The sequence below is a fragment of the Strongylocentrotus purpuratus genome, unplaced genomic scaffold (assembly GCF_000002235.5).
Source record: "Strongylocentrotus purpuratus isolate Spur 01 unplaced genomic scaffold, Spur_5.0 spur5_scaffold_11, whole genome shotgun sequence".
NCBI lineage: Eukaryota > Metazoa > Echinodermata > Echinoidea > Camarodonta > Strongylocentrotidae > Strongylocentrotus > Strongylocentrotus purpuratus.
This window is the reverse complement of record NW_022145596.1, coordinates 1,609,923-1,892,351: the sequence shown is the minus strand read 5'-3', so window position 1 is coordinate 1,892,351 and position 282,429 is coordinate 1,609,923. Positions and strand designations below refer to the sequence as shown.

Sequence of the window (282,429 nt, the reverse complement as noted above, 5' to 3'; positions counted from 1 at the left end):
TCTCTCTCTCTCTCTCCCTCATCCTCGTCCATATGTTTTGTAGACTGCTTCCTTCTTCTAAATATTCTCTTTAACCATACTAAAACAAAACCTACATCTCTCAAACCCTCTTTGAAAGCCGAGTGGCATCTTTAAATCCGTAAGACAATCAAAGCATAGGGTAGCTCAACTGCTTGTTGATGTTCTATACTTCAACAATCCAAGATGAATCATATGTATGCGCATTAAGAATAAGAATGTCATCACTGATTTATAATATTTTGAATGCTCAGATATGTAAATCTTTTTTATCGGATTTCTGCTCCCTCACATTATACCATGATAGTCTGATATCACATTACAAAAAGGACAGCTTTTGAGGCTTTGTCTTAATCTTAATCTTAAAACTTGTCTCAAATAATACATCTACATGTATAAACCTACAAAAGGCGTATAAACCTACAAGAGGCATACAAACAAGATGATACTCACATATCGGCTACTCATGGAAGCATCGTGATGTTAAAACACTCCATGTCACAAATACATTCCATCCACTGATTGCTGTCTGTACTGCATCTCTGTGCCATACATAATGAAGGCCTACACGTATATATAGCAAGGTCTCCAACCGCAATTTTCCACTCCAAATGAACTTGAATATATAATACCAATAAACATGTACAACAGGTGTTACCAGCAACCACTGTATGTAATATTTATTGACTTTTATATTACCCAATCCTTGTTTGATATCCAGTGGTTCACGTTACAGTGTACCAGTACAAGTGTTTGTGCACGAATTTGATCCCATACATGTATAGACCTATACAACCTACACAGACAGGGATAGTAGTAGAGGGCATGACATTTCTGTAAATCTAATATTGTATGCTGAGAGCAAAAGGGGCATTAAGTCATATCATTGGACAGAAGATGAACGCCCTTCTGGCTCTTAACAGATGATAATGTCAACAAGTGGCATGGCCCTTGATATTGGTTGATGCGATAGAGACAGCAGATGGCAGCTATGAGAATTTAACTTTTCATTTCAACCATCTGGATCCAATTTGTCAGTGAAAAGAGCCAAAAAAGAGCAGAGTTGCAGTAGTTAAGGTAGTATAGCTGTAAGCATCTTCCAGAGAGACTATTATTTCCTGAATGTTTTGCAAGACTGAAAAAAGAATTAATTCTTAGATTGTGTTTCAGCTGTTTGAAGCTGCTCTTCTTTTTAACGAAAATTCAAGAATTAAGTTTTAGACAAGAATATGAATAGAAGGAAGTGAGGGGACAACAAGTAATGAATTATTATGTCTGAATTTGTTTTTCCTTTCCCATATCTCAGCCACCCATTATTGAGCACAGCTTCAAGAGTAGATTCAAGAAGAAGACAAGTCTGAGGTCATCGACTGACCTCGTTCAATGCTGCAAAAAGAAATCTCTCTTTGCAGCATTGAACGAGGAAAGGAATTTCAAGTGCTGCAACCCTGTATGTCTCCAACTTGTGTTCATCCATGCTATCTCAAACCTTTGTGCGCGTTATCACACATATGTAAATTATCAGATACCTGGCACGCACATGAATAAAAGATAAGAGCTCCTGATACAACTGTGAGGATTTTTTTTTATCATCATTCTGCAAATCATGAACAGGTATCACCCCCATCATGAGTCATTCTAACATGAATACCTCCCCCCCCCCCCTACCCCCTTACCTCGCAAAGGCCATAAGATTATTCTCCTCCTTCTCCATACTATCTTAGATTGAATAACCTCAGTTTCTAACGGCAGGTGTATCCAAGTAGATGGGTTAAAATTGTAACAAACTGTCCTGAAGAAGCCAATTCAACTGCTAACAAATTCAATCAGGATTCAACCAGAACTGACCTAAATTCTAACCCCAGTGGAGTGCAATAAATTGCCGCTTGAGATGACCAATTCCATCCCCACAACAACAAAAACAGATCTCAATCTTAAGATGTCAGTATAGTTCTTACATGTTCAATGTCTCAACCCTCTCTCTCTCTCTCTCTCTCTCTCTAGCTTCTCCTCCCCTATTTTGTTATTTTCCTATGTCTTTTGAATTCTCCCTCCTCTCCCTCCCCTCCCTCTCTCATCCCCCCCCCCCACCCCTCCTCCTCTCTTATATTCTGAAGGTATCATACAACAAAAATACATACATTAAGTACCCCTACATGTATGTCTGCAGAGCTCAGAAAGTGATTGGAACTTGTAAGAATGATTCACATTTGAGAGATACATATCAAATTATTCACACTACGCAAGGAGCGATAGATTTGCATGTATGGGTATGTAACATGACAAGTTGTTCTACATCTACAGTAGATCTTGATCTTATCTAGAAGGCCATGTGTACTGTCCATGGTGGCATTCATTTCAATTAAATACATAATCAACTCAATGTAAAGCATTATTGCAAAGGGAAGATACAGAAATCAGAATGATGGAAAGGTCTCTTTGAGAAGAACAAAAATTAAATATCATTTACTGTATTGATGGAAATCAACTGTAGGATATCAAGACCAGAAGCAGTCCCCACTTTTACTAATTCAATATCATTCATATTACAATTTATAAAGCACTGGCATTATCAGAGTGGAGGGGTCGCCTTTGCCAAAAAGGAACAAAGTGCTGAATATTAAGAAGTTCATTTTTTTTAAATCTTCCTTCCCTAACCCTCCCAACATTCTGCAGAGATATAACATACTATGAAACCAAGTCTATGTGGAAGGATTTTGTACTTTGGAGTAAAAGTACATTTGTTACAAAGTTTCAACACCTGATGTTACTAGTACTAATTGAACATTCTAAATAGATTACATCTCACGCAAGGCTAACTTCAATTCCACTAATGGGTGACTCATTTATACCACTGATAGTATGCTAAAAGGACTCATGTGTCATAAGTGCTTTAAGTCTATTGCAAAGGGAAATGAATATAAACATATTCAATGCTTCAGGTTCCCTCTTGATGGAGTCGTCGCTATTTGCACTTTTCTCTCGTTAATCTTGATTTAGATGTACCTGAAAAGCTCTGTTCTTTGCATGGTATGAATGGTGTGCAGCTCTGCATCAAGTGGGTGGTATGGTTGTAAATAGTACATAGACACATCATCCACCCATTCTTCTACTTACAAATCCAAAATTGCATTCCAATCATATATCTAAGTCATAATCGTATGACGCCACAAACAGACATTAATGAAATCATCACTGTAGGAATGATAATGGTACTAAAGCCTTACCATGAAAGTGCTTCATTTCAACGAGGAATGAATGCTTCCAAAAACAGAAAATGACGACTCTAAAGCATGACCTTCACATATCACATGACCATGCATCTATCGGCATACAGATTCAGAATCAATGTTGATTCAATGATGGTATGCACATCCTCTCTTGCTCTAAAAGACAATTCAATGGAGAAGTATTGGTGATATGTTAGGCAAGCCCATCTGTCCAATCTTCAAATCTACATCAAGGGTGGCTCCTGAGAGTGCCCTAACACACGCCTTGTTGATGACCCAAAAATTACATCAGTATGCAGAGCAACGGGGAGTAACCGAGAATTCCCAGCATGCAATGCCTGAACGGAATGGCAGTCGTTTGACTGAGTTTGAAGCACTAGAGCGAGATGCCTGAAATCAACAGGGGGCACTAAAAGGGGGCACAATAGGAAAGCTAGGGTAGGTTTTTTATAGTAAGATATCGCAGGAGCAGCGGTGAGAGAAGAAGATGAAGTAAAAGCATCAGTTGCTATTGGCAACCATGTGACGCTGGCATCAGTAATGACTGCTGTCTATATGGTGTGCTTAGTCAGCTAGACATAAAAGCTTGCTTTGTAGACGTGCACATACAAGAGAGCCCTGAATTTGTCAAACATTTGCACACTGTCTACCATAATGTGAGAGCGCATGAGCAAACAATTTTATTCAGACTATTAAAAGATCGCATCTTTATGGGGCTCTGAATATCGCAGAGCATTTGCAAATACAATGAGTAAATCTACTGGAGCATTGACGTTGCAAAGCAAATTTGATCAGAATGAAACCACATGCTACAAGCTGCCTGCAAATTGCCTTTGACTTGAAACATAATGGGGCGTTTTCTACCATGACAGAGTGTATATTATGGGTTCTAGAAAAAAAGATGATATTTACACCACAATGTAGCTTATTTGTACCCAAAAAGTAAAAGGGATTTAAGATTAGAATTCCAATGCATGTTATACTATATGCAAGAGATTAGAAGCAAAAAAAACCAGATTGTTGTAATCATGATTTAATAAACACATTTACTACTCTATAAAGCGTCATAATTAAATAATTGTAAATTGATCCAAAACAATAAGCTATTTTCAACACATTTCAATAAATCAGTTGTATCAATGAGAAAGGTGTTGTAAAATATCATTGACAAATCATATTTTCATAAATGAGATTATAATGTTGTTGGTAAATACCAACGTACAATCTTATTCATGAAAAATATTTTCAAATAAAGTCTATCAAAACTCTTTGTTAGTATGAATCTCTCTTAGAGTATGTCACCTGATAATGCCAAAGTGGATTTTTGTTTTACTCTGAGTCAAATCCATGGGCAAATTATTGTGTTGGTGTTTGAAGAATAAATGAACATTTTATAATGAAATATGTAGTAATAAGATGATATCACTCCATGAAATTAGAAAGAATTCATTTATTTTTGATGATATTTGGAATTAAAAAGTTTCGAAAGGAGGTATATACATATTCTTCCAACAATCTCAAAATCAACCAAAAGTCAGGAAACCAAAGAACGTCAGACATATTAAGTAAAACATACATTTCCTGAAAAGCATTTTTCAGTTGAATGTAGAGCCTTATCGTCTGACAACTCATCAATTCACACTCTAAAGACACATACATACATGTACTTATTGCAATTCAGCACCACTTATGCATTCAAATTAAATCTTGCATGGATCGATAATGTTCTCACCACTATTCTACAGACGAAGAGTAAACTCTCAGATCAAATTAATGCCAACATATTGCCATGGTAACGGCACATTCATCTAATATTAGTCAGCAGCCTCTCAACATTAAATTCTCTCAACTATTCCAATAATATTGTATGACGTAAGTATGTTGCATGCAAAGGAAGGGTTTTCCTGTCTCTTTATTATTTCTTCTACATACAAAAAAGTTTTATATTGCCCTACTTTCACCATCTGTTATACACATTGTGTTTGCTTTCCCGCTCATTTCTTATTTCATCATCCAAATCACATTATTGATTTTACTAATTAATGATAAATGATACATATATGCAAGAGAATAAAATATTCTTTGTCAGTCAACTATTTGGTGATATGGATTACAAAGGATACACAACACACTGACAATTTCAATATAATTTGATTAAATAACACTAAGTGTACCTAATTTGTCACTTGATTAATTTGAAGAAAAAAGCTTGATTTGGTACTAAACCTCCTTCTGAAAGGTTTGCTATCACATCATCTGCAAAGTCAGAAGGATGTTAACTTTGAATTAAATGATGATTTAATGTCCTTCTGTCTGTAAAGAGTCTATACTGAGTCATCCTGATCATGAATAAGACATAAAGTGCATGATCTACAGAGGCTATTGAACATGTGCCATACCCCAAATGTATCTGTGTGTGACACGTCCATAAGAAGAAACTCATCATGATTGATATAATCTCATTTGCTTTCCCTGTGTGGTTGGCATAACAGACTTTTCAATACCCTACATATATTTATGGAAATACAGTTTCTATTTTAGTCATTACTTCATTTTTGTATCATCATTTTTTATGTTTTTACTTAAAAAATACAGGTATCAATATAATGAGAAAAAAAAAATCATAATTGTTGAGTAGTTGGTGAGAGATGTAAGAACAAAATAGTGGAGAGTGAAGAAGCACTGGGAATGAAAGATCCAGAAATGTACAAAAGAATGATAATCTTTAAGTAAATCCCAATTTTGCTATAGTAAATCCCTTAAGAGCTCTATAAAAAAAGGTAATAAAAAAATAAATAAAATAGGACAATTACCATCACAGAAATTTGAAGTTTTTACCCTAAGCCCCCTGTGAATATAAAACAATAGTTTTACAATGGATAAGACTTACTTCATGAAACTCAGACAAGATAACAATTGAAGCAGTTTTAATCGTGACATTGTCAATACTAAAAAATGGCATGTGTGATATACAATACATGTACACATGGTTGATTATTGGCTAAGGTGATAGGCTAAAGAAGATTCACCATTGAGGGCCTCCTGAGACGTCATAACAAGCCATCAAAATGCTCTAATGGAACAGCACTACTCCTTGAAACAAACGAGCATTAAGTACTACATGATAGAAAATACACTCGTGTTACACTCACTGTCTGATTCAAAGGAGTGGAATATTATCTATACCTGAATGCTGACAATCACATCTGATTATTTTGCCAATCTTGCCCGCTGAAAAAAACTATACCTTACAAACTTTTTTTTTATTCAGAATGAAATTCAGCTTCTAATTCTTTCAGTAATGCATAGAACATACCATCTGATGAAAGCCAGGAGGGTCTGTATATCAAACAAACTGTTATAGTTAACAGCCTTCTGGCTTTCAGCAGGTGATATACATGTACAGTACATGGTAATTTAAAATGTTGTATTTCTTATGGCTTATAAAAGAAATACGCCTGGCAGAGAGAGAGATTAAAATCAATGTCTTCAAGATTACTAAAAGATTGAAAAAGTCTGATCTACTAAAATAACAATATCGAAAGGATAAAGAAACGTTTTTCCATCTCACTATCACTTCCATTTCTACTTCAATCATCAGTTTCTAAATAAAATTGAATAATCTCATCAAAGATTTAGCTCATTTCAAGAGAATAATCACATTGTTTAGTAAAAAAATTAATGACTTGAATGTATTCATAAAGGTATACAAGGAATGATTACGTAGATAGTCTGCCAGCCATACCATATGTTTCTCAACATATTTCCTCTACATTGGTTCTAGGTATGTGGGAGACGCTGAAATCGTGTGACGATGCTATCAGGATGTTCACATCATGCTAGGATAGTAAAAAGATATTGACTGATGCTGATCAAACATCTTAATGGATTTGTCTGGGCTCTGTCTTTCAAGGCTTAAATTTATAACTTGTTTTAAGTAACATTCTGCAACCACTATCTTAACCATCTTTAGAATATTTGGTGGCTTCCACTGCAGTAACATACAGGGAAATGAACAGCAATTAGATCTATAGTGTAGGCCATTTCACAGACTAGAATACATGTACCTGTTGCAAGGTACAGGTGCATTCATAAGAATCAATAATAAAGTAATTATCATTATTATTTTATTATTAAATCTGCAAGAGGAATGACTATAGCACTAGGTGAAAAATTCAATCTGAATCAAGTTCAATCAGACATCGGAACTTACTTAGAGAATACTCCAGAGGTTGATCATCCTCACACCCAACATAATAATGCTAACCTTCCAATCAATAGTTTCACTTGTCATTAAACACTGTGTGCTGGCTGGTTTGGGAAAGACCGACGTAGATTTAGCAGTCCAAATAATAACTTTGCTTGACTGCGACTAAAACAGACTTAATACATCAGAGAGTTGTACTACTATGAAATCATCCATCTTCAGCTGAACAGATGCTTCACAGATGCTATGTTCTACAAAGTATCTCATCCTTGAAGCTATGCATCAGACTACCATCACCACGGTAACAACCCAATGCTCCCTCTTGCTACAACAACACAATCTCCACCAAATGTCATCTTAGAAGGAAAAACAAATACACCAGCTCTCCCGACATTAATGTAGGATGCATGTGATCTCTCTGAGCAAACTCAGCAGCATATTGAGACAGAGAAGAGAGAGATGGATCTATCTCTCCTGCACAAAGTTCAAAAGGTGCTAGGCTTTTGTTCATGCAAAGCCAGTAGGCAAATAAAGATATTGGAATAACATTACTGAGCAAATGTTGATCAGGTTTAAGTGGTTTGTTGATTGCTTCAAACCCATGAGGCAACGTTCTGTTTTGTATGCCAATATTCAAACGTGACATTGCGGTTGGATGTGACAATTTGGCAAATCCTACTAGTCCTTATCGCTTAATCCCGACAACAAATAATTAAGACTCAATTCCAAGTGATTTGATACTCTTTCTGATTAGGGTTACTGTCTAATGTGACAATTGAAGAGCAAATTGGACTTGGAGTATACTGAAAGTTTCTACAATTGATTGAATTTCAAAATGAAGACCCAACCCATGTACTTTGTATCCTAAGAACAAAAACAGCACTGTGATGTTGTCATACTGGCTTTCATCTATTATGTTCAAATGGTTTTGAGTTTGGCATGACGAATCACTCAGTGGTCAGCCTCATTTGATAGCTAATTGTTATCAAAATTTGCTTTACATACAAAAAAAAATTACTTTCAAAAGTAACATAACTTGGAAATGGGAATGTACATTCTAAAACTTTCTTTAAATATTATTTTAATCAACAGCAAAATGACTATATCTGTGAAAGAAACACTATGCCCTCTTTACAAATGATAAGTTTGTGAGCTGAAGATAACATTATCTGAATACTGCTCTAGAGTCTAGGTTTGAAGAGCTATTACACCTCTAACAATAGCAATGAGACAGCTACTTCATAAATTGGAACAGACAGTTCAATAATTCAAGTGTCGGCTGTGATATAACTGAGGAGAACAGGCTAGGTCATAGCTGTAGATATCTTATCAAGACAATTATAATAATGAAGTTGACCTCAAAGTTTGTTTGTATCCTGATAAGAAGCAGGGGTCTAGAGAGAAAATATGAACAGTTGAAACTTAATTAGACATTGACAGGTCACTGCTTGAACCATGTCATCAGAAGGCAAAATAGACTACTAGAAATATGGTCAACTGCTCACAATTTGTATTAAATATAGTTTTCATTCAATTACTAACAGTTAATTACCAATAAATATATTGTCTTCCTATACATAAATGTATTCAGAGACAGTGAACGTTGTACTGAATAATAAAAAATAAAAAGTTCTACACAGGGGTGAAAAATTTCAAGAGATATTTTCTACTAATATAAATGGTTTGTATTATTTGGTTAAACTTATTTTATGAATTTTACAGGGATGAATAACTTGTATTTTTTGACAATCATCAAATCCTTCAAATAAATCCTCATTGTGACTAACATTATTGATTCAAGGAATATGTGGGATAAGACCATAAATAACATATCAATATACAGTGTATCTTTCCGTCTATTTTTTTCACTATAAACCTTGAATCATTATTAATCATTAAAACAAGCATCTGAGTTAAAATTTCCTTTAGGATATTTCTTGTCAAGCTAAATAAATGATGGTTTAAGATAAATACAAACAATATTTCTAGATCTTATGCTTGCCACTTCGTATTTCTCACTTAAAATCTCCCTTGAAATTAATTTCTGTAAGAATTATATCTAATTTCATCTCAATTTCATCAAATATAGAATCTTCCGAAGGCATACACCTCAACTGCAGATGTTTTTAGGAGAGAGGGAATCAGATCAATAAAATCTAAAGGTCGATATCCAAGTAAAATTTCAGCCATCTTTAATCATTCCGGATGAGAATATCAAATACCAAGGTCACAAAGCAAGGAGACTCCTTCATGTTATCATTGCTGAGAGCTGTCGCCGCCAAAATGTCACTTGATGAATCATTCCCCATCTTCCTGTGAGATGTTCACAGGGTTTCTTTCATCATCATCCTACCCCTCCCCTCTCATCCTCATCCTCATCCTCTTTCCAAGCTTCTTGACATTAATGATTCCTCCCCCAGGACCATGTGCAAAGGTAAAATTCATTCAGATTATCAACCTTTTCAGTTTCATACCTCTATTTTTCTTAAGACATGGAGTACCGATTTTCAGTTTACCTGAAAATTTATCAGTGAGGGATCAAGAGGACACTAGACAAATTTCCCAATCATTTTTTTTTTTAGATTGATTTTGTTTTGTTTGCAAGAGATTTTGAGACTTAAAAGTTGTGATAACTATACATGAGAGGGCCTATATACTCCCACTTCTCCATCCACTGGTTATGTTGGTGATTCTTGTAAAGTATATATGGCACAATGGCGATAATACAAAAAGTGAATATTCATTAGTACAAAATTGAATCCCCCAAGATGAATAATCACCATAAGCAATAGAAAATCATCTACATGATTATTTCAATTTTTTTTTCTTTTTCCTTTTTTCGGTTTTCAGCAAAAATGACAAAGAGAAAGGAGGAGATCAACTTATATAAGCCTTTCTGAAAGAGCTTTTTAAAGAACATAACTAAATTTGAAGATATGAAGAGAACTTTGACTGATTGGACATGCATGATTTTCATAGTCCCATGACTCATCACCAAAAACAACATTTAAGTAGCATCTAAATGAAGCTTCCAGCCACACTAAAAGCTAAAATGAAAGAATCATTTTTTCACGTCTTTTAAAAGCCCCTATGGAGAAGGAGCAGGATAAGAACATTTGTGGAAGCATCTCCTGAACATGAATGTTCCTACTACAAGAAGATTAAATTCCCATGAGGAGAGGACTGGTTTTAAGCCAAAAAGCCATCTTAGACATGATTCACAAGACTTGAAAAGACTCAATCTCTAAATCTAACATCACAGAATTAGTTTAGACTCCATCATCGCCCACCACACACTCACTTCCAGGAATATCTTCAGGTCTTTTTCCTTGTTTCAACAGACACAGGAATAATATTCTTAAAAGTAATACAAAGTTTTGGGAAATTTTGAAAATTGGGTGGATAATGAATCTGTACAATTTTGATATATTTGGATGCCCCTGTGGATGTATCATAAGCACTAACAAAATTAAAGGTAATACAAAGTTTTGGGAAATTTTGAAAATTGAGTGGATAGTGAATCTTTCCAATTTTGATATATTTTGATGCCCCTGGGGATGTATTATAAGCACTAACAAAATTAACCCCCAAAACACATCTGTTTTCGAGAAAAATTGAATATAAAAATTTACCAGTGCTCCCGGTAAATTTTGATAAATTCCAAATAGCGCCTACGGCCGTTCAATGGTAGCTGCGACCATGAAAATCTCAGAATATGTAGTTGTGATGTATAATTTCCAAACGGGAATAGCTAATCGGTCAATTTTAGTCAAGAAAAATTGTTTCATAGCTAAATTGATATCTTGACCTTGAGAGGGAGCTATACAACATAAAGAGTTTATTGTTTATAATTTCATAACTTTAGACTCGATTTCAGCCGGGATAATGATCAATGCATATTGTAAGAACGCATATGCTTCTAATATGTTAATTTGAACCAAATTCATGACACCATACCAAAACTTTGTAATACCTTTAAGTTTGCTTTCATCTTTAATTCTTGAGATGATGTTACTTCACGTTCCTGATGAATGTCATTGATCCATGTACATTGCCTCAAGGTTGTATAGAAAGAGGAAGTACAAGGAGCCATAAGGCCTGTCTTCACTATCTCGAGATTGCCTAATATCCAGCTATTTAAACTATCCTGATCGCAAACCATCAAGCTAATTTGCATCTTCATCAGACCGTAGTAGCAATTAGCGGGATATTTGGTAGGGATTGTCATCCCAAGATATCTAGGGGTAGTTTGCAAAATATCCCACTATTTGGCAAAATATCCAGCTATTTGTCCTGTGCTTCTTCACTAGAAACAAGACTCGCACTATGCGCTAATGCTGAGCAAAATATCTCGAGCGAATTTCTCAAGGTCGAGTTTCAAGTTTCGCGAAGACGTGATTTGTAACTTCGGGATTATTCCCAAATCAGAAATAGCGGGCTATTTGGCAATCTCGAGATAGTGAAGACACGCCTATATAGTATCATCTTCTCCCACACATTCACAGAACATCCTCAAGTGGACAAAAATGACATTTGTTTTTAGACAGTCTAGTGTTATAAATATCACAATTTCAGTATGTTGTTGTATTGCAGACAGTTACCATGTTCGGATTAAGTAATATGTCATTTTTGGGGTCGCATATTTAAATAGGTGACACACAATAGGCTAGTGAAATTACCTTCTTTTTTCCCCCTTTTTTTTTGGGGGGGGGGGGGGTAGAGGTCTGTGCAATTGTGTTTATTTACATGACACAAGATCAATGCTTACTGAGTTTTTGTCTTTCAGGAATGTTTTAAAGGAATCGTTTAACAATGTTAAATCTGAGATACACGGCCCTACGTGTTATCAGTGTCTGTGATATGGTGTAATATTGAAGCCCTAAAAAATTTGCACTTCAAAATGATCAAGAAGTGCCTCAAAAAAGTAAAAATCTTTGAGTGACCAGTTTTACCATACTCGTTTTCCCCAATAGACTGTAGTGTTATGAAAACCGTCAGGCGAACGGTTTTCAAAATTTGTAATTCCAATCATAAATATCTTGATAATCAGACAGGCGATCGGCTTGTAAAAGTCATGGGGTTCCTGACTGAACTAAAGGTTTATAATTATCATTGCATCATGAGCTAAATCCAGAATTTTATTTCAGAATCTGAGACAAAGTTACTGGATCCCTTTAAAAGAAATGTTAATATTAATTTAAACAAAATTGTGATTCTGTCAAATATGTGGTGAATACTAAAAAACTACAAATAAATTAAGTCTCTTTCTTGAATCGACATTGTACATTTAAGGCCTTCAAGAAAATATGAGCGGATGGATGCTTAAAAACAAAGATGCATTTTGTCAATACTTACTCAATATATGAAATTAGCAAGCATCGCAAGGATGAAGAAGGGCATTCCAGTATTCAGAAATGATAGAATGCAGAGAACTGCATAGCAAACAGGTTGCAGATTTTACAGAAAAAAGGATGACTACCAAAGCATCAAGATGACCGCTGAATCTAGATGACGCAGTTAAAACTGGCACTTTCTGAAAAACTCTATCTCCCGTTTGGTCAAGCACTGAACAATAACACGCATGCTGAATACAAAACCATGGACGACAAGAGAGACAGATTAAAGACGTCACAACAACCAGACTTCCTTTTGATGTGGAGGAATCTTCTGTTATCTTCTTAGAGGATGGACTGTCTCCCAGCGGTATCTAGATGCGACGAGGCAAGGAAAGCATCTTGAGCGATAGATGCAGCCTGACCATTAACAATCCTAAACAGGGCCTCTCTCTCTCCCTTTTCACTCCATTCTGAAACTAAACACCCATGAATATGCATGAAACGACCTCTACTTTCTTCTCCTGGTAACTCTCTACTCTATCATTCTCTTTAGACCTTTCAGCCTGTTAGTACCCTTGTCTTTTCTCTTCGTTCAAACTAGAATATATATAGGAATTAAACTAGGAGTGAAGTGAAGTGTTATGCTAAATCTCTACTAATTCCTTGCACGTATCTCTGTATTTTATTGTCACTATAAGGACGGCATAGGGGATATGACGTTTCAAACTCTAAACTTTTGTAGGAAAGCAAGCTAAATTAGGAACATTTTGGAGAGAAAAATATAAAGAGAGGGGGAGGAGGAATAATTAAAGGAAGAAAAAGTAAAATTGAATCTAAAAAAGGGGAGGCAAAATTTATTCTCTGAAAAAAGAGAGGTAAAACATTTACCAGATCAGTCTAACCAGGTACCTAATTGATTAAAATTGGGAAACTATTGGCAATCTTCATGTCAACCCCACCTTCACCCCTCGTCCCCTCCACTGAAAAAATAGTCAAACAATACCCCTGATAATGAAATGCAGAAGTTCTACATATAAGATGTTCCAACTAAAATCTATCCTGAACAAAATTTGTTAGAAAATATATCAGTAGAGACCCTTACACCCCATAAATACTGCATACACACAACAAAAAAACCAAAAAAAAAAAAAAAGACAAAGACAAGTCTAAAAACCACATGAAACTTTCCTTTTTTTTCTTGTTCTAATTTTGTCTTGTCTGTTATTTTATTCATTTTTCATTTTTGGGCTAATCAGGTATTCTTTTAATTCCTAGAAGAGAATCCTGGATCTGTCACTGACAAAGTCTATACAAATTACTCTTGTTTAATGGATTGATATATTCAGGACTGAATCAGTATGTGTGAACATTTTATGCTAAAAATATAAATTTCCATAATCACACAAAAGAATTCCATCATCATCTCGCTGAACATAAATTAAACATCATCTATCAATCAAAGCTGACAATCTGACATCTTATGAACTCAACCCTGTTCACACGCAATTTCAGAATTGGGTTAAAAAAAGACAACTTTGTAAACTTTTATGTCTCTCATTTCTAGTTTGGAAGTGATTTACTTAGTGCTTTGAAACATTAAACATGAGAACATCTTAGGCAAGACATTAATCTACATTTGCCACACTCCACCCAGGGGAGGTTACTGAGGTAAATGGGTATCTAATAGGATTATTTCTAGAAACACATTGTGGGCTAATAACTGTTGCCCACTAAAGTTGGGGGAAGTAATTTTCAAAGATCTTTGGAAGCACATGAGGATATTAACAGAAAATTATTATTTTGCGAAATTGATTATCTATTTAAGTATTTATCATAACTGTGAATGTCAATGCATATGGTATACATGTAGATACTCATACAATTTTGGCAACCTGCATGAATTTATTTAATAAGAATCTCAAATTCTTCAATTTCTATCCTTAATATTCATTATTGGCCCCTCCTCCCATGCCAAAACAGGGAAATAACATTAGATGAACATTCCATCAAATGAAATTCATGGAAGAAAGAAGTCAATGACTCTTTCATGTCTCATGTGAGTCAGCTACAGCAGGCAATCACCAAAAGCATCTTAAATGTTTTCTTATTCATGAATAGAAGATATTCCTTTGAGGCTGATCTTGAGAATTTCTCCTGGGTAACCATCAGCTCAGTATGTTCCTCTTCAAACTCTCATCCTTCTCCTATCATGACAATGCCCTCGCTCGCTCGCTCGGAGTAGAGGGACCAAGATGAAATGTCTGAAATTCCATCTCATGATTAAGAAGGATGTAGACAAAACATAAGTCTAGTTTGGAGTCCTGGATGAATAGGGGCCTGGAGGGCTTGCTGGAGATGGGTAAGAAGAGATACCGGTATCTCTTCCATGTAACCAAGGGAGATGCGCTCCCATGAATCATCCTCCAGCTCTGAATTAACCATACCATCTCTCTCTCTCTAGTTCTCTCATCTTCTCTCTTAAAGTCATTTCCTTGTCAGCTATTCCAGTGCCTCCTTATTGATTATCTTTGTATTTTCTTGGGACTTGTATTCACTCATTAGAAAAAGGCAAGCTCTATTTCTTCACTATTAAGAACATTTATGAAAAAGCTTTGTTCGTATTCATAATACCTCAAGCTTTCATCCAAACTAACCAGGAGATTACAACCTCAGTATGACTCATAAACAACTGTGGTGCTCTATGCCAAAATAATTTCCATAAAGGGAAAACTACAGACCCTTTAACTTTAATTTTAAAGGAAAAATTTAGATATCAAGAAAGCAAAATTCAATTGTTTAAAAGCTAATTGCTACCAAAAGACATTTAGCCAATGCACAAAACTTTATCTTATCACACAATTTTCAGAACAAACCACCCATGTCTTAAAAATCCCTCTGTGATATTCTGATTAAAATATATACCGAATGCTCATTTCAGAACCCCAAAATACATATTTCAGAGTCATCATAAAATATCGCCTGAGCACTGTTTTACATTCTGTCACTAAAAATATCCTTTCTAGTAAATTTAGTAATACACCTCCAATTTTGTTTCACTTCAATATAGAAAGTCTATATGGGGAATAAATAAAAGTGTAACTCATCATTAGATTCACGAGTTATAAACAGCAGACATGATGCAGACAAAATCTCAAATTTGCTTTTCAGTGGCCAAATCTATTGTTTCCTGACCCAACCCCACCATGATGCGCTGCGGACGTCACGGCTTCCAAAGTGGAAAAGTCAGAGTTAACAAAAGTGATCTGTGAGACCTTAGCAACCTGTAATATGACCTCAACGACACCTAACTCCTATCAACGGAGAATCTCTTCTCTCCAAGAAGTATCCCCTAATTCTTTGGGATTTGAAGCCAACATGATCAGTGAACCTAAAAGTAAATGAGTTGGCAACAAAAATTGTCATGCTTCGACTCCAAAAATATATCCAGCTTTCCATTTTGGTAAAAAGCTGCATCATTCAAACTCAGAGTTAGATGAATGTCTTTCAGAGGCAAAAGCCAATTCCACAGGTACCACAAATATCACTGACAGTTTGAAATACACCCTTCCTGTGCTATGTGTATAAAACCCTGCCCAAGAATTTGAATGTTGTCCAACTAAAACAGAAAAGGGATTATTCCCATTTTCCCTACCTCATCAAATAATCTACTTGGGGTCATTCTGAACCGACACAAAATTAATTCACTTATCATAGGCTAAACCAAATACTTCTCTGTTTCAAACTGATTCCAAGGAAAATCTGCACAATAACGGAGAGAACAATATTTGTGAAATATCTATTGTTTATATAAATTCTTTTCAAAATGGTCTTTGTGTTTTTCTTTTCTTAATTGAGTGATGGCTGCAATACATGGCTAAAAATGAATCACAAAACTAATGGCATGTTACTTCATACGCAATGCTAGACTACTCTCATCTATCTTGTACATACATGTTCAATAAGTCTAGACATTCACATACCTCTAAATCCTTAAAATGCAGACTTTCCAGTCGATTTCATATCCAAACTTTTCCCGTCTAACATGGGATGACACAACAATTTCCTCTTGTCATGATGGTTTTGGGATCCACGTGGTAACTTAATGAGAGCCCCCGATTCTTTGAAGAGTGCGCGGTTGACATATGGGCATGGGCCATGAGGAAATGAGAATAGAATTAAAGAAGACTTATCCAGACAGACAAAAGAAATTGTTTCATAACTGACTGGTTTGATGTCATCAGTGTTTCTGGGGCCTTTTATTGGATTTCGACAACTGAGACATTCCAAGGAGGATTTCCTTTCTTTTCTTTTTTTCTTTGGGGTATGAGTTCATTACTCTTTCACTTAGCACTGGAATAAACCATCTAAGATACTTGAGCGACTGTGAATACTGCTTGTATACTTTAGATTATCATATCATATCTGCAATTTATTATAAAATACACATTCTACCAATTTACTTCTTTTTTACTATTCTAAACACAATCTATGCATCAATTTTTGTTAATATGTTAGACATGTTATCATGGGATGAACTAAAATAACTGCTGAGTCCTAGCTGTTTCGTATATAACTTAGTCATGGTTATCATTTTCACTTATTTAAAAACATTTCAATGCTGCAATGACGCTTCTTTTTGTTAACAAAATCAACGCTAATGAAAATATGAAACATTAATGTAAGGTCCTTTTTTCCTATTTCCTTCTTTCTGTACACTATTTGCCCTATTTGAGGGCACCTTGGGGAAGGGGGGAGCAGCCACTCATAATGCCCCAGGCTAGGCTGATGAGTACACTATAATCAATCTGATAACTCATTACATCCCAATCAAGTAGGTGATACCATAATTACATCAAACAAGTCCTCCTACACCTGTGAATTAGGTGGTATATTAAGCACTTGAGAGACCTAGCAACAATTGTACAGAGTGAGTCTGTATAGATTTCATTCATGTTCTAGAGAGATGGGAATAGAGAAGAGATGATCACAGATAACTGTGCATTATCAAAAAGAAACCTCTTTCAGACCAACACAGCTGAACAAAAACCATGTACAGACACTGTAGACACACAATAAATGAGTGCCATTTCTTGCATATTTATTAAAATACAAAAAATGTTGTATGATGAAAAAATGTTTTGAGCAACTTCTCTATCAAAACCTTCACAAAATCAGGGTCTATATCACATCACCTACATGTACAGTATATGAATATCTTATCAAATAAAAACCATATAACTGGGCAAGGTTAATCACGTGTGTGTGCTATTATGATCAACCAACTGTAAGTTTGGTACCCTCAAGAAATGCTTATGATCAAACCTTTCAAACCAAACACTAAACATATGCATGGTATGAGCCGACTTCCCTAGACTTTAAAAAAAAAAAATCAATATTCCCTTGCATGACATCCCATGTGCATGCCCTGAAGTTTCTGAATATGAATATTGTATTATAAATTTTCTCCTGTGTGAATGTCCTGAAGGTTAGTCTGCTTGACTGACCCACCTGTATAGCATCTTCATTTCTCCTGACAGGACTACGTTGGACAGTTTCCTCTTGAGACAAGCTGATCCTAGAGGTTTCATAACTCATCCTCTGTGACCTTAGGCCCTCGTTAATGGGTTCCTTTCTTCTCTCCTTCACAAACACTGCAGCTAATCCAGGTTCACATTTAGCCTAATTATCATCAAAATGATGTTTCAAACACTTTTAATCCTCATTTATAAGTTCCCTTCGTCCTGATAGCGTCCTGTTTTAATATTAATAATATTAATATCATAAAAGAATTTTATCTTAACCAATAACCAATGTTTCAATTAAAATAAAATTAATACTGTCTTTTTTATATTACATGCCTCTTCACAAAATAATGAATGACAATAAATACATCATCTTAAGTACAAGTTCTTTATCTAAAACTCATTCTCACTTTGAAGGTTTTCAGAGGTTTAAAGTGTTCCTTGTTCAACATCTGGAAGTGTTCATGAAAATAAATACATATGATTGTATGTGCACATCAATAAACTATCATCATGATCACACAAAATTATGATCTGGACAATGAAGATCCTATTTACTTAAAGGTATTACAAAGTTTTGGTATGGTGTCATGAATTTGGTTCAAATTAACATATTGGAAGCATATGCGTTCCTACAATATTCATTGATCGTTGTCCCGGTTGAAATCGAGTCTAAAGTTATGAAATTATAAATAATAAACTCTTTATGTTGTATAGCTCCCTCTCAAGGTCAAGATATCAATTTAGCTATGAAACAATGTTTCTTGACTAAAATCGACCGATTAGCTATACCCGTTTGGAAAATATATATCACAACTACATATTCTGAGATTTTCATGGTCGCAGCTACCATTGTACGGCCGTAGGCGCTATTTGAAATTTATCAAAATTTACCGGGAGCACCGGTTAATTTTATATTCAATTTTTCTCGAAAACAGAAAAGTTTTAGGGGTTAATTTCTGTAGTGCTTATAATACATCAACAGGGCTATCAAAATATATCAAAATTGTAAAGATTCACTATCCACCCATTATTCAAAATTTCCCAAAACTTTGTATTACCTTTAATCACAAAAGGTTAGAGTCCATTCTTGTTGAGTTGACTTTTGTGGGAATTATCTGTAAATGCCTCTTAATGGGAAAAATAAAGTTTGATGTTTTAACAAAAATAAAGTTGATAGAAAAAAAGACCTTGACATGAACACATTCTTGGTTGTCTTTATATGTTTTAGAGAGAAAATAAAGTTAGAGGAGAGGGTGGATCGCCTAGTGTATGGTTAAAAATGAGTATTATACAAGAATCTAGTATTGTCATTATTAGACTTTTATGAATAAGTCTTATAAAAACTACTACTTTGCATTGCATCATCTTAGAATCTCACCATGGATGAGACTGTATCGGTAGATTCTTCATCTTCCATGGTAGATACCTCAATGGGCCTCCTAATATTTATTTCTGATACCAACATCAATGTTTACGCAATGAGAGTTCATCCATTCAGGTCAGCGTTCACGCTATGCAAAGACATATCTCTTCTGTCATCACTTAACGATACATACATCATAGTCTGGCTTTCAGCCTTAATGAGTTTTCCCTATAGTGTGTATATTTGTGTACAGGTATCTTAATTGAGGTTTTACTCTTCTCAGTTATACCTCAAGTCACACCGCCAAACCGACCCTATACCCACTGCATACAGACCGATTCTTGGCAATAGACGTAATGTGATCTTTTTCGTTCAGTCCATTGTCCGTCTGGTGTCGGTCTTCTCGGTGTGACTGCAGTATTACAAGGTGTTGAAGGAAGCCTAGAACATATAGACTGATGATAACTAGGGTGGTGGTACTCCATAATTTTTATGTGAACCTATAGATATTTTTTACTGAGGGAGGAAATCTCTTTTTAATCTGGGAGGCAGGTTAATATATAAAATAGAATGACATTTGGTTTGAAACTGTTCTGAATGCATAGAAAACTTAAAATTGGATGTAGAATTACAAAACTGGCAATCAGCTTAATTCACATTGTTTTGACAAATGTTCACATAATTCATCAAACATACATATAGTACGATTCGATTTTGACTCTGTATGTATATTTAATTCTCTTCTCACTCTCTCTTAAAAGATCTTTCATAATTTCTCATTCTCGTAACTCTCCCCATCCCCTCTCCCTTTTCTCTCTCTCACTCTCTCTCTTTCTCTCTCTCTCTCTCTCTGCTCCCCCCTCTCTCTCTCTCTCTCTTTCTCTCTCTCTCTCTCTGCTCCCCCTCTCTCTCTCTCTCTCTCTCTCTCTCTCCTTCATCCTTCTTTTCATCCATCTTCCACTCCTTAACTATCTTGCTATATCTCTTAACATTAGGCCTGTCTTCATCAGCTCGAGATTGTCAAATAACCAGCTATTTTTACTATCCCGATCGCAATTTATCCAGCTGATTTGCATCTTCATCAGCCCGCAGTTGCAATTAGCGGGATATTCGGTCGAGATAATCATCCCAAGATATCTTGGGCTAGTTTGCAAAATATCTCAAGCTAATTTCTTTAGCTTGAGTTTCCAGGTCGAGTCTCGAGCTGATAAGACAAGCTTTGTAACTTCAGGCTTATTTCCCAAATCAGAAATAGCGGGCTATTTGGCAATCTCGAGCTGATGTAGACATACCTTTTGACCTCAATTAATTCAAATCCAATTAAATCTGTTCCTATAAATCATTGTTCTCCCACAGATAACCAGGTTAGCTAGTATATACTGTAGGTCTATATCATTCCTCATACTGTGTGAAATACCTTTCATTTAATCATTTCTATCAGTGTTTCGGCTAGATATTAAAGCTCTGAGAAATTTCAATTCATATAAAAAAAAAAGTCACATTTAAAGTAGGTCATTTGTCTACTCTTAGCAATATCGTTTTAAACTGATCCTCCCCCTCAACCTAAATATTTAATATCACATCTAGATCAAAGCCCTTTAGAACTCATCACAGCTTCTCATCACACAAACATACTACTAACTCAAGGTATGAATACAAACACAACCCCATGAGCTTGCTTATTCGTCACCGCTACATAACGCATTTGGTGATTCAAATCTCAATACATCCGTTGTACAAATCACTCACCTTCTCAACCAGCATACCATGGATTTAATCCACCAGAATTATGTTGTCTCCCTGCTTCACAAACACTAACCAATCTGGTATGAAGGCTGATTTTCAGAAAAATACTTTTTCAAAATAACCACAATGGATCCAGAGATTAGCACCAAAATGGGATGAATGGAAGCAAAAATCAGCACTAAAATAAACAAATTAGGGAAATTAATGCAACATGTTCAAACGTTATGAACAATGGTGAAACAGTGTTCAACTGAGATTAATGATAAATTGAAGCTCACAGATGAGTTGCCCTATTTGCTATGCCTTCAGTCCCATGCATGTTTTTGGATGTATGACCGAGGAAATTAATTAATCTCACTGGCCAAGGTAGCGGACATTGTAAATCTTATGTGAGGTTTAGGAGGGATTTAATGACTTAAGCCTGAACTTCACAAGGTGCATTATGTGCAGCTGTATTCTATATGGATGGATCGTAACATGTGCCTAGCTCGTCAAAAACAGCATTATATCCCCGCTAACGAATAAGCTTGACATTCATTTCATGCTTACACAAGTTAATCCAATAATATAGATTTTTTTTAAAGCCCAGGTGAATCAAATTAAATTTGGTGAATTAATCATCTTTATATCTAACAAATCATTGATTTTGTGATAATTATTGTGAAAACAAAAACATCAAGCCCATTTATCCAAAAAGGAAGATTTTTATACACTGTAATACAAATATACTATGGCATGCATGAACACAGTTAATTTGTATTCCTTCTCCTTCATATGCTCGCCACTTCTTCTAAAACTAAAGAGAATGAGTAAATTGGTTCTCTCTGCTAAGTCTAACCACTGGACATCAAGCTTTTATTTGCTTTAAATATCCCTTCAATCACAACATAATCAATTACAATGGAATGTATTTTTTTGAATCTTTACACTGCAATCCCAATGTTTTCCAAATTCAAAATAAGGAGTTACTGCTTTCTGGCTTGTATGGATCACATATTTCTAATGACAGTTTGTATTTATGGGATTATACTCTGTATATCTGATCTGGCAATGCTGTTGAACATGATATGAAATTAAGATTACCATATAATACCATCATACTTCCTAATAATTACTCATTCATAACCCTGCACTTTTATACCTACAATATAAGCTGCTGACTACTAATTTGGTTTGTAACTCATTTTTTTACTAGTAGATGTTTCAATTTATCATGCAAATTTTAGGGAGTCTCCCGTCAACTGAGACTTGCCTAGCATAGCAGTAAGTGATATCTGTAACTGTCATTCCTACTTCTAAGTTGGTTGTAGCTTTAGACTCTTATACCAGGGTTCTTAGAAAGCAAGCAGCCCATGAAAGAAACGACAGGACTTGTCATATCTATAATGATAAATTATGCCATTCCTGTTGGCTTTAAAAAACATCTGTTTGGAGACAGAATGATGTTGATTAAAAAAGAAACATGTAGATCTAAATTTATACTTTCATAAAATTAAATTAGATTGTATTCAATCAAAAATTCAATTGAAATGAATTGTGTTGTTGTCATTTGACATCATAAGCATGGAATACATGAATGATGGTCATTGAACTTAGATCAATAAATGAGATTGATGAATGGGGTACTTTTCATCCCTCTCTGGCGTAACATTAAAAAGACTCTCCACTTAATCCTCAAATCACCAACACAACTTTCTCATTACAATCAAATTTGTGAAAATAATTACTCCCCTGGTCATAAAATTAATTAACTCCAAAACCATCCAAAAGCACAACTGTAACGATTCTTTTGTATGAATGAAACCAATTCAAATTGATTTTGTTTCCCTTTTAATTGTGAAAGTGCATGACGCTCCCACTTGCATGTAATACTTTCATTATACATGGAGGATGACAGCGCTTTGGATTACTGACCGTGAATTTTTTGTTCACCGGAGCATGAAATAGAGAACAGAAAATGGTCAATGAACTTCACAGGGTCGATCAATATACGTTAGGGCCATCGGTGTTACCACCAGTGACCATCAAATTGGCAACTATTTATGAGATACGTGGGAACTTGAACATGTGTGTGAATTCTATTAGAGAAGGTCCGTTTGTAGAGAGATGGTCGAAATGGAAGGTAATGAAAGGTTAGGACGTATTGATCTTCACAATGAAGATACTAAAAAAAAATGATTGAGATGGATTTTTCTCACTGTAAGTGTTTTTTCAGCAGAAGGCACTCTCTCTCTCTCTCTCCCTCCCTCCCTCCCTCTTTATCTCCCTCTCTCTATCTTTCTCTTTCTATTTCTCTCTCCCTCTCTCTCTCTCTGTCTGTCTCTGTCTCTCTCTCTCTCTATCTCTCTTTCTCTATCTTATCTTCTCTCACCAGCCCTATTCCAAGTAATAATTCCCTAAATCTGACAAAAAATATCAGTAACATAAATTTAAGTGATTTCTTATTTTACCTCTAATACTGAATACTATTCTAATGCTATCTTTAATCATATATCAGTGCAGAATATCTTGACCATCTAACATGCATCTATAGCATCCTAACACTTGCTAAATACTATCATTCAGGTAACAAAGAGCAGAAAACCAATTGATCAGTAAACAGAACTCTAAAACGAATATCCATCAATTGCTGAAAAACAAATTATTATCAGATTTGTCTACAAATCCCAAACTATCTATCTATATGTAACTAATTAACTACATACTGTACCAATGGACAAGAACAAAAACAGCATACTGTCTGCTCAGAGCCAGAAAGACACATCGACAGAGATAACGCCCTTCTGGCCTTAACAGATAACTAAAACATTTCTACATAGCAGCTATACAGGTGTACCTCAACGTGTTTCTTTTTGCGTCTTCGTCTTCTGCGGTATCTAACAACCTTAGCTGTGTTCTCATCTTCATCAGTAGATTTCTCAAAGTACTACAAACAAAACATGACCATACTTCACTTTAGACAAAGACAAACATATTATCCTGTTCAGCTGATTCAATTAATGACGGAACACATCAAATTTTTCTTCAGAGCATTTTCATATAGCTTCTTTCCCAAAATTGTGACAAAGATATATATATTCACATAGATTCTCTTCATTATACCGATATTCATTATTGGTAAGTGCAATATACATGTATCTTACAGTTCCCTAGATCCCTCTGCAAATGCAAATCAAATAAATAAATTAAATAGTTTCCTGGTCTTTATTTAAAACTTGACACTTTAGGGTTTTATGTCCTTCAAAGTTTCTTGAAAATGCATGCACTTAGGATTAATAATCATCACAGAAAAGATTAGTTACTGAAGAAGCACACTTGTACAAATAGCATAGGCAGAAGTCTGTTAATGAAATAAAACAGGGGGTTCATATTAACTTTCAGCAAACAAATTTTCGAACAGAAAGACAAATATTTGTCCTAAGGATGGAGAAAAAAATGAGCTGCTTGGATGGATAAGGGGCAATGTCCTTTGCACTGGGATCAGAATGATCCTAAACCTCCTACTGGAGTGCAGTAAGGATTTTAAATATCTCTTTAATCACTTGAAAAAGACAAAACGTTACCTGTAGGTGTGGAGTAGCACAGTGTTGGTTATCAGCAGGATGAGGGAGTCTACAAAATGAGAGAAGATACGACCAGTATGCTGTGTCGTCAGGGTACTGCGCCATTCCACAAAACTAATTTCATGTCGCTAGGTAGTCGCTTTGACAAAGTTTTCACACAATGCACAATGACATTCAGATACAAGAATCCATCATAAGACTTAATAACGTTGGAGTATCTATCAGTATGGAGGAGCAAAAGACCTGGATGGTGTCACGCTGGATGAGTTACTATAGTAACATCAAAAGCCCTGCGGAGAAGTCAATTCCATGAAAAAGGGATTACTTTCATCTAATGACCGATTTGAAAACAGTTTTCTTTTCAGGTCTAACTAAGGAGCGATTCACATGTAATGTTGTCCAGAAAGAGTATCTTATCTTAAATGCCACTTTCATGAAAGTTTATCTGTCATGCCAGTATCCATGTGATAAGGTAATGTGCTGAAGAGACAGGAGGCCATATAAAGTTCTATTTCCTTCTTTGTAACCATGACAACCACATCATTTATCAACTTTAGAGCTTCTTCACCTATAAATCACACAGAAATGATCTTGAAATCTAAATCTGTTGACTGTACAACATCAGAGAAGGAACAGTCATCATGCTGAATCAATGAACCTACACCATTCACTATGAACGGGACTGCATCGATCGTTTGCACAATCTCTCATTATTGGATGGTAAGCTAATCAAACTTCAGCACAATTTCCTCGAAAATTGTTTACTGAATGGGCAGCGCTGATCCTTTGTTCGCACGGCGATGGAGGTGGAGGGAACAGGCAACGAGGAGGAGGAGGTGGGGAGAATGGCCGGTGACGATGATGAGGAAGGGGGAAAAAAGTGCTCAGATGCGAGGCCTGGTTAATTGTCACCTGACGAGCAAGATATAATCACCTTTGTGGTGGCTGGTATAATCATCCTTTTTTGTCTTTGTCTCAAATGTATCCTTATTTTGCAGATGCCTATCCTCCCACTGGAATTGATGATGATTTTAGATGATAAATTCAATAAAATCATAACAGACCTTTCCTTCACTTCAATGGTAGAACAGTCCTGCTTAACTGATTAGCTTTACCATTCCCATATTAAAGTGAAGATTATGCTAGTTTTGCACACAGACTTTTCTTGTTCATGTATTACATCAAATAATTCATGATCTTGAAATCACAAGAAGTTACAATTTTTGGCAATTTAAAAAATAATTATCCTGCAACAATCTGATATATGAAGTTCCTAAAAAAATTGCTGTGATTAAAGTTAAAGTCTGAATGCTATAAAATTACAACACCAGATGAATATCGAAGAAGATAAGATTTCAGTTTCTCTGCTGATATTGTTCCAAATTGGTAAAGTTGATGAAAAAGATGACATCAGAAAGAGCAAGGAAGAAGACCAGCAATCATCATCAATCTGACGTCAGAAGTTCCAGGATGAGATCATAAGATGAGATGCGTACAATGAGTCAGAACTTCTTATTTCTTAACGATCCTCATCAAACTCATCGACAGGAATCCCTCAAAATGTCACAAACCTCCTTTGTCTCAAGTAATCTTCAATTGTAGGAATTCCATCCAAACGGAAATATGCTATTCAGCAAATGGTGGCACTTCTATCAATTCAATGATGACGTGGATTGTGATGACCATGATGATCCTCAGCAAAGTGAATTATTTCTGGACAGAACTACTCCATCAAGCACTACCTTTGTTCTGATAGAATTGGAGCTGGAGAGGAGGGAGATGAAACACAAGGGAATGGAAGAAAACTACCCAGCCTCCTAGAATTGATGGGATAATAAGCATTTATCTCACAATGACCAGTAATTCCCAAATAATCTCCATTTTAGGGCAGAATCCTGGCATTGATAGATTATCCCTCTGTTCAATCAATCCCAATTTAGGCAAAGTGCATCTCGGGTCTTTTCTTCCATCCAAAATAAACAATCAAGCGTCCAGCAGGGAAAATCAGGTCACATCAGTTTGTGTCTTTGACCTCTTTTTCACAACATGAATGAGCTCTCACTATCTCGCGTAAACATGACACTATCAACAGATCATCATCTAGTATCATCTTCCTCAATGACTAAAAAAAGTGAATACCAAACACCAAAGAACCTGTGTGACCAAGACTCCTGATTAATATTTCAAGTAGTACATTACCAAAAATATAACTTGATACCAGATATATTTAATTGGATGAGGCATGATGGCCTTCATTCATCATCTCTTACTCACATCAATGACAGGGAAGGAGGAGGGGGGGGGGTAAAGTACTGACCATCGCCTATCCAATCATATCCCCTCATCACCCTCGTGTTTAATCAATATCATATTTACGAGAAGGGAGGAAACTGAACGCTACAACCAACCAAACCAATAATCTTACTCTTCATCCCTCCACCAATCATATCGGCCCATCCCACTCCACTTCATTTAAATGACAAAGCCACCGGGCACCCTCTGCTCGCGCCGGTATTTATCTAGGATCGGCCTGTCCGCGTTACTGCGGGGCGACTCCTCTTTGTCACCTCGTAAGTCGTTTGCTCAGTTGGTAGGCGGCTTTTCACCCTCAAACGATCTCTTATGCTCCACTGGGGATTGGATGCATGCCTGAGTGAAGCCAAGCCAATAATTTGATTATGAAGCCATATTTCTTTTCTCATTTTTATTATCATATTGTCTATCTTATCCCCCTTTCTATCTCTCTGTGCCTCTCCCTCTCTTTTCCATGTCTCCTCTCCCCTGAATAACTATTCTTTCCGTCCAGTTAACCTCTCCCCTTCTCTTTCAACCCCCACCCTCCCTCCCCCCCCCCCCCCCCCCTCTCTCTCTCTCTCTCTCTCTCTCTCTCCCTCTTTCCCTCACACTATCCTCTCTCCACCTTTTCTGTCTCTCAATCTCATTTTCCTCCTGACTCACAGTCCCCACCCTTTCATCTCATCCTCATCTTTTCTAAGAATGAGAGGGGCTCTGAGAATCATCCCTTTAATCCTATTATACCTAATAGACCAAATTCAAATGTTTTACACACACTAATGCCCCCCAGACACTTCAATATGAATAATCCTATTTACCCATTAACAAGTCATGTGACACAATCCTGCTCTCTCTCTCTCTCTCTCTCTCTCTGTGAAGTATACAAAGAAACCAGGGACAGTACAGTAGCCATGGAGTGACCATACTCTGCAGTCTGAAGGTTGAATTATATTATTATATTTCTCAAAACATATCCACATATCTGAACTACAGAATAGCTTCATCCTTCTAAATTCAAAGATACAAATGGTTTTAATTCATTCTTTTTTAATAGAAAAACCGGTAAGGACAAAACACTTTCCTTTGAATACATGATATTAAGAAATGGTGCTGTAATTTCAAATATAAGAAATCCAAAGAGTCACACACAACATAGCAGAACATGTACAGTGTATCGTCCTGATGGAAGAAAGTCATGAAATTCATAATTTGATGACCTACATTTAGATATCTCCATGAATAGTTGAATACACAATCATATGCACTGTGCAATAAGTTACATTCAGTAAGCACTTACTCTAGATATCATAGGGGATATTTCTACACTTATCATTATGTCATTTCAAGTCATTTTTGCTTAAATCAGCTTATGTTCTGACATTAATCTGCAGTTAGGCATATCTGCATAGAAATTGTGCAAAATACATTTTAGATTGTTGTTTATTACAAAATAAAAAGCAACAATTCGTCAAAGAAACAAGGCAATATTTCTGCAAAACAACAGCACTGGTTTGAACAATGCAAAGCAAAATAAATTTGGAAAATCTATATACGTTTCATGTTTTGTGAAACCTGTTTTGAATTTAACAACTGCTATAATATTTCTTACAGCCAAACAAATATATCAGCTGTTTATAAATAACATCTATTGTAACTTGTTATTGAAATAAGTTTATTGAAACAGTGCCCTGATGGAGTGACCTTTAAAACCCTCTGGATTAGCTGACCACTTTCACAAATTAAACTTTTCAGGTTCTAATTAGTCTGACAACAAGCACTTGATTTCCTAATCACTTATCGCATCCATCCAACCATACATCAGACTCAACCACAGGAACCAATGGGACATTCACACTACAGGACATTCATACAACAGATGTATACAGAAAACATTGTATAACAAATATTGTGAAGGAGGCATATAGCCATAAACACAGGTTATCAGAATAATAGAATATCATAAAACAAACCACATATCAAGAAAATAGTTCAGGAAGATCATCTTTCACCAAATTTTTAGTGTAAGCTTATATTGTAGGCATTGCACAAGGGCTACAAAATTACAGCTCACAACAATCTCCACTCAGTTATCAAGTTGTGGTAAAATATTAGGTATTCACAAACCTTGAACATTTTGTTTGAAATGATGTTTTTAACCTCCCCTTTGTTATACAACAGTCTCTTATGAATACATTTAGAAAAGAATTTATGAATCTATTAATGGTGAATTGTACAGGTATATGGTTTGTATACTTATACAATCAGATATGCTAATGTGAATGGGCACAAAGCTAAAACCACCGTGCTAATCAAGTATTTTCTCTTCATTTGAAAAAGAGGAGGGAAAGTTCCTATGACTCATGCACCTAGTGAATAATAAATTTATCAATAAAATTCACAAACAGGGAAAATAGATTTACTCCAGATCCTACAACGAACTAAATGTCTAAGGCAAAACTTGCAGATACCAAATCTGTCCTTAGCGTTCTCATATTGGGTCCATGTAGTGGGTAATATTTGGTTACAAATTAAATCAATTAGGCAATGGACCGTGCCGACCAGAGCTGTATAATATCTGCTTCTAATATTTCCTTTCCTCTGAAATGTCATCTTAATTTTATAATTCAATTAGGGAGGAAATTCATCCTCTTCCCCGTTCAGATGCATTGGAATTTACTCCACAAAAATGTTGTGATTTGAAAAATTCGCTGAAAAATCTTCTTCCTTTTTTTCTACATTCAGATATTGACCAGATTTTCAAAGAACTGGAAATGTTGATCAAGGTGCAGGCCTACATTTTTTTTAATTTTTTTTTTATAAATATGATCACAACGAAATATAACATACATTTCTGATCAAACAAACAAACAAGAACTCTGTTTACAATTCTGTTTTTAAATACCAGTACAATCATTTTCTCCAAGCTTTTCAAGTAATGCATGCATTTTTCTGCCATTTAAAAATATTTCCTTTTAATCTCTAGTCTGTTAAATGAACTTTGACAGCTTGAATTACTTGTATAGAATTCCATCCATAAAATCACCTTATTCTACTTAAACAATTTTAATCCTGGCCTTGGCTGGCAAGTGTAAGAAATGACTTACATCTCAGGTAAAGATAGACTACGATACTCTCAGAGCGTGTACATTAAATGATACTGTCACAGGAATCTATTCCAAAAGCACGCCCTGCTCATATTGAGCAGTGTTTCTCGGAGCAAAGAGTGCTGGCTGTGATGGGGCACTTTCTAGGCCTCGGCATCGTGTAACAGTGTTTGTTGGGATGTAAACACAAGATGGCAGCATACAACTCTCAACTGCCATATAAATGCTTCTACTTGAATGTGTGTAGTCATAGAGTCAGGTATGAAAAAGGCTGTGCCCTAGCTGTTTGGTCAAAGTCAACAAAATGTGTCTTTCCAACATAGAGATGTCATGGCCTAGTGGACACCTCAATGGACTGTGGATCAGAGATTCCTGGACTGAGTCCCAAGTAACCCACGACTATCGTCCTTTGGCTCAACATTAATCTTCATCTGCCACTCTCCACCCAGGTATTTGACTACCTGGCAGGAAATGATTCCTGGAATTTTTTTAAAGATAAAGTTGAGTTCTGGTCATGCGATTGCATTGTGAAAGAAACGTTGTGGAATCGATCAGAAAAGGTTGATCATCTAGCATATTAGTATTGGTGTGTACTGCAAGGTTCTGGAATCATCAAAATGATAAGGAAAATTTGGCCCAGTTTTGGTAAAGTTACAAGCACTGTAATGAGATGGATATGGGATTACACGAACAGGTGGCATAAAAATCCATCCCGATTTTTATGATCTTACATGCCATATCTAGAATATTAAGGCATTTTAAGAGCCATACTTTTCAGGGAACATATTTATCTGATGTTCTTCCACACTTGCATAATACAAAGATAACACTCACAAATTATTGTTCACCTCTTCCCAGAACTCAACCTTCTCTTTAAGTATAAGGGAGACACCTAAATCTAAAGCCCTTAAATCAAAGGCTTTACCCTTAAATTAAAAATAATGTGTGATTGACGGTGACATCCCCACATTCTAGTATTGTCATTTGTCAATGCCGATATTATGTTCATTTGAAGATTAGTTCACCATCTAATAATTTAGCATTATTCTCTGTCAGTTGTGTCAATTCTTTTGCTTTAATATTATATTGATTTCTACACAGTCACAGGCTACATCTCAACACTCAAAAGTGACTGAATATTTTATCAACAAGCAGTCTGCTCTCATCAGCAAACAACTTTCGGGCTGAAGTGTAGACTTTAATTTATGTACTTTCTGTCAATTTTACTAATGAAGAGAACACATTTAAATCTAGTAACATATCATCTAAGAATGCAAGGGCACACTGGTGCAAAATTGTATAATATTTTTAATAATAGACCTATATCAATATGTAGGCCGAGATCTAAATAAATCTGACTTTTTGGGCTTTATTTCAATTTCTATTTCAGCTTTAGAAATTAGATATATAGATCTATATAGATCTACATCCTGACTTATAAATCCTGCTGAGTATCGTCGTAGAAGTAGAAGTAGATCTAGATCTAGCTACAATTAAAGCCTACTACTAGTAGGCAGTTCAGGTGATTTTTTTTTTGTAGGAGATAGGGGGTGATTTCAATATCATTTTAAAGATCACATTTTTATTTACACAATGCACTTTGAGTTGTTCAATTTGGACCAACGGTTCCAGAGATACGGATTTTTAAAATAATTTTCAGAACCATATTGATGAGGACAAAAGATCAAAAGGTCTAACCTATTATAATTGTATTGAAGTCAATTAAACCTGTGTTTAAGCAGTGGCACCATTGTTTTCAGAAGTTTGTGATCTGTTATTGTTAAGCCTCATAATAGTCATATCTCTTCAATGCGATGACCAAACTCGCTGAAATTTGGCAAATATATTCAGTGATGTTTGGCAAATATGAAATTTAATATCTTTAAACAGCACCGTAATAAAATATGCAAATTTATGCAAATTTGTGCAAATTTCCATGTTTTTGTCATCATATTGTTATAAAAGGTAAATAAAAACCCTTTGAATCTAAACTTTTACCAAATGATCTTGTCTATTTATTTCTTTCTTTCTCTCTCTCTCTCTCTCTCTCTCTCTCTCACACACACACACACACACGCACGCTTTCTCCCTCTCTCTCTCTCTCTCTCTGTTTCTTTTTTTCTCTCTTTCTCTCTCTATTTCTTTCTTTCTTTCTCGGTCTTTCTCTCCTAGTCTCTCTCTCTCTCTCTCTCTCTCTCTCACACGCACGCACACACACACACATACACAAAAGGATGAGGTGACAAATCGTCTATGTAGTCTATACTTGCAGCAATCTTGCAGTAAATGAACAGTTTTTTCGAAAAAATATTGTTACTTTACCCCAAAATATTACCAATTCATGTTAGACTATTACAATATTTATTCCAAATATTAAAATAAATATCACAATTATCAATAAAATACGACATACAATAAACAAAAATTGAACAAACAAGTCAATCAAGTCACAAACGGGTCTGAATTCTAAGACTACGAAATGGTCTCGACGTCACTCACACAGCTGTTTCATTCACGTACACACTATGTACACGCATCACGCGTCGCATCGTCAAAATCAGTTCGTGCAATTTTCAAAAACTGCAATCATATTATCATATCTACCATAAGATCTACTCATCATCATTATATGAAACTTTCAGGAAAGAAGGTAAGATGTTTAATTTTGTTAATTACGGAGTTGTAAGTTAGTTGAAAAACTCCTTCCATCTGAATTTCATCACATTGTCGGCAGATTTGAGCAAAACCATCTACTACGATGGCTATTCAACGTACAACTCACTTCCGATGTGCATCGATAATTGTCGAAGAGAAATGACGTCATATTTTATTGTTTTAACCAATCAGAAGGCGGGGAAATCCGAAATAAACCGAGTGTTTTTTTTTCGGCAGAACCACGAAAGCTCACGAAAGTGTGGCCGAAAGCGCGCTCACCCTGATGTATGTGGATTCGTATAGGGAGCTGAAATGCGCACTTGCGTACGTGAATAAGAAGTTGTCCCCATCGCGAAGGTCTAAACTGAACTGCCTACTACTAGACTCTATAGACTCTAGCCAGGTCTACAGTCTCTACAGCCCAAAGCTCAGATATATTATAGACCTAGACCTCTAGGCATTAATATGTTGATTTTGTGTTTAATATGCTAGTGTTTTCATATTTAACATTGTCATAGTTCATGTTCTTGAAAATTGAATAAATAAATGACATGAATAACTTCAAGCTACAGGAGGTCTACGTTTAACCCCCCCCCCCCCCCCCCCCCCCCCCCCCCCCCCCCCCCCCCCACCACCACACGCTAACGCTACCCCTGTCCACCCGGTCGCGTGCCGGGGTACTTCACATCCTTCTTGGATAGCAGCCAAAGAAGTAAACCTAATTACGTTCATAATGATCAATAATTAACTGTAGATTGAGGGATCAAACATTACCTGATATAAGACGTCTACTTAGGACAGAGAGACATTGTTTCCTTCTTTGGCTTCATTCATTTAGTATCATGGTGCTTTCAAAGCTAAATAAAGGTGAGATAATCCAATCCATTTCGGTATGGCTTCTGTTTCAGCGCGCGCTGTACCGTACTATTTGTTTACTACAGGTGAGTTTTGTTGTCAACACACAAGTGCAAGCACGTGTACTTTGGAAAACAGAATCATAAAGTGATGTACGCCATCTACGTTGACTGTTAGTATAGTTATTTTTTCCCTTGCTAGCCACGTTACAATATTGTTACGATAGACCAAAAACTTTCAAATGAAAATGTGGAAGTCTTCTAAGCCTCCATTTTTAGATCTCCCCTCATCCCCCTCCCCTCTAAATATTCAGAAAAACTAACGATAGAGAAGTCAGTGTATAGGGTAGGGTAACAAATCCCATTAGTATTATTTATTTATTTACTTATTTACATATAGGTTGATGCATTACCTTCTTATTCAGTCTTTTTTTTAATTCTTCGTTTCCGTTACTAGATAAGAAAAAAAGTGTTTATAAACTATGTGACAATTATATATATGAACCGTGTCAATTTATTGTAAATGTAGATTTTATTTCAATTTTTTTTCCTTCATTTTGGTGTTTGCTCTTGTAAGCCTTTCTTTACCCCCACGGGGCGAAAAGTTTTCCAGTGAAGTTCATGTTCAAGTTTAATGGATACTAAAGTTTGATTTTTCGAAATTACAAAGTATTGATGGAGTTTTCTTTTTATTCTTATTTCAGTCTAGTACAGCCGTTGATACAAACCAGTTTTCATCGTCATGAGAGGCGGATCCAAGATTCTCTGGTCGTGACAAGCAAGGAACAAAAAGAAGAAGAAAAAGAAGAAGGAGGAGGAGGAGGAGAAGGAGGAGGATGAGGAGGAGGAGGAGGGAGGTTTATTTAATAAATAGATAAATACTTGAAGTAAAACACAGATTTCTTTTAGAAGGTCATCAGCCCATAATCAGGCCCTATCTTTCTCCTTATATTTTCTTTCCCCCTTTTCACTCCACCCCTTTGGGCGGGGCTCGTGCAACCTGTGCCACCTGGATCCGCCACTAATGTTATGATATTTTTATTAAAATAATTCCTAACATGGTTGGCATTAAACGTTTTCTTTCTGGGATACTGAGCATAATTATCGCGGCTTTAGTAAAGGCTGTTCGTTCCATAAATATTTAATAAGTTGTGGAATTATTTGGCATTTTCAAATAGCGTTTCTCCAAGCTACTGATAAGTTTGATAACCATATTAATTTCAACATTATATATTCTTAATGCTAGGACAGGGAAATAATATGGCCGGACAATTAACCCTGGCTTTATTTCGTCAAAGACAGACCTTAAGATGCGATTGAGTTTACAATTATGTTAGGATTAATGTTAAGGGTAGTTGGGATTAAGGTAATATGTAGGAAATAGTGTGGTAGAACAGAACCTAGCAGGACTCTAGCTTGTATATAGCCCCCGCCCCTCTCCCTGCAATATCCTGGATACGCCAAAATGACAACCGTCTGTTCTTGCCGGCCAGCGTCTGACTAGTACGCAATGTAATTTCCGCGGGTCATTAGTTCTCATTGCATTCTTAAACGCTCATCCAAACATAACGATGGACTTAGCAGAGCTCATTAATGTCACATACAGGCAGATACATTAACATGATACGACACACGACTGTCTGGTCTACAACTAACATCACATTAAAGAGTTCATAATGAGTTTAATGATAAGAACTGTCCGCTTAGAGGTGGATGGAAGAGATGTGCATGGAAAACGACATGGTATGAATGAACCCTAATGAATGAAATTCAAAATGTACTATATCGAAGTTACAAACCAAAGGAAAGGGGGAACGTTACTTGCACAAAATACCGAAATGTATTGGCAAGGAATATATAAAAAAAAATAACTCGTCTTTTTTATCTAGGAAAAACATATATCTAAAGTTTGGAACCTTTGTAACATTTAAAAAAGAATGTAATTATTTCACAAAACTGCATAAATTCAGTTTTATAGAATCTATAATTGTTAAATAAGTTTTTCTTAAAATGCATAAATTCAAAACACACTGACATTTTGAAATACATTGTAGTTACAACTCTTCTATCAACTTGTTATTTAGTCTATAAACGAAATTGTGTTCCTATACCCAAAAGATGAATACTATTATAATTTCTTACGTCAGGTATATTATGGTGAATTTCTTTTTATAAAAATAATAATAAAGGGAAAGACCCTGAGAAAAAAATAATGTACATAAGACCGAAACTCTCTCTAACAAAAAAAATTGATTTACACAGGCCAAGAGATTGTCTCCAAAGTGTTATCTCATTAAAATATTCCATCAGGGGAGGCCTGTGCTTCAAACTTTTCAGTTTTAACGACTCTCGGAAATAGATAGCACCTTGTACATAAGGAAGGAAAACCGTTGCTTAGCAATGAACTATTCACACATTAAAAATCGTTCACATCTGTCAATTTGTCGTCCACATGACTGTCAATTTGTCATACAGAAATTGCGAGGTCTGTAAAAGTAAAATCTTGAGGTGATCCATATCTGATACAGGTACTGTTAACAACTTAATTATTCACACCCCTTATACATTTGAGGTTGCTTGTGTTTTTCGTAACTCAAAAATGAAAGATAGACTGGTTGAACCGTTGAATTAGGGCCTTTGTTGAATGCTTTTAGATGTAAGCTTTAATATGTCACATTCTGAAGAAATATGAAACAGGACAAATCAATTTTCACATACTTGACATTTTACAAAACTTGGTAAGGTTATGCATAATTTAGTTGTGATTTGTATTATGTACGAAAATGTATAGGTTATATAAAGCAGGGGCAGTGAAACTTTGCTTCTTCTTTATTTAAACTAAAGAGGCAGTTTCAAAATATCACCTTTTTAAAGACGGGCACTTGTCTGGGCTTGGTGGAAAAATGATAGTGGATAATTTCAAAAGATTATGAGGAGTAAAAATGTGTGTAGCCATAATATTAACAAAAGTTTTGTTAAAATTTCTAACTTTTGAATGTATAATGTTTTGTTGAGTAATGAATCATTTGTACTATATTTTTACAGAAAAGGCCTTTATTTTCATTTCTGACAAGAATGAAAATTTTCTACGTGACTCGAAGGCAAAGTAAAAAAAAAAATTCGAGTGAAACATCAGTAGACGCCGATTTCTGTGAGGACACAATCATAATTATTACTATCTCAAAAAAGCAGGACGCGATCATTGATTTGACTGGAATATATTATGACAGGGCAATGCCTTTCTCATCGATCAATCGGTGAAATTAATGAATGAAGAAAGAAAGGAAAAAGATAAATGCACTTTTCTTCATTCAGAAATACTTTGCTTGCAAGTTTGTAATTTGATCATCGCGTCTGTTCAAAGAGCAATAGCCCTCTAGGATTTTAAGGAGAAATTCGAGTTATAATGAAGAAATATGACAGGGAGAAGAACCATGAATATGATTATACTTGAATAAGTGACAGTAATTAAGAAGCCGTATAGTGCTTTGTCTTATCGATATACATGGACAAGGAAAATGTCCAACACTAATCAAATTACAATTATTTTAATAATTTCCACGACTTTTCTTTTGGATCCAAGTAGAAAACGGAGAACCTTTGATGAATAAATTATTGTCACCCTATTTCAAGAAATAAAATTATAATCTTCTTCAGCAGCTGGTTGCGATTTTATTGGTAAATTCAAGTGGTCATAAAAATTCTTTAAAATCACACAAAATTATCCACCCTCCTGGTCAAATTCTTACCAATACTACAACCAAATCACATTATCTGCATCCCTTCTCGGGAATGTATAATGTAGTGCAACATGCTGGTTTCGGAGAAGAGTCAATGTTAAATAATTCCAATGAATGCAACCCATCCTCCTTATATGGGGGTTATAAGGGTAAATAGTCTTACCCCTCCCCCGTCACATTAAACCCAATCTGCATGCTGCACCCCATCGGGAATGTTACAACTCGCAGTTTCGGACGAGATTTAGTGTTCCCATGAACTCAATCCAATGAACTGAACCCATCCGGGGTAAACACTTTTACCCCTCTCCAACCCATTCCCCCCAATATGCACCCCTTCATGTGTATTCGGTTTATTATATTATGTAAAACTCACTGAATTCAACCAATCCTCATTATATGGGGTTCATTCTTACCCCTTTCCCAATTACATTAACCCCAATCTGCACCCCTTGTCTGGAATGACGCTGGTTTGGGATGAGATTCGATGATAACTCACCCCTGTGAAAGCAGCACGACTCTGTTGGTATGAGGATGAGAGTGGGCCTACTGTGGCGTGTAGACGAGACATGATGACACTCTTTCCTCCTTGGTGGCGACTCAGAATTGAATTAAATGATTACTCCAGATCCGAGACAAAGACCAGGTGATGTTTATATCCAAGAATCTGATGTTTTCACAGAAGAAGGAAGCGTCGAAGATGAAGAAAAAATGAATAGCAACAGCGGTTTGTAGCGCTACACGCGTAGCTGTTCGTTGGAACAAGAATGGAGTAACTCCATGGATATAGTTAGTTGCTGTAGATGTATTATGCAGCTCGCAATGAATAGTCCTAGTTCACGAATTCTTTAAAGAGCTATTATTTCATTATAGGTGAAACTGGTGAATAAAACAGAAATGGTACCACAGACCTACAGTTAGCCTACAGACACAGTCTCGTGTTGTTATAACGTCTTGTTGATAACAATCATGCCTTGTTAAGCACAGTGCATTGAATGCGAGTTGTTGTTCAAAAAGCAGCGTTGAAATCGAGAAAGGTGTAATAGATTATTCACGGAGGAAAACATCTAGTGAATTAAAAAAAATGATTAGGTATTTTTTTGGAAATGAAGTTCAAACAACCTAAAAAAAGAGGCATCATTGTTTAGAATAATTCAGAAGACTTAAATCCATCAATCGTTTCCGCGTGAAAAGAGTTAGTGACGTATTCCGTGACGTAATGATTCTCTGAGCACAATATCTCAAACAAAGTTTAGTTTGTTGGTATCCCTGAATCTGATGACGAATCACTCACCACTTGGTGAAATGTGTGAATTATCATTAAATGGAACCAGTTTGAGACCTTAAACGCATCCTCTATCATTCCACGTGCGGATTGGTACAGCGTATAATTAAAAAGTATTCCTTAGTAATAATCACCGATGGGATAATAACCATTTCTGGAGATGTCCGGTATCAAAGTTTAGATGAAGAGTTGCGACGATCCTCCCACTCCTCCTGCCTGCATCCCATGAAAGTACTAACACTGGACTGCATCACTGGATGAAGCTTGTAGACTCACCGACGAGGCTTCAAGCCTCTCCGTATCCCGTAACACAAGGACCATGATGAAAACTGATCATCCCTATTACACTTTCATCCATCCTTAATACATCAGCATTCCAATTGACCAGATAACCCTCTCCTGCTCTACCCCTGTTTCCGACATCAACTCCTCGGAATAAATATAGGCCTTATATTATCAGACCTAGCTTTGAAATTTGAAGTCGCTTATTACACAGGGCCAACCACAGCCGTCGCGCCTCTAAAGGTGAAAAATAAAATTCTTGGTGGATTGTAATCTGCTACACGTGTACGGTATTCCTATCACACCCATGCCTCGTAAGTCGCTACTCGCACTCACAGTAATAAGACCTTGCAGAACCCCCATGTTATTGCTTTGCTTTCAGTCTCGGTTCGAAACCAAGTTCACAAGGGCAACTGATATTTCAAGCTCTTTGCTCATTCTAAAGGCATGCCAACATCCGCCGGTAATGATGTTTATGATGTAGGTATAATAGAGCGGGAGAAGGAGAAGGAAAGAGAGGGATAGAGAGAGAGAGAGAGAGAGAGGGAGAGAGAGAGAGAGAGAGAGAGATAATAATGTAGATATTGTAGATCTACATAATAAGTTTTATTGATTAAGTTGAGGTTGTCATAACAGTCACGACAATAAGATTAAAAGGCATCGCAGTAAGTAATTTCATAATATTGGTTCTCCACGATCGTTAACAAATTATTGATGGGTTTCTAAGTTCTATCGGGATAAACTGAACGCATTATCTAAACAAAAAATTACCCGACGTGCACATGATATTAATTATTTTGAGGTATAATTAGTTCACATCATCACCCTGGTAGAGTTTGAGATGATAAAATACCATTAACCATATTCGTACATTGATAATTTTTAAGTGGTTAAATGATATTTATTGCGAATAAAGCCAAAACATCTCCCAATTATTAATATTCCCCTTTACTTATTTTGTTAATCCTAATTGTATAATGTTATTTTGCCCCATCAGGCATATTATATCTGTTTCGTGGACCTTTTAAATAGAAATTAATTCAATCAAATCATTAGTTCAAATCAAACCGTAGGAATTGAATCGCATTTCCAGCTCTCCTGCCTCACTCTTTCGTGGCGCGCGCAAACTAGATTGTTATCGTCTGTTTAGCGCGCTTTTCGTTAACCTTGTTTTGAGCTATCAGTCGTTTCAACATTTCCTCTCAAGACGTTACTTCTTGAAGGCATTAACCTCTCGGGGCTCTATCAGAGCTCCATTACAATGACAGCATTCCATAGCTAGCTAGAGAGGAACGGGGCCCTTGGGCTATTACTACACACAGGGGGATATCAGGGTGTTGGAATAACTGGGGGTAGAGGGGTGGGGGTAATGGTGAGGGGTGACCGAATGGTGGGGGTGGGGTGTACCACGGTGGTGATTGTGTAGAATGATAAGGTATACTGCTCTGGTGACCATTGAAGGTGGGGTGGGGGTAGGCCTACCATGATGGTGTTAGGAGTAGTAGAGGGGTGCCTTACAGCACCATGGTGAGATGGCAATCGGGAGGGGGGTGTGGTGTTCTAGAACCAGATCATTCTATTGGAACATTCAAATAAAGGGGTCAAAGCGAGCCATGCTTTGAAAGTCATTCGGGTTCATTTATAATTGGTGAAGATCTAAGAAATGTTGTTGTGTACTCCTTTGCTTCATCTTTATTCCCCTAAGTCTATCATTGCTGATATCCATCTCTCTCCCCCTCCGCTTTCGTCACCTCCTTCTCCCCGTTGCCCTCCAACGACCTCTATACTCTAGCTGTATCTATACCACCCTCTTCACCATGTCTCCGAAAATCAGGACATTATAATAATAACATTATAGATATGATATCTAGGACGTCAGCTGTGCCATGTTTTGCGACACGTTGTTTAAGGATGTAATCATGATACTCAGCGAACATTGATAGGAATATGAGGGTAGGCCTATGATATAAAGGCATCCATCCATCCATCCGCATCTCAGAGGCTCTGTTGTTGGATCGATTTCGTAAAGAACGTTGAACTTAAAGAGCGACACCTTAAATTAATTCTTACATTATAGTTATATGTTATTGAAATTACTTGTTATCAACTATAAATTAGATGTATGTTTGCTCTTTGATTTTTTAAATATCTTTTTAATTTGCATTTCTTATTGATAAATATGATGACTTTAGTTTAGCAATATGCATTTTAAAGGGGTGTGTATTACATGAGGATTATAAATGTAAATGCATTATTTCATGCCAAGCAAGAAAGAAAGGAAGAAATTCAAGAAAGGAATAGCAACATCTCGTAATCTCGTTTGACTGGACATTAATACGTGTCACCCAGTACCCGGCGTGTCAGGTATGTTTACTTTGGCCAGTGACCAAAACTGACCATCGCCGTTATGTCGGACAGAGAGATCGATTATCTTGTTGGATTGTGAGAGGATCTCATTCTGGTTCAAGTCCAATCCGAGTGAGTGAGTGCTAGAGATGTCCTATGTACGTCCTCAATCCAATTAGGATCTCGTGACATTTGCAGAAAATAGGTTGTTACACGAGCTTGGAAAGACAACAATGAAAACCGGTGACTCATCCTATCATCGGAGGCGAGGTGAAAGAGACAGAGGTGGAGGGGGAGGGTACTGATGGAGGAGAAAAGATGGAGGGAATCGGTAGAGGTGGAGGAAGAGTTGAATTAAAGAGGAAGCTTTATGATTAAAAAGTAAAACTCAGGTGGAATAGATGGGGGTATGGGAGGGTGGAGGATAGAGAGAATGATAGTGATGGATTCTATAGAAGGTTCTTTTGGGGGTTAAAGGCACTCTACAAGCCCCCCCCCCTCCCCCCCCCCAAAAAAAAGGTACATCCCTTGTTATCGGGATGGGGAAGGAAGAAGGTGCACAGGTAGAGGTATTTGACATTTCTCGGGGTCCGAAGTGTGCTCGAATAGAATAATTATGAGGTGGCTGTTGCTCGAACATTGGGGACCCTGAGTTGTTGTGTGGATATCATCGGGATACGTGTACCCGAATATTCACAAATCTAAAAACACTGGGGGAGGGCTCCTCGAATTTTAGGTTGTCCGAATCTTAGTAATTGAAAACTTTCGGGGTTGGGTCCCCGAATATGATGACCAAATATTGGTAATTTATTTATACAAATCAGGGAATGGGTGTAGGGTGCTTGAATATGAAGTGACTGTTGGCATGATATTTGTTATTGACTCGGGCGCTTGTATTGACAGTAAAAATTGATGCCTGAGAAATACATTAAAACCGAACGCGAAAAATATGAATGTTATACTTATACCTACGTTCGTATTAATTTCTTGCGAAATATGTGATGACTCTAAGGATCAAGAGAAAGGATTCTCGTAGAATTATTCAAAAATTATATATTCCATTATTATTTAATAATTTGATATTCGATAGCCTTTTCAGCTTGTGGTATTCATGGTAACAAGAGGGTTATTCTGAATTATGTATAGATGTGATGCACAGCTAAAAATTGTGAGGACTCTTGATGATGGGAGAAGTAGAAATGGTATGGTCAACTCGACTATGATGAGAATGATAATCATCTTAACCGATGCCGTGAGTAATTAAGGATTATGGATGATGATCAATACAGGGCCTGTTGATGGGGGAAAGGTCGGTGCATGGAGAGGGGTTTGTGGTGGTGTGCTGATGGATGGGGGATCAGGATGAGGGTGACACCAGAGATGGGGGGTTAGGACACTTTGATGGTATAGGTATTGGTATAGGAGCGGGATGTGGATACCAGAAGAGGAGTTGAATACCAATAAACTTTTAGCATAGATGACATGGAGGATGATGGTGATGTGGAGAACAGATCGAGGGGTATTGTGGGGCTATTTTAGGGTAATTGTGATGAGTAGGTTTGCACATGCAAATGGGGGTGTCGGGGTATCATCCTGAAATAAGAGAGAGTAAGAGAGAGAGAGAGAGAGAGAGAGAGAGAGAGAGAGGGACAGAGAGACAGAGAGAGGGTCAGAGAAAGAGAGAGAGATAGAGAGAAAGGGGGATGATTTGAGAGGAAGAAAGTCGGTGTGTTTGCGATGGCGTGTGGGCGTGGCGTGTGGGCGTGGTGCATAGGAGAGGCATGGAGATCACTTTCATATCTTTCAGACTCCAGCCATTCTTTGTTCACAAAGCGCAATGAAATCTAATTTGACATCATTTTGTAATCATCCCCTTTCATAACGCTTTCTTCCGTTTTTGGGGTCTTCAACGGGGAAGAATCATATTAAAAATGATGATTAAAGAAATTGTTCTAGCTCCCAGAAAAAAGCACTTTAGGACATGTATACAAAAAAAAATATTCTCAGGCAGTAAACCTTAGACTGTACCTTACCACGAACAAATTATATAGGCTACCTTTTTGCCATTATAGGACCACTTTTTGCATCGTAAATAGCAATTTTTCTGAATACATCATTTTCCCCAAACATGATTATTTTGTCTTCATGATATATATTTTTTTATCAGTATGCATCATTATAGTTTGCGTTGTTTTAGGCCTTGACATAAAGAAACCGGGGCAAATTGATCTATGGGTTATTGACAACAACACAAATATTGGACTAAAATTGTTCGTAGTCCTTGGGGTGTTATAGCCTAATACATCGTGTGGAAGAAAAAATCATGTAGAAGAAAAACTACAGTATACATAATTGTTGAGAAATTACGATTTTTGTTTGCTCACTTTACTGATTATTGTAACGTATCGTACACAGGTAAATGACTTGTAAGTGATAGTATAGTGCAGTATAAAATGGTGTGGTGTGGTGTGGTAGGTGTGGTGTGGTAACTGGTAAGGTACGTTGTGGTGTGGTGTAGTGCCAGGGGCGTACGCAGGGGGGGGGGTGTTTTGGGGGTTCAAACCCCCCCCCTTTGGTATTTTAATGTATGTAAACCCCCTAAAAAAAACCTAAAACCCCCCCCCCCCCCCCTTGAAAAAATCCTGCGTACGCCCCTGTGTAGTGCGGTTTTGTATGGCGTGGTATGTTTGGTGTGGTGTGGTGTAGTGCGGTGTTGTATGGCGTGGTATGTTTAGTGTGGTGTAGTGCGGTGTTGTATGGCGTGGTATGTTTGGTGTGGTGTAGTGCGGTATTGTATGGCGTGGTATGTTTTTGTGTGGTGTAGTGTGGTGTTGTATGGCGTGGTATGTTTGGTGTTGTGTGTGATGTGGTGTGGTGTGGTGGTGTGTGGTGTGGTGTGGTATGGTGTGGTGTGTTGTGGTGTAGTGTGGTGTGGTGTACATAGTGTGGTATGTTTATTTTGGTGTGGTATGCAGAGAGATGGCGTGCTATGGTGTGGGTTATACTGTGGTACAATGTGGTAGGCTGTATAGTGTGATGTTTGTGTTGTTGCGAGGTATGGCGTGATATGTATGGTGTGGTGTAGTGCGGTATTGTATGGCGTTTTGTGTGGTGTTGTTGTGTGTGATGTGGTGTGTTGTGGTGTAGTGTGGTGTGGTGTGCATAGTGTAGTATGTTTATTTTGGTGATGTTTGTGTTGTTGCGAGGTATGGCGTGATATGTATGATGTGGTAACATATCATGTGGTATAACTGCGCGTTGCATGATATTCTGTGTTGTGATTTTTTGTTTGGTGTTGTAGATGTGATGCAGTGTTGTTGGTATAATGTGATGGACTGGTATGTGTTAATCGCCGGGTAATCGATGGTATAATGTTCTCTAGAAGTAGCACCGGTGCCCCCTACCCCTACCAGGCAGCGTACCAGTATTCCTAGCTTAATGGCGCCATACCCCGCTAGCACCTATACCTTTCCATGGGTCTCTATTTGATTGCTTGGTTAAGTCAAATCTCCAACACGCTATGTGATGAGCTGATACCTGAGAGCTGATGTAATCCAGGATGCTACGTCGGGAATGTGACTGTACCCGACGGGAGAGGCATCTATAGGGCCCCATTAATTAGCACATAGTGATGCGTGATGATATACCTTCATATCAAGTTACGTTACATGGAGTCCTATGTACAAGATGAGCCGTGAACCCAGCGTGATTTACTGGGACAAACTTGTGTTCGAAGAAAACAATTAAGAGGTCATTATAATGGAAGCAGAAATACTGATAGGTATAAGCTCTTCTAGCACTGTGCTAAAACGACCCAAGATTGTTGGAAACTAGTCATTTGGGGCTTTAAAAGGCATTTTATGAAATTAATAAAAATCGTGATTTTAAATCGAAGTGCAACCAGATTACTGCAATCGATGAACCAAACCTTGTATCATCTTTTCTTGTCACCGCCATCTCTTCTTTCGTACAATGATCTGCCACTCTTTAGACCGTTAAGAATGGAACCTCATACTAACTTATGAAATAAATAACTGACGGGAATGTAAATGTATTCGTTGATAAAAACTACATAATAATAGTGCAATCAGAAACGACGTGATCACAAATTGTGGATGCATAATTATAAGCGGGCACGATCGAAGTGTACCGTTATCTTTCATTGAATGTCTCCCTCTATTGACAGGAGTGTTACAAAATATTTTATCTGCCCATATTCGTGATTTTCCCCAATTTTGAAAGTATCAAGTATCAAGTTTTATTTGTCTTCCAGAAAACACATGTGACGAAATATAATAAAGTATAATCATAACAGTACAGTGTAGAATAAAGAAAGACGAGGAGACCTTGGTTGAAACACAGTTTGTTAAGTTAAGAATGAGAAGCACAGGTTTACTTATTTTTCAGAATTAAGCTATTGCTTTGTTCTTGATTTAACTCACCCTTAAGAATAAAATTTGACAATGTATATGCTCCTATTTGGTATCTCTTCCTATCTTTATTAACAGTCTCTTCTTTTCTCTTACTTTCCTTCATTACTCAAAAATTCAAACGAACTTTCCTTTCTCCATTACATTTCCCAATTCACAGTTGTGTTCCATTCCAGTGATGTTATCGTTTTCAGCTTTCTTATTTGAACCCTCTCCTATGTCTTTTCACCACCCCTCCCCCCCCCCTCTCTCTCCCCCTTTCTCTACATCTCTCACTCAATCCTGCTCTGTATAGCCCATACCTTTAACCTCCCCTCTGCTCTCTCGCTCTCTCTCTCTCTCTCTCTCTCTCTCTCTCTCTCCCAATCTCTCTCTCGATCATGCTCTTTTAAGGATATATTGACTGCTTTGAGAGGCATAGTGGTTTCTATAGGGTCAAGGGAAACTCACAACCTGCTATGACCCCAAGGCGCTTGCGCCGCGGGGTCATAGCAGGTTGTGAGTTTCCCGAGACCCTATAGAAACAACTATGCCTCGAATATTAAAAGCAGTCAATATATATTTTATATACCGAAAAAAAGGAAAATGTTGACTCACCCATTTAGGTTTCCATCTCATCGCACAAAAGAAACTTATACGGTAACACGTAAACCAAAATGGGGATCGCAGCAAAATGACGTCACGTTTCACAGCCATGGAAAAAGTGCTATGAAAAATGGATATAAACCGGTAGAGCCGGGAAAAATGACTATGAATTTCAATTAGCGGGCATGGTTGGGGATCGCAGCAAAATGACGTCACGTTTCACAGCCATGGAAAAAGTGCTATGAAAAATGGATATAAACCGGTAGAGCCGGGAAAAATGACTATGAATTTCAATTAGCGGGCATGGTTAAGAACATGACTGCATTTTCAACCAATCAGAAGACAGGATTAGTAAAGAATCTTAAAATGAGGTATATAAAACTAAATACATGTACTTCACAATCCCTCTCTCCCCATCTTTAACTCGATACTGCTCTTTCACCCTCTCCATTTCTCACTCAATCCTGCTATAAAACCCTTTCTTTTACCCCCTTTCTCTCCACCTCTCCCAGTCCCACTTGCCTTTTCTCTTTCCCCCTCCCTGCTCTCTCATCATCCCATCTCCACCCCTCTTCCCAGACTATTCCTCCCCCTCTCTTTCTCTATCCTCCACCTCCCTGTTAATCCCGAATATTCACTCTCCTAGTACTCAATTAACAATCCATTTCACTGCTCATTCAACTACTTCATCAATCATATTTTGATATTTCCAATTTTCAATTTCGTTTTCCAAATGGATGGAACACAGTTGCAAAGACTGTAAAGAAAGCATTTTGAGTGCAACTATTAATACCCTATTGTATATCCTATAGGAATTATGTTTGGACTATGTGATACATAACAGTGATGTTCACACATCTCAATAGGTTGTAAGTGATCAACAAGGCAAGACAAAGTCTAGTGAAATTGCCTTAAGATGATTTGTCATAAGTTTTGCAATTTAGACTTTCTTCTATCCAGTCTAAAGTAGGCATCCACAGAAACAAAACAAAAAGACACAAAGAAATCTGAGAATATTAATATGATCTAAAGCCTCATTTTATTGAAGACTGCTGGACAGAGATCTCACAGACTACTACGTATCTACACAAATAAAATAAAAAAGATTTTAAAAAAGAGGAATTTACAACCAACTGTCTTCATACTGAGACTGTTGATTTAAAGTCATTCAGTAGGATTTTTGAAAAAATGCTGACACAATATCTCACACCATACTCTACAAATATTTCCATTAAAACTAATCAGTTTTGTTAGAATCTAGAGTTCAGATACAAAAAGCGGCAAGTTGATTTTACTCATCATTATCTAGTTGTACATACAAAAAGTTGAATAATTGCCACACTTCAGCAAATGACAAAAGAGATTGAATTTGCATCTCATTATTCTCATACATCCTTTTTGAAAATGTCAAGTCTTTAGTGGTTCATTATCTGGTGCATTAAGATCATATTCACCATATTAATTTTCAGTTCCAGAAATAGACAGAAGTATTGGGATAATAAATTGTTAACAAAATATGTGTCAAACTACTTAGAATGACAAAACTGACAGTAAAAACAAAAGTGAGAAAAATGAGAATAATAAAGAAGCTACATTAAGGAATGTCCAAAAGTTATTGGGAAGAAGATAAGGGCTAAGGATAGCATATGATTCATAAAGATTTCTTATGACTGATAGTGATAATTATTAATATTATTATTATCATTATTATTATCAGTATTTACTTTTGGTATTAAGCAAAGGATAATGAATAATTGCTAACCATTTAATGAAGTTAATACACATGATTCATCTAGATTTCCAAAGTGACTCAATTAGCCCATTTAGAAAATCAATAATCATGATCCGTATGAAAAAATATTCAATTTCCATTGCTATAATCATCAATGTGTGCATGCCGGCAGATCTCTGCTTACAACTCAGCTATTGGATCGATTTTAGACTGTAAGATAGTCAACACAACTAGAGAATTAGAGCCTTATAGACCGTTTTAAGGATCGATACTTGTACGGTACTTGAAAATGACCCCTCCAGTAGGCATTTGTTTTGCAACATTGACTGAAAAATACAAGTAAAAACATACAAAGGGTTTTAATGACAATGCCAATACATAAACACCCTCTTTTTCCTTCTTTAAAAACCAAAGTACTTGCAGCATTTTCCATTTGTGTCCACTAAATTGAGATGATTGCACAATGTTATGACAATATAATATCATGCCATATTATGCAATGATACAAAAATTGCCACAGGCAGTTAACTCGGGAGAATGTGCAATGACGAAAAATGAACTGAGCACTTAGCAAAGGTTTATTGAGTTATTACTCTAAGATCTGTATCAAAATCAAATTGAAGGTCTGTATCAAAATCAAATTAAGATGGCAATGTAGGCTAACGATTCAATATTTTAATTATTTGTCACCAACAGCTTAAATGGACTCTAAAATGGTCTCAATTTCAATGATAGACACTCAAGCATAAAATGTAACAAATTATAATTCATATTTGTTTTGCAGCGAAATGGAAGAGACAGTTTTGTTCTTCTCTCTTTTGAGTCAGGAATACAATCTGAAAAACATGATTTTTTTTTTAAAGAGATGTCAAAATTGAGATTTTCATCTCCCGAAAGAAGAGACACAATGTTATATTTTACACACATAGTTAAACAATGACATAACATGTTTGAATGGTCTACATATATCTAAACAGCACATCACACAGGACTGGAGGGGTTTCATTCAATGGGGGAGAGGGATTGGAAGATGATAGAGAACATGTACACACCAACATCAAATCACATCATATAGCCTCCTTCACATTCAACTTAGTAAATCACCTCAAAAAGTGCCACGGCCACATAAAATAACATTCGGTAAGCTTGGCTCACATAACTGTATCTTTTAACACACAGATAACAGAGCATGCTTAGTGACCATTGGTGTGTGCAGCTAGTCTTTTTTCTTCCCCACACGCAATTAATTATCATGTAAGACAGTTTTATTTTGCTGTGACAGTGTTTCTGTGGTGGTTTAGTGCAGATGTCTGAATGAGGCCTATGTTTTCAAAGGACAGTTTCTGGTAATAGACCGCTTATAGAATGGTACAGCATCTCCATCTAATTTGTAAGTTATGCATGAACAAATCGGATAGAGATCTGTTAAGAATGCATTTGAAGGGCCAACAAGGAGTGATCTATCTTTCGTTTGATGGCTTTAATTAAAAGCATGTACACTTACTGACCTAGATGGAATATACAGTCACCTGTCTGATCAATGATGCAATGATCAATACTTCAGAAACTGACCTTAAATTGATTTATCAAAAACTACATCTATTTACCTGTAGCAACAACATTTAGACTTCACAACATTATCAAAACACAGAGAAAATTGGGCAAAAACTTATCCTGGAATTCATGTATAAATCATAGGGCTGGCATATGAGAGTAACAGATGAATAGCAGGTGCTATATTGTTTTATGTTTGTTCTGGTTTTAAAGATAAAAATACTATTAACATAAATCAGCCTACCAATAATAAACATACAAAATCAGTGCATTCTTTTAATAGAAAATTGTGCTGAATTTGATGATGTAAAGTGAGCTAAACTTCGATACTATTTCACCTATTGCTTGTAAAATTCCTTTAGACTCATGCAGTAAAGTAGAGAAAACAAAAGTAGATCAGATATTTGGTATAAAGCCCAGAGAAACAATTACAATTTACATATTTACAATGAGATTCTCAATATCATGAATAGTATCTCTACACTGATGGAAAAAAAAGTAAGAAATACAAAAAGGTATTTATAGTTAAAAGCAGTCAACACAGTCTTGAATACATAAAATAAAATGATAAGAATGAATGGATGTGTAAATCAAAAGCTTAGATATCATACAGATTCGAATTTGCTTTTGATTAGGTATTTACAAGAGACACAATTTTCTATGTTATTTTTCCCCAAAAGAAATATGACATACTGTTATACAAACGATTTCCAAAGAAACAGTGTTTTTTTCTTCATTTTTGAAGGAAGGAGACAAGTTGGAATCCTTAGCCAAAAGGCACAAAACTTAATAACTTAATGGGTTGATAAATGATAAATACAAAGTAACTCTAATCAAGTCTCCTCTATTTTTTACCAATCACCCATGAAGTATGTTCATATGCAATATCATCATGCCCTATGATATGTTCTCTGCTATGAAACCATTTTGTAATATCTTCTGACAGACAGCTTATCTTGGTCTTATGCGAATTGCCTCTTCATGTACAACAATTAGAATGTGTGCAAAAGCTATTTGTGGTCAAAGATATTTGGAAGATAACCAGTGCATATAGATAAACAATCTGTAATAATTACTCTACTTCATTTCATAGAAAGAATACATGTGATGTGATATGCATCTCATTATAACAGTTGAATCAGACCATGGCAAATGTATCGAATTTGAATCTAAATCTGTAAATCACAATATTCGCTTATTGTCCAAATGAAACATATTAAAAACATAATAATCATTAACTATACAAAAGTGCTGAAATTGTTGATAAGGAAATAGAATTGACCCATTTTCCTTATAAAAATTTCAGAGCTAATATTATTTAATGGTATGTGCAATCATGATACAGAGGAGATGGGGTTATGTGGGGATCCCATCTGCGTGAGGACCTTATCCAACCATTGTAACGGACCGTTGAGATGAATCTCAATCCAGCACGGGGTAGAGGTAACATCCTGACGATGGTACTCTGCGCCCCAACCCTTGACAAAGCTCATACGGATGGTACACATCTTGGTGAGTTCGTAGACCATCTCAAAGCCATGGTTGACGTACTGGGAGAGGAGGGCAGCAAACTCCTGGTTGTTGAAGATCTTGAGAGAGCATCCTGGAGGGATCTTGCAGACCGTGGTCGGATGGAAGCCGTGCCGATGGTTGCAGTTGCGGCTCTGGACAAAGATACTGCTGTCACTGAGACACTCTGCGTAGACCTCACCTCCAACGTAGTACAGATGGACACCTGCAACATCAGGGACAAAACCAGATACACAGTCAGTTAATAACATACTGAAATAGGTTGTACATTGTCTTGGTATCTCTTGGATAAGGTCTCTTTGAAAGTGGCACAGTATATCCCCTCTACAGGAAAGTAACTGACTTACAAATCTTCTAAGGTTCTAAGCCAAACTGCAATAATGACGTCTGTATGCTTGACTAAACGATACTTGTTTCCCTAACACAAGAGGAGAATACTTTCTCAGCAGATTATGCATTAGCCTTTGACGTTGAATTTGGAACACTAAACACACAAGATACAGCACAGTAGGCTCTAAAAATTAAAGATGGTGCTGGATTTCCACTGCTAAGTGCATTGATCATTGGTTAACCATGAAATGTCCCAGATAAGTATCGACAATCTAGACAATCCAACCTACCTTTTCCGATGTGTCTCCTTGTATTCTCTATGGTGGAATTGCGGTTGACATTAGAGAGAAGACCCAGGCAGAAGCGATCATGGTTATTGGATGGATCGGTGAAGCCGTCCACGATGACGCTGGTTGTAGTAGCATGGAAGGGCTCCCCCACTCTGTTGTTGAGCTCGTAGTAAGCGATGGAACACCATGATTGGGGTTCTTGGTATGTGACGGGGGCTACATCACGACCTTCGACAGCTGGTAGGTAGAAAGCAAAAACAGAGAGAGAGAGAGAGAGAAATGTTATAATACATGTAAATTTTATCATGTTTCAACTTTCACATAGACTTATTCAATTGGAAACAATGCAGATCTTAAACCTTGAATTTGTTGTGATTGAAATGATACGTACATGTATCAAACCCTATGTTGTTAATGTACCGGTACATAAGGTTGGAGGTTGGAGGTGACATATTAATAATTCCTGCAAAGTTCTACAGAATTTGATGTTGGCTCCAAGACATTAGAGTTACATGCCCATACATTGTAGCTGCTGTTACTGAATACAATGTACATACATGTACACAGCACCCAACCAGACCTCATTAATATACTCTGCATGTTGCATCCAGTGTCAGTGCTCGATCACAAAGGAAATATCCTGGTAACCTGAGACAATCTAGCAAACATGAAGGAATCCATGAATCTCTTACCCAACCCTGAGGGTGCTATACAGGTACATATTGGTTTGGCAACCGGATAGACCAGACACAGTGCAATATCTTCCTTGTACACTACTTGTATGTAGTATAGCATACCGTGTACAGTTTGCTTGGTAGAGTCGGAGGTGTACATGTATAATTGCTCTTGTTGGATGGCTCTTTCTGTCATAATGGATATTTAACTCACAATGTCCCATAATCTTCATCTATGATTGCACTTTTATTTTATGAACCTATCATGTAGTATCTTAAATTTTTCAAAATGATTTGATTTTCCAATAGACCCCAACCAAAGTTATTATGGCCATCTTATTCAAATGCTGAATCTGCATTCTGTTATTGATTTTAAAATTCAAGATGGAAATATTTTAGACATTTTTTTCCCCCTGACAATGCACATGGGGATCATTCTTGATCGAAATGTAAACTCTCTAAAACGTCAGATTTATAGCTCATAATAACTCAACGTTTTCATTTATCTTTTCCCAAATATATCAATAATCATGCTCTAAGAATGCGGCACGATTCATCCATTTTCTTTGGTTGGGATTGGGGAGGTAGTTTTTACAACACTGTCATTATGTCAGAGGTTTAATGTTCTTTCTCCATCTAACTTCACTCCATGGACTACAGTCAACACAGACTGCAAACACAGAGCTGAAAGCCTCCAATGTAGGGACTGTTTGACTGGACATGTTTACCATGAGAAGTGGAAAGAAAGAGCTTACAATATCATACATGTACGTCACGTCAAGGACACTGACATTAACACCAACAATGTCATGATGCATAGCAAGTAATGTGTATGTCATTTTCATATCAAACAATATGAATAAACATATGGGATGTTACAAGGATATTCAATTTAATCACATGTCTTGTAAGTACAGGAAGGATATAGAGCACTTGATGATCAAGGACTAGTAGCAATTGAAACCAAGTACCAAGAAATATAAACAATTAGCAGTGTTTGGGCGGAAATCAGCATGGTAATAAAAACATGTGGCTAATGTCCATTTGGAAGGCTTTAAGTATACACATGTACGTGGCTACATACACACTCAATCAAAATAATCACAAGTGAGCATTTATCTTATTACTTATCCTGGTGTCTAGTTTCTTTTACAGTCACTAAGTTTAAACTAAGAAAATGCAAGCAATAAGTTGTGAGTACCTTCGGAATACCTTTAGATCCCTTTACAATATCAGTACTTTAATTTCATTATCTTTACGACAAGGCTCCTTTACACTTCCATGTGCAGAATTAAGTACTAATTCTATGTACATGTACTTGGACGATATCATACGTACAAGGATATCTTAGTTAACCTTTCCAATAAATGTTATTATATTTTATAATAACCATAAAGTCAGATGACATGTTCAAACCAGAGAATTATTCATAGCCCATATAACAATGCCCTACTCAAGCATATCACATGCTTGGTTCAATTTCAGTCTAGGAATGTTCACTTATTGGCAAGGTAGGGGGTCATGGCGATGGGGGGGGGGGGGGGGGGCACTCAACATCACCCCCTTAGACTGTCAATACCCGAAAGCCTATGTAAGAGGCAAATCAACACGCAGTCCAGGCATTGCTCCTCGTAAATAACCAGAGCCAGACAACACCTCGTGCCAACTGCTCTGCCAATCATCCCTCAATAACATTAGCCAAGGAGCCTGCCTGCCTGGTTAGAATTGTTTTGTCTGGAGGCACCTAGCCCCCATTCAGAACCCCACAAAACTATATGATACATATGATAACTCTGAATTAAACTATCATTGTATGAGTATTATACAAAACAAAGGTTTGGGCATAATTGTGAACAACAATTGCATTTTCGAAAACAAAAATTTCCATTTAATTGCCTTGTGAATGTTGAAAATGAGAACTGTCCAAAATACGCACTTCCCTCTAAAACATATACTTAGCTCATACAAAGTTTCTATATGAAAGTAATCTTCTTCACAATCTTTTCACTATAATGTAACGTATGTGTTTCTTAAATTTAGATGTTCCTTTATACCATTTCTCCTGTGTAAAAGGGCCTACATGTATGTACTGCAGGTGCAATGTTTTGGCATGCATCCATTACATGGGGAATAAATGTGTCAGCAATGTTTTAACAAGCTCTGTCGGGATCCCTTCATGACATGATTCATGCTTTAATTATCAACCTTTCAAAATAGTACAAGGAGCATCTCTTCAACGTGCCAGATTTCTCTTGAACAGCTGTGACAAAATAAAGACATAACACTTGTACTAATGAGTATGTACTAATGAATGGGTACTAATCAATGGGTAGACAACACTGAATAAATAAATGATTTTGTTATGGCAGGTTTCTAGCACTGGAACACAGTTTATAGTCTCTTCTCTTCTTGGGTAAAGAATCAGTGAATCCATTGACCTATACTGTGTAATGAAAATACTGTAAGCACATTGGTCAGTTAACTAGTAAAGCGCTTTATGAGAAACACAGCCAATATTCTTATGGAGTTGTTAGCTAGGAAAATAAATAAATTTTAATAAAAATATCATAAAATAATAATGTGCTAGTTTTCATGAGGTCCATTTCTTGATAATGTTTTTCTTTTGACGTGAAAATTTCATCTTCACTCCATCAAAAGATAAACCTATATAGTTATAAAATCACAGAGATTACTCCCCATTTCTGTTTGCTATTTTGTTACGATATCAAAGGATTGATATCTTGCAGCTAGTCTTGAGGTCAGGAAAGTGAAGATGTTTCAACGGAACATGACCGTCTGACAGGCTTCCTTCAGACATAACATCTTAACCTATGCATATATCATATTATCATCCTATCATAAACACCTTCATTTTTTAGCACCTTACCCACATACCTAATGGCCCGGTCCCACTGGCCGATGGACACAACACGTATGCATAAAGGACACAGCGGACGAGCAAAATTTCGCGAGTGGCTCCATCCATTTTCATCCGCTCCAGAAATGGACAAAATTTGCGAAAATTTGCGAAAACAGAACGGAAAATAACGGACATGGGTAGTATGTAGCGGGAATGTTAAACGGATGTTCATCGGAAGCCTAGCGAATGAAAGCGGATGGAAGTGGATGACAGCTTTGAAAACTTTATATACGAGATGCATACGCTTACATCCTTTCTATTTCCGTGCTACTAACGATGTACAGACGTTCCGTGTACCTTATCTTTCCTCCCTCTTTCCGTTTTCAGGTGTAGCGGATGTGAGTTGCGAGGATGCCCAGAGGATGCAGAGAGGATACAGCGGACGTTTAACGGATGATAACGGACATAGAACGTTTGTTGCTCGTATTTGTCGCGGATTTACATCGTACACGGCGGAAGTTCATCCGTTCTAAAAGTTTTGTGCAGCTCAAAACTTTTTGCGCGGATGAAATCACAGTGGACGGATGCTCGATGGATAGAGCGTATGAAACACGTATGCAATGAGTACACAACGGATGCATAGCGTTTTCCAACGGATGGCAAGATTTTGTTACGCTTTACATCCTCTTTGCATCCGTAAGTGCAGTGGGACCGGGCCTTTACATATTACTACCCGGTATTATTAATGTCTTCATCCTTAACACCTTACATACTTTAACACATTAACAACCTACATGTATACAATATACACCTTCACTGTTAAAATCTCACCTGCCTATTAACACCTTACCTAATTACTAAGAAACAGAATCAGCGCTCTGTATAGGCACATACCCATATGTTTCAATTGTCCCCTAAAAATGGTAATACGTGTTGAACTAGAACTTTACGAAGCAAGATTATATGGGCAATGGTTTGAAATTCTTTGAAAATAATTCCTCTTTTTTTTAATCTACACACATGTACTCATAAACATGGTTTGGGGTTTCTTTATACTGCAAGAAGAATGGTACAAACTGAATTGATCAGATGAAAGATCCCTGAACTTGATTTAAATTTGGAATGAAATTCGCTCTTGTGTGATACTAGCAGGAGAAGAAATGTAACTTAAAATCAATTTGAGGAACAACATCAAGCCAGGCAGGTACCAGACTTTTGAATATATATGAACCTGTCTATAGCCTGTAATCCAATGAAATGTCTAAATGTATTACTACATGACTAATCCTGCTACTTCCTAATTATTCAGATTGCAGGAACTTGAGGAAATAAAATGCTGTCACAAGTCTGAATACGGTACATGCATGTGTTCATACAGGCATGAAATTCCAAACTCCCGGAAAATATTAATTAGCTTTGCTTGCTTTTATGAGGGTGAGTCAGAGCGATAGAATGACCTATATAGACACACAATGGGATATAAAATGTTTCTCTGTGATTTTTGACGAGCAATTGATTGCCCTTCAAGAGTACATGACCATCCATATTCATCACAATTTCCTTTTTTTCTTAACTTAGAGGAATGCCTGCAAAATTATATGCAAAATCAATGAATTTAATCCGAAATACACCTGTTTACTAATTTCATGCATGTTTCATGAACAAAAGTTTCTCTTGGCAACTCAATTTGCTTTCTAGATGCTTGCCAGACATAGCAACAGTCAATGTTTTGAAAAGTGGATTGCATCTACACAGATGTCATATTCCATAGCGGACGAATTATATGTAATGAAGATTAAGGCTGCGATGGGTAGTCGAATGCTCGAGTACCCGCACGGTTGACAACTACCGTATTTGCCGGCGTATAGGCCGCAGTATTTTTGGAAGAGAAAATATCAAAAAGTCGGGGTGCGGCCTATGCGGCGAAAGAGTAAAAAAAGTTTTTTTTTTTTTTTTTTTTTTTTTTTTTTTTTTTTTTTTTTTTAGTTTCGATTTATGGCGCTATGCCTGGCAATGTCTCCCAGCTCAGTAATCAGTGTGTTGACTCACCACTCGGAAACTACAACAACACTAAAATTTGACTGTCATCTTGGTTTGAAAGTAATCTTTCTAATAGATCTCAATATGTAGTTTATAATAATAGTTCCTCAAATTTTTTTCTATAACAAATGGTGTACCACAAGGTACACCACTGGTACCATAGGTACTTTATTGTTTTTAATTCACATTAATGATCTTACACATTCTTCTAAAAACGACATTGTTACTATTATTTGTGACAAGTTTACAAGCACAAATCAGCGCCTTTAACTGCACCTCGATGTTAAATGAAGGTCCTTCCACGCGTCGGTTTTCGGCAGCAAAACAACAACAAAACAAAAAAAAAAATGATTTTTTTTTTTTTTTTTTTTTTTTTTTTTTGCTGCCGAAAACCGACGCGGTTGTCAAAATCGGGGGTGCGGCCTATGCGGGGGTGCGGCCTTTACGCCGGCAAATACGGTACTCGGGTACGATTTCTTGTACCCGAATATTCGGCCGCAAAAAAAAAAAAAAAAAAAAAAAAAAAAAAAATGTCCAGGCCGACGCTTACCCGTGCCAGGAAGAGCGGCGTCCGCTGGCATGGTACCGTCGGTAAAAATGTTTCCCAACTGAAGCACTGTCAAACTCACCTTTCAGAAACTGGGACCAAATGTCCAGATTTCTGTTTGGACTTGGAGGAAAATGGATTATTCTGCCATCTTTGGTTTTTAAAACAGCATTGTTTACTGTTATTATTCTTATTAAATCGGCGCCTTCAACTGCAACTCAAAGTAAAGTTGCATACGTTTTCAGTGAGGGACCTGAGAAACTGCCGAGTGGTATGGTAGTGGCAAAAAAATCAAAAAAAATCAAAAAATCAAAAAATCAAAAAAATCAAAAAAATCAAAAAAATCAAAAAAATTCAATAAAATTCAAAAAAATTCAAAAAAATTCAAAAAAATTATAAAAAAACATGGCGTCCGAATATTCGAGTATTCGCCTGTGAGCCTGGGAGTGTACTCAGGTACCTCATTACACTGTTGTGCACAGCCCTAATGTAGATAGTTTGTAACCAGTGGTTCTGGAGAGAAAATATTGAAATATGTTATTGGGTCTACTCTGAATCCTATATTTTCTCTACAAGATCCTGAGGTAAATCTCATTTGAAATTTAAATACTTTTAAAATACTAAAATCTTGAGTACTAGTTACGATTACATTCAAAAGAAACTAAGAAGCTGCAACAAATTTGCAACAAATATGGACACTTGTGTAAACTATGGATTTGTCTGACCTTGCCCTACATGTATAACATGCCCATAAAATTCAACTGCTTAGTGCTCTCAGTGTAGATGCCAGACACAGGGATGTAACAAAGCAAATTAAAAAAAAAATATACAGAGAGTAAAATGAAAATTCTTAACCAATATCACCTGTTTGCATTGAAATAAAACGGTGCCTTAGCTTAGGGCTCTGTACCAACACCCCATGTGTAGGTTTGTATTATGACTCACTGCTATGGAGAGAGAGAGAATCAACAACACCTAAAATAATAGGAATGGTGGGTGACCATGAACTCTAGATGAGAACAGACTGAGAATCAATACACCCATTCACACACACACACAAAATTGAGATTAGTACTACCATTCTATTCTCAATGATACAATGGTCATATTCATAAAAGCTACGTTAAACTCGGTTTAAATAGGCTTTTATGAATAGAGGATAAACTTTATTTTGAACAAATTATTGTAATTCTGTAAGAAAATGGGGGGGGGGGGGGGGGGGAATTCCATCATGAATTGAAATTGAAAAATTTGTTTTTGTGCATTTAATTGTATAAAAACTGGCTAATGTTTTTGTGTGTTCATACATACATTTAGGACATATGAACTTGATTTTCTTTCAAAACTTGCTTTTGTAGAAATGCTTGATAATTTATCAAGGTACAGGTGAAATTAATAAAAAAGGTACTATTATGGCAATTTGAATCATGATCAAAATGTTCACTATTAGTGAGATTATTTGGTTCACATTACACATAGAAGGGTTAGATTGTGATTTGTCTGTGTTGTGTGTGATTTGTCTGTGTTGTGTGTGAACTGCCCCACTGGTTGGGGATTGCTACAGGCCGGCAGGAAGGTACATTCTGTTTGAACATTATTTCACAGACATACATGTAGACTGTTTGCATGCTATGTACTCACAGACAGGCATTCTAAGAATGCAGAAAGGAAACTGAACATTATTAAAGGAAGGTGACCAAGTCTTCAAGGTGTGAATTTGTATTAACCTTATAATGTATTGTACGTGGTACTCAAAATAACTTTTTTAATGAAGTGAGATAAAACTAGTTGTAGGTCAAGCTGTGTGACATGGAGAAATACTGTATCTTTCAAACATCTCATTTCCTTAAGGCCTGGAACTAAAGCTAATTTTGATTGACTGATGGGTGATTACTTCTCCTGAATTGTTAAAGAAAGCAGTTGTTTATATGAAGAATACTTTGAAAAAAAGAGATCCCAATCATCACATTCTACGCAATGAATTATTCAAAGCTAATGCTCTTCTCCCTGACGTTCATGTCTTATAAATATTATTTTCAGACTGCTACATTGTGTTTCATTTTTACACAGAACATTGAGAACGTAAGTCAAAAGATTTACCATAAGATTCTTGTTCTTTACATGTATATGATCCAACATTAGTCAAATTATATAATAGAGCATCTTGCATCAGCCTATATCTTGTTTTTGTAGATAGGTAGAAGTAATTAAATTTGTATCCTACTACTTCTAAACAAGAGAGAATATCAAGTACTTCCTTGGTTGGCTGAACCAACACTGATCTTGGCCCTTATACCTTGTAGACTCTCTATCTACCTACCTACATGTAAACCCACGTGAGGGACTATCATATTTTGACAAAAATCCCATACAGGTAGTGGTGTGTTGACAGAGGATTTCCTGTCCTTCCGTCAAAGAGTTTATTTTGCACATCCTGAAGTAACACCCTAATGACCTCTCCTACCTTGCTGAGTGTATTATACCCATTATATCAACACAACAAACTAAGCTGGCTGGCTTGTATATAAACATCTTCTACCTAATCGATTAAAGTAACAAGTGCACCAAACCTAATTTTTTCCACCTGAATAACAAAAAAAAAAACATACCGTACTTAAATTGATGGGGTTCATATTTGAAGCATATTCAGAGTAGACCTTTTTTACATAATTTAAAATTCTTTGTATACATTGTGTAAATATAATTTTTTAATAGAATTTTTATTAAGGTAGTGAACTCAAAATGATAAGTCTGTTTTCTAGTACAATAAAAGATAATGTCATGAATTGTTGGCTCAGGGACGAATGCGATCTGTAATGTTTCTACCGTCAATATGGAGCGTTTTTAACTTATAATGTAAAAAGTAAAAAATGCATAGATGATTCAAAATTGTTTGATAAGATATATGATTCAAAATTGTTTGATAAGATATATGATCTCACATGACCTGAACGACTAAATGTTAATGAGATCGGTCCTTCTTCAGCAAGCATCCCAGGAAAGTGAGAAAAACATTTACTAATTTGGGGTTTTCCCTCAATCACAGCTGTTAATATTATGAACGTTAAAGGAAATAAATAATGCTAATGCCCTTAATATGAGACTATCGAGAACATTTCTTCAAAACAAGTGAGGAAAGAGTGTGTGAGAGAGAGAGAGAGACACCCACACACGCTGTACAGATAAGTGAAAGAAGAGGCAGAGAAGTAGGTGGGACTTTAAAGTATCAACGTCTATTTCTAGAAGATCACTGACCTGATGCTGACTTCGAATCTGTCTCATTGATTACTAACATTTGCACTTTCTGAAGGGCAATAGGATAGGACACTGCTCTAAACTTGGCACAAGTTCTCTATTAACATAATGCTTCCAAGAACCTCCCACCTACTAAATCTATTCTGTTTGCTAATCTAGTGTTTACCTCGAGTACATATGATACATTTTTATCTACCATTATTCTCCATTATCTACAATCAAAATGCAATTAATTCACTGTGCACGTAATTCATTGACATAGGAATGAACCATCCACCAGGCTTATTAATTGTTTTATAAATAATGTAAACTTTCAATGTATGAAGAGAAAGTCTGCACCAAGTTACCAACATAATCGTGAGTTTAGTAAAATGAGAAAAATGTGAAAAATTGACAATTCGATGAACCAGTGCTGCAGTCAAGTCTGACCTTAAGGTCATATTTTAGTGGCCTTGGCTTTGCACCGAGTCATATACATGTACAGGTACAAAACCAATGAAAGTTCGTTATTTGTCAGCAGCCTCGTGACTTGAAATGTCTGCCTAAACTACATTCCTGCAATGAACATTTGATAAAATCAGAATAAAAAGTTATTAGAGAGTTCTAGCATAGTGAAGATCTTTCAACAAATTAGCAACTCTTTGATTACTTTTGTTAGGTACTCCAGAAAGAAGAATATTTACCAAGGATTTGATTTGGTACCACACATGATGGGGGATTGGTATCCATAGGAGTTGAGCTGTTATCATTTTGGTTTGGACCTCCTTCATCAGGTGGCATGTATGCAGGAGGGGGCGTGTCAGCTGTAACATACAACAAAAACAAGAAATATACAAACATCAATAATATTCTACCAATTGTGCTTCCAAAGTATCTTTAATTGTATATTTTGTTGGTGTCATGTCATATACCGGTACTAGATGTTAATATATATTGTGATTATTTTCCTAGCGGGTAAGTTTACCATACATCTGCAACACATGTCTAAGAGATTGAATTGATATCCTTGCTTTCAATGCCACAAGAAGCAGTGGAACAAACTAACCTACTAGCATTTCATCTCAAATTTCATATTTTTGCAATACTCATTTTACACTTTGAGGATTAATAACGATGCATTCCTAGAAATATGTTCAACTATACAGGAAATATAGCTTGGTCCAGATGTCTATTTGTATGCTGATCAAGGTAAAGGTCTCCTTGGATTCTAAGACATGATAATGTGGTAATGTAGTCTAAGATTTCAAGGCTTCTAGCAGGTCTTACATTTAAGCTTGCCAATGTGGTATATATATTTGCCAATTTTGAATATTTTATCAAATTAACCTTGGGTTCAACTTCAAGCCAAGCATGCCTGTCCAGTAATTCATACGTGTAATCAGATTTCTTGTTAACAAATTAAAGGGTCTTTGTTCCTTAACTACATGTACTGTACATATATAGGAACAAACAGACGGCAGGAACGCAGCTTGTTGTGCTCACAAAAGGCCTGTCTTCACTAGCTCAAGATTGCCAAATATCCCGCTAATTGAACTATAACGATCGCAAACTATCCGGCTAATTTGCGTCTTCATCAGACCGAAGTAGCAATTAGCGGAATATTTGGTCGGGATTGTCATCCCAAGATATCTTGGGATAGTTTGCGAAATATCCCACTATTTGGCAAAATATCCAGCTATTTGTCCGGTGCATCTTCACCAGACCGAAGACTCGCACTATGCGCGAATGCTGAGCAAATATCTCAAGCTAATTTCTCAAGGTCGAGTTTCAAGTTTCGAGGTCGAATCTCGAGCTGATGAGGACGCGATTTGTAACTTCGGGATTATTTCCCAAATCAGAAATAGCGGGCTATTAGGCAATCTCGAGATGATGAAGACGCGCCTAAAGAAACATCTTGACTCGTGACTGGGACTCACTCATTAGACTAATGCCTCATTGATCTTGTTATTTTGGTAAGGGTCTTTACATTATCTCCTAATCCCTTACATTGCCACTCACAAGTGAGAGAGAGAGAAGGATTTGAAATTCGCTCATTATGGAAGCAGGCAGGGGCTGGGGTCTGTAGTCTTTGAAGGTGGCGTATCACTCATTCCTTTGAGTAGATCGAGAGTGACCTCGGTCTGGATTTATGGTTGTTTTAATTGGATGGGACAGTAATTAACAAGGTCCTCCTGTTACAAGATACATCTGGTTACAAGGAGATACTGGATAGGGAATGTGAGATATGATATCTTCACCTCGCTGTATTTCAGCAATTTAAATGGCATTTGATTCAACATACACTTGTTTCAACTGTACTGCTCTTATTGCACAAATAATTGGACATAAGACATGGGCAACGAGTTACATGTATAGGCATATACATAGGTACATTGCTTGTACAAGGTATGAAGCTGGCATAAAGGAAATCACAATGAATGCAAAATCAATTGCATTTGTACAATACATAATAGTGTAGAACAGAACCTCTGTTACACACTGAATCTAAATCTGAAAGGGAAAGTACAAAATCAGCGTTTCGTGCTACCCCCCCCCGCCACCCCCCCCCCCCCCCCCCCCGGGAGGTCAGCAGCAAATTGTCAAGGGGGAGAGGGGTGGACATCTGCAACATGCCCCCATTTCTCTGTTGCAATGTTGGGGTCCCAGTGCAAATTTTCAGGTGTTGTGTAATGTGTATGTGCTGGACCCCTGTTAGCATTAGTAAATGTTTAGTGTTTGATACGTACCAGGTAAGCCATAGGGGCTATTTGGGTTGGAGCTGGCAGGGGAAGGCTGGGGTTGTGAAGTCCCATGGGGTGAGCCAGGGTGAGTTGGTGGTGGTGGAGGAGGAGAGTTCTGCTGCTGAAAGCTCTGAGGATACGTAGCATTGTGTGGGTATGCTGGCTCTGGGAGACCGCGGTATGGCAGCAGACTGTGAGAGGGTATCGACTCGCTGTGGCGCGGCACAAGCACTGGAGGAAGAACTGTCAATGAAAAAGAAAAGAAAGAAAATTGCATGACATATCCTTCATTTTTTAAAAATAAAATATAAGTCCTGGAAAGTGAGTCAGAATGTGGAAATAGGAATGGAGAACATGAAACATTCATAAACTTACACGGTAAAAATGATATCTTATGAAATGTAAGGTCGCCATCATACATGTAAGTTTAAATTGTAGAAAAAAATAGGACAAAAACCTTTTTGAGCTACCGTACTAGAAAAAATCCACCCCCCCCCCCCAAAAAAAAAAAAAATCAAAAAAATCAGGGACTACCATGGATTAATTAAACATGCAAGTGCCACCAAAAAAGGATTGTTTGAAACTATCAATCAACTACAATACACTTGTACAGAAATACAATACACCTACACATACAAAGTACATTACCGGTATTTAAGTCGACAATTTCTAAAATATTGGAAGAGGTGTTCTACATGTATGCATCCTAATTAGCAGTATGCAGAAACAAGCACTAGAATGATGATGATTGATTCATAACCAGTTACGATCTTTATAAAAATCAGGAATAGTGAACATGGCTAAAATGGTTAGACAGAAGAAGTTTCACAGATCCCAATTAGCAGTGTCAGGGTTACATGTATTTCAGGACTGCAGGACTGAAACGCTGATGATTCACAACCAGGTGCCATAACCACAGTACCAGGGTACCCAGAAACCACACCAATGTTTTCATCTCTGCTTGATATAATCATAAGAGAAGCTAATCCAAATTGAATCATACAAACACTGTTTTTTTTTTTGGGGGGGGGGGGGGTTGAAACTAAAGTAGATGGGCCAAAGATAGGAAATATTGGGATATAAGGGTAAAAAAAAAATCTTCATGTATGACATTTTATAACCTGGGCTTTCTAAAAGTAGATTACTTCATCATGTCCTCATCTAGTATTTAACCCTTATATTCATGTTATAACTTGTAGACATTACAGACTAATTAACTGATTTATTTTTGATGCAGTGAACTACTCTACAAGTTAAAATTTACGTTCACACAACTATGTACAAGTACACTGTACACATCTCCATGCCCAATGTTTCCTTTATGAAATTCACTTTGTCCAAAAGACTCCAAATACATGTAAAGTTTATTGTTCTAATCTACAGATTGTACCTTACAAATGGACAGTAGTTTTGCACCCACCAACTTTCTAAAATACATTTGTGTATATACATGTACATGTACAATGTATAACGAAGTAGAATAAAGCAGGAAGTACATGTACTGTATGTACATGACATACCGTCATGTTTTGACATACACGTGTGAACTCAATTTGATTATGTTTGAAAGCAGAACCAGACAGATGACCTATAGTCCCATCATCTCTCTCCTACTACACAGTGAATGGGGTCAGTTTACACACAAGACAGACAAACAATGACCAACTGGGACATGGTAGGTTCAGCTCAGGTCAATCAAGACTTGTTTACTTGCTTCTCAATTCCCTATGCAGTGATTGATTACTACAAATGTACTGCTCTACGTGATCACGATTAAGCTACATGTACTGTACATGTAAATCTCTGCTTATTTTGAGAATATATTGTATGGGATGGGGAAGAAAAAAAAAGTCCTCTAAAGTACACTATTTTCCTTTATTTTTCTCACCCTGAACATAGCGGCATAAATGTACATGTACATTGTACATGTATGCAGGTCATATCCTCCTTTCCACGTTTGATTTTTTTAAACATTGATAAAGAGTTACTTGAGTAACTATTTGATATCTTTTTTTTTACATTTACATTAATGTTAACTGAAATAATACCTTTCTCTATTTTTCCCCAGAGCTCCAGAGTAATATCTTGGCTCTTTTGCTCTGATGCATTTTCCTTTTTCACTTTCTAATACAAACTCCCTTTTCTCTCTCTCTAACTTCTGCTTTCTGTATTACCTCTGCAAAATCATGTTGCAACACGCTAGAGTCTAAATGCATGCATGGGTCAGACACTCAGACTATTTTTAAACAAAGGATGATTATGTCTAGGACCAGCCCTCCCTCTTCCACCCTAACGGTACCATATGATAAGCTGTAGACAGATGCAATTGTGTAGCCATGAGTTTGCAATGCCATGTACATGTATGTACACACTTCTACATGCACCAACCATGACCTTATTCCTATTCAACCCTGGCTGAACAAATCAAGCTAGGAATTCCTACCACACTTGTCATGTTGCCCATACCACTAATGCAATTTACAGATTTTTTTTCGCCAGCTTTTTCTCTACATTTTTATTGAGCATTGACAGAGGCAGACCTCCTCTTTTCGCCACTTTTACATTTTACATGTAACTACAGTTGTGTATATATCCGACATAACCATAGCTACCGTACATGCATGCTGTCATGTATATACATCTAGATTGCAAACTGTATCAACCATAGCCCCTGTACCTCCTTGATCACGCATCATCTCTGGTATAAGGGGTTGTCTTTATTTTCATTCCATAAATAAAATGACCATCATTAATTGATTTCATTGGCCATGTAAATGTACAGTAACTATGAAGTGTTTGTACAGTGTACATGTATGTGTACCGGTATAGGTAAAAGCTTCAAATTACTGTAAAAAGCTGAACTGTAAATTTTTCATGTAAAGACAGATGGCATTGAAAACTTTAAGAGCAGTGCAGAAATAAAATTATGCCTCAAAATAACTCTAGTGCTGAGGGTAGTATAATTAAAGAAAAATTCCATCAGACATACTGCAGCTGTAATTCAATTTGTGTATTATAATCATATACGTCTTACTGTGCATCATCCACTTATTAACATGTCCCAAGAGAAAATGCTTAGGGTGTGAGAAAGAGCTAACAAGCAATCAAATGAGTGGGACTATTGGTGGGCATAGTGCACAGCAAACATGCCTGATCCATCCAGCATCGTCATGGCAAGTGCCCATATTAACATTTTTATTAGGGCAGATGCCATGTGTTTGCATGGCGTCTCTGCCGGCACATTATGCCGGCAACACACTGCGAAATCAAGGCATGGATTTGCAGGCTAAGGCAGGAATAAGAGAGGACAGAGGGGTTTCCTAATTCAATCAAACATTTCCATGGTGCAGCAGTGTTTAGCTTGATCTGGCTTAGCTAGCTAGCTAGATAGCCAGCAAGGCAGCTAGGCACTAGGCAGGCAGTGCAGCGCAGGTAGCCTGGGGGCAATGATGAGCTGTCACTAGTCAGCAGGGAGAAGAAACCTATCTACATCAACAAAACGTGACTGTGGCATGGTATACCCAATGGAAAGACAACTACTTCACTGAAAAATGATAGAAAGAAATATTTAATCATTTTGTGTTTGTACGGTGCAAAGTTTCTACTGTCATAGTTAATATGTGTAAAGACAAAATTATTGAAGATTTAGAAAAAGTGAGAGATATACTGTATTAGTATATTCAGAGGGATGGAAACAGAGGGAGAGAGAGAGAGGGAGAGAGAGAGAGAGAGAGAGAGAGAGAGAGAGAGAGAGAGAGAGAGGAGGGGGGGGGGGAATAATGCAATATACCTGTATATTTTGACTATATTTTGCAAAGACAGATTACATAAATTTCATATGATAGGGGATAATTTCATGGTCCTCTATGAAGATGATTTGGGAATAGAAGCTTTCCATTAGAAAAGAAAGTAACATATTTTTAATTTTAACACAACACAAGCACCCACAGAGAAATGGGAGACAGTCCTACAGAATTGAGGAATGAAGGAAAGGGGGAGAGAAAGAGAGAGAAAGAGAGAGAGAGAAAGGATGAGAGAGTGGTGATATGAGATGATGAGATGGTATGAGTCATTTTAGGCTTGAGGATTGGTTTTCACTCAGTGGGATTCACACAGTCTTGGTAGATGAGCACTAGCTGCATGTTAGCACACCTGTCTTAAGATACTGCTTGCCACTCAGTCACAATACGTACATGTATACATTCAACATATGCCCCATGGGTATTATGCAAATATATACTGTAAATACATACCTACATGTATGTGTATTTTCAATGGCTATACATGTGTACAAGGAAGGAATAGGCCTCAATCTGACTAGTTTTTTTTCTCCATTTCTTACCACATGTCCATTATTTTTACATGAATCTATGAGGCACTCTATAATTTCATCATAAACATGCCATGTCTCTGGTTTCACTGTAACACTTGTACCATGGGCATATCTTTTTTAAGTTTTAGAATCTAGAATTCTAATAAAGATTATTCTGGTAATTGTTTTTTGTTATTTTCAACTACAGGTAAAACAAGTTTTAATTCTATCTGTGCATATCTACATGTACATGTTTAGTAAATCTCAATACTCTTGAAGTCCTTCATTTTATTCAAAATTTTAAATGATCAGGAAAGGAGAGAATAAAAATCAAATAGAGGCCAGTCATGAAGATTATTCCTAAAGCTGACAAGCCTGACATAGAATGTAACTGTATGTTGCACTTCATGATTATAAAGTATTGGCCTATAGATGTAGGCCTACCTTGAATTTAAACATTTGTTCATGTACATGTATGAACTGTGGTCATATTTCTTTGACAGGGCCATTTTTCTGTATTGTACTTGTAGGATACTAGGATTTACATGTCTTGGTAGTCAAAACAACCAGTACCCCGCATGTACACTCAATTAAAGGTCACTTTATAAATGCCTGTACTTCAGCATCTGAAAGAGAAACTGCTTGCTTGCTACAGATTAACCTGGCAACAAAAAGCACACTTGATACCCATATAAGAACTAAGATCTACTGGTTTTCGTTGAATGAGATCAAGAATACTACCACAGCATATCAACATACAAAGTACAATGCCCCACTTAACCCCTAGCCTTTGTTTTCTTCTCTACATCACCCACCCACTCAGGGTGCTTTCAGTTCATATAGCCTTCTGTCTGGAGGAATAGGTAGGCTTCTATTGTTTCCTGGAAGCCCTGAGTTGTTGTGCACTCAACTGTATCACATGCACACACCCATTAATAAAGATTTTATAGGCAACACATACATTTATGTACACTCATGAGGTAATAACTTCTTACTTTCTAAGGGGGTTGAGACCTGAGACTCCGATCAATAATAAAGGTGTTTTGACAAAGTGTAGGTGGAAAACTTGTAATTGTAAGAAGGTCGTCTTTTCTTGGAAAGAAAATGACGCCATGCTAAATGATCTTTTTCCACAAGGTGAAATTCTTTGGAACAAATTATGTGGAAGATCGATTGAATGAAATAATTCTTATTGACAGAGCAGGAAGAAGTCTTTGTTTGGAGACTGAATGCTGTTCTGATATTGATTCCTGTTTATATTCTATTCATTGCTCCACCATTAATCATCCACTGCCTGTATGGACCAACAAGAGAAAGGTGTGAAAAGCACTTGCTCTCAACTGAAAGTAGAAATGCAACAAATGTATTCATCTATGACTCATACATATGCCCACTGCCAGGTGGCAAATAAGCAGTGGAGAAATTCAGCTGGCAATTTTTTCATTAACATTCCATCAAAACTCTATTACATGTACATGTACATGTATGTACATGTTTGTCTGTGTGTGTGGGTCATGATTAGTTTATGAAATATATAGTTTTGAAGCAAGATAGAAAATACATTATTTCATTACAAAATACATTGAAAGATGCCGAGATGTAATTTTGCCTTAACACACAATACATTTTATATTGCTGATATTCAAGCCTTTTATTAAGTCAAAGCAGACCGGGAGCCAAATATCTGAAAAAGCGGCTCCCGGTCCTTATTTTTTTTAGAGAACCGGGAGCCGTTTTCCAGGACCAGGAGCCGTTTCGAGAATTGATGAAAATATGTACCGTTTTCTTTTAAATTATTTGTTAAACGTTACCTTTTATTTATACATACGGTAGTTTAATTTCTAGTTTAAATTTTGAGCACTCTAATATTAAATCACTCATACCTTAGATAAATCTGTCATTTGTAGTTGTTGTAGTTCATGTTTGATACTATTTTCATGCCGTTAAATGTCAAAAATTTAAAAATGTTGGGAAGGGGGAATTAAATTATTTCTATAAAAAAAATATTTAAGAAAAACCAGATCTATAATGACAATGCAGAGCTTCCAACCTGTCGCTTTCAAAAAAACATATTATTCAGCTTGAAAAAACATATTTTAGGTGAAAAAAAAAGATTATGCCTGTTTTACGTTTTTTTATTATTTTCCCTATAAAATGCTATTGCATTCATGTTTCTTTGAATAAAAACGCATTTAATCATTGAGAACGACCGATCTGTCACTTAAAAAAAAAATAAATAAATAAATAAAAAAATAATAATAATATAATAATAATTAGAAAATTAAAAAAAAAAGATTTGTTAAATATTTTTATCTATTTTATCAGAAAAGTCCATTATTCAAAACATCACAGAATTTTAGTCAATGAGTACGAGGGCCGCTGAATCAAGGCAAGTCTGGAGTTGCAATCAACTTTGTACATAAAGTCAATGCATCAGCAGATCCGGTGTTTTGATTTTCATTTGCTTTTTTGAAGATACCATTACATTCGAAGGGCATGCGATAGGCAAAAAAAATGGTAACAAAATCGCTGATTTCTTGATTTTTAGCGCTATTTTGATGAAACTGTTTCTTAAAACTGAGCTTAACCCCCGTGAGCTTTGGAAATATGGCTCCGATTCCGCATTTTTGACAGCAAAATTTGGCTTTTCGGATGGATTTTTGGAAGTTACATCGAGACTTTCTTGTACTGACACTGTGTGTGTACTGCAGTACAGCACTGATGTCATTTGTGTGTGTATGCATGGCCTGGGCTGGGGAAATGCGCTCGTCTTTGAGTGGTGTACATCCCCTGTATTGTGTGCTCCGTTCTCCGCTAGGAGTAGGAAATAGCGGCCGCTCGTATTCGTGCTGCAATTGTTTCTGGGCGATTTTAATTAGGATTCTCATTATAATGATTTGTTAGGGTTCATTCAGTCCACGTTTAACTTGTATCAAGTAAGTTTTTGTCACATTTGTGAACATTTAGTGCTAGACATGTGGAAGTTTATGAAACAGAAAATGTTAATTCTCCCAGACCGGGCGCCAGAAATAAAAAATGACCGGCGCCCGGTACTCATTTTCCCCGTCTTACCGGGCGCCAAAAGTCAGGGACCGTAGGGTAAAAATCGCCCGGCGCCCGGTTAATAAAAGGCTTGCTGATATTACTAATCTGTGCCATAGATTTTTACGTTATCAAAGATTGTAATTTTTTTTATTAAACCAGCATATTAAAGATGGTATCACTTTCATTTCACACATGATGTGTTGGAAGGACCATGATGAATTCATGTCTTTAAGGGTTGGTTTTTGACACTTGGTGATAGCTGAAAAAAAAACAACTGAGAAATGACCATGATTGAGCGATGACTAATGTCAATGAATCACCGGCTCGTAATAGGTCATTTATGTTCAAATATATGCCTATAAATACCGTCCACAAACACACTCGTCTTAGTATTGATCAAAATCTAGCAAAGGAAACTATTGAAACATAATCCTGAGTTAGACTATACATGTTTGTACACTACATGAGCATGTTGTGGTTTGAAGTTCCAAGAATTTAGATACCTACATGTAGCTCCAACAGAGAACAGCGAATTGTTTTGGTATCTTCAGAAATACCCCACTGTGCTAAAAGTGAGCTTATAACCTATGAACAATACCATGAAGGCATGATGATCATGATGAGTGGTGTACATGTATTACCTACAAGTACAATGTTGTATACATGTACAGTACATGGTAAAAGTAAAATGTATGCATTGATTAAAACTGAAGTAAAAACAAACAAACAAAATAAGGTATACAGTGTGTAAATATCCCACCGAGAAAATATATTAGACACATAATAACAAATATTAAAACCTTAACAAAAAAAGACTGCAAGTAGGGCTCCACACAAATTTCTTTTTGGAACAGAGTCAGGATTAAACTTTTTAAAATCTGAAATTTTTGTAACAACTTTGAAAATCTTGGGGATCCAGTCTAAGATTTTGGGCCCCCAATGTTTCCTGGGTTAGTGTTGAACCCTGTAAAATGTAATCCTATGAAAGAAATAAACACAAAAATAACATAATAGGAGGACAGATTATTTTTAATGTTTCGAAGATGAAGCATTCTGTGTACAAAACCTGTTTACAAAACATAGCATTTTTGAGTTGTGATGTAAGATAGAATGCAATGAAAATGTATTACATACCTGGACTTTCAACTCTCTTGTAGTGGTAGGGGTTAATGCACACCTCTTTTTGTTTTTTACCAAAGGCATAATCACAACAGTCCAATGCTTTGAGTTCATGATGGCTCTGTAGATCTGGCCAACGCCAAACCCTGCAATATATAACATGGGGAAGTCCTTTCCTATGTGACACCTGTAACCTGCCATCCAACGACCTGGGGATGGTCACGCACTTGCTGAGTTCTCCGGGACGCGAGAGAGCTCGCTCCAACTCCTCCATGGCGCCTTTCTTCTTTTTGAGTTTCTTGACGAGAGAGTCGACGGCCTTCTCGGCCCATTTCTCTTCTTCATCTCCCTGCTTCCAGCCCAGTAGCCGCTTCACCACTGGGCTGGTAAAGGAGAAGAGGCTAGCCATCGTCATCGTAAAGCAAGCGTCCCTTGGAGGTGGCGTGCTAGTAGAAGCTCTCTTTTAAATGCCGATGTTGCTCCTACTGCACACTGGCTAAGGGCACACGGTCGTCCAGAAGGGATAGTGACTGATTAAGAGATGAGTCAATACTGACTTGTTATCCTCTCTGATTCTAGATCTCTCGACTTGTTGAAGAGAGCCTGCCCAGCACCTAGGTGAAGGAAGAAAACAAATCAAAAGGAAAATGACAATGAATCATGATGATACACTTTCCAACTCAATAGAGTTCAATACCTGAGTATATGACAGTGCTGTCACAATATTGTTAAGGCAGCAAACAATACACAAAGATGTTTTAAAAACAAAAACATCAACGGTACACACAAACTTTTCTCAGCATAGTCTAATATATGTCTGTCATGGACCTGTCAGGTTATTGATCATTAAAGCAGTGGTCATTTCCGTTACAGACCTTCAAAGAAAATCAGCTGTAAAAGTTCCAGGCGCTATATTTTCAGGAGAAGAACTGATTGAATTAGCAGGCTGCAAATTGGTACACAGTGATTTAAGTACAAGCATGAGAGAGAGGGCCCTACTCACAATGAGCGATGCTCTCCCAACCTGAATGAATGAATGAATGAAAGATTGATAAGGTCAAAGACCCATACATGTACCGGTAGTACAGAGTGTTCTCTTTATGTACAGTAAATCAACTGGATTTGAGGGAGGGCTGCTCAGAATTTAAAAATCATCTTTCCATTTTTGGGGGGCAACTAATAAATGAGGGATAAAATAACATTTGACCACAAAAATCTATCTTCCCTTCAAAACTAGGTCACTTATAGTCTTACATACAATGTATGATGATTTTTATTAAATTTGGGTCATGCTTTCGCCCTCTTATATTATTTTTTTATTGCATATTTGGAGTTGCTTTCTTGATATGAGGCTAGATTTCCTTCACCACTATGAATGGTTCATTTTGAGGTCTTGCCATAGTTTTTTTTCCTCCTCCTTAGTGAACATATTCAAACAAGCATCGGCCATCCCATTATTGGGGCACTAAGTAAGTTATGGATAGCAATAGCAAATTATAAAAGGTTAGAAAAGAAAAGAGTCATAGATTTTTAAAAGTTTACATTTTAGTCATTTTGTGTGCCGGAACAATGTGAAGGTCATCGTATTGACTTTAATGATTCAGTCCATATGAAGTGCCCATACATTTCATGATAACAATTTTGAAAAATTATAACTTTCATATTTTTTTTTTCGATTTTGGTTTAAAATTTAACCAGTTTGCTTCTTTAGACTTTAATTTTGTTTCCGCTTTCTTTTAGAGTACATGTAGTTTGCTATTTATAGCTTTGGATTCCCTTTTAACAGGAATTAATCTCCTTAGTCGGTGGTATTTCTGACTTCCTTTGATTCTGTACTTTAATATTTGTTGCCTGGAAATAAAAAAAATTAAGAAAATAAACATTGAAAAAATAAAAATGAATGAAATCAAGATAAAGTATATCACAGAAAAAGGAACCAACTTATTTAGTGGGTTTGCATGCACATGCACTTGCATACAAAGTCTATGGGAGGAAGGCACTAAAAATAAAGCAATGCATTAGACAAGATAGTTAAAATAATAGTTATGTATTTTGTTTACCTGAGGTAGCCTCATCAGTACTAATGGAACACTTCCTGTAATTATTACCAACCAATCGCCAGGTACGTATTTACACCTGGGTGGAGTGTGGAAAATGCTGATTAACATCTTGCCAATAGACGTGATCATCGGGCTGGGATTCAAACCCTCAAAACTGGCCTAGGATTGAGAGTTGAATGAATGAACCACTATACCAAGATATCTCAACAAATTGCTTCACTTCAGAAATCAGTCTAAAATTACAGAAGTCCTTGTGCGGAGGAAAGAGTAGTTGCCTAAATATTTGAAATAGGGTCTAAGACCGATATAGATCTAACTTAGGCCTAGCTGAATATGACTACTTTTTAGACTATAGCTAATGGGGTATGAAGTATTTAAACAAACATCCAGTCAAGTGTAAGTTAAGCTAATCGAGCAAAATGCTTTCATATCAAAACATGCAAGCACAAACTTTAAAATATTGATATGGTCCAGTCTAGGAATGGATTGAAAAGTTGTTTGAGACTTGCGTTATGACATTCAATAGTGTCAGCCAAGGAACAGAGGTAATAATTGGCATATCCCACTACTCTAGTATTAGACTAGTAAAATGATCTAGTTTTTTTCTTTTATTCATGCAACCCACTGGATATAATATGGGGTTTTATGCGAGGAATCAATTTACATTTTGATCATGCTGTTATTCACTGGCTCTTGTTATGAATAGCGGCGCAGCGATGTCTACGGCGCCGTATTTCCCCGCTGCCACACACACTACATACAGAGGGCAAAATAACCAACACACCACACAGTAGCTTACATGCAGTCTTCGGTGTTCAAGCCGCAAAACACGATCAGAAACTCTTTAAATCTTGTAAATTTCTTACCTTAATCAACAGTTATCAACTCAGGATGGACGCTGAGGAAACTACGTATTGCCTTCTCGGTTCATTCGCTTGTGTACGGTGTTAAAATCCTCCCCATTCATAAATGAAACCACTCGATTTGCAGTGAATCGCGCGGATTACATTCCACGCCGATTTTCTGCGGGCGAAAAACCCATTTCGCTTGTACACAAAATTTGGCGACAGCTAGACTACTGTAATGTGTATACAACAGGCATTGAGATATTCATCCGCGCTTTCTGATTCATCAATTATCGCATTTTCGTAGAAAAAGTAAACAATAATCTCAATATTAATCTAAATAGACTGCCCTAACTATATATGATATGTTATTCAGGTTGTTTTTCAATATTGCATTAACATGAATGTTAGGGGATAAAGATCATGAACTCGCTCTTTGCGGTCAACGGAGATGGGTAGTGCTGTGGCCGTAATACACATAGGGTAATACGTGACGTAAGCTTTTCCGGCGACAGTGAGTCGGAGTCGCACTCCCGTACAAACACTGGGGTATCGTACGGAGACCACCCCGCTGGGACTCCCGAGTAATCCTTGGTGCATACTACCACTACTAAGAAAACCACACCATCACTTAAATTATCTACTTCGTGAAATAAATTGTGGACAGAGAAAGGAAGAAGACGTGTTCAGAATGAACCCAATTTTAGTGTGATGATTGTTTGAATGTTATACAAATGCACATTATTACCAAGTTGTAAATTATAAGATCATGATGCCAACTAGTGCATCCCCCGGGTGCATCCTTCTGGGGCTATATAGCTACGCACTTTTGTCTCTTTCCGAATTACTGTCACTTTTTTAATATAAACTAGCTTTATTTGTTTTTTGTTTTGTTTTGTAATGTGACTGCCAGACACATCCGAAGCATTATTATTACCAAGGCATTGTCATAATTTAATTTTGTTACCTAGGCATACTGGATCAAAGTCAACCAAGGAAGGGGAGGGGGGGGGGGTGGGGTGCCTCAATTCGGTCTCTTGTGTCAGGTCTCTATAAATTTCTCAATAGATACTACACAAGTTAATGGGAGTGCAATGTTTTCAATTCAAACCTCTTACAAGTCCCCCAACCCACCCCGTAACAACTGGGGGGGGGGGGGGGGCAAACGGCCTTGACCAATTAAAGACAAAAAAGGGAAAAATCTAAAGTGCCCTGGGAACATGCTGCTAAACATGACACGGCTACGAAAGGAAAAGCTAAAGAAATAATAACATACAAATCTATGGAGACAAATTAATCCTTTATATTGGTGATGCCAGTAGGCCTATAATATTAATATGCGTTGTAATTTAGGTGGCGCCCTTTACACATTCACCATGCTACAGAGATTCAGACACTTTTTTTTAAATATTGGGATGTATAATATTGGCTTTACAGTGAGTTGCTCTAAAAAGTCGTTTTGATACGATAGGTAAATTTGTATTCTTTTAGTGATGCAATAATTGTATAGAATAGTATACAAGTTGACATCTCTCTTACTTTCTTTATCAGTCTCTCCGTTCTCTCTCTCTCTCTCTTCTCTCTCTCTCTTTTCTCTCTCTCTCTCTCTCTCTCTCTCTCTCTCTCTCTCTCCCTCTCTTTCTCTCTCACACTTATATTTTTCCTCTTTCTCATCCTCAACCCTCTTACCCCTAGTATAAGTAGAACTATACAAAATATTTCCAAGGGCCTATACAGAGTTCCCCGGCTATGATAACCAACATTGAGTGAGCAAGGGTTATCGTCCAAAAGTTTCAATTAGGCCTAATCTTCAGAATGGAAATTAAGTGGGAGGGGTCGTTGCCATGTATCAATTGAAATATGAAATAAAATACTGCACAATTTTACATACTAAAACGCATTATTAAGTGAGGGGAAACTGCCTGACCTACGCCATGCACTGGCTGGGCGTAAGCCTCCCATGAATGCGTCCCCCCCCCCCCCCCTCCACCCCAACCCCCAACCCCAACCCGAAAACCTTGCACTAACTCCAAACTTAGCTCTAAAATCTAAACATATTACTTAGCTTAACATTCGGAACCAACATCATTCAAACACTCTTTATTGCCATGATACGACAGAGTACTAAAATAGAGACGCCCCTGTAACAAAAATAATAAAGAGAGATAGAAAGAGAAAGTAAGAGAGAGAGAGAGAGAGAGAGAGAGAGAGAGAGAGAGAGAGAGAGAGAGAGAGAGAGAGAGAGAGGTAATATTACAGGCTCAGGAAAGAGGGGAACGGATGAGCAATTCATGTACAATGAATAATTATGATTAGAATTTGAACAATGATTTTTGATGATAAGTCGAACGACCTTCTTTATACAAAACCAGATTGGAGTTTAGAGCCGGGTTTTCCGTTCATCAACCAATTAAAATAGTAATAACTGAAATATGCTTATCATATACACGTCGACAGCATGGACATAATATAGAATAAGAGAACGTTAGAAAATCACCTCCATTTTCATATCTATGTGCTGTTTATTAGTAGGCCTAACAATAATACATGTTTGCGAAACATCAATTCGCTTATCTATATAAGCCTATATTATATACCAACTTGGTGAATTTTCGACAAGAAAGCACTAATGTTCAATGCGAAATTGATTACTGTCTGTCTGTCGGGGACCCCACTGGAAATAAGCTCTCGAGCTTCTGTGGGTTATCCTGTTCAAGCTGACTTAATTTTTGATCTGTTATTCTTGTATGTTGTTGTATGTTGGAAGCTTGGCGAATAAAAATCAATCGATCAATCAAATTAAATTGACTGAGTTTGTAGATCAGTCAGAAGCATATCATCACAAAAAGTGAAAACCTCACTATCACTAAGACTTTAGCTTCGGCCATCACTTACTGAAAATGAATGTCTGAACATGACGGTGGCGAATGTAATCTGAACGTTATTTCTCTTGGATATACAACGAGGTAATGAAATTATTTGCGACATTTATGTATTTAGCATTCATATCAATGCTGCAGTAAATATACCATCGTCCAAAATATGAAGTTCAAATCGGTCCCTTTAACTTCTAATCGACTATGACACGATTGCAACCCGAGGCGTAACAACATCGCATCACCATCATCTTCGTCATCATTCACACACACTTAAAGCATTAGTCTAATTGACATACATTATTAATTAGATGGCTAGATTGAGTGCGTGGTGGTGAAGTGTCGTCGTTTTCATGGTTTATTTATTATTTTATTTAACCATTGATTGTAACTACAAATGTAATCAATAATGTAACTTTTTTTTTTGGGGGGGGGGTGGGGGGTGGGGGTTTATGAGTTTTTTTTATTATTTTATAACGTTTCATATAAAACATTAATTGACTGATTCGAGGAAAACAACAGGAATACAAACATGCCGAGCACATGAGTTGTTTTGTGTTGCTTTTAAAAGTTAGTGACATGCATGAACAACAGGTCGATTTCTTTGTATGGCATGCAGTAAAGTTGCCAAGATTGTCTTGGCACCTATTTTCATGGTTGACAAAATTTCACCATTTTCCTAGTATTTATTATATTGACGTAATTTGACAACCTCCTTTTTCGATTGCTCGATTACTTCCGCTATGTAATCTGTATTTATACGTTCTTTTGTTGTTGAAACTATATACAAAGTAATCGGATTTGGAAGTTTCAAAGTTTGGAACGACCAACAAGGAATATGAGGGAATTAAGTTGGAAGAATGATTTTTTTTTTCAATCATGTAATTTGGATAAATTTGGATACAGACGCAGCGTATCGTTTTCCAAAGGGGGGGGGGGGGGGGGGGGGGGGGGGGTCATCGCCTAAATAATCATAATAATGATGATAATAATAATAATAATAATGATAAGAATAATAATAATAATAATAATAATGATGATAATGATAATAAATATGATAATAATAATGATTATAATAATAACAATAATAAAAATGATGATAATAATATTTATAGTTATAACAATAATAGTACATGTAATAATAATAATAAACAACGCGAACGCCCCACCTCCCCCCCCCCCATTTAAAAAAAAAAGAAGAAGAAGAAGAAGAAAAAGTAGAAAAGAAAGAAGGGAAATGATACAAAGAAAAGAAAAGAAAAGTAAGGAAAGAAATGAAAAGAAAAGGAAAGAAAATAAAAATTAAAGACAATAAACCAAACATTCAGCCCAATTATGATGATCTTTATGGCACTTGATTGACGTGAAAGCAGATTATGAAGTGTGAGGAGCGATTATCAGTTTAATAAAGTTTTGAGGTTTCTTCGAATATAATAGGTCGTGCCAGAAACATGGGAGGAGAGAATAAAAACATCCACTCATGTTTCCTGGCATCATTCAAAACAGACTTTCCATGTTGTGCTATACTTCCGAGTTTAAACACACACGGGAGGATGACTTTATTCATGCAAGAATGAAGTGACAAAAGGTGGTATGTCCACTTCTCAATAAATCGAATTACTTGAACAGATTATCAACAAGAGAAAACCCGAATCGTTAAAAAAAATATTACACTGTCTCAGGATTCTATTGGTTTGAAGGACAACAATCCTCTGGACTACCATTCCGAACTATATATTACATTAAGGACAAACATTGTCATATACCTCTTGATAATTACGCCCATGCTTTTTTTGTCTGAGGGGATATCGTCCACGGGATATACTTGTCCGTGGTACTTGTCCAAGGGATAGTAATGTTGTCAGAGATACTTGTCCTGATCTTGTTTACAGCATAACGACTAAAGGCGGATTAGTTGGAAATGTTCTACCGATCTCACAGCTATCTGTAAAATGCATAAAAAATCATGATAATTCCCCAATTTTGCAACTTGTGGTTCCCTTTCTGTTATTGTATTCACAAACCGACAACGTAAGCAGTGTCTGACAGCCTTTGTCAGTTTGAAGTTGTTTTCACTTACATAATAAATACGACTAAACAATGAAGTGATTTAATGTATGGATTTAAATAAAATAAAAAAATATGCTATAGGATAGAAATCAGATAAGGTATATCAAATATTTAGATTTTATTACATACAAAAAAACTTGGCCGTCGACACCCAGAACTCAAGGAAAAGTAACGAGAACTCAATAAAATTCATAACTTTCTGTCTCTTTATCATTTTTTGATATGATACCTTTTGAAATTACAGCACGTAGATCAAAACTCGCACGCAATTTGTGACATTCTTACAGTTAATTTGTATCAAAGGCTTAGGCTCGAAGAAAATACAAGTAAAATATTGACTTTCAAGGGAATAAGGGAAGTTCCCTCATGAAATTCCTCCCACGCAATTCGTCGAGGAAAACATGAGAAAATGCTGAACTCTTCAGTAATTGTGTCATGATAATTTTTCCCCAATGATATTCACTGGAAAAATAGAAGCTTAAACCGTGATTTTTCCAAGACTTCTGAAAACAGACAATTTCTAATCTAACAAAATTATTCCATTACGCACAATTTTTTTTCACTGAGATTTGCCAATGGAAAAATCATTCATTAATTTCAAGATTTAGTACGTTTCCAAAGTTTGATTCTATAGAGTCATTGGTTCACACCGATTCACAAGCAACCATTCCATGCAATTATAACCACCTCTCCTCCTGTCCTCCATCTTTTATTAATCATCCAATATCATCTCATTGTCCTTCTTTCCACTTATTCATCTGTACCCCTCCATCTTTCATAGTTATCCCGAAAAAAAACAGGGGGATGGAATATGAAAGTAAGATGACAGGTCCCCCCCCCTCACACTCCCACTAATCGGGGGTCTTGTAGCCACCGCCCACCGGAGAGACTCGTGCGCCCCTCCCCCCCAACCAAATACGATCTCATTCGCACCCACACATCTCTCAATTTCGTGATGTTATGACACAATTTAGCACGAGCTCTAAATCTCTATAGCTCGCCTTCAAACGAAGTGGGGTTTCCTGGCTAGCACTCAATTCCAATGTGTTATATCGAGTAAGAAATAAGTAAACTAATCCCTCTCCTATTTCCATCCTTCCTGGGATTACCTAATCCAATCTCATTACAACTCAATTTACCCGCTGCATCAAAATCTAATCTTACGTGGGAGAAGGCTTGAGCTTAGAGGTCGTGAGGAATAAAATCTAGCTACCATCGTTCTAATTGAACATTATCCACCAACTATGTTCACATTGTAACCCTGATTGATTGATTGATCTGGGATTTAAATTAATCAATTAATGTCAAACATTGTTTGAATTGGATTTTGTCTTGTACCCAATATATTTGTACTTATACGATAGGTTAGACTTGAGTTAATCTCACCGTAATTTTAGCAAATTCAATTTAATTGTGTATACTGCACCCTTTGTCAATTTCCCTGTTGTACCCCCAAGTTAATCTTTATATCATCTCTATGTTTGGAAAATATTTTCATGACATTTGATTTGTCCGTTATTTGCTTTTAGTTTAATGATTTCTCTTTTAAAAAGATATCTCGTTATATTCTTATCTATATTATGTAGAACGCTTTGAGCGTCAAGTATGCTTGACGGACCCAGGAACTTTATAAGAAGAAGCTACCAGCATCATTTTTAATATTATCACCCTCCGACACATTTAGATTCTTCACTCCACCCAAACTTAGAGCTTATTCCCTTACTATCATTAAGTTTTTATTAGAAAATGATTAACCAACAATACCAGTTAAATAACCAAGCTGTCAATATTGACTTTACTTTCTTTGATTTCATGTCCTCTATAAAATGGACATGTTCTTTGGACTTACATACTCAGACATATGAAGTGCTTTTTCCTAATATCTAGACACATGGACTAATAATACGTTCATCTCTATAGTGATTGTATCCTTTGTCTGTCACTAAAATGCAGGCTTATCTATCATAATTGTTTGTTTTGATGAGCTATCTCTGCATTACCATCACAGTCACCGGAAAACTTTAATATCAAGAGGATATTATATTGTCACTTTTGTGGGCTTTTTCGGTTTTTAGAGTATGAGAGTGATCCCTCCCCCTGGGAATTTTACTTTTAAGTAGTAAATATGTACACAAGGTCTCCAAACAATAGATTGCACAGCAAACAAAACAACAACTCAAAAATTAAAGGAAACTATACAGTCAGAAATCTGATATTAATAACTTTATTCCTCTTAAATTGTACATTAATATACACACGTTTCATCTGAAGTCATTAGTCAAAAATAAATTTTATACATGATCTCTTGACACACTAGCAACATCTTATTAATGAAATCTACAGTATTGCTAGTAAGAACATAAGTAAACTTTATATTGAACATAAGTGGGCTACTTCTCAATTCAAATTATTATATCAAACTTTCCAGTAACATCTTACTCTGCAAAGTATTGCTCATATAAAGAAAATAAATTTAAATCTTTTGAATTTCCATTCATCATATAGTGATTTAATGCTTAAGGTAAAAATCAGTGATGGGGAAACTTTACAATTCAGCAAGGACTGCTAATTTCATTTCATATCACAATCCTACAAAGAGCATTGCAAGCATTTGATCCAATTAAGACCAAAGACAAGCATTATGATTTATCAACTGGGTAAGCATTTTGGATGGTTTACTTGCTGACATTGGGCAAGTAAAGCAATGGCTGATATTAATGAAGAGTGGGTGAATTTTGCCTCAATATATCCATCAGAGTCAAAACAGTCAAGAGAGATTTGTCCTTCAAAAATGTTGCTACTATCCATGCATCCATGCAAAGATCAGCTAACGTTCATGGTTGGTAGAAATACTGGCCCAAATGTGTAGGAATTTATTTTTTTTGTTACATCCCCTTTATTTGGAATGCAAATGTACATACAAAACATTTATAAACATATAATTAAAGATTAAGGAGAAAGATATGCTTTATTTGATTTCACACCTTACAAGAAATAGAGGGTCAAAATGATGAAATAAAAGACACTTTTAAGAGGATGTACTGAAAATTATTTGTCACCTGCCAGCAGGAAGGCAGTATGCGCTACTGAGGTATTCTCAATGGCAGCTACAGCCTTTATGCAGGCAGCTGACAAATTGGTCTTCAGCCTTTGTACCTTCCTAGATTTCTTGAACTGGAATAGGGATATTGTAATTATAACACCTATCAACTTAGATATAATCTAATGGTGACAAAAATAATTAAGTGGAGACTTATCTCACATACTTCTAATACGAATTAGCTTAGTGTATGCCAATGTGTCCATTTTGAAAATTGATACATGCAGCTCAGTCGTGAATTATCATGATTTCCAGCACACACATAGCTAGAAAAAAAGAAAAAAGTGGACATTCAAAGCCACCAGGTTCTAGTTTAACATTATTTTAATGGACGGTTACAGCAGCTTCACAAAAACTTACCGAAAGCAACGTAAAACATGATTGGTATGTACCTAATACCTGTACATGTAATACAACAAAATCAATGGTGTCAAAAAGTATAAACTAATAGTATAAATTTACCATCTCCAAGGTTTAGGTGGGTAACTTTCACTTTGTTTCATTCAGACAACATTCCAACAGTCTTTATCTTGGATGCAACATTGTTGCTTGTACAGGTTCTTTGAAAATGTCAGCTTTCAACGAAACCATTCTTCAAAAAATTGATTCATTTTCAACAAGCAAATAAGATTTCATCATGAGATAACTACTCTGTATTCTATGGATCAAGCACTTTCAAGAGGAACATATATTAAACCATAATAATAATAATACTAATAAATTATATTCCTATAACGCATTATACAAGGTATGTCTCAGATATCAGATATCATAAAATCCAATGACATGTACCATCCTTTAGTAGCATTTCAAAAAGTATAATTACAAATTTGCTTTTAAACTCATTTATTCCATTTGCTCCTCTTAAACTAATACTTTTGACACACCCTCATCTTTATGAATGAAATAAAAATAAATTTCACACAAAGAATTCTCTTTGGTTTATCTTCTTTATGCACTTCAACTATGCATTATGTAAATATCTTATTTCAAAGTTTACTCTTGGCTTCTTCTTCTGATAGACATCTCTTTGGACACTCATTTAAATGAGTGACAATAATAATGAATCGTTTCATAAAACTTCTGACAAAATCAATATACTTCATGATATATCCTTCTTGATACATTTGCAGAATTAGTATTAACTAAAGTGATAAAAACCATACAAATATATTTCATTTGATCCAAATACATCTCTTCACATAATTTAATCTGATGACTGCATCCACAATGATTGATACTGCTCTGTTCCTCTCAGCAAAAAGAACTGCATAAAAATGCCAAAATTTATCATTAACATTACACAAAAAGCAGATGGGATCATTCGTTCTTTCTTTGTAGATATTGTCTATGCATTCACTGCTCATTCACTGCTCTTACTAAATGTATTGTGGCTTTTAGTGTTTAGCTATGGAAATTATGTGTTGTCAAACTTCTGCGGACAGATAATTCATCAAATAGGAGTTGGATTCCGAACCTCCAATAATGAATCAAATGTTAGTTATAACTGGACAATAAGAATTAATTATTTAAATACAGTGTGTTACCATGGATACCAACTGTAAAATTGTGAGAACCCTGATAAAGTGCTCTAATGTTCTACAAAAATATCTTCTTCGGTATATCAACAAGTATCAACAATCTGATGTATTGGCAAAGATTTCTTGTTCTGCATACCCAACACATGGCAATACAGAGAATCTTGAATATAACATGCAGGGTATTGAGTGAAAGTGCATTAGGGCTAAATATTTAGGTCTAAACACAGAAGATTTCACTAGTCAGCTTTTGGTTTGGGGTTTATCTTCCAGAACCCACAGAGGTAGCGTAGTCGAATGAGGATCAGGTCTCGTCCCATTTGGGCCCAGCTGAAAAATGGAACCATCTTGGTACCTGAGGTTGTGAAAGAGGAAGCAAACAACATACATCATAATGTGATTGAAAATACATCTGAATGAAACATGAGTATGCAATTTACATAATGACAAAGTTATTTTGGAATGTGATAACAAAGTCCATTTGAGCAATCAATTATAATTAAGTTCGTAAATGACCTTTAAATCTTTATCAATTTCTATACAGGAAACTTCCATGGAGACAATAATTGTATTTTTTCTTGGATATCAAACACAATGGAACCATATCTAGCTAATATTTCAGATTAAGACATTTTTATTTTTTCTACATATATGAAATTTTGCAGTAATAATATCACTGTCAAGGCAGATCTAAAAATGAAAACCGATCAATTGAAGAAAACTTACCTTCTATTTCTTCCCAGTTAACTGCAACCTCTGATAATGTCATATCAAGGCATTGCGCAATGTATAAGAGCTCTACGTCAAATGCCCTGCAGAAACAAAATAAAAGCAATGTTATAGAACAGCAGAATATTGAGGACTAATAACTCAAAATACAATGGAGAAAAGATGAAATGTATACAAGAACCCTAAACCCTAAAGGGAGATGCATACCAGTTTACAGATAGATATGTAAGAGAGTTGGGGGAAAGGGAGATTTTACAAGACAAAAAAAAAGTGAGAAATGTATAGAGAGAGAGAGCAGGGCGAGTGGGGAAGTTTTACAATCTCACAAATTTCATTTTACTTTGATACACACCCTTTTCAATATGATAATTTAGGTGGAACAACTGTCCAATTTCATCATTTATTAAATTGATTAATTAAAAAACAAACATCTTTGTCTTTTACTCAGAAATACATAAAAATAAGAAAGTGAACTTACCATCTGTCTACATGCATATTAGGAAAGATTATTCTAGCTGATTCTCTTGTTAATAGTTTGAATCCACATTGAGTGTCACTGACCCCTCGAACGCACAGGAACCAGACCAAGAAATGGAATCCATGCATGAGGATCGTTCTAAAGAAAGAACGCTGCAAAGATAAATAGGAAAACATCAAATTATAAACTATGAGAATAGTTTGATGAATGCTTCGAAACAAAGCTAAGAGATATATGGGGTGGGGTGAAAAGGAATTTAAAAGGGCAGTATGAGTAATAGGCACAACAACAACAAATATATGGATTTGGAGATAGAGAGGGAATGAGTGTGAGAGACAGAGACCAAGGGAGGAGAGAGAGAGAGAGAGAGATAGAGAGAGAGAGAGAGAGCTAGAGAGACAAGCAGAGTAAACAAAAATGAAGAAGATTGTAGATAATTTTGATAGAGAGAAAGAAGTGAATAGAAAGAGAGGGTATATAAGAGTGTGGTAATAAGGTCAGGGTAAGAAAAATAAAAAAGAGATAACAAATTGTTTTTGGAGAGGGTTATAGAAAATGTCATTGGTCTTACAAGTTACAAATCTGTTTCAATTCAAACAAAGACAGAAGTACAAGGCTAAATCAATCCATATTCCCTGTCCATTCCCACAATAAATGTTAATGAACTTCTTTGACCCATATTAAATCTCAGAAACCTGGTCATCTCACACATCTATCCCTTGGTGGACACTTCAAATGAAAACACAGGAGGAAAGCTCACACTAGCAAACAACAAACTGTCAATCAAACTATTAGTCAAAGGAAATATGCTCAATCAACTACACACCACCCCTAATATTGACCAATTCTCTTTGTTAGCCACTCAATGCTGAAGTAGTTTCCTTTGGAGTGACCATTGTTTAGATTCTAGATTTCCTTGGCATTTCTCTGGAGACGAATGATTGAAGATGTTTAGATGAGATCATTCTTCTTGAGGCGTAGGGCATTTAAGATTATGATTAACAGCTGATGTGTGTTCAGACAAAAAGCATGCATCAAAGATTAAAATCAACTGAAAAATTCACAACATGGGTTTCTTTTTTAAAAGAAGGAAGAAACTATAATTCAATTACATTAGTTGCTGATTGTAATAGGTGTGTTCAGAAAAGAAAATAAACACAGAAGACCAAACACTAATTCACTGCTGGAGAATTTCTAAGATAATTTGTAAACAAAATATTGAGTTATGAATTTTGTGCTTTTCTATATACATTTAGTCATGTATCCTTTTCTTTTTTAACTCCAGAAAATGGCATGCTACAGGGCAAAAAATATGAATTCTAAATAATACTTTAAGCTCAAAGATACTTTCTTCTTTTTAGCCCTACAATTCCAGAGCCCTTTTGACATATGTTTATGCTTTCTCATTGAGATATGAATTTATCATTTCACTTTCGGATGGTTGACAAATCAAAGAGTGACAGAGGATAATTAAGAGTGACAGACTGCACTCTTGACTGAATAATCGGTGGAAATCCTTCCATCGTCCCAGCCTTAATTCGGTCAGCTTCTGCAAGATGGCAGCTATTTCCTTCTTCCCTCGGAAGAAATGGTTCCAATTAAAAAAAGGTCTTTTCGTGATTCTTCCTCATCACGGCATACTGTTTAGCTGGAAATACAAGGACCAATTCTTCAGGGACCAACACAAGACTCAGCTTTACTTTTGAAGGATTTTGATGAGGGATTGTCACAAATTGAGTGTTTGTCTCAAAAGGAGGTTATTCCAGTTTTGACAATAGTCATGACGAATCTGAGACAACTATATTTACTATTCACATTTCTATTTTCCATGCTTTCTTTAAATACTGTTCCTACATACTTCATTGTGATTGCCCATTACAACTTCCATTCCATCTTTATCTAAATGATAAAGACCTTGATGTAATATGGTGAAACTTGACCATGTCCCTGAGTTAAATAAAATTGTCCAACATATACATAAAATGAAGAAAAATGTCCAATATAACAACATACTTTATTCTAAAAAACTTAAATGGGGAAGTACGGTAATACAAAATAGTAAAATACAATATGCTTGACGATCGATAGCATGTAGAAAGATACCTAGTTAAAAATATCATAACAAAGTTAAGAAAGGTCCAATAAATATTTCTCAAAGACTCAATGTTTTAAGCAATATGCAGGGATGCCTGTTAGTATTGATCAGAGGGCCTGAAAATCACCTAGAATGAGCTATTTTTTACACAAAAAAGCCTAAACTATGGCCTCAAAATAACTTGCCATGGCATGAAAACTGGCATCCCTGATTATGGATGAAGAGCTATGCATGGGATAACAATTCTTATTGTCATCTCATGCAAACAGAAAAGTGGAGATATTCCCTTGTGCAGTGAAAGCATTCCATTGACCAGGGGCAATCAGGGGAAATGATTAAATGTAGCATTCATCACCTGACCCCTTTTCGTTAGCACGCAGTTTGACTAGACCCCGATTGGATCGAGAGAGACTCGAGGAGGAGGACCTAGTACTACTTCCTCTCCATAGCTTGCTACCCACCCTATGGGACTCACGTGCAGGACTCAACAACCCAGACCAGAAATTAGACCTGGCAAATTGGTCGTAGGAGAGCCAAACACGGTTATGATCAACAAGACCCATTCTGTCATCTTCCCTATCCCCCATCGATCTAGGATGTATTGCGTTACTAGCCGGGGATGATGGCTGATGTCTTATGAAAACTTTGGCTTAACTTTATTGCTCCCTTGGGGCTGGGTCTATTGTCTAGCTTCCCGTGATTTGGGAAAGAGTTTTTGTTTTGTTTTTTGAGCTGAGAGAGGGGATGATTGGGACAAGTATGTCAAGGGCACGCAGAGGAAAGAAGAAAGGTAAATCAATCAATTGTACGGACATGCCCTACGGTAGTGTATAGTCATTCAACTCTGGTAAAGAATATAGGCCTGCGATGGATGCCAATAGAGCACGCAGTCACGCAATTCCTTTTTCTTGTTTAATCTCTTCTCTTTTTCTTCTTCTTCTTTTCTTTTTTTTTTGGGGGGGGGGGGGTGGGTGATCTGTTTTTCTTTGTATTACTTCCTTTACTTGGCTCAAGTAAGAATAAATGCACGATTACTTTTCTCATAATGTTTGACGCAATTTTTCAGGACAAACTCCATAGTCCATACAGTGTTCTCATATAAAAGTGAGATAAAATAAAACAAAGAAACACAGGATGATTTACATGCATCATGCAATAAATTATCCTCTTCATTGCCATAATGATTTGTATCATGACAACTAATTCACCACAATATTATCTCCCCTTCAAAAGAATAGGTAGAAGTATAATTTTGTTTTTATATTATGAAATTCTTTCCATGTTGTTTAGTACAACTTCATGAAATTTTCTACTTCCTGTAATTTACTGGTATTTTCTATAATAATATTGAAACCTTTTAGATTCCCTTCTAATACCCATAAATATGTAATCGTCAAACTTCCTTTTCTAATCAGCTTTCATTCTCTCTCTCTCTTTCCTTATTTACTCCTACATTCTCATTGATGCTCTTCCTTATTAAAGGGCAAGTCCACTCCAATAATAACTTACTTACAATAAAAGCAGAAAAACCAGACAAACCAATCAAAAAAGGTTTGAGCAAAATCGGACAACCAATAAGAAAGTTATGAATTTTTGAAAAAGTATGTAAAACCATGGAAATCACTACACAAATTGCCATTTTGATTATCAGTTTGTGACGTCATGTTCTCACTATTTATCAATTGCTTTATATATTTTAATCTCATTAATTTCCCTTTTTATCCCCAAAAGCTTGATTTTCCCATGCCCTTGCCCAGGTTTTTTGGTTTGTATCATATTGCGTGCATAACATTCCAAAAATTCTTTTATGAACGTTGAAGAATTGATACTATTTTCTGAATATCGTTTATTCATAACTATTGATTTTTATATAAATAGTTAATCAAAATTCACATTTTTCATGATTTAACTGAAAAAAATTACCGGTACTCTATATTAGTGAATCCACACAAAACTTATTACTGTACTATCTCGAACTTGGATTCTGGTGTGAAGAAATAAGATTCTTAGGGGGAAAATTTATATTATCAATATAAAGAAAACAATAAATGTACAATGACGTCACAGACTCATGAGTGAGTTGCCAATTTGTCTTGTGATTTTCAAAGTTTTTCATGTCACCAAAAATTCATAACTTTCTTATTAGTTATCAGATTTTGCTCAAAGATTTTCGATTGGTTTGTCTGATTTTCCTGCTTCTATTGAAAGTAAGTTTTTTTTTAGTGGACTTGCCCTTTAACTTGTTTGTTTATTTTTCATTTTTTTCATTTTTTTTTAAAAGATGATTTGTATATTTATATGCAACAAGCACTCATGACTAATATGGAGAGCCTTACCACTTTTGACAGTTTCATTTCAGTTTTTATTTTTATTCCCAATAAAAACAACATAAAAGGTATATAAAATATATAAACAACAAACCATCATCAATAAAGAAAGAAAATTGAGAATGAGAGGTCAACAAAATAAAAGCAATTAGCCTTATAGTATGTTGACCCTGAATTGACTATACATACATATAACTAAAACTAATAAACAAAAAAACAAAAAAAAATTAAGAAAAAACAAACATGCAATATATCTATGCCCAGAATAGTAAGTAGTAAAGAGTCATTCTCTTTTCCTACTTCTCATTCAAGAAATTCTGAACCTGAAGGTATAATGAATGATTAGATAATTATAAAAGGAACTTACCGATGCTGTTGCTTCATCCTGAAGATGTGCTCTTGATCCACAAACTATAGCTTTATCTCCCTGAAAAGACAACAACGTAGTCAGAAAATTAAAATAATTGATTTATAAAGAATGATCGATATCTAGCTCATCCACATATAAACTACCCAATGAGAGGTGGCCCACCCCTGCATTCTAACTGTTCTGTAATACTAAAAGTGAAAGATTTTAGATTTTATTGTCAAAAACTGAACAAAAGTGGTAACATTACTTGTTTTAAGACCCTTATAGCTTGTTTTTGACAATTATCTTTAAAACAAATTATCATTATCACCTTTTCCCCCTCTTTATTTTCCCTTTCTTTCAATATGTTAAGAACAACCTTCCATGTTTTCTGTGATCCATAGGAGTTTTAGTTTGACTATATGGTTTATCTACTATTGAGGGCAGCATACCATTTTGGATACTAATCCTCAATCAAGTGAGTATGCACAGATATGCATTATGATCTATGACCTATTAGCAATTTTTTTTAATGGCTAACAGGGAAATAATTATGATAAATGTAAGCACATATTAGAGACAGGGAAGTTTGAAGAAAAAAAATCAAGAAGAATTAAAAACAGAATTACACTGATCACTGTCACAGGCAGAAAGAAGAAGAGAGAAAAAAGGTTATTTTTGAAAGACAGATGCAGGAGAAATAATCAGCAATGAGAAGGAGAAACAAAATTTAGGAAGAACAAAAGTATAAAACTATAGAAGCCCATTTTGCTCACCTTTTTTCTAAGCTCCACCATACTCTTTTCTAACTGAAAAAGATCAGCAAATTTTGTAGCACCATCTGCATCAGCAAACAAGAGGTCACGACCCCTAGCACTGAGCATGCCCAGTCGTACTGCTCCTCCTTTTCCTCGATTCTTTTCAAATGTTAGAACTCTGATCATGTTTGTGCCAAATTTCTTGGAATATTCTAAAGCAACCTTGAAAATAAGGAGAAAACATGAATAAAATCAATTTAATTGTCTGGCTTAAACTGCAGAGAGGTGTTGAAGTTCAAACATTTTAAAATTGTCTCATTTGTAAAAACTTAGCTTGCATTTATTGCTTCTTGGAACTTTGTTTGATAAGAGTTTTTCTTTGCTTCTTTAATTCTTGACATTTATACAGGGTAGCAGATTTCCACAAATAACAGTGGTCTTACATTAGGCCATTAATAACTGGTAACAAGTAGATAACAGAGAGAAAATATTGAATACCACTATCCTAGACATATAAATAGGAGATTTTCATTACATTTCTGTTCTATGTGACATTACTGACATAAGTAAGCAAATACCAAGAAGGTATTTCTCATTTCCCGGGTAATCTCATGAGCATACAATAAGGGAGTTTACAGATAGCACATGGTACAAATGACCCCAAATATCCACAGATCTTTTACACATGTAGAAGTTCCACTTTGAGCATCTTATACCCCATTCACAGTGGCCTCAAACACCGCGACAGCAGCGGGACTGTCCCGCTGCTGTCGCGGTGTTGTCTTCAGTGTGAAGGCTCGGACCCGTTATAAACTATCGCGGGATAACACCGCCTCGCGATAACGCCGCGACAAACTATCGCTAGGTTTGCCTAGCTACAGCAGAGGGACAGTCCCGCTGCTGTCGCGGTGTTTACTCAGTGTGAAGGCTCTCCGCTATAACACCGCGACAAGCACGTGTGATTTGTTTACTCACCTATCACTGACCTCTTTTCTCCAGCAATGGGGAACATAAAGTGAAATAGAAATAAAGTAACCAGTGGATTCAAATTGATTTTATTATTATGTAGATATTATAATTATCCAAATAAAAATATTTCACACTTCAAAAAATTAAAATATTCTGACTGGAAGCAATAAAAATGCTAGTTTTTTAAAATGCTGCACTCGAGCATAGTGAACTAAAATATTGCGATTCGTTCTCTGCAATTCCAGTAGAATGAAAGCGACAGCAATACGTAAAAGTATAGATAGATCCATAGCTAAATCGAGCTAGCTACATGAGGAAGAGTGTGTTAAGTACAGCTAGCGCGCGCAATTTCAAGCAATCGAAAACCCCGCGCTGAAGTATTTCCGGTCATATCGGGGTCACTCGCGGGTCATGAGCCATGCATACACGTGTTTGTTACGGAGGTAATAAAAATCACCCGCTGCTGCAGCGGGATAACTTTTCTACTGTGAATGCATTTGTAGCGGTGTTATGGCGGTGTCGCCGCTCCGCTACAACGCCGCTACAAATTTCAAAACCACTGTGAATGGGGTATTAGAATAATAACTGCCAAAGTCCTAGATGTGCTTCATGAATACCTTTTGTTTGACCTCTTGAAAAGAAAACTTCCACCTGCGTATCATAGAATGTACCGTTGGTGCATAAATGAATAATGTTACATAACTTTTATGAGCGCATATCCAGTATTCATCTCTGTGGGTGTTACCATTTTGGTACAAATGACCTTTATCTGCCCATGCGCAGACTGTATCTGTAAACTCCCTTATTGCATACTATGTAATTGTGTGACCTTTGACCCTTACCTCTGTTGTGCCATCTTTGCTTCCATCGTCTACTACAATGATCTCAAAAGTCTGGGATTTATCTTGCTTCTGCAACGAGAAAAGTAAGAATGACATTGTTTAATTTTTTAGAAAAGTACACTAATGATTACAATCTTATAGTTTGATTCTATTACACTTCTATCTTACATATATATATTTTTATGTTGAATGTTCATTGCTCTCTCTAAACAATATAATTTCATCAAAGTGGTTAAATATAAAAGCCTCATAAAAAGGTGTGTCGACCTACTTTAGAAGAAAGAACACTGAATGACAAGGGTGGGCCTAATTCTATTTACTTGATAGTGATTACTTTCAAATAAAGGTGCTGCTCTGCTCACCACTGATACTTTCTGAACAAACAAGGCAACCCTTCGCTTGATCAGGTGTTCTGACGTAATAGGAGACCAGTAGAATTTCTCAGTGTGCATCATCTCTACCAGCATAATTCCCCTATTATCAAAACAATGTCTTATAGGGATTCTTTAATATTCCTGTATAAAAAAAACCCATGATAATCTAGGGGGTTTGTTCCAAAATCATTTAGTTGACGTTGAGATACATACATGTAATATAGCCTGGGGTAATGTTATATCATTTACTAACTTTTTTAGTACCTGACTGGCTCAAATACTGCCCTTCCCATGCTTTCCTCTTCATATGAATATATTTACAACCTTACTATTTAAATGTTATTATAGTTACAGCAAAAACTTCTTCACAAATACAAAAACTACTAAGAAACCCCTACTCAAATTTGTTGTAAATAGAATTAACAGCCTTGTTGGCAAAATCTGACAAACATTTTGTACCCCTGTCAACAAATTTGGCACAAGGACCTCTCTTCTTATGTTTGTTAAAAACTTGTTGGCTCACTTGCTATGGTAAATGCTAAACCTCACATTGCAAAATGGTTTTCATAGGGATGCCCCTTCCGGTGAGGAAATATGATAAGCCTGCTTTATGAGTATCTTACCAGTCGTGGAATCAAGAACTCTAAAGCTTCATCCATCATTTTGGGTACTGCAGGAAAATGAGAAGCAAATCAAGTGTGATAAATATAAACAATTGTCTTGGATTACCACATAACATCTGATTTCCTATTGAGCAAAAGAGGCATTTGAAACAGTAATATATAACTCCACATTTTGATTAAAATGGATATTAAAAAGTATTCTGAGGTAGAGGATAACATTAGGCAGAAATAGGAGAAAAGGTTAAAAGACTTTTAGAGGGGATTATGGAGGTCTCAATTAATGAGAAGAAAACATATTATCAATACTCTACTTTATTTATTCAATGAATTTGCAATGTTGTACCAAAAAAAGTGGCAGTTTAATGTTAAACAAATTTTTTACCCTATCCATCTTCATCATAACCTTGACTCACTTCAAATGGAAATACTCACATCGTTTTTCTTCAAAGTATGAAGGTACAATAACGGAGAGTGCTAGAGTTGGTGGGTCATAGAGACTTGGGAATGGTAACCTTTGACCTTTATTCTCAGGGTCAATAAATGTTTTCTCGCTCTCAAAGCGCTTCATGTTGGCCTCTGGAGTGGTGATGTACACTATTAAAATTCCCTGTAAGAAAAAAAAAGGGAGACACTGAGTGAGAGAAACAAATGAGAAAGAATGTCATCATGTTGAAATGCAGCCCAGCCCTGGGCAGTTTCTCAAAACCATTGATTGAAATCCTATAATGTGGTATGGAGTAAAAAAAAAAAAAAAAAAAAAATCATTTCTGTGGGATGTCTGTGAACTTATTATGAAGGTTTCAACTTTCAAGAAACCCTGAATCTAGCAAATTAAAAAATAACAAGCCCGATCACAGTTGTCTATTTATCACGTAGACTAGACCTTACAGTTAAACAATTATTTCAGTCTCTTTCATATCAATTATCATGTTCATGTCTTTGTGCAGACAATGATACAAATCATCATTAATTTTTAAAACCATATCTACTTGTTTAATTGGTGCAGGCCAAGTTTTGCCAATTCCCCTAAATTAATTTTTGAGCTGAAAAAATCTGATGCAATAGTCTACTTGCCATGATTGCATGAAATCAAAATCAAAATCAAATCAATCAGTCTGCCAATCTCATTCAAACTGTAAGAAACTAAAAAGCTCAATTAATCACTGACAATCAAAGAAATTATGTAGAATCTACCAATTATACTTTATTTATTCATCCAGAGCTAAACTCATAGAAATCGACACATGCATGGCCATGGCTTTTACATATGATCAAAGCCCGAGATATGCAGTATGCCTTATCCTCAGCGCCTGGCCTGGGCGCATCCGACCGGGCTGGCGGACTGGGACGTCGATTTGGCCGAGCCCCTGGTACACGCAGACTCCAGTTCGCGTCTCGGTTACCGACTTTTTGTCCTTTAAATTTTCTCGACGAAGCGCAGTAGATTTTATAATATATATTAAAAAAATTGATAGTTTCATTTTACCAGATTCACTTACCACAATTATGAGGATTACAGCAAGCAAAGCAAGCTCACAAAACACAGTGAAAAGATCGAATTCCATTTCCGAAATAAGCAACTTTACACGTAGCAGATTTCATCAGCTGACGACTAACCCGGAAGTAGTGAAGCTTTGGGAAATACACTATCTGTCTTCCGATCCGATTGGCTACATATAATACGAACGCCCAATCAGATTTCATTTGACATAATTAGAGGAATTCCCAATCATGGCAGCCGAGTTCAAGTAAGCACGTGTGTTTGTTTACGTTTTGTAAAGTCAGTAATTTTCACTGAAATTATCACATTTCATAAATTGATATAATAACATGTTGTCTTTGTTTTTCTTGCAGGACCGCACAGCCTGTTGAATACTACAAACAGTTCTTGGTCAGTATGAACTTGGGATTTAAATGACTTACGCAGGAATCAGTATGTAGGACTGAACAAATAAACATTTGTCCATTTTAGAATCTTATCTTTGTTTTCTATGGACTAGGATTAATTATGTTAGGCCTGTATTGTTGTCTCAGAAATGAAAGGGGACTTATGACATTATAGAATAATTTTGAAAGTACTATAGGCCTAGTCTAATTGGGTAATCAGATTAGATCTAGATCTAGATCTAGATCTAGACTAGAATCTAGGTAGGTTGAGATAGACCTAGATCTATTCTATTAATATTTGTTGTTATTGGCTTTAAAAGCTAAAGTTGTTTTTGTCTGTTAATCAGAACCATAAAGAAGTAGCGACTGGAAGACCAACAGGACTACCTTTTCTTCCATATACTGTTGATGTTAATGTTGATGTAGACTAATACAAAAATTATCAAGTTTGACTTGGGTCTACCTAGACCGATTTCTGTCTCTTTCGTTCGTTAGCCGCGCCTCTGCCCAAATCAGAGGCTAACGAACAAAAGAGACAGAAATTTTCACTCTAAGTCTAGTCTAGTCTAGATCTATGTCTAGACCTAGTTATAAAAAGTTTAATTTACCTTTTCTCAGTATTGTTGTCTTTCAATCAAATATTTTAATTTCAAAGTCGATTTCTTAATTTCAAACAATTAAATCCTGGTGTTTATTTTCTTCTTTTTTTATATTAGTTTTGGAGCCGACCCTCACAAATAAGTGGCTAACGAACGAAAGAGACAGAAATGTTCGGTCTAAGTCTAGTCTATCTAGTTATAAAAAGTTTAATCTACCTTTTCTCAGTATTGTTGTCTTACTCTTAGTTCTTACACTCAAATATTTTAAACTATCCTGGTGTTTTATTTTCCCTTGTTATTATAGAAGGAAGAGGTTAGACCAGATGGAAGAGAGTTGGGAGAAATAAGATCAACAATTCTCAATGTTGGTAAGTCTGCTCACTGCATGGAGCTGCATCTTTTCTCCTGAAAGTTTGTGAGCAGAATAAGAAAAATGAGTGATATGGTCATTATGGTGTGTACGAAGTGTGAAGTGTATAGGAAAATAAAAGGTTCATGTATTTCCATTGTTTGTTCATACTCCAAGGGGTACTATTGTTTAGACTGTACCACTAAATGGCTTGCATAGTTTTGCTCTCTATGTTTAGAAAGTTTTTTAATTAGAGATTAAATCTTTGCTCTATAAAGAATGTTCACAATTCTGATCATTATTCACAAAATACTAAATTTTCTTGTAGAAATAAATATGTGATATTCCTTTCATGTTTGTCTGTTAGGATCCATCAGTACTGCACATGGCTCAGCCCTTGTGAAGCTTGGTAACACAACAGTGGTGTGTGGCATCAAGGGGGTAAGTATAGATGTATTTTAATTAAAAGTAGCAATAACTGTAACTTTAACAGATGTAGCTCATTCGAAAATATAACTGAATTGTTTAGATTTGGTAATCAAGTATGAAATATAATTCTCAGGTAATTTCCAAAGTTACATATGAGAAAACTTGTACCAAGTAATTTAGTAAATAATCAACTCACTTACATTGTACTATTTAAAAAAATTATTTTTCTGCAGGAATTTGCCTCTCCAACAGTTGAAGAACCTAAAAAAGGATATCTAGGTAAGATTAGAACATGTTTTCTTCTTATTATCATATGATTGAATATTACTATAAATATCCTAGAACACATTTCTCGGTAGATTAAACATTCAAAATACGGTACTGAATTAAAACATTTGATGATAACTTGTTAAATGATCCCATTTCATCAGAGTTGAACCTCTGAAGCAAGATTCAAGTTTAAATGTCCATAATAATACAGTAATTTCTTTCCCATTGTTGTTAAATAGCTGTATGTGTTATTGATTTGACTAGTGTACCTGACCTGTATTGTTTGTGTTAATGTCACTCTTTTCTGCAGTTCCCAATGTGGATCTGCCACCATTATGTTCAGCTCAATTCAAGCCTGGTCCTCCAAGCATCCAAGCACAGGTCACATCTCAACTGGTAGCTGATACTCTACTCAGGTATCAAATTATTTATGTCTTCTCTCTCCTAATAAACCAGACTTAAAAGACATTTATAGTCATAAATCTTTTTGTATTAATTCAGGTTTAACATCAATTGTGCTTGATTTATAGTCATAAATCTTTTAATTTAAATTCAGGTTTCACATAAAGTGTGCGTGATGGAAATCACTGTGGTAGGAAAACCTTAAAATCCTTTTATCAGAACTTATATATGTGTGATCATAACTGAATGAATTTAAGTTGTTCATTCTGCAATTTTGTGAAATATTGTTTTCCTCAACGTTTTTTTTCTTCTTCCCTCCTCCCTAATCAGTTCCAACCTCCTGAACTATGAAGACCTTTGCATCAAAGAAGGAAATGTAAGTAATTTTATTCCATTCAGTTAACATATGGGTTGATTATCTTCCTTATGACAAGACACAGTTAAAATGTACCATACAAAGTCTTATGGAATAATTAACATCAAAATTTGTACTGTAGTAAAAAGACTATTTTCCTTATTATGATCCAAGCTGAGTTTAGGTATATTAAATTATTTGATGTAGTCAGTCAGTAGTTAATGGGAAAATCACCTTGTGCTAGCCTTTCAATTCATTTCTAAAGCAAAAAAATATATAATTGAAGTTTAACATTAACCTTTCAAGCTCTGTTGCCATTATGTATCAGCTTATCAAGAGGATTTGTTTGCAAATGATTTTATTTCACACCTTCCTCCAAAACTTTAAATCTACTCATACAGATCTTACATCCATTAAATTCTAGATAATGAAGACTGTCACTGATGATGTTATGTCTGTATTGTTTAACAGATGGTATGGGTTCTCTACTGTGACATGATGTGTCTAGACTATGATGGTAACATCATTGATGCTTGTCTGATTGCTCTTCTAGCAGCTCTTAGAAACGGTAAGTCTTGTCTTTGATTCATCCAGTCTTGGTGGTGGTGGTTATTTTACCTGACTGCTAATGTTAGTAAGCAACCAGATGGCCGACGGCTTTAGGTCCTCTCCGAGGGACCTGGTAATGAGGATTAATGCCTTGCCAAAGGGCACTAGTGCATCGACTTGGTTTCGAATAGGTTCGAACCCGGGTCACCGGATTACAAGACCACTGCTCTACCGACTGAGCTTGTAAGACTCATTGATAGTTCCAGGGTTTGATTCTAGATCAGAATGCCAGTGCCCTTGATCAGGTAGGACTTCCAGCTGTATATAAGGGTCCCGGTGCTTACCGATTAGTCTGTACCCGCTTTGATTCTTTAAATTATGAGAAACACTTTAAAAAATGAAGTGAAAATCTTGAGTATCCATGTATGTTTCTTACCATCACTTACGGAAAAGATATTGTGTGACGGTGCTCATTTAGGCAAAACTAAATTTATAATATTAACATGTCTCAATATGCACTCTTGCATCAGTATTAAAGTATTTACATATGTTAGCTCTAACATCTCGGGGTATATATTTCAAAGATATGGGCTGAAACCTGAAGATATGTTTCTCTCTTTATCTCTCCTTTTACAGTGAGATTACCGGTAGTTACCATCGATGAAGACACAGGACTAGCAGAGCTTTCATCCACAGAAGACAGATCTTTGAACATCGTCAACCAGTTTGCTGCCACTACATTCTCTGTCTTTGATGAGTAAGTCAAAGAAGGTCAAAGGTTATTTATTTAATCTTGGTGATGGCAATAGTGATGATGATGGTTTTACCGGTAGTGTTATTTTTCATGGATTGGAAGTGGCAATGGTGTTCAGTCTCAAGTTTTATACCCCTGATTTCACCATTCACTGGAATAATTGATTAATATAAAATCAAATGTCTACTTCAACATTAAAAGCAGGGATTTCGACATTGTCCATACTTGTTGCTGTCTCCAGGCCAGGCTGTACAGGGGGCCAATTTTTGGTGATACGTTGAACGTTGTAGTCCAGAGCTCAAATGCATCCTTCTGATAGGATAGATATGATAAACACTGTGAATGAACTCCTTTGGTCTCTGTTTATCTTTCAGTTCCATCCTTCTGGTAGACCCTACAGTAGAAGAAGAGGACCTAGCTACTGGACTAATGACAGTCATCGTCACTCAGGATGGGAGGCTATGTAACATACATAAACCAGGTCAGTTCTCTGTTTTCAAGAAAGAACCCTTCAGAAGCATGAAAAACAATGTGTAACAACACTTCACAGAAACAGATTTCTAGATTTTTTTTTGGTGTAAAATATTGTGGATTGGTGTTATCTGAACAAAGAAACAGTCTTGAGCACATTGTTGTCAAACTTTAACTTATTTTCTTATTACAATATACTGGCTATGGGTCATGTAATATATACCAATCTTGGCACTCCTGTCTATCAAAACTCAAAAGTATTGTTACAGTTATGACTACAAGGTAATGTTTAACAATGCTTGCAAATTTCATGCTATATGCGATAGAACTCGCACTAAAATGTTACAGGAAGACAGTGTCATATTGTACTATGTGAAGAACAATATTGATGACTCAATGATGTACAGTTTAATGGAAAAAAATAAATATATATTTTTGTTTTTTCAGGTGGGACACCTCTATCTACAGACCAGATCCAGGATTGTATCGGTCGAGCCCAGACCAGAGCTAAGGAGATATGCTCACTGATTGATGATACACTAGATAGCATTGAGAGATGACCTTTATATCAAACCTGATAAAAATGCAAAATTGATCCTACGGATGTTACATAGACATTGTCAACCTTGTAAATGTACAGAGACTGGCCCACTTGGCAGATTTATCCATATTTTTACAGTGTTCAAACTATAGGCCTACTGATGCTGGCTCAAATACTCACCTATGCTAAGTCTGTGTAATGGTTTAAATCACTAACGAGGTTGATCTGATTGGTTATGTAACCTGAAAATTAGTTCTTCCTTCACAGTTAGTTGAAAAATTACCTGTTTTGGTGAGCTTTCTCTTGCTATACTGCAAGCTTCCCAAAACAGGTAATTTGTCCACTGATTGGGAAGGAAGACCTAATTTCCATGTGTAATGATTTGTCTTCAAACTTTTCATTGTGTCACCAATTATTTGTACACTTTCAAACATCAGTGTCTGTTTGATATACTGCTGTTTATACTATTTAGTTAAAGGACTTTACATTTACTTGGAGATGTTCGTGCTTGAAATAACAAAATTTTGACTGTCAATCATGGTGAAATTCAGAAATATAACATTCTAGAGAATCTATGCACTTTCCTTGTGCCTTTGCCAAATGGATGTAGAAAATAAGGTACACCTTTAAGATATAACACTGAATGATTATAATTTTGCTTGAAATGTTAGATACCTCTCCCGATTTGCACGATGCAATCAAATGAAAATTATAAGAAGAGAGAAAAATTGAGTTACCTTAGATTAAATTAGAAACATTCCACATGGCAAAATATTTATTTTATCTTTCCCAGTCACTTGTCCGTGTAAAATAATCCTTAAGCTTTCCTTTGTAAAGAATTCTAAACTTGTATTTTGCAAAGTTTAATAAAGAATGTTTTTCTTTTGAAATGATTGATTTGTGATGAGTAATTTTTTCTCCATTTTTGTCAAATTTTAGAATTAATGTAAAACTGGTATTGTATGCATGCAAAAACACTTATGCAAATTTTGTTAGTGATCCCGATTCTCAAAATTTATATGCAGCTAATGCAGTTAGTCCATTGCAGTTCCTTTTGCTGAAGGGCCGTCACTGACAATTCGCAAAAGATTGCAAAAGATATCAAATATTACAAATAGTTTCATTAAAATCTGAGGTTTTTTCTTTTTTTGTCTGAAATCTTTATTGAAAAACTGACGAAAATCAAATCACAATGAAACATGGTTCAGTGGAACTCTTATGTAGAAGACCATACTTTATATATCAAACTTTCAATACATTTACATGTATATCAAGCCAATAGTGCCAAACTTAATCTTTGTATTTTGCTGGTTTTTTTTTTTTAATAGGGTAGTTTCTTCTGGTGCCAAAGAGTTTTTATAAATAAAATGTCACTTTATTTGATTTTTTTCTTTATCTCTCTTCCCAATCTCCTGTCTGACCATCTCTCTTTTATTTCTCTTCCTCACTTGATTATCTTTTTCTTCATCTTCCTCTTCTTTCTTCTACTCTCTATCCCTACTCCATCTCTCTTTGCCTATCTTTCTCCATCTTTCTCCCTCTCTCTCTCTATCTGTCTCTCTCTCTTTTGACAATTTCTGCTGTCAATTTCTTTCTCTTTCTCTCTCTATTTTCTCTCAATTTTTTTTCTCTATATCTTTGTCTTTTCTCTTCAGCCAGTATTTACAACTTCTCTATCTCGCTCATAAAAACTTTTGCACTTTGTATTTTTGTTTAAAAATCAGCAGATTTTATTTCAGTACTCAATAAAACTACTGCTTGGTAAACTACGAAGTCTCTACAAAACTACCTACATATACAAACATATACTATATGCAGTTGCTCAGTCACATTATCGACAAGTTCATTTAGAAGTTATTAACTATAATAGTTTATACAGCACAATAGAAAATACATAAATCACTAAAACATGCAATAATCTAAAGTGTTTTTTTCTTTCTTATGATATATCCACTTTAGATAACTATCTTGAATCTTAATATAAATTCTTAAACATATTTGGGGAGGGGGTGGTTGCTAGATTAGAAACTAAATGGCACAGACAGCTCTGCCACTTCTTATAATATGACAGACTGCCTACAACATACAGTTTATTTGCTTGAGCATACTCAACTCTTTATATGTCACATAAATTATCTCCCTGTGCCACATTGTATTTATCATGGGGTAGATATATCAATGGCTTCAAGATTATTTAACTGTTTCCAGTACAAGATTAATATATACCTGCGTTAAAATGGTGGTCATGGAGCTAATAGAGACAGGAAATTGATAATTTTGCAAAGCCATTGTGTTGTACAAAGCAATTATTCTTTGGGTCCTATCATTTTGTGCAAAAATGATAGGAGAGCATGTGTGGCTAATGAGCAAGCATGCAGAAAGACGAGGAAAGCAAAAGTGTTGCATGCTTTTGATTCCCTTTTCCCGACAAAATGATGCTGTATCATTTATAAAGGAGATAAGAGAGACTATCTTCTCTATGAAAGTTTAAAACAAGACTATTGGAATGTAGAGCAATTTCACATAGATAATAACATGGATTCTGGAAACAAATTAAGACACATAAGAATGAATATCTTGGTAGCTGTCATACCTCAAGAAAGTATTTTAGAAATAGGCATTGAATAAATAAATTGTCATTCAATGTGTCCATAGCATAAAAGTCCATTGGAAAATATGTAATCTTTTTACTAGCCTATATCCAACAACAATATACCTCAACATAATTAATTTTATTACCCAAGTTGTGAACATTTTTGTATTTTGTGGAGGATCATCTACCTATAAGTGTCTCTAACTCTTTGATGATCCAACCACTCTTTAATTTCCTTCGTGTATTTTTTTCACTTTATTGTCTTATACATATTTGTTTTATTATTGACTTTACAAGTTTTTTTATTAAAGTAGTGAATAATTTAAATTAATTCAATTCAATTCAAAAGATATACAAAGTACTGTGGTTCAAAGACTGACCATCAGCTGTTATCATCATCACATATTTTATCTTCACTTCATTGAAATGTAGAAACACATTAAAATTTCTTGAAATCCTGATCATCACATATATTCACGCAATTGATCCTTTCTGAAGTTTTGCCCCGTACTAAATGAAAATACATTTTTCTTTATATTTAAATATTTGAAGAATCATAATAGTCATGGATAAATATTTAAATTCAAATGACTGAATCTACTCTTGACATAAATATAAGAATTATAAAGTCTCAATGATAAAGGACCTATGAGGGGATCTTCGGTATTTCCAACACAAGAAAACATACCTTTATCCCGGCAATTTGACAGTTTACAAATTTCATATGCATTTCTTTAAAAAGATTTTAAATAGTTATAAAGGGGATTAACTAAGATTCCAATACTTAATATCTATACATTTTTAATTATTTTTCAAAACTGTTATATATAAAACATACAAGCACAAACAATGAATAAAAATTACAAATTCGTCAATTGCATAATTCACAATTGATACTATATAAACTGTCAACATAGATGTGTTTCTTAGTTTAGAAATTATGTACAAGGTTTAAAAAGAAATATGTTCAATATACTTTTTCCATAAAAAAAAGAAGAAAACAATAGTAAACTAAAATTTACAATAAAATTGTTATGAAAAAAAATAATATCATGCAGTTCATACTTTGTCAAGGTGGTAACACACTAAGCATGCATATCTTATCACAATGGTCAACTTTACATGATGCACTACAAAGGTACCCAACATAAATAGAAGACGAATGTATGAAAATGAAATCTGATTAGGTAACTTCCTCCACTATGCTGTATCAAGCACACATTAACCGTTCCTTTGTGCACAAACAAAAGTATATTGATACAGACCAATGATACATTTCTAAAGTCTATGGTGCACACTACATAAATATGCAGACAAAATAAAAACCTATTAAAGATTAATTTGGAAACAGATCAATGACAAGTCCAACTTCCAGACTAGTTACTCCGGGCTATGTTGTATTGATAAATATTGAAAATGTGGAGCTAGTATTTCTAGTGTGCTGCCCAATATTTAACACTGCACCAAGAATGCTATTTGTCAGCCTGAAATCGAAACAGCTATATATTCATTTTAAAAACTCGTGACCAATTCAACAATGAAACAAGGAATCATTCTCAAAACAAGAGTCCTAATTTTTATTGATACACAGAAGAGGGTTCATATTGTTTAAAATAAAATGCTTTGGGTTTCACTGGGGAGGTGTAGGTGTTGCTCGTTGCTTTTTACCTTTGCCTTTCAACAACTGCTGTTGTTGTTGTTGTTGTTGTTGCTGCTGCTGCTGTTGTTGTTGTTGTTGTTGCAACTGCTGTTGAAGCTGTTGTTGTTGTCTGAGAAGTTGTTGCTTCTGGTAGGCAGCCTGGGCTTGTTGCTGCTGTTTCTGCAATGCATTTAGTTGTTGGAGAGTAGCCTAGACAATACAACATAAACGTTTCTATTTATATTCATTCTGTAAAATAAGTGTTTAAATGTCACATGAACTGTGTGTAGTGATAAAGAAGTTTACTAGATTTGTCTTTGAAAAGATGTAGCTCCTGTTGCATACCAATAATGATCAACTGCAATTCTTTAGATAATAATAATAATAATAATAATAGTGGGTTCTTGTATAGCGCTCATGTCAGTCAGATTTGACCCTCCTGGCGCTCCTGATTAGATGATATGTTTAGTTATCTTATTTGAAATCAATCTAATGATTAACATTATTAAACATTATTAACTAATATTTCATTATCTGAATCAACAGTCCAACTAAACTTAGAAAGGACGTTGATTTCCAATGAGGAAATTACGTTCAATTGCCCATTTTCCTTGTTGTTACTTTCCGTAAGCAGAGCAATTCCAAGAAAATTTTGCCCTAAAAGGATAGATAGCCGTTTCTTCTTATTTCTTGAATCAGGCCTTCATATAATAAATATCTTGTCTGATTGCCTTCAAGTGTGTGCACATCTTGTTAGAGTTTTTTACAAGAGCACAGTCATCAGGACAGAATATAATTTCCAAGTCTATCTCACCTGGCTCTGGGAGGTAGAAAGCTGTTGCTGCTGCTGCTGTTGTTGTTGCTGTTGTTGTTGTTGCTGCTGTTGTTGTTGTTGTTGCTGTTGTTGTTGATTTTGAGCTGCCATTTGTTGTAACTGTTGCTGCAACTGTTGTAGAGTTGCTGGGTTAATTTGGCGTTGCTGAATAGCAGTGTTATAAAGTAACTGTTGTTGGCCCTGAAATATATATAATAAAGATGTTATCGGACGCAAAAGTATTTAAATATGAGTAAATATATTTCCATCGCCAAATTTTGCATCAAAAGCTAGTATTTTTTAATTTCCAATAAAAAAAATATTCAGACAAAGGTATGTCTAGAAGCTGGCAGAGGATTATATCAGTTATGGACTAAATCTCTGTAATATTGAATCTATTTATCTCTTTGATTAATGAAGAACCTCATTCTCTAAACCGGATCTGATGACCTATAAGAATATTGGTGTCCAAGAAATAGTGTGTAGGATTCAGTCAAATTTATAATGTCAGGAGAGATTAAAAGTATGTTCCTCTTTCTTATATAATTTGGTTAAAAACTGCAAGAAGCTAAATCAACTACAATTGCATGGTTCTTGCTCTCCTTCTACAAAATAGGAATGTGACGACTACTAACCTGAAGGAGAGATAGCTGAGCTTGGTTAGTCCCTGCACCTCCCGCTCCTGCTGCTCCTCCTGCGGTCTGTGCAGCAGCAGCAGCTCTTAGGGTTGTGTTCTTCAGGTTCATGGTCATCAGCTGGGCTAGCTTGGCTTGGGTCAGCTGGTTATTCCCTTGACCGATGCTTACTTGACCCTGTGCATTGGCGATGACGGCTTGACCACCGGTACCTAATAGCCCTTGAGCACCACCTGTTTGATATGATCAAGTGAATGGAGTGTCCACCGTCATTGGAAATGTCATACTATGACTAAGTCGTTATTCTTTAAGAGAATAATAATATGTTCATTCATATATCGCAGCTACAATATGAATATACTCTACTTTACCTAATACAAAGTTTCATATTATTACCCCAACTGTAGCTGAGTGGCCATAATAAGGCACTAAAGCATTCAAGGAATTCTTCCTCCCAGGTACCCATTTAATTCACCTGGGTGGAGAATGGCAAGTGTAGATTAATGTCTGGCCAAAGGACATTAGTGCCGCGACAGGACGTATCCTCTAGACCACGACACCTCTACAATGAGTATTTAAATTGATTATTTATATCTCCACCAATGAACTACACACATTTGATTCAGATACAAATGGAGACTGCACTGGTGTACCTGTATGTTAATGAAGGTTAAGAGGTCTCACAACAAATCCAAAATAAATTGTCATTCACTCTATGGAATTTCAGAGAGGCAAAATCTTTAAAAAAGGGAAAAACATGTAAATTATCAAGATTTGAATTATACCAAATTAAGCAATCTTACTGATGATATTGATAGGTCCTGTCAAGACATTAGCAGGAGCCTGGATGACACCTGATTGTGATGTGGTAGCTGGGGAAACCCCTGATGATACCACGGTGATGACATCATTGTTGGAGCTAGCTGATGAGGTAGATATCTGAATCATTCCTCCAGCCTGATGAGGGGAGAAACCGGGAAGGGTCGTCATGACACCGATGGGCGTGTTGATGATGTTGTTCCCTGTCTGAGGTATACCTCCTGGGATTGGGGATGGAAATAAATATGATTAGCTGCAGTAAAGTTTTTATAGCCCCTCTGCACAAGTTTGGCCAGAGTGATTAGATCTCCCTACGTGGTCACTGACAGGTGGTTATCTCATAACATAAGAAAAAGGGGATGATGGGGGACCAATGGTCACCGATTATGCATTGTTTGCTATATAGAGGGCACAAGTAGCTATAAGGAGTGCAGTTTTTAAGAAAGGTTTATTACAACAAATGTCATATGCTGTACATGATGCCACAATAATACACAGGTCTGTATTTCTGTAGTTGGAATTCCCCAAAACGTGTCAATCATTGTTTTAAAAAAATCAGAAAACTTTTAGGACTGCTGATGGAATAATTCACTTTGACATAGATTCAATGGAATACTCTCCCTCAACGGATGAAAAAGAGCAGATTTGGTAAAGTGTTAAAAAATAATCTCAAGAAATATCTGTTTAATTTAGCCTATAATTGATTACCATTACCTTTCATGTCTACCTTTCCTATTGCACTTTTGTATATATTTATCATGTATTTCATCTTTTGCACAAGCTGCGCCTTGAGCATTGGATTGTCAAGTGGATTTAGCCCTTACAAATCTTATGTATTATTATTATTATTAATGCATATTTACGCACCTTGCTGAGAATTGACGAGTGCCATAGCGATAGTCATAGCCATCTGATGACTACTGCTAGATGTAGCTGGTCCACTACCCAGTGGAGAGGGGGTATTAGTCCTACCCTGGACAGGTGGAGGGGTAACCGATGACTGGAGGGAGGGGGTGGAAGAGGGTGGGGGTGTAGGAGGGGGACCCATTGAACCTGTGGGGGAAATAGAGATCAAAGGAACATGCTAACATGGTCACAGGCAGTTCATCTTGCATGTCTTAACATACCAAAATATGAGAATGAGATATTTAAAACAAATAGTCAAATATATTGATCTATACTACCATACCTTAGGATAATTAAACATTGGTATCTTATTGTATACTAAAATGAAGGTTGTAGGAAAACTTAGAAACTCGAAATGGATATTTTGTCACAATACCCCCCTTTATCCCTCATCCTACTATTCTATATGTCTACTTTTGATACAATATACCGGTAGTTTCAAATAAAGAGCAATGGCAAATATATATCGTTAAAGAATTTACAAATCTATGAGGACATTGGAGCTCCACTGTTCAATACAGCACAATAAAGACAAGACAAAATTATGGAAATGTATAACAAAAAACTCATATCAAAGTACATATAATAAACAAACAAACTGACAATTTGAAACAAACTTCGATTTGATATGTACCATGTTGACTAGATAGGACAGAAGTTTACTGGCATTACAAGATAACAAATATCCAAGAAAACAGACAACTAATTTGATCCTTGTTTAACCCGATATGACCTGGCTTGACTTGATGGTGTGTATAATAGCACACATGAATCACCTGGGAGGTTAGCTGAATGAGCAGCGGCCGCCAGGACCTGTCGGGCATCTAAACCTGACGAGCGACGCCCAAGGATAGGAGGGAGAGGACGAGAGGTAGCAACTGGCCTCTGGGCCTGCTGGGGGGTAGACAAGGGTGCCCTCAGTTGGCGAAGCTGTGCGCCTACGCTAAACATGGGTACTACAAGGTTTGGTGGTTGTGTGTATTGAGGTGTATTTTGAGGTGAATTGTGAGGGTACAATTTTTGACCGAAGAAATGTATGACAATTATGCAATTTGAATCATTAAAAAACACAATTAAATTTGATATTTGACATATATTTTTTTTAATTTTATATTAATATGTTGTATTTATATATTGTCATGTTATAAATGTAACATACAAAGTTTAATGTGAAAGATAGAGTTTTGACATAATGTAATTTTTTTTTTAAAGTTTCATATAAATTTGAATAAAAAATAAAACATCAAATGTGTTCAATTTTAATGTAGTAATTTCAACATTCAATAGGATGGATCAAAGAAAACAAAAAGAAAGAAAGAAAAAAGAGGAATACCAATATCACTTTCATGCCACAACTTTTCACAAAATATAAACAAATTTAATTAAAAAAAAGGAACATATAGCAAAGAATCTGCAAATTTTCTTTACACAGAAAGCTAATGAAGCATCTACAAACAACAGCCACGAGTTTAAGAGGCAAGTGTTCTTCCAACATGTATAGAGTTTTCAGTTGTACTTCATTCTTTTGTTACACCTTTATTAAGTATTTCATTGTTTTTGGAATTATATTTTATCTCATATTCAGTTCAGGACATTCATCCTGTACATGAATGTAATGTACCCATCATTTAACATGTTTGGTCATTTGTAGATGCTCCCGACAGGAAACTTATAAACATAAACATGAATACTTACATCAACATCATTGAATGTAGAAGTAGAGAAACTAACTTTCACCAACTCTTTGGTTGAAAATTACTATTTTGTTAGAGAGAACCACTACTTCTTGAATCAATGTAGATAACTCATAGAAACTGGAACTCTTTTAATGGTCAGTATGTGATTGATAGTACCTTTAGTATGATATAATTGCAGTGTAAGGAAAACATGCAACTAGGTAGCTCTGAGAAAGCTCTATACATAATCTCTTGTTGAGTATGGATCATGATTCCCATCTGAAAATATTTGGTACTTCTTATTAGCTATTATTTTCCTTGTCTCTCTACTTCTACACTCAATCAATAGCAACATTTTAGCTGCAAAATCAAAATATCATGCTACTGAATAAACTGGAAATAAAATGAACAAATTTCAGCAAAACTAATAATCGCAACATAACAAGTTCAGAAATCATATCAAAACAAACCAATAAAACTAAGGTTTACAAATCCAGGAACAAGGAATATCTATCTATTCAACAAACCTGGTCAATAAATCAAAATATGTGTCTGCACAAAACACAAAAAACAATCAATTTTGAATATCAACGTCTCTATCAGGCTCTGAATTGCGAAACCAGAAAAATAATCCTAAACTTTGACCAGATCGGACCTACTTAGTGGACAAAATCCAAACTGCTAACTGTCTCTCAAGGCCTCAGTTAGAGCAAGTCTACCCCAGAGTAACAGTCTATGAGGATGGTTTAAAAATATATGTATGTCTAGCGAAGATCAAGCTTATTCCACAATAGACATTTCCAGAATAGACCAGGTCTAGTACATATATACCTAGCCTAGAGTAGGCTTATCACATATGCAATTGTATGCATACTATCATTGACATTTAATAATCTAACATTGATACATTTAACAGATCCACTTTCCATTGGAATATGAATGTACATACCTGGTGGTGTAGATGGCATGGTTGTAGGTGTACCAACAGGAGAGGTAAGTACATCCTGCTGCTGAGCATTGTTATTGCTGTTTGCCCTGAAAATAAAGTGATGGGGAAATTTTTTTCTATGATATATTATATATATTTTTCAACAGACAAGATTGACTGTCATAATTCCTTTAGCCCAATCAAATAGTCAGCAATGAAACGTTTTGATTTAAAAACTGTTTTACAACCCATTTTGCATCACATTTTCACTCTAGACAAATTATTTTTGATAAAGATAATCCCCTTGTATAGAAGAGCCTCCAAGTTAACATCAGCCCTGCACATACTTTTCACTAAAGTAAGCCATCTTACACTAAGCTGAAGAGGAAACAATCTTTCCTAGGATGATTGTCTTTCCTTATTTCAATAACAAACTGAGCTTTAAAAGAGACAATATAAGAGGCATAATGCACTGTGGGAAGGTCTATGGGAAAAAAAATACAGAATGAGCAAGAGACAAAGTGCATCATTGATGTGGACACTCTATCAAGTACAAAAGCATTACTTCTTCATCCAAGCAGCTTGTTTTAAAGCCCCACTGCACTACTTATAGCTACTTGTGCCCTCTATATAGCAAACAATGCCTAATCAGTGCCTGTTGGTCCCACATGAGCCCCATTTTCTTATGTGCATTGAGAGCTGATTTGATGAGATAACCACCTGTCAGTGACCTTGCAGGGTGGTCTAATCCCTCCTGGCCAAACTAGTACAGACAGGCATAAGGCTATTCACTCAAGGATTCGGTGATCACTTGTTTCTCACCTGTTGAGATATGCAGGTGGTTGTCTGCCCATACCAGGCAAGCGAGGGCTCGTTACAGAGATGGTAGACCCTGCTGCTTGACCCTGTACTTGACCTTGTACCTGACCTTGTTGACCTCCTGTGATCTGAATGACATGACCTTGAGAGTTCACAGAACCTGTTAAATCAAAGAAGAAAAAACAATTGAAATGGTTTGCTTGGTGAAAGGAATATACCATCCAAAACTTTGGCTTGTTTTGTGTTGAACCAATAACCATGCAATCATAAGTTGAAAACTCAAAATCTATCAATGCTGCTTGACTCATTGTCGCTCAAAACATATAGATTTCTTTCTCACAGATCATGATTATATTATGCAAACTTAATAGAAACAGAAAACAGAGAGATATGCTTCAACATGTTGATAACATTTATTGGAAAGAACAGCCATGATTCTGTATCATGAGAGAAAGTATCAAAAAGACCACAAAGAGTATACTTTTATTTTTTTTAAATATTTTATCTATTCTTGGTGGTATTGTTTATTCGGATGGTTTATATAATCACCAAACTACTTTGTGCTGGTAAGAAGCCTGTGGTTCAGGACATACCTGCTAATCCAGACTGCGAGAGCTGGTTGGAGAGCTGGTTTGAGAGAGTGTTGTTCATATTCACAGCTGCTGCAGCGTTCAGAGGAAGCTGTAGCTTCAGAGGCTGCTTGGAATCCATTGCAGGCATGTCACCCTGTAAAAGGTCAAAAGTCATCATCAACATCATGTTTTTATCTCAATAAATAAGTTATATTCCTTAATAGTTGGCCCTTCAAAAATACAAATGACATTCCTATTGTATATGTTAATACTTGGGATATTGTAAGTACATTCACATTTAGTTTTATGGGGTATTGTAGCACTGCAAAGGATCAGTGACTGGCTTTGTCTTGATGGCAATATCATAATTTATCAGAATACTCCCATAAACACTAAGCAAGATTAACAGGAACATCAATCAAATAACAGAAATAGATTTTAAAAAGCTATGCATGCAGTAATGGGTGCAAATCAAAATGTATAGCAACTCATAAAAGTTAAATTTTTGGGTTGTTGATCAATGTAATGATCTGAAGGGTACACGAAATATACCAAGAACTTTGCTATGCATTCACTTACCCCTGCTCCTATCTGATTGTTGCTATTATTATTCTGCTGGAGGTTACTAGCATCCAAACTCCCTCCACCACTGGTAGTACGAGCCCCCTGGGCTGCTACCGATGCACCTGCATCACCGCCCCCTCCTGTACCTGCCGTGCCCCCCTGCTGCTGCCCCTGTTGCTGCTGAGCAGACCCCCTTGAGCCCTGCTGCTGGTGTGACTGGTAGGCGGGGTTCTGAATCAGCTGGGGTGGTTGACCTGCCATGACCCGGGAGATCTTGACCGGCTGTCTAGTCTCCAAGGACAGGCTTTCCGTTAGTTGCTTTAGATACCTAAATATAAATATTGAAAGTCATTGAAGTTTCAAACTATTGCCCTCACAAGTAAATCACTTGGGTTATCAGTCCATTGTTTTAGGAAACCTGTAGGTTTACATTTTTGGTATCACAGCTACCAGTCATAATGAATCAGTTCAATATCTTATACAGGTGATGTACAATAATCATATTTTAAATTTTATCCCAAAACATGCATTTGTCAGTTATTCAGAATAAATTCGACACCAACAAAAAAATGAACGAAAGATGTTTACTTACCTTTGAGCATTTTGTAATGATCCTAGGTAGAACCTTGAGAAAGTAAGGAACAGAAACAAGAAATATAACATCAGGGAAATAAGAGATTCAAATGATAACTCCACACATTTTGTTTTATGAAATGTACATACATATCAATTAACTATATTGAGATAACCAGCATTCTTCAGTACATAATATTATTTCATTAAATATCACATCCTGGAGGACTTGTTCATTCAATCTCTTTTCTTTACAAATTTGAACCCTAGTCAACCTTTACATTAACTTTCTCAAATACTGGACGATCATTCTTACTTGGTAAAGTTAGCATTGGTTCTAGGGTGTTGTGGATCATTAGGATTATAGTTCCTATCGATGTACTGCTCTCCTTGATAGGTCTGATCTAGCTGACGTTGCTGGATGGTAACCCTGACATGCTGCAGACGTCCATTCCCTCGCTCAGTCTCTAAGATCACCTCTTCAACAGGTATCTACAGAAGAAAAGAAAGGATTGGATACTCTGTCATACCAGTTTGAAAGACATGTATTTATGAAAGCACTAGAGTATAATTATTATAGTTATTATGAGTTCATAATAGGATCTGTTGAGTTGAGTTGAGGCTGTATGCATCAATCTATTACATACGGAGCCTCAACGAGAGCGGATAGACCCTGCAATGAACAAATGAAAGCAAGCATCATTTTGTTTTATACAAGGAAAATCCTAGAGTTTGTTATTTGGTGTAAAATGAATTCATTTCTCGCTTATATCTTGACTTATATTCATATTGCCGACCTGTTTTATTAAAACAAATAATTCATGTTTTGAAGCTCGTGCACAAGAATGATATTCACTGCACTCAGTTAAGTAGGTACTTACCACTCCTCCACTGCTTCTTTCTCGTGGTCTATCTGAGTGACTTGCAAACTGTGTTACCTGAAGAAAAACAAAACAGCAAGAATGATAACAAAATACAATTATTTTTACTTTATAATTCTGTCTCTCACTTTCATGAAGTTGTACTTTCTTTTCATAGCTATTTTCTAAAGTAATTAGAAATGGATTGATATACTAAATGAGAGAGGTACTTACAGGAACATTTTCAGGAACAGTTAGGTCAAGATCTCTCTGCTTCCACATGTCAACACACTGAAATAACACAATAGAGAACAGTGAGAATCCACAATAAAATACAAGAAATAGTGACATTCATCTTCATTCAACAAGGTCACTAGGAACTCTTACTACTGACTATTCACATGAATTGATAATGATCTCATACAACATTCAACAAAATGTACCATGATCCTGCCCAATATATAAATGGTTACAGTACAGTCTAGTCAACTTCTGCTTCTAATAAAAACCCAATGCTGGATTTAGGCTTAAGATCAAAATCAGGTTAAACTTTTTTGTTTTACTGTAGTATCGCATTTGTCAGTCAGGTCATATGACAAGCTGTTTAATCACCAAATAAATAACATATGTGCACTATATATTATAAATCCTATCCAAATTGAGTGAGAAAACTTACTGGTTTGCCAACTTTGAGGTTAACTTTAGGTGGTGGCGCTCTCTCTTTCTTCTTAGCAAGGAAGTCATGAAGCCTGAGACCTGGTGGAGCTGGGAATGACTTGAATGTGGCTCGACGGTTACGGGCTATCTGAGAATACCTCTTCATGCACCTTGAAACGTAGATCAAATATAAAATAAGATGATTTATTATTGTGAGGTGAAAAGATCATTCATGAAAAACATATGCCAGCTACAAATGAGTTGAGATACCAATTCATACTCATTGTGAGTAAAATACAAATATATTGTGATAGTCTTCTTGATATCAATGGGACTAGCTACCTCTCTAAAAAAGCAAAAACAAATTTTAATTCAATAGTGTTACATTACCAAGTTGGTAAAATCTATGAAAACCTCCTCGAAAGTCTAATTCCTTATAGCATCGCACTTAATCATAATTGTGGAAATATGAGTGGTAAACTCACTTTTTGAGTGGTCTTGTATTGAGCCTGTGTTTCTCCTGATGTACTATATTCTCTGCACAAGCTACAGCTACCGATGGATCGAGGCAGAGAGGCTCTTGGGTGGTCAGGAGGAGCTGACTTTCTAGAGCTAACTTATCGTCCTGGTTCAAAGAATAGAGAAAGAGAGAGACAATGTGAACATTTAATCACCACAGTAATTACCTTACATGAACCTACATATTGATCAAGTTCAACATCTTTATCAACATCACTATCATCAGCACCATCATCATCCCCATCATTATCATCATCATCACCACAACTACCTCCACCACCACCATCTTCATCATTATCAGCATCACAACGATATATTCCACACTTACCATACTCCATCTAGGATCATTGCTAGTCATTGAATTGATGTCATATGCCAATGTCTGAAAATAGAAAGATTACAACACTTTTATACAAACTACATTCCAAAAATGAAAGTGTAAATGCCATTTAACAAGTAAAAACACAAACAAACAGAGGCCTTTTCATCAGCACTTCTTTTCACTGAGACAACTTTAATTCAACCTAAGTGCTAAACTTAAAATACAATCGCTAGTCTATAGGTGGAAACACAGACAAGTAGAAATTGTTGTTCAAAAGTAATTCAGACAGTTTTTTTCTTCAACAAAAGGTGACAGAATGAACATCCCATCCCATAGCATGATGAGCATCATAAAGAAATGGACAGTGACAAGAAACCGGTCAAACCTGCTTTAGTAAACACCCGTATAGAAAGACCATCTGTATATCTGTCTTTTTTGTGTTTCCTATTGAAACATGTACTAAAGGAACCTGCACATAAAGACCACCTGCCTGTAAAAACCATTGAGCGGTCTTTATATAGAGGCTTGACTGTAATGGATATGAAAGAGGTTCATACCTGTGGTGTAGGCCTGAGTAGTAAATGTTTGGAGTGATAAGTTTGACCATTAGCCGACTGGCGATAGTCTCTGATCTCAGTCACTACACAACCGCTGTAGAAGATGTTTGTATCAGCTTTATCAAGGAGCTCCACCAGCAAAGGAGGGAGCTGTTCGTGCAAAGTCAATAAAAGGCATTTAAAAGAGTCAATAATAATTTTATAGAATCAAACTTTCATGAACATTTTTGTCCAGTACACAAATACAAATCTCACATTTGAAGCACTTTTTAAAATATTCACTTCAATCCTACTTAAACCTTGATAAAGAGTAAACTCATGTCATAAGGTCTTTAAACTGTGTACAGACAATGAAGGTGTATCTTATGCTCAGCAATAATGTATTGTGTTTTTGGATTCTGAATCAATATAATGAATACATTGAAAGAGATAAGGTAGAGGTATTGTGAAATTTACCCCAATCGAAAATGATCTAAAAGTAATTTGACACTGGAATCAATGAACTCAAAATAAAAATTTGACTCTGTAAATGTTTATATACGGTATTGCTGTCACAGTCCAATAGGTCTATTTGTGTTTTGGAACTGGTGTAAAAGTGAACTTCATATTTACCTCCTCGGCATCAAGATAATCCAAGAAATCTGATTCCTGGGAAAATTAAGCAAAGAAAAGTGAAATATGTATTAACAGAAGGTAAAACAAATCAGTTTAAGCCATCATATACAAGGAGGTAGACTTTGGTTTCAAGATAGCAATGAAGAAAATCCTTAGAATTAACTCCAGATTCACACTCTCACAACACGAAATTTGCAATAAAATTAGAATAGAATTTAATTCAATTTACTGCGATTCCATCATCCATCACAATCAATATCATTTATAAGCAAAGTCAGGAAACTTTGAATTGTAATCATTTGAACGGACACAAGATTCAATTAAATTCATAGTTAATAACTTACATCATACGGCAGCTTCAGTGTCTCTGTGTCTGTAAGGAGGACAAAGAGAGAAGACCAAACATCAATTATGGATAACTGGAACCTTCATTCTCTCACGAGATATAAAAGTACAACAATATGACTAGTTCAATAATCACTACTATCTAAACTTCCTTGTTTACCCTACAGTTGTGCTAATACAAGTAACAGATAACAATGAACATGTTTATAAAGTTCACATTTGTAGACATAACATGGTAGTTCCTGTGACAAGACTGTTTATGTATTCTTTATGTATATATATATATATATATATATATAAATAATTAATAAAATAGTGTGTGGCAAATATACTCAACTGTGACTGATTGCCCAACGAAATCAAATCAAGAAAGAAAGAAAGTCAACGAGAATGGTTTCTGAGGTGATGGATATACATAGGCTGTTTGGAGCATAAATGGCACTATCAAATACAGAGTCAAGGCCCCTCTGGCTCCATACAAACAATGTAATCAAATGAATGACCGATCACCAAGGAAAACATTTCTTCATATTTGAGAGTTATATTTACGACACTGAATACCCTAGTTGGATAATGTTGCTATTAAATTTCTAGTTGTTTCTTTTGTGACCTTTGACCTTACCATTGCCATCCTTGCCCCTGAGCATGAATGAGAATCCTTGGTTGCTAGGAAACAGGTTAACAACCAGACAGGTGAGTTTGTCTCTCTTGGCTAGCTTGTCAAGCAGGTGGGTACTGCTCTTCAGACTCTGAATGATGATGGACAGAATGGTCGGAAAAATAATAAATTTGGAATCGAAGTTCTCTGACTAAAATGATATCTAGAGGATTCTTATTGCTAAACGAGGACTAATCTTAACAACTAACATTCAATCAATATGCTGTAATGATGCAATTTTTCACAAGACTTAAAAAGTCTTAAATTTGATTTATGTAAGTAAATTACATGATTAAAATACAACACAACCTACTAGGAAAAAATGACCAATACAAACATAGTCCTCTAGTTTGTGGTTTGGGATGAATTTAAAAGGAAATCCCCTAACTGTACTATCTTTTAAAGGCACACTGCCATACTTGTAGCTACTTGCTCCCTCTATATAGAAAACTTCCCCAATCGGTGCCTGTTGGTCCCCCATGATCCTCTTTTTCTTATGTTAAATGAGAGCTGAGTTAATGAGATAGCCACCTGTCACAATGACCTTGATGGCTCGCTGTGTGGTCTAATCCCTTCTTGCCCAGTAGTGGTGACGGTCTTTAAAATAATAATTATACAAGAAGGCCAAGACAAAATTGACTAAATTTACCAAAAACTTCAAAACAATATCAGTAGTGATCAAGAAGAGATTAGTCGAATATCCAGGGAGGCATGAGTGTATTTACTCGTGATTATATTAACACTGCTTACCGGATCACTTGACTCCTTGTTGCATTCTTCAACGTATAATTCCTGCAGACGTTGGTGTATTGATTTCCTGCAAATTTAAAGAATGGTTTGAGACTTTTTTTTCATGCTCCACTATTAAGGAATCTTTCAGACCTGAATTTCAGACTCATAAGGAACAAATTAATATTGAAATTGACTTTTAGACCTTTCTCAGGTTTCAAGGAAATGCCAAAAAAAAAATCACAGATTATATTGGCAAAATGGGATTCTGGAACAACATACTGACTGGAATACCACCCCACCCTCCAAGCCAATTAGGCGAACTATATATGGGGACAACTATCATCCGGACAAATTCATCCAGTAAGGATTAGCATTATCAAGAACAATAGTGATGAAGACATTTCTTCTGCAGGGAGGGGGGAGGGGGGAGAGAGAGAGAGAGAGAGAGAGAGAGTCTTTTTTCCACTTTCATGTACACTGAAACACTGAGTATGGTGGGATGTATCCTATTATTAATGAAGGTAAACCATTTACCATTTACTTGAACCAGTGCTTTTAAATTTGGGCTTCCTTTCCACTGACTGTAGAACTTGCTGCACAAAAAAATGAAAGAACAAAATATGATTAGCACATCATATAAACCTAACATTATAAACGTACAAATAAAGCATTCATAACAATTTTAAAATTCATTAAATGTCTATTAAAAAAAAGAAATTACACCTCAGCTTCATTTGCTAGGAACACTTAGGTATGTATTGTTTTTATTCAGTTTTACCCAACCTTGGGACTACAATCACATTTAAGAAAGGAAAACTTAAACCTCAAACTCCTTTGTTAAAATACAAAAACAAATGAACAAAAAAAGTAAATAATTTACCTCAGCTTGCAGGATGGCCTCTTCCAAACCAGAGGCCTGAAAGAAAGAAAGAATGAATGAATTAGTTGGATCAAAATTTGATAAGTTAGCCAGAAATGTCAAAGCTTTGTGCTTCATCAAAAAAAGTCCTCACAATGACAAATTTTCCAACAAGGGGGAAAAAATAGTCATCAGAATTTTGAAGTTGCCTAAAGATCCAACAAGGGATTCTTATCCATTAATCAGGGCTCCATCCACACATATGACTGCTGAATTTTCAATGACAATGTGCAAGAACTAATGAAGTGTGTATTCATATCAATTATCAAACCCCTCTTACTACATGATACATCCAGATGATATTTACTTTTGAACTTGCTCAAATATTGATGAGATCTTTGGTGGTAAACACTTATTTTTGGAATAGAATACTAAATAATTGATAAATACATCATCTGATCTTTACAGGAAAATAATATAAGTATCTCTTGCTCAACATGGCATCAAATTTAGGATAGCCAGCGTCGAAACACATTCACAACAAAAATCAGATTAAAGTCAAGCAAAGGAGGGCTTTTTGAAAATATTATCTTCCGAACTATCTAATGTTCCATGAAAATAAAATCAAATATATAAAATCTCTTGAAAATCTTTTTCTTATGTCAAGGGTGAAAAGAAAATTAGAGTAAAGTGCCCTGACTTTATACTATGCCATGATTAATACGCAAATTAACTTGTTCAAAATCACAACGCAAAGACATCCAAACATACACATTTCCACTCATTTTTGAATGGGACTGATGAAGCCAAGACCTTATGGTCTAACGTATTGGGAAGAAAACCATTTCATATTTTTCACAAATTTGTTAAAAATATTGTGAAGAAAATAATTCACAGGGTCAACAATTTAAAAACAAAGTTACGACCAGATTTACCAATGTCAGATTTTGCGGCAAGAAGAGCGCCATCTCAGTCATTACTCAATAACAACCACACACTTGGAGCAATACATGGGACTACAGTGCACTACATATTCTATTGCAATCGAATTCATTCCTATATTGTACCTAAAATTGGGTTAGCATGATAAGATGACATTCATTATTATTAAATTGAGAATCTTAAGAAGGTAGAAAATTCGAAATTATACACAATTGGGGCAAAATAATGTCAAAATAATGCAAAATAAATACATTGATTAGTCTTACCATTTTGTTTTTCTAGTCAGCAAGATAGGGTGAAGTTAGCACGGCGAATACTTTCAGTATGGTGGTTGTAGATATCAAATGAAAAAGGAATGTCAGTTTAATAACAACAACAAAGATCATTTTGATTTGTTTTGATTTGTTTTGATTTTCCTATATATTTTCAGCGAGAGTTAAACAAAACAGAATCGGAATATTATTTAAGCAGCTAATTGATTTCTATCTGAAATGTAATTATGTTAAATTTGAAATAATGATCGTAAAGAGCATAGAGGTTCTTTCCAAGGATGAAGATGCTATACTCCTGAGCTGAGAAGCCATTATTATTATTGTTGTTGTTGATGTTGTAGTATTATTATCACTATCATTATTATCATTATAATTGTTATTATTATCATCATTATTATCATTATTAATTTATTATTTTTGTTATTGATATTATTATTATTATTATTATTATTATTATTATTATTATTATTATTATATTATTATCATCATCATTATTATTATTATTATTATTATTATCATTATAATCATTATAATAAATATTATTATCATTATTTTTTAAATAATTACTATCGTTATCACCCGCATCATCACCATCAATTACATCCTGTCTTGACAATTGCTCATTCCATCCAGAAATTAGAATTAGAAAGTAGAAAGTTAGACTTCCACAGGTTCACCGAGACACTGAGCACCTGCTTCAGTCCTATAGGCTTTCTGTATCTCTCAGAGTCACTCTCATCTTTATTCTTTACAATCCTTTTTCTTTTGTTTCATCACATTTCCTTCAGACATGTATTTCATTCTCAATATAATGAATTGAAGGTAGCATGTATCTGCAACATTAACAACAAAAATAGGCCTACATTATTCCTCCATCTTGATGGTCTTATTTTGTGGAGTATATCGGTCATCGCATTGCAAAAGAAACTGTTTAGAACTTATACTTTCAAAGTGGTTTACTATTAGGCCTATTGACTATGTAGTAAATGTTTTTTTTTTAAATCACAAAGATGCAATAAGAAGTTTCATTCTATAAAATTGTCAAACAATGAATACTAGTGTATAAATTTATATATATTTTCATTTCAATATGACCTACATTTATATTTTAAAACCAAGGCATTCGGAGCCATGGAGAGCCTGCCTGAGAAAGGAGCTCTGAGATATAGGTTGATAACAAATGATTACACAATGGAAATGTGACATTAGAGGAAAATGTGTATACTGGTTACCAAAAAAGGCATACTTTAAATCAAGAATAATTAAGGGAAAATCTTGCCTGAACTTTCCTTGATGGCCACTTAGAATGATTTTGTGTAGTACGTAGGCTTAGGGGAAAATTTTTGTCCCATGTACATATACAGTTAACAACTAAATCATTCACACCCTTGACCCTTTACTTGTTTTGTAATTGTTGAAGTATGTGAAAAAATGGATTTGTCTCGATTTATGTTTCTTGAGAATGTCAAGTTGTAGGCAAGTTGCAGTACAGGTTAATTTAACCAATCTATCTTCATTCTTGGGTTACAAAAAACAAAACAAAACATCAAATTTACAAAGGGTATGAATAATTAAGTTGCTAACTTTATGTGTCCTAGAATCGAAACTGATATGGAAAAATGATAATAATTCTTAGGATAAGAAAAAAGTTATATACAAATTGAAAAAAATATATTGTGCCGGGGCAAATCTGACATTAAAAAAAGTTATAACCTGTCATATCAACGTAATGGATTTAAGCAAGTTTAATTGGATATCCTTAGCCAAACTATTTAAGCCATAACTCTATGATATTTTTGACAAAGTGAAGCTTCGAGGAATCAAGCTGACCTTAAAGGACCACGCCCATTTTTGTGGCGGAGTCATTGAATTATCATGTATGGAATAACACAGCAGTGCATAGGGCCCTTTCGCTAGCTCGCACCATCACATCGGTCCGCTGCCCCAGGCCAGGCCTATAGGATATGACCGCAAGTACAGTACAAGTTAGCTGGACCTGGGAAAGTTTGAAGAGTGGCGCCTAACTGTATGTTTACCTTTCTTCACTCTCATTTGCACTTATCGCAACAAATCGCCCACCCTGTGATCCCGTGTTCGTGAGTAAAATTCAGTGTGTACCAGTATGTTTCAGAATACTAATAAAACAACCTTATCTGACTACGTCGGTGAGCTGAGATCTAAATCCTAGGCCTAGCTAGAGTAGTCTGTGTGTAAATACTCCAGCTCAGTCCCATGCATGAATATCGGTGGAAGTGCAGGTAGTAAACTCTCCCGTCTTTAATACAAACTAGATCTAGAACAAGTTACTGTAGCGGCATAGAATTTGCGATTTCATTGCGATTGTGCGATGTTTCATGTCATTCTTGTAAATAAATCTTGTAAATTCCTTAACCATTAACCCTTAGAATACCAGGTGAAGTTATTTGTGGTTGATTTTGTAGATTCTTGCTGTACACAAATTATTTTAAAAGGTGATTGGTGCACTTTAAGATTTTCTTCATGTCTCTCACTGTCCATAGGATTCATGTTTAATTTTATTTGTTGAGAAAATGTGAAGAGACTTGATCTAATGATGTAAAAGACAATTATGCTGTTTGCTTTGATTGTACTTTTTTCCAGGCCAGAAAAAATGTTTATATTTTGCAGGCTTCATCTATTACCTTTTCCAGTTAATTTGATGTAACAAATTTTAGAATTAGATCTAAGTAGTTTTTGCAGAAAAACGAATCATGTTTGTGACTATTCTCCATGGCTGAGCAGAGGTCTGGCGCCTGGTGGATACCTTACAAGAACAGTGTCTGAACAACTGTCTTCAAGTACAGTATTGATTGAGTCCTTTAATGTTTTTGTTGTTGTCAATTATAACAATAAAGCTCCTTTATTCAAAGAGGGGTTAGGTAGACAATAATCTCAGACTTGGTGAGGCATGAGCTTTGACACAGTGCTCAAATCATTTAATGGTCTGGTGCATATATGTCTGTTTGGAGGCAGGAGGGTGTTAACTGGTACACTATAATACAGAGTTAACAGCCTTCTGGCTCTGAGTAAACAATATGATAAAGAAATCTCTACCCTGGCCTAGCTTTAGAAAAAACTAACTACCTGGAAGTGGGTGAGGAGTCAGCCGCAGAAATAAAAAATTGCTCATAATTTTATATAATAAAAAAGAATTTGATTAGTTTAATTTAGGAGGGGGAGGGTGAGTAAATATCCCTTTCTTTTGGTTCTTCTTTTGATCTTCTGAATGATCTTCAGATTTTTTTGTTTTGAGTCAGAAAGGGGACAGTTAGGAACTGTCATTTCAGTTTGCTTTTCATCCTACATCATTTCACTAAGATGTTCTAATTTAATATTTTCCTAACAGATTCTGAAGAAGGAATGAAGCAAACATTACTGAAAATGAAAATAGAAATAAATGAAAAGTCTAGGTGTGGAAATATTTTGAAGGACATGAACTTGAATTTATTTAGAAAGAAGGAAAAAAAAGCATATAGGTGGTATATTTGCCTGCATCACCAGCAGCAGTCACCTATCCCATCAACGCTTGGAACAAGTACCCCCTACATAAAGGGGCTTATAAGTCCCCCTTTCTTGCCTATCCAAGCAGATCGGTCTCTAATCGTCCCTCCAGCAGGGTAAAGTTGGACGTTATTCACTGTATCGAGCTCAAGACCAGTGAACCAATGCTCAGTGCTGTTTACAAGGGACTCCTTTCAATGGGATGAATACGCAATATAATAGGTCTTGTTTTTGTTTGTTACACTGTATGTATGTATACAATATTGGTCAGGTCGTCATCGTCATAGGGGGTAGAATATGAATGCAGGCTCATAAACAACTTGGCCATCCAGTTTGATCTCAATTTGTGTTTAAAAGCTGGCTAATTTATAGGCTTATATTGAGGTAAGTGAAACCTTGTAATGTTTGTGGGATTTACACTGTACATTGAGAATGTATATTTCAAGAAGCTATAAATAAGCATATGGTCTCTGTTTCTCTGTGAATATGTGTTGCTTGTTTGCAAAATTGTTTTATGATATGAACAGGCTATACTCTCATGAAATTCTCCATTTGTTGGAGGACAAGATCAGAAGAGGTTGTACTTCATTTTCAAATTGAGAGTTGTTTTATTTTCTTCTAAACAAAGCATGGACCATGCTTTGAATATCCAGGTACACAGACATAATTCTGTACAAATCATAAAGTGTAAATGTCTACATGTATCAAACATTTTGACAAAAGGTCGTACTATTTTTGCCAGTTCTGTTGCCTAGTAATGTATGTATGTATGTATGCTTAGCTGCCATGTTTTCTTATAACACCTTTATGACCTTATACTAACTTGAGTTATCTAACATTTTATATTTTTTGCTCTTTCTTTCCAGGATTTTTTTTATCCTCACCTGCTTGCACAGTTCATCCACAAGACTAGGAAATACCATTTATGAGATGATGAAGTCATACAGTTTTCTACAGAAATGGCTGTGATTATCATTTAACCCTCTTAATCACAATGGAGCCTTCAAAAGACTTTGATGGAAAGAAGTCTGAAAATAATCTGCTGTTTAGACCAGTAAACCAATGTGAGGAGTTATCTCTGCAGAGCAACCCCCAATTCCTGGAAGATGATGATGCTTGGATGAGGGAGGATGCAATCTCCTTAGAGGATGAAGATGAGGAGAAACCAGAAGTTTTGCCATTTGGTCTCAACCAGTCTTGGCCCAGGGTATCTCGTCCATCTACTAGACGTGACACTGTTCCCAGAGTGCATCCGAAGAAGAAGCTTCTGAGACAGATCAGCCGAGAGTCTCTAGATGAGTCTACAAATCTTCTTCTGGGGCACATCGTGATGCTTCCAGAGCCGCCCCATGATCTCATCTCGGAACCAAGTTTACCTACATTTGCTAAACATCCCTTGGTTGAAGAAGAGGATGAACAACTCCAGGTAGAGATGGAGAAAAAATTGAACATTTGTGAAGAGAGGAGGAATCCAGATGTGCAGAAGAAAGAGGAGGATTCTTTCCTGGCATTAAATGTCCAAGTATTAGGTGACCGAATTTCAGGGAAACATATGGAAGAGCAGAAACTAATTCTTCCTGATCTGGATTCAATTGAAAAGGACTGTTGTAATAGTAATGACAACCAACTGCAAATTCCTACAGCTTCTGTTCAGTGTAAATCAGGAAAAGATAATGTGGAAGACAACTGTGAAGAGAAGATAATGAGAGAATCTAATGAAGCTCCAACAGATTGTGAAATCAAGGAACCTAACGCTGATGGTTTGAATCAGTCATTGCAAAACCTTAAACTTGATTCTGGTTTACAGGTAACATCATCAGATGAAGGATTGGAAACCGAGAGTGGAATTGAAAACGAAACAAAAGAAGTGTCCAGTGATTTGAAATTGAGTGCTTCCCACATAGACACTAAAGTTGATTTGAATCAAGATGTGCCAAAAGATTACCTTGAGAAATATAGAGAAATTGATGTATCACTAGATGTCAGCACAAATCCTGAAAGATCAGTTAGAAAGAAATCTTCTCCAGGAGAGAGAAAACGACCTCCACTTCTGCGATATCTTAGTCAGGAATCTATTGAAGAATCAACCAATCTCCTGATGGACCATGTTGTTATGATGGACTTGCAACAAAAGCCAAACCAAAGGAGCCCTGAAGGGAGAGACTTAACATGCCCATTCCTAGTGGACATCAAGGAGTCACCTCTCTTAGATGAAGATGCCAGTAGGAGAACAGAGAATGAGAAAGATGAAATGTTTCTGTATCAAGGAGAAGTTGATAGTTGTGATGAGGAGGAGGAGGAGGATGTTGGGCATGAAGATGACAGAGAAGAGACTTCAAAGCATGATTATCTGCATACCATAGCTGATATGAATTCAATGTCATTTATTTCTGATGAGGCTGCAAGTACGCTCCAGGTGAATAGCACTTGCTGGCATGAGCAAATTTAATCTTCAGCAGTTAAACTGTTATCAAACTGTATATATTCTTTTGAACATGAAATGCACATATTTATATTTGAAGTGGTAAAGAAAATATTATACCATTTTTATAATTTGTCTTTCGAAATTGATGTGCTGCTCAGAAACTTCAGGGATATCAATATTGTAAAAAAACTATTGTCACTTGCGAAATCTGTCAAAATCAGTTCTTTTTTAGTTTATTTTTGTAAATATGAGAATTGAAGGAAGTGTCAAGTGTGAATTGTAATACATTGTATTACACTGTATGTAGGAAACAATGCAAAGATGGATTAATAAACATTGTAAAGTGAGACATATACCTTAATATCTTCCATCTTCCAGGACATTGAGCTGATACGGGTAGAGCTGGACAATGCAATACATACATTTCAGGGTCTCATAGAAGAATTTCCAGAAAGGACAGATGAAAGTCTACTCCCAAAAGCTGATGATGTATTTCTTGAAGACATTGACGATGAAGAGGCTGGTGATGTTTCAGGAGATGAGGATGGTAGTGTATTCCGTGTTCTTCCAGATGAACTCCTCATTCATATCTTCAAACATTTCTCTCATGATGAACTCTGTGACCCTATCATGCTTGTATGCAAGAAATGGAACAGCCTTGCCAAAGATCCATTGCTATGGCAATACCTAGACCTGTCCAACAAAGCCGGGATACCATCGGATGTGCTAGGGAGCGTCTTCCAGAGGTGCAATCTACTCTGTGGTATAACATTCCGTGGACGCGATGAGGTCAGTGCTTCTGAAATCCAGGCCATCATTGACCACTGTCCGAACGTGCCAAGTCTTGAATTTGGCTTTGTCCGCACCATGCAAGATGACCAATTCAGCCTGTTGATTGGCAGCTGCAGGTCGTTGACCTCTCTGAACATGGAAGGGTGTGATGGAATCACTGATAGCCTCATCTCCAGGCTGATTCTCCTACCGAAGCTACGATGTCTCAATCTCTCTCATTGTACCAAGCTGACCGATGGGGCCGTGTTTGAGATTGCAAGATTCTGTGATCATCTTGAAGAGCTGGACATCGATGGCATTCCTTGGATCACTGATATGTGAGTAATTCATTTTTACGTTAGGGTACTGGTGGGAAATGTTACAATGACAATGGGCCTCTTGTATAAGAAGGTGCATTTTAGGATGTTCCAAAGCAATGTTCATATGCACCTTAGCTGCATAGGGCCAACTGGTTATGTATTTATCATGTACAATGCATGGAGTTTCTGGTATTTAGCATAGTAACATTACTGTGGAACATCCTTTAATGTAACTAAAAATATCAAAACAAAACTCCCAAATATATGGCTGGAAATCAAGTTGCATTTAATTTTTGGAATTTCATGTTGAAAAATGCAATTTCTTGATGCAAGAGGCCCCAGGTCTGCACATGTAACTCCTAAGAATTCAGATGGTAATCAAAATGTTTCTGTCTGGCATAGAACTTGTACATAATATTGTCGGGCTAACATGGCATCTGTACCAAAGACTCCCAAACTCCACTCTTGACTGCCAAAATGTTAAAAAGTAAGCAGGGGCATTGTATAAACAGGCACTCAGAGGAAGGGTAGTCAGAAGCCCTGGATATTGCGGCAATGCTGCTATTTTTTAAAGGCTTATATGCTTATTCAGAGGGAAAGAAGAACAATGATTTTCATGTTATGCCGGGAAGTGGCCTATGAATAAAAGTAGGAAATCCAAAAAACATGTAGGAAAATTATTTGCCACTAAGTCTCTTTTTAGTAAATTACAAACTGGCTGATCAATTTGATGCAATTTTAGGCCTATATTGATAATTTACAATGTACCTCCGTTTGTAATCTTGTAATCTCTAATTTGTTCATTTTTTGTCAATTCCTAGTGCTGTAACGATGCTATGTGATGAGAGGCAAGCCAAGTTAAGATGTCTGAGACTAGATGGAGCAGAGTTGACTGATATATCCATCCACCATGCTGTACAGTGCCCTAACCTGGAGGAACTAAGCAGCTCATTCTGTGAGCAGCTCACAGACCACTCACTCACCATGTTAAAGGTATTTTGACACTGGACAGCCATCTAACATTTGCGCTTGGCTTCATTTCGTTAAAGATATAGGGTTAGGGTCAGGGTCATGATTAGGCCACGTTTAGGGTTAGAATCAGTACTAGGTATTTTGCTTATAATCAAGGGTTGAAGGTAGGGATTTAATTAGTTTAACAGAGCAACTGTTGCCACATTACGATACAGAAAACTTTCATTGGTTGGGGTAATTATAACATAATCACTTGGCTTGAGAAAGTCCACAGGAGTGGATGAAAGCTTGCCTACTAAATTTTAAGGTTGGTAGAAGCTATAACTACATATTGTTGCCACATTGTCTGCTGTACAACGATTCTCACAAATAAAAAAAAATTGGTCATGACATCTCATTAGAGTCATTGAATCAGCAACTTGCGTATCAATGTGTCGTGTTACCTTTTCACCTAGTTCTCTCTCTCCCTTGAAAACATGTTTCCATATTTCTTTTCCCTTTAAAGGATACTTTAATGAAATTTTGAATTGGTAGTATCATAGTCATCAGTTTTGCTATTTCTCTATATCTATAATATTGCAGAAGTGGAAGAAACCAGTACGTCTACGTCTTCAGAAGGGCAAGGAGTTTTCAGAGGAAGCCTTAGCCAATCTCTTCATCTCCCCTCAGATGTCTAACTTGACCTACCTTGACCTTTCAGAGTGTTCTGAGCTGAGAGATCCAGGTCTTATCAACATTGCCACAAGGTAAAGACTTTGTTGATAAAAGTTGATAGGGCGCTTTAGCAATGCGACAGAAGGCAAACAGGACGGGAGAATTCACTCAACCGAGATCTTCCTGTACTATATGCTCCGTCTTCATTTGTAACCTGTATATAGAGCGCTTCCGCAAACACGACGGAAGGCAAATACGAGGGTAATGGAGCAAAATAATCAATCTGCGCATGTCCGAACCAGAATTTTCTCTGTCTTGTTGATTTTCACAACCGTTCTCAGCCATAATAGCGTTCTTTCCCTAAACTTCACAGAAGAGTTGTATCGCCATGCAATAGACCATTTTCGTAATGTAACCAAATTTAATGCATAAGTCTTTGTAAAGTGTCTCAATACAAATGATTTCACTCAGCTGATAAGAATAATAGTATTTCAATAGACAGAATCTGAACTGCATATATTATTTGATCTCGTTTGAGTGAATTCTCCCGTCCTCTTTTGTCTCGTTGCTACATAAAGCGCCCTAATGATGTTCTGTGGGAGTTTAATATTGAAAAGGATGAAAAGCTTCTCTTTTTTGTGTGTAAAGAGGAGAGGTGGATGATAATTATGTATGAGAAATCATCCCAAATGAAATAAAGTTATATAAATATAATGTAGGTATAGTTTTGGGGGACAATAATTGTATATACAGTTAACAACTAAAATTATTCAAATTGATTTGTCCCAATTTATGTTTCTTAAGAATGTGACATATTAAAGATTACATCTTAAAGTATTCAACAAATTAGCCCACCTTTCATTCTTGAAATACAAAATACACAAGAAGCTTCAAATTTGCGAGGGGTATATATATATATATAAATCAGTATATATGGTGCTAAAAAGCTGGGAACAGGTGGCTTCTCTTGTCAATGGGAGGAGTGCATGGAATGCTTTTATAAAAATGGAAATTGAGGATATTTTTTAAAGAATGAAAAATGTTAGAGATCCTTTTTTTTTTTCTTTTTTTTTTCTAATCATGACCGTTTCATTGACCTTAATAAAAAGGAATTATGTATAATTATTTTTTCTTCAGATAAAGATACACGTTTAAGGAATCTAAAATATTTTTGATGTATAAGGGAAAAAAAGGATTTGAACATGAATTAATAAGATTTATATCATGTACACTGTGCAGATGAATTGATATGTTTCCCTGAACTGAATGCTTTATTTTCTCTTCTGTTTTCTGTACAGGTGCCCTCTTCTCACCCATCTTGCTATTGAATGGTGCTGGTTTATTTCTGATGTTGGTTTGGTGCAAGTACTAGATAACTGCAGGTAAATTACTTCACATGTGACACATTTTCAGCCAATATGATAATTGCCAACAAATACCCTATTTGATGTACAGTGTAGATACCGGTTAATAGATTTTTTATAATGGCCGCAGAACAGGAGATTCGGGCAACCAGGGTTATATATTCCAAGTAAAAAGAAATCATATATTTGCATGGTTTTCCTGTGAAACATTCATATTTAGAAATCATTCAAACCTTTTTTTGGTGACCTTTCTTTCTGCTCTTGTTACTCTGTAGTCTTTTAAAGCATCTCGATCTGATAGGTCTTCATGCTATTCTTGGTCACTGCCTAGCGGACGTCCCAACCAAGTTACCCCAACTAGACTTCCTTGATCTCAGACAGTGCAATAGGGTAAGTAATGACTATCTGTGGGTGTGGCATTCATGTGTGCAGAATAGACCTTTAAACAACTATTCAGAATTTAAAAGTCTAATACTACACAAAATGCAACCAATTGCAAATTTATGTGGGAAATAAAATTGTCAGGTATAGTGTTGTCATCAGTTGTTCTGAATCTCTTAATTCTATGAGGGAGAAACTGTTGATTTCAGCGGTAGTGATTTTGAAAACTGTACATTGTTCAACTTTAACAAATTGTGGAGGTAGGGCTTATGTATTTATGACAGGTCAATTCAAATTAACATTTAAAAATGCCCTACAAATTTATTGACTCTTTCCTGTGTAGAAAGAATCTCTTTGGATTTTAGACAAGAGTGTTATTGTAATAATAATAACATTGACTTTTAAAGCACTTTACTAGTTAACTGACCAAAGCCATTACAGTATTATTATTGTAGTCATATATATCTGCTTATTTCCCACTGAGTGATGTACAAAGCTGTATTTGCCTCTGTTTTGATAGGCTAGGGTCATTCCTGCAATGCATACTGCAGATTAATATCTTGAGCATTAGGACAATATACACACACAATAAACCTCCTAAACATGATGCATGGAGTATTTTTTATCACAAATGATTTTATTTCATGGCATATATACACAACATAATGGAGTTCCTTATGTGGAAAGCAAACGTAGTACAAGAATAACTCAAACATTACAAGCCTCTTACCTAATTTCAGTGGTGCAGCTAGAAAAATATTTCATATTGGTTGCCTTCATAAGGAACCATAACCAAAACTAAAGAATACAATACAGTCTCATAATTTTCCTGACTTAAAATGCATTTATATCATTATTTAGAAAAAGTCATAAGGAATTACACTTTTCTTGTACAGCACCCAAGCTATTTGAATATTGATATTCATTCCTTCACTATAACTATCATCATTATATTTTCAATATATTTTTTTTCCTTCTCTTTTTCAGATCACAGATGCAATGCTGGTGCAGATCGTTTCTATGAAACACAACCTTGTCATCATGAATTACTATGGTGAAGAAGTAGTTCATGGTAACCTTCCGGGTACACTTGATCTATGAGAACAACAAATCCTTGGATGTAAGAAATTAGTTTGTTTAAAGAAATCAAAATATCAGCTTATCAAAGTTTTGTTTAGCAAAATTGGAAAAATTTCATGTCTAAAGCTGGTAGTCCAGTTAAAGATTGAGTTGAGTTCTGGTCATGCGATTGCATTATGAAAGAAACGTGGAATCGATCAGAAAAGGTTGATCATCTAGCATAAGTATTGGTGTGTACTGCAAGGTTCTGGAATCATCAAAATGATAAGAAATTTGGCCCAGTCTTGGTAAAGTTGCAAGCACTGTACACAGAAAGATGTATATATCCGTCTTGATTTTTAGCATTTGAAGAGCCATGCTTTTCAGGGAACATTTTTCCACACTTGCATAATACAATGATAACCCTCACAAATTATTTTTCACCTCTTCCCGTAACTCAACCTTCTCTTTAATTTGTAATAATTTCTACTTTTGTGTTTTTACTGTCTGTATTATCTTAGCTGCTTTGAGCAGTATATATTGTGAAGGGATATAATACATACTACAATTTGAAATATCCTACAACCCTGTTGTATGTAAACTTTACAATAAAAGAATCTGCTATCCATGATATATGGCTCCTATTTGTGTTTGTGCGAAATAAAAGAGTGGACAGAAAGTACAAGATACGGATACACTAAATTGTCTGTTCATTCATCCAGTTTTCCTTGTAATGATGCAACTTTGCAAGTATTTATTATCACATTATTTCAGTGGCAATTTTTTTTAATGATGCCAGTCATTAATACACTACCCCATCTTGCACATACAAGGAGCTTGAAACATACATTAACAAAAAGCACCTTCCTGAATCTAGAAACCAAATGAAGATTCTTGCCAAGTAACTTAACTGGAAATGCTGTTTGATTTATATGAAAATAAGACATTATCAAGTGACAAGAAAGGTGCTACATACCAAATAATGTAAAAAAGACAATAAATGGGGAAATGCTTTTAGCAAAACAATGAGCACAAAGTGAAAAGATGAAATTTACCAAAAACAAATAAACTATGTTAGCTTCTATATTTGAAGAAGAAAAAACAATAGTTTGAAAAATATTTTTTTAACTGTGTTTAGGTATCTTCCCTTTCATAACACTTTTGATTAATTCTTAATAAAAGTCCCCAAAAAGTTGCAGAATACCTTCAAATTTGTAGTACTGTTTGACAAATTTCATAGAGGTATTTGTTATTAGTTAACAGGGACAATATGATACTTCTTACTAATGAATACTGTGACAAGTCCTTTGTTGGTCATTACATAACCATGCTATTTGGCCATTTAAAGAGTTCCTTTTTTTATCATTGCGTAACTATTTTTATTTGGCCATTTAAAGAGTTTCATGAGCTCTACAAAGAGTGGAAACACAGAGAAACGTGACTAATACACCAAAGCAAAGTCTTTTAAAGCCTTCTTTTTTTTATTCCTCTTTCGGGATCGCCGGGAGTGTCAAGTCTGACAGATATGAGCGCTATAAAAGGACCCAATATTATTATTATTTACACCTTGTTTTAGAAGCCTACGGAATGTTTATTTAACATATCGATTATCGATGCTACATGTCATTAATACCCTCTTCACTATGCCTTATTCTCCAGACACCACTTGTAAGCATTCTGGAAGATGCGTAACCATGGTGATGCTTTGAGATCCTGTCTCCATTCTGCTGGCATCCATGGCCATTGCCAGGTCAGTGTGCAGCGTTCAGGATGAGGCATGATGGCCAGATGACGTCCATCCGATGAGCAGAGAGCAGCGATCCCGTCAGGAGAACCGTTGGGATTCAGAGGGTACTGGGTGGTTGGGGCGCCCTCATCGTTGACGTAGCGTACAGGTGCGAGATCGTTGGACAGGACGGAGGTGTGGATTGACTTGTTGGCAAACTTCATCTTCCCTGTATTGGAGAAAGCAGGAAGTTATCAATCGATCATCATCCACAATCTTCAGAAACATCAGAATGTTGAATGATATGGAACATTTTTGACTGGATTCTTATGAAAATTAATTTATTTTGGCAATTAAATGCAAATTCATGGCAATGGAGGATCATCCAGTATATATATGCAAACATTGAATGTATCCATTTTTGTTTTTCTGTTTTCAGCATCATTTACTATCTATATTGCAATGTTCAGATTCCATTCAAACATATATAGAAATCTCAATCATGAAAAGCAATTAAATCAGAATGAGGCCAATCCTAGCTGTAGTTGTGTAAATTCTTGTTTAAAGGCATTGATCTCATTGTGTCAAAATATGTCTGTATTAAGAATGAATAAATTATCATTTTCTCTTACAAACAAACAATAAGAAAATTTCAAATCTGCAGAGCCCTTTAAAACCGAAAAATAATGTCAATTTTGCTTGAAATTTCAAGACCACTCATATTCTGTAAAATTAAATGACTTTGAAACAATACAAAGCATGATCAATTTATATTTCTCATAGATTTCTCTAATACATACCTTCTCCATGAGCCACCCAGATGCCTAGGGTAGAATCCTGCATGCCTTGTAGCATGATGGCTGGACTCTCTTGAATCTTAACTGTCACAAACCTAGACTCGTAGCGCTCAGAATCATTGTGATCTAGCAGCACTCCTTGCTTACAGGCAGCTGAAATTACACAGTACAAAAAAAATGGTTCAGAGACATCTTATTTGTACGTAGACTGGATTTGGTTGATGAATTTCAAGTTGTTAAATAAAATAGTACAAACAAGATTTTTCAGAACATTTTTTGCAGTGTTTCTATTCTCTGACATACTCATGACAGGGTTATTTTAAACTCTCATATAGTTCCTGAATTATCAATGAACTTCATTTCTTGATGGATAATAAACGAAATGACAAACAACTCAAAAAATAATACCTCCTTCATTCAAAGGCTGAATTAGTGATATGGGTATTTCCAAAGATTATTTTTATGCAAACAAATTATTTCAAAGTAAAGTGTAAAGTATATATATAAATTTTGTGTGTGCAATGGTGACAAGGAGATCTTTCTTTTCTTTTCATATTTATCTGAAAAGCAAGTCTTTAAACATATTTTTGTTTGTGGAATAATGAAGTATTTATTTGTACAATCTCAATGTTCTCATGACCTTTATCATCTGGTATCATTCACAAAAAGAAGTTCTGATCTCCCCCTCTATGAATGACGGAAATGGAAATAATTATTAAAACAAGTACATTTCATCAATTATGAAAATTGATTTTGTACACATACTATGATTTAGTTCTACACAAAATCTTGAATTATGTGTGTGATGTTATTTTCTTAGAAATAAATTATTCATTTATTGAAGAAAAAAAAAATCAATTTGTATAGAATTATTTTGTTTGAATTAAGCCTTCGCACATGTCAAACATCGTAAACATTTTTGGGGGAAATATTCACACCTAGATAATTTTGAGACATTAATTTTTTATTTCATGATGTAATGTCATTCATTTTACTCAGCAAGCATCACATATATTGTATACTAATGAATTATTAAAGATATATATAAAAAAAAAAAGATAATGGGGGTAATAAGTCTTCACATACCTGTATTACCATCTGATTGAGTCTCATCAGAAGCCACCCATCCTAGTAGACCCATCAGCTGACATCCATTACACACACCCAATGAGAAGGTATCAGCTCTAGCTCTGAATGCATCAAACTCTGCTCTTACCACAGGGTTGTAAAGGATCGCTGCTGCCCAACCTGTTAGGGTAGGGGTAGAAATCGATCAACACATCTAAATACTGCATGAAAAGATATTAATCATAAACTGCAATTCAGCACTGATCAAATCATGAAAATAACTTAAGTTCTGTGATTTTAGGCAATCGTTTGGAAGGTAAGCTAACATTAAAATATTCTTTGATTAAATATAACTGACAAGGATAGTTTTCAACAATAAAAATGGTGATAATTGGTTAAATTAAATCCTTGAAAAGTCCATTGTCGAAATTCTAATATTATGATCAGGAGATACACGTATGTCCAGCTCTTTCACTTTTATCTGTGTGCCAAATCTTTATCTGCATTAAAGGCATTGTTTAACAATGTTAAATCTGAGATGCACAGCCCTATGTGTTATCAGTGTCTGTGATATGGTGTAATATTGAAGCCCTAAAAAAATTGCGCTTCAAAATGATCAAGAAGTGCCTCAAAAAAGTATAAATCTTTGAGTGACCAGTTTTACCATACTCGTTTTCCCCATTAGACTGTAGTGTTATGAAAACCCTTAGGAAAACACAAAATTTGATTTCGATTTTCCAATCACAAATATCTTGATAATCAGACGGATGATCAGCTTGTAAAAGTCACTGGGTTCCTGACTGACCTAAAGGTTTATAATTATCATTACAGCATGAGTTACATCCAGAATTTTGTTTCAGAATCTGAGACAAAGTTACCCAATCCCTTTTAAGATAGTGAGCTTTGTCTTCACATAAGAAACAAAATAGAAAGAACAAACTCTAGCATCATGTATTCATAATTCATTTTTGAACAAATGTACAAACCTTTAGCAGAACCCATGACATCAGCAAAGCTGAAACCACCCACAAACGCCACTCCTCTGAATTCCTTGAGAGACAAGGTCCCGCTTGCTAAGTCTTGCATGTTAACATCCCATGCTTCAAAGCCTGCCATGTGGAATGATGCAAGCATCTCACGATCTCCATTGCTTCCTTCCTCACGTATCACTGCTACCTTGGGACGACCTAGAGAGAATGAACACAAATAAGGATGATTCTTTTTATTTTACATTGTTGGGAGACTGGCTTGATTAATACATTTTGTAATTTCTGGAACAAAATGGTGTCTCCTGGGATCAGCTCTCATCTCCCCCCACCATCACACTGGAGTCCTATATAGATGACTAAGGATATTAATACTATTGGAAAGTGTAATCAATATAACATTTTCAAATAAGAGATAAGTTGTACAATCCAATCCAATCCAAATCAATCGTTTAACATAAAATTAAAGGTTGTTTAATAAGAAGTGCGATCATCAAAATGACAACTCAATCAAGGACAGACGTGTTGGATATCGGTCTCTAATTCGATAATCTGTCATGGTGAAGAAAATTTAATAAGTATCTTTATATGAAAATTTCCGCAACATGGTACACTCACTTGTCTCCTGGACTGGAGTAGCAGGCTGAGGGTCAAAGGTCAGTTTGTACGGAGGTGCTTTCCTGTTCTTGAGCAGGGCCTCCTCTTCTACCACACACACTTGGTTAGTCTGAAGGCGCTCTAGCTGGAAACTAGTAGCCTCCCATACATCACGCAGACGTGTCATTGAATCATCCAGAATGGTATTGCCATTCAGGCTGATCATGATCTGGAAATAAAAAAATTACAAAGCTATACGATTATCTAGTTATGTATAAAGCACACAAAATGATTACAAAACTTCTCTAACCATTTAAAATAAATGCCAAGGCTTTAATGCTGATTGCAATTATCATGATCATATGGTGCATTACAAAGAATAATTTAATTATGGTATTTCACTTTATTACCTTTTTTTCTTAGCCAAGACAAAATAAAAATGTTTGTTTCAAGATTTAAGTACCCTCAACATCTTGCCTAAAAGTCAAAAGAACATTAAAGTTCTATCTCAAGGACTGAATTGTGTGAGGATAACTGCCTTGCTAATGGGCACTCGCACACTAACTAGGTTTCAAGTCGGAGATCTTGTAGTTCCAACACTGAACATTTTAATCAATCTACAGCTGACAATGACTAACGAGTATTCATCCTACCTTTGCTTCAGCTACCTCCCCAGATGAAGATCCTACAGCACTGCATGTGACTCCCTGGTCTGCATACGCCTTACACACAGCCTCCGCATCGGATGGATTAGTCTCCAATACCAGACCAAGCTCTTCAGAAAACAAGAACTCAAGTGGAGTGGCTGAAATTAGATTGACAAGAGAACTTCATTGTTCTATTTAGCCGTTTATTTGGCAGTACATGATAAAGGAAGAGAGTAATCACAGAGCAGCAGAAACAATTATGAAGTTGAATACAAATCGGTAAACGGGGAAAAAAAGAAGAAATAAATACCACCTTACATGAACACAATCTAACATTTGGATTTCTTTATTCAAATCCCCAGTAATACAGGGTTCGTACGGGTCATGGAAAACCTGGAAAGTCATGGAATTTTACTTTATTGCTTTTAAGGCCTTGAAAGTCATGGAAAATTATTTTTTCCATTGGAAAGTCATGGAAAGTCATGGAATATCAAAATTATGGACAACTATAGTATTTTCTCACTATACAAGTGAATAAATGGAGATATTTCAACCATTTTCTTCTCGTATTTTCTTTCATTCGTAACATACCGACTGATTGTACTTGTGAATGTGTTCACTATGATCGATGGATAAGCGCTGTGTACGTGGGTGTGTACGTGTACGATACGAACTACGTGTGTATGGTCAGTGTATGGCGGTACGGTCCACATCGTGCGCACATGGCTAGCTTGCGAGCGAGCTCGCTAGCGCTAGCTCAGTTCAGCAAGCTAGCGCACGTGTACGTGTGCAGTGTGTGTGTGCATATGATGATGGTGCCAACGCGACATGTGACACTCCAAGAACGAATGTAATGCCTCGATTGCACTTTGGCTTTGCATTAAATTGCGACCACTTAGACTACTACAATTTTTACACTTCTCCAATAAATGAGGAAAAAGTAAATTAGTAATATTTGTTTTTTAATTTTCATTATTTAAATAAAAAAGGAACAATACTGACGTGTCAACAAGGCAAATTGGCAGCGCTAGCTCGTTGACGATCTATATATCGACGCGACGGCATGTGTTTTGAAACTTTTGTGCATGTGTTGATTCTTCATGAAACGGAGTTGTTTATTTTCACAGACCTTGGAACTCGTCACGTGGATATTTTCACCATTACAAATTTTGTGGAAGTGATATTCAAAATGCCTGGAAATTGTCATTTTAAGGATGCTTGGTTAGAACACCCGGATTACCGTGGCTGGATTTTGAAAGAAAGTTCCGATCTGGGGACTGCTAGATGTGCTGTTTGTATGTGTAAATTCAGTGTCCGTAATATGGGCGAAGCAGCCGTCAAGAGCCACAAGAAGAGTGAAAAACACACAGCAAACCTCCAACAGCAACAACGTCGTAAGTGAGCATTTTTAATGTGAATTTTACCGATCCTTTATTGAGCATGAATCCAAATAATGACTGATAATAATTATATAAAAATGAAAGATTTGAGATTATTTAGCGATGCGATGTCACCTCGCAGGCATTGGTTACTGCTTACTGCGACCAGCCCGTTCGGGAGCGTCCCCGGCCCCGGGCCGGGCCGGCTAGGTTACTGCATGCAACAGCCCGAACGCTAACCCAGGGGGCTCCGCACTCACACGCCAGTGTTGTACCGGGCACTGTATGTGGACTGCAGAAAAAAAAAATAATAATAATTTACCTTAAAATTTACCCCAAAAATCATAAAACTAAATTTTGTACTTACAATTGGGTCCAACAGTTTGCTTGCCTTGAGAAGTATTTCCTCCTTTCTATTTCTTTAAAATATGTTTTTAAGGAATGAGTCAAAAATTAGTCCACTTGTCTTAGTGACTTACATCAATTGGCCAAAAGTTGCCGTGAATTTTTTTTTTTTTTCCTTCCCCATACTGTCAAACGGTTGTCAAAATAGGAAAACGTTTATGCTTTTAATGGTCGTTTGAACGGCAGTTAAACGTTTTGACTCGGCCCTAAATCTTACCAAATGATGATATTTATATTTTATTTATTTTAATAGACATTTTTTTCTTTTCTCCTAGATTCTACTCTCTCACTCAAGAGCTTCTTCAAGGCAAAAGGTGCAGAAAGTTCATCAGTATCTATCACGTCTACAGATGCAACAACCAGTACTTGTGCGCCATCAACCTCTAAAGTGACAACTCCCATTCCTGTTGCTGCAAGAGAGGAAACTTTAAAAGCTGAAATACTCTGGTGTCTGAAAGTGGTGGAGGATCATTTATCATTTCATTCTTGCCAGCACAACAGTGAGCTCTTTCAAAGAATGTTTCCGGACTCAGCTATTGCTAAGGGTTTCACGTTGTCAGAAACAAAATGACGGTGTTTGGTTTGGGCCCATATGTGCAAGACCTCCTTTATGACAACATAAAACAATCAAACCACTATGTGATACTGTTTGATGAAAGCCTCAACAAGAAGCTCCAGAAAAAGCAGATGGACTTCCTCATAAGAACATGGCAACACAATGAAGTTTGCACTCGCTACTTGACGTCTGTGTTCATCGGACATGGTTCAGCTGTTCACCTCAAGGAAGAACTGAATAAAGTTCTGCACACAGTTGGCTTGGAAAAATTACTGCAAATATCAATGGATGGTCCCAACGTTAATTGGAAGATGTATGATGACTTTACGCGAGAGTACACTGCTGACCTGACCAAATCCATACTGAATATAGGCTCATGCGGGCTCCATATAGTTAATGGTGCTTTTCTGACAGGTGCCAAGGCTGCTGACTGGGAGGTGGAAAGCTTTCTATCATCCTTGTATTACCTGTTTTCTGATTCCCCTGCCAGAAGAGAGGATTATCAGAAGATAACTGGAGATCATACCATGCCACTTAAGTTTTGCAAGACCCGATGGCTGGAAAACCTTCCTGTTGCAGAGAGAGCAATCAGCATCTGGGAGAGTGTATGTGCGTATGTTAAAGCAGTAGAAGAGAAGAAAATCCCTCACCCAAAGAACAAGTCCTTTGAAACTGTTTCAAAATGTACTCATATAACTGATTTCTTAGCAAGACTGTACTTCTTCATATCTGTTGCAAAGCTGGTCAATCCTTTCCTAACAGACTATCAGACTGATGCACCAATGCTGCCCTTTTTAGCTGAAGACCTTACTAGAATGCTTGCATCCCTTATGCAGCGATTTTTAAAGCTGGACAGGAGTACCATTACTTCTCCTTACAAGATAATGCAGGTAGATGTTAGCAGTGAGGCCATTCAGCTGCCCTTGGCCAAGTTGGACATTGGATTCTACACTGAGAAGAAGCTGAAAGATCTGAAGGCGAAAAATATCATCAGTGAGCTGAAAGTTCTGGAATTTCGCACTCAAGCAAAGAAGTTTCTTGCTGCAATGACCCGGAAGCTCATTGAGCGATGTCCGCTTAAGTATGCACTTGTGAGAAATATAGGATGCTTGAGTCCAAAGAACATGGCAAAAGACAAAGAAAACTCCACTGCAAAGCTGAAGAGGGTGCTTAACACCCTTAGTGATGCCCACAGACTTAAGGATTCATGTGACGATATCCTAAGAGAATACTCAGAAGCATGTGATGAGGCATCAAGAAGTGCAGAGATGAGAGACTTTGATCCAAAGAAAGAGAGATTGGACTCTGTAATGTGCAAATTTCTGTCCGAGTCTCGCTATTCGACCCTCTTAAAGTTGGTCCGCATGTTGCTTGTCTTGTCCCATGGACAAGCCTCCATTGAGAGAGGTTTCTCAATCAACAACGAAGTTGAAGAGGACAATCTCCTGGGACACTCACTGATATCATTGAGGGCCATTTATGACCATATCAAGTATGTTGGAGGAATCAAGAATGTGACTATTGACAAATCAATCATGTTGGCTGCGTCTGCAGGCAGGCAGAAATACCACATCTATCTCGATGAACAGAGGCGTAAAAAGGAAAAGGAAAAGAAAGAAGGAAAGAGAAAAGGACTGATGGATGGTTTGGAAGAACTAAAGGCCAAACAAATGAGACTGCAAGCAGATGTGAAAAGTCTTCACACCTCAGCAGACAAGTATGCTGAGGAAGCAGAGTCACAAGGAAGATTGACTTGTATTTCCAAATCAAACAGCCTCCGACGTACAGCAAAGGAGAAGGCATCCCAGTTACAAGTAATTCAGAAACAGATTGATGAACAGCTGAATGCCATTAAGAATTATTAAAGAACTTGGACAGTTTGTTACCAATGCCACCAAATATTCAGACAGGTGCAATGTGTAGAGGGATTTCTTTCAAACAGCTACATGAAGATGTCTCAAGAAAAAACTCATTCAGAAATTATTGACCAGCTTAATGCTAGCGAAACAAGAATTCATCAGCTGATGTGAGTAGGCCTACTGTGTTTTGTTGGTGAAATCAAAATTGGTGATGGTATGTGTGTGAGTTTGTGTGTTGGTGTTGTTTTGTTTTCTTTTTTTTGGGGGGGGGGGGGGGGTAGTTACCTTGTACATGCAAAGGAGAGCTATTGAAGGAATCATGGTGGTCCATGAAACCAGGAACAGGCAATTTGTATTCTTTAGAAGTGAAAATTGCCATTAAAAAATGGACAATTGTTGATATGAATACATGTATGTGTTATTGTAAGAATATTATATAGCAGTGCATATCGAATATGATGAAAAAATAACATGTAATTGTAACAGATGAAATAACTAGATAACAAAAGCTGCCTTTCTATTAGTAGACTTGAAACATGCACTTTGCTTCGCTTTGATTTGAGATCAAATTTTCAGTCTACCGTGTAAAAAAAATGTGTAAAAGTCATGGAAAGGTCATGGAATTCTGGCTAGAAAAGTCATGGAAAGTCATGGAATTAAATTTATGAGAAAGAGTATGAACCCTGTAATAACTTAGTAAAGTCAAAGCAAACCAATGCTGTAAACATAAAGTAAATATTCATAAATACATAAACAATCTTGTCATACATCTATCAAATGGGGAGCTATATTTTATGATATTCGACATCAATATGATGACATTTAAATTGAACTTTTACTCCACTCACCATTAACCTCTGTAGCTAGATCCACATTTATGCCACAGTTTCCTGCAAAAGCCATCTCCAAGAGGCAAGTGATCAGCCCACCATCACTGATGTCATGACCAGCTTTCAGAAGACCATCTAAAATGAACATGATAACAACATGTTATGATATGTAAAAAAAAGATTACAAAATGGTCCTTACCCCTCCTCCCCACAATGAAAATAAAGCTTTTACGGAGCAGCCTGCTTAACTTGTATTTGGGTTGCCAGCCTGCAATCTGGAAAGTTGGTTATGATTTTGAATTCAACTTTGGTGACTATGTACAGTGAATTGCACACAATTCAAATATATTATGAGTTACAGTACACCCTAATGCCCCATAAGAATCCCAGGTTGTTGTAAAATCAGTTGCATCTTACAGGAGTAATTCCACATAAGACGCTCATTTAAACAGATCAATGCGTACCTGTGATTAAGTCCTGTGTGACATTGAAAGCTGCAGCCAGGAGTGATGCATCATTCACATCAGGTACAGTATCTCCTATCTGATTGTAACATTGAGCCAATGCAGAACCACCAAGCCTACGGTGGCCACAGCTAAGGTCTACATACAGAAGGGTACCTGAAACAAAAACACAGTGTAGAAAAGTTTCATAGTAGCTCGTTGAGGAAGTGTGAAGAAATGGTTACCCGGTAATACCAATTAAACCAGACTCAAGGCACTATTAGAAATTGTGTCAAACTCCTTGAAAAAAATTGTATTCCCATCACAGCACAAATGTACAAGTTAGAGTTAAGTAACAATCATAAAACTGTCTAGATATTCGAATGCATCACATTATATAACATTTAATTTGAGACAAACAAAGAATGAGATTCTATGGGGAAAGAAAGTTTGAAAATTTACAGTGTAGGTAAAAAGAAGGAAAGTCTTGAGACTAAACCATATCTACAATATGACCTTTGACTTACCTTGTCCACTTGGGCATTTCAGGTCTGGCGTGACTGTAGCAGTGATATCTGGACATCCCACATATGTAGATATCACTAGAGCACCTTCACATAAGAAAAGGAAAAGAAACAACAAAACAAAGTGTCAGAAATATCAATATATGCAGGAAAATAACACTATTTGCAAATTTACTTTTACAACAGGAACTGATAATCATAAATGAGTGAAAATTATTCTCCTATGCCTATTGCATAAGTAATTATCTCTAATAGTAAATATACAATGTGTGTGTGAGCACTCCTCTCTCCTCATTATCCAAACCATCTTGTAGAAACTATTAAGCAATTCCAACCACATGGTTATCCATTTCTTACTTGTTACTTGTTGCAATAATCTTAATCGCAGCTCATTGTAAGCTATACCATGATGTCAGTTATGTCATTTGCCAATGACAAATTTAACTGCGATTTCAAAACAATAAAAGCATTCATTGAAGAGTACTCCAACACATTCATGTTAACCCTCGTCTATACATCAACAAAAACCAATACATCATAGACTAAACCCTTACCTGGTGCTTTGACTGTCTTTCCCTCCACCCTAGCAGCCATACTCAGTGAATCTTTGCCGCCATCCACAGCGATCCCAAGCTCAGACATGAGAGAGCCCATGGCTTGGCAAGCATCGTAGAGGGCAGCACCTTCTCCTATTAGCTTGGCCGGCCACATCCAGTTACCACTGCATTTCACGTCCTGGATACAAACATATTCTGGTGATGCTATCTTAACAAGCAATCTACATGGCAAGTTTTATTTCTCTTCACCTTCCCTTTTTATTGTAGCCTACTCTTTCATTGTGTTTAATATCTCATATTTAATAAGCTCTTCTTATTGATCGATCTGTTCAGTCTGTACAATACCCATGCATTCAATTTTTCATTCTGGATGAGCTCTAGTCAAGTTTTGTCAAAGTCTAGGTTTACTTTCTGTGCTACAATAATAATCTTTAACACAGAAATACAAGTGGTATCAATATCTGTTTTTCAATCCTTACTGTAATCTTCAAAACTACGGATCTAGAAAACAGAAAAAGATTGTGAATTCCTTTCTAGACCAGACAGCTTAAGACAATTTCCTACCTTGAGTGCAGTAACCCTTGCAAAGACCAGATTTGTCAGGGATTCTGCTACGGCCATACGAGCTCCTGAGGCAGCATTGACCAATCCCTTGATGGGTTGTTCTCCTATGGCTGTGGCTGAACCAATGGTCTCAAAGTGAGACAGAGCAGTCACTGCTACATCAGCCAGAGGGGTGTGAAGTGGTCCCACGCACTGCTGCTGGGCGACAAGACCTGTCACTGATCGGTCAACCTGCATGGGACAAGAAAAATTATCATCAACAATTACGGGCTTACTGAGTTTTCTTGAAGGATATCATGTATCAATTACAAATCTAATTTTAAAGATCTTCAAAAATATTTTATACTTGTCTTTTATTTTATTTTAAAGGACACAGCAATGATTATGATTTTCATGCTTGAGATGTTAGTAGAAAATGGCAATATAAATGCAAATACAAACATTGATACAATAGTAAAAAGTACTATACATCACTTCTCTTATCACATATCAAGCACTCATATTTGATCCACTAAAATGCAAACTGAGCCATTGTCATATTTGCATTAATATAGTCCTTCTCAATGCAGAGTATAGTTTGTTTCTGATAGCTATATTACACAGTCAATCCCATCAACCGACCTTGTTAGTGAGATATCTCTTGCTAGCCACTGATGGTAGTCTCAGCACTCTGTCCAGAGCATCAACGACAGTGAGTCCATCAGGAAGCACAAGCGGGGATAGATTCCTCACAGTACGGTTCATATTGAAGACCTGTCAGAACAAACAGTACAGAGGTTTGATATATTTATTCCATCCGGCAGGGATGAGACAGAGAAATTCTCTAAAAGGAGGAAGATTAAATGGGGGTCCTGTAAAAACCTTAGAATATTTACGTAAAAGGACACTTGCATTTAAATTTGAGAAATATTTGTTACCCCATCTTGCTATGAATTTTTTCAGATTAGAGAAAAATGCTGCTAAGGTAGTGAGATCAATGCTAGATGTACAGTTAATGATAATCTGAAAAATTAATTTAACCAAAAAAAATCCGCCGATTGGCGCAGGAATCTCATCTGTGATCTAGGCTCCTCTACAGAGATCTGTACACCCTTTGGCCAAATTAATTGAAACATGGTCTTGCAGCATACCAGTGGATGTGTGTGGGAACAACCAAAGAAATTTTGGAGGTTGAAAGCAAGCACTGTCATATTTATTTGCTACATTGGTAACTCTGTAAGAGATTTGCCTTTGGTATGTTTTTTTTATAGCCCACAATGCTTAGTATGAGAAACAAGTGTGAAATGAACTGCCGAGAACCGTGCTCATTTCTATTTACCGGTATTCATTATATGGAAAATATTTTGTGGTTTATCCAAGATCCTATCATATGCATGGTGTGAAGAATTAAGCAGTTCATGACATAGCTAATTTCCAAATGCAATGAAACTGACCTTAATATAAAACTGTAGTTTCATCAAACTAGTATGGCCACTCATGAGATGTATAAAAGTGACTTTGGGGTACAGGTACATTTACTTCTAAATCAAGATACAACATTTGATCTGACAAAAAGAGGATAAATTTGAAATGAGAGCTGTCTTCAATAAAAATTTCTTGCAGAATACCAAGATATCAAAGCTAGTTTAATTGTAACTGCACTCAAAACAAGACGTTTCCACCAATACCTTTCTGGGCATTTTACCCAGGACCCACTCCAGGTCCAAGTCGACTGGATTGGACACGATTCTGCTCTTCTTGGTCGGGGAATGGTCGGCATCACCTCCTCCTCCTCCATTCATCATCTCAAGCTTCTCTTCCTCTAAACGAATCTGGAAACATTAAAGGGATTTGGGTGTCTTTGCCTCAGATTCATAAACAAAATCCTGGATTTAGCTCATGCTGCATCATAGTTATAAACCTTGAGGTCAGTCAGGAACCTCATGGCTTTTACAAGCTGGTCGCCTGTCTGATTATTAAGATATTTGTGATTGGAAATCGACATTTCAAAAACCGTTTTCCTAATGTTTTTATAACACTACAGTCTATTGGGAAAAATTAGTATGGTAAAGCTGGTCACTCAAAGATTTTTACTTCTTGAGGCACTTCATTATCATTTTGAAGCTCAATTTTTTAGGGCTTCAATATTACACCATATCACAGACACTGATAACACGTAGGGCCATGCATCTCAGATTTAACATTGTTAACGGATGCCTTTAAAAGAAAGTGCAATGTATAGGAGGGGTAGCTTAAGCATGGATGAAATACAACAGCTTAAAAAAACATAAATTAAAAACATAAAATAAAATTTGCCAAATACAAACTTATATTGAAGCTAAAAAACTTTACGACATAAGAATATTCTTGTGAGAACATAATGGAATTAAGTTCAATTTTAATTTTTAATTTCATTTAGGAAAATGTTCCAAGCATTCTTCTTGTCAAATCTCTATTAAACAGACTTGAAATTATTTTAAAAAAACAGCAAATACCTTTCCGTCTCCCGTAATCTCTCCTACGAAGCAGACCGGGCATCTCTCCCTCCTACACATATCACTTAGCAACTCCTCATCGTCTTCATCTACCAGTATAGCATTACTCTCCTGGTATTCAGCACCCCATAGCTCCAGTGTAGTCAGGGTGGGGTCTCCTAGCTGGAAGGCCTTGGTACGGATCACTGCCCCAGCTGGCTCACAGATCTCTTTCAAGACGTTACCTGAAAAACAATTTATTAATGATAATAATATTGATTATTTGGCAGCGCTAAAAACATAAGGTACCAAAGGGCCCTCAAAATTCACAGAATTTGAAGAGACACAGAAAATACCCATGAAATATGTACATCACATTTTATCAATGAGGAAAGAAGTTTATTCCAAGGGATCTAGTGAAATTTGCAAGACTATTTGCAAGGTTATTTCTCTGGTGAAAAGTAGGATGCTGTTCCACATTTTCCAGGCAGTTACTGCAAAAAAAGATGGGTAGATGATTTGGGAATAATTAGTTTATATTTGTAAGGATTGGATAGGATTGGACAGAATATTATTTGAGGATATAGGTTTCTATTTTTGGTTTATGTTCTTAGTTAAGAATATTTTGACTCATTGCAATTTAAAAAAAAAAAAAAATTACAATATTAAAAAAAAAAAAAACTACATGTAAGTGTGCAAAAAGTAAGTTACTCTGGGTGCTCTTAGAGAAGAAGAAAACAAGTGATGCAATGAGATGAAAATAGATTTACAGAAAAACATTTTGTCTTTTCATTATTTGCCAGGATATGGGCTAACAAAAGAAACAAATTGAAAAGCAAAGAATGAAAGTAAAGGAATAATGATTAAAAGTTTCAGATTGTTTGTAGAGTGTTAATTTGTGATCTCTAGTGGAGTAGTTCTTAATGTTTCGGGCAATGTATTGAACTAAATTGAAATACAAATAACAACCTGACAGCTGCTTACCATTACCCCCTGCTCCCTGATCATGTATACTCTTGATAGGGTTTCTCTCTCCTAGTTCAATACAAGCTCTAACGACCCTGTTTAGTTTCTGTTCCATCTCGGCATCTCCTCTCTGCACAGCACCAAAGTCCAAGGCCTCTGTATTATCCCCCTGTACATGAATGGATGAAGCTGCTCCTCCACCCACACCGATGCGATAGATGGGACCACCCAGTTTGACCACTTTCATTCCTTGGGAAATAACAAGAAAACAAAATAACATAAAAAGCCATTTTGTCTGTTCAGAGGCAGAAGGGCGTAAACAGAGTTAAAATAAATCAGAGTTAAAATATAGATTAACGGCCTTCTGGTTCCAAACAGACGATTTACATTTCTAAATACCACAAATTCAGCAATTCAAACCTTTCTAACACAGCGTGATTTATAGGGATTTTCAGAATGTTGAAAATGATCACTGTAAAAGAACAGATTGTGCAATCTTTATCATCCTTTAAAGCATTATTTAAGGATGAACTTTTCATATTGAGACCTCCCTCCTCCCCGATTTTGTTAAAGGTTTGAAGTGCCATTCAGTTTTTACAATCCCTCCAAGGAATAAAATTGTGGCTAAAAAGTCTTTATAGAGAAATCTTTCACATGCACATACATAAACATGTTCATTTAACACTTGTGTGCCTAGTCAAAATTTCAATCTCTTAGTACCTACCCTTAACAGGTGCATCTTTGTTGATGTGTCCCTCCTCAAGGGAACCCATCCCCCCTGAGAACATAATGGGTTTGACCCATTCTCTCCTTTCCTCTCCTGGAACAAGCATGCCAAAGGACCGGGCAAAACCAGCTAGAACTGGTTCACCAAACTTGTTGCCATAGTCTGAGGCACCGTTGCTTGCCTCCACAGCGACCTCCAGCGGACGAGCCATGTTGCTAGGATACACGAAGGAGGCATCCTCCCAAGGAAGATCATATCCTGGGTAAGAATGAATGATGTTTGTTATGTAACTCTCAGTTAGGCTAAATCTATTTAGATGGAGTATATGTAGGCTAGGCTTTACAAACACCTCCAATTCTTGGGGGAATTTGTATTGGCATGACAGTTTTTTAGAAAAAATGAAATTGAAAATGGTTGAAAATTAAGTTGCTTTGAATTACAACCTCTTACAAAGAAGGTCCCTAGAGTAGAAAAAGAATCCAAAAACTCAATTTTTGACAAGTAGTTTTGACTATCCTGTATTTGAAATGATCACTAATTCTTTGGGAAAAACTTATATTGCTCAGTAAAATGGACTACAAATATTTTGAATGAACTAGACCAACAGGACAACCAAGAATTGACTGATAATTGTACAATAATAACTGGAATTGACACTGAGAAAGCACAAGGATGGCACAGACTAGTGAAGTTTGAAATAATTGATGCAAGCACTCTACAGATGATATGAAGACAGACTGATAGGAATGTATGACAATGTCTAACCTGGTATATGCAGGTTTCCAAAGCAGTAACCAGCTGTACCAGCCACCACATGAGAGCCTTTCCCTGCACTCTGGACATCTCTGATTCGCCCTCCTGTACCTGTAGTAGCACCGCTGAATGGCGCCACTCCTAGATAGGATAAGACACATTCAAAGATATGATATAGAATATGCTGCTTGTAAGTGTCGGCTTGCATGGTGATGTAGATATACAGTAGGCTTGCGGGTGCACCATGTGAGAGAGAGAGAGAGAGAGGATTGAGGAGTCCTGAAAAGGACTCTGACTCGGTAATCTTTCTTGGGGGTGTGTAGTCCTGAAAAGGACTGTTTGTTATCTTTCTTAGCTTATAGTTCTAAGGAGAACTATAGCGCTTAAAGAGGATGAGTGGCTTGACGTTTCGAACAGATTGACTATCCGTCGTCATGAGTGGAATAGCTGGCGTGCGTGAGCTTAAGTCACCGGGTGCAGACGTCAGGGAAAAATAGGTGACTGTGTGGGCTTGAGTCATCGGGGAGTGGACATGGATGGGGCGGCTCGTTCGTCTGACTGTCCGTCTGGGCTGGAGTCTCCGGGTTGCGGACTTAGGAGAGTTTCAGGACTACACACCCCCAAGAAAGATTACCGAGTCAAAGTCCTTTTCAGGACTCCTCAATCCTCTCTCTCTCTCTCACATGGTGCACCTGCAAGCCTACTGTATATGATATAGAATATGTTTATGTAAAGTTTAACTGCAAGATATGCCCCATGACCAAATTCCTAACTCTAACTCTAAACCTAACTCTAAACCTAACTCTAAACCTAAACCTATCTAGGAACCCAATCACAACCCAAGCTCTTCCCGTATACCTATAATGAAATAAAGCCTGAAGCAAATGTTGGTTCATTGGTCAAGGGGCTAAGAGGCAAAAAAAAAAGGTTAAATGTTCCTCTTTTTTGAACAAATTAGTATCAACCTACAAAAGTACATGAATATTGTTAACCTCTTAACACTAAAATGCAGCAGTGAGTCATTTTGCCAATCTGTTACTTGTAGATTCCTATACTGTGAATGCACAAAACTCATTCTTAAACATCTATTAGCAAATAGGAAGAGGCTTGTACAGACAATATTTCCTCTGAGAATATAAGAACATAAAACAATGTCAATGAGAGTGGTGCAGTGTACCTGTAGGAAAGTTATGAGTCTCAGCAGTAAAGATGATATGTCGATCAAGTCGCTTGTCAGTCATTGGTGTTGCCGAGCAACCAGGTCGGACTGGGTAGAGAGCTTTGATGGAACTTCCCCTAATCGCACTGTAAATTAAAAAGAAAACACCATAACGTCATAGATTTTACAAGAGATGTAAATGCAACAATTGTAATGATTTTGTTTAATGATAACAACAACAAAATCTCATCTTTCTCTTTCCCCTGATTTGTCTTCTGTTTTCAATCTCCTTCTTTTCATCTCTTTCATCTCAAGTTTTCTTCCTTTCGTTTTATTTTTTTCCTTTTTTTTCCCTTTAAATTATCCTGCTGAGTAATATTCAGCTGGGAAATGAAATGTCCAACCCCACATAGTGGGACAAATGGACTTTAAACGCCGATGATGATGGCTTTATCACTAGTTTCAACACTGTTTCTTTGTAAGAGCAAGAAATGACAATATCTTCTTAAAAGGTTTCCTATATTTTTTCAAAGTTACTGTAATCTTCACGCCATTCTTTAACTTTTGTCTGAAATGTAATCATGAGAGTATACTGCTTCATGATACTGCTTACCTGCTACTGTGATAGAATTTCATGACATCGTTAGGATGGCTACTGACCAGATCAAGCAACCTGCATAAAAATCATTCTGATCATACCCCTTTCTCTTCTGCTTGATATACCAGTACAGAACTATCTTTACACAATGGTGCAAGGCTTCTGTATTTTGTGCTACCAATGATATTGAGAATTATTAGAGGAAGAAATTCAAGAGGAAGATGATGAAGTACTTACCTACTATTGTCAGAGAATTTGATGAGATTGTTTGGATTGCTATTCTCCTGTGTTTTCATGACCAGATCAAACAATGAATCCTTCATCTCCTCTCCCTCTACTACCATACGTCCCTTGAAGAACCAATGACGACTATGCTCACTGCCAATACAATAGAGTGGTGAAGTGTGACGTCATCAAAAATCTATTTTTAGAATTTCTCAATTTTTTCTTCATATTCCGAAAGAACATCAAAAATAATGGCCAAATGTTGAAAACCAATTGAATATGTTTAGTATTGGCTGAGATATGACCATCTGAATGAATATATGTCCTATGGGAACTCAGTGTTATATGCTCTGGCTCCTAACCATTAGGAGCCAGAGCATATAACACTGAGTTCCTATGGGGAGTATATTTATTCAGATGGTCATATCTCAGCCAATACTTAACGTATTCAATTGGTTTTCGACATTTGGACATTATTTTTTATGTTCTTTCGGAATATGAAGAAAAAATTGAGAAATTCTAAAAATAGATTTTTATGACGTCACAGCTTTGATACTCTATACAATAAAAACAAGCCAATGTTAACCTTGATGACAATCAGTTTGCTAAGAACTTTCATAGGCAGTTTGTTCAAAATTCAATAGCAGGACATAGCACCCTTCAACTTCAGAGCAGTTTTTCAAGAAGACTGGCAGATATATCATGGCTATTATGATTTTTTAGTACCTTTTTTCCTTTTTTTGCACTCTCATGTTGTTAATAAAAAATGTAATAAAATCTTAGTCATTAAAAAAGAGAATGGATCTGCGTTCACTATATATTCCTTATCAAATGTTTTGGACTGGTGCCAGACTGAATCTTACTCTTCATAAGCGCCATGAGCACCGAAAGGTGGACCTGTGCGCTATACAAGTAGCCACTATTATTATTATTATTATTATTATTAAAATCTGCATTAAATATTGAAATAAAATGTCAAGTAGGATCCTTTTTGTTTCTTCATTGACCAAAATGATAAGTCTTCTTCTTCTTCTTATGGAAAATCTGCCACCTTCAATACTGAAGATTCTTGCAGATATATACTGGGGTGTGCAGGTCGACTACTACACCGGGTTTCCCCCTACTCTTATACAAATAGTTTGTTTGTTTATTTGTTTGTTTATTTATTTAAATACAGTTATCAAAAAACATGCTTTCAGCTTAGCATAGCTGTTTTTCAGCATGTCCGTACATGGTACATCAAAATACATAGGCCTATGAATAAACAGATAAAATACAAAATTAAACAATAACAATACATAATATTTTTAAAAAAGTAGATGTAAAGAAAAACAAATACATATTTAAAAAAGAAAGAAATATAATTCAAGTAAACAACAAAAAAAGAGAAAAAAGTGACCTCAAGCAGCGTACCTGTTGGACTGGGCTAGATCAAAACATTCCACACTGGTCGGATTCCTTTTGATCTTGTTGGTAAACATGTCATGGTAATAGTCTAGATCCCAGTCATCGAAGGCAAGACCTAAAAGATAAGAAAATCAGTAAATGGGTTACAGATCACTAAGATTGACTTACATTACAAGAGAGTGCAGATGAGAGTATTTTTAGAAACGATCAAATGAAAAGTATTCAGGATGAGCCTTCTTTAATTGGTGCAAAACATATGTGATAAAGTACAGTATTGTCTATGGAACAATGTTTTTGAGTATTAGGTGTTTTTTTGTTTTTTGTTTTTGTTTGTTTGTTTGTTTGTTTTTTTGTTTTTTTTGGGGGGGGGGTATTACAGGGCCTATCTGCTTGTATTTGTTCCTTTGCAATGTAGTATAGGGGATGCTTAATGTCAGAGTAATAATTGTTATAGCACCAAGATACACTATTGCATTATACGTTGTACTCTACACAAATAAAAAGTCAATTAAATTATTATCAATAATAAATGGCTGTTTTCTGAATTCTTACCAAGATCCTTGTTAGCTTTCTTGAGAGCTTCCTTCCCTTCACCCATGATATCCACATCATAAACATCCTCAGGTTTGACCTGGATATCAAAGCTCTGCAGCGGCTCCATGTAGCGGCATTCTGTCATGCGATCATGCAACGATGCAAGGATAGCACGCTCAGCTTCTGATAAGACGGAGGGTTTGGTGGCTGTAATGAGGAAGCGCCGAGAGCGCTCTATGCGGGAGATCTTTGTGAGACCAGCTGATTGACAGATGGAAGCTGCATTGGTCGACCAGGCTGTGGAGAAGTTCAACCTGAAAAAACGGATGCCAATATAGGTAGAAAATGTTAGTAAATAATTTGGACTACATGATGGATTTATCTTTGGCCCAATGGAGCAGACCAAATGACCACTCTGTCCTAAATGTCAGTGTAGACACTCATTCGATGTATGGTACAGGTATTTAATTAAAACTTTCAAACTTACCTGATACCCATGTTTTACATCAACATGCTAAGCAAACTAAACATTCATTCCACTGAAGCTTCGGCTGTTTACATTTAAAGGCCGTCTGTACTAGTGTGGACAGGAGGGAGTACACCACCCAGCAAGGTCACTGACAGGTGGCTATCTCATCAACTCAGCTCTCAACTAACATAAGGAAAAGAGGATCATGGGGGACCAACAGGCACCGATTATGCATTGTTTTCTATATAGAGGGAGCAAGTAGCTACAAGTAGTACAGTGGGGCTTTAAAGCTAAGTTCTGTATTTAGAGTGATTTTCATTTTTTTAAAGAAATGTAAATAAACAATATTCAGACCTGTTGATACAGAAGAAAATTTGATTATACACGTCAAGTTTAAACAAAATTACATCCTTTAAAGCACATACAGAGATATTTACAAATGAGACTTCTGACTCATATAGTTGCTATATTGAATGCTCCAAACAATAAAATGATCATTAAAAAAGCATATGACAGATTAGGGAAATTCTTGTTATTTCAACTTGTAAAAACAAGTTTTTACAGACAGGAACATTTTTTTAACTTCCAGAAACTAAAGCTTGACCCACCTTGGACCTATCTCAATGAACAAAGCATCCTCTGTCTTCTTGGCATCTAACACTGAGGATGAGGAGACTTTGTCATTCTGAAATGGAGTTCCTAGGATGAACAGTAGCTTCTTTAACTCATCAGCTGTTAGTTCTGCAAATGGACCAAGAAAGCAAAAAATAAGTACCACCTATTCAAATGAAACAGACAGTTATTAATATTTTCTCACATGAAAATCATATTTTGAGAACTTTGTTCATTAATTCATTACCATGCAGTATGGATGAAGCTTGAAAGTTGGTAATCCTAGTCACAAGGTAGAAAAGCAGCCTTGGTAATTACCAAACATACAATATCAAGTACAGCCTTATCACAGAAATTAATCTTAACTCTGGAATTTGAAGTAGACTAAATAACAGAAGGGTAAATATGGCCTAAACATTCACAACTGAATAATACAAACCTTAAAACTAAAACAACAACAACGGACAATTTCGCTTTCCTTCTCCAGGCTCAATAAACCATAGTATAGTAGTTTTAAAAGGGAAAAAAAACAACAATATGCCTAGACACCAAGTCGCTTTATGATATATTCATTTACCTCCATCTACTTTGATGTTATAGCATGCCTCTGTCTCAAGCTCTACATCTGTTTCATTTCCCACAATGCTTTTCACTTTGCTAAGCGTTGTCTGATGTGCACCATCACTAAAGGCTGGAACGGTGAAGTAGTGAATGATAACCATATTGAAATCCTCTTTGCAGTAAGTACTTTCCTTGTGCACTAAATCCAACCTTTAAGATATCAACAAATTGCAATGTTACTAAAAATACTTTTGTGTTTATGCACATACCAAGTTGATTCTAGAGTTATCACTGTAAACACTGTTATTCTCGCATGATTCATTTTTCGCGTTGAGTGACCCAAAAACATATATTCACGGACACCGACTTTAGCGCGAAAATTAAGGAACCGCAAATATTACGTTTACAGTAGTGCCAAGAGATCAAAAATACGTAATCAAGTTTATAATTATAAAATACTCTACTATAGAGTGGTGAAGTGTGAAGTCATCAAACTCTAGAATTTCTCAATTTTTTCTTCATACACTTTTTCACAGGTTTCACGGCAAACCGCTGCACAATACAAGTACGGTACATACCGATGGTGGGTTGCGGGCGAGCTGGCGGGCGCGCACCTGTGTGAAGTTCTACCGTAATGATCTATGACTGAGGATCTGAGACATGTCATTACGGCAGATAACTTTACACAGGCACATGCCCGCCAGCAACACACCATCGGTATGTACTTGTATTGTGCAGCGGTTTGCCGTGAAACCTGTGAAAAAGTGTAGACTCTATACCAATAATGTAATATCAACGTTTTTTTCGAAAAATAACAAAAAAATTGACACAAAACAGGTAATTAACATAACTACTTTTAACTCATAATCTTTATTTGGACATTTAATGAATATTTACTTCCTTTTGGGTATGTTTTAGCAGGGTATCTCCACGCCGGGTCAAATTTTGGATAGGTTTCTGAACCACACATAGGAGCATCACTATCCTGGCTGTGTAGTAAAAGCTGTGCTTTTGATTCTCAACATTTCAAACACCACTGTACTCAAAATCGGTACTTTAGTGACAATTGATGACACCTAAATAGCAGTAAAATACATTTTTTTTAAACTTACTGATGTTAAAAAGAATAATTTACAAATTCAAATTGTAAGTCTAGAGTAAAGGAGGGGGTTTTCTGCCACTTAAGACAAAATCCTATTTTTTGGACTCTTTACTTCCTATTTATTATCATTTCTTGTGCAAATCATGAAGCAAATATTATTATTATTTAAACAAAAAAAGAATCCCAGAAAAAAATAACGAATTGCCATGACAATATTCATTTCAATTTTCACTGTTTTGGAGCCAGTTATCGACCTAGCGATTCAGTTTACGACCGCATGTACAAAGTCAATAGGAAGCGCGCGTGCGCGCGCGCGCCGTGTGTTTCCGCGCTGATCTATAGCACAAGCGGGCGGAGCAGGTATCCCATGCCGGAGCTCCCGGGTGCTCGCCTGGTCGAAGACTAGCACTGCGGTGATCGGAAGTTGGAATCTGAATACAGACATATCGTGTGTGCGTTGCGGGGTCCGGCTGCATTGATTTAATTCATGCGATGAGATACTTTTGAGCTAGCGACTAACACAAAATCGGGCTCTAAATCTGAAAAATACTTAAAATAAAGCTCATTTTATGGTACCCATATTTCTTACATACACGCGTAAGAAACTCAATTTTTCAGATTTGGGTAGCGGGACCGCCAATTACATCGCTAAAATGTGATATTTTAGGATATATTTCCCATTGCAAATGTGGTTCTTCAATCTTCAGTGACTCTGGCATGGTATGGTATGTGTGGGATATGTGATATGCTATTATGCGATGTATTTTAAAGGGATTTTACCATGCATCCAACGGATCGGCCGAAAACTGGAGCTGGTCGTTTACCCCCTCCTTTAGTTTTTACTCTACTCTCTAGTGTCAAACTTTGCTCACACTCACAGCTGCATCGACAAGATTGTGTACAGTCTATGCGATATTGTGTGGTGTGTATATTTGTGTATAGGTATAATAATACCCGCCTCACAGCAAACATGTAGTGCTAGAGGTCAATACGCATTAGCATTGACTCTCTATGCTTTGCTGGAGTGTTCTGAACAAGCGCCCACATTTTAACCTTAACCAAATTTACTTACATTAAATCTAGCACATGGGGCAACACAATTCGATGTGTCTCCATCAATATCGACTATCTACCTTGTAATATACGGTGTATTCAAAATAATCTTACATGAAATTGATTCATAATGATCTGCTTTATATCTCACCTATGTATCTAACGTCACGTGAAGGTGGAATTCACTCCTATTTCTGGTCAAATTTACTCAAATCTGCCACGACCATATGGTGTCAGGTGTCTTTAAATGTACAAATCAGAAAAGAAAAGGTTAGAATATTATTCAGCCAAGGAAGTTCAAGTTCAAATTCACGGTTTATTTGTCTTTCAGAAATCTCATGTAACAAAATAGAACAGAATATAATCATAACAGTACACAATCAAGCAGTGGCGTAGCGTGGGTCTACACATTAAGGGGGCAATTACATCATGTAGAAGGGGCAGGCGCGTAGCCAGAGTTTGATGTTTGGGGGGGCACATACATGTAATCGATCGAGGTCAAAAAAAGGGGTCTACAAAATTTCAACCGATCCTGGAAATTTTAGGGGGGGCACGTGCCCCCCCGTGCCCCCCCGTGGCTACGCGCCTGAGAAGGGGGAGCACCAATCTTCCTAAGTGGGTGAAGCAGCTGAGGCGCGGATCCACGATTTCTTAGGGGGGGGGGGGGGGGTGGGGTGGGCAAAATTTGAATCATGCGAGCCAAATATTGGTAAAGCAGTAGCGTAATGAGCAAAAGCGTTTAGAGGGGGAGGGGGGAGGGGGGTAGAATCCGCATCACCACTACTCTTCCATCCAGGCCCAGCCGAACGTTTATCAAAGTCGGTAGGGAGGCTATAAAGTATTCACAATTAGGTACACTCAAAAAACTGAGGTGCTAAATGTTGGGTGCTGAGTGAGATTCTGCACTTGAAGTGCCAAAATCAGCACTTGACGGGTTAACTTTAACAAGGAAACCGAAACGTGCTGAATATTTGAGTGCTGAAAACGAGTGCTATAACAATATGCAGCACTTAACATCGAGTGCTGACTGCATAACCTGATCTGATTGGTCGGTTAGTATAATAGCTGTTACCTTGTGAATATTTGTTTTTGAATCAAATTCAGCTAAGAGATTCTTACATTCTTCATTCTCCAGGTCAATACCCAAGGCCTCAAAAGTCTGAATAACTTTGCTCCTTAAACTGTCAACAACATCAGTATTCAAAGCTGTTGCAGCAGATAACACTCTGTTTGTCATAGCATGGGTCATGTTGGTGTTTGATAAAAGAGAACCAATGAAAAATGCAGCTGGTCTCACTATGAACATGACAGACAATGAAAGCGGACAAAATATACAGTTCCTCAGGTAGACAAAGGAACATCCCTTGACTGCTATTATGTAAAATGTGTAAAACAGGTGAATATGCATGTGACACCTGTTCTACACATTTTTACATAATAGCAGTGAAGGGATGTTCCTTGGTCTACCTATGGAACTGTATATTTTGTCCGCTTTCATTGTCTGTCATATTCATAGTGTCTTGTACTGTCATTATGCATTGGTCCATCTTGTTCTTGTAGTAGGCCTATCCTATCATCATCATCATCAAATGCATCATCTGCTGCAGGATTATGCACTTCACCAACAGCAACACCCAAATCAGCATCAACTAGACCCTCCATACCCTGTACAGCTTCAGATTCAGGTTCTTCTTGTGGATGTTGGTTTAATAAATGTTTCCTGTAAGAGTTGAAAGTGGTAAATGACGAAGGACATCCACCTTGACCACATAGGCATATGTTCTGGCTTATTGCAGAACTTTGTCAACATGTGCCTTTACTGCAACAGTGTTTTTTGGTTAAACTGTTAATAAAATACCAACTATATATATAAAGTCATTTATTTGTCTTTTTTTTGTGTGTGAGTGTGACAAAATTGCATAATTTCACTATATATGAAATATAACGCCTGGGGGGTGTTTCACAAATATCCTAAGTTAAACTTATCTCTAAGTTGGACTTAAAAATTATGGAAGGCCATTAGCATCTTTGAAAATATTTTGGAAAAATAATTTTGAAAGGCATAAAATGTTGATTCAAATCATTCATATTTTCTATCATCAAGGAGACTTCATGTTCTGGATGTGGAATTCATAAAAAGTCTAAAATACTTGAATTTCTGCTTTTGAATATATTTCATTTTAAGACTCCAATGGCTGTCCATAATTTTTAAGTCCAACTTAGAGTTAAGTTCTACTTAGGATCTTTGTGAAACACCCCCCTGGAGTGCTAAAACATATAACACCAGTAGTGCTAAACATTACAAAACTGTTGTGTTCTGCACCTAAGTTGTGCAGTTTTTTAGCACTACTAGTGCTATTCAGAGTAGATTGTGGGGTTATTTAGCACCACCTGCCCAACATTCATAGCACTTGAAGTGTTTTTTTAGCACTTTTTAGTGCTTATCTATAGCACTTAAACTAGTGCTGAACTAGCACTTGCACTTGTGCTGAAATAGCACTAGCTGTGCAGTCCCTATGCGAGCACTGAAAAGGTGCTGAATATAGCCCTCCAAGTGCTAAAAATAGCACTACATTTTTTTGAGTGTAGAGTGTAGCGTAAATTGGCCTGGGGTCTAGGGACAAAACCCCGGCGGCGTCATTTTTTTCTGCGGCACGGATTGGGGCTTTTTTTTAAAAAGAGAGGTCTTGATTTAACGCTAACCCTAACCCTATCCCTAACCCTAACCCTAACCCTAACCCTAAACTTTCCCATAGGCTCAACACGCACCTATCCCAATCTGTGCCGCAGAAAAAAATAACGCACCCCGGCGGGGATCAAGGGACGGAACCCCTGGAAACTCAGTTTTAGGCATTGAATTAGTCAGATGAGCATCCAGGGGCCCGCCTTAGGGCCCTAGGTTGAATCCAGGGGATAGAGCCCCGGAAGCTCAGGGGTTTTAGGCATTTAATCACGGTCAGATGCGCATCATGATACCTCATTATTTTGTGACACTGGCAGGTCACTATTCTTTCTTTTTTTTTCTCTTTCTTTCTATTTCTCTTTAATATACTTTTTCTGGGTGGAGCTCGAGCCCCCCGAGCTCCGCCGCTTCGCGGGCCCTTAAATGACTTGTAGGCCTCTAAATAAGCATATTTCTTGCCTGACTGTAAATTTGGGAATTTGTCATTTTCAACAAACGCATAAAAGAAGTATAATTTACTAAAAAGTGAGGAGAACTTCCGAAAAATTATGTAATTTCAGCAACATTTGCAAATTAGTAGTATCGTATTAGACATAAACCAAGTTGGAATTTTATTTGGGGGATATCTGCCCACAGCCCCCTCGATTTTCACCAGTGGCGTTTCTGGCGCTTGGTCTCGTTGGTGGGGGGGGGGGGGGGGGGGGCAAAAGCATATTCCACGCCTGTCATACCGAAACATAACACCCACATCTTGTTCAAAACGTGGGAAGGGGAGGGCTTTCACCAGGCTTTCACACCCGCCGGAAGAATATTCTGATATTTTTGAGTCCACACAGTCCATAATAGCTAAAGTTTCTAAATTCCGAAGAATTTTTACACCTATGGGCTCGAGGGGCTCCTTCTTCATGTTTTGTTCAGTAATGAATAAGGTTAGTAACTATGGGTGTCATCATGGTCATAATACGCTAACTCCCTCGAAACCCGCCCAAAACACTGAGTTTTGTGAATCCTTAACCCATTTCCTACTGGAACCTGGTGGCTCCTGTATGAAAGCCTATGGGAATAAGAGAATTCAGTAATTAACGGGTGAACAGCATATGTCGGCTCTTGCAGGAGCCGTAAGCGTTTATTATTCCTCGTTGATTATATCAAATAGCTATAAGATGTCTAAGATGTCCAGATTATCCAGATACTATAAATTAATAACCATTTTCAATATGATCAGCCTAAATATGTTATGTGTGAAAACAAGTCATTGTCTTTCGTGATATAATAAAGATGTCGGGCTCCAATATTCAATATAATAATGATTACAAGTTGTGTTTTATACCTTTCAGAACCAAAGTGAAAAGATCGGTTGTTTACTAGATCGCTTTTACAAATTTAATACGTAGCAGCTAGTTCTTTGGACAAACATGCCAAGATAGACAACTTGTAATTTTTGTACGATTAAAGTTGTATAGGCGTATACTCCACCCTCTCCATCCTCTAAACATACAGGTACACGACGCCCCCGACGCCCCCTTGTATATGCCAGAGTAATCTAGGTTGAGTTTATTAACCGAGAAGCGTACGGCGTAACGTAACTCGTTGGGCTCGTATTATAAATAGCGGTCCTTACGATTGATGACCCTCAATATAAATTATGAATAGCGACCCTCATCTCATATACTGAAAAGCGGTCCTCATGAATAACGGTCCTTATCTTCATGAACAGTGACCCTCTTCTCCTATTATGAATAGCGGTCCCGGAATTATTGGAAGTTTCACGTTATGAATAGCGGTCCTTAAGGATAGCGGCCAGACCCCGCCTGTATACCCGAGCAGAATCCTATAGTGCTCAACAACAAAGACCCACAGTCTTGGGTAAAGAGGTCTATTATTTGTTTGTTTGTTCAGTTAGTTGTTTTAATTGACAGTGTACTATTAGATATCAGGTGTATAGGATGCTCTGTTTCAAATACAGTCAATTAGACTGCCGAGCAATGAATTATCTCCTGCTTCTTGTCCTAAAACTATATCTTATTGGGTTTTTTTTAACCGGTATCATTTGAATTTCCATTTCCAAGCATTATTTTGAACTGTCCCTAAATTGCTTTCCTTTCTTGAAATGAGACTAAAAGACGTTTCCTATTGGGATATCGAAAGGGCGTGTCTTCCCAGACAAGGAGAAAGACCTCCTCCGTACCTTTAGGGACTAGCATGCGACGGTCCACATGTTTTCCAGACACCCCCTAACGAGGGTCTCTTCTCAAGCCAAAATATACCGGTACCCTATAAGATTTTACGTGTTTTTTTTCCTGAATTCACACCGTATTTCAAAAGAGAGTATCCCTAAACAAGTATTGTAAAATTGTATCACCTTGAGTATTTTGAAGGGCGATATGACTACCATTTAAGTTGTTGACAATGTGAAACAAATCAAATTGCGCTTCTGATGTAAAGTTCACAATGTAAACATTTATTTCAAAAGAGAAGCAATAACATCAACCTGTACACTTCCAAACGGGTTTATTGCACATCCATCACAGCTCCTTTCCTTAAAGAAAAAAAAAGGAAATACATTTCAAATTTGATCTATTTCATTTATTACATGGTATAGTAGTATACAAAAAGTACACAATGTGCAATGAACAGTTACTATCTTACAATGCAAAACAAAATATAAGGGACCAGCTATGAAGGCGTGAGACTTGGTAGGTCTGGGTCGGTATCGTGGGCATCCATCTTGATCTACTGATGTTCATACCAGCAGGCGCAGGCGGCGGCCGGTATAGTCTTGCCAAAGGGCGATTATTACTACTTTTTCCCCGGATCTGGCCCTGAGGGCTAGAAAAATAACCCGTACAGCAGAATTTGGAACATTTTGAAAAAGTAACCTTTTTCTTGAAAATGGCCCCAAATAGACGTTTTTTAATGTGGCACCGCACGGACTGCGTCCAATCTCAGCTATAGGGGGGGGGGGGAGGGGGACCCAAATTTGATTTTATGTGACCAAATAGTGGTAAGCAGTGGTGACCCGCAGTGGCGTTATGAGCAAACATGTTGTGGGGGGGGGGGGCAGACAGACAGAAAATCCGCATCACCCCACTCTTACATGCAGGTCCCGCTGAACGTTTTTCCAAAGTGGGTGGGGGCAGGAAGTTAACGTCGTTAAAGTGGGTGTGGGGTGCGACAACCCCCACCTGTCAGGATATTGTCGGTAAAATTGCGCTGCCGTCGGGAAAAATGAGAAAATGGGAAGGGAAAAAAAAGAGGGAAAAGAAAATGAAAAGTAGGGAAAAGAAAAGGAAAGAGAAAAAAAGAGGGAGGGGAGGAACAAGGAAATAAAGAAAAGAAATGAAAAAAGGAAAAAAGAAGAACAAAGATAAAAAGGAAACCAAAGAAACGGGGGTTCGGATCGAGAGGAGAGAGAGAGAGGGGGGGGGGGGGTAAGAGCATGAGAGAGGAGGGGTGGGAGTAAAAGAGAGAGGGGTTGTCGTCTGGTGACGTCTCGTCGAGGTAGCAAGAAAGATACGCAGTTTGAAGTTGGTGAGATGTTTAATGTCGATGACTTTTTATCCGCTGTGACGACTTTGAGAGACACAATAGCTATAATACTTGTATTTTCTCGTAGTTTTACCTTCCTATAATATCAGCAAAAGAAATCAGAGGTTTAAAATTTTCGGGGAAACTGAATTCAGACAAGGATAAGAGTCGAGAACAGTAGGCATACAACGGATAATTTAAGGAAACGTCAAAGCTTCCGAGCTACACGCGGGAGGGAGGGGGGGGGGGGGTGGGGACTGAATTCAGACAATTAGGGTTAAAAATCGAAAACGATACAACGAATCGTCTTCTTTTTATAATGATTTAATGAAACGTGAGCAAATAAAAACAAACGATCAGCCAGACGATCAGCCATGCACAAAGAAGACGAAAGACTTAATGCATGGCTGATCGTCAACGAAACGGTGTTAAGTCTTTTGTCAACTCTGCATGTAAAATGCTACGGCAGGCAACCAGTGAAAACGAATTCGTTTAATCAAATTATGGACATGCTAGCATTACTTTAAACAAAGAGATCTTGTTTTATTCCTGGCTCATTTCTCCTGATTAAGGTATCATATGAAAGGGCAAAAAAGGGAACTTTCTAGAAAATGTGATTTTCTCTTTGAAATTCAGAAACCGCCCGCCAAAAGACTTATTGGTATACCCTCTCTTCAAATTATTTTTAATCACTCATGCGTGAAATATGCATCATAATATGATTTGCATCAAATGAAAGAAGAGGATCTAAGCTTTACAAAATTAATGTGTGTCATTTATAAATTATAATTGTGATAAAGTTATGATAAAACATCGATAATTCTCGGTTCGAGGACAAATCTCGGAAATTATGCCATTTCAGCAACATTTGTAATTCACCGGTATCGAATTAGAAATAATCCACATTTGAATTTGAGGGGAGGGGCAACTGCAACCCCCCCCCCCCCCCCCATCAACACGCCAGTGGGTCCTACAGCTCCCTTGTTAGCGGGGAAAATCGCAACTGACTTCCCCTACCTTTCTTCTTTCTCTTTTTTGCTTTCTCTTTTTCTCTTCCTCTTTTTTGTTCCCTTTTAGCTGTCATCTCTCCCTTCCTTCTCTCATTTTTAATTGGCGGGGGGGGGGGGGGTGAGAGGCAAGGGCCTTTTGCACCCCCCCCCCCGATCCACAACTTCTTTCTTTTCTTCTTCCTTTTTTTTCATCCCCATATCTCCTCGTTTCCTTTTTCTTTCCCTTTCGATCCTTCCTTCTCTCTTATTTTGTTGATGGGGGTGGGGAGGTAACAGCCTGGGAGGCAAGGCCCTTTCGGCTCCCCCGATCTCCTTCTTCCACCTTTTCTTTTCTTCTTCCTCTTCTTTCTTTTCTTCTTCCTCTTCTTTCTTCCCCCCCCCTCTCTCTCTTTTTGTTATGGGGGGGGGGGGGAGACCCGCTCGGCACCCCCTGGATCCGCGCCTGGGATGAGGAGTGAAACAAGCCAACTAAATATAGGGGGAAGGTTCGGAGGCGCCCTCTCTCTCTCTCTCTCTCTCTCTCTCATTAGACGGGGGGCACGTATCATATGTCCTATGCCCCTGTATGATGTGGCAACAATTATTCGATTTTACCCGATAAATAAATAAAACAAATAAAACAAATAAATACAAGTTTATTAAGAACGTCGTATAAATGAAAATAACACATTCAACGTTGCAATTTTATCGTTGAAAATGAAGCTCGAAATAGATATCACGTAATACAAAAGAGAACAAAGGGGAAAGAGATGGAATAATATAAATACGCAATCAAATATGACAGCTAAGCTGACTGTTAACTACTTCAATGTTTAAAACTAATTAACATTTAGGCATGGACACGAGGGTAGTAAGTTGTAGAATGTAAAATGAAGAATTAGCACAAACATTGAAAGAAAAAAATAGTGTTTGGCAAAGGAAAAGTTTTAATATCTATTTATGTTAAAAACAATACGATCAGAAAAATTGTATCCGTGCAGGGTATGGACAACCCTAAATCAAACCTTAGAAGAATGATTTTTAAGAGATATTAACAAATGCACCATTTTCACCACTTATTTATAATCCTTCTTCCAGTTACGTGGACGTAACACCATTGAATTTTTTAAAAAATCGTCTGCTGAATGTTGTTTATCAGTAGTTAATAGGGTTTTAAGCCTCGGTCACAAATGCAATTACGAACTGCTACGAACGCCGTATGAACGATTTTCAGACAATGGAAATTCGGGAAGACAATGAAAAAACAGGGAGATTCGTACGAAATTATCGTTCGTACGAACCTTTGTGACCGTAGCATTAGATAGGTCACGATATTGCGTTTGTATTTGATGAATTGAGGGAAGAGGACACTTTTTTTTTTTTTTTTTGGAGTCCAAAAAAAATTCGCAACGACTCGATCAGCCAGCCGAAAAGCCCCCGAAAAGTCGCTCAGTGGGGGCCGGTAAGAGGACACAAAAAAAAAAATCAAAAGGGGGGGGGGGGTTCACAAAAAAACATACACAAAAAAAAACGCAAGGGGGGTTAACCCCAACCCCCCCCCCCCCCCCCCTCCCCTGCGTGCGCGCTAGCTGCCGGGGACTCTTATTTTATTCTAGGGACACAGAACGTAGGACCTATCTTTCATTTAAATACATGTCTCAAAATTTAGAAATAAAATGTACCCTAATCCAGTTATTAATATTCAATAGTATTTTCCCCGTTTTATTGAAGCTACTTTGTTCATTGTTGTGTGTGGAAATGTTGATATAAATTCGATTAAATTCAATAAACGATACTACGACAACGGCGGTCTGTACTCTGGAAGAAGGAGAAGACAGTGTGCGGTTACTTTGATACTGCGATACACCTGTATTTATTTGTACATTAGCTTAGTGAATAAAAGGGGCGGGTCTTGGTCGAATACATTAAGTATAGGTTTACCTTATTCAAGTAATTTCCTTTTATCTATCAACATAATTCTTTATTCTATGTATTCGTAAACCATAATATCTCAATTTATTTTTTATTTACTCTATTGATATGTATATATAGTTTTTGATGTATGTACAATTTATTTTTAAAGCTATTCAGAGCATAACCCCCTATATAAGAATGGACGATTCCGTACCAAACAATTTGTGTAGCAACCATTCATCGCTGAGTAAGCCGAGACGACAGAGGCACGTTGTTGACGTACATGTAGGACCGGGAACAAAATGCACATACGTTCAATTTCCATGTAAACAGTTGAACTCCAGGCGGCCAGGCCAGGCTAGTTTTATCGGATACGACCGCTCCGTGTTTTGACCATATTGTTCCAACACTTGCTTTGAATTAAATTGTCTTTTGCAGACTGGATCTTGCTGTAATGTGAGGAATTTTATGGTAAGCAGTACCTACCGTTACTTGTAATCCCTTGTGCGTTTGTTCAGTTTGCCATTTTTCATCTAAATCTTGACTTGGATTTAGAATATACGCTGTGCCTGTGGCTGTGCTTTTGTTTTTTATGATATTATTCAAGGGAGCCTTAAACGGCACCCATAGGGTCCCACGGAGAGGTAGGTAAACAACAACTAAAATGTGTCCAAAATCACATTTTCCCGCACCCGACCAATATTGGACAGTGGCTTTGATAAATTTTGTTGTAATTGTAGTCCTAATTACCTCCTGAATTTAAAAACAAGAGGTAAAAATAATAAAATAAAAGCAATTTTCTTACCAGACCGATACAGCTCAGCTCCCTTTTCACATGTACTGTGTGAATTCACGATCTCTACACAATGGTGATGACCTCTGACTGGCATTTCGTAAATGTGCTGCTTCCATATAATGCGCTGAATAACACTGAAGCCTCCACAACCTCGTGGCAAGTCTTATAAGAAATAATGTGACGATTGAAGCAAATAGGCTGGGAAGGTACTGATGCATCAATTCTTTTTCTCAGGATCATTAGACAGGATCAGTGAAAGAACATCTGTTTGGAGTCAGAAGGGACTTAATTCGTTGACCTCTATAATGTAACACAGAGTTAATGTCCGTCTGGCTCTAAATAGATGAAATGTCAAACACGACAATGTATGGTGCATCGTATGCTTACATACAGTACATGTAAGCCTATTATTAGTTGAACATTTTTGTTTGAAATCTAAAATACATAGACCAGTAAAAGCAACACAAGTATAACAGATGAATACACATACATGTAGATGGAAATTGAAATTTATTGTCGATTGTGCTCCACTGCTCCTTGGACAATATATGTCCAATTTTACAAAATAAATCTACATATTATATACATGATATTACGCATCCACAAAATTTAAGCACCGTAATCAAGACATCCACAGCTTCATGTATTTTCCCCTCTCTTTTCAATGATGATGTTGAATACTGTGAGAAGAACACACAAAATTCCACCTACTGGTATTTCAGACCAGCTCAGTATTGAGTAGACCTCTCCAGATTTAGTTTGAGCAGGGTTTATTCTAATATGATTGAGTACATATTGAGTCAGGATTCCACAACTATTCTGAAAATCAGGGGAAACTGTAAAAATGAGTTGCCTTTTTTCCATCAAGGAAATTTGAGAAAAGTCCCCTAAATCAGTCTCTTGCATGCTGCCTAATGTCCAAACAGCGTATCCACTGCATGAAAATTGGCTTTAGTAGCATTTTAAAATATCTTCTTTATTGATCCTGGAAGTTCCAAACTCAATCAGGAAAAAAATTTAGGGAAAAAATGAAATGTTGGGAACTCTGTGTGGTGACCCCAGTCACATTGTCTCGTTTAAATGGGATCAGATATTTGCTTTTTCATTTATTCTTTTAATAATAATAATAATAATAGTCTGTTCTTGTATAGCACATAATACTTAGTCTCTATGCGCTTCCAAAGAGCTTCAGAAATTATTACCCTAGCTTTAGCTCCGGCTACCGATATCGGCGCACAGTGATTTTCAAGGAATAATCCTACCAGGTACCCATTTACCTCACCTGGGTTGAGTGTGGCAAATGTAGACTAATGTCTTGCCAAAGGACATAATAGTGCCGCAGTGGGAATTGAACCGCGTACCTCAAGATCCACAGTCCGGTGACATATCCACTCGACCATGACACCTATTGAGAGAAACTTCCTTGTAAAAAACATTCCAAAGACTGATAAATACAAAAAATACATACCTACATCAAAATTGACAAGGAAACAAAATTTGAGATTAGAAATGAAGAAGAATTGTTAAACATGTTGCATTTCAAATTGATGATAAACAAACAAACTCCCAATTATAAAGTTAAGAGAGAAAAGGAGAAATGAAAAGGAACTACAATGTACACTGTAGCTGGGGAGGACAAGAGAGAAGAGACAGGAAAAAGAGCGATCTGTGGAGACAAAGAAAAATATAAGAGTGACATTTCATTTGCTTAAACTTTACATATAAATTTAGGCATGTATTTCCCGACCTAGACCTTCGTTAGCAGCACTAGTGGTTTTCTGATAACCCATTGACTACTGAATCCTTTCATTGCCATAGGCTTAATACATGATCCTCCCAGTTCCCATAGACGATGGGTTAAGGTACGTTGCATTATATATGAGAGCAGAGTGATGTGTTTGTGCTCCAAGCTATCAAGAAGCTATTAATTTCACTGATGACAAGGACAATATAGTCATGTTTGAATGAACTACCCTGGAACTTTCAAGTCCGATTACCATGGTAATGACATGCGTGCATTAGTTTGCAAAGTGTAATCAGTTACCTGGGTTTTCCCTTCTTTGCCCTTCAATCCCCATCTCAAGTTATTTTTGCTCTCTCTCTCTCTCTTTCTCTACCTCTCTTTTTCTCACTCTTTCTCTCCCTCTCTCTCCCCCTCTCTCGCTCTCAATCATGCTATGTTTTCCAATATTCATATTCTCACCCACTCTCTTCTCTCTGCCTGTCTCTCTCTCTCTCTCTCTTTCTCTCTCTCTTTCTCTTCTGTCGTCATCTCCAAGTCCCTCTTTCCAGCTCTTTGCTGTCCATTTCACTTCGTGTGAACATTTCTCAATGTGCCTCCCCTTTTCTCTCGTCCTTTCTTATCCTCCGTTTTTCTTCAAAACCTCTCTGATTATCTACAATGTAAAATCAGTCGACACATCGACTTCAAATGGATGCATTGCATACTCCCAGCATCGACCAGATTGTTATCCTATCAAAAAATGCTTAAAGGTTTTGGGCTTGTATGTACATTGTAGCTATAAAGGCACTAAAGACAATTCATTTTCCATATTGCAAGTGATTCTGCAAAAATCTGTAAAAGATATGTAGCTGTAAATCTAATGATAATAAAGATAGTTTGTTTTATAATGTGTATATCACAATTGTGCTTCCAAAGTGGAAATTATCACTCTCGCTTTATTTGAGTTGAGGTTACACATTTTGAGAAAAACTTGACAACATGCATTCAATCATATTATTGTATGCAGTATTAAAATTTAAAAATTTCAGTTAAATATTCAGGAATTTATCAAATCTGTTGAAAATCACATATTTATTCTACAGTGTACATACATTAAATAAATGTATGTACACTGTACATGTAGGATAAAGCCCAGCGCATACTATACAATCCCTCTTGAAAGAAATTTAGAATAGATATGGAATTCTAAACAAACATCGTCTTCCAGATTTAAATTTTAAATAATGATAAGAATACTAATGAATGGAATTTTTGGTACATTTAAGCTATCTCGTCAGAGTAGTACTAAATCGGCTTTAAATCGTATACAATCACACCACTGGTCTGACGTCAATATGATTCTGAACCGATTTAGATATTCCTCCTTGAAGGATGCATGAAAAGCTGAAATCCATTGAAATTTAGACTTGGTTAATTATATAACTGTTCAGATCCTTGATCATCAAGGTTTTAGAAGTTTGAATGATCTTATCAAATCCTAACAACTCAGTTCTCCCAACATTGGATTGGAGTCAGATCATATGCAGGTGTATAGTGTCTGTTAGGCTTTAACAAACCCAATGCACACACATTAACCACGAAAATGGGAATACTTCTTCCATTGATTTGCATCATAGGCCCAACTTTTCATGATTATTTGTTCATCTGGCAAGTGTAATTTATTTGTACTCTTGAGAAATCAATTTTGTTCAGTGTTGTATGGTAGTTTTTGTATGACTTATTAACACTGAAAATGAATTGCAAGTGGTTTTTATTTCAGAATAATGTACTTAGCAGGCTTAGAAATAAGGTGATCACTAGATGGAGAAGAAATCGACAGGTGTAATTATGTAACATGTTATTAATTAAGAAGGATTTCTATGAATTGATGGACTGTTTTGTGGATATGATATCATACTACAGTTCTTCAGGGAAGATATATATATGCCCTCTCATTTCCTGCCACGTATTTAAGGCTTGGTGATTATACGCTGGTTGCCATGGTAAATGACCTTTCAGGTCTGATATTGGAGCAGGGGAGTGCGTCTTAGAAATGGGACAAAAACAAGATATCTGTTACTGGAAATAATCTCAGAAAGAGAACGGTTGTTTGGATTTTTAGACGGATGGAAAGTGACTCTCAGAGGGTAGCATGTAGTATAGATTACACATTAGTGTATCATAAAAATAAGAAGAAAAAAAGAAAGATGTTTAATATCGATGATACTGGTTTAAACTGACCTTTCATTGATTTGTATTTTGATATCTAATCGTATGATGCTATTCTTTTGAAATTAAGGCAAACAAAGTATGGGGCAAGGTATGGGGGGGGGGGGGATCTCACTCCTTGCTTTATACATGTAAGTTTGTACTGATCAACTTTTTGACTTCATATATGTACAAAGTCACTGTGCAAATTTAGAATTGAATACTGTCCATGGAGTTAGATCTGCATAATTTATATCATATTTCAGTCGAGGACTTTAAATGCACACAATAAAATTCAAAATAGAGTATAAGTGATTACATTTTGGAATTTGAACTACATGTACATGTAGATGTATTTCAGTTGAGTACATGTATTTAAGATGGACAACTTAGAATTACAAAACAGGAGTGTGTGTTGTTACATTTGATCCCGTTTTCACCATGGAATCAAATTGTAAGTCCACGCCTTACCTTTGCAGTACTCCTTGTTGCTTTGTTGTTTTGTTGTTGATCAGGGAGATGGCCGGGAGTAATTTCTCTCTGGCTTGATACCTGATGCCCATTAGTATGGACCTGTATTCACCATGTCATTTGATACCCTTGGTCAATCACTTGGACTGTATCGTTCTCTGCAGGACCGTTTGCACTGACGTTTAGAACCCAGTAGCACAGAATGTGATGCTGTACAAAGATGGCCTGTGAGGACAAGCTTTTGCCTATGATCCATAAAAATCGTTAAAAACACTAGCCTTAAAAGGTTTCCCTTCAAAAAGCCTACCCTGTATTTTCTGCATTATTTTTTTTACATGTATACCATTTCAATTTCCCTTTTGTTACTAAAATCTTCTTCCTTATTGTAAAGCACCCCATCCATCTACTTGAACCGTCTTCATCATACCCATCATTTAGATCAGCAAAATTTATCTATGCAGTTTTCTTAGCTAGCTACAACAATGAATAAAATTCATAATTCAAGTTGCATCTTCTATACATAATACAGAAATTTGGTTTTCAATGATTTGATTAAAGGGGCGATACATAATTCATTTTTTTTCCTAGTCTGAATGTTATATAAAGAAATACGGTATTGTTAAGTTGGAGACAGGTTTGTCCCCCATTTTGAACAAAAACTTGATTAAAAAAATGGCCCACTAACTGTGTGAACATTGTAAATGTTTCCAAGGAAAACCATAAAACAGGGTGGGGCCTATGGTAGGCATTGCAAGCATTGATGTGACTAGTTAACTGTTAACTGCATGGACCCTTGACTTGAGCAATGACCATTATGTAAGCTGAAACAGAAAAGAAAATGTAACAAAGAAATGTATAAAGAAAATAATGTTTTCATAAATACATTTCTTTGTCAACTAGTAACTTGGGTATACCCAATTTGCTAAATAATTCTTATCTGATACTTCATTTAAAAAAAAAATTCTTTAAATTTGCTCTCATGTAAATGCCTCACTATTCCCATCTATCAGTACAAAAAGCTTGGATCTGACGATGAAATTCATAGGCCTAAATCATTATCATGATTAACGTTGAACGACAACAGGTAAGAAGCCAAGCATAATTGAGTGAGAGCATGAGTAGGATTGTTTACAAGTCACTGCCTTCATATGTGATTATATCCAAGCCTGTTGGAGTGGAAACAATCATTACAGCTAAGTGAGCTTTCACTGTCGTTGAAAGAGAATGTTATCGCTGCTTATTCATGTGACATTTTTGCGATAGGATAAAATGAAATGTTGTCGAGGGAGACAGTGGGTTGTTATGAATTCTTTTCAGTAGATTAGAGCCCGTGTTGTACAATGTTTGTGTTTTGAGCCCTGAAAAGTATCAAAACAAAGAAAGATGCAGCTGGTCATCCCAGTTGAAACATTACTTTTTTTTACAGAAAAATATATGAATTTATACCAAACTTTTATATTACTCATGTGCCTTTCAAAGTAAATATCGAGTATCCCTACATGTACATCTATCCTATAATGATACATTAATATATTTCTAATGGCAATTAATGTATCTGCTCTTAAATTGCAACCCTGGTATTTGAAGATGATGATGTTAATTGGATACCATCAAGTGAAGGCTTAATAGACCCGTTTATTAGTAAATATATTCCAATTTATGGAATATGAAATATTTAATTTAAATTTCAAACAGGTAAGATGAATTACTCTGCCATACTGTACCAGATAGACTAAACTTTCAGATTGTCATGAAGTAATTGTAGAAAATTGATGCATGCATGAAATTGAATTATAAATTTGAATTGCAATTGTTAAAAGTGATCTGTAATACAGTTGAAGAAGCATGCAGTGGATAAACCGTTTATAAAACTATACTGCAAAAGTACTTACTGTATGTAAGTACGCCAATAGAAACATCAAGTTGAGTTGAGTTTATATTTTTTTAAAGTAGAATAATGGCAAAATATTTACAAGAGGCCATGTTAAGAAACGAGTGGATACACAGTAAGGTGAGGAAATCTCCATGGATATATGTTACATGAATGTATAGATATCTCAATTGTATTGTAGAAGATTGTGCAATGTGTAATATTGCTAATGTAATTTGTGCACAGAAATACCAGTGTCTCACTTGCATCCAATCTATATATGTATGCATTTTCTCTAGTGTATTGTCCGTCATCAAGATGATTAAAAGCTAATTAATCAAATGATTTAAGCACGCTCCCGCTAATACCACTGAGAGGCTTTAATAGCACCCATGTATCATCATCTACTTTCCCTCATCTTCCTACCGTAACCTAGCAACCACAAATACTTGCTCGACACAGACAACAATGTCACAAGTTGTAAAATTGGATGCAGTTCTTTGATGTTCCTTCAATATAATGTATACATTTAAACAAGAGAGAGAGAGAGAGAGGGGGGGGGGGGGGAGGGAGAGAGGGAGGGGGGGGGGGGAGAATAAGTATGGTTGTTAGGTAGGGACCCACAGTATTCTTGTCGACCATATTGCTGCTGATTAAGATGTGTTTGATTTGCCAAGGCCATGTAAAGTGTGGATATCCGCCATCGTACGATGATTCCCAACATGTGCAAATATCGTTTAATTGAAATTAATCATGAAATCGTTAATGCTAGACAATGATAATGTATAGTATAAAGATCTGCCAGGGACATTGTTAGAGACCTGCATATGAACCCCCTTACATATTATCTCTTTTTTTTCCTCTCTCTTTCTCTCTTTCTCCATCTATGTTTTCTCTTTGCTTTTAGGGCGAGAATTGGTCCACGTTTTCTCAATGATTTGACTGAACATTATTTCTCAACTTTAGAATTTTTTTTATCACTCTTTCCTTGTTTGTTTCTGTTTATCATAGCCTCTGCCTTCTTTTTGATATTTACTCTATCACTTTGATGCTATTCTACCTTTCTTTATCTTGTACATGTATTTCAACCCCCTCCCTCTCTTCCTCCCCCTCTCCCTCTTCCACTCTCCCCTGTCTTCCTCTCTCACACACTCTTCCTCTTCCTCTCTCTCTCTCCCTCTCTCTTTGTCCTCTAACATTTTCCTTTTATTTCCATTTCTCTATCTTTTTCCCACTTTCTCCTCGGCTCTCTTTCCCCCACTCATCCCCTCATCCCCTCTTCCTATCTTTCTCATTTCCTCTTCATTTTCATCTCTCTCAACCCCCCCCCCCTCTTTAAATCACTTTCTCTCATTTTTGTCTTTCTTCCTCTCACACTGTCTTCAGCTCTCTCTTGCTCTTCACCTCTTTGTTTCTTTTCACTATCTCACTCTCTTCATAAGTTCATATTCTGTTTTACAATGCTCTATCTCTGCATCCCTTTCCATTAAAGATTGATAGTTCCTTGTTGAGAGTCCCTGACTCACTTATCACCTACATGTACGTGTGTATCACGTCCCTCCTGAGTAGGAAACAATGAATCTGGTTAGCCTGAAGCACCATCCATCAGTGCCTTACAAGGGTGTACACACCAATTACCATATGGTGGATATGTGTAGAAGATGCATCACTTCAGAGTCGAGGCTAATTCAGACACGATACTTTTAAAATGGCTGACATTTGCTCTGGCGACAACAATTGCTCCAGGCTTTATTTGTCAAATTGAAAGGAAAGGTAGTGATCAGGATTTAGGTTAGGTTTATAGGATAAGGGTTAGGTACAGTGTTTGGGCTAGGGTTGAAGTTGTGAATTTAGATTTAGTAGGTAATTGATCACAGAGGAATTGTCGCTGGAGCATGCATGCCACAAGTTGTAAACCACCTTAACCTGTTGACAACTGAATATATTCATTGCAATAGGCGTAATACAGAGGCCACTCTGTGCCAGGAGGCAATGGGTTAATAAGTTAATGCATAAAGAAATAAATGATGACGTACTTCTATTTGTTATAAAATAAGTCATCTTTAGCAGAGTTTAAGTTAGATTAAGCTAATTTATTCATTTATTTGTAACAAACTGTAATTTTAATTTTGTAACGTGACATAGCATAACATATTGTATAATTGTGTACTGAATGATATTGTGTACTTGTGGTGCTGTTGTCCCGGCTTTATTTTGTGTAAGGATATTGCTTCACTTAATGGCTGCTGGGACAACAGCACCACTGCGCCTAGAAACAATGTATTAGGCGCGTTATAAATGTGATCTATTATTATTATAAAAGATTGACTAGAGGTATACAGAGGTAGAGTAACCAGTGGTTACAGTGTATACAGTGACAGTGACTATACCCACTGGTTGATATGAATTGTAAGTCTCTGTATTTGTTTCTTCTTCAATGTACACTGTATAGTATTTTGTCTTATATATCTTAACAGGGCTTTAAAGAGGGTGTACCCCTTAAACAAGGCTTAACATATAAGTTAGGAAAATGTATAAACCTAAAAAGTATCATTTGAGAAATTTCTATGAGAACTAAAAAATGTCTTTAGTAAAATCATATGGACTGCGTAATTGTATTGAATTTTTAATAGATCATTTAATGATGTGAGCTGTGGTACACCAAATATAAGGCTTGTGATTCCTCTGTAGAGTCATTGATTGATTCTTAACAAAAATCAATCTGACAAATTGATTTTGTCTGCAAAATTAATTTTAGAATTGATTCTTGTCCAGGAAATCATTGTTGAGTAATTGAGAATTATTGATTTTTGTTACAGATTCACATTTGTTAGACTTCATATTCTGTAACTGACATCATTTTGTTGGAGGAAAAATGCTTACTTTGTCAATATACAGAAAAACATGTATATTTCATAAATAAGGACAGAGTATTGTTATCTCTAGTAGATGTAAACTCCTTTCACTCCTTGGGAACCTTAGGGACATACCTGGATGCAGGCATACATGATTGATTGCAACGAGACAAAATGAGTGTATATGCCATGCATCAAGTTGCCTGAATTGTCCTATAGATTCTCTGAGCATTTGGTTGTGAGTGTGTTTTTCTCTGCAAATGTACCTGCTTTGATTCTGTATTTATTGATAAGAAGTTTGTTTGGAGTTATTCAAATATGTCTGTCATCGTCATCCCCGTGGTTCAATGGGGGGGGGGGGGTGGGGTCTTCTTATTACCGCTCTCTTTCTCGTCCTGTCTATAGCCATTTCTAAGTCGATTCCTCTACCATCTTCTATAATACATGTATCCACCTCTTCCTGAGTCTTCCTCCTTCTTTTCTCCTTCCTCTCTGCTGCCCATCTAATCAGTTACTTACTTTTCATCTTTCCTCTTCACATTTGCATACCATCTCAGTCTGCTCTCTCTCTCTCTCTCTCCCTAATCTTCTCCCTTATCCTTGTCACTTTTACTTCCTTTCGTACCTCATCATTTCACGTCCTCTCTTCTCTCGTTACTCCTCTCAAACCTCTCAGAAATCAAATATGTCTGTATCCATGCAAAATAGTATCACATTTACTTATTGAACCGGTAAATGATGGACTACCCATGCAATGTGAGTACTCTAGAAATGCTACATGTATGATGTGAGAAGAATGTCTGTTATTGATCCTATGTAGAATTTTAGAATGTTATTTTCATGCCGGCAAGGTTGAAAAGTAGCCCCCCAAAATAAATATTGATTTTTTTTCCCCCTGATTTGTATACAAATTTTTTCATGATCAGGCGCCAGATTATTTTAGTGACTGTCTTGAGTTGTATCGACCTGTGCGTACAAACCTTCGCTCCGATGCAGACCCATTTCGATTGACTTTTCATGTGGCTCGTAGTAAGGAAGGATATCGCACATTCACTGTTGCAGCAGCTAAGGAGTGGAAAAAACTTCCTTCCAGTATTAAAGCTGCTCCATCAGTGGATGTTTTTAAGAAACTCCTTAAAACCTACTTATTTCCTACTTTATTCGCTATTATTTTTGTTTGTTTAATGTTCTGTTAAGATTTATGGTTATATTGTTATATTGCATATTATTGTAAGTGCTGTGATATAGTGTACTATGCATAGCATAGCTAAATGCCTAATAATAATAATTTTTTAAATATAAGATTATTTATCCACATATGATTATATGTATGCATACTCATCTTTCTCCCTGCTGTGAGGTGTAGACATATATTAATCCACTGTTTTTATCTTCATTACTAGGTACTTCTTTTGTTTGAGGTCAGAAGGATGTCTGGAGGGGTAGGCTAACCAGACACTCTACATAAACTCCAGGACTTGGACTAACTGGCCAGGGTCTAACAATTTAACCAGCATCCGAGCTTATACCAACCATCATGGGGTGTGGCAACTCAATGCATGCCCACTCGGAGATGGGAAAGTCAGAAAGGAGTAAGTTTTGTATATGAGTTTGAATTAAAGTTTTTAGTTTATGTATTGTAGTGGTAGGCAAATACATTTAGTATCCCCATTGCGAGACCAGCCATTTTGTATGTGGCAACTCATTGCATGCCCACACAGAGATGGGCATGGGTATTTCAGAGAGGAGTTAGCCCATTTCAAGTTTAGATATGAATTTTGATTTATATTGGGTTTGGCTTGTCTATAGTTAAAAAATAATGTCATGATTGTGTTTAATGGAATTAGAATTCATGATCATTAATTGTTCTTTTCTTTCCCTACCATCACTTTCCCATCCATTCCCCTAAACACCCCATAAGGGGGATCTTTTAAACAAATATACTAACTGCTTTTTCCCCAAAGTAACCATGACGTGTTACTGAAATTGTGTGAATACACACAGTGGAAACTTCAACTTTAATAGAGAAAACATTCTTGTAAATTTGTTGAAATGTTTTGATTCTCTTTATGTTCAGGTCTAAAAGCTGCCCTCCTGATTCAGAAGTGGTACCGTCGCTACCAAGCTCGGTTAGAAGCTAGAAGAAGATGTACATGGAAGATCTTCCAGACCATAGAATATGCAGGAGAACAAGACCAACTCAAGGTAGGTTGCTAGGCAACAGTTTATGTAATGTCTCTCGAGACCGTCACAAAAGGGCATTTACTGCTAGTTTGTAAAGTGCTCTTTTATGCTTGCCTGCCTGTCAACACGCTGTGCTATTATTTATGTTCGTAATATGGCAGCTTAATATTTGTTTTAGAAGTTAAAGTGTTGCAACTTGATTTATAAGCATCTATTAACCATTATATCACAGGTTTGGAACAGACAGGTACAATGAAATCGTGAACACTGTTTCTGACCAAATACTATTGTTCATTTGTGTTTTAATCCATTTAAACATTGGCAACTGTGGACTTCATCATATCAGGCAGGGCCCTGTGTTATAAAGAGATTTGATTGATCCGAATCAACCGCAAGTCCTCCAATCAATCGCAAGTTTAGAATCTTCTGTCTCTTATATACATAGTTTTGATTGATATCAATTGCAAATAATTTGCGATTAATCACAACTGTTTGTAAGATAAGGTCCAGAACTAAGCAAATTTACGCTATTCCTATTATTTATAAGATTCTAATTGACATGAGTAAGGATACATGTATTTGCATGTTCTTCATTTCACTATTTGAATAGCAAACTATCAGCCTCCATGTACACTTGTGCCTGCTGTTTAGCAAACAGAGATACCTTATGGATTTAGTAATATGAGGAGATTACCGGATATTACTTTTGTGATGATCATCTCATATCTATAGGAACGACCTTGTGATTTGTTGGTCATCCATGAACCACAATTGAAAGACAATAGACTTGGAGAGTGTCAGAATAAGGCAATTAATTAAGCTCTGCATAGTAACCTTGCTTCATGGGTGAGAAAGATAGTTCGTTCTGTGGACATTAATAGATGATTCAACATATGCTCTGGCAACTAGTGCTTTGGGCTTTATTGTGTCAACGGTATACAGATAACAACTCAATTATTCAAACATGTACCTTTACCAAGATTTGTAATTTGTTTAAAGTATGTGAAAAGTTGACTTTTCCCAATTTATGTTTCTTGAGAATGTGACATATTGCAGTTTACATCTAAAAGTATTCAACAGAGGCCCTACTTCAACTAATCCACTTTTCATTTGTGAGTTATGAAAAGCACAAAAACATGAAATCTACAAGGGGTGTGCTTAATGAAGATTAATACTACCTGTAGGTTTAGTGCTATGTGGTTCTAGTGACTAGTCATTGGTCCAAGGTTCAAGTTAAACATTTGATTGACTGGATTAGTTGTCACTAGAGCCTGTGGTGCAGAACATATTAATATCTAATTACTAAAGTGGATACTTATTATCAAATAAACTTAATGCTCAATGTAATCAAAATTTCAATTTAGTTGCACTTCTCTGACATCACCTGATTAGTGAATTAGAAGGTTATTTGAGTATGAACAATTATGTATTCCAAATGCAGATCTCTCAGACATGGTCTGTACACACATATACCACCTACCCCCCCCCCCCTACTTTCACTCCTGAGGCACCACATAGTTTTAAAAGTATGCATACTGTGTAACAGAGCCAAGAGGAGATGAAAGTTTAGAATTTGTTTATCTGTTAAGAACTCAGGGTACACCATGTACCATTATTTTCAACAAGATCCTATTTTGAAAACATTGAACAGATACCATTATTAAGGTATCTTAAAGGTCATGGTATGACTTCCTACCCCATAACCTTGCAATTTAGGCTGATACACATGCATACATGCACAGTGCGTGTAGGTCTATATAAGTTTGTTTAGGCTAGTTTTATTGCTGTTTTTGTGGATACAAGCCTTGTACTTTACCCCATGTCTGGGTCACTTTGAAGGCTACTAAATGTTGGCCATCTTCATTGACTATTGGAATGTGTTATTTGAGACACCATAACTGTTAAAAAATGTTTACCCAATCAACAGATTATTAAGATATCATAGATGGCTTTGGATTAATTGAGTGATCATTGTTTGTAGAATATGTTCATGTTTGGGCTTCTGCTGGTTTGCTTGCCTTCCCCTTGTATCTTCTTCATAATACTTTTATCCTTCCCTAATTTATGCCTTTATTGACATCGTGAAAAGTCAGATAAAAATATGGACTGTGGGCATATAGATCTTGTCTGTATGGAGTTTTGTTTTGTTTTTCTACCGTGGATACCTGTTCTTAGTTTCATCAAACCACCAGCACATAAGTATCTCATGTTCCATACTGATGAGTACTTTGAAGTCATATTTTACTTTTATTTGGTCAGATTTAATGCAAGTTTTCCAATGTATTATAAGCAGAAAAAAATACAGCTTCCATTATCTAGAAAGGACCTGATTATTCTCTTCCACGAAAACAAATGTCCATTATTTTTTGCATGGTTGCAAGACTGATGGAGACACAGCCAAGTTATACCAGGGACTTTGTCAGGTTTGAAACTTGTTCTTTGGAGTGGAAGTTTGATACAATTGACACTTTTAGGATGAAAGTCGAGCACATATGGTCTGCAGGGGATACATGTAGAAGGGTGTTCAGGCGATGAATCAATGCCCCTGTGGCTGAAAAGGAACCCTTTAAAGTAGGACTGCACAACTTGTACCTATTTGCGCTCTCTATATAGCGAACAATGCCTAAGCAGTACCTGTTGATCCACCATGGTCCCTTTTTCTTATATTAATTGAGAGCTGATTTGATGAGATAACCACCTGTCAGTGACCATGCAGGGAGGTCTAATCCCTACTGGCCAAACTAGTGCAGATGGCTTTAAAACTCATAGTGTTAAATCACCATTTAAAATGGCTGAGGAGCAACAGCATTTTTTAAATGTGTGATCTATAGCAAATCTTTATGTTAGTAGAGTCAATACTATAAAGTGTGCATTAAGCTTTAAATGTGTTGACTCTAGTTCCATTTTGATAATTTTGTCACTCCTTGACCCTTTTTGGATGGTGATTTAAGTTTTTTGTCTTCAAGAGTGTAATGTTTGGTTGAGCTGTTGCTAGCGTCACGTACTGCGGTTCGAAATGCATCGCAGCAGCTATTTCCGATTGTGGATGTGTGAATCATTTTCTTGTGTATTGATTCGTCCTGATGATTTTAAAGGTGAAGCAGGGTTAGTCAAGATGATAGATTTGGTGAAAAAATGTTTATCTTTAGTGTTTCAAGTTCTAAGAATGAAAACTATCCCCACTTTTCTTAAATAGCGGTGAGAGCTATTACACAAAATTTTATTTTCTAACAGAGATCAAAGGAATGCAACTAAAATCAGGAAATTCAGTAAAATCTAATTTCTTACCATTTTGACTTACCAACTCAGAATTTATCTTGTAAGCAATTAAGACAGTTCCTATGTCTCAGAATTAGTTCAAGGGACTTCATTTCTAAAGACAACAGAAAACACATTATATATGAGTCAACATCCTTCTGGCTCTGAGCAGCTGATTCATAACATGTTTGTTTGATTTTTCAAGTCTTTATGAAAATTGTTATAACAAATTGTTAGACAAGTCCTTTCAAGGCATTCTTATTTCTTTCTAGATGTATGCCAGAGTTTTCTGTGAAAACATTCAGCATTTTCTTTTTAAAGAAACGTACTTTGTAGGGATTTCTTCCCAGCCCCCCCCCCCCTCTCCCCCAGCACATCCCCTTCCCTCACTCTGGTAGTGTCTTGACTATCAACTGCAAACCAGAATTACTTTTTGGAGAGGGGGGGGGGGGTGTATTATTTATCTCTAGCAAAGCAATGAAGAAAGGAGAACAAAGAACAGACAGTACAGGAAATTGAGAGGAGATTCTAGTCCCTGAAGTAAATTGCCATGGTGCCACACTCCCAGGATTGAGCTTGGCAAACAGAATATAATAACAGAATAAGTAATTGCAGCATGGATTCCCCTTGTTTTAACCTGAAATGCTCTCTGGGAATGAGTCAATTTGGTAATTTTGTAAAACCACTATGTATGATAAAATCCAGAAGTTTGTTGACTAGCTCTCTGTTTAAAGACTGTGAATTCACACACTCTTGGAGAATTTTACATTTCTAGTTTCAACAGATGATTATCTGCTACGACTAGGAGCTAGCTAACAAGGTGTTGAGTTGAAATATGGCTCTGCATGACTCTGCATCATTCTGGCTCTCAGCAGACAATATACGGTGTTTAAATTTTGAGCTTATAAGAACTTTCCTTGCTTGAAATGAATTAAACTTATACACTCAAGACCAAAAAGACTATAGAATATTTGTTTAAAAAATGCCAATCAGAAACATAAACAGAAAATTAGCAAACATACTTATTATACATGAAGAAAACTACACAAACACTTTCTGTGTAGGAATTTCCTGTAGTTTGATTAAGAAATGTAAAAGAGATATTATAAAAGAAATATTAAAAGAAAGTCCTCTTATTATGAGGATCAATAATCTGGTTTATTTGCTTTTGTGGTACAATGCTGCTAGTTTATAGCTTACCTGTTGATATAGGGTACATTATATTTAGATTTATTGGTGGATTCTGAGATTAAAGTAATTAATACTCCTTATTCCCTTCGGTATCATGATACAGGACAACAAATCTGATATTGCCTTTTATCAACTCAATAAAAACAAATTGGTGATGCACATTGCTAATATTTCACATAATAAAAGTCGATTTAGATTAATGTCAGCTCACAAGGGAGCGGGAGAGGCGCTGGTTCAACCATTCCTCTGAACAATAGTTACCATGGCAATAAAATCAATATACACAGAGTCGGCGGCGCTCCTTTTCCTGTAATTATATTCATTTACAATGGGTGAAATATGTACATCATTGTGAAACAATCCCGACAGATATTTGATTTGTATCGGCTCTAGTTTGTGTTTTTGGTTGGAAAGGAAGCCTGGGAGTCTATAGCACGTTGCTGCCTTGAAACTTTCATTATACCATCGTGCGTGTTGCTCTTAGTTGCCATGGAGACAGCTCAACACGTTAGGCTGCCATTTGAATGCATTTCTTTTTTTATTACAATTGGAGAAAAGACTTGAAAAATACATGTACAATGATTGAAACCCTTTCTCTGTCATATTTGATTATAATAATAATAATAATAATAATAGGCATTTCTATAGCGCCATCTATCTAGATAATTCTATTCCGAGGCACATTTATTATTACCCCGGCTTTAGCCTAGCAGCCGTTTATACAGTTTATGGGTTTTTTATTAGATAGAATGACATTTTTAGACCATTTGAGCTACAAAAAGTAAAGCAACCAAACCAGCCCTATCTCTTTGGTTTGACGAAGCAAAGCCACGAGAAACTTTTGCCAGAGGATTTGGACATGTATAGACTGGAAATTGAGAGCTGGGTATATTTTACCATAATTAAAGAGTAGTTACAAGATTGTGTGCATAATGCTAAATGAAGCTGGAAATTCAAAAGAATGATATAACTAACCTTGTAGAGTGCGAAGCAATCATGTAAAGTACACGTATGTATAGCCATCTGATCAAAATACTACTGCAGTCATGTGGTGACATCATGCATGTACATGTATTTCATTTCATAAAACATTTATGATAACCTTTTGTGTCGGCGCACTCATGATCTCACTCAAGCGTACAGTCATCCCAACACGGCACTAATATCCTTTGGCAAGAAATTAACCTGCACTTGCTACTCTCCACCCAGGTGTTAAGGTACCCGGTAGGATGCCACCGCCAATGTTGGTCAAACAGTTTTTGAGCATGAAGTATGCCTTGCTGGATTGCTCCCTAGGGAGTGGAGATTGTGCACACAGTGTGTGCGGGCAATTATTGAATCCAATCACCTGGGTAATAGTATATCTGTAAAGCGCATAGAGACCTTTGTATTAAGCGCTATATAAAAAGCAGAATAATACATATTTGGTAATAATGTTGGATAGACTTTAGAGTTAAGAATGTTAAGAAGTATTCCTGATTAATTTCATTTCATTGGTTCTAAGCAGAGGGGAGTATAAAAGAAAATAGGAAGGTAAATATTGGAAGCATTTAGCGATTTATTGTAAGACTGCTGGAGAAGTAGATGGTATAATACATGCTTCGGCGAAATTTGCTCTACGATCATGCTATTTTGTAACTTCAATTCTGGAGAGTCTTGACCTAGCACCATACCTGAAAGTATCCACATTTCTGAACCAGATGTAAAACCCAATCACAAAAGTTAACCTTGCCATACATGTATATCTTTGATAAATATATTCCAGAGCATGTGTTGAATCATGATTGAAGAAAGGTGAGAATACCGTCATCTTGAGAGGGTAGAAGGAGGGCATTAGGAAGCTAATTGAACTTTGTCTCATGAATGTTTAATGAAGTGATGCATTTGGTTACCTTGACACCAGCTTGGTCTCTGAAACACTTGATACCATCCTTTGCTTCTAAAACTCAAATGAAAGAGAGATAGAGAATGAGAATGAGATGGATAGACCATAGTAGACAGGGATAGTGAGGAGAGAGGGATAGTGAGGAGAGAGGAAAAGGGAGAGAGAGAAAGAGAGAGAGAGAGAGAGAGAGGAGGTGCTTTTAGAGTGACTGATAGAGAGGGATGGAGACTGGAGAGAATGTAAAAGCAGAGCTACCGAGTGTCACGCATTAGGCGTGACGTCACGCATTTGGAGGGTCTGAAAACGGCTCTCACGCACGGCGCGCGCGCTAGATTTAAAAAAAACGCCATACCTATACGTGTGTTATACCCTCGCACGCGGGCTCGCGCGCCGAAAAATGAAAATGTCCGCATTGCCGATCTTTTACCTTGGCGTCTCTGTAAAAGAGATAGGAGAAAGTGAAAGGGACAAAGAGACACATACACCGATAAAGAGAGAGAGAGGGAGAAAGAGAGAGAGAGACACACACACAGATATGGAGAGATGGTAGAGATGGGGAGGGGAGTGAGATAGAAAGGGAAAGATGGGGAGATTAATGGAGAGAGTTAAGTGAGACAGAGACATGAAGAGAATGGTAGGGAGGGATAAAGAGAGAGAGAGTGAGAGAAAGGAAAAGAGAAAGAGAGAGAGAGAGAGAGAGGCAGAGAAGGGGGGGGGGTATTTACATTAAATTTCTTGAGCTTTCTCTTCTCCACTAGTGAATATAGAACAGGACAAAGAACAAAATTACACTTGAAAAATATATATTCTAATTAATCAATCTATCTGCACATGTGTCTGAATGGTTTTTGGTGGCGCCTCTCTGGTCGATCTCATTAAAGATATAACCAAAAGTAGTGCTAGGCAACAGATTAAACAGATTGCATCTTAAGCTCCAGTACGAGCAAGTATCCATTGATTCCCCCCACTTTCCTTTATACCGAGAGCCCTAAAAAAAGAATCAATAAGTAAGGTTGTGATTTGATTGGTTCTATAGATCCATTGGTTTGCTCAATTCAAGGTGAGTGTATACAGGAAGACATGTCTGTGAATCAAAGAAAACCTCTCTTTTCCATGTTAACCTACTATTAATGAAATACGTAGATGAATATCTGAGATATTGAATTGTATTTTCTATTCTTCTACTTGTGAAGTGATACTGCCTCCTGGCGACTATGCATATTTAGGTTGGTTTAGTCGAGTTATAAGCATATACATCTAGTAAATTATTTATACCCTTGCCAAGTTTTTGTAATGAAATAATTATGTCAACAACAAAAAAAACAATTTTTTCATCTCGATTTATGTTTCTGTAATGTGACATATTTAAGCTTACAACTAAAACTATTTAATAAAGGCCCTCATTCAACCAGTCCACCTTTCATTCTTGAGTTATGAAAACTCAAAATAAATCAAATTGACAAAGAGTACCTATGAATAATTTAGTCATTAACTGTATCCATACATGAATGATTTGTTCTTTACACCTGTCACAGTGCACTGTTCTTGTTCAATATTTGTTAACATTAATAAGTATATTAACTGTTGTGTCATTTTATTCATATGTTTATATGACATACAAGACAAATTTCCATTTATTACTCATGGATAATAAAGCATTGAATTGGATTGCATACCTGTGGTGTGTCATAAAATAATGGTTGCCTAGCAACAGCTTCATAATCGCCAAGTATCTAGCTTGACAGTTGATTAGTACTAAATGGTAATAGAAAAATTAGCAATTCTTTCGTTGAAATTGATCATAGTGTTGAATATTATGTTCATGATTTTGACATTTTCAATTTAAAATATTAGTGTCTAAAAGCTACGTAGCAATATTGATTGAAAAAGTCAGTGTATACAAGATTTCCATACGTGTGAATATTTACAAATGCTTTTACCTACAAGTGATGTGATGATAACAATGATAAAGGGTTAATGAATCTAAAGATATTCAGAAGGCTTTTCCAGATGTGCTTTTCATTTACTTTCTCCAACCATGTGTATATACATGCAACTGACTGATTTTTGTTTTCTTTGATTTAGGAGTATGTACAATTCCTACATTTGGCTTTAAAAAGGTCAAACAAATTTGATTTGTTGTTTTATGGTTAGAAAGAAATACTGTCTTCTGTAACAAGGTCAAACTTCAGAAATTTGCTTTGAAATCATGTTTTTATTGCCATGAAATGTTTTCAGCCCAATAACCATCGTTGTTCAGCATTAATTGGCTCTCATTGTTCTTATGTTTCTTTAATTTCCTGTCCAGCTTTATAACTTCTTCAACAGCATGATGCAAACAGTGAGCGAGGATGACAGTAAATCAAAGTACATCATTCAAGGATCCAATGAAGGTTAGTATATTGAGAGCAGTCAATAGTTGTTTTTTATATTATGAGCAGTCAATAGTTGTTTTTCATATAATGTCTGCTAACATACAAAAGGGCATTAACTACATGTATCTTTTAAAAGATATATTCAATGCCCTTCTGGCTCTCAGTCAGCAGATTATATTGATGTCCTTTGAGAGAGAGAGAGAGAGAGAGAGAGAGAGAAAGAGGGAGAGAGAGAGAGGGTGAGAGAGAGCGATCAGTTGGAAGAGAGTAAGTACTAAATTATCTTATTCCCATAGGGTGGTATTTGATAGCGCATCTTAAATTAAGCCTGTCTTAACTTAGTCCACACTTTTATGGAGTGACTGTTGCCAACTCATTTACCTTGTACAGATTATTTTAATGCTGCAATGAAAAGTGTCCAAAAATTTAATTTTGCAATGAAATGGGAAGAAAAAGATAATATGATTATGGACTAAGTCCTTGGTAGATTATCTTTGTCATGAATATTGAAGGAGGAAGATGGCACCTAGCATTCCATAGTGGTGTGAATTCAAATTCTTGTTTAGTCTGGACTTAGTCTCTGCTTAACTTATGAGAATACCAACCTAGAGTTTATGCAGGTGCTCCCAGATTCCTGAAGGCATTGGGTCAATACCATCCCAATTGTGAAGATTTCATGGTGTTTATAAATAAAACACAGTACGAAACCCAATTGGCATCCTTTGCTCATCTGGAATCTTGCCAAGGTACCACTCATCTTGAAAGATCAAATTCTAAAAAAAGTGACAAATTGCTAAATGTGACAAAGGTCTAGATATCACTTGTAATTTATTAACCTATCAACATGTTTCATGTAGATGATGTAGGCAGGCAGGGTATGTGTTTCCCTCGACTGAGCCGGCATAGAGTTACTATGCCATGGGTTCATTCTTTGCTTGTGATCTCTCAGGCAAAATCCACATGCTTAATGTTTTGATTGATCTTCATATTAAAAGAATGTGCAGTGAATTTATTCAGATTTGTTATTTTTAATTTAAAAGAGAAATTTTATAGAAATTTCATTGATGGATATGGACCCAAGGTCTTAAGTGTGTTTCTACAAGTATTTCAAAAGTACCCCTAGTTTGTAGAAAGAAGAAAAAAAATTACTCAATAAACCCCTCATTTAACATGAAACCAAGGAATATGGAACTTCAGTTTTTAGCTTGATTGAAATGAGGAGGCTTATTTTCATGGGCCCCTTTTTTGACGTTTCAAAGAGGCTCATAGAAAACTCAAGATCTCCTTCATGAAAACTCCCATAATTTTAGATCATGGTCGGATAGTCCATAAAATGAACATGAATTGCCCTTAAAAAGTACCCCTTTCTATAGATTCAGGAATGGACATCCTTAACATTGTCGTTTTTGTTCAGCTCTCCTCTGATGTGGAATTTAAAATGCAGTTAATATTAATCCACCAGGAGGGAAGCATTTTATTGACAATGAGAGAGAGCTATATAATCAGGTCTTAGGAAGGTGTTGTTAATAAATAATTGAAGGGGGTAATATGGTTGACATCTTCAAGTTGAGTTCATTCAGAATATTTCATGACAGCAAAAAACAAACAAAAAGTAAAGAAGATACATGACTGTTTATGAAGGCTTAAAGAACATGAGCATCATTTGAAAGATGATGGTGATAATTATGGCTTCTCACGTAGCGCCAGTATCTACGTTGCTAGGTGTTTAGGGCACTTGCTCTAGAAACTTGTCTCACAAAATTCAGTGTTCATGGTTAATGCTGCCATCAAGAATGCTTCATGTATCTACTTTGTTTCTAAAACATAGAACTCTACAAGGTCGACCTGTTGATGGTATCGGAATATAAAAGCTATCTGGAGACTTCTTAAATATTTTAGATTTGACTGGGATGTATCTGTCAATACCTCAATAGTGAATTAAATTGGGAATGGATTTACAGAGTATATTGAATTATGAAAACAAAAGAGAAATGGTAAATACATAAAATGGTATGATAGCATGGATATTCATTTAATAATAGCCTTCAAATAACTTATAAATCTATATATTCTCCACGATTAAATCCATGGATGCAATGAATAGAATTGCCCAATGTACATGTTAATGGTGAGTGTGATTACAGAGATTCATTGTGTGTTTGATGTTGTTCTTCTGACTTATCTGTAGAGAGTAAATTCAGGTTATCACAATATATATCACTTAATTTATCTCTTTGGTAATGATAAACAAAGTAAACTTCCCTTTTGATACACCATTTCCAGTGTGGATATAATCCAAATAGTTTTCTGTCTGGTTTCTGTAAATTAATATTTAATGATATCAATTTCAGTTGAGTTTTCAAAATGGAGAAATAATTATGTATCATTACATTGAAGGTGTCTGACAATCAGATCAGAATTCTTTACTGTAAGACTGATATGATGAGGAAGAAGCACACCATTAAATCTCAATTTTCCTTGTCTCATATTCTGATGTATATTTGAAAAAGTATGCCTTTTACAAGAGACCAGAGCTCTCTACATAGGAATTTTTTCTTAAAATTTACTGATACTTTACAGACTGGACAACCTCAATTTAAACCTAACCTAAAATAATAATTACCACTAGGTATTGAACACTTTTTGAATAGTTTTTAATGAATATGTGGTGACTTGAATTTTCTCTTTCAATAGAGTATGTGATCGAGAATGCCTGCCAAGTTGCCCATTTTGACATGATATCTTTGGATGCCTTCCTGAATATTTTGCCACAACACTTTTTAGAATTTTTTTTCTTTCAATTATGATTTTTTCAACCATTTTACCCTTAAGCTTTGCAAATCTGTGCAACACTCTTTAAAAGCATCAAAATAAGATGTGCTTGCAACTAGGTAGGCAAAATGGCCGGCAAAATGGCAGGCATGATATTGTAGTCACATCATTTCGTCGCTGTTTTCACGAAGTGACGGTAGTGAAAAAAAATTGCATTCACTTTGCGTTACAATTTTCCTCACTACCGTCACTTCGTGAAAACAAGGACGATTTGTGCCACTGTAGATAGTATACTGTGATAGTCACACACATTCATCATTAGATCATTAAAACCCTTTGTTTTCATTATTGTACTAACATTGGAATGTCAGATTAGAGTTCTTTATACTAACATTCACCCTTCCCTATCATTTTGAGATTCACTTGTTACATGTACATTATGTTGTAGTTTTCATATCAAATCGTCTTTCATACTACGAGATTTACAAGAATGTAGTTATTTGGATGCTTATTGTATGTTATGTATTCTGAGACCCAACTTTGTTGTTGTTAAGTTTAATTGTTGACTGTATATGTATATGTTTATGTTTTTTATTTTTAGATTAGAAAAAAACATAGGAATATTTTACTCTAATCATAATGTTAAGAGCTATTGGGTATCTCTAGATTATGACGATGTTTTAAAGGAAGAGTATTATGTGTTTCAAATTTTTTTTTTATACAAATTGATGAAAGTGTTTTAAGTATAAGCAATTGTGTTTACTTGTCCTAAAGATGCATTTTTGTGCTCATCATGGATTTTTATGCTACATGTAACATGTATATATATGTTGTACAATGTACATTGTTTCATCATCTTTATGTATAAGTAATGTATTCTCTACTTCAGCTGTGTTCTTAAAGTCTATTAATGCCATTTACTTTCTAACTCTATATACCGGTATGTGAATACTCAAGCATTTTCATTTAAGTCTCATTGTATCATACTGTATCTCTTTAACTCATTCCTGTAGTAAGGGGAACAAACTTGTTCATGATCATTTTATGTCCTTTCCATTCAACTTTCTATCATTCCAACCATCTTTCTTTATATGTGCTAACTGATTTCAATCTACCTACATGTACCTGTCCTGTTGTTGCATCAATGCCTTCTCTAATCTTCAAACACGCTCAGACTTACAAGTCGAAGGTGAGTTCTGCTTATTTCTACCATTTTTGTCTCCATTAGAATATATAGTCCCACTCCTGCCTTTACTTGTTGTTATGGACAGAGAGAACGTGTAGATTTATTCATCCCTGTACCTAAGAGACATTGGACTGTATTGGTAACTCCACATCTTATGTAGATTTCATGTAGACTCCGCTCCAGTCTCACAGTCTGAAGACTAAATTAGATTGTTGACAATGTTATGTACAGTTAACAACTGAACTATTCATAAGGCCTAAAAAAAAGATGTTGTATTGCCCTTTGCGACCGACCCAAAAATTCTGAAATCTACGGTCAGCATTTTTTTTTTTTTTTAAACGTTAAAAATAAAAAGTTTAAAGAATAAAAAAATGTATTAAAAGCATTCAAAACTGAGAAATATCAGCCCAAAGAGGGAGATAAAAAAAAGATTTTAGACTGACCGACCCATGTTTCGGCACCTAAAGGGCAATACTACATCTTTTTTTTTAGGCTTAGTGTCTTTCCAGCTTGTGGTCCTGAATAGCTAAAAAATCGTTTGTCCCAATTTATGTTACTTGAGAATGTGACATATTAACGCTTACATCTAAAAGTATTCAACAAAGGCCTTGATTCAATCAGTCCACCTTTCATTCTTGAGTTATGAAAAACACAAAAACAACAAATTTACAAGGTGCATGAATGAGTTAATCATTAACTGTACATAAATGTACTGTAGTAAATTAAAATAAAACAAGCACATAATTCAAATAAATTCAATCAATGATAAATTTTTAAAAAGTTATAAAAATAAAAAAAAAGACAAGCATGTTGCTTCCGTTCACACAATATCAGATTGTTAAAGAAGAGATAGCATTCAAAATCACCTTCATACAAATGATAAAGTATAGATCAAAGTATTTAATATCTCTTGCTATTATTTTGAAAATACAAGCTCAAAATGTTTATAATTAATTTCTATTATTTTGATTTTTCTGCTGTATCAGAATGTGTAGGTGAGTAAGTGAATAAAATGCTTCTCTGGCAAAGTTAGGACTAATCACATAGATCAGATCACTATTGTATATTATAAGGATATCCATTAGTTACAGCACTCATTAAATCATCACATCATCATGTTTTATGTACATGATGACATGCTTGCACGATGTATTTTTGTATATTAGTTCTTAAAGCTCTTATTGGAATTTTTTACAGTTATTGTATTTGTAAAGATTCCTATATCATAATCTTTATCCAAGTATTTATCCTGCATATAGACTTGTTGAACAACATTAGTTTTAAGCCAAACATCAGCTACATGAAGCTTATTTAACAGCCCAAACATAGAATACTTACCCACTTTTACAATAAGTGAAAATAGTGTTGATTTGGTTACAAAAGTTTTAAGTACCGGTACAAAGATTGTCAGCTATAGTAATAGAAATACATGTAGGTACAAATATACATGTAGAATTTTCAAAATTTTATGCAACACAATATGTGTACATTTGTAGGTAAAGAAAAGTATGTCAGAAGAAATTGTGTATATTGATATCACAGCATGGAATGGAACTTTCATTTGAATTGGCATGAATATATTCCAGGTCACATTTCATTTTATTCACTTTACTCAATGACTATAATGTAGTTACCCATCAGAATTGTAAAAATGTGTTTATCTGTGGTTGTATGCCTGGTGCCCCAATTTTTTCCCTGTCACATGTTTTATTATCATAAATTTTATCAAAATGTATTCATCTTTTAAATCTTAAAAACCTGTAGTATTATGTTCATTTCAATTATATTCACGTTAAAATAGTTTGTATGCCACCTAATTTTATATAACTATCCTTACTTAATGTAGACTTATATTTATGAACATTTATCATCATTTCAGTTGGGAAAATAAGCTTTATCATATTTTACTAGCCTTGGCAAGTTGGCATGTTTTACATATGCCATGGGCACCCTTTTTGGCACTTTCATTGCATGATGGGTAACTGTCATAATCATTAAAGGATTGTACTGCTGCTCTAAAAAATGTGTAAATGAATTGCAATATAGATACTTTTGTACTGTTATATTGCATGATTCCAGCCACTATTAAAGAGGGCACGGGCACCTAAGAAGGAATGGATTTTTTTAATTTTTTTTTTTGGGGGGGGGGCTGGTCTTTCTAAGAAAATGAAATGAGAAATGTTATTAGGCTTCTAACCAGGAGGAGTAAGATGAGAGAGAGGATTCTACTATCTTCCTTTCATGTTTTGTCCTCCTTGCCCCCTTTCCCCTTTTTTCATAATTTGGTTTGAGGAGGGGGGGGGGGGGGCACGTGTCCACCTGTAGCTACACCATTGCTATACTTGTTGTCATGCAATCCTTTGTTGTGAATGTAAACACGCTACCATCCACCTTTGTGGCATTCAAACAAGGTCATGTGACTATGGTAGCTAGAAGCCAAGGACAAACATTAATTAGTATCTCATCCAATTGTTCTAGTCGTTTGTGGCTTACATGCAAGTAGCTGAAATCAAAACAAAAGAATATTGATGAAAGAATACAAAATTGAGGTTTTCTGCATACAACAGAAAACCCAAATTATGTATTCTTTTATTAATATTTGTCTTCAAACACATTTTTTTTTTTTGGGGGGGGGGGGAATCTTTGCAGAGTGTCTCAAATGAAATCCTCTTTCACATTATGATACAATTTAAGTAAAATTTTGCCATTTTTTTTTGGCGAATTTGGGGTTCCCAACACTTTAGAGGAGATTTAATATAGACTGGTACATACACCCAGGTGGTTCTTCTCATGGCAAGAGTAGACTTCCATGAGATAGTTTAGTGTCTTTCCAGCTTGTGCTCCTGAATAGCTAATTGTTCAGTTAAAAACTAAATCTAAATATCTGAAAACAAATACAGCTCCATTAAGCCACTATTTTCACCATTCTTAGTTCACGTTTACATTAAACCAAGCTATAATTGAGAATATAAAACAGAAATTGTTGCACAAGTGGGAGAATTATTTTATTTTAAATACACTTCTGATGCTGGCCAATGGATATAAGAAAATAATATGATGAAGATCATTTCACAAGAAATATATAAAATCCTTTACATTAAAAAAAATGTTGTGATTGATTGACTGATTGAATTAGCAGATGAAAGAAAATTAGACAAAACTTGAATATTTTACTAAACTTCATTAAGATTACCAAATCTATAGCACATACATGCAAATTTGTTTGCAACTATTTTGATAGCATTATCATATGTATACTTGTGCATTTTAATTTTTGTATTCACTTACCATTACACTTTGATGAGATAATTTTTTGTTTCTAAGTGTTCAAAATTGATGCAAATATGGATTGAGTATTCTTTTGGTAACCCTTTTCATGTCAGCACTGTAAGTCTGAGTGAGATTTATAACCAACATTTAAAACATACATGTAGTACCTCTTTGTTAAGAAGTATGAACAATATTGAAGTGAAATATTAAATTCTTCTATTTACTTATTGATACGATTCCTCTTTAGTTATTTTTCTATATGCAAATGCGCTACACATTATTCATTTAATTGAAATTCTTCATTAATTTTGGCTTTATACATTTTTCTGATATTAATTACTCATTAATATTTTTTGTACAGTGTATTCTTTCATGTATGTCTGTATTGTTGATGTTTTGATGAGTAATATTGTTTGAATGCCTGTGGAACACAGCTCACATCATGTATGATCTGGGCCCCATTTCACAAAACTTGTTATCAGTGACAAATGAATTTTTTTGCTATAAGCTATTGAAATCCCTGTTTCTGATTGGTTATCAGCAGATTTGTCATTGATTTTTGTCATTTGTCATTGAAAAAAGGCTTTGTGAAACAGGTCCCAGTTCATATCCACTCAAAATCATCCTTTGAAGAAAAACACAGCTTTACTCTTGATTGTGATTGGTTGATGATGGATTAATCTTGGAGAGATTATGTCCAATCAGGATGATTGATTGATTGATTGATTGATTCTTAATAACTCACCTCACAGTCTTTTCTAATTTGTTTTAAGTATATTTGTTTGTTTGTTTGTTTGTTATGTATTGTTTGTTTATTATGTAAGAACTTATTCTTCTTGACTAGACATGTCCATCTTGTTGTTATTACATGTATATACATGTATATTGCATGTTACCCTTCCGTGACTGTAAAAATGTAAGGTTTGGTGACGATGGCTCGTATTCTACTCAAATTTAAACCTAGCGGTAAGCTTAAATTTTGTTCAAAATCGCTTTAAAAAAAAGGGAAGTTAGTCTGAGGTCTAATAAAGTTTGCCTTTGTTGAACAAGATCTCTGACCCCGATTTGGGTTTAACTGAATTAGTAGAATACGGGCCAAAGAGTTTAAATCACATGCTTCATACCGTCTGTTTAGATTCAAGAGGGTGTCCATGCACTCTATGATAATGCCAACAACTGAATTTCCAAATGGACCAATAAAATTAATCTGAATCTGAATCTGAATCAGTTAATGTCTTTCTATACGTGAGCAGACGGTACAATGAATCAACAACCCACTTTTGTAAAAATAAGAAACCCAAACTACTTCTTCATCTCCTCACCAAATATGAGCAGGTAAAACACGAGACAGTGATGAAGATATATACAGTGACATGGAGGTGGAAGAAGATTACGACGGACCGCATCTCACGTTCCCTCTCTCCTTGGACCAGGTGGAGAAGATGATGGAGGATTTCAAGGAGCAGAAGCTCCTCCATTCTAAGTATGTTCTCATGGTACTCAGGGAGACAGAGAAGGTGATGAAGACTAAGAAGAATATCAACAGAGCTACTACAGCCATCGCCAAACAGATCACAGTTTGTGGTGAGTATTCACAGATAATTAGATTGAATTGGAATTTATTCACCACTTTCATGGAGAAAAAAAAGTTAGTGTAAAGTAAAAGAAATAGAATAAAACCTTTCTTACAAAAATACATATCAAATGAAAAGTTGGGTCATTATTAATACCGGTATGTACTACCGAAAATAAAAAATAATGCTCACACTAAACCTAACACTAAACGCTAACACTAAACCTAACACTAAACCACCAAACAGATAACAGTTTGTGGTGAGTGTTCAAAGACGATTAAATTGAATTGGAATTTATTCACCACTTTCATGACGAAAAAAAAGTAAGGCAAAAGAAATAGAAGAAAAAATTCTTATAAAAATACATATCAAATGAAAAATATATGATGTACAACCAAAAATAGAAGATTGATAGATGATACTATAAAAATGCTTACACTAACCCCAACACTGACCCTAACCTAAAACCCCATCACAACCCAAGCCCTTCCCATAACCATGCATGGTGGATATGTGCGCTATATAAATAGTCAATATTATTATTATTATTATTATTATTATTATTATTATTATTTGATGATATAAACCAAGAGCAGATGTGGCCTCACAGCAAACTCAGATGAAATGAATCTATTAGTTCTGGAAAGCTGAACAATATTTAACAACATTTTAATATATTTATACCTTGCAGATTAAATTAATACAACCAGTGTATTGTATTACAAAAAAAGGTAGGAAAGAGAGAGAGAGAGAGAGAGAGAGAGAGAGATAAATTGCTGAGCAATTCAATTGAAGTCACATCTATCTATCAATAGCATTTCATTTCAGACAAATTAGAATCCAGATAACAGGAGGTGTTCAATCAATTATTAATTTGTTTGCGCTTTTGCCATTAATATTTTATTAAGTAGACATCAGATCTAAAGTGATAGCTGGAATAGCAGGCTGTTCTTTCCCATTTGATTTAATTACATGCATTCTGAAATGTGGGGATACCGGGGTACAGCTTTTTTTCACTATTTCTTTTAGTTATTTGAATCAGATATTTTCAGTTATTCATTGATTTGTTGAGAGCCAGAAGCCTAGGGCATTATTATGCATTTATACAGAGTAATAATGCCTTCTAGCACTCACCAGATATGTCTAATGGAAAAGAATATATTAAGCCAAGAAGTGATCATCTTTATTTCTAAAGAAGTACGATGTGCTGCCATTTTAATTCCTAAACCTCATGATATAGTCACTGAATGAGGTTAACAAAATTATTAATCTTTCTTTCTTTCGTCTTCTGTTATAATTGATTGGATTATGAGGTGAATCCCGTGAATATTCCAAACTAGATGTATATATCATGATTATAAATTTACTGGTCAAAATAAATGCTGCAACATGAAGATATTATTTATTTCATCTTCAGCTATAATTGATTGGATTATGAGGAGAATACCGGTACCCTGAATATTCCAAACTAGATGTATATATCATGATTATAAATTTACCAGTCAAAATGAATACTGCTTCATGTAGAAATTATCGACCTTTGAATTCACAGTGTGAGCAATGATCACTTTTAATTCCTTCATTTCATTCTTCTCAATCCAGGTGATTTACATGGGGCCATAGAGGATCTCTTCCTGGTATTTTACAAGGTGAGTACAATAGAGCTTTGTTAGCTGCTCAGGCAAGCCAATCACCATGATGGATCATACCCTAATCTGATAATATAGTGAGTGGAAGGATGAACAAAATAAGATGGATTGGTTGGTTGTCACTAGGAGATGGGCACAACATATATATATGCCTTTCAGGGAATTATACTCAGGTTAATTAGAACCATTTTGGTTAGAATTAAAGGGGAAATAAATAGAAAGAAAGGCAGCAAGAGATCGAGAAACAAATGCATCTACTGTTGGGCAGTATGCAGTCAGATTGAATAGGAACAAGTTAAAAGGAAAGACACTGGACAAAGCAGAGAGAGAGAAAGAAAGAGAGAAAGAGAAAAGGAGAGAGAGAAAGAAAGAGTGAGAATGAGAGAGATAGAGAGAATGAGAGAGAGAGAGATAGAGGGAGAGAGAGAAAGAGAGAGAGAGAGAGAGAGATACAAGGATAAAAAGTGAAAATTGAATTGTTACTGAGTTGTCATGGTAACGAATGAAAACAGGTTGATATGTTCGGGTAGGTTTTGATTGAGTATCCCTGCAGCATAGCATGATTTGATATCAACATCGGACAATGAATTGCTCACTTTAGAACTTCACTTCCAATACCTATTAAATGTCTATAATTACATGTTCGTAAGAGCTACCCGATATAATTGTAAGGTCGTCATCATACCAATATCTGAACAATATATAGGAAGCCATTTTTATGTTTGTTGATCACAAACAGATTTTATTTGCAAATGTACATTTCAACAAATTAGTTCTGATGTATGCTTGAAAAAATGTCCTTGACTTAAGAAACCTTTTTACTTTATAATAGGCCAGCGAGCATATCAAGTTAACAACTAAATTATTTATACCCTTACCAAGTTTTGGAATTCTATAAGTATGTGGAAATGTATTTGCCCTAATAAATGTGATTTGAGAATGTGACATATTCAAGCTTAAATCTTAAAAGTATTCAACAAAGGCCCTAATTCAACCAGTCCACCTTTCATTTTTGTGTTACAAAAAACACAAGACACAACAAATTTTAATACAAGCGGTATGAATAATTTACTTTTTAACTGTATTTATGGCCTTCTCATGTGTGAAATGAAAGTATCCTATCTACATTTCTTTATTTATATTTTTTGTTATATTTTTTTTATGTTTATGCCAATCTCCTGCAATCATTATGAGAACCAAAACATGTGGAAGATGTTTGCTATTTTATTATTGTATAATAGTGTTGAATTTACATTTTGTTTAGCATTTAAGTGTTCTTTATCTTCATCTTGGGTTTTAAATCATGTTGAAATTTAAGTGCTATGTGACCAAAAAAAGTGTGATTGCAAGAAAAGTAAAGTATTGTTTCATCATCTTTTGACAGAATGGTCTACCATCTGCAGAGAACCCATACATCTTCAATGGTGACTACGTGGATAGAGGGATGCATTCTGTAGAGATAGCAATCATCCTCTTCTGCTTCTTCCTCCTCTTTCCAAATGAGGTCTACCTTAATAGAGGCAACCATGAGGACTATATTCTCAATCTCAGGTAAATATTGCTTTCTTCCTCCTTTATCCAAATGAGGTCTACCTTAATAGAGGCAACCATGAGGACTATATTCTCAATCTCAGGTAAATATTGCTTTCTTCCTCCTTTATCCTAACGAGGTCTACCTTAATAGAGGCAACCATGAGGACTATATTCTCAATCTCAGGTAAATATTGCATTCTTCCTCCTTTATCCTAATGAGGTCTACCTTAATAGAGGCAACCATGAGGACTATATTCTCAATCTCAGGTAAATATTGCATTCTTCCTCCTTTATCCTAATGAGGTCTACCTTAATAGAGGCAACCATGAGGACTATATTCTCAATCTAAGGTAAATATTGCTTTCTTCCTCCTTTATCCAAATGAGGTCTACCTTAATAGAGGCAACCATGAGGACTATATTCTCAATCTCAGGTAAATATTGCTTTCTTCCTCCTTTATCCTAACGAGGTCTACCTTAATAGAGGCAACCATGAGGACTATATTCTCAATCTCAGGTAAATATTGCATTCTTCCTCCTTTATCCTAATGAGGTCTACCTTAATAGAGGCAACCATGAGGACTATATTCTCAATCTCAGGTAAATATTGCATTCTTCCTCCTTTATCCTAATGAGGTCTACCTTAATAGAGGCAACCATGAGGACTATATTCTCAATCTAAGGTAAATATTTCATTCTTCCTCCTTTATCCAAATGAGGTCTACCTTAATAGAGGCAACCATGAGGACTATATTCTCAATCTCAGGTAAATATTTCATTCTTCCTCCTTTATCCAAATGAGGTCTACCTTAATAGAGGCAACCATGAGGACTATATTCTCAATCTCAGGTAAATATTGAATTCTTTCTCCTTTATCCAAATGAGGTACTGTCATGGGTGTCAATCCTTACATAATTGTTCAGGGGGATGAATGAATAGATCATCCCCCCTGAACAATAGGTATCAATTACAGATCTACGCCCATGGGTACTGTATATCTTTAATAGCAGAGGCAACCATTGACCTTGTGTAACTTTTTGTGAAATTAATGAATTCAACAATTTTGACATAATGCAGAATACTTATACAAGGTCTGAACAGATGTGCTTGGTAATGGAAGATCATGAAATAGCTGAGAATTGCTCATGATGGTAAGGAACCCTTGTATATCTGAAGATAAACTGTCTATTTTGTGAACATAAACACCATGCCAGGAATGAAACTAAAAAGCGTTTAAAAAAAACTTCATGAGCAAATAGAATTTATTTCTTTCTTACAGCTTTACTAATCGACTTGTAACCCAAATTTTTCCCATTATGTATCCAGCTTTTACAATGTTTGTGTTGTGTTGTGTTGAATAAGATTTTTTTATCTTTTTTATTGCAGATATGGTTTCTTGAAGGAGGTGCAATCAAAATATGGTGCCCAGGTAAGGACCATTTTAAATTCATAGATATATGATACAGTAGCAACATTATAATGAAATGATTAAATAAATGTTGAGGCTTGAAATTTTTTTTCTTCAAAGATGTCAAATTGAAGAATATATTGGTATGCTGATATGAAGTTGCATCAAAGGGAAGTTATGGTTGAGCTCTGCTGAGGGAATGTTTCACGGATATCATGAAAATTTAGAATGCAAGAAGGGTTCAAAGAAGTGAGTGATGAATGCTATTCCTGCATATTGGCAAGAAAGGTAATCATTCTCATGAACTGCAGAATTTAATGTTTTTGAAGCCCTGGAGGGACCTTTTTGAAAGTTCTGTTTGTATTTTTTTCCATAGATTTTGTTTTTGAAATTATTATTGTGATGTCATCAATTTCAAATCTGACTCTTTCTCTACAGAGATCACATGCACAGAAGATAATTGGTCAGTTCCAGGATTTGTTTGCATGGTTACCATTAGCAACATTGATAGATAGCAAGATTCTGATATGTCATGGTGGGATCTCTGATAAGACTGATCTGACATTCCTGGATAATATTGCCAGACACAAGGTATGTCACAGTGAATTGCAAAGCTCACAATCAATGATAAGATTGTATCACCACCCAGGATTCAATTGCAGATACGTACCCCTGTGAATCCCCTCCACACATCCTATTGTAATTTGCCGAAAAAGAAACTATTGGCAAAAGTAAACAATTTTGTGTTAATGAATGGCAAGGGGAGGGGGGGGGGGTGGGGGGGTCACTTAAAAAGGATAATTTTATATGATAAAATAAAAAAATCAGAAGATGGCATTGATCTGTACGATGGTATCTTTACCATCTTATACCTCTCCAAAGACCTCATTGATGAGCTAACTGTTTCATTCCTAAACTTCTACCTTTAGGAAACACATTTTGATAGCCATATACTCATCAACCGCTGGAGTGCTGTAGTAGCAAAAACTTCCCCACAGTTTAGCGTGATCTCTAATATATCTGGACTTTATACTTAATGCAGTCTTCTGCTTTAAACCTTAAAAGCTAAAATACAATTTGATATGGAACTCTTGTACATTAGTGGCACATTGAATGTTACAATGCTTACCAATTGTAAGTATATTTATTCTGTGTTCTCAATCAAATGTAAGACTCATTTTTTAAAGTAAAACTTTTGATCTCAATACAAAATCTTTAACTTTAAAATGTTTAGTTGTTCAGCTTCAGCCTTTGTCAGCTATGTAGCCGGACTTCACATTTCTTAAATTATTGGCAATAATCCAGTCATAGACATTCAGAAGTTTGCAACACCCCCTATCTTTTTTGAGAGAAGGTTTGAGGGCCATGACATAGATAGCTTCATTGATTCCACTCACCTATTATATCAGATATGTGTTCTTCTTCTTCTTCCTTCAATTCTTAGAGTCTTTATATTTTTATTGATCTTCTTGTATTGTTTTAATTTTCTTGTCTGCAGTATCTGTCTGTACTGAAACCACCACTAAAAGAAGGAGCAGAGGAGTTAACTGGAGAGGAAGAGGATTTGAGTTTGAAGATTGATCTCTCTGAGTGGAGACAGGTCAGTTACTGAGTTTAACACCTTCCATGCCACAGTTGCTAAGTATCATACAACAGCTTAAAGGTTGCACTTTAAGTTGGAATCAATAATAATGATAGTGGGTTCTTGTATAGCGCTCATATGTGTCTTACGTGACACTCCTGGCGCTCCACAATTATTACCCCGACTTTAATATGGCTGCCATTATGAAGCTCTAGCATTTCAAGGAATTAAGTCCTGCCAGGTACCCATTTACCTCACCTGGGTCAAGTGTGGCAAATGTAGATCAATGTCTTGCAAAAGGACATTAGTGCTGCAACTGGACTTGAACTTGAATAGTCAGGTTAAATTACAATGTAGCATTGCATAAAATATGATGCAAATATGGTACAACTATAAACTTCCAAAATATCAAGTATCTGTTATTGATTAGCTTCTGTACTGTTACAGTCTTTTCAAAGATGAAACTGAACCAATGCATCGATTTCTACATGCTATCATACATTTTACTTCTTCCATCACATTTCTTTATTCCACGATATAGATATTCTTTATAGGACAGTTGTGCAGTGCTCATTATCGTTAAGTCAATACATTTTCCATTTGCATAGGACTTACAATTGAATTTCATTTTTTGTCCAGATTTTAGACATCTTATGGAGTGATCCTCGGAGTCAAGATGGCTGCCAGCCAAACACATTCCGAGGAGGAGGGAGCTACTTTGGGCCTGATGTAACCAAGAAGGTGTTAGCTAAACATGGAATAGATCTTCTCATCAGGTCACATGAATGTAAACCAGATGGATATGAATTCACACATGGAGATAAGGTAGGATGTGCGATGATGATGATTATGGTGGTGATAGCAGTGAAGATGGTGATGACTATGATGATGATGATGATGATGATGATGAGTATGGTGGTGGTGATGAAGATGATGGCGACGATGATGATGATGATGAATATGGTGGTGGTGATGACGATGATGACGATGATGACGATGACGACGATGATGATGATGATGATGATGATGATGATGATGATGATGATGATGATGATGATGATGATGATGATGATGATGATGATTATTGTAATATTGAAGATGTTGGCAATATTGTTGTTTACGGTGATGGCAATTATGATGATTTATAATTTATATTTTCCTTGTCTGTTTTAAATTATTTGCAGGTCTTGACGGTATTTTCAGCCTCCAATTACTATGAAGAAGGGAGTAATAGGGGAGCTTACATCAAGTTTGGTACCGACCTCAAACCTCGCTGTTTTCAGTATCAGACTTCCGCCAAAAACACCAAGAAAATGACGATGAGGCAAAAGTAGGATATATACATTTCTCCAAACCTGCCGACGTATCATATCTATGTGTAGTATTGTCTTCATGGAAGGTTCCTCCTGTACTGTATAAATGTAGAACATGACTATGTTTATGATGGGGCTTGAGCCAACTATAAAAGTAGGGAATGTGCACAATTTCTCTTTAGTCTTCTCAGCAATTTCTCTTGTTTTTGATGTGCATACATGTATGCATATATTCAGATCATACTCATGTAATCCAATTTAATTCAATTTTGTTCTTTCCACAATTTGATAAAAATTACATTAAAAAATTTACAAACCAACCTATAATCATGACAATGCAGAAAAGCCCATACAGAAATTCAACAATAAAAGTTACGGTACAAAATTGCAATCTAGATAATAAAATAAACAAAAACTATATCAAAATGTGGAGGGTCAAACAAAGGCCAAAGGCTTTCACAGGCATTTTCCTAGAATATTTATTACAATATCTCAGATTTACATGTCGAGTATACAATTTTATGTGCATTGTGAAATGCATTTCCACCTGTGCCTTTCCATCGTGAATTTACAGATGATGACATATTTCCATGGTTACTGATTTTATTTCCTTGTTCATAATTTCAGGGTGAGCATTGTGGAGGAGTCGGCATTGAGAGACTTAAGAGAGAAGATAGGAGCAAATACCACATACCTGAGACAAGCCTTCCAGAAATATGATCCTGGCAACACAGGTAAAACTTAATGGAGTGTTTAACAAGTTATGTTAGTATGATACCGGTACTGCTTTCTTTCTTCTGCTATCAAACACCTGTCTCATGTTGCAAACAATCTCTTAGTATTACACCCCCCCTTTCCCCTCTCCTCTCTCTCTCTCTCTCTCTCTTTCTCTCTCTCTCTCTTTCTCTCTCTTTCTTTCCCCGTCCTTCTCTCCTAGTGGACCTATCTTTCTTGACTTAGCTTAGCTTAGCTTTTTCACACAGGGGTAACATTCATTGTATCTATATAGAGCTGTCTAGTTTAAAGCTCTTTAACTAAACAGCTTTAAAGTAAATTTTCCTTGTGAACGTCGTTTATACGATGTTCGGGCAGTTACAAGTTGTGATCTATATGCCGGTCAGAGCAGGCTGCAGATACGAAGTCCGTATCTAGAGAGCAAAACATTTTGTTTGTGAACGGATATACACGTCCTTAACTGGGTGGAGTTAAGACCGGCATTGCACTTTAAACGCTGGGGAGGGCCATTGCGCATTTACGGCAAGTGCACAATGGCCCTACTGAGCTTTTAAAAAGCAGTGAATCTTGAACGACTGCACCAAATTTTCTGGGTGTGAATGATGTTGTATCTAAAGCTGATCAGTTTAAAGCTCTTTTAAACTGATCAGCTTTAAAGAATTTTCCCACCGTGTGAAAGCGATGTATGTCATCCTGTTTTCCTGCTTCTTACCGTGTGCATGAAAGAAGACTGAACCATATCTCTCACATTCCCTCAGGTTTCATCACATCAACCCAGTGGGCCAGGACTATGGAAGAGATCCTAGACCTGTCTATCCCATGGAGGACCTTGAAGACTAAACCATATCTTTCACTTTCCCTCAGGTTTCATCACATCAACCCAGTGGGCCAGGACTATGGAGGAGATCCTAGACCTGTCTATCCCCCGGAGAACCTTGAAGACTAAACCATATCTTTCACATTCCCCCAGGTTTCATCACATCAACCCAGTGGGCCAGGACTATGGAGGAGATCCTAGACCTGTCTATCCCCTGGAGGACCTTGAAGACTAAACCATATCTTTCACATTCCCCCAGGTTTCATCACATCAACCCAGTGGGCCAGGACTATGGAAGAGATCCTAGACCTGTCTATCCCCTGGAGAACCTTGAAGACTAAGATGTGCAGGATGAATGAGAATGGGTTGATTGAATACGATTCTTGCCTTGAGATGGAGCTGCAATACAGTGGTGAGAAAGGAGGTCCTAGTGTTACAGAGACTCTGTACAGGAACAAGAATGCCTTGGAGACTATCTTCAGGGTCATGGATAAAGACCATTCAGGTTGGTTTAGTTTTGTGACCCTCATCGCAAAGAACTCCATTGCCTATTTCAATAGGTATAAACTAATTTTGTAGGGCCATCTTATAAGACTGATATCTAGGCATATAGAAGCTATAGTCGTTTTGTGTTGGTCAACACATTTACATGTACAATATTACTATACAGACTATACAATACAGATTCTTGCTTCTACTTCTACTTCTACGACGATACTCAGCAGGATCCATAAGTCAGGATGTATAGTGCTGAGGAATAAACTATCTAGTTCTTGGTCTAGATGCTGGGTGGAAGCGCTCCCTTGAAGCCCTCCAGTGAAGTAGCGTCAAGCCTTCAGACTTTGGGGGTTAGAAACTCAGTTTTAAAATTAGTCACTGGTTGTTGGAAACCTAGTACCCAAAGACTACATCTAATAAGAAATAAAGAATCAGTTTAATTTTTTGGCCTCTTATTCTAGACATTTTGAAAATAATACATCTCATTTACAACAAATAACCTTGCATGGAGTGAAATGTAATCTTTGTAAAAGTTTCAAGTTTTGAGGAAATTTCTAATGATTTGACCTTTGACATTTCAGGTTGTATCAGCATGGAAGAGTTCCAGGATGCCTGTCAGCTTCTGAGTAAACACATCGGTAGCAACATCCCTCCAGAGACTGTCAAGGACATGGCTCAATCTATAGATATCAACAAGGATGGTAACATTGATTTCAATGAGTTCCTTGAGGCATTCCGTCTTGTTGATACCCAGGACATCAAGCTGGATGGACAGACCTCCATGCAGAACTCACCAGCTCATGTAGCGAATGGAGAGAACAATAAAGTTTAGACCTTGGGTTGACTTAGAACTTCAGGAACACCTTAACGCAGAACTCACCAAGTTCCTGTAACTATTGGGAAGGGTGTAATCTTTAGACCTTAAGTTGACACAGAATCGCAGGAACTGCTCGATGTATAATTCACAGGATCCTGGAGAGAACTATTATCAGCTGTAGGCCTTTTGTCTGCATGGTGGACACTGAATTGGAGAACCATTTCAATGCCAAAGACAAAGACTTATGTGAAGCCATTGGAGACTGATCAACTTAAGGCATTTAGTAACATCAATGGAAGCACCAGCAACTTGTTCAACGCAGAATCTACTGGTTAATGCAGTTAAAAGAGAGGGTGATGAAGTTTAATCCTACAGACTCCCTGTCTACCGGTAGTCAACAGCCATGGTTATAGAGCAACAGGGCACTTGCATGACAGTTCCTTTAATACACCAGATAACAGACCATATCTTTTTTGTCTAGTTGTTACTGCTGTCTTTTTATCACCTATAATGTATATAGACAAAGAAATAAACATGTAGAGTTTTACTTTATATAGATATTAATAATACAGTTTCGTATGTTTTGGCATAGCCTTTCTGCTTGAAATCTCAGTATTCAGTCGAAAATAATGCACCGCTCTTGACCATTATCTGTTGAAGGTTAAAGGTCATAGGTCATCTTAGACAACTCTGAAGTTCCTTCAAGTTACTGCAGTAATTTCTTTCTTCTTCTTTAGTGCAGCTGTGTGCTATTTGTATTTATGGGGATTTTTGTATTATTATTTTTTTAATTAATTTTAATAAATCTTATTCAGATACCAAATTTATGGGAATAGATGTGTGGATACTTATTATTGAAAAAACTACAAGAAAAAAAAAAAAACAAGGAACGCTTGTTAACTTGTTGGAAATGTTTTTTTATTTCAAATGGGTATGATGTTGAGTTGATTTGGTTTTCTATTCAATCCGATGATAGGTACGGCATTGTGTATTGATTGACTAAATTTTAAACACAATGCTAGTAGGTCGTTTTCAAGGAAATAATAGCAGATCAATAATGAGGACTGAAAGAAAATGATTTAGTTGACTTTTGTAAGAGTATTTATTGCTTTCTGGGTTACAAATGATGCTGGTCATGAATAAAATAGGGCTAGTCATGGTAAAATAAACAAAAAAACAGGAGAAGTTGTACAGCATTGACCAGTATTGAAACCTATGGGTGCCTCTAAACATGTTTTAAAATTTCCGTCCTAAATTCTTGTTCGCCATCATTTGTTTGCTGTTGTTATGAAGGGATTATCTGCATCTGGTTGGTTTCAGAAAACTTACTTTAATACATTTTGTGTTTTAATAGCACAATTACTCGTACTAAAATTAATGCAGCTTAAACTGTTTAGGATCAACTTGAACACAATGTCTTGCATAAGCTTTTTGCCTTCATTTCGCTACAACCATCATTTTATTTCTAGAAGACCAAGAGTTTGAATAAATAATGTATTATTTGAGATTTTGTTCTAATCAATAGTTTAGGCAGATAGATTGCAAATAAAGTGCAAATAGATGTTTCTACCTCCATACACATGTGGTTTTAATTGGGAAATGTCATCTAAAGAATATTTCATAGCTGCATGTTGGAATACCTCTAAATTCCTGTAACTGTCATGGATTATGCCTTTAAAACTCATCATGACATCCCTTTAAATCATGTATGCATGTTGTAAATTGTATATTCACAGGTTTTTGGTATCTTTGATCGTAAATGTCATTTCTAACTTGTAAATAATGACATATGATCTATCAAAGAAAGTCTTGTGTTTTGTACATAAAATGCTTTTTATTTTTGCTATTTGCGCATGAAAAGCTGTGGTTTGATGAATTGTAAGATTCACAAACTTTGCCAAATTGTGGTTTAGAACTACAAATGCAGGGAAGATTTTGTATGAATCATGGTTGAAATTATTTTGGCAAAGAGTAAAGGTACTATTATTTTTCTTTGACAAATAAATAATTTGCAGAGAGGAAGATAATCATCGGAAATGTAACTTTAACTAGTTGTGATTGTTGCACAAAAGTTGTAATTTTCCTGCAGGGGTAGAAAGTTTAACTGAATATTTTGTTGCATTGATATAGTAAATACATTATTTTGATTTTATATATAAATAGCTATATGTATATGTACATGCAATATAATAGTAGTGTAGAAATTTGATTGGGGTATGGCTTCGAATCACTCTACATAATAGTTTCCAAATATTTTTCCTGAATTAATTTTCTTATTTTACACAATGCCAAAAACCTTTGCTCGATGTTCTGCTTTTACTGACCTTTTTTCCTCTTGTTGTTGATTGTGTTTATTGCAATGTGGATCTGATCTTCTGCTGACTTTTAAAGAAAGAATTTCAAGTGTTGAAAATTCAAAATTCAGCATTAAAATATTCTTAAAAGTGGTTGGCAAACAAAACGAGAAGCTAGGATAATAATTTCCAAACATTACATCTTTATGTGATATACAAAAATAGAATTTCAAGTGCTGTATCATTAAAATGTTTTGCTAGGAATGTATTCATCATTTATGGTTGAAATGATAGCAGACTGGTATTTATGGAAAAAATGACAAGTTGAATTATACAGAGATTCATTAAGAATACTCGTATTCAGAAAGATTGATATATTGTGTTCTTTTCTTTAATGATGACCAGTTACAATATTTTTTAAACAGTACACTCTGTTTTAATTCAAAAGCTACTATTTTGCATTGAATTTCTTTTTTATGTTATGGTATTTTTAGTGGAATTTATCAAACAGTGTGCTTTATTTGTCCTTGCCCGATTGTGCTTGCTCATAAAATTGACAGAAATAGTATTCATTATGATAGACTGATGCTATCATGAACTTTTTGAATTTTTAAAATAAGAAAATTAATTGTGATATATTTGATTGATTGATATTTGAATATGGAAATGATTTTCATTTCAAGATTGTGTCCAGTTCCTGATGAAATTACATTAAAAAAACCAGTATGGTTTCTAATCTATGTATTTCATACATGAATAACTAATAATAATAATAATATTCACACTTGTATTGCGCCATCTACATACACACTGTAGTGTTTCTAGTCCGAGGCACGTTCAGTAGTTAGAAAGTACATGTACATATATAATAGCTTTGCAAACTGAAAAGGCATTTCAAGGATGCCAGTTTTTCAGGCCCTGGCAAATTATTTTCAGACCATTGTTGAGGCTTTTTTGTGTATAATATAGCTCATTCTAGGTGATTTTCAGGTCCTCTGATCAATTTTAACTGGCATCCCTGGCACTTAAAACCTTGCCACTTAATAGATGACAGTCAATTAGTGATATTGATGCTTCTTATTTTGTAGCTACTAACATACACATATCTAACCATTTTTTGTATTATTAAACCTAACGAGGGATCTAGACAAGGTAGATCCTGATGCTTTGAAGTTTGAACATACACTCTCCCAATAAAATGATAATTCTTAAACAGTCAAAACCTCAACTGTTCCAGATGCATACATGTATGTGCCAAGCATATTGACAAGCTACTTAACTTTAATTCTCAACACCTTAATGTCCCGCCGAAAAGAGTGAAAAATTCAGAATAATATTCCAACTTTGGGCAGGTACATTGACAATTTGGCATGATTTTGTAATTGTACAGGGTATTTCAGACATCTATGTAAATTTAATGAGCAAAACTAGTTAATGCAAATGAAATGTACATAATATACATATGCCTTATTGCCTTTAAATGTGTTTGTGATAAAATGACATTATTTTGATCAGATATACGTGCATGTAATAGAGAACATGTTTTTGATTGGTGTATATATGCCAATCATGAGCATGCTTTTGTTTCTTCTGTAGTTCTGTTTAAAATTCATCCTTGTATTCATGCATGCATGTGTACGATATGTGAACTAGTCGTCCATCTTGACTGAGTACCGGTACACTCCATTTTTTTTTTAAGTGTCTCAATATAAAACAATGCATTTTAGAGAGCACGTATGATACTTTGTAACCCCACTGGAAATTCTTCTATGATTCGCATATCAGTTTAGAAATTACCCTTATTTTGTACATTGTTTATGTGAAGAAAACGGCAACAGATGCCTTGAGTTACACTTTATTATCTCTCTGAAATAGTATGCTGTAAATGTTGTATCTACAGATTAGTTACATCTGTTTACCTCTTTATGATTATGAATGAATGTAAAGATGAAGAAATTTAGCAGATGACATGGGGAGGGGCAAAACACTGGGTAGAATTTGATTGAATGCAACATACCATTCTATGTGCTTTGTAAATCTGAATCTATAACATTCTTTCTATGGTATACTATAAATAAAGCTTTAAAAGAAAAAAGAACAATTTGGCTGATTTTGTCCAATTACTCGTTGTTGCTGTCAATAATTGTGCAATATTCAGACCATTCCAAATCCATGGGGTTGTTCCATGAAGATGTTCAAAGAGACTTGTAATTTAATCAACACAGTTCACACACTTGAAATACAGTGTACAATATGTAGCATATAATAAACATTTATTTGGTGAAAACGTGTTTCCATAATATTACTACAATAGTGTACATTATTCAAAGAAAATGCATTACGGACAGAAGGTTTTTAAAAAAACATACAGATGTTGATTCTCTAAATGAGTTTATTCTGTAGCCGATCTTGATACACTTTTCTTCCTTCATCAGAAGCAGTTTAAATGTGCTATTACAATTATTATTCAGTTTGGAATATATTCAAAATCACATGTTAAAGTTAAACAACATTATTAGAAAAAGAAGTTGCAATAAACTGTGGCAGTACAGCGAAACATTGTTCAAACAAACTAATTAAAACAAGAAACCTATACAGTCCTGCTTCTTTGTATTCCACTGTTTTACTGCCATGGAGTTTTAAGGATCTGCTGTGTCAACAGTCTCTATGAATCTATACCATATCCCATTTATAGCACCTCCTTTACTTAAAATTGGAGACAAAAATTAAGACTGAAGAGAATTATATCAGAATCCTGAATTGGAGAAAGGAGCATATACTTTAGGCACACATAAAGACCCCAAAACCGGGCCTTTAATACCATCCCCTCCCCCCTCCAGTCCCTTACTTCTCAGACTTTTTCATCAAGTGTAGGTCAGTCAAGGGTGTATAGAGATATTAAATAATGCAGCAACAAGGTACTTCCCAGTTCATATTACAAGACATTTATAAAATGGGCTATGAAAAAGATTCATATGTGCATTTATATCAAAACTCTACAAAAAAGGTAGTTTTCCCCTTTGGATAGCTGCCTATAATGCATTAGATTTACAGTATATTGTTCTTGAATATGGAATTCAAATGTTTATGATTTTTCTAAGAAAAAACAATAGTGAAATCGTGGGTATGGTGACTATGGTCAAATCAATGGGCAGAATATAGATCAGAACAGAACAGATCCTAGACACCATCTAGGCATCTAGAAATGGAAATATTCAAATAATGTTTCAATATTTCAATTTTCATATATCAAAAATGTGCACATATTATTTTATCATTCAATAAGGTGGATGCTTTCAAGACATTCCTTGCATGGCTCATGGTGCCATAGCAATATATAGCATTATAAACATCTACAATATATCTGTATATCAACACAAGTCCAATCAAGTTCACAAGATCATCATGTCTCGTCAGCCTCAACTGATGTTACATCAGGGTTCATCATCGTTGCACTGTTCTGGTTCACATCACCATCCAAAGCAGTGGGGGTAATATGGGCAGCCTCACTGCTCTCTGCTACCGACTCAGTCTCGCTGGGTAATGTTATAATGGCATCCTTCCCGATCACCTTTTCTACTTCCAGGGCGAGGTCAGGGGTCTCGGGCTGGAGCCCTTCTTCAGAGTTCATCTCATTCAGTCTTCTGTTTAATGGATTGATTTCCATGTAAGTTGAGATTTCTCTGTGATTCACATTGATCAGCTTGGAGATACAGTTACTGGTGCATGAATCCTGAAAAGAATAGATAGATAATCAATTAAAGGGATTGGGTAACTTTGCCTCAGATTCTAAAAAAATCCTAGATTTAGCTCATGCTGCAATCATAATTATAAACCTTTAGGTCATACATGTATCCCTTGACTTTTACAAGCCAATCGCCTGTCCGATTATAAAGATATCTATGATTGGAATTAGAAATTTAAGAAATTTGTTTTCTTACGGTTTTTATAACACTACAGACCATTGGGGAAAATGAGTGACGGTATGGTAAAACCGGTCACTCAAAGATTTTATACTTTTTTGAGGCACTTCATGATCATTTTGAAGCGCAATTTTTTTTAGGGCTTCAATATTATACCATATCCCAAACACTGATAAAAGGGCCATGCATCTCAGATTTAACATTGCTAAATGATGCCTTTAACACAAAAGATAGTAAAAAGACATGGATATTGAGTGATCCAATAACTTTCTTTAGATTATACATTAAAATGCTGGTTAAAGTGGTAGGGATCATCCTTTTTTTTAAATTGGCTGACAGTCTCCCGATATCAACACAGAAATAGCAATGCCTGCATTCTCTGGAAAGAACAATAATTTGCTCAAAGCAAAGTTCTCATAGCTAAAATTTATTTCTTTAAAGAGAAAAGTGTCATCTTCAAAATTATTCACCAAATAAAATGATAAATAATGACAATAAATTTGTAAATAAACCAAATAAAAATAGTATCAATTAATGTTTGCTGAGCCAGAATGATATTGTACTAATATCCTTTTACAGAAAATTTAGATCCTTCTGGCTCTCTTATAATGTAGTGTTGTTTTTGCATCTCAATCCAGAGTTGATAAAATACTATACCGCAAATAATAATGACCCCCCCAAAATATTGTTTTATTATGTTAGTGTCTGCATTGATACAGAACTATTAAGAGGATTCAAATTCAAATTCAAATTTATTCATGTTTCCAACAAAACATTACAAATCAATTATAAGCATTTAAAACAAATATAAGAAATACATGTTGGAAACAGAGGGTAAGTCCATAATGAAATTATTTCTTCTTTCTATTCAAACTCTCTGTAATTCACTATTTGAAAACCCTCCACAATCGTTTTAATAACGGCTTGCAAATCAAAAGGAAAAAAGAACTTGAAATTTTGGAAAAGGAAAAAAGAACTTGGAATTTTTGAGAAAAAAAAAGAAGGAGAGATTAGACTCACCTCAGCAGGTGTAAGAACCCTGTAGTTGAGATTCTGAACACAGCGTGTAAAACATGTCTCTGTAAACTGGTTGTACATTGACAAGAAATCCCTCAACTGCACATGGGGAAGATAAAATGACACATACAATGTATAAGTACATCTCAGTCTATGTTACATAGTCAATACTTCTGTAGACTGAACTCAATACTCGAGAGTAAAAGGAGACGCTAGTGTACACAGGACAGGTGCTAATGTACTTTCATACCGGGTGCAAATATGAGATTCCGTTGATTCTCTTTAATAAAATGCCAATTTTAGGGAGGCGTGAGCTCCGCTCAGTCCAAACCATGGTTACATCGCGTAACATCTGTGCGTAAAGTGAATGAAAGTATGGCTAGCCGTTCGCACAATAAAACCCGGAAGTGAATACACGTTATAGTCAATGGCAATATCGCGGAGACAACGTGCACTCCGCGATATTGCCATTGACGTGTATTTACTTCCGGGTTTTATTGTGCGAACGGCTAGCCATACTAGTCAATGGCAAATATCGCGGAGACAACGTGGCTCAAGCTGCAAGTTGCGCATAACATGCAAACGCTATGCATACGCTTGCATATCGCGCGATACAGCTGTTTGGCTAAATTTAGTAAAACAACATAACTCTGCGTGTACGTCTTTTTCGTCGATTCTGACCAAAATGATATGAATATTGCAGGGGGGGGGGGGGCTGTATCTTTTGATAGAAACATCGGTGAGACTTACATTTTAATTCAAATATCAAACAAAAATGGTGAAAACGATCCCAAATTGAACATTGAAAAATCGTTCAGACACCCTATCATTAGCGCCACAAGAACAGACCGCCTGGCCTGGGTGGCCTGGCGCCTACCGCATAACCTATGAAAACAAAACTAAACAAAACATAGATTCTGAATCATAGATCAAAGGATCAAAGCTCACAGCCGAGAGCTAGGCCGAGGCCGTGTCTGTGAGGATGAGGCGGGGTTCTGCCTCCAGCTCCAGCTTTGCATCGAGCTGATAAAGCCTAGATTTACTTCATCCCCACATGTACAAATCTGTGTAATGAATATGAACATTTCCTTCAATTTTTATTCAAACGTTCCCTGGCATATATGGCGTTCTTTAAATCTACTCACATTTCTTCTAGCATTATCTCCTTCCATCCTGTATCTCTTTAGCAAATTTATGGTAAAATCTGTCCGGTTAAACAGGTAGTTTTAGGCCTCGTTTTGTTTGGAAGGGTCCCCTTTGACTTTCGGTGACTTTCACATGTTTTGTTTGGTAGTCTTTTGTCAAGTCAATAATCAAATTACCACACGTACTTAGTGGGCGAGTATTAATTTTCACTAATTTTTGCCCCTAAAGTTTTAAATTGAAACTCGAAAGACAGAGGCGGCGCTCCCTGGGGGGGGGGAGGTTAGGGGCACAGTGCCCTCCATTTTTTACAAGTACCCTTAAAGTGCCCCTTTATAACATCAGAAATGTGCCCCATTTAGTGCCACTATTAATTTGCAATAAGTGTCCATTTTCCATTCTCATTAGGGCCCTTTTTAACTTTTTAACTCCTTTTAAACTCGGATAAGCTAGCGCACCTTATGTTTTCAAATGATGGCTTTTCCTTTCTAAGTAAGTGCCCCTTTTAAGTTCCCCTATTAAAAGAGCCCCTTACCTTTTTCATAACATGCCACTTTTCACCTATGAAAAGTGTCTCTTTTCATTATCATTAGTGCCCCTTTTCATTTTTTGGCCCCTATTCAAATCCGAAAAATACTTGTTTTACTTGAAAAATGCCCCTTTACCTCTTAATAAGTCATTTTCCTTCAGTCCTGGGCGGTGGAAAGCAGACATTAGAAGTTGAGAAAAATTCAAAGACAACGATCAAATATTATTCTATTCATATATTTATTTTTAATCAAGGTCCATAAAGATTTGCTTAAACCCTATATTGTAGGCTTACATGATACAGGGAGCAATTGCTTTGTATTCCTCTGGGATTTGTCAGGAGTTATATATATACAAGCCTAATCATTTTCATTATTGGACATTAGACATTATATAGAACCGAGTTCCCAATAAAAAGTATGTGTCTACAAGTATACACACCAATCCAAAGAGGTTAATCGGTTTATTTCATCATTGACAAATTATTGAAATGCAAAGAAAATATAAAATACTTTGATAATGCATGAAGAAGTAAAAAAAAAAAAAAAAAAAAAACATTACCGGTAATATAAATGTTATAATGATCCTTTTAAGAAATTATGTTGATCTTGTATATAATTCATATTTTTCGTTTTACTTGTTTTTTTAAATAGTCTATAACTCTATATGTATTTCGAAATGGAATAATAAAGTCCCTCTGAAGAGGTAAAGAGAAAAACAAAATGAAGAGCAGCAGATCGAATGCAATCAATGCATATTGAAATAAGGGGGTGTGTCACTGAGAACTAATATAGAAGAGAAATATTGATTTAATATGTCATGTTTATTAATTGGAACTTCCAAATTGTGGAATATCGACAATGTATTGTAATTATCATTTACGTGAAAGAGCTTAGGCCTAGACTCAGTCTCACCGATCCTATTAATAAACAAGTGTTTAATTTAAACACATGAGACTTGAATAAAGCTAGCAGAGGCGAGACATCTAGACTGGTGAATGTACTATCTTTGAGCATCGATGATCGAGGACGTTGTGGTAAAGGATGGAATGAAAATGGAGTCCCGTCTCTCTCATTTCGCTGTATTGAAACATGTACAATACATTACACGGCGCTGAGATTGAGTCTTTCTACGTGGCTCATATTACGATTTACGGCTGAATACCGGATAAATTACTCTTCATTTGAGGTATGTGAGATCATGTATTATTATTTGTTGTGTCCGTTTGGAATCAGACAATAATTATATAAGCTTAGGAATATCTAGAATATTTGTGAGGTTTTAGAACATTGTCAAACATGAATTTCAATTCAATCTTAGGATCTATACATTTATTTTGGAGACTGAGGCAGAGCTGAGCAGAGTAGAGTTTGGTGAATCAATCAATATGTGCATGCCATTGATTGAAGGTAGAAAGTGATTAAGGTATGAGTTGTGCATGTCTTTGGACAGACCCTGACCTGGAATGTGTACTTTGTAAGTGTGGATTTCAAAATATTATGCAGGAAATTGAATTTCATGGAATTATTAATTAATCTCCTTTTTGGAAAAATGTAAAAAAAACGGGAAAAGGTGAAGTTAAAAAAAAAGAAGACAAATATTAAGTTGAATTGAACTGTTGCGTTAGCTGATAGATTTTTGGGGGACATTTATTCAAAAGTATCAAGGACCGGTAACATTATGTTCTGTGATCAATAAGGGCGCTGGTCCGAGAACAAGGATCGTCCGCACAAACAAGGATCTCCTTCGTAAACACGGACATATGCGTCCGATAAAAATAAGGATCGTCCGCATTTTCGCTGATGATTCTGATTTCCGATCCCCCCATTGGTGATGCGAAAAAAGGATTCCTGATGCATTTTACATTGACTTTCTACCCCCTTTTCTACCCCGTTATGAACTTTATTCATTTTCAGAACTAGGAACCCCCTAGACTAGTGTATGTTGTTGCTATGCTAAATTACAGGACTTTTAAATTATAAAATGTATAATGAGCTTGTTTCTCCCAACCTTTTATTGTTTCTCCCAAACTATTATTGTTTATACTTAAGAAAACATAATTTAAAAAAAAGCATCCTGACGTAAAAACATCGGATTCAGAACTTGTCATTAAAATCATCATCGTTTTATTTGGCATTTACGTGGCATAAGATTCCTATGAGTTTTAGGCGCATAAATTATGAAAAGTTAGACAAATTGTTAAACATTTTTGAAATATTGGTTAACTAAAAACGGAAGATTCAAGCTTTTTACCAAAAAAAATCTTATGCTGTCAAAATTAGTGAATAATAATCACAGGACATGTATTTTTATATTTTTGACAACAAATAATTTTTCTCACTTATAATCAGTTGATGCTCAAATTACAGATTTCATTAGATAGATTGATGTACATTCCTTTAGAAAAGTGGAATAAATTTGATACAAAATTGTTGAATATGCAAACTTCAAACAACACTGTAATTGTATTTAGTTTAAAATGTTTGCTTATCATTGGATATTCATTCAGAACACAACATGAGGCATTGTGCAGCACATCATAATATCTTTTTAATGAAGACTTAAAATAATTCCTTTCAAGTTTCAATCATCAGAGCTGCTTTAGAATTTTGCAGTCATTCATGAGACATAACAGAATAATGGATATGAAAAAATTAGTTTCTACTTTTACATTTCTGCAACTATGAAATATGAAGCTATATAACAAATGTCCATTTCTAACATAGAAATTGAATATTAACTGCATGAACCTGAATGTTGTCATGTAACATTAGTTTAATATGTAATTCACCATTACAAAGTCTAAATGACACACAGATCCACCATTATTAATATGCAGTAAAGAGCATCCATTGTACATGTATGTATATGTATAAGCTGCAATGGTTCCTGTATTAAGCCTTGGGGAATGAGACATTTCAGTATTCAATCTAGTTGGTGGATGGTCTTTGGGTCAGGATCTACAGGTACATTGTATGAGCTGATTTTGAAAGATTTTCTGCATGTGGTACGCATTTCATGTACAATACAGAGAATTCAAAGATGTTAACAAGTTTTCAATTACCGGTATCCCTTTAAGAAATAGATAATTAGATTTTGCTTAGAGAGTAGAGACCTTATCAAAATACCAATATAAATGTATGTAACAGTAACCACATTTTAGTCTGAAGATTTCTATTACATGTACATGTACACCATGTGACGTACTTTCAATTCTACATTGAAGCTCATTGCCACAGTCAATTTAGCACATCAGAAATTACAGCTGTAGTGAACAAATAGATTAACCTTTCCTGGCTCAAAGGGTGTGATAGATTTAACAGTACATGTCTGGACTAAATTGGATGCAGTGTACAGTAAAATTGACATGAGACTTGATATACTATTTACAGGTACTAAGTTGAGTAAATTTGCACATGTGTGTGTTGTTTCTTTTTAAATTGGGTTTTATGACTCCTTTCAGTCGCATTGTATTTTTAAAGAATATACCGGTACTGTACATAGGCAGATTAGAATGCTCATCTACTGTTAGTTGTAACCCATGATACTATTTAAGTCTATAACCATTGTGACAAAATTTAAGGGCTGTCTGAATATCCTTTTCCTTATTCTGTATGATTGAACTAGGTATTTTATTATTAGTGCCATTATACTGCATTAATGTAAAGCTGCTTTTTTTTACAGCATTTATCCTTGTTTAATTGCTATGTGTAGTCAAGTACACAATGTACCTGTATATTTATGTAATAATTGCACAATATAGAATTGCAGCCATTATTATTACTATCAGTAATACTGAAATATGTTTTGCTCTTTTTTTCCAGTTAGATTCGTCACATGACTGTAATAAATTTGGACATTGTGGGCAACTTGTGACAGCAGCAGCATCAGCATAAAATTGAGCTTAAGATTGATTGTAAGGAGTGCAAGGCATACGAGAGGACATCAAGATGAGTCATGAGAACGGAGCTGGCTATGGAGAAGATGATTTGGATGATACCTTTGAGCAGGACCTTCACAACATGATCAGGGAGGGTGCAGGGGGTATCATGAACCCCCTCCCAGGTTCCACAGAAGGGGGTGGAGCTGGAGGAGGAGGGGCATCCCTTAATGTGAGTCAAGGAAATAATAGATTTACAGGAGTGGATCTGAACAGCCCTCAGAAGGGGAATCCCCCACCTTCAGCAATCAATGTCCATCCGAACCCTAATCTGGGTGCCAGGCTTGCAAATCCAAGAGGTAAGTTAGCATTTAACCCGTTCCCTTTGAGATTCTGATATTCCCAATTTCCCATATACTTTGTACACAGAGCACCCGGTGCCCGTACGCATAGGGTTTAGTTCTATACCATCAACTTCAATGCCAAGCACGCTTATAAGTACGGTAGCTCTTATTTTCACAATTTTGAAGGTTTTTTCATTTATTTTCTTTGGGGAAGAAGGATTCATTCATTTTTGCATGATGATTTTCTTCATTGGTCTTTCGGTTTCATCTTCTGGTTTATCTTTGGATAAGAGATAGTAGTCCAAGTATCTCCTTGTAAATTCACTTCATAAGTTGTGAAATATGAAATCTCTTGAAAATATCAATTTACGAATTATACAAACAATTATGAGGTGAGAAGAAGCAAGAAATTGTGTATGGGTATGCCAATAAATATAATGCATGAGAACTGAGTATTATATGATCAACAGTGGTGAAGTAGTTACTGCCTATTCTTCACTGACACAGATAATAAATTACAATGGAAAACAAATACAACACAATTTCATCACAATTATTAAGCAATCTTGTAAGTTACCTTAAGTGATACTTGGCAAAATCATTTTTGTTAGTTTTGTTACAAGACAAAATCAAGAATTTAGACAATGTTTCTTCACAGAGGCCCACTATATCAAATTTGTAATCATTCTTAGTCCTCTTACGTTTAGATTCAATTGATTTTGGGGACTTAAATCTAGATCATGAAGTATCATAGTTCTTGGCATCTCCGTCCTCCAGAATCCACGTAGGAGCATAGCCTACATGTACATGTTGATGCTCTTTCTGGTACGGTGTCTGGGGTCTGGCAATGTATTCCTCCAAACATGGTAATGCACACATGGTGTATACACGCAGACGTCAAAGTCCAGACCAAGCCATGGCTATGCATTAGCCATTAGGGGATCTCAGTATTTATTTATTTATTTATTCATGCAGTTTTAAATTAATGAAGTTAGCTATTGACAGGCACTTACTCCATCATAATGTAGTTTACATTGATATCCCTTCATTTCAATCCCTTCCCCAAAAAATTAATTAAAAAGTAATAAATGCTGTAATAGGAGAATGCCACTCACTTCTTGTCAATAGATCTAATTGTAGTGCTACTTAACAAATGCTTCCCCACCTCTTCCTCCTCCTTGCTTTCCTCATGAAAACACCCACCACATATTTCTCCTTTTTATTTTTAAGAGATTTTTTTCTTTAAAAAACGTTGTTGTTTTCGAATCATGCAGCATTTTGTTAAGTCATGAGCCCTGGACTGAATTTGAAGTGTCTTGTTTGTTATGGAAATGAATCATTGTGTAATAATTCATCACTGTTGATTACACTGTGGCATACATAACCATTGATAATTCAAGGTCCTCTGAAATTAGCTTTGTTCTTTATAATGGATATTGGATAATGTACTTTGAAATAGGCCTGAGTCGAAACGGGTCCCCGCCCGGGCCCCGACCGTCGAGCTGAAACCCGGTTTTTGGTTTTCGGGTTTCGGGTTTTTCAAAATTAAATTTCACACTGATATTTTGAAATATAGAACTAAAAATATGCAATTCACAAACTTATATTTCAATATAATCAAATAAATATGCTTTAGAAATAAATGGATATTGGTTTCAGTTGACGATAGGTGATTTTATCGCTCTAAAATTGAGGCTGCAAGAAAGGAATCACGCTTCGTGGTACCGATCGAGTGCGTTCAGAAACGGAAGTGGAAATAGACCCACTGAAGACAAGAGCAAGAAAGTGCCACACAGAAGACTAAAATGTTGATCAGACTATCGCAATTAAATCGTAATACTAAAGGCATTAATCTAATTGTCAAAATATATCCACAATATAATGGTTTACCCTTGATAGTTTGATGAAGGAAAATAAATTAAAGCTCTTGAAATAACATAAAATGCGGGTAGATCTATAACGGCAAGCACAAGTTACGAGTCAAGCTTGATATGCATGTTTACATCCCTGCACCGTCATCCGACCTGATCGGAACAATAAGCATTGAACCAATTAAAAAACATCACGTAAGACTTTGAGGGACTCCAATTCAACAAAATTACCGTAAAATAGTTATTTGCTTTGACAAATAATACTATAGATATTCATAATATCTTACAGAAATAATGATATTTCATGAGCTACGTACTCGATATCGAGTTCAGCTAGCCATCATTTTGAAATGAGACGTAGTTGTCATGCATGCAGCGCAGTAGGCTGTAGACATGCGGCAGCTCGCAGAGAGGGGAAAAAAAAATCACGTAATAGGCACGTCAATATCACGTGATCTCAGGCCCGCGCTTTTTTCCTCTCTCTGCTGCATACTGCCCTCTACAGTCTACTGCATGACAACTACGTCTCATTTGAAAATGATGGCTAGCTGAACTCGAAATCGAGTACGTAGCTCATGAAATATCATTATTTCTGTAAGATATTATGAATATCTATAGTATTATTTGTCAAAGCAAATAACTATTTTACGGTAATTTTGTTGAATTGGAGTCCCTCAAAGTCTTACGTGATGTTTTTTAATTGGTTCAATGCTTATTGTTCCGATCAGGTCGGATGACGGTGCAGGGATGTAAACATGCATATCAAGCTTGACTCGTAACTTGTGCTTGCCGTTATAGATCTACACGCATTTTTAGAACGAACGAAAGGCACTTCGATGTTATTTCAAGAGCTTTAATTTATTTTCCTTCATCAAATTATCAAGGGTAAACCATTATATTGTGGATATATTTTGACAATTAAATTAATGCCTTTAGTATTACGATTTAATTGCAATAGTCTGATCAACATTTTAGTCTTCTGTGTGGCACTTTCTTGCTCTGTCTTCAGTGGGTCATAGATCTATTTCCACTTCCGTTTCCGAACGCACTCGATCGGTACCACGAAGCGTGATTCCTTTCTTGCAGCCTCAATTTTAGAGCGATAAAAACACCTACCGTCAACTGAAACGATATCCATTTATTTTTTAAAGCATCTTAATTTAATTCAATTGATTATTTTATTGTTTTGAAAGCAGTAACTGTCCTTTCCATCGCATTATTAGAACAGCAACTTAATCTAACTCCCGCCGCTGCATGCACACGATTTTTAGTGTCAGTGCAGTGGTGAAAATTTCGGGTACCCGGTCCCCGCCCGAAATTTTCAAGTCAAACCCGGGTTCGGCAAAACCCGTGATGACTCAGGCCTACTTTGAAATGAGATATTAATTCTTTGATGCAATGACTCTGAGTCTAAATGATAAACCAACTGTTTATCTGTTTTTTGTAAAATCTGATCTACATGCATATGTCGTACGTGGGAGTACATGTCATTCACATGTATTTTGATCCTTATTGTTTTTGATGTTAGCATGCTGGTAAGAAACAAATTTTAATCCCTTATTTTTTTATTTAGAAAGAATTTCAAATAAATTTTAGAAGAGAACACGCTTGAAAAAGTGTCTGAATTAAATGAAAAATAGGGATGTTGTCTTTTGGTCCCAACGCCCCCTCCTATATTCAATTTTCTCCGTCGCCCACTCTGAATACCTACCGGTACATGTAGAGCACTGACAATATTCACAAGTCAGTCGAGTAGAACATGCATCCCCCAGGCAGAATATCGGAAAGTGCACCTACCGTGTAGCCGCTACGAGACGTCCCTTTAAGACGTGTTACGTTGCAATTCCCATGTGTTACCCCGTCTCCCACCCACTAAAGGAAGGATCTATGCATGATATTAATGAAGGGGGCAGTGATAGAGGGCGGATCTAATACATTGCTGTTAATGAATAGGGCAGTAGCTGGCTGGAGTAATTGGCAGCATGCTTGTCTAAACACATGGATGGGAGGCTGGATAGGTCTATCAAGCCATTGGGTCCTACATTGTATAGGATGATATTGAAGCAGGTGATTTCACTGTGGATTAGTGCACCTGCTAAGATGAACATGTGTATGCCCTTTAAAACTAGACAGGGCTGACACAGGGTCAGAAATATGCAGCAATAATAAAGATACATTATGGCCATTGTTAAAAGGGGAAGGGAGAATTTCATGACAGAATGAATATTACATCTTCTTTAACCCAATCCATTTTGACATACATGTACATTTTACGATGTAGATGTGTCAAACCATATGTACAAATACAATTCTTGATCTAATTAGTAAGTACCCGGGCTGTATTTTTATACTACATGTACGGTGTATGCATTTATTGTTGACTTGCGTAGAAGGAAAAAAATAGAATAGATTTTAGAGTAGTTTAAAGTAAACATGTATTGCTATGTTTATCGGCTGAGAACCGCCCCCTCCCCCCGTAATTGGGACGTGTACATCTACATGAGATGTATCATGTATCATGTATATTTTACACTGTATATTTTTTCTAATTGTATGTCTGTAAATCTGTAACCATATTTTTTAGTAAAGCATTTATTGCTTTGCTAGAAACATCTTTCCATAGCTTTATCTTAATCATATTTGGATGCATGTTGTATTAAACAAATTACCTTAGAATGATTTTGTTGATATCTTACAAAGCTGCCAGAGGCTCACAACCCTCACGTCTTGTAGGTTCATATGCAAATAGGCGCCCCTTCACAAAATGTAAGTGATGCTTTCCAATTTGATGGTAAATTGGAGACACTAACAGATGGGTAAAGAAATCAAAACTCCTAATAAAATCTTCTTACATATATGTGTGAATCACCTTCTTTTTTATTATCTTACAGGTATATACATGTACATGTAGAATATATATCAACCTAACCTTTTCTTTCTTTCTCTGGCTTGAGAAGGCATTGTTTAAGTCAGAGTCATTTAAAGAGAAAATCATATTTTTTTATCAAACAAAATTGATAATCTTATGAATTTAAAAATCTGCTTTAATAGAAAATCATAATGGAGTTTGGCAAAAAATAGGCGATGGATAAATGGATGTAGCATGCGCTCCGTATGGATTTTTAGAATGTAAACAGATATATTTTGTATGGTAATTGTTATTGCCTAAGGCCTTTTGTCTAGCTTTTCCATTTGTAAGCCATGGTATAAAGGCAGGCCATACTTGATGTGGCCAAATACCCCTCCATTGTAAATGCAAATTGATGCGTAACCTCTGTAATGATTGGATTAATTAGACTTGAATTAAATGCCATCTCTCCATTTGCACACACAGTATTATGGTATAGCCAGCTTTAATCATATTCTTTCATCTTAACAGGGAAATATGTATTATCTCTTCATCTTTTTCTAATTTTTCTCATTTTGGGGACTACGGTATTGATATTATCTCAGACCCATTAACCATTTCAATAGATCTCATGCATGCTAACATACACCATGTAGACTCTCACACCTGTTTGCATTTATCTTTTTTACACACACAGAGGGAGAGCAAGAAACTGAACGTAAGCTAACATCTGTACTGTTTATATGTAACACCATTCATTCATTTCGCATGCAGCCCATAACCCATAAATTAATGAATTCAAGCATTGCACTTCTGTTTCCTTGTTTTATTTGCATAAACCTATGATGTGTGTTTCTGGTAATTGCTATTTTTAGACATACATTGTACTTGTACATGTATACTATTACTCAATTAGAATGATGAATCAAACAAAAAGATTAAGATTGTTTTTTCTTGTTTACATTGTTAATTGTATGTTATCATAATAAGACTGTTATGCAGAACTCTAGTGTTTTATGTCATTTTTAATAGCTGCAATTTAGTGTTGATTTCTTATAATGATGGTTACTTTCCTCTTCATTTGAATGACCTGTATGAGAATGTATTGCAAACTTTGTTGTTTTGTATGTGACATGTGATGTACATGTTGAAGCCTGTCTACTATCTTTTACAGTTCCGTGCATAATATTTTCTACACGCAGCCTATGATTAACTGCACTGATTAACTCCAGTAATTTGTGACTGCATCCTGTAATGAAATTTCTAATATATTATCTTCTGATAGGTTTAAGATAAAGGGACATTACGGACATGTACTTGAATTTCAGATTTAAGATTTCAAACTGCGTAAAGGTAGATTCACATTCTGGGAATTCACTATATCAGGAAATTGTCATAATCAGATCCAAGCTTGCAACTTCAAAATAATTTTCAAATATGAATCTCTTTATTTCATTCTTAGAAACAGTTCAGATTTAGAAACAGTATTTCCTCCTTTATTAGGTTGTGCTTTTTCTTTTTTACTAGTTAGATGCTGCCTTGTGCCTATATTACTTGCTGCTTAACTGTTTTTTCTTGTTGAAAAACAAAAGGGTTAACTCTGCAATTGCTAAATGTAAGAAGTTATTCTTTCCAGAATCCCTGGAAAAAGAGAAAAATAACCATAGAATCGTTGTGATCCTTATAGTATGAAGAGGAATATTAATATAGAGCATGTTTTGTACGTGATTGATGAGTACCAGTAAGTTTCACAAATTGTCCTAACGATTTCAAGTTGAACTGTAATCAATAGGCGTAAAATGTATTAGACTGGCAATGCTATGTTCATGTACATATTGTACTTGATACTAGGTGCTTTCAGCAACAAGGAGTTAGATACAAAATTCACTCATAGAACTGCTACATGTAAAAGAAAAGGATATTTCTGTGTATTTCTTTCATAGACACAGTATGCATACATGTAGTCTCGAGTGCATTAACCAAAAATTGATTTCAAGATGTAAGACCATTACATGTTGGCCTTAAGGCAGTGCAAACATACAGAAGCTACTTGTTTATATTATGATTGCATTATATGATGTTTGCATTGTGCCAGTAGACGTATGATTCATACATGTCCTTTAATGCACACATGTTGTAACATTTTTATTAGTACATTTCATGTTTTTTTCTTGCCTTATATTTGTCTGCTCCTACTATTTCTTTGTCATGTACATGTATATATGGTACTGATATAAATGTTTATCTTAACCATAACCCATTCCTATCAAATTTTAATACATTTTCCATTATTAATATGTTCAATAAAATAATATTATAATAAGGAGAGCTGTTTTGTACGTACATGTATGATTTTTGTTGTTGCCAAAAATAAGCTTGTTGAAATATTTATAATAATAATAATATAAACAATTTATATAGCGCTTGTGACATTAAAGTTCAAAGCGCTGTACACAAATCAAGAATACTTCAAGAAAAATCAATATTACTAATAGAATAAACATTTCTTAAATTACCAAGAAAACAAAATATTTATTCTTGATACATGTAAATGATTTAAAGATGATGTTCATTTTGTTTATATTAAGAAAGGTTATACAAATTGTAATCTTTATTTTCATTGTTTCAATATAGTCTTTGATTTATTGAAAATAATGTTGATATGGCAACCAAATGTTTTAAGTTATACTTTACAAGTTTACATGTACACCTGTAGTTGATGCCCATGTAAATCAACAACATTTATTAACACGAGTAAAATAAAAAAAGAAGTAAATGTATGAATGTCAAAAAGTCTGTTACTACCAAACACTATCATCACCGTTATCATATATCTGTTAATACTTTCCAATCCTCAGCCTCACCGATCCCATTCCAGAAACCACCAACCGAGAGTCCAATGGATGAACAAGGAGGCCATGGATACAGCAATCCCATGTCTGGTCCTAATGGAGACCAGACCTCATCCGCCATGGCTAAGGCTAAACTTGATAGCTTTAAGAACTGGAGTATCTCAACATACAAATGTACTAGACAGATGGTGCAGGTAAGTCTGAGGGTAGTCTTTGTTACGGTAGACCAAGGTTCTGGTCCTAATGAGGACAGGACAAGGTCTCATCACCCTTAACCAGAATAATTTAAGAACAGGAGTATTTCAAGATACAAATGTACAAGACATATGATACAGGTAAGAGAAAATAGAGCATTCCAGATATTAATTATAGAATTTCACCATAACCGCCTCCTGATAATTATATTTCCTTTTCATTCCAAAGTTCTCTGGTCTCTGGTCCATTGTACATCGCGTTGGTCAAATGAAACACGTTCCTAACCAAAAGCTTAATTGAACATGGGACCAAAAAGGACTGCAATTTTCCCATTGGTCCATTGAAAGCTTGAATCTGATAGGATGTAGGACCAATGGGGTGCGGAACTAGAGATGTCTAGTATAGCCAAGGATGATTTAATTCTGTGTGTAATTTTACCCTGGAGGAAAATAAAAGTCTACCATGGTGGTTTATCATGGGGTGGCTACATGTATGAGAAAAGCATATTTGTATAATTGATGAGATGCTCTGATCATCATCTTTACAGGAGAAACTTGGTAAGGCCTCCAGGACTGTAGACCTGCAGCTAGAAGCCCAGATAGAGGTCCTTCGGGACACGCAACGGAAGTACGCTCACATTCTCAAGCTCACCAGAGCCCTCACTAATCAGTTCTACCTGGTGGTCCAGACACAGAGGTCCCTCGGTGATGCATTTGGTGAGCTCTCGCAGAAGTCACTGGAGCTTCAAGAGGAGTTCTCATATAACGCTGAGACACAGAAATCACTCTGCCTGAATGGAGAAACACTGCTTAGCGCCCTCAACTTCTTCACATCAAGTGTAAGCACACTCTGCAATAAGACCATGGAAGACACGCTGCTCACGGTTAAGGCCTATGAGTCAGCAAGGTAAATAATTATTTTACAAATTTGGTAATAATGATTATAAATATATCTGTGTTTAGTATTGAGCATTTGATAAAGAACACTAACAGCATTTCAGGTAATGTATTCCCATCAAGTAAACTTCACCATGTCCTTATTAGTCATTCTCCTACTTCCCTGTACTAAAATATTTTATGGAATTCCACCAGAGAAAATGATATTACCTCACAACTGAGGAATATGCTGAAAGAAAACAATGTCCTGTATAAAGCTCTTCTCATGAGTATATCATAATAAGTGATTAATAGCGATAATTTACACTCGTCAGTCCCAAGGGATACTCATGCATATGGTGCCTACAAAGTATGCTTGTAACTATGGCTATAACCAAGCTGACCTAAGCAGACCTGCCAACCAGTACGATTTAGGCGTATTTCGTACGATTTTTAGAAGCAAATACGACAGTACGATTTTCCTCAATAAAATACAATTTCGGGAGGTATTTTTTTTTTTGTGTTTGTGCCATTTTCAATGGCAAAATGCCCATTCTGTCCTGTAAAGTATCCTACAAGCATCTCACATCGACAATTTGGGATGTTCATTAGTTTATCAAACTCCCCAGTCGTGACAAAATCATGCATATTCAACCAATGATCCATAACAAAAATTCTTCCTGTATGTAGTAACTGTAAGAGGCATTGATCTGCGTAACAGTCCATGTTTTTTGTTAGGAATATAACTTTTGTCAGTAAAATACAACATCTGGGATTAAAGAATACAGTTTTTGAACTCCACAGGATGGCAGGTGTGCCTAAGGCACAGAAAGCATCCAAGGTATAGCTTCCTGCCGGAAACACATTTACTTCACTTGGGTTAAGAGTTTCGATTTAAGACTGTTGATCACAAGGTCCGCGGTTCGAGTCCCGCCGCGGCACTAATGTCCTTTGGCAAGACATTTATCTACATTTGCCACACTCCACCCAGGTGAAGTAAATGGGGGACCTGGTAGGAATTTATTCCTTGAAACGCAGAGCGTGTGACAGCTGCACTGCTAAAGCCAGGGTAATTATGCTGCATTATTGTAGAGTGCTTAGAGACTTCTGATAAAGTAAGTGTTAGGCACTATGTAAGCAAATATAGTTATTATGTGTAATTAATTATTATAATTATTGCATTATGTCCATACAGGATAGAGTACGATGCATACAGAGCAGACATGGAGCACTTGTCATTAGCACCCAAAGATGCCCAGACCCAGGCCAGACTTCATGAAGCAAGACAGAAATATGAAAACCAGAAAGAAAAGTTTGATAAGCTAAGACAAGATGTGTCAGTCAAACTCAGATTCTTGGATGAAAACAAGGTTTGTAGAATGGCCAAACGTGCTAAGAAGTGTTGGTAAATGATACGCAATGTTGTGTTCTTGTCATCGCTTTTTGTTTCGAGAGAGCTGCATTGGAACTGAGTTATTCTTATTTGTTGATTATCATAACAAATGTTAAATACTTTACTTCACTTTACTGGTAACAGCAAAATTGAAAGAATTTTTTTCAAATCTTGTTAAATTTTACAAGTAATCTAGTAATATTTTAAACCACAAATTTCACAAGGGCATCATTACGGCATATTCTGTACCATTCAGGCCTGATAATTACCTGATATAAATCGGTTTCCCTATTTTTTGTTTCCCCCCAAATTTTGTTTTACTCAAAATGGGGAATGTTGGATGCTATTTCTTCCCCGAATCCTTTTTTTTTTAACTCAAGGGGGGGGGGGGGGGGGGGGTGTTGTGTGTTTTTTAGTGCTCACCATCACCCCTGATCATTTGACCCTTTTCGCCCTGCTTCCTACTGCCCTTTGTTCCTTCTTTCTTAATCCCTTACTTTGTATTCCAGAGCACTTTTGAAGCATGTAGGAGCATTATAATATAATATGTGATGTACGAAAATAGAATATTACCATCTCACTCCATATGTTTATGGCACAAACTCTATCAGATATTTTTTCCAAACCATCCTGGAAGTACCTTTTTTTAAATAGAAATTATATATTGCATCCTATTTTTCTTCAATAAAGAGATAATTTGAGGAGGCGCGATAGCTCAGTCGGTAGAGCAGTGGTCTCGTAACCCGGTGACCCGGGGCCCGAAACCAAGTCGATGCGTTAGTGCCCTTTGGTAAGGCATTAATCCTCATTACCAGGTCCCTCGGAGAGGAGCTAAAGCCGCCAGCCGTCTGGTTGCTTACTAACAAGCATTTATGCTTTCTTAGCAGCCAGGTAAAATAACCACCACCACAAGATTTCAGCAACTATCTTTATTTCTTGTTGTTGATGTAGGTGAAGGTGATGCATAAGCAGTTACTGCTGTTCCACAATGCTGTTTCTGCATACTTCTCTGGTAATCAACAAGCACTTCAAGCAACGCTCAAACAGTTCAACATCAAGCCTAGAGCACCCAGTGAGATGCAACCATCATTCCTTGAGAAACAGTAGAACAAACAAACAACCATTTATCATCTACCCTTGTTCTACCAATCACTGATCAGTTCACGTGTGATGCAAGATTCGGGGTTTGTTTGATCCATACTGATGACATTTTGTCTCATTGTGGAGAGGTAAATGAAGACGTATTGTAGAGCAGTGCCTGTGTAAACAGGAGGCAGTGTAGGAGTGAGAAAATATTCAGGTACGGTCAAACCTGCTTTAGTGACCACCTGTCTACAAGGACCACATTTTTTGTTTCTCCAGATTATGGTTTCTCATTGAATCTTGTACTAAAGGAACCTGTCTACAAAGACCACCTGTCTAAAAAGACCACTTTTTGTGTTTCCCTTGGGCGGTCGCTGTGCACAGGTTTGACTATACCTCCTTTATATACATGTCATTGTCAAATGCCACTGAAATTTCAGTCAATAGGAATCCAATAGTAATGAGAACCTTCATTTGATTTTCAGAGTTCTGCTTTTATGGAAGAGGCCTCTGGTGACATCCTGCCCCTGCTTACATGAATAGCAAATGTAGATGCCACTTTCTTAAGAGATTATTTCCCACTAGTTTACAATCCTGTTTTCTTATTACATTGGTTCCATTAGACTAACTTCAATTGTAATTGTATATAATGTGCAAGATTTTTTTAACATATCAACATTCCGTTGCACACTAATGGGAAAGGACAAAGTGGTGTTTATAGACAGGTGGTCTGTGTATAAGGTCCCTGTTCATCCAAGTTTGATGAGGAAGACTGCTCAAAGGTTATATGAAAAATACAATCTTCAGTAATGTAATCTCATAATGGTATTCTGTATCACATATTGTGAGCTCAGTGATTGGTAGAACATGGGTTTGTCTTTAAAAAAACATATTCTTGTGTATTCTTGTGATTGCTTTTTAACTTTATCTTGTATTCGTTGGGAGGTATATGTGATATTTCTTCCTGTACATACTCAGAGCTGCCCATAGGAAGTGCTTAGTGATTATTTCTAGTAGAATACAGGTATCAGATAAGTTGTTTGTACCATGCTTTTCGTTACAGCTTTGATATGTTTGGCACTTTTATTCCAGAATCCTTTCATAGATATGATTTGGTTTTCATCTTAGTCCATCACTCAAGAATAATAGTCTGAAAATTACTCTATGCATGTATAATTGTGCCAAATATCTTTAAACAGACCTGGGATAAGCAAATGAACAGGAAGAAAAGTCTGTGGTTACTCCAGACATACTGGCAGATTAACAGTTAAATAGTGTTCCAAATCAGAATTTTTAGTGTATTCTTATCATCATTAAAGGGGGGCGTGGAATCAGTAGCATGAAGCAGTAATTGCCCAGGAGTATGTATGTAATCAGTAGCATTCTCTTTCCAATCTAGAAATACTACACATGGAACTATTCATCTTGTGCAAGTGTGTTAACGCCTTTGTCTTTTTGCATGCCTTAAATTGATATCTTTTGACAAGCCATTCCAAAAATGTGTATGAGTTACATTATATCCATAGCTTTTTAGTTTGCTTTGAGTAATATAGAATTAAATTGTTGTATATTGGCATAGTTCTATAGTTTTTGAAAAGTACTAGCTATAAAATATCCCTCAAAGATTTGCTATCAGGTATCGACACAAAAAGTGAGATGTTTAGAAATATTCATCTCCTTTAATCAGAAAAAAACATTTAATTTGTTTTGCTTATTTATGTAATCTTCAAGTTTAGTTTGTTTAGTATTAATTCCATCATATAATTTCAAACAATTTATGTTTATATCATATGTTGCTTAAGAATATATATATTCAATTGATAGTATACATGTAGTATATTACCCCTTCCCTTTCTAGCTTTACCATCTATAACAAAAGTGTACAGTGTAAATGACAGTTATTGAGGTCTGTACAGTACTTTTTCAAAAGATGTTATCATCACTGCTGAGTGAAACTTGTTCATTGTACTTCAATTAATTTGAGGGTTCAAGAAACGTTTTTTAATTTGTTATGTACTGATGACTCGAGGAACATTAGGCTGTGAACCCTGCGCAAGAAAAAAGCTGAATGCCCTAAGGAGCTAGGGCATAACATAGTAATAAACCCTTGCTAAAACAATAACATGTTTACAATTCTTATAATAGATCAGTGCTTCAACATTTTTCTTCAGAAAAGATAACGTGCTCCTTACAATAACAACAGAAAGGGCTGCAGGAGCTATGTGTGGATACATACTGGTAGTATACCAGTGTCATAATTAACTAGCCATACTCCCACAGCAATGTATGTAACTTTAATATGTAGAGCTTTCATTAAAAGTGCAGGAAAGGGACTGAAGATGGTATTAAAACAATCCTGATAGATTGTGTATGTAGGGCTTGATACAAACAGTAGTCATGAACACATTGGACTCCCAAAGTTTCATACAAGACCCCCAAATTTGTAAAAATGTTGACAGGGGGTATGTTGGACATTGGAAGTCTCATATTTCACTCTGGACACCAATAAATCGTGTGTTGAGCCTTGCATTATTGGCCCTGTTATCTCCCTATACAAACTTGTTTTCAATTAGATGGTCAGATGAAATCTGTCTATGTAAAAGCAATAACTTGAATTTTGATAATTCCTCGACTATTGATATTAGTATTTTTTTTTTTAAATGATGAGGTGTAGAATTTCCTGTGAATGTTAAAATTATTTGGATAATTTGATGAACCATTTCCACATGAGTGATTAGGTGTTTTAGGCAAACATCTTCAGATTATAAATTCAATATTGATGTGTGCTGAACAAGTGTCATACAATGATGTTTTGGATGTTTAGTGGGATTATTAATTTTGGTACATAATTTCTTCTCATATTGAAATTCTTGGTGCTGGTCTGATGTTTAGAATCAGTATTATTTCGACACCTATTAGCTTGCCCTTCTGTGGAAAATGATTTCTTGAAGCTAACCATTCACAAATTTCTTTTCATCTGGATATCAGATGATCGACCCCATATTTGTTTCTCTTCATCTTTTATACTATCTTTGCATTGTTTATTTCCTATTGAATTTAAAATTGTGATATAGACATATTCAAAAAGTTTATTATACACACTGTATGTATATTTGAATTTTTTCAACATTTTCTTTGAAAAGGCATTCATGTTTTGATTTCGGCGCTGCTTTTCATTATTGTTGCTATGATGGCTTCTTTCATTATAAGTCTCTATGCTTGCTTTTAATTTGTAGTTTGGATTATTTACTCATCTTTACTCTCTAAAAAGATCTAGCTTACTCTCACGGCTTCTATGTAATCTATGTTTTTAAGATTCTGGTTTAAACTTATACTAAGTTTTCATTTTGAGTTGAGTATCAGACATATAGTAAGAGCTTATGTTAGGACAATTAATGTGTAGCTTTATATCGATACTATGTATTATTTCTAACTTTCTTTATGAAAATGGCATATTTCACAAGGGAAATATTGATTATTTATGTTACATATGTCTAAAGAATGGACAATAAGAATTACTCAAAGAAGTTTACAATTTTTAATATTGGACTCAATAAGAAAATTAAAGATTTTCTGAACTAATATGAAATGGAGGGGAAAAAAGGAGATATTCCTATGGACATTTTGAGTATATTAAGTCTAAATCTGTTAATTCCTTATGCAGATGATGGTAGAAGTTTTCCTTAGTGCTCCTTACATCAATAAAAATATTTAAATTTAGATAGATGTGAATTCATTTATAGTAACATTATAGTTGCAATAACATACTATTGTCTCTGCCTATATTTCATTCAATGTTTGTCACACCTAATACATTCCTGTAAATAGGTCTACTTGGTTCAGATTGGTTTTAGAAAGGGATGTGGAAAAAAAAGTTATATTAGAATCTCTGTTGATAGTGCTTTACAGTTTAAAGGAAAAACAATTTTGATTTTTATCTTTTTGAACTGTTAATGCTCATTTTTCCTGTTTTTCTCTGTCAAACAGTGCAATGTTATCAAATTATTCTTTAGACAAAATATTAGAAACTATATTTCATTAATAAGATTTGTGTGTTGAAAGGGGCTATGTTAGATTTATATGCTTTGTAGAAAGCTGTATAAATTAATCACATCTGTACAGTTCATGATAAAATCTATTTCAATCATGTTGATATGATCACCAGTCCTGCAGTTATATTTTACTCTTTCGTCTGTTAAGAACCAGCAGGGCGCTTACTTATATACTTTGATACAGAGTTAACCCCTGTCTGGTTCAGAGGATTTGTAGTTCAATTATATGTTTATATTACCTTCTTAGGTTTATGAACGGCCAATCCATCCACTTTCAAGCATATGAAAATATTGGACATGGTCATTAATGGGAAGAGCTTGTAATATCAGACACTGTTTTTTCTCCCTTTTTTTTTTTGATGGAGATTATGTGCTGGATTTTTTTTTTTTGAATAACAAGGAAATGGCTGAAAAGGTAATAAAATCTCAAAACTTGACATTTCTGGTCTTATGTGCACAACAGAAAAGAAAGATAGTTTGTGTGCATTATGATGGAAAGACTTTCATTCATATTCTTGAGAAATGATGAGGATATATTCTTCTGTGCTTGGCTAATAATTCTTGGTCTTGATGATATGGCAGATATTTCTGTCTCTGAATTTTACGAGTGGAATTGTCCGAATAACAATTCTTGGGTTAAATTTTATAACATCACTTTCTTTTTAATATGATTGATTTGTCCATATAAGTTGAATTAACATTTTTAAAGAAAAACTGTAGAGCTGTTTAAACCATTTGTGGATAAAATAATAAAGCCAGTAGGATAATAAATTTACCAATAATTTTGATATCTGACTTACATGAATTTGAATTAGTGGGACTGGTAAAATGTCATAATAATATATTTGATTGTTTCAATCAATTGATGTACATAGAATTGTGTATGGTATACCTTGTGTTCCTACTTCTTGAATAAAAGTCTTTTTCTTATTGCAAAATAGAAAAGAAAATAGTACTGCATTATTAATTTGCATTGGTTTTTATTGGTTTTTAAAAAAATGTTGATCTAGTTCATGTGTATAATAAGCATAATCCTTTTACTTCTGGCCAATTTGAAATTAATGTACCGCTTACGTACATGTTTAGTGATATCAATTTTCTTATTGTTTGTCCGATTTCGACAAACTTTCACCAATTCTGTAAGGTTTCTGTTTTCATTTCAAGCAATTTGCTAGATTGGATTTACCTTTAATGAATGTGATTTCATTTAGGTTCCCTACTTGGATCAAACAACATGTAATCACTCTATTAGCCAATTTTTTCCTGAAATGCAATACCATCATCAGAACTTAAGATTTCCTTTCATATATGGTTTCTAACCTTTACACGATCAACATGAGTATGGAATTTATAAATCTTATGATGAGGAAAATCCCTTCCATTGTTATCGATTTCCTTGTCAATTACTTATTCTTTTCCCCCTTTTTTTTTGGGGGGGGGGGGGTGGGGGGAAGGTAAATCTTTGAATATCTACAGTAAATCAAGTAGACTTCAATGACATCCCATCTCCTCCACACTGTACAGAGTCAAATATGTGACTATTATGAGTAATAGCCTAATTAAGATATTAAACTGCTACATTACACACGATCATACTCGTCAACATCAAGCATCCATTCCGCAGTCAATTTATCAAGGTGGATTTTGAGTGTATGAACCACATAAAATGACTGACAAGTTAGTATGTCTTTGTTGTCATTAATTTAAAGAATAGAAGAATATGTTAACATGTACAGGCACAGACCAGCTTAAGAAAAAAAATGGCACAAATGCAAAGTAAATAAACATATTGGGCTACTTAGATTACTTCATCTGCAGCAGCAGGACAGAGAGAGTGTGTGTCTGTGCGATATAGGAAGAAAATGCTAGAATATGAAAGAGAGAGAGGGGGAGGTAAGCGTATATGTCGAAATTATAAAGACATAATATATAGTTTATATTTTCTTCATTTAAATGAGCCTTGAAACATCTTTAAAAGAAAAGGAGAGAGAAAGATTTCGTTATAGGAAAGATATGTGTCGGAATTATAGTACAGACACACTACTTTCTCTTTATAAAAATATATTTTGTTCCCGAGGCTTAGTACAGTTAAGTACTCACTTGATGAGGGGGCTTTAATTTATAGCAAGAAAATAGAGAAAAGAGAGGGGGTGGAATGTGTGTGTGTTTCCCCTAGCTTTTGACACCTTTCAAAGGGCACATGCGTGTTTTTAAAATTGTGCCTCTTGCTGTGCCCCTCCTTCTTGTATTTCAAACTCCTGAATCCTGTGTAGCTAGCTACTGTGGATGTGATCTGTAGTAGATGTAGAAACATTGCTCAATTTTATCGTCACTTTTGTATCTCTGCTTCGACTATTTGCAGCCTAATTTTCTGTCATTGTAAGTGCATGATCTGCATACAATCGAAGTGGAGTGCGTTCCTGATCGCACCAAGCTCCGAACTAGATGATATTTGGCGCCACCCACTTATTTGTGTTGAATCTATGACACATACACACTACGCGAGCGAACACACAACACACTGACACTACGAAGCGCACGTCATAGCACGTGCATGCAGTACCCAGCAACTACCACCTGTTCTGTGCTGCATTTTACGTAGCTGGTATACCATTACATGCAAACCTACTGCTACACACCACATCGCAGCGCGCCCCCGATGACCGCCAACAACAAAACTGGTACACATCATGAGGAGGTACATAATGTGTAGAGATTTATGATTTGGTAAACAAAACCGGCGGCGACATCGTCCTTTGAGGCTCCTCAACGGGGTCGGAATCTCCACGCCAAGGAAAGGAACCAATGTATTGCTGTATGCGGAGACGCCAGCACATTACACTTGCATCAGGGACTCGATTAGCATATTGGCGGGAAAAAGAGGATAAGTGGGGATGATGATTCACCCGGCCCGGCATCGTCTGCAAGCATCATAGATTGACCATTGGAACCTCTCCATGTAAGCGGGCGTTAAAGTGAAGACTCATTCACATCAGCTTTCTGTACAACCTCATGCTTCATTCAACATCTTGAGCAGAACGCGGATACACCAGAAGAACGCAGCAGTTTACAATTCCCTTACCGAGGTTAGCTGACTGGCTTGAATTATAAGCTTATTATTGGTGAGTGTTGTTAACTTGTTTCCTTTGGTGTTGGGTCTTGATTATTATGGCCCTTTTTGGCTTTATGGAATATCTAACGTCTTGTAGCAGGCTGGTCATGTAAACACTCAAAGAGTCATTTTTAGATTAAACAAATAACAGTCAAATAGTAACTGGGTGGAGCCTGCTAGTGAAAATTTTGTTGCTGTAATTTGAGATTATCCTCGAACAATTTTTATTTTGAAAACACCATTCCACAAACAATAGACACAAATATGATTGCAGGAAGTTATACTGATGTTTTTAGTATGAAATACACAAGATATATGTAACCATGGCCTGACCTCTGATATCAACAATGCTATGAGCCTATGTTTATGTTCAATTCGATAGAAATGTTATCCTTTCCCCTGATCAGTAATAATTGTAAGTGAAATAACATGCCATTGTACCATTTAAGCTAATTTTGTAACCCACACATCCACACTTTCATTAATAATTACTGAAAATTTTGTTTGAAATGTCTTACATCCCCATTCCAAGTGGCATCAGAACACAATGTCTACATCTACCTAAGATAAAATCCATTAATATAAAGTGTTAAACAGCATGTTCTCTTATTTCTTGATGTACTTCACGGAAAGATGTTTTGTTGAATACAAGCTGTTGATTAGTAAGAAATTTTGAATATGGGGCCTAAAATGTCATAAGTTATATGACCTAAATTATACCGATGTTGTAATATAAATCATAATGGGCTTATAATGTGGAGGCTAGGGAACATTAAACAGCCTAATATCTTTCAGGATATGAAACCTAGTGTTGCATCCTAAATTGCTGTGAAGGGAAAACCCCATTTCAGCCCCAGAAGTAAGTGCCTACTGTCCATATTTGTCAATATTTTTCATGAGCCTTATGCTCCAGACTACTTTCTACTTTAATAATGGTTTCACCCTGTCATTTAATAATAGTCAAGCAAAACTGACACATTAAATGCAGTATACGATAAACTTGCCATGCCCATTTTCTTTAAAATTCTAATGCACATTTGTTTTTCCCGGAATGGAACTGCACCGAAGTGAGTGAGTGAGTGATTGATTGCCTTAGAAGTATGAGTCATTGTTAGTGATGATACATTATGATGATACATTAGTGTTTTTTAGCATTGGTTCATTGGTTGCATACCGTATATACGTCTCTGATACTATTGATTACTCAGATTATATGTGCACAAATGGATTATGCACATTGATTTAAAAAACAGACCTTGTATAAAAATCCATTTTTTTCATAGGTCTATCGTATTAAATGGATTATTGATATACCTCGTTAAGTTATTGAATTCTTTCTAAAAGCTAGATTCATGCAGCTTTAATTAATAGAACTCCATTGAGATGTAATTTATTATACAGTTCTAATAAAAGAGCAAAGCTAATTAGCAGTTTGAGGCCAGAAAATTTGAATTGAAATATTGTAATCAATATTATCAATTGTACTCTATGAACCTGTTGAAATCAAATTCTTTTATCATAATTAAAAACACATCAGACTACATCTGCACTGTGCCATTCCAAAGCATTAACTCTGATGACTATAATCATCAAATAATGTTTATGACTTTGTTGACTATGCAAACATCATCACACTCAGAATTTCCATTTCATTAAAAAGCTTTACTGGTTTAATTTAATGAGAATCTAATGAAGTATGATGAGGTGGTTGATGTGCTTGAATAATTGATGAAAGCCTGGATGATGTCCATTCCTAGGGTCAATCTACTATGAGGCTAAATCAGCATGTGGGTATTTTCACATGGTCAATTTTGGAATCAATAGTGGTTTCGCTGTATTCTTTTACATGACATAGACAAGTGTTCGGTTGTCAATGGCTGATGTACACAGCTTCTGCAATTTCAAGTGCCCTTGATTGCATGCATTTACAAGCATAAGCAAAGAAAAAGAGAGAATGAAAAGCTGTAAAGTGAATTGTTATCAATTCCGTGTGAAAGTCTTCATAATGAAAGTAATGTGAGTAAAACTAAAGGAATTATGTCAAAATATATTTTGTCTAATCATTTTCAATAAAATGTTCTTCTTAATCTGTCATTGATTGGAAAAGCCAGTTATTGAAACCCAGTCCCTTGGAATCGAGTATTTTTTGCATGAAAGTTGTAGTTTTAGAAGGAATTTATATGACACCTACCTGCATGAGACATTCAGAAATCCACCTCAGGGCAATTTCAGCAGCTTAAGTGCATCAAGTGAATTATGTACTGAACAAGATTTCTCGAGGTATAGGAATTGACCTTTAGTCAATTTGAAAAATATATATTTTGCATTATATTAATTGTACCATTTTCTGTCAAACATATTGTTTGTTATATTGAATTTCTCAATTCCAAATTCCCCAATGTTGGTTATTATGCAGCATTTTTTTCCTGTTGTTTATTACATTATGTGTACTATACCAGTTCGGTACTGTACAACCTACTGATTTATGCAAAAACATCTTATGAGTAATACCCTCACACATCTGCTATGTAAAATACATGTATCTGCTGCACAGGCTAGAGTTTTATCAATAAATTATGGAAGTGAGAATCCAATCGGGGAAGAATGGCAGGGGGGGGGGGTGGTCAGAAGACCAGAGCTGTCAGGAAAAAATGTGTGCTGATGTCATGTTTAGTAGTCGTAGAAAGTAAAATATACTGGTATGTTGATATTATTGCCATTGTTTGCTGCAAGTCTAAAAATATGAGCCATTTTTTCAGTCTCAGAAAATTCTGAGAAAATTCTTAAATTACACCTTGGATGTAAATTTTTTCAGATTGCATGGCCGATCCCTTTTTTTTAAAAATCTCTGATTGGAGCTACCTACATTAGGATCATTAATGAGATTTGTTATACTACGTCGTAAATTTGACATAAATCTCCAGTTTGAGGAGCAAGCATGTAGAAACAGATCAAGCATAAATGCTTTCTTATTTATCCCTTCTTTGGGAATAAACATTCTCATTTGCAAATAATTTATGACACTGCTCCATAAAATTGTGCCAGGCATTATAAATCAAGTGATCACTTTAAAGGCATAAGCCCCTTTTGCAGACTTGTGCAAACTCCATGAAACTTGATCAGTGTTTAAAATATATCCTTCAGATAAGATGTGTGAAATTTTACAGTCAAAGGTTCTGAAACTTCTTTGTAAGAAATAAGAAATATGTGGGCTGTTTTCATATTATAGCAGAGGATATTCTCAAATCACAGATGTAAGGGTCAAAATTAATTTTGAATTATTACTTACAAATGTTTCTTTAGTCTAGAAAAATAAATATCTGGAATTAAAACATTCAAATTTATTTGTTGAAAGCCAGCTTCCATTTCTTTTCTTCATTTGGTGGGAGGTTCCTAATATAGTAGACCTCTTCAAAATAGAACTAAATTCATTGAACTTCAGGTGTTTTTTGGGGTCTGCAAAAGTGACAAGCCATCTTTCAATGTGTTTTTGTATTGGAATGGAGAAATATGATCACATGCATGAAACAATCTATAGTTATGCACATGGACCAAATGCATGATTTATGATTGATATACAGTGTGCTTCTTTTAGAAATTCAGATTGATGAAGGTATGTGCTATCTTTATACTAATGGTAAACATGTACTCTTGTAATATATCTTCTCTCTAGCATGCCAGGCTGGATAGTTTTCAATCATACAGGAGACAGAAACACTGCTTTGATGTGACCTGCTTCTCTTGATACCAACTCCTAATAAAGCTATTGATTTCTGTTATCTGAAGTCGTTTTGACAACTCTATACCCAGTTTTCATTTTTCTACCTTAGTTGATCGAATAGCAATCGTTTATGCAGAGAGACTAAAAAATTCGATATTAATATGGTCATTATACAATTTGACCAACTAAACACATGCCTTATCCTCACAGTAATCCAGGGTTTTACCCATTTTTTTTAGTTTGTCACAATCCAGTATTTCCGTTTATCAGCAGCAACAACCTCCTTTTTAAAAAAAACAGGTTAAGCTTGAGATTAATCATAACGCAGGCTAGAGTTTATGGACAGTGAATGTTTTAAAGAAATCAAATCGTATACATTGGGAGCAGGTTTAGCGTTTGTATTTTGTTATTAGAAGACTTGTCATTCTAAAATATACAGGAGTTCTTGGGGATGTGTAAGCATGCATTAGAGCAACTGATATATGAACCATACCTGTGGTATTCCATCCTTTGCAATATACTAATTGCCTTGAGAACTGTAAATCCTTCATGCTTGTAAGAGACGGATAACAAATAAATTCTCTATAAGGAGAGGATGATGATCAAATCATATAGGAATCCAGTGATTGGGGTATATTATATTAGGGGAAGGGATACAAGTTTGGTACCCCCAAAGATGTTATTTGCAATGATAATATCTTGTATATTATGGTTCAGATCAAATTCTTAAATCATTATGCAAGAAAATTTGTAATCTAAAGCTAAGTCTGAAGTCAGTACTGAATACATCTTCCATAGATGTGAACATATCATGAGGTTATTATTCCTACAAACGAATCAGATACAAGTAGAAACAGGTGTAAGCAAACTATATAATGTTATGGTCATATGAATTACTGTATCCATTCAAATATTTGAACCTTTACTAACATCGTTTATAAAGATGCTATTGATCCATTTTGTTCTAAAGGAGCGTACTCTATGTAAGCTCGTTGTGTCTCAATCCAAAGCTGACAAATATATATTGCAGTCTCTTAATTATGAATGCCTCGCAATTCCATTCGACCGACTGAGCATGCCATGCGAGGCTTTGAAGTGGATGATCTATGAATCGATGCTTACAGTAAAACAAAGAGAAGCATTCTCATGGGATATGGGGACCATTTTCTTTTCAAAAGGAGGATCCTCTAATGCAGGAATATTATGTTTATTCTGTTTGTTGACGAAGCTGATTTTTGCATTTGCTCTGCCATTATCGGCGGATCATTTCAGTTTTCCAGAGAAAGTAAACATGGTGTCCATTACTCATGAGGATGGTGGTGATCATATTTTAGTTCCTATGGAATGTTTGGCCATGACTGGACTCTAAGAGCTTATCATGTTTCTATTCCCCTGTGGCAACTGTCTCTTTCTATTGCTCAGTACACGTTAAAAACTGAATAATTTCAAAATATTTAATCTCATAGTAAGATATGGACATATGATGAAATATATATTTAAAATACATGACAAACAATGTAGTTTAATTTAATTTAAATCCTTTTTAGGTACATGAGGTAATTCTTATTAGTGTCTCTTTCATATTCCTCATTGTAATCAGCATTATGTGCTCTTGTAAGTGTCATCATATTCTCATTATCAACCCTGTCCTTAAAATCTGTTACTGTTCTATATTTTACTCTACTAAAACAGTTGTCATAAAACATGTGGAATTTGTTGTTCATAACCACTTTGATTTACTTTGTAAAAACCATAGCACCACTGATGGATTCAGCTTAAATTTAAATTTAATGTGGTTGTCTTTTTTATTGACATGGGAAATGAATTAAAAGGATTAATATGATGAAAGCAGATTTAGATTTGTTATGTATTTAGTAATAATGAAATGTTCTTCATCAATATATTTCTGGGAGTTTTAATGTCAGTGTACCTATGTCTGAGACAGTTATTTTTAGCTGTAATAATGTGAAAGAATATATTTATAACACATACACTCTTTCTTTGGAGTGTGAACAACAAAATAAAGAATGGGAAAGAAAGAGGGAACCCTTGCTTACTTTAGTGATGATAATTCAGGAATTTACATACCACTGGGTGTTCAGTTTCCAGATCTTGAAACTGATATGTACACTTGTCTGACTTCAAAGTTTTACATTACTCCTTGGGCATAGTATATATATAGGGCATTGTCCTTAGAAGATACGGTTCATGACATCAAGACACTAGCTGCTAGGTATTAGTCCACCACACACTACCATACTCGATCAGACTGCGATCTGATTTTGGAATAATAAGCAATAGCATTTGATTTACACATTCAAACATAAAAATGTAATGATCAAGGATCTGACCAGTAAAATGAATTAGAAACATAAAGTTGTATGTATTGAAAGCCTCTTTGTAGGAGGATAAAGCCCAATTGCCTCTAAATCATAGGGATGCCCAACCTTTTCTGCAGTTGTCTACAATACTATAACCGAAAGCAGCTTTGGCCTTTACTCTGACTAGAAGACTTAAATGCACCAACATTTTAATTTGCAGTATTCCTTTCATTATTCAGAACCTTAATTGAAAAGAAAACATCCGTATAAACTCCCATATATCTTAATGAAATTTTTTAAAGATTATACATTTTGAATTTTAAATATATATTTATAGTATGCATTGGGTTTTATAAAGGATCCAAAATGTGATCCTATTTGGTCGGATAATAATTCATAATATTTTTCATTGGGTTAAAAAAAGAAAATCATTGCTGGCTTGATTGCAGGCAAATTTGCATAGATTAAAGGTAATACAAAGTTTTGGGAAATTTTGAAAATTGGGTGGATAGTGAATCTTTACAATTTAGATATATTTGGATGCCCCTTTGGATGTATTATAAGCACTAAAAGAATTAGCCCCTAAAACACTTCTGTTTTTGAGAAAAATTGAATATAAAAATTTACCGGTGCTCCCGGTAAATTTTGATAAATTTCAAATGGCGCTTATGGCCGTACAATGGTAGCTGCAAACATGAAAATCTCAGAATATGTAGTTGTCATATATAATTTCCAAATGGGAATAGATTATCGGTCGATTTTAGTCAAGAAACATTGTTTCATAGCTAAATTAATATCTTGACCTTGAGAGGGAGCTATACAACATAAAGAGTTTATTATTTACAATTTCATAACTTTAGACTCGATTTTCAACTGTGAAGATCAATGAATAATGTAGGAATGCATATGCTTCCAATATGTCAATTTGAACCAAATTCATGACCCCATACCAAAACTTTGTAACACCTTTAACTTATAGAAATTAAAAAATGTATGCAGCAGGTGAAGACAATTTGAAAATATTGTAGCACTTTACACCAGTATTTCACCACACTTACTTTGTTCTAATTTCACTTTCGATATACTACCTGTAAACAGAAAATATGCACCAGCATTTCAATAGTATTATTTTATTATTTCAAGTGCACGTCCAGCCCGACTCGCTTTTCTCCACAAGACGAGTTGAGCTGTATTATTTTCAGATTCATAGGAAAAAAAACAATATTGTATGTATCTTCTTCATTTATAAACCCACCTGATCATTATATAAATTCATCATCATTTCCACTTTTATGTCTTGACAAATTTCACTTGAGAGAAGAAAATGTATAGTTGAATGTTTTGATGGATCTTATACAGTAAAGAAGGTTTTCCATGAATGATTTAGGATGTAAACCATCCTACACTAATTCACAAGCTGTCCGTGACTTTCAAGCGCACACAATAATGAGGCCTTTCATCTTAAAAGCATCGCTGTCTGTGTTTATTCTCATCACATTATATTTCTTAAAGGTCAGTATTAAGATGGAGGTATTGTGATGAGAAAACCCCCGCAAGGAGGAGGCCAACAAGAAAGGAATAATTCAATAATGACATGGAGAGATGAGGGAGAAAATACAGGTCAACATCACTGGAAGAACAAAATGCTAGATGTCTAGGGATTTGGGGTTTTCTTTATTAAGTCCAGTAGGTCACAAGTATTTTGAGTATCCTTGTCAAAACACTAGTTCAGATGCAAGATTTTTCATTAAAGGGAAAGTCCACCCCCAAAATATGTTTGTTTCGATAGAGGCAGAATAATAAGAAAATCAGGTGAGTGAAAGTTTGAGCAAATTCTGCATAAAAATAAGAAAGTTATGAATTATTGAAGTCGTGATCAATCAAATACAAATTGGCAACTCTGTGACTTATTATACGAGCTCTCCTTCATTTGCTTTGTGCATAATATTCCATAAAATCATGTTTTCTTCGTTATTGATGACGGAATATATATTTGTTCCTTGCAGGGGGAGTATAGAAACATATTTGCAATTATTATATTTAGGGTGCATGTATGGTTGAAATTTTTCTTGAGGGAAAATGAAAATTTTAGATTTTTTTAGTACTGAGCAAATGGAAGTTGAGCTCGCATGATACGTCATAGAGTTGCCAATTTGTGTTTGATTGATCACAACTTCAATAATTCATAACTTTCTTATTTTCATTCAGAATTTGCTCAAACTTTCACTCACCTGATTTTCTTATTATTCTGCCTCTATCGAAACAAACTTATTTTGGGGGTGGACTTTCCCTTTAATTATTCATTAATTTCTTGTATTTAAAGTACAATAGGAGCATAATCATAAAAAAGCCTATTTTTTTCTCTCTCATGTGAGCTTTGAATATATTGATTCATCATTTGGTTAAAGTGATAGATGAATAGTTTTTTATCTGTTTTCCGGAAAGAATTTACAATGTTATTTCATCTTTTGGGGAAGCCATGAAAAAGTATGTTTTTTGCTTCAATGTGATACTGGTTTGATCATATTCTAAAAACTGTCTATTTTGAGCCCCTTTCTGTAGAACAAAGTGACTGCTGTAATGTGAATAGAAAATCTAAGGTGGTTGTTTATATTCATTAATTCTATCCAGGCCCTGTATGTTCTTTGACTCATGCAGAAAATTCTGTGGTAAAGAAAGCCTTCCGTTGCTCTTTTGTCTTCAAAATTATAGGCAGTAAGTGCGTTATTCATGCTTGTATAAGGATGTATGTATATGCATGTGAGAGAGACTGAGGGAAAAGATCCAGCAAGAGAGAGACAGAGAGATACAGCAAGAGAGAGAGAGAGAGAGGGAGAAGCGGGCTTAGCAAAGAAGGGGGAGGGAGGGAGGGAGAGAAATATGTTTTAAGGAATATATGTATATTATTAAAGCTAATTGCAGCCATAAGGCCTAATTCAATTTTAATATGATGGAAATATCTATTGGAAACCGTTTTGGATGAATCATTACTAGTGTTTCACTTACATTTTCTTGAAGCAAAATTTCTTTTCATAGATACTTGGATATTATCTGATGGTCTTGCTTAAAGCGTCATATTTCAAACCCATGCAGCGATGAGGGACTATAAGTTTCATCCATGCATACATGAATACTCTACATACCGGTACATGTTATAAAGCCTTTTGGATTTCCATGTTCCAAACACGATGCTCTTCATCTCCTTTACACCCCCATCTTGTCTTCTACTTACAAGCTTCAAATGACTTTGAAGTTGATTGATGGGGTTTAAGGACCGGTCTCTTAAGGAGGAAATAAACCCTTTTAAGAGAGGGACACTGGATCAAAAATTGAGATGGAGCATTAATTTGGGGGATCGAGTTACCGGCTTTCACTCTCACCTGAACTTAAACACCATCTGCCAAAACCATTACTACCTGTAACACGTATCAGCTTAGTAATAAATTTAGGTGGGTGTGATGGAGTGTGTGATGTAGCATACGTTTTAATCAGTGAAATATAATCTCAAGGGTCTTAAATATATGAAGTGTACATAAGCTATATTTTCTATCATTAATAACAAGTGTAAATACCTTCAAGTAATTGCTATTTGGATGATGGAAGACAAATTAAGAATGATCAATACTTATTTCATGTATCTTTTGAAACAAAAATATTTTACCTACCAATTGGCAATATTTTTTTGTGAAAAACATGCATGTATTGCTTTTGAAAAAAAACCTTTTCTTTAAATTCAGGTTTTCATTATCACTGCTTTTCTCTTCTTGTTTCCTATTCCCTGAGCCTATTTCATCTTGTATTTATGCCTAATTTTAATTCTATTTTGGCACTTACAATACTTTATGCCACACACTCCTTAAAGCAGGGGAATGTTACTAATCGGTGGTGTCACCCCCCCCCCCCCCCAACTAAAACAAAATATGATGTTGATACTAGCTCCCCAAGTAAATTGAAATTTAGATGTTAGTTAACATGTTGTTTCTCCTTTCTAATTCAAACATAATATTTCAGTACCGTTGGTGATTAAAGAGAAGGTTGAGTTCTGGGAAGCGGTGAAAAATAATTCGTGAGCATTGCTTATTCTTATCATGCAAGTGTGGAAGAACATCAGTTAAGACATGTTCCCTGAAAAGCATGGCTCTTCAAATGCCTTCATATTCTAAATATGCATGTAACATCGTAAAAATCGGGGGGGGGGGGCGGCTTTTTACGCCACGTGTTCGTGTAGTCCCATATACATCTTTCTGTGCAAGTGTTTGTAACTTTACCAAGACTTGGCCAAATTTCTTATTATTTTGATGATTCCAGAACCTTGCAATACACACAACTTCTTATATGCTAGAGGATCAACCTTTTCTGGTCGGTTCCACACCGTTTCTTTCACAATGCAATCGCATGACCAGAACTCAACTTCATCTTTAAATATCTTGGGTCACTAGACACACAAACTATTTTAGGATGGAACGTGAGACTATGAATCTAGGTTTATTAACTACTCAGTGCGCAGCAGGCCCTGAGGAGTGAAATCTTCATTTCTCAATTAAGTTTGCATACTACCTTGTGGTCGGTGCTAGGAGCAAGATAGATATTTGATTGAAATTTAATAATCAGGGAGGTTCTCTTAAACCAACTGATGATGAGAAAACAATTATTGTCTTTATGATGGCTGTGGTTTTCTAACAGACAAGATATGAATAATGCGGAATGAATAAAATAGATAATGCAAAAAAAAAAAGTGAATGTGTTATAGATTGTGGTATTCATGATGAATGAAATGCAATATAGAATGGAAAAATAATGTGTAATGGAAGAATTGAGTTTAAAAGTAAAATTCTATTTATACAGGTTTATCATATATGTGTGATATTTTCATTACATGACAGTGGTTTGATATGCTACTTGCTTTCAATCAGGTTATAATGATAATTGATTTTGAGCTTTACATTCCTGTTTTGTTCATTATATTTTTTCTCCGACAGTAATGTCGACTACTTTCGTAAGTTGTCATGAATTATTTAAGAGTTGCTCATATGAATCAGTTTTGTTATTAGTGTTGATGATAGCTGAATTCAGAGAAGAGTTACAAAAACCTATGAAAAATGACAGCTTCTGAAAGCTCATTTATACTGATGCAAGTTATCCACAAAATGATCTAGAAAATGAGCTCAAGGCTGATGAAGAAACCATTTATTTGTATGTCAAGAAATACAAATAGAAATACAAAGATTTTGTTTTTAAATCCAGTTGGTAAAAAAGGAGGAGATAGTCAACAATTGTGTTTTGTTTTCTAGTCAGTACCTCGATTTCTTAAAAATGTGGTATGTTAGAATCACAACAGCCATATCAAATACCATAAATGTCTCTCTTTTCTAAATTGTGATATCCTTTTTGTTTTAATGCCTCAGGAGAGCAGAGCTTTGCCGGTCTCTAAGGAATTGAATAACAAATGACGGAGATGGGAGAAACAGAGGGTGTCATCATTTGAAACCAACATTCATAATTCAGCATGCAGCTACTCGGGGCCACAACCAGACGGAACACAAGCCTCCAGAAAGTAATAACCACGTCGACAGAGACAAGCGGAAAGAGAATACCGACTTGCGAAAAGATTCCAAGATGAAGATTCACATTAACCGGGCTCTCCTGCCTGTCAAGGCGGTCTATTTCACACATTTGGCCGGTGAGTCTAATTACTTTGACTCAATTTGTGTTGACTCTGGATGAAGTATCTTGGGAGGGATTGATGGGGGAGGGGGGGGGGGGAGGTGCAGGCGCGGATCCACGAGCCCAATTCTTCCGGCCCGGCTATGGCAAGCCCTTTGTGTAAAAACTAGATAAACTCAGTTTATCAACAGATAAACACAGTTTAACAGAAAAACTCAGTTTATCAGTTGATAAACTCAGTTTATCAACAGATAAACAGAGTTTATCAGATAAACAGAGTTTATCAGTTGATAAACTCAGTTTATCAGAAAAACTCAGTTTATCAGTTGGTAAACTGAGTTTATCATTGATAAACACAGTTTTTCTGATAAACTGAGTTTATCTAGTTTTTACACAATGGGCTTGCCATAGCCGGGCCGGAAGAATTGGGCTCGTGGATCCGCGCCTGGGGAGGTGAATGTAAGTTTTAATAGTTTACATTACGTTTGGGCTGTATTTGAAAAAGTAAACGTCATCAAAGTCAGAATTATTTGAAGATTGTATCACAAATATCAATTGCTTCAACTCAATGATCTGTAGATTTGTTGTACCCAATTCATATTATATGCATGTATTATAATTCATCAAACTAGCATTCAGCATCAAATTTCTCTATTAAAGTAGCTCGCAATTTTGTTTCAAGATCAACAGAAAATAAAAAGTACATCTATCATCATTAACATCTACTCCTAACTGTTTTCCACTTACATAAAATGATACAACTATCATTTACTTCTCTCACCTTTCAAAGATTATTTAAGGTAATGTGAATATAGGCAGTTAATTCTATCTACAGATACATATACTGTCTGGCTATACAAACTATATATTTACAGTTGGTAAGTCAGTAGTTCAAAAGGGAATGACTTGTCCCAGATTTAGTACCATTTGGGCAAATAATATGAGTGGTACAATTCAGAAGGCATTTGTGCAAACAGCATCCCAAATCTAAACACAGTTGGTAAAAAATTGAAAACAGAAATGAAATTCTGCCATCAATACTGTGAGTATCATATTACCTTAGTCAGCCTTATGATGAATAGCGCATGAAAATGTTATCGTGAAAAGATACGCACGCATCAAAAATAAAATATATTTTCATGTTGCATCATATGTTGGGATGTTTTCTTGCATGAAAGAAAAGTGTTTAGTGTGTGTTATATGACTGTACTGATGTTTGTAATGGGTGCTTTGCCCCCAGGGGAGGCACCCTTCATAATCATGATGCATTGGAAGTATATATGGTCTAGTCTGGTAGAGTAGTTCAGGATGCGCTACAGGAATAAAACTCCATTTGATGTACAGGACCTTAAAACCCTATTTAATATGCCGCACTTTAAAAGCCCATTTAATATACTCTCAAGGATGACTGGGTTGAATATCGCTGGTCGAGACACATGTGTATTAGTCTATTGGTAGCCAGGAGGGTGTTAGCTAGATCTTTGTTAATGGGTTAACACCCTTCTGGCTCTCAGCAGACAGGGTTGTAATATGGATAGGAGGAATCAGGAAGAAAGAGGAGGAATGGAGAGGAAAAGGGAGAGATTTGTGAGAAAGAGAAGGGAGACAAGTTTTTTAAAGAAAAAAAGAGACATTCAAGGATCTTGATTTAGAACTATGAATAAAACAGTATCTAATGTAGAGAGGTAAATGTCAATGTTTTCAGTGACTTTTAAGCAAGCTAATTATACATTGAGAGATCTGTAACATAAGTAAATATTGTGAGATGTCTAAAAATTTGGAGTGATGGATGATGAGGGCGGAAAGAGATAAAGCATGACAAATCACTAAATTCAAGTGGAAGTAAAATTGTAAGAATATGATGCAAACTGATTGCAAACTGTTCATAGAAATAATATACATATACATCTATTGTTGATTATACATGTAGATTCACTGTAATCCAAGGTAGCTTATGTAGGATGTGATGTAGATTCCAATGTTAATACTTTTTCACTCTCAGCACATTTTTTGTTAAATTCTGTTTTCAGGAATAGCATTACTTTCTATATCACATCTCATATTATGAGATGGAGTTTAAGTTCTGTTTGAATTTTTGAGGGAAAAGTGTGGTTCCATAACTTCAACCACATTTTCTGATTATTTCTTATATAATCTAATTTCAGACAACAGTATAACTTATTATTCTCCTCTGTGAAGTATCATGTTCAAATGATAAATGATGTTTCTCCACATCAGTTCTAAGTATACAAATTATAAATGATGTTTCTCCACATCAGTTCTAAGTATACAAATTATAAATGATGTTTCTCCACATCAGTTCTAAGTATACAAATTATAAATGATGTTTCTCCACATCAGTTCTAAGTATACAAATTATAAATGATGTTTCTCCACATCAGTTCTAAGTATACAAATTATAAATGATGTTTCTCCACATCAGTTCTAAGTATACAAATTATAAATGATGTTTCTCCACATCAGTTCTAAGTATACAAATTATAAATGATGTTTCTCCACATCAGTTCTAAGTATACAAATTATAAATGATGTTTCTCCACATCAGTTCTAAGTATACAAATTATAAATGATATCATAATTTGCCATCATTGGAATTTAGTTGTTTATTGAATAAAGTAGTTTGATCAAATGATAATTACATTCCTGTACACCATTGCCTTGAAGAAAATGGTAGATGTGACTCATCACAGAATGGCCTTCTGCATTTAATAACTACAGCACATATCTGGGTCCTAATCTGTATGAGATAAGAAGATTATAGGTTTGTGAAATGTCATCAGGACGCTAGTAGAATCTATTATGATTGACATTATCCAATAAGCATTCTCATGATGGAGTATAGCCTACCAGAACCAAGTCATAATCACTTTGGGTATGGTGGATGCCATCCTGGGATGTTGGCTTGGTTTGTTTGTTTCAGTTGTAGCTACATTATATTATGTTCATCTATGCTTAGATATATATGTAAGCCTAATTTTGCTTGATAATAATTAATGATAACAATACAGATACAGAATCTGCAATGGTTTGTTTGTTATATATTTGTAAAAATGCAAAAGAAAAAGAAAATCAAACAGAAATAAATAAATCAAATAAATAAATCAAAGTATTTCCCTTGAATTTTGAATCGGGCAACGCTGTTAAATGATAATCTTTTCTTTTTATTTGATTGTGATACCATAACACGTTCTTGATTCCTGTATGTGTTTCCTCAAAGTATATAATCAATTTCTAGGCTTGATGCTATGTAAGGAACAAATTGTGTCTGATTGTTTTTATTGGAAAGCATGAACTTTCAGTGATGATTACAAAATTAATTTCTTTAAATTCTAAAGGCTTAATTCCAGTCAGCTATTAAAGGTATACAGATTGAACTGCATACAAATAACCTAAATAATATAAAATGCCAGGAAAAAAAATCAAAAAGGCAGGTAAGAAATTGTCAGCTAATCGCAAGAGAATATATTGTAATGAGATTTCATTAATTTTGTGGGAGGGTAATTTGATGCAAATGAAATTGCTTCTTGCATTTAATTCTTTCTTTGTAGGCAGAGATACAAACATATACACACCTGCACCATATGCTTGAATTAAATATCCCTTTTTTTTTGGGGGGGGGGGGGAAGTTATGTGCAACTGGTACTCCCTCTTATTTTGCAATTTTCAGATAACAAGAGTCTGTTTATTATTGTATGTAATTTGCTTTGATATGAAAGAGTGGATAAATTTGACATTTACAGATTCTAGCCTGCTGCAGAATTTGACATTTTGATTATATTAACCTATTTAAGTGGTGAATGTTGCATCTCAGCTGCATGCATTGCGCATATTTAAAGAGACACTAGAATAGTATTAGTGTGCAGGCTTGTCTAATCAAGTGTATGGAAAATACGTTCATTTCATATTTTATTATGATAGAGAAGTTCTAAAAAGCAAAAGGTGTAGGCAAGTGCAACTGAGTAAAATGTTCCATTTCATGACAAAATGCTCTTTTGAGATGTCTCATGAATGTATTACATTCACTAATCGTCGACCCCTTCAAACTTAAAGACTTAGATTTGAGACACATTCTTTTCTTTTCCCCTAAACTCTGGTATTCCTTTCTGAATATGACTAAACATAGGAGTAAAAACACTGATAATTCATTCTAAACATGTCCCTTTAATAATTAATTTTAAGAACTGTCCGGAAATGGTGAGTTGAATTTACTGCAGAATAATTACTATTGTTTAGCCCCTTAATCTTTAATGTGATTACACAATTGATCATATATAATGTATGCACTCTCAACACCAATTGATTTGTAATAGATTCTCTAATAAGCTAGAAAACAGATGTTACATCATACCCATGAGAGAAATGAGGACTTGGTAGAATGAAAAAGCCTTTGTGTTAGTAGTTGCCATAAATGCCCTCACGGTGACCATATGGTAAACATATGTAAACTAAATCAATGTCAGAAATAATCATTGATCATGACAAATGCCTTTGAATAATATTTATTGATTAAAAACCCCAAGTTTATAGGTTAAAAGCTGGTAGAGATTATGATATTTGATATTCTATTTTCAGAAGATAGCAGAACTCAGTATGCCAATAAATACTGGTTTTAGTTTCTGTTTTTTGCATCTCTCACAGATATTTTGGGTCTGGGATCTGTCATTTAAAACAAGAGCATATGGGATAATACTGTAAAACCCGTATTTTAAATGCATATGTAATGACTAATTATAAAATATCCTTGAAAGTCCTATATTGGTTCGCAAGGGATCAATTCAAATCCAGAGTGGGAGTCAAGATAATTTCTACGTTTGGCGGACTAAAAATGGGGTGGGGGTGGAGGGGAGGGATGGGAGAGAAACTTAGATACTTGTTCCAGCATCAAAAGGTCATATTGGTAGCCGAGTTACCTAATTACAGGGGTACACATGTTTACACACTGCTCATGAATGGCCGGCTTCTTTTAAGCTTAAAATGTCAATCAATGTTTCATCAGGGTGGTCATAATTGAAAGGCAGCTGGACTGAGCTGTACATGCTGGATTCACCTATTGATTTTCAGTGCCATCACAGACAGCAAGTGAGAGAGTGAGATTACTTTTTTGTTACGCGCCACATAGAGAATAGGAGAAGAAAATGCTTAGCAACGTCATTTGACAGAAGTGTTTAGTCGCGTGGTTTATGTCACCTACCATTTGTAAAAGACTTTTGAAGAGGTTTATTTGTCAATAGATGTCTTCACATTTTTCTTTTTGCAATTCTATTAATGTATCTAGGGTGAACTGTAAAAGTCTCGTACAAACCTGTCTCAAAATCCTTTTCTTTGCCAAGTTTAATTTATAATTTTAAGAAGAAAATTCTGCATAGTAATTGTATGATTCCTATTTTCTCTTAGAATTCACATCTTATTTTTATTATTTTTTAAATTTCTCCTTATCATGTACAAATTGTGCATCATGAGAGTAATCTTCCATAAATGGAAAACTTGGTTGTTGTTTTTGTATCCACAAATTTTACCCATAGGCACACAAAGCTGTCAGTACAGTATTTAAAACTAGTTTCCATTATTATTTTGTCCATGAAATGTTATATATAGGTTTTCCAAATAGGAATAAGGGAAATTGTAAGTTTGTTATTGTACAAATCACTCTCTCACTGTCCTTCTCCTGTTCTGATTAAGACGTGACGAAGTACTGTCTAAAGATCAAACTTAATTAACTCTATGTTAACCTTGTGGAATAATATTTTCATTTAATACATACAGTATTTCAAGTGAGTTCCATCCTATTTTTTTCCAGGTGTGGTTTTCAACTGGTTAAAATAGATTGAGAATCAAATCATGATGATTATAATGCAGCTTTTCTTAAGTGTTGACCATTAAAGCTTCCACCTGGTATACATGTGTACAGGTTCTTGGTTACATAAGATATGGGTAGTTTTTCCATCTTTATGTTCGAAATATATCCACGGAAAACAATATTTAACTACTGATGGAGCCACCCTATTAAAACAAGACTAATTAATAAATATATACATATCTTTGATAGTGATCTGAGCATCTCTTAGCATACTTAAACAAGCCTATATTCTCTTCTAAAATTTAAACCTATATGCTAGGTTTAGGTTTTGTTAGAAATAAGGTTTAACAAAGGAAGTTAGTCTGAGGTCCAAGTTATCCTTTTGTGAACATAATATTTGTTTGCTTTAACTGAATAGGTAGAATCTGGACCATACATTGCTCTATGCATGCAGAAATCTATACACATGTGCTCTGTATATTTGAAGTAGAGCTGGTACACTCAATGTTTGATCCTTGCGACTTTATTATTCATTACTGAACCGAAGCGGGTGATTTCATTGATTGGAGAACAGCATGACTTCTTTTCTCTAGTTGCTATCCTCTGGATGTAGATGATTGAGTGATCACTGTCCCCATCTCCTCTCCTTCCTCTCCCTCCTCTCCCTCCTCTCCCTCCTCTCCCTCCTCTCCCTCCTCCATCCCTCCTCTCTCCTCCTCTCCCTCCTCTCCCTCCTCTCCCTCCTCTCCCTCCCCTCCCTCCCCTCCCTCCCCTCCCTCCTCGCCCTCCTCTCCCTCCTCTCCCTCCTCTCCCTCCTCCATCCCTCCTCTCCCTCCTCTCCCTCCTCTCCCTCCCCTCCCTCCTCTCCCTCCTCTCCTCCTCTCCCTCCTCTCCCTCCTCTCCCTCCTCTCCCTCCTCTCCCTCCTCTCCCTCCTCTCCCTCCTCTCCCTCCTCTCCCTCCTCTCCCTCCCCTCCCTCCCCTCCCTCCCCTCCCTCCTCGCCCTCCTCTCCCTCCTCTCCCTCCTCCATCCCTCCTCTCCCTCCTCTCCCTCCTCTCCCTCCCCTCCCTCCTCTCCCTCCTCTCCCTCCTCTCCCTCCTCCATCCCTCCTCTCCCTCCTCTCCCTCCTCTCCCTCCTCTCCCTCCTCTCCCTCCTCTCCCTCCTCTCCCTCCCCTCCCTCCCCTCCCTCCCCTCCCTCCCCTCCCTCCCCTCCCTCCTCTCCCTCCCCTCCCTCCCCTCCCTCCTCGCCCTCCTCTCCCTCCTCTCCCTCCTCTCCCTCCTCCATCCCTCCTCTCCCTCCTCTCCCTCCTCTCCCTCCTCTCCCTCCTCTCCCTCCTCCATCCCTCCTCTCCCTCCTCTCCCTCCTCTCCCTCCTCTCCCTCCTCTCCCTCCTCTCCCTCCTCTCCCTCCTCTCCCTCCCCTCCCTCCCCTCCCTCCCCTCCCTCCTCTCCCTCCTCTCCCTCCCCTCCCTCCCCTCCCTCCTCGCCCTCCTCTCCCTCCTCTCCCTCCTCTCCCTCCTCCATCCCTCCTCTCCCTCCTCTCCCTCCTCTCCCTCCTCTCCCTCCTCTCCCTCCTCTCCCTCCTCTCCCTCCTCCATCCCTCCTCTCCCTCCTCTCCCTCCTCTCCCTCCTCTCCCTCCTCTCCCTCCTCTCCCTCCTCTCCCTCCTCTCCCTCCTCTCCCTCCTCTCCCTCCTCTCCCTCCTCTCCCTCCTCTCCCTCCTCTCCCTCCTCTCCTCTCCCTCCTCTCCCTCCTCTCCCTCCTTTTCCTCCACCAGTGCTAAACCTGGAGATCCTGCATATTTAAACAGCTTAAAAAAGCAATAGAATAATCCCCACAGCCTTCATACATGACAGTCTTACATAGGGGTGCCATTATGTATAAAAATGTCTGGTCTATGATTTCATTAAGCCCCTTTCTCAACATCCCTTCCCTCTCACTATGAGATTGCACTTCTGCTGCATTTCATTAATTTTAGCAGCTTACCTTTTGTTAGAATGAAAGAAGTCACATTAGGTCAGATATCCAGGCAACAGTTAACAACTGAATTATTCCTACCCCTCTTAAATTTGATTATTTTTGTGTTTTTTGTAACTCAAGAAATTTGGATTCGTTTGAATTAGGGCATTTGTTGAATAATTTTAGATGTGAGGTTTAACATGTCATATTCTCAAGAAACATAAATTGAAACAAATTGACTTTTCACATTCTTAAAGTATTTAAAACTTGATAAGGTTATAAATAATTAATTGTTAAATGTATATGGTTAATTCATGGTGGGACAAATATAGATTTTTACAATGGAGGCAAACAAATGTTTGAATATCTTTTATTATAAAGAACTTCCACTAAAGTTTCATTCCTTTCTTTTCTGCAAGGTGTAGAAAACAAGTAAAGCTCGTAGTTTGGAATATAATATTTTTGTAGATCACCATTTAAGTTCATGATAGCTGTTTTGTTGTGGTATGAAGTGTTTCTATTGATTTATTTAACATCAATGTTTCCTGTTTCCTTACAGGTTTGGCGAGCTTGGTTCCATACCTGCCTCTGTACATGAGTCAACTAGGGCTGACAGCTACCCAAGTGGGTCTCATCAGGGGCCTTGAACCTCTCTTAGCCCTCATCTTCACCCACCTCTGGGGCAGCATTGCTGACAGCTTCAACACACACAGAGCCGTGCTCCTTACAGCCATAGGGGGTGCCACAGTGTTCTTGTTTGGGACCTTTTTTGTTCCCTCTTTGAGAATGGATGCATATCATAACACCACCCAATTACCCATCGATCAAGCTGTGCCAAATTTCAGGACTACAGACCTTTTGCATCTGATGGATGTGACAGAATTTCCACCCTACTTGAATGCAATTTCACCGGCAGTGCAATTAGAGGATGACAGTGATGCAAAGTTGGGTATCTGTTACAGTGTTTGCGGAGCACTCAATAACAGTTTATCGTGTGAGGAAGAAAGGAGCGCGATGGAAGGCAACTCTACGTCAGCAACAGGAGAGGAGTCTTGTGTACAAACTCTGTGTTTTCTTCAACAAGATAGAGCATATGTCAACAGAACTAGCGGGTGTAATGAGAGTATAGGTGATGCGTATGGCTGTGATCCTCCAAAAGGGGCTTCATCATGTTATGAATGTGAACCAGTTATATACAGAAAGCAGACGGATGGTGAGTGGTCCTCTGAAGGTGATGTGTGGTGTTCAAGAAATAACAGAACACCCTTGATATATTCAACATCCTTGAACATCTCCTTTATGTCACCCCTGAACCTTACTGACTCAACACAAGATTCTTTTTCATGCCACTGTCATGAGATAAAGCCACTAGTGAGCAAAATGGATCACACTGATTCAGCGTTTCTGTCCACATTTTTCCTCTTGCTCATTCTAGTTTTGTTTAGTAGGACGTTCATGTGCACCACCTCTCCAATCCTTCACTCTACGACAATGGAACTCTTGCAGCAGAAACATGATGACTTTGGTAAGCAGCGTATCTGGGGTGCCTTTGGTTGGGGAGCCTTCTCTCTCATCTCTGGAATCCTCATAGACCACTACGCAAGATATTCACCCAAGAACCTAGCTTACTTTGATCCTGCTTTCTATCTTTTCCTGGCCTTCATGCTCGCGTCTGTGGTCTTTGCCACCTTCATCGTCTTCCCTTTACAGACATCAGTCAAAGCACAGTGCCAGAGCATTCCGAGACTAATCCGCAAACCTGAGATCCTTGGTTTCCTGGTCACCGTCTGTATCCTGGGAATGGGTTTTGGAGTCATCGGGACATTCCTGTTCCTGTACCTCCAGGAGCTTCATGCATCTCACACCCTGATGGGACTCACTTTGACTATCACCTGCATTGCAGAAATACCCTTCTTGTTTGTATCAAACCGAGTTATACGATTTACCGGTCATATAGGAGCACTCTGCTTCTCGTTGTTCTGCTATACCGTACGTTTCTTAGGCTACTCGCTGATCACCAACCCTTGGGCAGTGATACCCTTTGAGCTCCTGCATGGAATCACCTATGGATTGTCCTGGGCAGCTTGTACATCCTACGCCAACCAGAATGCACCTCCAGGTCTGGCCATGACGTTACAAGCAGTCTTCACTAGTGTTCACATGGGATTTGGTATGTATGACCATTTTTCCCCCTTTCTCATTTCATGTTATGGCATTGATGGATTGAAATTCATATTCAATTATTCCTGTTCAATTGGATAGAGTGTCAAGGAAAAAGAGGGGAAAAAAGGGAAGAAAATAATACTTAAAATATGGAAAAGCAGGAACAAGAGGAATATGGGAATACAGCAAAAAGTCCATGTACTTCATTTTCAAGATAAATTCTGTTGTATACAGTACTGCCATATGAGATGTCATTGACCCCATAAATTACATGTATCACATACATAATATTCACAGCTTGGTAATTATATTCCTATCTGCGGGGATTATAATCAAAATCCAATTAAATAAAATGAATTATCTAAGATGAACTATTGTATTATCGATATTGAATTATTGCACAAGATATACAGGCTACAGAGGCATTATGATGTCACTGTACAGCAATATAGGCCAAACAACTTTGCACTTTGTATCATGATTATTGATATGATGATGAATGCATCAATTCATGAACAATATATATGTAAAATCAAGTACAGATGACTCATATTCTCTTGTATGGGTTGAACAATCTAAGGCAGATGTGGACACAGTATGAGTATTACTCCTGCTAAGGATTTATATATTCTTATACTGGTAATGTAGTTATAAGGAACGTGATATCCTCAGTGATTATTATATTTGTGATAATATATTGTATTTGTGGGGAAATGTATATATCAATAAAGCACTTGTAGCATAATTACAAAGTGTGTACATCATTCCTTTACAATCTAATGTAGATCTGGACATGAGATTTGAACTTATCATATTCATTGCTTCAATTATGAGTTATTCTCATGTTAATGATATACTGCATGTAATTAGTTATATTTTGAAGCACTTTTAAAAGCTACACATCAATATTATAGAGTTCATGTACTATCTACTGCTGATGTGGACACATTTTTAAAATTAAATTTTCTACAATTCATGAGCTAGATTCCATTGATTGTAACCATAGTAACAGACCTGCCAACCAGTACGATTTAGTCGTATTTAGTACGATTTTTAGAAGCAAATACGACAATACGATTTTTTTTTTTTTTTTTTTTTTTTTAATTTTTTAATTTTTTTGTGTGTGTGTGCCATTTTCAATGGCAAAATGCCCATTCTGACCTATAAAGTATCCTACAAGCATCTCACATCAGCAATTTGGGGATGTTCATTGGTTCATCGAACACACCAGTTGTGACGAAATCATGTATATTCAACCAACGATCCTTAAAAAAAATTCTTCCTGTATGTTGGAACTGTAAGAGGCATTGATCCGTGTAACAGTCCGTGTTCATTTTTAAGAATACAACTTTTGTCAGTAAAATACAACTTTTGGGTTTAAAGAATACAGTTTTTTAACTCCAGAGGTTGGCAGGTCTATAGTAAGGCAAATATAAATAAACAAAGTAATACATGACATAAGTATACAGAGTGTATGTATAATTAAAATCATTCTAAAATGATGATGTACAACCTACTGCAGATCTAAAATAACTATTCTACTGGGTCACTGTTCATTAAGCACTATATTCAATCCTGTGCCCATTTCGTCATAGGAACATGCAAATGAGGTATCTAAATGCTGAATAACTGTAACTTATAAATGAGAGATTGCTATGACTCATTAGAAAAGGATCCATTATACAGTGATCGGGCATCCGTGGCCAAACAAATTATGAATAGGGTATCATTAGACAGAAAAACAGGTTACTCTTTACCATGAAATATTTTTTGAGGTCACTTGATCATAAGCTACCACAATTGGGTATACTTTCATGATATGCACTCCATCAAACTATATGTTCGGTAGAACTGACTAGGCAAAAAGGTTTAATTTCCTGTTCAGCAATATTTATTTCCTACTAGGGCCAAAAAATAAAATGTGCATAACATAATGTCTCTCTCAGTCTCTATACAGTCTGTAATTGGTCTTCCAAATATTGCTAAAACGTAAAAAGACTTGGTAACATTGTTGAAGGTTGATTACGAAATTGTGTAATTTTGGTATGAAATGTTACTTATTATCTTCCTTCTAACATGCAAAAAAATCCTGAAAAAATTCTCAAACCACATGCAAAGATATTAATGGTTTTCTAAGAAGGTGACACTGGTCAACACCCTTTAACAGTGATTAACAGTAAATTCTCCCAACCATTTTTGAATTTTTCCAACCGTTTTTCCTTGACAATAAGTCATAAAACAGGCTTTAAAAAATCTGTCAACACTTAAATGTCTGGAATGGTATATAGAGCCAACTCATTGCTTTGTGACGTTTTACACTCACCTAAAAAAATTAATTAAATTGTAATAATATAGTTGGGAGAATTGAGATCAGATCAATTTTGCCCAATTGTTATCGTTAATAATGGTCTGTTTTCACTCAAACTTTTAGATTATCTTTAATTGTACATCTAGCATTGAAGTCACTACCTTAGCACCAGTTTCACTTATCTTTACAATGTTACCAATTCCCTTTAATCACAAATAGTTTCAAGAAATCAGCTATAGGACGTCTTCAATACCTTATAGTATTGCCTTTAGTAGTTATGCTTAGATTACAAAAATGTCCTTGGTACATAGGTGTTGCATTAAGCTAGTTTGTGATCAGTTGATCACATTCCTGATTATGTTCAAAGTAGCACTATATGAGTTGGTAAGGATTTATGAACATATCTCACAGGAGAGGATGATATATCATCTTGAATGTGTCCATGAAACATTAATGAGACTCAGAGCATGGTTTGTATTACTTGAAGGTAATAACCAGCATCTCCCGTGTGACTCAAATTACTAGTCAGATTTTGCAAGAGGCCTCAAGGTTCACATGTCCTTTGAGTCTGGTGAAAGTCATGTTCAGTCTTGGTTTCTTGCAGGAATATACTTGTATAAAATATATGAACAAAATAGTGTTTTGTCATGACATTATCTTTGGTAGAATATGTTGTGATGTTACTTCATTCTGGATGAAAATGCTCTCTTTTAATGACTTACTACTTACAAGATCCATAAAAATGTTGTTACCTGATATTTTTATTGGATGTGTATGTATCATTTCATAATTTGTTGCATTTATATTTGAACATTGACATTTTATTTATTTGATAAAATAATGATAAACTTTGATATACTCTCAACCTGAATCTGAGAATCCTTTCTTTTTCTTTTTAAACCCACTGCCTGCAGGGAAGGGACTAGGAACGCTATTAGGAGGATTGGTATATGATCGGTTTGGAAGTCGTAACTTATTCCGTGCCTCAGCCTTTGTGGTGGGTCTATCAGGATTACTCTACCTAGGTCTGTATCATGTCTTCACTAAGCGATACCCACCTGTATTATACAGCAGATTCAGAACAGATGAGAGGAGTAGTAGGAGAGCGAGCCACAGAGGTTTGTTTCTAAACTTACTAGTCCAATTTTTTTTTTAAATGAACGTGTGGGTTTTAAATATGATATTCTTATTTCAAACATCTTTTTCATAGATACAGTAATTTAATGACTTTATGAACAATTCTCCAGGGATAATTTTAGAACCAAATTTACTTGTTAGTAATTTGGATAAGATATTCTTATTTCAAAACACTTTTCCTCATAGTTAAATTAGAGCTTAAAGGCCCACTGCACTACTTGTAGCTACTTGCGCCCTCTATATAACAAACAATGCCTAATCGGTGACCATTGGTCCCCCATCATCCTCTTTTTCTTATGTTAACTGAGAGCTGAGTTGATGAGATAACCACCTGTCCAGTAACCTTGCAGGGCGGTCTAATCCCTCCTGTAAACTATGGCAGATAAGCTTTAAAGGACTTGTTGAAACATCAGTCAAACTCTGTAAACATCATTCTAGACCTCGACCCTGGATTCAATACTGTACTATACCCTGAGCTCATTCTAGCTAAAATCCAATCGCAACCCAAAACCTAACCTTAATTCCAACATAAAGCAGCCAAGAGCAAGTGTAATTGAATTGCCTTTTTATAACATGAATTATTCACAAGAGGATCACCTGTAATTCTGTATTGAATAATCTAGGTACATTTTAATCCATTTATTATCTTTTAATCTAAATGTTCACAAATAAGCAATTCAGTGAATTACTCATTCTTCTGACTCTAAATAACATTTCTTTGTCACCAATAGAGAGCAGTTCAGAAGGCAGAGTGAACCAAGCTATTGAGATGGAGACAGCTGAACTCGAGCAGCTAGACGATCGCCCTCCTAAACTAGATGCCAGCTCGATGCGCCTTGCCCTCCGAGATATCAACCGCCCTGCATCCCCTATAGATCCTGATACACCCGGTACCAGCAGAGACTGTGGGGGGTACCAACACATCATGGAGATGCGCCCTAATTCCACCACACACCAGCGTCAGGCGGCATCGATACCGGCTCCATCGCGTACCACCCGGGAGATGATGGTGCGTATGCCTTGTGGGTATTTTCATCAGAAGAGGAGAATGGACTCGTTGGAGGATGATGATTGTATGGATCGGTCGCCGGGGACGACCAGCCTAGCTGCTTTGATACATAGTGAGCAGGGGAGGCAGGGCTTGTATGGAATCGAGATGGAGAGGATGATGTTACAGAATCTTGGTGTTAATATGATGTCATATCTGGATGATGTAGACTTGGACCAAGCAATGGATGCTGTATGATGATTACATTCAGGAGTGGAGAACATTGTGGCTGACCAGTTCAAAGTGAATAAAACAGAAATGTTGCTTTTTCATTTGAAATCATTATTTGTTTCACCTAGCTGATCTCATCAATTTTGCATAGATTTTCAGATATTTGCACTCTGTTGAATTTGATGTAAATAAGTATCAAACATGGATGAATTGAAATACAATTTTTCATAGTATGATGATTATACTCTCTCAACATACAAGTAATTATTGTTTTAAAGAAATATTACTTTCAAGCCATTTAAGCGCCTTTATATCATTAAAGGCTAAGTCCACTCCAACAATAATTTGCTTCAAATAGATGCAAAAAACAAGAGAAATAGAGCAAAACAAATTAGTTAAATCGAGTAACTAATAAGGAAGTTATGAATTTTCTAAAAAGTATGAAAAACTATGAAATATATAAATCAATTGATAACTAGTGAGGCAATGACGTCAAAGACTCATGAGTAAGTTGCCAATTTGTCTTGTGTTTTTCATGTTATTAAATATTTATAACTTTTTTTTATTAGTTGTCCGATATCGCTCAAACTTTTTTTATTAGTTTGTCTAATTTTCTGCTTCTACTGAAAGCAATTTATTTTCGGAGTGGACTTGCCCTTTAAACTAAATTTATGATTGATTTTGAACAGTATGTTAATAAAATGATTGGTATTAGACTATTAGAGTAAGCTTCTATCATTCCAAGTGATGAAGCTTGGGTATGATAAGAGATAAAAAGCAAAAGAGTTACCATTGGGAATGACTCTCAACATCTATAGGATTCAGAAGTAAAGAAGTGATACCAGAACATTGTAATGTTGATAAGGTGCTCTAATGAATGTGAAATGTACAGGACTTGTGTCAGTCAAGTATTTTGTTGTAATATCTGTGACAAATGCACAAATTTAAATTTGAATTTATTCAATTTCATTTAGATGATTTTTTTTTAAAGACAAAATACAAATTATTGTTGTGCTAAGTATGTCTTTAAAATTCACATTCACATTTGTTTAAATATCCTTATTCTTTTTAAACACCACGGAGCAATGGAGAGAGAGAGACAGCATTTTCAAAACTATGAAATTTGATTATACGGTGTGATATTAAAATGTGTCATACTCCACATAACTTTGCATTTGTAAACTGCTTTAGATCTGCATTTTCAAGATCTTTATGATGGTTTAAAGATTTGAACCAAGACGTATAGAATTACGAGATTTAATGACTAGGTCTAATATATAGCAGCGTCTGAATACAAAAATATTGTATATCTGTCAAAATCATTTAAAGCTAGCCATAGCTTTTACTCATCTTGCATGTATGTGAAGATGTGACTAACATGTAGTAAAGGTAATTAATAGCTTTATGTATTTAGTACATTATTTCTGACTCCTTTTAATCTATTTTTTGCTCTCAGCTTTCAGTAGTCATTTATCAGGTGGGTGAGAAGTGTAATGACAAGCTTATTACCGCATTGTGCAATGAAGTATGGCAGTCAGCACAAACGGATTTCCAAAATATAATTTTATCTATTCTATTTCCAGGAACATAGAGTATGATGATACTTTGAGAATGTTAGAAGTTAACAAAAGCAACAACATCTCGGGATTGCTCTACAGAATTATTAATTTTGTATGAAGGCTCTCATCAATTCTTTATTGACAAATTATAGATTATCAAAGGTTAATGTGTTATTGTCTAGAAGTTGTACATTACTTTCTTTTTACAGAATTTATTTGTTTACAGTCATTGAAGGCGAGGTGATTTCAAGATATATTTGATCAGTACTGACTTTGTTTTTCAATAGATTTTATATGTTATTTCAAGTGACCTAGTTAAATTGAGTGACATCATTCTGCCATGAGAGAGTTGGTTGAAAGACATGCTTCAATCTGATTTCTGGCATATATACCGGTAGTTTGGTCCTACATCTATCAGCCGAACTATTTGTAGAATGAGAACGAAATATAACACGCCCTTCGGCTTAGAATGAAGTGTGACAGGTAAGATCAAACAACCTTAATTTTAAATTGTTATTGATGAGTACTTTGTTTTCATTTCCCTGAGTATCTTGGTAGCTTTTTTGTTTTTTTATTGGTGAGGAGGAACATTCAAAGCAATGCTGAGGCATTGTCTGACCACTGTAATATCTACCATCTGTTCAAAACATATAATGAAACTCCATCTTTATATATCACACTGTTGTCTTTGCTATCTGCTATCATGCAGCAAGAAGCAGCAAGACTCCAGACTTGTATTATCTTCTTATATTTAAGCATGAGCTACATTGCCAAATGTAATATAAAGGATTATAGCTGTATCAAAATGTTGCAAGACTTATCAATAGCATGATCATAAAGACTATCATGAAATCAAGCTAAGGATGATTAAAAATAACTTTGTCTGTAATCCACCCCCTCCCCCTTGCCCACTATAAGAAAGGAGAACAAAATCTGATGTTGATGACAACACTTGATGTTGAACACCCTCCTGTCTGGTCCACTTTTACCCTGCTTACTATAAGCCAGTACATCCCAGACAAACCTTAAAGCCACCACTGTAAAGTAGTATCATTCTGTAGAAATGTTGCATAATTGTATCATTTTGCATAGTTAATACAATTTTATCTGAATGTACATGTTAAAATATTACACATAAAGAATTCATTATGCACAATATTTGAGTAAAATGTGATACGATTTTCATAATAGGTTTTGTTTTGTATATGTTTGTTCCGATAGATTGTTTACATTAATAAATTGCAATATGAATGCATCACTTTTAAATTACTTCTCCTGTTCTCTTTGCTTTACATATTTATATCAGTAGGAAACCTCTTTTTTATTTTTATCTTTTTAGATTAGTGAAATATAGATCGAATAAACTGGACTCAAATGTATTATTAAAAAAGAAAGTAATAGTACAAATAATTGAATAGATGCTACCAACAAGAAGTGTAGAAAAAAGAAAAAGCCAGGTCTTGTTTTTTATTAATTCACGAGGCAAAAGAAGTGAATATTTTAACGTGAAAGGCATTTAGTGAGCATACACGCCCTCTTTGGTTTAAAACTGTAAATATATCCATGCATCGACAAACCAAATCTACATGGTCAGACTGAGTTAAAACTTGTTTACATTCAGAGTAACAAAACAATATAATTTTCCCCTCAGTTGCCATCTGATATTATCTGTCATATTTATACGCTTAATAGACAACATAAGGAAAGGATGGAAGTTATATAGGATGTGGAAAGGAAGGATGAGAAAACCACTATCATGAAACGATGAAAAACACAGAGAAAGTAAAGGATTGTGACAGTGACACAGAGAGAGGGATGAGTGGTGGGGTAAGAGGTGGAACGGGTGACCTTGGGACTTGGGAGAGAGAGCGAGAAAGAACATTTTAAAGGGCAATCCCACCCTTGTAATAAGTTAATTTGTATGTAAGCAGAAAAATAACAGAAACAGAATGGCAAAAGTTTGAAATAAATCTGACCAATATTAAGGAAGTTATGAATGTTTGAAAGATGAGATCACCAAGTCTATGCGAATCTCAGATTGGATAGTTCGGTCAGTGGATTGTGACGTATAGGTCGTGGATAACTCTCCCATTTGCAAAATAGCATTTATATCTTTTTTTCCCTCATAAGCTCCTTCTACCTTGGGGCAATACTCGAAATATATTATAGATTAGACCCCCTTGAGCAATGTATTTTTGACTTCACCAGCAAAATATTCGACAATGCCAATTTGCGCCAATGGTAACAATAGTGAGAAAGTATATAATGATTTAAATAAAACTTTTCAATTGGAATCTCACTCCAAAAAATAAGTGTAGGTATTCTGAAAAGAAAGAGATGTATTACTTCCCTTTGATTTCCAATATTTCCTACGAAAATGCACAAGAGACATATAAATGAAGATATTGTGGCAATGTTAATACAAAGAATAATAGCAGCTTCATCACAACACACAAGTGCAAAGGAAACATCCATAAATTTTAATATATTATTTTACTTGATAAACAATAAACATAAACATAAAAATAATTACGTGACGTTATCAAGAAAATGGTGATGCCAAAATCGTGCTGAGAAACTACATTATTCTTGCTTTATGCCTCTCTCATACATTTTGGTGGGGAATCTTTTATATTAATTGGCAAGAATATTATAAATCTCAGAAGAAGTTATTTATTCGAGTGAGGTTTCCTTTAAGTATTTCACCTCTATAAGAGCCGACCCAACAATCGACCCAACATCTGCTTAGAAATGCAAAAAGGCCTATTTATTCTTTTACAATTAACTGAAGAAAAAAAGAAAACTGGCAAAATATAACCGGGATTGACCTCACATGTACTTTAAAATGTAACAGTATAACATAATATAACGAAATGCTGATCTGAGACTAACCGTGTAAAATGATGAGTGATACTGCTTATTATACGAGATGAAGACATACATGAAATGGATGAAATAGTGGGCATAGAGGATGATGAAAAAAGAATAGCGATGAATTGATGTCGTCTTTCATTTAATTGCATGTTCAATACACAAATAGGCCAAGCCGCGCTGCAAAGTGAATGAGAGAAGAAAATAATTATATGCGAGAGTTTCAATGTTTTAAAAGAGACAATGATGAAAAGGGCCTACACATTGGGCTACTGTGCTGAATATGATAGGTGTTTCAATGCGTTAAAAAGGCAGTGATGAAAAAGGCGTACACATAGGGAAATTATGCAGAATATGAAACAGGAGGTAGGTATTAGCACTGGTAGAACACAGTATCGGGGTAAATATTTCTTTTTCTTTTTCATGCTGTCATTTAAAGTATAGGCATGCAGCGTGTTTCCCGACATACTACTAAGGACATTAAAAAATTAAAAAATCAATTCAGTTATACAACGTGGTCGTGGAGCTGGTTCATCACTCTATTTCATATTTTTGTCGCGGTGTGGGATAAAAAGAGGGGTTAAAAGAGCATCCCTGACATAGCAACCACGGCTAGATTTGTTAATATGTGCACAGTAGCCAGGCTCTTTATCCTTGTTCGTTACTGAGGAGAAGCACTTTCAATAGTGTAGTGTAATTTCAAGATAAGACAACAACCCCCTCCCCTCCTATACGTTTTCATTGCCTAGATCTTCCCTTTCCCTCCCCTCTCCCAATCACGAATGTCTATCTCTTACCACACAGCTTTCAAACACTTACCACTGCCTCCTCCCCTCCCCTACCCCTAGGAATTTACTACCTCCCCTCCGCGCTACCCTCTGCCCCCCTTTACCCTTCTCAGACACTAAGCCCTCTCGCACTCCTGAGTCCTGACAGTGAGCAACCAAGGAAGCGTTTCACTTTCCTTGCCGTATGTTCAGAGCCAGAACGGCATGAACTCTGTGTTAAAGTATATGAGTCAATGCATTTCTGGCTCCATGGCAAACAGACGTTGTATTACTCTATGTGGTTTTGCACGTAGTCCTTGATTTCTTGCCAAAGAATCTTGGATGCTATAACCACTATGTCAGTCTTGCCAAATCTCCTGCGGCATTCCTTCACAATAATGTATAGAGCAGTCATACTACATTAGGGTCGGGATCGAATAGATAGTGAATGAAAAGTAGGGCAAAGTTTAGGGCATCAGGTTGCCTGTAGACTTGCATTGTTCAAATGTCATTATTGAAGAAAAAATATGTAGTATTGACAAACTGGATACAAGCGAATACCTACAGTGTCTAGACGGAAACAATATCACTATTCGACACAGGCATGTTTTTAGACTTAAAGATGAAATATTCACATTAAAAACAAAATGTTAAAACGACAACCATAGATATAAAGCGATTCTTCACATGCACACACTTTTGTTTTATATGAACGATGTTGAAAACTACGGATACACTGGACAGGTTTTATATGCCTTACTTTATATTTCAGTATGCCTTTTACCTAACAGTCAGCTTCTGAAATATACAGGATCACTATTTGTTACACGAAATACTCAATATCATTATCAATAACCTCCGGTAGTCAGTACAGTCAGTGCCTCGTTAAGTTTATTTTGGTATTCCCTAAAGCTCTCCTTGATCAATATCAAGAATATATAGAGACCCAAAATAAACTCATATCGCCCTTTACAAATTTGTCTTGGTGTACATGCTAATATGCGTACACTTTCGCCTCTTTTCACCCTCCAAAATTAATAATAACTTCCTGTCGAACTCAAATAATCTCTAGTAGCTGTTGGGACCAAACTTTTTTAATTTATTATAGGCAACACCCTTAATCAAATAAATTTCGACAACAAATGTTTAGGGTTACAATTATCCTTTGATTTGTTTCAATTCGGATTTATTTAATTTATGCTACGGTCACATAGGTTCGTACGAACGATAATTTCGTACGAATCTCCCTGCTTTTCTATTGTCTGAAAATCGTTCGTACGGCATTCATAGCAGTTCGTAATGGCATTTGTGACCGAGGCTTTAGTTATCAATACAGATTTGTTCTTCGTTCTGTATCGTTCTCATGGAGTCCGAATCGTTTTTTTTTTCTACCTTACCCCTCCTGTTCATCACACCTATTTCACCCCCTTCCCCTGCCAGACACCCCCTTGCAGTCAGCCTTGACCCCAAAGTCCCAATAACGGTCAAATACATGTCAACAAGTCGCTCCCTGTTATTATCCGCGGTTGCTAAGAGAAAATCTTGGGTTTTAGGTGGAAGTATGACTCGGATTTTGTGGATGACTGATCATAATGTCTGAATTTAACCAAACCCTGTCCATGAAACGCCCGGTGAAAGATCTTTAACATTTTTATTGAGTCAGATGAAGAACGTTATTTTCCAAATTATGTTATAGCTCCATGGTATCAGTATACCTGGGGTTAGCAATATCTACTGATTTAATAGATTTAAAACAAAAATACTTTTTATAACCGGACTCAAAGAAAAAAAAACGTTTTATTGTGCGTGAATGTTTATTCAATTTCCATTCAATCGCACTCGTTTTTACGAGGAAAATTACTGAAGTATCCAACACGAACAACTGTTTGAAATAATTAATGGTTGAATAATGAAACAGTATAACAAAAACCAGCCCACTTTTTGGCACATTTTTTGTGGCTAGACTTTCAAGGAAAACTGCAGTGGAAAACACCAACGGACTAATCTATTCATAATATACTCCTTTCAAACAGCGGTTGATCAACTTGGCACTAGAACATTGTAGAGTGTTTGTTCACTTCATTCATCAATTAGGTAGGAAATAATTATGCTTCACATACAATATAGCTTCCCTTCCTAAAATTGAGGGGGGATGTAAGGACGTTGACCCTTTCTTTGTTTGATTGCGAAATTCGATTTCTCTTTCTCTATCTGATTTTTGTTCTTCAATTCTGGTTGTAATTGGGGTTGAAAGATACTCCTATATAATAAGGTGGCACCCTACTCTAGGCTTATACTAATAATTTGTGAAGGACCCTACATAGAGCCGGGGGCGGGGGGGGGGCATTGGCTTTTCGTTACTGGCATGGACGTATATGTGAAAGGGCGGAAGAGAGTATCGGAGGAAGGGTATCACACTTCTCTCTCTCTCGCTCTCTCTCTCATCCCCCTCTCTCTCTCTTTCTCTCTCTCTCTCTCTCTCTCTCTCTCTCTCTCTCTCTTTCTCTCTCTCTCTCTCTCTCTCTATCTCTCTTTCTCTCTCTCTCTCTCTCTCTCTCTCTCTCTCTCTCTCCCTCTCTCTCTCTCTTTCTCTCTCCTCCCCTCCCCATGTATCTTCGCCCCCGCCCCCATGGTTCAGTAGAGCAGACCCCCAGATCGTCGTTCTGAAACATGTCAGACGGGTCGTGGGTCATTCTATGATTAACATAATATGACTCATCGAACATTCATGGTTTGCCATTCTCAAATTTCACTTCATAAAGTTTCCTCTATTATTTGAACATTATTTTGTATATTATGTTTGCATTTTCTTACGAGTTATCTTTTACAAGTCATCGCTTTAATGTAAAAGAATTAAATTTATCATTAACATTGTATTATCTTAAATTGTTTTTCCTCATTTGTCTTTACAGATTTCATTAAATAAGCACCCTTTCCAATCAGAGCGTGTTATATTTGATCGGGACAGGTAAAATATCACATTTGAAGGCTGAAATCAATACAAGTTAAAACCGAAACGAACATGTTCCTAGTTCTTTTTATGTACATGTATGTATAAGATTATTCTAATCTGGAACTTATCATACTTTTTTCTTAACTTCCTTTAGATAGATCTGGTTTTGTTATCGTTTTTTTTTATTCGCGTTAAATCATTATCAATTTTATCTGCAAGAGACACTAACAGTGTTATGCATAATAGTTCTGTATAAATAAATTCATAATGATTTAGAAACGCATCCCCTTTATTCAGAGTTCGTAATTGTAATTCAAAATAAGGACTTAAGGCCTGTTGGTCGTATAGAAGCAGCATATCATTTCAAACATGACTGATAGGTATGTGGAGCTGTAATGTAAACTCTCCCCTTTACTCATATCATCTAGGGATTCTTGCTATTCATCCGACTTCCTATCCGTTTTCTCTTCCTTTGTCATCTATCACCAACATTAGTGTTAAAGTCTAAACTGGAATAGGCCAAAAGATATGCTCATAGAAAATTCATACACGAAAAATCCTGAACTATATGGATCTCTAGAAGGAAGTTCAAGAAACGATACTCTTTGTGTATGTTTGTGCTCTTTGTCATAATACACGAATTTACGTTTACCATGCTCTCTAAGCCTAGGTGTGTGCTTCCAGCGCCTTAAGACAATTGGGCTAGAATAAAAGCCAGGTAATAGTCGTACTTTATGCATTCCTTAAATATGAGCATCCGCTGTGGTGGATTTTTGTGCGCATCAGAAATATATATTCTTTTTAAATAGTTCGAGTACTTACAGTATTTAAAGTTTTTAAAACAAATCTTCGCTTTACTATATACAAGATAACTGGAATGAAGATACTTTAAGTCGACACCTAGATCCGTTGATCTGGTAGAGTGTTAGCTCATACCTCAGTGCTCTATCTCACTTCCTCTTTACGTCGTGATGGAGTATCATGTTCCATGATTGATGATTTCAAGTTGATCGAGGTACCACTCATCTCTCTACATAGATTGATCACCTCAAACTCATCTCCTGTCGAGTATGAGTGGTACTCTTACTTTCCGTTTTTAAGAAGTTTTTTCTTTCTCTCTCCTTTTTGCTAATATTTTTCTCTCTCACGATTGTTCCCCTTACTTGTAAAAAGTTATTGTTCTAGATTTGAGATTTTTGTTCAAATATTTAACACAATTTTCACCTTTCATTTTTAACTGTCTGGAACTCCTTGAATATTAAAATTCTGGAAGAACGGTGACAACCGTAACCATCGCTTTCACCATGATCTCAATCAAATTAAATCTTGGCATCAAGAGAGCTTTCCACGTGGTCCGTTCGTTCATATTGCATGCGTAATGCCTCCATCCACATCTTGAAATTCTCAAAACTGTGATCCTACAATTATAAACACCCTGAACGATTTTCTCCTCGATTTTCTGACTTTTCAAATAGTTAGGAAATCAGCTCGTATGAACGTTGAGTTATTTCATGTTTGGATGCGATAGACTATACAGTTTGACCCGCAAATCTCTTTCTAGTCACTTGGCATATCGAGTAAACGTTGGACTTGGCTCAAGTATGAAAGGTCGTCCATCAAAAGTTTGGAGATTGCTGCCAAAAAGGGTGTAAGTTGTTGGCGGGAAATTGTTTTGGATTGAGGGAACTATCGTTTGGATATCGAAACGAAAGTTTCATTTCAGTCGTCTGCCTCTGAACTTGTCTTTATTTCATTTTTATCTCTCATGGATGAAGCTGTTTCGTTGAGGTGAGCTGGATTTACGACTTGAACTTTTCAGGAATAGCTGTGAATTGAGTTCCGATTTGATTTTACTTTCTCGTTGTCTAGTCTTTAGAGTTTGAAGGAGAACATCGAATCAAATATTATTCAGGTGAGACAAATTGGCTCCTTATATAATGTAGGTCTTTATCTTGAGTAAGAGATGAGAGTAAGCTTAGAATATGTCAATGACTGGAATAATTTTTCTTTTCATCCTGGAATACTGATTCATTAGATTCAAATTCTTTTGGCTAATGCCTAAGATGTATGTTTATCGTCTAACACTTTTTGAGCAAAGTAGTATTGGAACGCTATTATGAATCGAACAGGCATATTTTTTTTCATACGGACCCAAGAAGAGTGATGGATTCTGTATTTCAAAGGTTTCGTCAGATGTATTTAAATGAAGCTTTCATCGCGATTCTAACAGGTTTGACACAGGTGATGCCAGGTGTACCTTCTATAAGGTCAAATCTGACAGATCGCATCTTTTCCAAGGAAAAATTTCTGTTTTGTATAATTATTTGATGACATAAGGATCCAGGGACGAGGACCCTGCGTGGAGACAGGGGAGGGGGGGGGGGGGAGGGGGAGTTAGATTTTGAAACTTTTGAAATACACTTTATCACTGAAAAATTGTTTGGGAAATTTTCACTGACAATTGTGACAAGAATCGCCGGCCAATAACATTTCCAGTTACATCCGTGGGAAGATTAATATTGGTATTTTTCCTCACCCCTATTCCTATGCGTCATTTGCATTTGTAGTATACTGAGGCAGCTACAATAGAAATGTTTGCACATGTAAAGTTCTAACCAACACTTTATCGAGTCTTCAAACATGTCAGATGGGGGCTATAAAATGCATTGAAAATTCAATATGAATAGACGCAAAATTATAATATAGTAATATGCACATACCATAAGATATAACAAAGAACACTTTAACCAAGGAATATGTAATTCATAAATAAGCATATAGATTATTATTTGTTATAAATACTGCATTAATCAGGTTCACGCCATATTTTCAAAGTTCGTTTACTATACGAACGCGCATATGAATTCTTAGTTAAAATCAGAAATAACGTCAGCCCAGCTTATAGTCAAGGATACAGCTTCATAATCACGGGGCTACCGGTAGTCTAATTAGTGAGATAAATGTCAAGGAACATGAAAAGACAGCACGTCTATATTCTTCAATACTTTGATCTCCTCGAGGGGGCCAGACGAGCTAGTCCAGGGACTTTCCACTGGAGAAGACCAGGATATACCAAGTCCAGGGGCTCTTGAGAACAGTATTACTCAATCGTCATGACTGGGGACTGATCAATAAGTCAGAACTTTTCACTTTAAGGTCTGTAAAATGATACTAGATTAAAGGTATATAGATAGTGAGGGGCAGGGAGGGAGGGAGAGTGAGAGAGAGAGAGAGAGAGAGAGAGAGAGAGAGAGAAAGGGGAAGAGATGGGAGAAAAGAGAGAGAAAGAAACAGACAGAGGGAAAGACAGAAGCATCATAATCTCTGGGGAAGGGAAGGTGTTGGGAGCAGAAAAGAAATAGTCTGGCATCTATACCGGATTTTTAAAATATATTAACCACCCAAAACACGCTATAGAACTTGATTGATTTTTGTATAGGAGCTGATTGGGATGGGAGAGAATTCCCCCTTGCACCCCTTGTTACTCTTTGTCACGGGGTAAGGGGAGGGGTCATGACATGCGTATAATAGATGAAGCCCACTTCACGTACATAATAGGCGCGAAGTTTCAGCCAAGGTTTAGAGCGAACAGGGGAGGTATTTTCTTTGCATTGAGTTTCAGTAGACAAATATCCCATCGTTTCCTGGTTAGTTTAAGTTCGTTTGGTGAGAGTGCACATCTGACCGGGCGGGGCTCCTGTTTTGCACCCCGCACCAATGCACTGCACTCAGTCTGTTTCTGCTGAAGGGTGGTATATAGGGACCTTGGAGCAGAATGCTTAAAGGAGAGTTCAGTCTCAAGTTTATGATTAGCTAGGATCGATGTTAGACAAATAAGCAGGTTTGTCGTCCACTTGTTATGGGTGGTTGTTCCTGCTCCATCTGCTTTGTCTTCGAGGGTTATCTCCTCTTACCCATCTTTACGGATTCATTGAAAACTTCGTTCAACTCTTCATTGGCTAAGCTTAGAGGGTGAGTGCATTTGGGTTCCAGCTTTGTACTCTGTCCTTTTAAGGATTTTGTGTATGGGGCGAAGATTTTGTTTATTATTGCGAGATTGTGACTGCTAGATCTGTCGATTTTCTCCGCAAAAGTCGCATTAAGTTTAAATATGTTACACTTCAGACATTCCCATCATTTGTTAATTAACTATTCACATTTTATTCTCATAACAAATGGAACGGACCTTTGAAATCATTTATTTCTAGTTTGTTATTGTTCATGGTTGTGTCATATTCGTTTTGAGCGTCATTATGTAATAACTCAACACAAGATGCAACTAATGATTTAATGTCGATAAAAGGAAGTTATAGATAGGCATGAAATACTTCTTTTCGTAAAATGTGTTATCTGTTTATCACATAAAGACATGACATTGTAGTCGATTTTTTTTTGTTCGATGACAAAAACATTTAGATGTGAAGACACTTCTTCAAAAAGCACGGTAGGATGGAACAAACTACTTCTACAAGAATGTGATTTTTTTGTGTAGTAAAATAAACTTCGGATATGTTGGTGACCAACAGATCATCAAAACCTATAGACAGTTCTAAAAAATTCGTGTAAGTCCTAGTTTCAGATGATTTTGTATTTTTAAACATTTACAAAGTGAGTGTAGAAATGACGTTATGTCAAAAACATGTAATCCATACCTGTATGGTGTTTCCGCTGGAAAATTTTCTTCTTTCATTAACCGCAGAAGAACATGTGAGAGGAAGTCAACACACATTGAATTTATCAACAAGGTATTCGTTGCTTCTAATTAAGGGTGTCATTACATAAACTGTGACGTTTTTGCACCTTCTGAACAAAATAATGAAACACAACATAAATGTTATTCACTCAGATTGCAAACTGTGGTATAGACATGGCGTCAACTAAAAATCTTTTTGAAGAGGGATGGGAGGGGGGCAGGTGCTGGATGAAAAATGCTGACAAATTTAGCTATAATTTTTAATAAGCTAGCACAAAGGGTCCTTAGATCACTATATTCGTTAGATTTTCAAATTCGCAGACGGAACTTTTAAAAATAAAAAAAAAAAATCATAAATTTAGCTATTTGTCAGTTATGTGTTACAAAAAAAAAAAATCTCTCCGAACAATATAATTTGAGGAGGGATGTGACCCTTCCCCCCCCCCCATCGACCAAATCAATTTCGCGAGCGATGTTCTCAGGATGAGAAATTGAGTTAGTTGAAAAGAGAGGGAGGGGTGGGGGGGGGGGAAGCACTTATAACAAACGGATTTTAAGAGACGGGAAGGTAGGAGATAATTGAATTGCAGATCTACAAGCATTTGACTTTCCTTCTTCACCACATTCTGAGCGACTATACTAGCATGTGTGGAAAAGACTGAACTTCATTTAAAAAATAAAATTAATTGAATTATTTCCTAAGATAAGACTGCATCGCAGTGCAACCATGGCAACTGATACCGCAGACTAACACAGCGGTAACGTTTCATCGCCACCTGACAATTTGCTTTTTCTTCTATTTTTTTTAGGTTTAGAGAACAAAACCGATAGAAGGGGCTTGGACTGAAGTCACTGAAATAATAAATATGCTCGTTCGAACCATATTTACCAATGAAATGGGCGTCGATTTTTGTTTCTTCTGTTTTGTTGATGACATGTCGATATCTGCCATCCCTAAATTTTGTTACTATTTAGATTTCCTTTCGGGGAGTAAAGTATAGCACAAAGCAATATAAACAAACGGTACTTAATTTACTGATGATGAAAGTGACGATGATGGTGGTGGTGGTGGAAATTATGACGACGATGATGATGATGGTAGTTGGTGCTAGATAAAACTTTGATATGCTAAACACACACAACAGTTGATATACCTTAATCTCTTCATTACGAGATGATTAAACTACTGTTTATAACAACGGTCAAACAGATGCAACCAGTGGCGGATCCAGTGGGGGGGGGGGGCCGGGCCTCCCCGGAAAAAACGTGTATTTAACCTTTTTGGGGGAGATGGCCCCCCCCCCCCTGGCGCTCAAGGGGGGGGGGGGGTACGATTTTTCAAATTTTTGAGGGCCAAAAAAAAAAAAATTAGTGCTCACTACCCCTAGACTAGTAAAATCTACAGAAAATAAGAAATAAATGTTTTCGTAAAAAAAAGTGAAAGAACTCTTCGAATTGCCTATGAGGCTTAGCCTATATGCGCTCCCATGCATTGAAGATTCATTAAAAAAAAAAATTAATTCGGAAAACGCTCATATACAGTTACCATGATTTGATAGATTGAAATGAAGGCCGTTGAAGAAAGAATAATCAATGTATACAGCTGTAAAAGTATGAAACATTATGTGACTTATTCATGTTACGTTAAACAGTAGTACAGCAGAACCAGGCAAAGACCACATAAAAAGAGACAGTACCTCCACCCGTGAACATAAAACCACGCGCCCAACGATTAAAATGTTACGAAAATAGCTTGAGGCAATATGGAAGGTAAAATTCAGTCAACCTGTTCGATTCTGTCCGATAGGGACCTTGCCTTGTCAGCCCTGACATAATGGGTGCCTTGAAGAATCATGCGAACCCCAGCTCTACTTTTATTTCCAGAGATATTGCCCGCTGTATAACCTGTTTTACTTTACCGTAGACTATATAAATAGAATGGTCACGGGTGTGTGATACCAGGGCTTGTAATAAATGGATTCCGCATCTAAGAGGGCCCTTTGAAGCAGTCCGTTGCACCGAGAGTCTTTTTTCCCCTATCATAATCCCGTTAATCCCCCACCCGGACCGCACAGCTCGTAAATCTCACTCCCGAAACTGAGTGACATAGGGCTCGCGAAATGCATTGTTGGAAATACACATCGGCTGCTATCGACAAAAATGGCGGCGTACAGTAGGGAAGAGTATTTGGTAGGCGACGATTTAGACTTTCTGACTGATTTTGAGGAAGATTTTCTTGAGCCTGGTGTATGGGAAGTTGGAGACCAATACAAGTTATGCACGTGTGAAATTCCATCAACGGAAAATCTTATTCGTTGCAGCGAACCAGAATGTACGGTTAAATGGTTTCATCGTGAATGCGTAGGCCGCTCCATGTAAATAGGCAGCATTTGAATACATGAATAGTCAATACACTCACAACATACAGTACAAATGCACATAATCATCCCGATGCGGTTGATCGGCAAGTTTGACAGTAGAGTAAAGTACCCGGTAATCGGTCAGCTCCGGTTTTCGGCCAATTGGTTGGATACATGGTAAAATCACTTTAAAATACATCGCATAATAGCATAACACATATCCCACACATACCATACCATGCCAGTGTCACTGAAGAACCACATTTGCAATGAAAAATATATCCTAAAATATCACATTTTAGCGATGTAATCGGCGGTCCCGCTACCCAAATCTGAAAAATCGAGTTTCTTACGCGTGTATGTAAGAAATATGGGTACCATAAAATGAGCTTTATTTCAAGTATTTTTCAGATATAGAGCCCAATTTTGTGCTGGTCGCAAGCTCAAAAGTATCTCATCGCATGTATTAAATCAATGCAGCCGCACACCGCGACGCACACACGATATGTCTGTCTAATTCAGATTCCAACTTCCGATCACCGCTGTGCCTGTATTCGGCCAGGCGAGCACCCGGGAGCTCCGGCGTGGGATACCTGCTCCGCCCGCTCGTGCTATACGTCAGCGCATAAACGCACGGCGCGCGCGAGCGCTTCCTATTGACTTTGTACATGCGGCCGTAAACTGACACGCTCGGCCGATAACCGGCTCCAAAACAGTGAAAATTGAAATGAATATTGTCATGGCAATTCGTGATTTTTTTTTGGGATTCTTTTTTTGTTTAAATAATAATAATATTTGCTTCATGATTTGAACAAGAAATGATAATAAATAGGAAGTAAAGAGTCCAATAAATAGGATTTTGTCTTAAGTGGCCGAAAACCGGGTACTTTACTCTAGACTCACAATTTTAATTTTTAACTTATTCTTTCTAACATCAGAAAGTTGAACAAATTGTATTTTAATGCTCTTTAGGTGTCATCAATCATCACTATAGTACTGCCTTTGAATGAAATCAGTTGAGTTTTGTACAGTGGTGTTTGAAATGTTGAGAATCAATAGCACAACTTTCAATACACGGCCAGGGTAGAAATGCAGCTATGTGTGTTTCCACCAACAACATCCAGCATGTACAGCCCAGCGAGCACGGCGGCTTTCGCGTCGCCGGCGCCGGCCCGTACTCGGGGTGAAAAGTGGTGATGAATTGACAACTTCTAACCCTCATTAAACCAAATGCGCAATTATACAACACAGTTTCATTTAGTTATTTTAAGAGATAAACTTATGGACTACCTTCCTAGCTATGTAAAAATTTCGGAAACTTTCGGAAAATGTCAATAATTAGAAGAGAACGTGATGATGATGAGAAACTTGCATTCACTCTAACTCACGATTTCCTTGGTCGATTTCGCTGGTTCAGATGGCTACGTCTTCAGAAGAGTTATCCGAGCACAGCGAAAGCATTTGATAACCAATAGCAGGTTGCCTTGTGCCATAAGTTGTCGATTTTGTATTTTTGTCTGTTATAGCTATATACATCTTCAATGAGTATGACGTCATTTTCTCGGTGACTCGCATGGCTTCAAAGCCTTTTTTTTACGACCAAGTGTTTGGAGAGCTTAGGGAAGCAGGCCGCGTTGCGTAACACTTCGTAACATTTGGATCGCCAGAGGGCATCTGTGGTCTGATAAGGGCGGCTGTTGATGGATTTGATGGCTGAAGAGGGTTACATTACTTGTTGTTAAGCCAAGTTAATCTTGAATATCTTTCCCTCGGGAAATTCTTTCGAGACGCAATCTCCATAGTCTCACCTCCCTGGTGATACTATGGATGTAATACCTTGAACGTTAATTCATGTCAACTATCAAGCAGAGGGTGTAGTTGTGTCTTGTGTCTATTTCTAGTTTTAAATTCTAAATCCAATTTCCTTTTCTTACACGTGATAAGCAAGAAATATTCCGAAACACGACAAGGTGACATTTTTTCCCCTGGAAAAATCCGCTTATATTTTGGTTCTTCTAAGAATTTAGAAAGATTTACTCGCCTTAGTATGTTGAAATTTTATCCAAAAAAAGGAAAAAGAAGATAGTTCAAGCATTTCAAAAAGTACAATTAGAGCTGAACCTACACGTACTCGTAGCGCTAGGATAGTGAAACAGCTTACTTTGTTTATTATTTAGCTTGTTAATAGATTGCATTATACTTATACATTTATTATTGTCACTATCTACATTGTACATGTATATAAAATTATATATACTTTGTGTTTACTAGTTGGTTCATTGTTCATGTTTGTACTTTCATACACTATATACCTATTAT

At 36.1% G+C, this 282,429-nt stretch overlaps 11 protein-coding genes and 1 long non-coding RNA gene across 22 annotated transcripts; 7 read left to right on the top strand and 5 right to left on the bottom strand.

Annotated features, from left to right (window-relative positions):
- Positions 1-47,577: 47,577 nt before the first annotated feature.
- On the bottom strand, positions 47,578-75,694 carry LOC582943 (mothers against decapentaplegic homolog 5). 2 transcript variants are annotated; one of them, XM_796653.5, is made up of 6 exons: positions 75,496-75,694; positions 72,585-73,183; positions 64,100-64,336; positions 62,057-62,176; positions 51,998-52,234; positions 47,578-51,582 (listed from the first exon to the last, which is right to left on the bottom strand). In XM_796653.5, exons 2-6 carry the CDS (start codon positions 72,982-72,984, stop codon positions 51,182-51,184), a joined length of 1,395 nt encoding a protein of 464 aa, XP_801746.2. In that variant the 5' UTR covers positions 72,985-73,183; positions 75,496-75,694; the 3' UTR covers positions 47,578-51,181. The 2 variants fall into 2 exon arrangements, with proteins under 2 accessions (XP_801746.2, XP_030836187.1); XM_030980327.1 differs by lacking the exon at positions 75,496-75,694 and adding an exon at positions 73,445-73,468.
- A 6,934-nt stretch (positions 75,695-82,628) lies between these two features.
- LOC578155 (dolichyl-phosphate beta-glucosyltransferase) lies at positions 82,629-96,234 on the bottom strand. Its single transcript, XM_778344.5, has 9 exons — positions 96,102-96,234; positions 95,035-95,209; positions 94,603-94,649; positions 93,606-93,674; positions 91,813-92,016; positions 91,055-91,114; positions 86,266-86,417; positions 85,785-85,870; positions 82,629-85,413 (listed from the first exon to the last, which is right to left on the bottom strand). Exons 1-9 carry the CDS (start codon positions 96,165-96,167, stop codon positions 85,298-85,300), a joined length of 975 nt encoding a protein of 324 aa, XP_783437.3. The 5' UTR covers positions 96,168-96,234; the 3' UTR covers positions 82,629-85,297.
- A 15-nt stretch (positions 96,235-96,249) lies between these two features.
- On the top strand, positions 96,250-101,917 carry LOC592373 (exosome complex component RRP43). Its single transcript, XM_030980325.1, has 11 exons — positions 96,250-96,350; positions 96,457-96,493; positions 97,393-97,456; positions 97,805-97,878; positions 98,100-98,145; positions 98,447-98,552; positions 98,869-98,914; positions 99,365-99,461; positions 100,079-100,199; positions 100,571-100,677; positions 101,115-101,917. The coding sequence occupies exons 1-11, from the start codon at positions 96,334-96,336 to the stop codon at positions 101,225-101,227; spliced, it is 828 nt and encodes a 275-aa protein (XP_030836185.1). The 5' UTR covers positions 96,250-96,333; the 3' UTR covers positions 101,228-101,917.
- A 997-nt stretch (positions 101,918-102,914) lies between these two features.
- On the bottom strand, positions 102,915-121,151 carry LOC592361 (transcription factor SPT20 homolog). Its single transcript, XM_030980324.1, has 25 exons — positions 121,079-121,151; positions 119,892-119,927; positions 119,546-119,604; positions 119,030-119,096; positions 118,244-118,370; positions 117,621-117,649; positions 117,274-117,309; positions 116,662-116,811; positions 116,111-116,164; positions 115,749-115,888; positions 115,283-115,433; positions 114,841-114,897; positions 114,628-114,684; positions 114,063-114,238; positions 113,766-113,798; positions 113,189-113,501; positions 112,631-112,763; positions 112,041-112,197; positions 111,240-111,325; positions 109,391-109,570; positions 108,576-108,761; positions 107,693-107,929; positions 106,890-107,122; positions 106,255-106,455; positions 102,915-105,650 (listed from the first exon to the last, which is right to left on the bottom strand). Exons 1-25 carry the CDS (start codon positions 121,079-121,081, stop codon positions 105,432-105,434), a joined length of 3,120 nt encoding a protein of 1,039 aa, XP_030836184.1. The 5' UTR covers positions 121,082-121,151; the 3' UTR covers positions 102,915-105,431.
- A 1,907-nt stretch (positions 121,152-123,058) lies between these two features.
- On the top strand, positions 123,059-135,926 carry LOC578435. 2 transcript variants are annotated; one of them, XM_778602.5, is made up of 9 exons: positions 123,059-123,180; positions 125,470-127,019; positions 127,407-128,137; positions 128,941-129,112; positions 129,674-129,837; positions 131,044-131,127; positions 131,385-131,499; positions 132,478-132,610; positions 134,209-135,926. In XM_778602.5, the coding sequence occupies exons 2-8, from the start codon at positions 125,598-125,600 to the stop codon at positions 132,589-132,591; spliced, it is 2,802 nt and encodes a 933-aa protein (XP_783695.2). In that variant the 5' UTR covers positions 123,059-123,180; positions 125,470-125,597; the 3' UTR covers positions 132,592-132,610; positions 134,209-135,926. The 2 variants fall into 2 exon arrangements, with proteins under 2 accessions (XP_783695.2, XP_030836183.1); XM_030980323.1 differs by lacking the exon at positions 123,059-123,180 and adding an exon at positions 124,400-124,987.
- Positions 133,751-158,363, bottom strand: LOC576564 (phosphoribosylformylglycinamidine synthase). Its single transcript, XM_030980322.1, has 24 exons — positions 158,258-158,363; positions 155,968-156,161; positions 155,387-155,519; positions 154,328-154,623; positions 153,782-153,890; positions 152,381-152,521; positions 151,564-151,691; positions 150,399-150,527; positions 149,631-149,891; positions 148,925-149,155; positions 147,962-148,185; positions 147,155-147,298; positions 146,109-146,240; positions 145,488-145,718; positions 144,921-145,101; positions 144,370-144,453; positions 143,864-144,019; positions 143,418-143,534; positions 138,377-138,528; positions 137,745-137,952; positions 137,127-137,327; positions 136,159-136,320; positions 135,076-135,225; positions 133,751-134,504 (listed from the first exon to the last, which is right to left on the bottom strand). The coding sequence occupies exons 2-24, from the start codon at positions 156,110-156,112 to the stop codon at positions 134,191-134,193; spliced, it is 4,029 nt and encodes a 1,342-aa protein (XP_030836182.1). The 5' UTR covers positions 156,113-156,161; positions 158,258-158,363; the 3' UTR covers positions 133,751-134,190.
- Positions 138,732-140,659, top strand: LOC115922145. The gene is made up of 2 exons (XR_004063337.1): positions 138,732-139,764; positions 140,430-140,659. It is a non-coding gene; the product is annotated as an uncharacterized LOC115922145 (long non-coding RNA).
- A 9,088-nt stretch (positions 158,364-167,451) lies between the features above and the next one.
- On the top strand, positions 167,452-206,135 carry LOC100890478 (serine/threonine-protein phosphatase with EF-hands 2). Of its 4 annotated transcripts, XM_030980316.1 has the most exons (16): positions 167,452-167,691; positions 178,547-178,735; positions 179,221-179,348; positions 187,970-188,054; positions 191,983-191,997; positions 192,981-192,989; positions 196,600-196,848; positions 198,441-198,487; positions 199,872-200,038; positions 201,406-201,448; positions 201,866-202,018; positions 202,926-203,027; positions 203,649-203,834; positions 204,194-204,339; positions 204,950-205,056; positions 205,922-206,135. In XM_030980316.1, the coding sequence occupies exons 2-16, from the start codon at positions 178,681-178,683 to the stop codon at positions 206,107-206,109; spliced, it is 1,680 nt and encodes a 559-aa protein (XP_030836176.1). In that variant the 5' UTR covers positions 167,452-167,691; positions 178,547-178,680; the 3' UTR covers positions 206,110-206,135. The 4 variants fall into 4 exon arrangements, with proteins under 4 accessions (XP_030836176.1, XP_030836177.1, XP_030836178.1 ...); XM_030980317.1 differs by lacking the exon at positions 192,981-192,989 and having other exon boundaries at positions 167,453-167,691; XM_030980318.1 differs by lacking the exons at positions 191,983-191,997; positions 192,981-192,989 and having other exon boundaries at positions 167,453-167,691.
- On the top strand, positions 206,105-208,349 carry LOC115922144 (serine/threonine-protein phosphatase with EF-hands 2-like). The gene is made up of 2 exons (XM_030980321.1): positions 206,105-206,379; positions 206,954-208,349. Exons 1-2 carry the CDS (start codon positions 206,166-206,168, stop codon positions 207,202-207,204), a joined length of 465 nt encoding a protein of 154 aa, XP_030836181.1. The 5' UTR covers positions 206,105-206,165; the 3' UTR covers positions 207,205-208,349.
- A 3,508-nt stretch (positions 208,350-211,857) lies between these two features.
- Positions 211,858-215,710, bottom strand: LOC574660 (mitochondrial import inner membrane translocase subunit Tim10 B). The gene is made up of 3 exons (XM_775009.5): positions 215,569-215,710; positions 214,427-214,522; positions 211,858-213,216 (listed from the first exon to the last, which is right to left on the bottom strand). Exons 1-3 carry the CDS (start codon positions 215,593-215,595, stop codon positions 212,887-212,889), a joined length of 453 nt encoding a protein of 150 aa, XP_780102.1. The 5' UTR covers positions 215,596-215,710; the 3' UTR covers positions 211,858-212,886.
- Positions 215,711-217,096: 1,386 nt separating this feature from the next.
- Positions 217,097-231,597, top strand: LOC582087 (arfaptin-2). Of its 6 annotated transcripts, none has more exons than XM_030980311.1 (7): positions 217,097-217,282; positions 219,923-220,333; positions 224,890-224,955; positions 227,896-228,083; positions 228,632-228,990; positions 230,155-230,329; positions 231,304-231,597. In XM_030980311.1, exons 2-7 carry the CDS (start codon positions 220,045-220,047, stop codon positions 231,457-231,459), a joined length of 1,233 nt encoding a protein of 410 aa, XP_030836171.1. In that variant the 5' UTR covers positions 217,097-217,282; positions 219,923-220,044; the 3' UTR covers positions 231,460-231,597. The 6 variants fall into 6 exon arrangements, with proteins under 6 accessions (XP_030836171.1, XP_030836174.1, XP_030836170.1 ...); XM_030980314.1 differs by lacking the exon at positions 224,890-224,955 and adding an exon at positions 225,735-225,755 and having other exon boundaries at positions 219,919-220,333; XM_030980310.1 differs by having other exon boundaries at positions 219,919-220,333.
- An 18,447-nt stretch (positions 231,598-250,044) lies between these two features.
- LOC100890453 (major facilitator superfamily domain-containing protein 6) lies at positions 250,045-265,360 on the top strand. Its single transcript, XM_030980309.1, has 4 exons — positions 250,045-250,321; positions 258,640-260,250; positions 263,466-263,669; positions 264,420-265,360. The coding sequence occupies exons 1-4, from the start codon at positions 250,258-250,260 to the stop codon at positions 264,932-264,934; spliced, it is 2,394 nt and encodes a 797-aa protein (XP_030836169.1). The 5' UTR covers positions 250,045-250,257; the 3' UTR covers positions 264,935-265,360.
- The last annotated feature ends 17,069 nt before the right edge of the window (positions 265,361-282,429 follow it).

What these genes read in the sequence shown, in the direction of transcription:
- LOC582943 (XM_796653.5), bottom strand. Translation starts at nt 72,984, where the DNA reads ATGACGATGGCTAGCCTCTTCTCCTTTACCAGCCCAGTGGTGAAGCGG. An exon ending in CAAGAGAGTTGAAAGTCCAG is followed by an intron (nt 64,337 to 72,584) that starts GTATGTAATACA and finishes TTTCATTGACAG; the next exon opens with TTCTTCCTCCAGTGCTTGTG. An exon ending in GGTACCAAATCAAATCCTTG is followed by an intron (nt 52,235 to 62,056) that starts GTAAATATTCTT and finishes TCTACCTACCAG; the next exon opens with CTGTCGAAGGTCGTGATGTA.
- LOC578155 (XM_778344.5), bottom strand. Translation starts at nt 96,167, where the DNA reads ATGGAATTCGATCTTTTCACTGTGTTTTGTGAGCTTGCTTTGCTTGCT. An exon ending in TGGTGGAGCTTAGAAAAAAG is followed by an intron (nt 91,115 to 91,812) that starts GTGAGCAAAATG and finishes TTGTCTTTTCAG; the next exon opens with GGAGATAAAGCTATAGTTTG. An exon ending in TAACTGGGAAGAAATAGAAG is followed by an intron (nt 85,414 to 85,784) that starts GTAAGTTTTCTT and finishes TCACAACCTCAG; the next exon opens with GTACCAAGATGGTTCCATTT.
- LOC592373 (XM_030980325.1), top strand. An exon ending in AATACTACAAACAGTTCTTG is followed by an intron (nt 96,494 to 97,392) that starts GTCAGTATGAAC and finishes TTGTTATTATAG; the next exon opens with AAGGAAGAGGTTAGACCAGA. An exon ending in TCTAGCAGCTCTTAGAAACG is followed by an intron (nt 99,462 to 100,078) that starts GTAAGTCTTGTC and finishes CTCCTTTTACAG; the next exon opens with TGAGATTACCGGTAGTTACC.
- LOC592361 (XM_030980324.1), bottom strand. An exon ending in TCATTCAGCTAACCTCCCAG is followed by an intron (nt 108,762 to 109,390) that starts GTGATTCATGTG and finishes TTTCCCCCACAG; the next exon opens with GTTCAATGGGTCCCCCTCCT. An exon ending in AGGACCTATCAATATCATCA is followed by an intron (nt 107,123 to 107,692) that starts GTAAGATTGCTT and finishes CATATCAAACAG; the next exon opens with GTGGTGCTCAAGGGCTATTA.
- LOC578435 (XM_778602.5), top strand. Translation starts at nt 125,598, where the DNA reads ATGGAGCCTTCAAAAGACTTTGATGGAAAGAAGTCTGAAAATAATCTG. An exon ending in AGGCTGCAAGTACGCTCCAG is followed by an intron (nt 127,020 to 127,406) that starts GTGAATAGCACT and finishes TCCATCTTCCAG; the next exon opens with GACATTGAGCTGATACGGGT. An exon ending in CAAGTACTAGATAACTGCAG is followed by an intron (nt 131,128 to 131,384) that starts GTAAATTACTTC and finishes GTTACTCTGTAG; the next exon opens with TCTTTTAAAGCATCTCGATC.
- LOC576564 (XM_030980322.1), bottom strand. Translation starts at nt 156,112, where the DNA reads ATGGTTATCATTCACTACTTCACCGTTCCAGCCTTTAGTGATGGTGCA. An exon ending in GATCTAGCCCAGTCCAACAG is followed by an intron (nt 152,522 to 153,781) that starts GTACGCTGCTTG and finishes TTGTATTGGCAG; the next exon opens with TGAGCATAGTCGTCATTGGT. An exon ending in GAAATGCCCAAGTGGACAAG is followed by an intron (nt 144,020 to 144,369) that starts GTAAGTCAAAGG and finishes TTTTTGTTTCAG; the next exon opens with GTACCCTTCTGTATGTAGAC.
- LOC100890478 (XM_030980316.1), top strand. Translation starts at nt 178,681, where the DNA reads ATGGGGTGTGGCAACTCAATGCATGCCCACTCGGAGATGGGAAAGTCA. An exon ending in GACTATATTCTCAATCTCAG is followed by an intron (nt 200,039 to 201,405) that starts GTAAATATTGCT and finishes TTTTTATTGCAG; the next exon opens with ATATGGTTTCTTGAAGGAGG. An exon ending in AATTCACACATGGAGATAAG is followed by an intron (nt 203,835 to 204,193) that starts GTAGGATGTGCG and finishes AATTATTTGCAG; the next exon opens with GTCTTGACGGTATTTTCAGC.
- LOC115922144 (XM_030980321.1), top strand. Translation starts at nt 206,166, where the DNA reads ATGGAAGAGATCCTAGACCTGTCTATCCCCTGGAGAACCTTGAAGACT. An exon ending in CATGGATAAAGACCATTCAG is followed by an intron (nt 206,380 to 206,953) that starts GTTGGTTTAGTT and finishes TTGACATTTCAG; the next exon opens with GTTGTATCAGCATGGAAGAG.
- LOC574660 (XM_775009.5), bottom strand. Translation starts at nt 215,595, where the DNA reads ATGGAAGGAGATAATGCTAGAAGAAAT. An exon ending in GAGATAATGCTAGAAGAAAT is followed by an intron (nt 214,523 to 215,568) that starts GTGAGTAGATTT and finishes CCCCATGTGCAG; the next exon opens with TTGAGGGATTTCTTGTCAAT. An exon ending in GGGTTCTTACACCTGCTGAG is followed by an intron (nt 213,217 to 214,426) that starts GTGAGTCTAATC and finishes TATTCTTTTCAG; the next exon opens with GATTCATGCACCAGTAACTG.
- LOC582087 (XM_030980311.1), top strand. Translation starts at nt 220,045, where the DNA reads ATGAGTCATGAGAACGGAGCTGGCTATGGAGAAGATGATTTGGATGAT. An exon ending in CAGGCTTGCAAATCCAAGAG is followed by an intron (nt 220,334 to 224,889) that starts GTAAGTTAGCAT and finishes TATCTTACAAAG; the next exon opens with CTGCCAGAGGCTCACAACCC. An exon ending in TAGGCGCCCCTTCACAAAAT is followed by an intron (nt 224,956 to 227,895) that starts GTAAGTGATGCT and finishes TCCAATCCTCAG; the next exon opens with CCTCACCGATCCCATTCCAG.
- LOC100890453 (XM_030980309.1), top strand. Translation starts at nt 250,258, where the DNA reads ATGAAGATTCACATTAACCGGGCTCTCCTGCCTGTCAAGGCGGTCTAT. An exon ending in TAGTGTTCACATGGGATTTG is followed by an intron (nt 260,251 to 263,465) that starts GTATGTATGACC and finishes CACTGCCTGCAG; the next exon opens with GGAAGGGACTAGGAACGCTA. An exon ending in TAGGAGAGCGAGCCACAGAG is followed by an intron (nt 263,670 to 264,419) that starts GTTTGTTTCTAA and finishes TGTCACCAATAG; the next exon opens with AGAGCAGTTCAGAAGGCAGA.